General features: G+C 32.8%; 1 protein-coding gene across 1 annotated transcript; it reads right to left on the bottom strand.

Moving 5' to 3' along the window:
- Nucleotides 1-117,068: 117,068 nt before the first annotated feature.
- Nucleotides 117,069-224,017, bottom strand: LOC129218323 (homeobox protein HMX3-like). Its single transcript, XM_054852558.1, has 2 exons — nt 223,672-224,017; nt 117,069-117,917 (listed from the first exon to the last, which is right to left on the bottom strand). The coding sequence occupies exons 1-2, from the start codon at nt 224,015-224,017 to the stop codon at nt 117,301-117,303; spliced, it is 963 nt and encodes a 320-aa protein (XP_054708533.1). The 3' UTR covers nt 117,069-117,300.
- Between the last annotated feature and the right edge of the window lie 64,341 nt (nt 224,018-288,358).

The following is a 288,358-nucleotide window of genomic DNA, read 5'->3' as shown; positions in this document are numbered from 1 at the left end:
CTTTATAAGGGGGGGGGGGGGGGGCCCTTGTAAAAATCCAATTTTTGTCGGATTTTTCCAAAATTTGGCAAATAGGTTCTTTGATGCACGGGGATTCACGCAGGGCAGTTTTCGGCCCTCTATTGGGGGGGAGGGGTAACCCCTATGGTAGTTTTCCTACAAAAAATCCAGTTTTTGTTGGATCTTTCCGAATTTGGTACAGAGTTTCATTATTTGATATTCAGGAACACTCATAGGGTGGTTTTCTTTCCGCTTTGGGGGAGTAACCCTCATACGGGGGGGGGGTTCTTATAAAAAAAGTTTTTATCATATCTTTCCAAATTTGGAACAGAGGTCCTCTGATGCTCGGGAATTCAAACATGGTAGTTTTCAACCCTCCATGATGGGGAGGGGGGAGCAACCCCGCATTGGGGGTTCTCCTTATATGAAAAAAAGTTTTTGTCCGATCTTTTCTAAATTTGCCATAGAGGTTCTTTGAGGCTCAGGAATTCACGGAGGTTAGCTTTCGTTACTGTATGGGTGGGGGGGGGGGGAACCCCGATGGGGGTTTTCTTTGAAAAAATTCATTTTTTGTCGGATCTTTCCAAAATTTGGCATAGAGGTTCGTTCACTGATGCTCAGGAACTCACATAGGGTAGTTTTCGCCCCGCTATGGGGAACAACCACCAAATGAGGGGTTTTCTTATAAAAAACCAGTTTTATCATGTCTTTTCCAAAATTGTCACAGATGTCCTTTGACGTTACGGAATTTCCGTTTTCGTCCCGCTATGGAGTGGGAAACCACGTGTGTGTGTGTGGGGGGGGGGGGGCTTATAAAAACCCAGTTTTTGTCTCATCTGTTCCAAATTTGGTACATTTGTCTTTTGATGCTTGGGAATTCTCATAGTGTAGTTTTCGTCCCGCTATGTGTGGCAAACCCCATAGGAGTTTTTCTTATAAAAATCCAGTTTTCGCCGGATCTTTTCCAGATTCGGCCCAGATGTCCTTTGATGCTGGAAATCCACATAGTATAGTTTCCCCATGTACTACCACATGTGATTAAAGAACCTATGTGCCAAATAAGAAAAAGATCCGACAAAAGCCTGGATTTTTGTATGGAAAACTCCCCTAATGGGGGAGGGGGGTGCCCCTAAAGCGGAATGAATATTTCAAACTGTTTGAACTACATCGCTACATCGCGATGTAAGGATGGCGATGCATCACGATGTAGAAATTCCTACATCGCCCTGCCCTACTGGGAATACAAAAGTGCTACTTCCTCAGCAGACATTGGGTTCTGCAAAATAAATCATGTGCCACTTTTATGCACAGTTAGGTCGATATATGCTCGGGAGAAAATTGCTGAGAAGTTTTTTCTTCATTGCATCGCATGAAAAAATTCCAGAAAAAAAAAAATTTTTATCCAACTTATACCACAAATTTCAAAGAAAAAGTACAATAAAATGAATAACTTTAAGTTAGTATATATTTGTTCTAAAATTAGATACAGAAAATAAAATTAGATAATCTTAAGAAAAAGCTTACCTTTTTCTTTTTCCAATCAATTATTTGTTTTATTAATTTTGCTTGTATGTAGAATGTTTATTTGGCCAAATTTATGTTTAATACAGGAATTTTATTATTGCATGCATTTCATACTTCATACTTTGAAAACAATTCTCTGCCAAAATTGCAAAAGGTATTTGAAAATATAAATCTTAAAAAATTGCAGATGTGAAACAAATCTTTTGGTAAAATTAATTTAGTGTAATGTTTGTTAAATAATTATAAAATATACCTTTGCTTTTTACCCCTAAGTTTTTATGTTTATTTCCAAACATGTGCAACATGAAATCAATGTATAATATACGAAAACTTAGAATATTGTTATAATTATGAAAAAGTCTTCGTCTGTCATTGTTCTGATTATCTCCGTGATGTTGGATCCATCCTAAAAAAGTTTTAAAAAGAGAATATATACATAATAAGTAAAGGTTAAGTCCATGGGTGTATGCCCTCATGCACATGGATCTTTTTTCTATTTCGAGGAAAGTTTTACGATTAAATTCAGAAGTTTATTTCTAAAATAAAACATGTTTTCACGATTTTTTTCAAAATCTGAGTTTTTTTTTTCTTAAGTTAAAAAGCTACGATTCGCTTGTGACTTTGAAAAGCATCCGATTTAATTTTCATATTTTTCAAAATATATGATTATTTCGATGCTGACAGCATTTTTTCAAGCAGATTGCAAGAATGAGTTATTTTTACAGCGGATGAACAAAATTTTTATTTAGGCAGCTAGACTCTCAGTTAGTTTCTGAAATTAATTTCTGAATAATATTCTAGAATTAGAGTTTCTTCAATTTATCGAGAATCAGCATTATTTAGCCATTAAACGAGTTAATTCTTTTGCGCATCAAGTCGTGAATTTTCATTTTTTTGAGCTATAAAAAAATTAAGGGTGCGAAAATTGTTGATCTGTGATTTTTTTTAAATTTATTTTTTATTTTAACCAATAGCCAAAATACACTGTTTTTTTTTTTTTTTTCGATTTTCGTGTTCCGTTTTCTTCACGAATGTTTTCTGAAGTACTCCCACCCCCTACCCAAATTAGTTCTAATAAAGTACTTATGCATTAAGTAGTACTGAAACTGGTGATTATGATTTTATTTGCACTTTTAAAATATGCAATTTTCACGCAGCAAATAAAAAAACGCCAAGAGAGAAGAGTTGCCAAAGATAGGGGAAACCCAATAACAAAGTGCATTTTCTTGTTTGTTTGTGTCTTGAGAACTAATTGACTGATATCAATGGATTTTTTTTCAAAGGTATATAATGAAAATAGGGACTAGTGTGGTGAGCAAAGCTTGTTGCATATATAAAGCTTATCATATATTTTCATTATCCTTTTAATTTTTCATATATTTTCATTATCCTTTCAATTTTTCAATTGAAGTTCGGTTAAATTTTCAGACATTTTACTTTATATCCAGCAAAATCACAACTCCAACTAAACGATTTGGATTTATTGGAAGTTCATCTATAAAATGCTTCTTAGTCTGATTTAATGTAGACCGGGATTTCTCACTTTTTGTTGGCAATATCTTGAGGCGGCAAATATGACAATAAAAGTAATGCTGCATTTATTTTAGCTGCAGAAACTATGTGTAATGGAAATATTCATAATTATGACAAATCATGTAACACAAATTGACATAGAAAAACTTATAAATTTAGTGCATGAAGTGGGAAAATAAACAACAAAAAATACTTATTATTGTTATTACAATTTTCAAACATGCTATACTATCTTTTCTTTTTTTCTTTTTAAATCGAGGTTAAACATTAAAATTTCACTTCAATAATTTATTTTAATTTGCGGAAAAATTGAAAAAATATCGAAAATATTCTGCTGAAATATCAAGCACAAAGATAGAGTTCTTTATGGAAATTAATACTTTCTCTATCTTAAAATGATTTTATCAAATTGATATTTACTTTACTTCATGTTTTATGCAAGTAAAAAAAAAGGCTGCACAAATAATGAACATAAGCACTTAATGCTAGAAACATCTGCCGCAGGGGAAAGAGATTATATAAACAACATGGGGTAAGCTGGTAAGCATATTGTGGGATTGGTATATAGTATTTGTTTAAGAAAATAAAAATGCAGAATGAAACAAATTTGAACTATTAAACTAAAAAATACACTTCGTTTAACAGAATTATTTTTGTAAAATTCATGGAGAAGAATGAAAACACATAACCATGTAATATATTCCATGTTGAAATTAAAAGCTTGAAAGTTCTATGCCTTTTATAAAAGTTCTGTATTTATCATCTGTGTGTTTTTTTTAACGAAATAAAGGAAGTACGCTTTTGGAAACAAATGTCAACGAACCAACATTTTCTTTTACAAATAAAAAAAAACAACGCTAGCTAAGCCTAACGTGGAGGTGACTTAAAGTTAACACACACAGAATTCTAAACCTAATTGAACCGTTCGTTTTCAATTTTAATGTGTTTTAAATACAACTATAAACGCAACACTAAACAAAAATGTAACAATACAGAAGGCACATTGCACATACAAATTTCAGTAAATACTAACCTTTTTTATGAATCATTTAGAATAATTGAAGTAAGATAATTTAACGAGCAAGTAAGAACAAGATTGAAACGAAAACTCCCAGAATGCAAGGCAATGTGACGAAATCGGGACGAAATCATTTTGTGAAAAATTTGAGATTTCTGGTTTCGTCAAATATCACGTGATTCGGTGACGAAAGGATCGTCGAAAATAACGAAATAGTGTTCGAGGATTGCCGAATCGTCAAAATTGAGCGTTTCATTTTTGACAGTGTATTTATTAGTATCAGTAGATATAAAATAATTAGTGTGACTAACGTAACATTTGAGCTGTGACTAACGTAACAGTTTGTATGTGACTAACGTAACATTTTAAAATCGACTGCTAATATTTAAAACTTATTTAATTTAATGTACATTTTCATGAACAATTTTGAATATGTAGGCATTCTATATTGATTAAAAATATAAAGGGTGAAAAATACCAATAATATATTACATTATAGACCTTCTGTTTACTTAGAAAAATACTTTTTTAAAGGTCTTTAAAAAGATATTCCAATTTAAAGAATTATTAAAAAAGAAAAAAGGTGAGTAAAGCAAAATGAGTACTCTGCTGAATGTGCATTCAACACAAGAATCCAAGCTTAAGAATTAAGATAATAAAAATACAGTCTTAACAAAGAAGAACGTCTCTATTTTTTAGAAAATACATCTCCACCTATTATTAAAATGAAGTAATGGCTGCTCGTTGGAAAACATTTGAAGATGCTACATGATACAGTGACAATAAGCGCTGCTGCATATATTTCAGAAAATGCAAGAATGATCATTTAGAAATTCAAACATTTGCGGTGATATATGGAATTAAAATGCACTCTGCAAGAGCGTTCGATTTTTTTTTCAATATTACATTTTAATTCAAAAGGTGCACAACACTATTCGTTCGATGAATCAGTAAACCTTAAAAAATAATATGCCACTGAACAGTACTACGGAGTTTCTTATGACGATAACTAGTATATCAGCAGAATACTAGAATTCGGTGAAACTATCAACCTGCATAAAGTTAATTTTTTAAAAGAGAGATATTTAGATTTAATTTGCCCAAAATGATTTTATTCAGTTTGTAAAAGCAGTTTTTTTTTATTTGTTTATTTTTTTTTCGCACATTCAAATTGAGTTAATTGAACTGAATCCTTCCATTCAATTTCTTACACTAATATAGAAAAAAAGTAAAGAAAGAACCGTAAATGAAACACAAAGTTCCTGAAAAGTGTAAAAGTAATATAAGAGCAAGTGATTAATTACAAAAAGCTTTTTATATGCATTCATTGCTTGTTATTCGATGGTTACGTTAGTCACGCTACTTTAGTCGCATACAGTTTTTCGTAAAAGTACCATTAAGGTTCAAAAAAGATTCATCTGTAATGAATCTGCAGTACATATTTAAAAATAAATTGTATACCTCTTACAAATATATCGGTCAATTTTAAACGCCTGCGTAAGTTTCAGAAAAATTTGCCTCGTAACATAAGCATTGTTTCTCAGGGTTCCAAAAATGTTACGTTAGTCACGATGGCTTTTATGGTGAAAAAACACCTGCCAGCGCTTATTTTGCTTCAAATTCTCGGTAAAAATGAAAAATAGTCCCCTTGTACATTTTAAATTTGCATATTAAACCAAAGCACATTCATTTTTACTCCCGCTGTAAGTAAAAAGAGTTTGAAAATCAGTTGCGAATGTTACGTTAGTCACTGTGGAATAACCCTTTAATTGACTATTCTTTGCTCCAGACGAAAAACCTGCACTAATATCTTTCTACAACTTTAAAATTCTATGTTACCGGGGGTAGGTAAAGGAGAGTATCTGCAAACTTCTCATTTTTCATTATCTTGCAGTTTTTCATCTGTTGTACTTTAGTTTTACTGTACGAGCTCGCTTATTTAGTTTCACTGAAAATAAAGTAAGAAAAAAAAAGTCCAAGTTCAAAATTTTCCAATTTGTTGGTTTAAGTCGGGGTATCATGCCCCACTTGAGCAGAAACTTGAAAGAAAAAAAAAGTATGTGAATGAAAAATAAAAGATAAAGCCTCCTGCCCCTCACAGTGTAGATTCAGATCCTATGTAAAAACTATGAAGCCCAAAAACTACGAATAACTTTTTTTATTACAAGAACCTTTGGAAAACTTGCTGTAATAAGCAAAAAATTGTATTAACTGACTAAATTAAAGCAGATAAATACAAATTATAATGTGAGCAACGAAATGAAAAATAAAAATCAATTTTATTCAGGAAAATTGAAAATGTAACCTATATTTTTTTGCGTAATATAAACATTACTTGTAGTCATGCAATCGTGCCGCAGCTATTGCATCTTTCATTTATATTGTATACGTTTCATGCAACCATTCTAAGCGTTTTATCCAGTCTACAGCCGACTTGGTAGAATAGTAATGTTCTAAACACTAAACAGTTGCTTTCACCGTCAAATGAACGTATACAGGCTCCTCAATATAGCTTTTACTTAGGAATTCCTTCTTGATTAGATTTCGCTGTGTTGTAGTTTTTTTAATACTTTCTGTTTTCTTTGTTCTGTTTGCTTTGCTATCATACGGTTTTCAGGCAAAAGATAGTAAATAAAGCTAATTCTCGGATTTATTTCAATACAAATAAATAACATGAAATGTTGGGCACATTACCTAATCGAGTCGTCAGATTGGCAAATAACCTGTAATCAAATGCAGACAATTTAACAGAATATTGGAATGCTAATTATTTAAACAGAAGATCTTGAAAGTATTAGCTTAGATGGAGCGTTAAAAATGGCGTTCTTACCTTTCCCTTTCTATAAAGTTGTAATGAGTTATAAAAGTTTGCTGAAAATGGCTGTAGTGTATGCGTAAAACTTCTCATACAAATACTTCTGAAAATGTCGTCACAGGCATACTCTGTTGTTGAAATTGTGAAATACAGTTACTGGGGCGTTTTACCTGGCGGGACATGATACCCAGACTTACTTTAATAAATAACTCCTAACCCATGTCGGGGACATGATACCCCGACTTACCCTAAAGGGGAATGTCGGGACAAAGTGAAATAGTTAAGGTGGCCCAGCTTTTTCAAAATGAACAAATTGTAAATTTGTTAAGAAAATTACAGAACATAAAGAAAGAACATTGTATTTTATAATAAAACTTATATCGAAACATTATTTTTTTATTTTGTCAGTAAAATTGTACCTTCAAAAAAAAAGTGGATTTTTTTTTCATGGGGCAAAGTGAAAAACGAAATATTTTCCGAATGAAATATTTTCTATTTAATTGGGAAAAATATTTTTTACGAAATAGTAAGTAAATAAAAGGATAATCAATAAATGAAAAGATAACGAAACAATAAACTAATTAAATGATTTATTTATTAATTAATACATGATGAAAACAAATGAGAGAATAAAATAGTGAATGAATGAGAAAATAAGTGAAAGAGTGAATTGATAAATTAATTATTAAATGAAGGAATGTGAAGAAATTAGTTAATAAATGAATACGTAAGATATTTAGTAAATGATTGAATGAGTAAACGAAATAAATTATTTCACTTTGCCCCATTCGCTTTGCCCCGCATGCACTTCACTAGTTGTGAAAAATATCAAAAATACAAATAAACTAAATATTAAATAAATAAATACTGCACCGAATAGTAAAAGCTCCCAATAAATAGTTAAAATGTTAATAACAAGAATTTCTCTTTTGATAATGTCAAAATAGTTTTTGACTTATCACAAGATACTGCAATTTGAGTATCAAATTTTGGAAATTACTTGTATTATCATACGTTTTGATTTTTAGAGGTGATTTTTCTTGACTGGAATAGTCTATATTTGTTACTACATAGTTAAGATATTACTAGGTAAGTGGCACTAAAAGCGGAGTAATTATTGCCCGATTTCACTTTGCCTCGCTATTTCGCTTTGCCCCACATTCCCGAAACGTGTTTTGTCAAATAACTCAAAAACTCATTTTTGCAGATAATGCTCTTTACCTTCCCAAGTAAGTACACTTTTAATATTCCTTACCAATGAACCCTTCAAATTGTTTTCAGTAGGTTATAGTTCTTGTGTAGAAAAGTGAATACCAAATATACGAGTTCCGCGAAGCAATAATGACTCATGTTTTCTGGTGATACAAAATATAATAATATTACCTATAATATCAGAAATGCAGTTAAATCTATAAATTTTACCCCCCTTTTCTTGTGTAGACTTAATGATGGACATTTTTGATTATATAATAGAAAGTAAAAATCATCGCACAGTACAAAAAATAGAGTTTAAAAAAATTAGTCCAAAGGAAAAACTCATTAGCTCGCACATTTCCTTACAAAATCTTTGAGAAGAACCCCAGATAAAATTTTCCAACTAAAATGAATGGGGAGATTATTTTGGCTGATATCATGCCTTGAAGGGGAACTGCGCCTGTCGACCTGCTTGCTGAAATAATTCTTCGTTTTAGGTTTGACAGAAGGAAGTAATTTTAATCAAGGGCTTTTTGGATGCTTCCAAAGTGGCCCCGAACTGCTAATTGTTTCATTTGCTAAAGATTGTATATTCGTTTAATTAATTAATGACTTTCACGATCTGTAATTTATCTCATTCAAAGGCAATTTTTTAACGAGTACTTATTTCATTCTTCCTCAGCAGCTTCCAAAGTCTGAGTGCAAAACTAATGGGTGCCTACGTTCTTCGCTTTAGAATCAATCTTTTTATTAAAACTTATGAGTATATTTAGCTTAAATTATGATTTCATTGAAGTAAAACGAAGGAACTGAATAAAAACTATTTAGCATAAGAGAAAAAAGAGGTTAAAATTTCTGTAGTACAATCGAAAAATAAAACAATTTCATTTGACGGTCGCATTTTACGTCATTTTACAAAAGTCAAAAAGTAAAAGGCTAGTTTTGATGGCAAAAAAAAAAAAAAAAAAAAAAAGCATTCAATATATCTCGGTCATTTTTTTGTGGAAATTAAAAATTTGCTTTTGTAATCAATTAGGATTTTTGCTGTATTTTAGTGGCAGTTTTTAACAAAGGACGTTTACAGATTTAGTACTCCACAAAAATGACAAGAAAGCTAGTGTGTCAAATTAGCCATAAATGTTTTTTTTTTTTTCAAGCAACATTACACCATTACGAGCAATATCTCTTAAGAAAAAAAAAGACCTCTGGTAAAAACATTCTTCCTGACTTCATTTTTAGTTTCCACAAAAAATAAATAAATAAATAAATAAATAAAAAATAAAAATAAAAATAAATAAATAAATAAAATTTAAAAAAAATCATTCATTCATTTAGTTTTTAAGAAACCAACTATGAAAACTATGCTGATATACAGCGATAATGAAGTGCTTTAAGCGTAAGAATTAGAAAATGAGCAGTTATAGCGCAAAATTAACGTATCTTTTAAAAATTGATTATATCTATTTATTTTTTAAAATTTTAGTTGTACTTATACTTATGAAAATACATGTTCCTCTGTCATTCACTTTAAACACTGTAAAAAGAAAAAAAAAATGCGTGAATTTACTAAAAATTCCATAGTAACATTACGAATTTCCCATAAGTTACCAAATCATCTGTATCCAGAGGCAATTAGTATGATACTAAGAATATTCCTGTAAGATTACATTTTTTGCTTATAGGACCATCTGATGTTTTTCTCCTGTCATCTACAAATTTCAAGAATTTAAATGTCATCGGACGGTACTTGTTAGTATTATTTTTCAGATTTGAATGATCCTGAAGATTTTTGGGTAAGCTATTAATTAATTTAATGAATTAAATACATTTATGAATGTATATTTTAAGACTGTTTTTTTTCCTCCACCGTTGCTCTAAATGAAATTTTACACACTTGGCAAATGTCATTCTGACCTGAGTTCGAAAAGAAATACTTCCTTGATTTTGATTCTTTTACGGTGTTCCAGCTCAACTATATTTGCATTGCTTGTTTTTAGCAAAGCATTAAACTGAAATTCAACTCTGAAAAGATTTTATTCTTTGTTTTTGTGAGTATGATAAACAAATTCTGTAAATTAAGAAAAATTGTGTCTGTCTCCGGCTAAAAAGTTTGGTATGACTGAAAGTGTCCCATCATCTACCTTAAAATTGAATTTCAAAAAGAAAGAATTCTTAATTTAAATAAAAAATTTAAAAATAGTCATACATTTACTTGAATGTTCATATAATGGTTTGCAATAATTTGGTTTAGCTTATCAGTTAGTTTAATATATGTTTTCACGAGAAAAAGACAGCAATTAAATTGCATACAACAACTGCTAAAACATAGAAATTGTCACCACAGATACATACTGGCTCATTGTTCTTAAAGTTTGGCCGGAAGTAGGACTGGTACTGCAATTACTTGAGAATCTTTCAAGAGTTTTTGCCTGACGTTATCATAGTAAAACATACCATGTTCACATGTGCCCCGTGCTCACATGTGCCCCTCTTCCCCTACGTAGAGACAGACAGAATTAACAAACGTGCAACCATATTTTAAATTTTAACAATGGCAACTGCGGTAAAATATAATTTTTATATTGTGACAGTGGCACATTTATTTAGAGCAATCAAACTTATGAAGTTTGTACTTAATTTCTGCTATTCTAAAATTGCACTTCATGCAAAAAAAAAAAAAAAAAAAATAGATGAGGTCACAGGCATATTATGTATATTTAAAGTACATTATGTACATTTAAACTCAAGTCACATAATGAAAGTAAAACTTATCATGATTCAAGTCGCTGAAAGATAGGAGAAAAAAAAAATAGAAAAAAAAATCAAAAACGAAAATTACAATTTACCACTCTAATATCAAAATCTTATTTGAAAGTAAAATGCTACACTACTTTAATTATTCTGGAAAAGAAATTACTTAACATTTTGATTTTTTTAAATCAAAGGAGATTTAAATATTAATAGAGAGGAAGTAGATAATTAAGTACTGAATGTTCATTTAATGTTCTGCTTTTTTTTTCTTAAAGCTGGATGGAAACCTTTTTCCAAGTAAGTTAAAAATAAATGGGGAAAAAAATTGTATTTTTGGAATATTTTTCTGATAAAATCAATTTTTTCTTATTAAGTGAAGTTGAGTGAATCAAATTTATTTTGCGATAAATATCAAAAAATATTGTTCTCCTATTAATCAAACGCAATCATGAAAAATGTATTTTTCTTCAAGTTCATTAAACTTATATCCCCAAACATAATTTGATGGAAAAGTTCTTCAGCTGAATACTTGAAGATGTCTTAGTTATATTAAAAGTTTTTGAACAGAAGTAGTTTTCTGATTACTTTTCTACATTAGCGACAAATGGTAAATGTAAAAATTAAATGCAAGAATTTATGTACAAAGGGACGGTAATATCTAAACATTTTCAAAGTAAAATTAAACAGGCTAAACTGAAACAAGGTTTGAGAGGTATTTTTAATAGGAGCCGAGATTTTCGAGGTTTGTTTTGGAAAGTTTCTAGTAGTAGGAAATAAATTTGATTTCGTTTTCTAATTCTAAATCTAATTTATTTAATTTGCTTCAAGATTTAAGTGCATATATGTAACATTCCACAGATTTTTTTATTACATTTTGCAGTAAAATTTGGTTCGGATCACAGAATTTTTCTTCTTTTTTTTATCCATCAAGATTCCAAAAATAAATTTGCCAAGCTCGACTTCAACTTCTAATAAACATGGCAGCCATTTATCCAGTTTTCAAAATTGTGGATTGCGACACAGCGGTGAGCGACCATTCAATTTTTGATAAGATTACAATAACCTGGGGATATGCTTTTATTCTCTTTTGTTTGTGGACTTGTTTTGAAAAGTTGCAAGTAGTATTAGGAAATAAATTTCTTGTTGTTTTCTTATCCTAAAATTGAATTTATTTTATTTGCTTTGAGATTAAAGTGCTTCGAATGTAAAGTTCAAAAAATGTTTTTTTTTTTTTTTTAATTGTATTATGCAATAAAACTCATTAAGAAGCGGAGCACTCAGTTTTTTAGATTTTTACATAAAGGGGAGACTGGGGATACTTGATCCCCTCTTTAGTTTTCAATTTTTTTTCTCTGCTGCAAATTTATAAGTTTTTTTAAAACAAATTGCGTGAGCAATCGTAATTTCTTCTTGTATCTGACCATATTTTTTTAGTTAAAATTAAACCGATAGTATTGGTAAAATATTTTTTTTTCAATATTGTTATAAAGGAATCATGTATCCACACATCAAGGGATACTTGATCCCACTGAGAAAATACGTAGACTTTTCATTAAATCAGTAATTTACCTATGGATTTTAGTTTTCTATATAATGTTTCTGAACAATAACAATATTTCTGATTTTCTTTCTTAGATGATAATAATGTGAACACAAAAATAACATTGTTTTCAATTCAACTAGGAAATTTGTAGAAACATGTACACAACTTTCATGAACTTAGATGTTTTTGATCAGTTACTTATTCTCCAATACAGTTCTGAGCAATATATTCTATAAATAAAACTAATAATTCTTTTCAAAGTAACGTAATGAAGCTAAAATTACAGCAACTAATAAAAAAATTTCGATGATAACTACAAGAATAAACTTGTTTGCTTCTTGTCTTGTAATAATAAAATTAAGAGTTTTTCAAATGAATTAATTTTTTTAAAAGTATTTGTATAGTTATGAAAAATAAAAGAAAGCCTAGCATATGTGTTAAAAACCTGAAAACTCAAATGCAAAACACATCACAGTTGTTGTAGTTCTAAAAGTTCCGCTCAACCTAACTGGATGTGGAATCTTAACACATTCATTCTCATCTTCTACACCTTTGTCAGTTTTTCAGGAAAAATAGATTGATTAAGCACATTACTTATTCGTTTTAAAAAATGAATTTCGCGTTCTAGAAATCCAACATTACATTCTATTTAATTTACATAATGGACAACCGTCTTTTTTTGTAGTAAATCTAAATATAGCAAAATCATTTTTTTTTTTAAGTCATACAAGGATAATCAATTTCAATTTGTTTAAGCTCATTTGCCTGATTAGAACATAATTCATCAGTAGAGAATTTATGTTTATATGTTTGAGGTTTTATGTGTAAATAAAAACCTTGAGTTTGGTTACAAGTGCGAACCGATATTTTAATTATTTAGTAGATTTACTGAAGTGGTTGTGTATAGTATCTATCACGTATACTATGATAATTTTTTTTAATGTTAACATGGTTTTGAATGTTTAAAATTAAAGGCAAGTAATACTACAGTTATATTGTTTTCATTGTGTTTATATTGTTAGGGATGATCATGTATCTCTGAAACCAAAGGGATTAGGTATCCCCAATAAGAGATTTTTACAAACATACTTATTCTATTATTAACAATCAGTGGCAGTTTGCTAAAGATGTGTCTTAATTATTAACGACTGTATTACTTTAAAATTACACTTCGCTATTCTTTTTAAGTTGCATGTAACAGATAAGTTGTATATACTTCAGAATGCTTTCCTTAAAAAAAGATTCCTTGACACATTCAAACAATCCTTTCTTGAGCTAAAATAATATGGCTGAAAAAAGACGTTGCCAGCTTTTATGTACAAGTATAACTTTAACAATTTTGTCAGCTTTCAAAGCTCTACTTCATGATTTTGGTACATTTTGTCTGAGGGAACATGTATCCTCAGGGATCAAGTATCCCCTGTCTCCCCAAATAATTTCAAAATAAATTTTGCAAACTATACTTCAACTTCTAAAATTCTAGCAGCCATTAAGTTAGCAGAGTTTTTCTAAATTGTGAACCGCGACAAACTTGAGAGTTCTCCAGTTAATTTTTGTTATTTTGATAACTTAGAGATATATTTAGTCTCTTCTGTTGTAAATTAATTCTCTAAATTTACAGCAAAAGGTTGTTAATTTTTTAGGATAATACATTTTTTAGATTAATATTCTAAAGCTTACTAAAACTACTAAAATTGTTTCTGAAGCTTAAACTATCAAAGAAGGTGTAGTTTAAAATTAGTGCAGAAGTTTTTGATTTGCATATATACAATAAATACAATTTGTAAAATAGTATAAGGTTTTTGGCTAGGAATCTGCTGTTTAAATATTCCTATGTGTTTTAAAATTAACTTACATTACATACTGTGAAACATTTATTCAATGAATGCCAGTAGTATGTATTATTAATTGAAGTTTAAAACGAGTTCAAGGGCATTCATATTTCCAGTTTTAAGAAAGTCCAATTAAATTTAAATGAAGAAAGCTTTTTGAATGACACAATTGTAAAATAGCGTAAGGTTTTCGGTTAGTTTCTGCTCTTTTAATATTTCGATGTGTTTTAAAATTAACTTAAGCTACATAGAGTGAAACATTAATTAAATGAATGTTAATACAATGCCTTTTCCAAATTAGTGATTTTTAAATGAGTTCAAGAGAATTCACATATTTTCAGTTTAAAAACAGTCCATTAAAACTGAAATGAAGAAACATTCTAAATCACACATTTTTGACATTACTTTTTAAGTAATTTTGGCTGTTTTAAAACAGCATAACCAAAAGAATTAAGTGTATTTGAATAATCTCTGCCCGTCAAAAATGAATTGACTCGTTATGTAGGAATCTGAAAGGTTGAAATAAGTTGGAGAAACTTTGATCTGGAGTTTAAATTCAAAATATATTGTACTTGCTTCACAAATAATGAAATATTTTCTTCCAAAATCTCGCGAACTGATGTTGAAAAGCAATTTTTTTTTTTTTTTTTTTTTGCATGTATGCGTTGTTTTCTAATATTCGTGCAGAAACGTTGAACTGATTCACAAATCTCCAACTCGCACAATTTGCGTTATTTTACTAAAGTAGTTAAACTGTGAATATTTGATTATGATATATCTCCTGCCTATACTGTGCTATTGCTGCATCTCAATAAAAATAAGTTTGACAATCCGAAAGCGGAAAAAAATAATTAACAGCAGCAGAGAGTTTTGCTTGGATTTTCAATGCATCAGACCTAAAATCCCCTCACCACAAGTTAACAAAATAAAAAACAAAAAATAGAAGGAACCAATGCAGGAAACTCCTCTTTTGAGTTCCGAATAAAGTTTTGGACTCAGTCAAGTAAGCACCTGCTCGAAAATCAATGGAAATCATGTTTTTTGGCTCTTATTGCTTTAAACAGGGATGTAAAAGGTTGAAAGTGCTGTTTAAAATATTAATTTCATCCCTAATTTCATAAGTAAGACCGATAGTTTAGTCTGGACATCGCATGCCCATACACACATACACACTACGTTTTATAAGAAGCATAAATCACACGGAATACACTCTTTCATTTATTTTTTTACCTTTATAAAGGTTTCTAGCTAAGGCGCACTTCTGGTTCAATCTGAAAACTTGAAACTATAGTTAACTAGAAAGTCGCCCGACAAGGTATGACAGGTGAAAATTGCTTATATTCTTCAACATTTTATCGAGGCAATTGCCTGTTTTGTGATACTTTGATGTTGAAATTTTAACTCCAGTGGATTAACCTTGAACTCCAGTAGATAGCGTTAATAGTTCACTTTTTCGTTTCTTCACTTTCCTAAAAAGAGTTTTACTAGTAAAGCAGTTAAGTGGCCGGATCCAGTTCAGCTTCGTCAAAATAAAGTATTTCCATGCATGTCAAACGCTGCCAAAAAATATTATCAAATTATCATTCCGTAGCGCGAGTTTCATTGTTGATGACGTCAGGAGCATTACTCGATCATTCGCTATTATATATATATATATATATATATATATATATATATATATATATATATATATTAACATTTATAGTAACAAGTAACATTTATAGTATATATAGTAACATTTTGTGTTTATGGCTTCCAATCGTTCAAGATATTTTGAATTTTGTAATAGCTATTAAAATTTTGCGTATTTCATCATTTCTGCTGACCTGACAACTTACCAGAAGCCTCATTCTTGGATGTCAAGGCAAATAGATGGGAAGAGGAGGAGGAGGGAGGAGGGGATACTTCCGTGTTTTCGCAGCAGTGGTCGAGCACTTTCTCCAGAAGCAACTAGTTGGAATATCCGTCGGCTTTTCGAAGCGAGATCGATACAACACTCACTTAGTAGCGGCATTCCTCCATTAGTGTTCCTCCAAATTAATTAACGCAAGAATACATCTTATCTTACAAAGGATAATTCTTCTTCGCTTTCTTTTCTGCATTTTTTTTCACGGTACCATCGTTATTGATACAAAAAGCGTTAACACATTAAATTTTATCTATCTTGTGTAATAGGGATTAGGAGAAATCAAAAGAGAGAGATTAGGTGGACGGTATTTTTTTTAAATATGTGTAGAACAATTTAGCGTAAATCGTTTTTAAGGATAATAATATTTCAATTTATATAAAGTGTAATAAATTTCGATAACAATTCTATTGCTCTGCTAAGGCGTTTTAGCATAATCTATAACTGGAAAATTTGTTTCAATCACCCTGTAATTTATATTGAAATATAAAAATGATTTGTTTCAAAGTGCAATAGAGAATTCAGATAACTTTCTTTAATTTCATTTCGCAACTGTATTACTTCATTCATTCATAACTCATCGTGTGCTTGAAGGTCTGATTTCCATTTGAGCTGTTTTTTTTTTTTTTAATTTCATGACTTTATCAACAATAATATACTTAGAAATTGAAATGCTTTAGTTTTTTACAATGACAAAAGCACTCAAAAAAATTGATCTCATTGCCTCGAAATCTAGTGAAATAATTTCTTTACAGCAAATAGCTAAATTACTTTTCTAGTAAACCTTTGTTGAAAACTTGCAAAACAGCTATCAATTGAAAACGTTCAATCTTGTCATCGCCAAGGTGACGCCAGAGTCTCTTGTTGATATAGTGATAAATAATGAAAACGGTGTATCACCAGAAATATAAATATACATTAATGCTATATTATATGCATACTTTTTTCTCTTAAGTGTGTATGTTATTTCTAGGTCTGTAAATAAGTTATTTTTTTGTTCAATTTTATTTTCACCTTAAGTATGTCTGTGAATGTAACTTGGATAAATTTAAATAATACGATAACTTTCTTTACTGAAGATCTGCGAAGCGACTCATATGAAATCTGCGATGTTTCCAAAAATTTTTAAACACTTTTTACAAAGTAAAATGTTTTTCGGACGTAAAATTGTAAAACAAAACATTTGAAAACAAAAATAGGTTTGATGATTTTTTGAATATTTTAAGGGGAAGTGCTCCCTCTCACGAGTCTCCCAACTTGTTACAAATGTTCATGCTTTTGAACTTTTCTCCTCTCTAGCCCTTCAGAAGGAAGTTGGTGGTTAATATAATGCTCTGTTCCCTTCGAAGTAAAAATAACGACTCTGAAACTGCCGAAAGCTGAAAAAAGTTGGTGATAGAGGTAAGTGGTAGCCATATTTGGTTTCAGTGGGTCAGTTTACATAAGAATTAACAAGAATGGTGTGAAAAGCAGATTAAAGGTTTTATTTTGCTGCACAGTGTTATTATTACTTAAGTTTAAGTGACATTGCATTTCGCTGCTAGATACAATGTATGAGAGTAGAGATAAATACTTCTATTACACAAAATGAATTCGTTAAAAATGTAAAGTTTAAAAATGAAGTTATCTCAAATTCCTTTTTTTCCCTTTTGGCGAAAGATAGATTAATAAATGAAAAAAAAAAAAAAAAAGATGCAATTTTGATATTCTGTTGATTATTATGTTCTGTATTGCGACCATACTTTCCTAAGCTTGGGATTTTTGTTGTCTGAGATAATGAGTGTCGCTTTAGTTAAGATACATAGCAGATTTGATGGTTGTCATTCGTCAATTAAAAACATTGTAAACTCTCTTAAATTTTTATTGTTTGACTTCTGATTGATTTTAGTGAAACTATAGGAGCGGTTCTAAGCATGATGTTCTCTATACCCCATTAAAGGTCTACTGTAAATGACCGTAATGATCATGAAAAAAGGAATAAAACAGAAAAAATTACAAATTTCTTGAAAAATAAGTTCCAACTATCGGATCTCGGAAAAATCTTTCAAAATACAGCTCATTTCCAACATAAGTCGTTGGAATGTTAGGACTGTAAGCATTTTTTTTTAGTATCAAAACAAGTTCAATCCATGAATCCTCAAAAGCTATTTTTTTTTTTTCATAATGATACTTCTTTGCTTCTTTGTACATAGGGAAGACCGGGGATGGTTGGCGAACTTTTTAAACTTTATTTTTTTAAAGGTTGTAAATAAAATAAAACATTTTTCTTTTATTGCTTAGATAATCTGTATGGTATCAGCCATAAAGTCGTATTTTTGTTTTGACAGTACTATGCTTTGTCTATTTTTTACATAATTTTTTGTGAACCTTCGCAGAGTTCGCACACTTGCTCCATCACGGGGTAAGCTGGCGAGCCGTATGGGGTAAGTTAGCGAATTGAGAAAAACTCATAATAGACACAGAAAATTTCACATAAAGCCTAGATGATGTTTTAAATAAGCAAGTAAAACTTACCAATCAATGAAAAAAAGCGAAATTAGTATTGTAATTGCTTTAAAATTAGGTATGTTACACCATATAAAAGATTAAACTGATTTTAGAAATAAATGCTGAAAAATGCAAACATTATTTGAAATGAATTAATTTATTTGTCTCCGTTCTTCTTTTTTATGTTTCTTTTGGGTTTACATTCCTTTTTTCTTGGATTTTGTGAACTCCTTGTCACTTTTTCCTTTTTCTGCTCTGTATTATTGTGCAGTTCGTTTGCAATTATTACATTCTGGAGTTCATTTTGTTTATTTAAACTTTTATTAATGAATGCCTTGGTTATTTATATCATTTATAATACAATATGTACAACGTTTTTACAATTACCAATCATCACCAAGCCCAGAGCCTGGCTATCAGACCACCGGTCTCTTTCCACTTCCAGCGTAGAATGTCTTATCTTTTTCCCACGGATAGCCGGTTCTTTGGCATTTCCGGCCTGACCATGTGTGGGACACCTGTCCCATCTGCAGTTAATTAAAGCACGTGCTGCCCTGGTCAGCCACGGGCTGACATCCTCCCTCCGGTTTGAAATGCCATGAAGCATTGCATTGCAAACCCATAAAGTTCACATTTCCAGGTATTTTCAAACACCACATGGTAGCCTTTCCATTCCCAGCAAATGTACATATATCAACCAAGAGCTCTGAGAATAGAAATTAATTTTTGATGTGTATTTTGGTTTGTGTACCCACATACGAAAATATACCTCATACCAACATCTTTTGACACATAAATATACATTTACTTTATCAACCAAATTAAACAATTAATTCATTCCACATTTAAAATTTCAAACCATGATTCAAATAACTTTAAATTTCTGAGTATTAGCAACAAATACAAATTTCCAATCAAATCATAACACATTTTTTTTTTCATATACATAATATCTTACATATAAACATAATTAATCATACACATAAAGTTCAGAAATTCCTTATGCCTTTCCCTCATCTTCATACAACCGAGATAATGCATTAGCAGCCCATTCTTCTTGCCTTCTTTGTGTTTTATTCGAACATCAAAGCGGGTTAAAGCCCATCTCTGCAATCTCGCGTTTTTCGGGATTCCCTCCATCAAGAATTTTAAAGGGTTATGATCGCTGTAGAGGGTTATTTCCTTCCCGAATGTCCACTCTTCGAACTTCCCCAGAGCCCAAATGACCGCATAGGCCTCCCTTTCGATATTACTCCATTTTGCCTGAGATGGTGTTAATTTCTGGCTAATGAAGGTGATTGGCCTTTCCTTTCCCTCTTTATCTCTTTGCACCAGACACGCACCAATCCCTACCAATGAGGCATCTGTATGGATTTCAAATGGTTGAGACATGTATGGTGTGCTCAGTATGACTTTCCTGCAAAGGAATTCTTTTAATGTATCGAACGCTTTTTCGGCATTCCTGTCTAATGTTATCTCATTTGTGATGCCTTTTCTTGTGAAATCAGTGAGGGGTTTCGCAATCTCTGCGTATTTAGGAACATATTCTCTGTAGTAGTTGAACAGACCTAAGACCGAACGAAGAGCTCTCTTCGTCTTAGGTATCTTAATTTTCCTTATTACCATCAATTTTTCTGGGTCAGGACAATGTTCTCCTGATCCCACTATGTGCCCTAAATACTTTACTTTCGGTTTTGCGAAGGTACATTTCTTTAAATTCGCCGATAGCCTTAACTCCTTTAAGGTTTTAAGTACCGCCTTTATGTGCTCCAGATGACTCCCCCAATCATTCGAAAAAATGACAATGTCATCAATAAAACTTTCTGCATATTCACTATGCGGTCTCAACGCTATGTTCATGGCTTTCTGGAACGTAGCTGCTGATCCCGATAATCCGAACGGCATCACTTTCCATTGGTATTGCCCCTTAGGTGACACAAAACTTGTCAACTCCCTACAATCCTCTTGTAGTGGGATCTCCCAATATCCTTTTAACAGATCCAACGTAGTTAAAAATTTTGCTGCCCCTGCTCTAAAGCTTAAATTTTCTGAATTTTGCATTGGAAATGGTACTACCTGTGTATCAGCATTCAACGCTCGATAATCACAACATAAACGAATCGTGCCATCCTTTTTCGCAACACACACAATTGGATATGCAATTTCCCCTGATGACGGTTCAATTAAATCTTTTTCTAATAACTCCGCTATTTGTTTTTCCACTTTAGCTTTCAAAGACTATGGTACTTTATATATATAAGGCTGCTTTTTTTTGTGCCCCCGGCTTCAACTTAATGGAGTGGGCTCCCACGTTTGCCCTTTTGATTTGCCCATCAAAAACCTCCTTATATTCCCATATAATTTTTTTCACTTCTTCCTCCCGTTCGGCGGACAGATTTTGATCCCTTAAGATGTCTTTTATTTCATCATATTGAACCTTTTCTTCCCCTTCTATCGGGAGATGCAGCACTTCCCCGAATTCTTCATCTACCTCATAAATTACCCCTATTGTATTTATTGGTTGAACATATTTTCGCAACTTGTTTTGGTGTAAATGTCGCACTGACCCCCCTGGTAACTTTACCAAGTATGAATGTTGTGATTTCTTTTCTACTATCTCCCCTGGTCCTTGCCATTTTGAACAGATTTTATTTGTAGAGTCCGGGATTAATACAATCACCTCATCCCCCACCTGAAATTGTCTCTATCGTGACCTCAGATTATGATGGTGTGTATACTTCTTTTGTTGTACTTCCGCTTGTTCGCTAGCGAATTCTTTTGCTTTCTCTAATTTCTCCCTTAGTGTAAATAGATACTCCCCGACTGATCGGCCTACTCCTTCAGGCAAGATTATATCTCCCTCCCAACTAGCTTTTAAAATTGCCAGTGGTCCTATGGGAAGATGCTCATATACTAACATAAACGGAGGAACTCCAGTCGTAGAATTGGGAACCTCCCGATACGCCCATAACAAAAATGGCAACTGTTTGTCCCAGGACCTCCCATGACTTTTGATTGCATGGTGCAGCATATTTTTCATTGTCGCCACAAATCTCTCTACCAAACCATTGGACTGGGGGTACCCTGGGCAAGAAAACTTTGGGGTTACTCCTAGTTTCTTCGATAATTCCTGAGTTAATTTAGCCTTGAAATTCGATGCATTATCCATTGCAATCATTCGTGGTATCCCGGTTCTCATAAATATGTCTATTATAAATGCCTCACATGTCGGCTTCGCATGTAAGGATTTTAGAGGTATTGCCTCTGGCCATCTACTGTGTTGATCCATGACACAATACATATCGATGCCCCCTAGAGGATTTTGGTTCTATTGGTCCAAATATATCAGCGTTTAGGACTTGAAACGGTAACCCAGGGCGTACCACTGCTTCAATTGGAGCCCGGTCATTTACTCGTACTTTACGCCGTAACTGACAATTGTCACAACTTTCACAAAACGCATTAACTTCTTTCGTTAATCCTTCCCACCAAAAAGACAGTTGTATCCTATCGCGGGTTTTCTTTGTCCCTAGATGACCTCAAAGTTTCATGTGCCAATTTTAAAATCTCTCTCCTTTTATTGAAAGGAACTACTAATTGTCTAATTTCTTGTCCGGCTACCATCCCCTTGTGATATAAAAGTCCCGATTCTACCAAATATCCATTCTTTGCCTGTTCCGCATCTTTGAAAGCATTGATAAGAGTCTGACATTCCGCTTGCTCCTTTCGAAAATTCTCCGATTGGGAAAACTGTCTTGAATCTAACACCCCTGCTGTTTCTCCTTTTTCCCATTCCAAGTTTCCCAGAGGTGTAACGCTCGGGCTTTCTTCCCCGTTATCTCCAAACCCTTTGGTTTCTTCTTTCCTCCCCCCTTCTGACTCGCTGCCGCTTTCTTCGCTTTCCCCCGCTGTTACCTCACGTAGCTCACGGACCATGGCTACTTGCTCTGCTTCTCCACAATATTTTTCCCATTGTTCATTCACTAGTCCCATGCTATGCCCGAACCTCGGGCGTAATTAACGCAATAAACACTAATTTCTGCACCAGTATCTACAAGGGCTCTACATTTATGTCCATCAATAGCAATATCAACTATTGGTCTATCCTTCTCCAATTTACCCTCCTCGATATCTCTGAGCACCAACTCTGAATTATTTATAGGAATACATATCTTATTAATTCCCCTCTCTTCTGGCATTTTGTGTTGGGTTTTACTTGACGCTTTCAACTTCGGGCAAGCCCGTTTAAAATGTCCTACTTCTTGACACTCATAGCATTGCATTGTATTTTGATCTTTTCTTGTATTTTGTCGTTCAAATCGGTTATTACTTCTACTTTCCCTTCCGCCCTCCTTATATTGATCATAGCGAGCGTTCATACGGGTCTGCTGATGGTTTTCTTTATTTCTTTCCATCAGCTCTTTCTCTACCCATTTATTTACCTTTTGATCCCCATATTCGGGCATAGCAGAAATAAAATTATCGATTTCATTAGACAACTTCTCCAACGGTAACCAGCTTTCTGTTTCCTTTAAGTATATATGTGATTTTATTTGCGGTCCTAAATTATCTTTAATTTTATCCGCTATCAACAGTTGTTTTAGTTCTTCCAAAGTGGTAATTTCCCTAGCCTTTAAATATAAATTTAATGCTGTACTTAGACGTTATGAAAATTGAGTATATGATTCTTTCTTTACTTTCACACAATTTTCCCAGTTCTTTTTGTGTTGTAAGGGGGTGATTTGATATCTCTTCAAAATTATCTCTTTGATTTTATGATTCTCAGATTCTCCTCACTTATCCATGTACTCATTCTTATATCGTCATTTAACTTATATACTAATAACTTTCCCCATTGCCCTTCTGGAATCTCATATATTCTAAACGTTCTTTCTACATTTTGAAAATAGAAAGGCCAATCTTCTACTCTCTTCGGTGGTTCTAACGCGTTCCTCATCTTATTCAAATAACTCGTGAACTCATCTGCAACTTGTTCCCTACCTCCCGAAATTTCCTGAGCAGGATTTTTAATTTTTAGTTCTAACATTCTATACTCATGTTCTCTTTGTTTTTCCTCTTTTTCTCTTTGTTTTTCCTCTCTTTCCCTTTCCAACCTCTCTTCCACTATCGTCTCTAGCATATTTTTAATTAATTCTTCCTCGTAGTCTGTGGAATCTATAATTAATTTCCTCAACTGTAGTAAGGTGAGATTTGGAGTTACAACTTCCCCTAACTCTTCTGCTAATGCAATCAAATCTGCTTTCTTCTGTTTTGCTAAAAAGGCCATTGCGAGATTTTACTACAATATCAAAATCCCTTACCCTGGCAATTTTTAGCTTATCCCTTGAAGCTTTGAAATTTAAATCTCATTCGAAATTTTAACTCCTCACTAACATAACTCATTCACATACAAATGCAATGATAAAAATAACAATTTCCTGTTATAAACCATAGAGAGATATCACTACTCCATATATATCCTTTCCAACCGATAGTGATTCGATTACCGTATTTATACAACAATACAAATACAACTCATACTTCACTCATACTACAGTATTCCTAGAGCAATAGTCATATTTTATCTAAATTACATTATTCACCACTTTGCAATTCAATTCTGTATTTTTCCAACCATGAAATTAATAACCAGTAATTTACTTAGATTTCCGTATTCCAACAACTTCATCTAAATAATATTACTCAAAACTTGCGATTCCATTACTATATTTTTATACCAATAAAAATATATTTTCATGGCAATTACTACTTTTATAGTATTTCTACATCAATCCTTATTTGCATTTAAATACCTCTTAAATTATTCATTTCCTGCTACTCATACAACATTATCATTATATAAATAACTTAATTCACTCATTAAATATGCACTTAATTATTTTCACGAGTATTTCTCCCTGTACCCTCTTACCAATAACAACAACTCAGAGCTCTTAGAACAGTATGCTTGGGAATAGAAAGCTTACCGTTTCTGATGTTTTTCTTCCGGCAAAGCACATCAGCATCCACGATATCGTTCACTTCCTTTCCAATCACAGGGCTTGATAACTTTTCTTGCACGTCTAGCTCCAATGTTGCTATCACTTGGCTATACACCTCCTGGCTCCATTAAAAGTTCGCTGAAGATTCCGTTGAATCATAATTCTGGTTCACAGGACTCCGCTTATTCAGCTAATCCCCACAGGATCATATAGAAACGTCCTTTTCGGTTGATCCGCAGCGGCTTCCTTTTTAAACATATCCTACCGACTGCGCCATTGTGAACTCCTTGTCACTTTTTCCTTTTTCTGCGCTGTATTATTGTGCAGTTCGTTTGCAATTATTACATTCTGGAGTTCATTTTGTTTATTTAAACTTTTATTAATGAATGCCTTGGTTATTTATATCATTTATAATACAATATGTACAACGTTTTTACAATTACCAATCATCACCAAGCCCAGAGCCTGGCTATCAGACCACCGGTCTCTTTCCACTTCCAGCGTAGAATGTCTTATCTTTTTCCCACGGATAGCCGGTTCTTTGGCATTTCCGGCCTGACCATGTGTGGGACACCTGTCCCATCTGCAGTTAATTAAAGCCCTGGTCAGCCACGGGCTGACAGATTCATATATTTGTTGTATGTTTTGGGGACTTTTTGTGATAATTTGCGTTTTACTGCTAAGATTTTTTCTTCTTGAAGAACATTTTTCACTGGAGTATTAAAGAGTATTGCTGTAGACCTCTTCCGTTTCCATTCTTTTTTTATCTGACCCTCTCCAGCTTTACGATAAGGTCGTATATAGTCTGGAGTAATGCTCAGAGACGTATGTGGGTTTGGCTGATACATAGCTCTATCTTCAGTAAAAAAAATTTTGAAGAAAAAATAAAAATAGAACCGACTTCAAATTTGCTCTAAAAAGTGAAAAATAATTTTATTCTTTAAACACCATCCATAATGCTTTTAAACATAATTTTTGAAGTTGGCGCAAAAACAAAACGTAAAATCCAGTGTAACCATGCTTCGTTCATATTTTTTATCAGAAAAATATCCAAAGTTACGAACGAAACATTTATATCGTTATTCAAGTATGTTGTCATCAATGCATACTTTTTTGATAGTGAAGAAACTGGGCCTGGTTAAATTTATAGTTGTAGTTGAGTTATAGCTGTGTATGATTTTATCTATCGTTTTTGCGCCAACTTCAAAAATTATGTTTAAAAGCATTATCGATGGTGTTTAAAGAATAAAATTATTTTTCACTTTTTAGAGCAAATTTGAAGTCGGTTCTATTTTTTTTTTTTTTTTCAAAATTTTTTTATTTCATTCTTTTTAGTGTAAATGTGGGTATTTCAGAAATAGTAAGAAGTTACCATCGCGAAACTTCACCTTATTTTTTTCATAAAAATGCTCCATACTAAAAAAAAAACTATAAACACGCGTTAAACTTTCAGCGATTGGCACTAAAATCTTATCTTTGTTCCTCTTTGGAATTAATGTGTAGTTAATTTAATTATAACCATTTAAGTATTACGTTTTTCCTAACTAATTTACATTTCACAGCATTTAAGTTGCTCATGATGCAATTCTGTATTTTCTTACTTAGCTCCCATCGTTTGTTATTGGCATAGATGATAACGAAAAAAATACTACTGTAGTTGAGGCAAACCGAATGGCAGCATTGTGAAGGCTAAGCAGATCCTAATCGCTGCATCACCTCGCTTCCAGGTTAGGTTTACCCCCACTATGGATCAATAGCACTGAAGAAGGGAAGATTTCGATATTTCACGTATTGTTACTATAAATCAGCAAGGTTACCAACATAAAATTATTTACGCCAAAAATGAGACGACAGCGCCAGATTCCCGATTATTATCGAAATATCCCCCTGAAGAAACTTGATGTTTGCTTCAGAGAAGCCTTCATTCAAAATTATCATTACAATTACTATTAATGTTACTGTCGTATGGCATCAAACTTTCATAACAATGGGTTTTAAATTTAATCATTTAATAGGGAAATTGCATGAAATTTATGGTTTTTTGCCCATAACTTTTTTTTCTAAAGGACAAATGTGGTCAAACAAAGTAATGGGACCTAAATTGAGCCATCCCCTATCCATTAAAAAAAGAATCATCAAAATCGGTTCACTAGGTGAGACGCTGTGAGTGGACAAAAAAAAAAAAAAAAAAAAAAACATACATATGGTATGAACTGATAACCTCCTCCTTTTTGAAGTCGGTTAAAAAAAACTCTAAATCTGAATTATTCAATGAAGTAGTAACTGAATCTGCTCTGAAAAAGGTACATCCAGTTTTATTTATTTTTTTTCAACATAGTTGATGCTGAGACAAACAGATTCACTCATAAATCAAGGAGATGTGGAGTCTGACCGATCAGTGATAACTTGGCATGAAGTCAGTCCTGAAAAATGTTTAAATTGCAGGGAAGCACACCAGTTCTTTTGAAACGATTCATAATATTTATGGGGCTTTCTTCTTGTGGAAAAGCAGCTGTTACCACCGCTACCGTTGGTGCGTCGTAAATCGTCATTGGCTTTCCTGGATTATTCACCATCCAAGAATCACAGGCTGAATTAACACAATTTTTCAATGAGCCATGTAGACTCTTATCAAGCAGAAACTTATGGCTATAATGCGACGGGAAAGAGACTAGTGTTATTATTGTTTTTAGTAGTGTAGTAGTTTCCTTACAAAAATCAAGCCCTTCTATTGACGTGGGAGTCGTAAATGTCCCGTAAGAGAATCAGGGGTTTTTCTTTGAACATCTAGTGCTTTTAGCAAAATACTTTAAGAAATCTGGAAACATTTCAGCTGTCATCTATCCACTAGAGAATGCACCATACATGCAAAATTACATCTGTTGGGGTTTTCCCGTCGTTGGTTTTTCTTTTGTAATTTCTCATTTCCTGAAAACACGTATGTTGGCTATTGTATAGGCGTGTATATAAGAAATAATAAGCTCAAGAATAGTGTAACTCATGCAATTATTTCATTAAATTGAGATTTTTCAGAATTTAAATTTCAATTGTTTAAGGTTTTGACTCTAAAAGCTTTTCTTGGGGCAAGTATGCGAATTTGCACACTTACCCCGAAAAAAGTTCGCCTACTAGCCCCAAGTCGCCGTACTAAAATCAGCTACACTGATTTTAAAATCGGTTCATTAAGTAATCCGAATAAGACGTCATTTGTTGTGTAGAAGCATGGGCTATTCAATATTAATCAGTTTTGGTAAATTACTCTACTATTATATGTTTTATAAGAAAATAACTAAGGATGAGAAAAATTACTTAACGCTGCGAAAAAACAACTTTCGCTCGTGCAACGCGTTTGGTTTGGCAGATTTCACTGAAAATGCACTGAAAGTAGCGAGGCATCTACGTGGTTACGTGACAGCTCATTCAGAGCTGTCAAGCCGAAAACAAGAAAATTATTTAACATTCGCACACTTACCCTTTCGCATACTAGCCCCGGTCTCTCCTACTTTCATGCCACGAAACGGCATGAAAGTAACGGCATGAAAATTTGAATTTAATAAATTCAAATTTTTCAATGGACAGGCTAGCCTACTACATAAAATAGAAATATCATACGACTTAAAGTGGAATTTAAATGGAATTTTTCGTAAGCAAATTTCCTTCAACTCTAGTTCAATCAGCATCATTTTTATAAGTAAATAATTCTACAATACTGCTAAATTAAAAAAGAAAACAAAAAGGAAGTCCCACACCGAAAGTCACACACAAAAAAAAAAGAAACCTCGAAATACTTTTTCTCTCCTGTAATTTTTTTTGAAAAATTGAATTGAGCTGATTTTAATACTTAAAGCCGAATTTGAAATTACATACTGAAAAAGAAGTTGTTCTTTCTTTTATTTATTATTATTATTATTATTATCATTATTATTATTACTATTATTATTATTATTATTATTGTTATTGTTATTATTATTATTGATATTATTATTATTATTATTATTATTGTCAAATTCAAAAGGAAGTCGTAGATTATAGATACAAGTTTAACTTAATTTTCTCATCATTATATTGCAAGGCTTTGCTTTTTGAAACTCCTGGAGTGAATTTTGTTTCTGCTCGAGGCTCAAGGAACTGTTGCAAATAAAAACTATTCCACTTGCACATGTGTTTTTGTAATGACTACATAGATATTTTATAGCTTTGAGTTACACACTCAACTGTCTACTTTTCAGATAAATCCCCATTGTGAGCAAGTGCACGGTTGATGAGAATTTAAAATTTCCAAACTTATTTCCAACCCCTAGATAATCCTCCGCGAATGCAATTTTTGCTTCAAACTTCATGCGCGTCTCAGTGCATACAGCATTTTTATATAAATCCCAGCTTTACTTCCGTACTTTCCATAATGCTTGATCAATAATCTGCTTAAATAATAAAACTACGGCGTCAATAGGTTTACAAATCATAGCCGATGACAAAGAAGTGTATCCTCTTTCGCTCTTTTTCCTCTTTATCACTCAATTATTTAGGCCTTAAATAAAATAATTGAGTCGCAAATATTTAATTAGAAGCTTAAGCAAGCAAACTCTGGGGAACCCGTGGGCCGCTTCGCCCTCCCTCCCAATTACGACAACATTAAAATCGCCCCTCGCCTAATAACTCCCCGTTCGCTGCGGATGGAGCGATAGCGCCCATCCGCAGCGAACAGAGAGAGGGTGTGTAGCCCTCTCTCTGTCTCTCTCTCTCTTGTAGCTAAAAGCTTTGGGCGTTGGCCTTCCTTCTTAACTGCAGGCAAGGACTCAAATGAATGCTTTCGATGATAACGCTTGTTTCACGGGTAACCATTAAAGGTTAGTACCGCTGCTAAACGTCCGATTACTGCAGCCCCCGCTGTCATCCGTCGATGAATTTACTGGACCTTCAATTATTCAAATCTCGTGTAACGCCTAAAAGAGTCGTGAATCTTTGATGAGCTAGGCAAGGAATGGCGCAAAGCTTCCTATTTAAGAGTCAAGCGGTAACATGGAAGTCAAGGGCGAGCCGCTTTTTAGAGTCTGGGAGCCTCCTCAATTACGTTAATTTCTATGAGGATTTTTATCAACAGCTGGCGCATCAATCCCCCCTCTGTATCCCGGATAATCAACTAATATGAGGAAAAACTAATCATTTCCGATGACTCTCGCACTTCATTCAAAGACTGCTAATGGTTCTTTGAAGGAGAAATTGACATGAGGCTGAAAAATTATGGGCTCGGAAGACAACGGGCCATTTGCTTCAACATTTATGTTGATAAAGAACCGTAATAAAACATTCACAACAACAAATTGCATCCTAAATTCATTCACTTTATACACTGGGTGTTGTGAGTTAAGTGCTGTGAAAAAGCTACACATCATCTCAAAAGCAAAACTTTGAATTAGTTCGGAATCTTTTCTGCTTCAGTGTATGCAACTCGAACTGTCACCTAATAATGCGGAAGGTATTTTTCCTAAGGCGGGTGGAGAAATTATGTCACTAGACAGTTTATTTTAACCTCTATGCATCCTGGATAATCAAAAGATATGTAGAAAAACAAGTCATTTCCGATCCCTCTCGCACCTTCATTCAATGGATGCTAATGGTTCTTTGAAGGGAAAATTGACATGAGGCTGAAAAATTATGGATTGGAAGACAGCAGGCGTAATGCTTTTATGCTGGTAAATATCTAATAAAATATTCACAACAAACTGAGTCCTAAATTTGTTCACTTTACGCTGAGTGCTGTGAGTTAAATGCTGTCAAAAATTTACTTAGGTTACATATTATCTCAGAAACAGAGCTTTGAACTCAGGTTCTTTTTTCCCTCAGTGTTGGCTACTCCAACTGTCATCCAATAATGCTGTTGTGTGTGTGTGTGTGTTTTTTTTAAAGAGGGCTGAGAAATTATGACACTAGGCCTGGGGTTCCCAACCTGTGGGTCGAGATCCCCAAGCGGGTCGCGAATTATCTCTCAGGGAGTCGTGATATTATCCCTGTCATATCATTACATAGTTGAAAAATTGAAATACATAGGGGAGAATAGCATCATTTTAGAGTAACATCAAAATTTCAGTGCGATTGAGAATCCAAGAGAAGGACAATGGAGCTACAGTGACACCCCCTTCCTCGCATGCCAGAGTACCTGATCCCCTAACGTCGTCTAACGTTATCTTAAGCTTTGGTTTAAGGACTTCAATCTCTACAAATTTTAGCGAAAAGACTCATGAATTCACTCTCTAACATTATCCAAAATCGTCTACCAGTTCGCTTTTTGGAACTTCAATTTCAAATATTTTCTTTGAGAAAATCTCTAAACCCCTGTAGTTGCGTTTTTAAGACTTAATTTTTGGAATATTCCCGGGGAAGAGTCTTAAACCACATCCCGTCCCTTAACTTTATCAAAAATAGCCAAGTAATGGACTTTTTGGATTTTAATTTCGAAAAAAAGCCATTGGAGTGATTGATGTCCCCTTTCACTTTTAAAAGGTCATCTAAAATTTCTTTTTTACGGCTTAAATTTGAAAAAAAAAAAATACTCCAGATGAGAGTCGCCGAACGTATCTACTTCTCATAAAGGATAACATACTGAAATGTTTTTTTTTTTTTTTTTTTTTTTTGGACTTAAATTTCGAAATATTTCCTTGCAGGGCCGTGTCTAAGGAAGGAAAGGGTTGTTGGGCTTAAATCCCTTCCTTTGAAAAAAAATGAATTAAATGATTTTATCAAATGTATTTTAAGCTTTAACTAATTTTAGAGTTTAATACTAATACAGTGTTACACTCTTTAATACGTTCCCCATCTTAAACATTTTCCTAAATTGTTGGATTCCCAAGCACCTTCTCTGTAAAATGTTTTGAAAATTTAAAGATGAAGGGATGGCTGAAAAATACGGTGATGTTAAGCATGCAGAAGGACATTAATTAAAGGAAGTGTTAGACAGCAGTGTACTCAAAAGAAGAAAAAAAAATCAGAAGGACAGGGGATATGGTTACTTTGGTTACTATTAGTTTTTTTTTTCTAGTGTCAAAAAAGGAAAATTTTCCTTCTTTTGGGAAAGAATATATTCTTAAATCCCTTCCCTTGGATACACCTTTGGTGTTGGCTGAATTTGCTGTTTCACATATCAGAAGAATGTTTCTTTGCACAAAAAAGCAATTTGTTAGGTATAAAATTTCTATTTTCAGTTAAGTTCCTGTCTAATATTGTTTGATTTGAAACAAAAACCTAGCATTAGGTGCCATGAAAGGAATATGTGTGTATGTGTCCCCCCCCCCACTTTTTACAAAATGCTGAACTGTACAAAGAGAAAAAAAAACTTTAAAAATACACAAAATTAAAAAAAAAAAAGAGCTGATGTGTGCATCACATGACTTCTTTTTACGCCAATTTAATGATAGTAGCACTTGGAGTAAGCAAGGAGACACTAAATATTTTCACTCCTAGTTTCTTGCGAACCGAAGCAAAAAAAAAACGTTTTACATAGATTTATTTTCCCATTATTGGCAATTTAAATATGATTCAGCGGTTAACTATTTAAATATCACCTACATAAGCCAAATTAAAACCAAATTTAAAAATTAAAAAAAAAAAAAAAAAAAACAAATCGCCAAATTTTTCGCCAAGTTGGCGACAAAACTTGGCGGCAAAAAGCTTTGTTATAAAGGGTGTCCCAAAATTAACGCAAGATTTGAATTTGCCACCATTTTTTCCATAAATTGTTGGCAGCCATGAAAAAAGAACAATTTGACAGTTGAGAGTTTAGGGTTAGTAAAAATGGGGTGTTATTGTACCATACAGCTAGAGAGAGTGAAACATTTCAATTACTGCATAAGGCATTTCCTCATCGCGTACTCTCTCATTTCGGTGATCAGAATTGGCATCCTAGATCGTGTGATTTAACATTTTTAAATTTCTTCTTATGGGGTTATTTGAATTCAAAGGTCTATATCAACAAGCCCACAACCACCCGTGCATTACCGTGTTGCGATACCGAGCGCCAACAACAGTAACTGCTTGACCAGCCTCAACTTTCATTATTTTTGAAACAATTGTTCAATAATGAAAGCGCGTTATTGTATCGTATAACGCTCCATTTTTGATTACCCTAAACTCTCAGCTGTCAAATTGTTCTTTTTTCAGGGTTGCGAACCATTTATTGCAAAAATGGCGGCAAATTCAAATCTTGCGTTAATTTTGGGACACCCTTTATATAGCCAAGAGTTTGCCAAATTATGACACCACTTGAGTTAGCATTGAAATTAACAATAATTTCCCCCAAAAAAGGTGTAAAGGACCGCCTTAGGAACATCCGAATGCAACTAAAAGGGAAGATGCATAACTAGACCCCACTAGGAATCTACGTACCTAATTTCAACTGTCTAGGACATACCGTTTTAGAGTTATGCGAGATGCATACGCCCATACACTGTAAAAAAAAATCTGTAAAATTTACGGAAAAAAACTGTCAGCCAGGACGCCAGTTTTCTTCCGTTTATTTTACAGAAATCTTCCGTATTTTTATTATTTATTCAAGCTGATTTATTATTTTATGAAGATTAAAAAATGAAACTATACTTTTATAAATACATTTCAATATTTACTATACTACTACGAAATACATGTATACAAAGGTAAATTTCCGAATATGCCTCTGTAACAGATGACAAAAAAACATAATAATAAAATATTGATTAGGATGCAATGAAATGGAAGTTGCAAACGATTTAAGACTTACTCGCTTTAAATAAATATAAGATCAAAAAACTCGAGCACGAGAACCAAAATCCAAACAGGCGCGGGCGAAATTTCGAAGAAAAACAAAGTACTCGGTGAGGCGATGGTAACAGTTAATGCTTATAACCGGTTACAGATTCAAAAAAACAGAGAAATCCTGTATTTTATTACGAACAGTTTACGAACAGTACGCATATACACACATACATACGTACATACGGACGTCATGAGAAAATTCGTTGTAATTAACTTGGAGGTCGTCAAAATGTATATTTTTCGGGTGTCTGTACGTTCCTAGGCATATATCCACGTGTGGTCGGGTCGAAAAAAAAAGTCAACATTCATTCGGGGGTGAGCAAAATGGATGTTAAGACCGATTTTTGAGTGAATTTTTTTTTCGCGAATACAATACCTCCTTTTTTGTAAAAGGATGTAAAAAGTCTAGTTTATAGAATTAAAACTATTAAACACGCTTAGTTATTGTTATTTTATTTGTTTATTTTTTTGACAATGCCATTTATAAAGGAAAAAAAATGTTTCTTCTTCCTTCCTTTTTGAAATCCTGCACATGGGCCTGCTTGGGAGTGCTCGAAATCTTCTCAATCTTTTACATCATTAAAACTCGCCTAAAAATTTGTTTTTTGAACTTCAATTCCGAAAACATTCCGGGGGAGGGGAGGCATCGAGTATAAACCTTTTCCCTAATCTTCACAAATGTGGCTTATAATTGCATTTTTAGAATCTCAAATTCAAGAATTTTCCTGGGAAAGGTCGCTCGAACCCCTTCTTTTCCCTTAACTTCAACAAAGATAGTCTACAACGGAGCTTATTTAGAACATATCATTTTCTTTTTAAAAAAATTAGAGAGCATCTCCGATCTATCTCGCCCTTCCCCATCGTTATAAGTGGTCTAAATCTTCATTTCTAGCACTTCAGGAAATTTCGAAGACCGCCTTCGAGATTCAACCGTTCATAAAAGTTCCTGAACCTCTCTTCCTTCGAATATCACCAGATATCGTGTAAACTGCAATTTTAGAACTACGATTTCCGGGGGAGGACCGCCGCAAATGTTACACATACGACTGTAGATTCTTATTGTTTCACGCATAAATCTGGACTCTCGCTATATATAACTTAGAAAAAAAAATTAAGGGTCGTCCAAGAGCCCTCCTTGTATTTTTTTTTTTTTTTTTTTTTAACTCGTGACGGCTTTGTTAAACGAAAATGCCTTCATTCACGTCAATGAAAGTTGGAGAAAACCAAATCGTCACTGCTAGGACGCACGAAATTTGAAAGTACAGAAATAGATGTTTAACATTATCGAGATCATCTTTTTTTTTTTTTTTTTGCAGTTATTGTAGAAATTTAAAAAAAAACATTAAGCTTAAGTAAAATATATGAACCACCTTGAGGTATTATGTAAAATATGCGCAATGTCTGCGCAACACACAATCATAAACGCACACACACACACACATATATATATATATATATATATATATATATATATATATATATATATATATATATATATATATATATATATATATATATATATATATATATATATATATATATATATATATATATATATATATATATACTAGCTTACCCAGCCACGCGTTGTTGTGGCTGAAAATGGAAAAAATTTTTTACTCTTTATCTTAAGACGATCAAAATAATATTTTTGACAAATTTGGAAAAAGTTCAGTCGATTTTCAAATCACAGGGAATTGAGAATGGTCGAGTTTTGCCTAAGAAGGAACTTATTAAATTCAGTAAGTACACTGACTAAATTGTCTGTAGTAAAAGCATTACTCACCATACTTACGTTTAGTAAATTTAGTAAGTACTTACTTCCGAAAAACATGCAATATAACTTGAAAGTGGTAGGTAAAGTACCGGAATGTTGAAATTTAGCATTAACCAACATACACATTTTTGTATGTACATTTTATTCATGTAAGCTTTAACTATAGTTTTTGATCAATGACTACTCACAAAATATACCAAATAAATTGATAAGCTATAAAAATAGAATTTTATAAATAAGGTAGATAACACTGATCTCGAATTATTTTTTCGATTATTTTAAATTACTAAAATTGAATATTATCTTTGTACTAATTTGTTCACAATATATTTGTTAATCTGTCTTTTGCTAACACGAATAGAATTGACGGTTTGTCCTTTAAACTTTCCCGTCAAAGTTGTTGCTTCAATAATATTTCCGGTGATTCTTTTGATAACTATGCGTGTGCATTTGCAAAATTCGGATGGGTTGAAATTATGGAGAAGATTTATTGGTGAACCAATTTTCAACTGCAGATTGTGTGGTGTTTTATTCCTAGTATGTCCAGAGAATTTAAAATTCAGTTGGAACCTTTACGGATTCGTTCTCGTCAACAATTGCATCGATTGATTGAAATGACTTGAACTTACTGCGCAATAAATGTTGCATCTAAAAGTTAATTGTGTCTGCATCAGCGTTTCTTGCTGTCAAAATTGCGCAATTACAGAGGTAATTATGATTAAAAAAAAAAAAAACAAAAAATCCGGGAATACACTCTCAATTAGTTCACTTTTCGCCTCAATGGCAATGCAAAAGTTGTCTGGCTTTTTGTTGCAGTTTATTTTGATAAAGTACAATTTTACTGTTTCCAATACCCAGCAATTGCTTAGAAAATACTTTTACGAATAGGTCATTTTGCATTTGTACTTGCATGTTCATGGTCAATCGCATTATCTCGACATTACGCTATAAAAACGATTGTTTTAAACACGCGTTGATTTGATCGGAATAATTTTTAATGTTGCCGTGAGTCCCCAGACAGTATTTAGACAATGCCACCTAAAAGTTTATCGCTGCCTTTCAAATCTTGCACACTCCTATGATGTACTTCGAATGAATGCTTTTACTCATGCACCATCGTACACTTATTGCAAATTATAATTACTCTTTTGCAACGCTACAGCCATTCCGCGTTTTTTCTTTAATTTTACACATTGCGTTTGGTTTGTTATGAATATCTAGTAGGGAACCTTAAAGCTGAATGTACTGCTCGTCTACCATCTAAAAAATCTCAAGCAGCAATGTCTGACAATGCAATTGTCACTGCAATTTTCTGTCGCAACCGTATCTTTGCAAGAACTAATTATGTCTTAGAAAAAAAAGAAAGAAAAGTAATGTTTTCCGCTCAAATTTAGTAACCTTCCAGAAATTATCCTGAATCTTTTTGAAGAATTCAGTAGTATTCTTGGTTAAAGCCGGTTATGTGTCTAGCACCTTCAGGGAAGATTAACGTAGGTTTAATACAAAAGCTTGGTACCTTCCTGCTTTTCAAAGAATGCGTTCAAAGCATTAATGCAATCATTGCCAAAGCCAAGACAGACTCTCAAGTAAGTAGATCGAATGCAACTCGGCCGCAATTCTTCCAAGTCTTTGTGATCCATATATTTTTTCGCTCTCAATAGCCGCGTTCACAACGCACTTTTCGACCCGGTAAATCCCCGCTCTGACTCCACAAAAAACCGATTAAAATATTCCCTGTTTCCATGTAAAAAGCGGTTCTCCCAATTTACCGGAGAAAACGGTTTTTACCCAGCATCCTTAGCGGCTAATAGACGAACTTGTTTCGCTTAATGCAATCTGGGTAAATACACCGCTTTCACTCCAGAAGCTAGCAGGAGTAGAAAGATTCCTCATAAGCCATAAATAATCCGGATGCGCTGAAAAGCACGTTTTTCCCGGAGTTGAATGTGTCCATGAAAACGGCGCTAATAGAAGCATAGTTTGTCAAGTCGGGCCGTTATCGCAATGAAACCCATACACTTATTAAATACGTTCAGTTAATCTTGATACTGGTGGGAAAAATATTTTTCACATCGATGAGAAATTTGCATTTCTGCAATTTGTAGCAATTCAGGAAACGTTTCGACGAAGATAGTTGATTTTCTCAGGAAGTAAATAAAGACCTGTAAAATCGGGAAAGGTTCTGCGGAAATAATAAGTAACGTTTCGGGTTTTTTTTTTTAACATAGTGTTTTTAGCAGTAAGTCAAACGATGTTAGAATTGTATCGAATAATTCACTTACACCGCCATCTATTAGGAATTTTTAGAACTAAACAATTAATACACACTATTATTGTGTAAACAATATTTAATTTGGAATAAAAAATTATAAAAACTATCCTATCTCTTAAGTTGGACCCAGTTACACATAGGTATGAAATTTTATATAAATCGATTGAGTAGTTTAGGAGTTTACCCCGAACAAACATCGTGACACGAGATTTATATATATATATATATATATATATATATATATATATATATATATATATATATATATATATATATATATATATATATAAAGAAACACTATCTTATATTGTATTTATAATCTGGACAAGTCAACCAAAATGAACTTCACTACTCAGTTCAATAGGCGCCACAGGCTGCTCTATGATACTGGTAGACAACACATTTGATAGCAATAAGGATTGAACAAGAACGAAAAATTCTTTTAAAAGAAGGAAAAAATTAAAAAATCCCAAAATACCCTGGGGCCTCATCAGTGGGTACTCCCCAAAGGTAGGGGAAAACCATGAGATGTTTCGTGAGTGCTGCTGGCGAAATTTGCCTAAAAAAGCAGCACTAGTCCCCGACATCTCACAAAACAAGCAATTGGGTTACTGAAAGTCCAGAATATCAGCATGACATGAAATACAAACATTGAACCTTTTAAAAACGAAAAATACAAGTTTTATCTAAAGAAAATAGAACAATATTTAAGCTACAAGATTTATATAAAGAAAATAGAACAACATTTAAACCACAAGATTTAAATTTTGTTTCTCTTGTGGTTATATATATATATATATATATATATATATATATATATATATATATATATATATATATATATATATATATATATATATATATATATATATATATATATATATATATATATTCAGCCATTTGGATTACTAGTTCGTTTTTACTTATATTTTTCTCACTCGTTTTCACTTATACACTTCACTTATATTTTGAGATAGTTTTTCACCTAGTTTTGATATTTTTTTATGATAGATGCTAAGATATCTCTATGATAATTTTTAAATGAGTTTTGTGATTAATTTTTATAAACTTCAACGATTTCCTCAAATATTTATTTATTTCTGTGTAATCGTTACAATAATTACTTATCCTTGTATTTAAATATTTTGTGGTTTTGAGATTGTTCTTTAGTACTTAAATGAGTGCTATTTATGTTTTTTTGAGTGAAAAAAACCACATTGGTACGAATTTTTTTTAAAAATAAGTTTTTAACGTTCCACGAGTCAAAAGTTAAAAAAAATAAAAATATAAAACAATCACCTGTCTGCAGGGGCGGCAAATAGGGGGGTCAAGAGGGGGCGGTTGCACCCCCAAATTTTTCACTAAGAATAATAAAAAAAAGGGTAAATTCAATTTAGATAACTTAGAAAATCATTTGCCTGCAATTTCAGAACAGAAAAAACTGATTGAGAATAATGGTTTGCCTTAACTAAAGAAGTAATCTTTTCATATGGATTAAATATTTAAAAATTGTGTAATCTATGTTATGATGGTGCATCTTGTATGAGATGTCCGGACAGTGTTGAGACTGCTCAATTTTGACACGTAAACTCCATATCATTTTACGTAAATTTAATGCTCATATTATAACTTAATGTTTAGCTAGTAAGTGTTCATTGTTTCCCTGTACTTGAAACACATTTTAGCAACTCGATATATTATATTCTTTCATAGAAACTTTTTGAAAAGATATGCTCTTTTTAAAAAACTTCCCACATCAAAAGATACTTTCACATCAACAAATATATCTTCAGGCTCTTTACTTGACAATCTCTGAGTGACACAAATGGTATTCAAGAGTTAAACCTATAAAAGCTCCCTGGAAGAATTACTGGAAAGTGATCTTCTCAATTATAGAAAATCTAATGTTATTTTAATATGTATGACTTTGTTTGAATTTTTGTTTACTTTATATCCTGCAGAGCGTTTTGTGTACAATGCTACACTCTATCATAAAAATTTCAATATCAATTATTGGATTGATAATTGAAACTCTGTAATTTTCGCACTAATGCATACTTGAACCAAGTGTAGAACTTTGTGACAGAACCTTTTATAAGTTTTTATTGTATGCCAATGTAGAAGAGGTGACAAAACCCATATGAAGTTGCAGTCAAATTATTAAATTAATATTTTGAATAAAATAATCAATTTCTCAAGAAATTGAGGCAGGATTTGATGAGATACATTTCTCTTTGGTCTTAAATTCAATATTTTGTAAGTTGGTTATTGAAAACGAAAATGAAAATATTACACTTATACACTAGCGCAGCCAGAAATTCCTTCTGGAGGTTTTTTTTAAATCAAAAATACCTTCTGGAGGTTTTTTTTTTGGTGAAAAATACTTTTTGGAGTGGTTCTTTTGATCAAAAATACCTTCTGGAGGGTATTTTGGTAGGTATATTTTTTGGTTTTTTGTAGGTATATTTTCTAGAGGGTTTTTTTTTTTTTTTTTGGATGAAAAATATGTTCTGAAGGGGATTTTTTTAAAAATCAAACAGCCCTTTCCTATGCACAAACTGCTGCATTAGAATTTGCGTTTATGTTAAAACCAATGTCTCTGGGGGTGTTTTCACCCCCCCTCGCTGCGTCACAACACTTACAAGAAAAATTCATAGCAAGAGGGAAGAGTAATTGTTTTGTGAATAACGACTATACTTTTTAATGACGCAAAATAAATACTAGCCCATTTTAAAAAGCTTTCTTGGTTATTTCAAAGAAAAATATGAAGGAAGTGTGTTTTTTAACATAACTTTCTTGCTTCCATTGTTTTTGGTCTATTTCAATCTGGTCAGTCATTTTAAAGATGACTTTTGTGTCTCAGGAGGTTAGAGAATTACTTTTGAAGAGAAATGTGGCAAGCAAGACCTTCATCTTTAGCTACACTGGAAATAAAGCAAAACACTATTGAATAAATATAGTTCCAAAATTTTCTGTTCTTCCTGACCCCAAGAATATCAGACTAAAACTTTACTAAAAAATAAAAACTAGTACCGAAATATTTTGCGAGATAACTTGTCACAAAATAAATTTGAAGCTTTGTTCGCAAATATTTTAATTGTTCTCAACAAGCCTAATTATTCTTAACATTAAAACCATTTTATTATTCCTTCGTTAACCAATATTTATTTTATACTGTACTGAGGAAATTCATGCTCAAGAAACTCGACCCCCCAAACGAAATGCTGAAATGCCGCCCCTGCCTGTCTGTGATTTTTTGAAAGGCTTAGCCCCTACGCAGTACAAAAAAGGTTGAGAAACATTGCTGTGGGAAACAGAAAGGTGCCAAGCTATACTATGACCATATTTAAATTTTCTTTTATTTTTCCTGATTTATTCCAAAAACATGACTGACTTTTATTGGGAAGGTCTGAATTCTTTAGAAAGATTCCAGATAAATTTCAGGAAGATTACTGACTTTTACCGGGAAACTTTCCTGTTTTTTGCCGATATGTTACCGTCAGAGATTAGGCACACTAGCTGCCCGTTATTTTTGCAGGATTGTTTTGGAAGCTTTTTCACATTGCAGAACATTAGCAAATAAAAACATAGAATCATTTTTGCACCCGGATTTTTGAAATTTCCTGAGTTGTAAAAGGTAGCCATTGTACTCATTTTAACATTACGCAGTTCGTTTTTATCTAAAAAGCTCTTAAAAATTTTGCATCTCAAAATAAACTTTCTAAAATATGTACGTTAAATACCAAAAGGTAAATTAAAACACAAATGCTGTTTGTAAAAAGGTCAAATATAAATGCTTACCGGTATTAATTGAAATACTAGAAAAAAAACGTGTAGTGACTTTTCTGTAAATAAACCCCAATTACTTCAATTTTACACCTTGCATGTTTAACAGCTTTTTTGATTGCTTTTATTTTAATTAGATTTTATTTTCTAAGTACATAAAATATACTTATCACCTAGTTTACATATGGGGAAAAAATGCTATCTGGAGCTTCTTACACTTTTATATATGAACGCAATTTAATTGATTGAAAAATTCTAAAATTGAATATTAATATAATACATGCAAATATATTCATAAGTATCTGCTCAAGAATCTCTTATGATAATTAAACTATCATCAAAAGATTTTAAGGGTTCTCGGAACAGTTCTATTTTTTTCGAAACGAAAATAAAAACCTTTTTAACATTAGGCTGAGCAAAAATGCGATCCACATTTCCGAAAAAGGAAGCACTAATGCGGAGAAATTCGTTATTTGATTTTTCACCATTGAAAATAAAAACACTCATTACCGAATTTTTTTCTCTGTAAGCGTAAAATATTTTTTTCTTTGAGGCAGCTGCTGTGATCGATCACAAGACGGTATCGCGTGGTGTCAGTTGCTCATTAATGGATGCGGACACTCATTAGTAGAGATGAAATTTCCGACCGGAGCTTCATTTATTAATGAGCGATTGGTATAAGCGATCGGCCATCACTAATGATAGCGATCAACTTCCTATTTGCGGTCGCCATGGTAACGGGACCTCCCGTTCTTTTTCCCTATTTTTTTTCTCTGCTGAGTGGCTCTCCCCTTTTCTTATAAAAGCCATTATTATGTTTCACAACCGCGTGCAGATGCTAGTTGATCCAACTTTTGTGGTTAATTTTGCAATTATAATAGCCTAATTTGTCTCTTTATTGAGAATGTATCATAGAAGAAAAATGAGATGAAACTTGTTAAAAATGTATGAATTATAACAAGTTGATCGCGATCAATTCTAAGCAATTTTCTGCAGTGGGCAGGCAAAGGGCAGTAACTGCAAATTTCTCCGCTTTTTGCATTTTTGTCATTTATTGCACGTTAGATTTATTGCACTAGCTTGCTTATCTGGTTTCCGCTGAAAAAACGCGAAAAAAAAAAATTGATTCCAACATTTCCCTACTCAAAACGCGTTTCTTCAAATATTTCGAAAAGTTATTTTTGCAGATACTGCCGTTTACCTGCCCATGGCAGTTATCATCACTGATACAGATTGCTTTTGATGTTGAAGATGTTTAAAATTTTTAGGTTAAGGGATATTTTAAATGTATGGAGAATCAAGCTTTAAAAATTACTCAGTTTTCAATAATAGTAAAACACTAGAATTTTCACTTTATTTTGCATGTGTGTCGCTCTACTTGAACACCTCATCTGCCATCACCAGACGCGTTGCTATCTGGTTGATCTTGAATATGAGCCTTTTATTCTGATAGAAATGCATACAAAGAAACAATTGCGTTCAGAGGAAATTGACGTTTCTTGGTTAAAAACGTTGCTTTTGTTACAAGATATAACGCTTAGACCGACTCAATGCGACCGGCTATTTATTTATCGCATAATTTCAGATGTTGCGAAAGAAACTCTTGAAAAAAAGGAATATAAGTGCCTCGGAGTTCATCTCAATAAAGGTCAAGCAATTATTATTACTGCTAAAGATTTTATTTTATGTGACTCTAATGAAAAAAAATGCATTTTGTACCTTGGCTTCAATGATTAAAAACATTAAGATGTTGATTTTTCCTACTTTTATATAAAAGCAAGTTGTTGAAATCGTCCCTCCATTAATTTTATTAACGAGTTTGTTACCAAAATTATTTTCAAGAGATTTACTATTAGACTCTGATAAGTTCAGGCCTGACCCTGAGAATGCTTAACTCTTCGGGGTTAGTTGTTTGTTAAAGGAAAATGTTATTGACTCTAAGTTGGTTTGAACTTTTTTCACAATAACTCTCGAAGGTAACCCAACTCAAATAAGAGTTAATAGCACTTCCCCTTTTCAGTGAACTCTCGGAAAGCAAATAAACACTCTCAAGGTCCCCCCTTACTGTGCATCACCAAGACAATTCAGAATAAACTCCCACATGAATCATGGGAATAAATCCACCATCTCAATAGTGCTGTATTACAATCCTAAGGCTTCATACTAAAAGGTATAGGAAGTTCCGTTACTTCTTCCAACGATGGAAGGCTTCAACGTACCCGAGTAGACATATTTCCTCACGAAGTTGAAAGCCTGAGAGAATAACGGCGCCAAAGGAAAAGAAACTCAACGAGTCAAAAGAAATTACAAACTGAACAAAGGCAAAGAGAGGGAGACAGTGTTTATGACGTGAGAATGAATTATTAAATCAACACAGCGTCAATGAAAGAGCAAGTAAAATAGCTAAGAATTTTATGTGTATTCTATGAAGACTACTAGCAGAAGCTATAGAGCTTTCAACGTATTACTCATGCAGGTCACAAAATTTTTTTTTTACAGTTAATGGAAATGACCTATAAAGTTTACGGAGATTCTTATAGAAATTATAGAAATTGTGTAAGGCATAGATGAATATTTTTTATAGAATTTTCGTAAATCTAAAATTCATACTGAATGCTCAATGATTGTTTATATTTAAAGAGAATTACCAGAGTTTGAAAAAAATATTACTTTAAAATAAACATATGTACAGTAGGGTAAAGGCACAAGTCACAGATGTGCTTAAGACATCGCTTTCAGGTTTTTGTCCAGGATCTGACAGCACTTCTGTAGAAAAGTTTGAGTAGGGAGACTTTTTTGTCAAAAATGTTTAGTAGGTGTCCTAGAAAGTATTTTGGACTCGGATGGACATCGGCCACCTGGTCCATTCTCCTGCTATGACGTCATCAAAGATGGCGGCCGCGCGCTCTCATAAATTCTCATATCTATGTTAATACTTTAAAAGTTTGACAGAAAATTCGCTCAGTATGTTGAAATTTGGGTTTTTAAGGTGAATAGCAACGTGTTTTAACTATTGCTATGAATTAATAAATTAATGTATTTTTATTAAGATTTATTTCTTTATAAATAGTAGGAGAAGACTAAAAAATGTGTACTGAATACGGTGAAACGTATTCAAATTTGAAATAAAAAACTTTTTAACAAAAAAATTGAACCGCCGAAAAAACTGAAAAGCAAAAAATAATAAACCATTTTAATTAAAACTTAATAACTAAGTTCTTAAACTGATGTAAGTATACCTAAGTATATATTTTTGTAATAATTTAGAGTTTTTAATTAACCTTAATAACTCAGTTCTTAAATTAATGTAAGTATACCTAAGTAGTTTTGAGTCGGTGCCAAACAAGCAAATTAATTATTTTTGTAAAGCGTGAGGCGCAGCGGTGGCGTATGGCGACACGCCCCTTCGCCGGAAAATGCCGAGCGTTCACGAAGTTAACCCGAACGTCGTCGAGTGGTCTCGAAGAAGCACGTGTCGAGTATTTGGCTGCTACTGAGCTTTTGCCTCATATACAACACTCAAAATGTTTATATCATTGTTCATCATACTGAAGAAGGATTTCTCATCTTGTTAAAAGCTCAAATAAATGGTTTTGTGGGTCATAGTATTATTCAGCGTAAGTATGGCATAACAACTGTAGCCGTTAATTGCATACATGATCCTGAAGATTTTTCTCACTGGTTGTTTGCCTCTCTCGTCCCAAAGGTTTCAAAGCTCCAACGAGAGTACAACTTTTCGTTGTATACGATCTACTAGTATTCATGATTTAATGACGGCGTGTGGAGGGAGCATTTTTTGAAACATTTATGTTTATCGCCGGACATTTCACATTACATTGTTAATTTTATTTGGTTATTTCTTTAAATTTAGGTAATTTAGGGATCTTTGTTTATTTATTGTTTGGCACCGACTCAAAACTACTTAGGTATACTTACATTAATTTAAGAACTGAGTTATTAAGGTTAATTAAAAACTCTAAATTATTACAAAAATATATACTTAGGTATACTTACATCAGTTTAAGAACTTAGTTATTAAGGTTTAATTAAAATGGTTTATTATTTTTTGCTTTTCAGTTTTTTCGGCGGTTCAATTTTTTTGTTAAAAGGTTTTTATTTTATAATTTTTTGTGGCTATAAGCTACTAATATGGCTATAATCTGTATGCTTATATTTTTGATTACTTTTAAAATAGCTACCTACCTTACTTTAGCTATTAACATATATATATATATATATATATATATATATATATATATATAATCGTATTTTAACAATTATCTGTTGTGTTACATAAATAATTTTAAAAAAGCAGGCTTTACATACTAACATGGGTAGGCCTACAAAAAATGCTGCTCGGATGAGGAAAAGATGTTTAGAAGAATCTATTAATGAGAAAGAAAAAAGGTTGGAAGCAAACAGAAAGAGAATTACATTAACACGTTCACAGGAGAGTTTAGGTCAGCGCGAGGAAAGACTGTCGAGAATGAGAAGCTACAATAACGATAGTTTATTGCAAGAAGGTGATAAGCAGCGCGCTCGTCGTTTAGATATAAGAGAGCGACTTTCAAATGAGAGTGAAGAGCAACACGCTCATCGTTTAGATCTGATAAGAGAGCGACTTTCAAATGAGAGTGAAGAGCAACGCGCTCATAGTTTAGATCTGATAAGAGAGCGAGTTTCAAATGAAATTGAGGACGTCGTGTCTATACAATCCGTTCCATAGATGAGTCTCGTGAAATTGCTACCTATTGAAAGAAACCTCCAGATAATGTTGTCCCGAAAGATGTGAACAATTGTGGTGGACTTTTATCAGAGGTAAAACTTGCTGCCGAATCTCGTGTGATGTTGAAACGTAACATATCAGTATCTGACGGCCTCGTCAATGGTGCAATGGGTATTTAAAAAAAAAATAAAATGGCCATCAATACGTAGGGATCAACTAGAGGAAGGAGAATTACCGGATTGCATATTAGTTAAGTTTGACGATGAAAGCATAGGAAGCAGACTAAAAGATAGCGATGGTTGTGTCGCCATACCTCCAGTGGTTGCAACTTTTCAAGGAACGAAAGGTTATGGTGACATTGAGCGCAGGATGTTGCCAATAATTCTATGCTGGGCCGTCACGGTACACAAATTGCAAGGTACGACCCTTAATAAAGCTGTAATAGACCTCGGAAAGAAAGTGTTTGCTAAAGGACAGGCATATGTGGCACTGAGTAGAGTAAAAACACTTGAGGGTATTGCTTTATCTGATCTAGAGCCAAATAAGTTACTACACAAACCTCACGATGAACGAGCTTTAGCAGAAATGCAGAGACTGAGAGCTCTAAATCAAGAGACTGACAAATCTAAAGCTCATTCATCGTGAGTTGTTTTTTTTTTTTTTTTTGTAATACACAACTCAGTAATAAAAAATCTGTGAGCGAACAATAAATCACTCCTAATATCTCACCTTTAGATAAGGAATTTTTCCAAATTTACATGGGACCAAATTCTAGGTATACTCTTTCCAATAAAAAAACAACTATCGAAATCAGACTATTCTGTAAAAGTTATGCGTCGTCTTACACGAAAGAAAGTAAAAAACCTTTGAGTGAACAATAACTCACCCCTGTTTTCCATCCTTTAGGATAGGAAATTTTTTTCCAAATTTATATGGGAACAACTTCTGGGAAAATTCTTTCCAATGAAAAAAGAACTATCAAAATCGGACGAACCTGTGAAAAGTAATGCCTGGTCATACATGAAAAAAAAGAACTTATATATACGGGTCGATTTGAGAACCTCCTCCGTTTTTTCGTCGGTTAAAAAAACTAAACCTAATTACAAATACCAGAGATTGAGAGGTCTACACTGCCGTGGGCAGGTCAAAGGCAGTAACTGCATTTTTTTTTCTTTTTTTCTTTTTCTTTTTTTTTTTTTTTTTTTTTTTTTTTTTGCATTTTGTCATCTATTGTACGTTAGCTTTGTTGTACAAACTAACTTATTTGGTTTCCGCTGAAAAAAAAATATATAACTCCAACATTTTCTTATTGTTAATACTACTGAATCCAACACACATTTCTTCAAATATCTGGAAAACTCATTTCTGCAGATACTGCCGCTTACCTGCCCACGGCAGTACACACGAGAGACATACAGGTCTGAAGCTCATTCATTGTGAGCTTTTTGTTTTTTGTAATACCCAACTCAGAATCAAAAAATCTTGGAGTGAACAACTAATCACCCCCTCTCCCCCCCCTTAGGGTAGGAATTTTTCCCTCAAACTTATAGGGAAATTACTTCAGGCTATACCCTTTCTAATAAAAAAAGAATATCCAAAATCGGACTATTCTGTAAAAAGTTATGTGTGGTCATACATTAAAAAAATATATATATACGTGTCGACTTGAGAACCTCCTCCGTTTTTTCGTCGGTTAAAAATAGTATGTCACCATCACTAAACTTCGCCCTATTTTTTCATACAAATCCTGAATATAAAAAATGTTTGACGACTGGCACTGAAAACTAACCCTAATCACAAGTACCAGAGATTGAGAGGTCTGCACTGCCGTGTGCAGGTAAAGGGCTATAACTGCAATTTCATCTTTTTTTTTTTTTGCATTTTGTCATCATTGTTTGTACGTTAGCTTTGTTGTACAAACTAACTTACTTGGTTTCCGCTAAAAGAAATATAATTCCAACATTTCCCAGTTGATAGTACTGAATCCAGCGCACAATTCTTCAAATATCTCGAAAACTCATTTCTGCAGATACTGTCGTTTACCTGCTGAAGACAGTACACACGAGAGACATACAAGTCTGCATCTCATTCATCGTGAGTTTTTTTTTTTTTTTTTGTTATACCCAATTCAGCATCAAAAAATCTTAGAGTGAACTACTAATCGCCCCCCTTTCCCCACCCTTAGGGTAGGATTTTTTCCCTCAAATTTATATAGGAACAACTTCAGGCTATACCCTTTCCAATAAAAAAAAGAATATTCTAAATCGGACTATTCTGTAAAAAGTTATGTGTGGTCATATATAAAAAAATTTGTGAGTGAACAACAAATCTCCCCCTTTTCACACCCTTAGGGTAGGAATTTTTTCTTCAAATTTATATGAGACCAACTTCAGGGTATAACCTTTCCAATAAAAAAAGAATTATCAAAATCGGACTATTTTGTAAAAAGTTATGTGTGGTCATACATTAAAAATCTGTGAGTGAACAACAAATCAACCCCCTTTTCCCACCCTTAGGGTAGGATTTTTTTTTTTTCAAAATTTTTATGGGACCACCTTCGGAGTATACCCTTTCCAATAAAAAAAGAATTATCAAAATCAGACTGTTCTGTAAAAAGTTATGCGTGGTCATACATTAAAAAAAAAAAATATACGTGTCGAATTGAGAACCTCCTCCGTTTTTTCGTCGGTTAAAAAGAATGGTTAGTAAAAATATATTATGTAATAAGGTCTATAAAGTATATTTTAAAAATATTGTTACAATTTGATTGAAACCCTTTACTATTGCGCTTGCAGAAAGAGCAACAAGTTACTCAATTTTCTATCCAAGTTCAGGATTGTCTGCACATTTTAAGCAATTACATGTCCCAATTAAATCAGTTGGAAATGTCTGTAAAGTCTCTTCTGGCACCAAATCATTTTTTTTACTACTGAAAAACCAAATTTATATGAGTTTAACAGGAGTCATAACAGGAAAACGCACCAGGACGTGGATGTCCGCTCAAGTCCAAAATACTTTCTAGGACACATACTAAACATTTTTGATTAAAAATTCTGCCTACACAAACTTTCTACAGAAGTGCTGAATATTTATAAGAGCGAGCGGCAGCCGTCTTTGATGACGTCATAGCAACATAATGGACCAGGTGACCGATGTCCACCAGAGTCCAAAATACTTTCTAGGTCACTTAGTAAACAATTTTGATAAAAATTTCTTCCTACACGAACTTTCTACAGAGGTGCTGAATATTTAGGAGAGCGAGCGGCCGCCATCTTTGATGACGTCACAGCAGGAGAATGTTCCAGGTGACCGATGTCCACCCGAGTCCAAAATACTTTCTAGCACACCTACTAAACATTTTTGAAAAAAAATTCTCCCTACTCAAACTTTCCTACAGTAGTGCTTTCAGATCCAGGACTATTAACTCAGTTTTTTGAGTCTTTTAATGTATTTAGACTTTGTAAACTATTTTTCCCTCATGCAACTACATCTCATCTTACGTTTGGCTGTTTCTAGATCCTCTGAATTAGTTAATTCTATTATTATTTGCCCAATGTCGAAAAAAGGTCCAACCCCCCCCCCCCCCCCAGTAACAGATACCGAAAAACCTGATCATACTCTATAACAGACAGGAAGAGGAAAAGATGAGTAATAGACAAAATTCCTTTCGTGTCTTCAAAATGTGCAAAAGTTCTTTATTTTTAGAACTCAAACCTTCTTAAATTCAAATGAACTTGAAACACCAGCTGACCTCGTGGTAGCTGTTCATAACCTTCCACCACTGTCTTGTAAATACCATTTGGAGCACTATTACTCAGCATTGCCCATATCAGAGCCCGAATTTCATCTGCATCAGTTATGGGGCACGCTCTGCGAACACACACTGAGAAACGGACCATTGAGAAGGGACAAAAGGTGGAGAAAGTGAAGCCTTCAATTCTTTAAGCAAGATTCCCAAGCCACGTGACATGTTTTAAAGTAAAGTATTGGAAGAAATCGGGTTTCTTTCACTAGTCTCAAGTAAAAACGTGTCTCTCATTCGTCGTACCCCACTAGAAAGGATCTCAAAAAAAAAAAAACTTAAAAAAAAAAAGTTGAGAAAATCTGAAGGTATTTGGCCCACTTCATAAGCCTACATCTTAAGAAAATCTGCAGACTGAAGATCTCTAGATTTTCTGCAGAATGTTCTGAAGTTGAGAAAATCTGAAGGTATTTGGCTCACTTTTAAGCCTAAATCCTAAGAAAATCTAGAGACTTAAGATCTGTAGATTTTCTGTAAAAAGCTCTGAAGAAAATCTTCAAATTTTTATTCTCAAGGTTTTCTTAGAATATATAGGCTTAAAGTGGGCCAAATAACTTGAGATTTTCTGAAGGTGGATTTTCTTTAAAAATTAATTTTTCAGAAAATTTTATTTATTTATTTATTTTGAAAAATACAGTAATTAAGAAAATCTTAGAACTCTTTCGGCTAAAACATAGTTCCAAATGATTTGAAACTCCCTAAAAATTGCATAATGATAATGTATTTAATCTAGATTTGATTATGTGCGTAGATCATCCAAATAAAAGCTTAAGAAGCATTTGAAATTTCAATCTACACACATGAGATGCTGTCATAACAAAATTTTCCTACCAGAAATAACTTTGAATGTAGTACTTAAAATTAGTTCAGAAGAATAAACCTAGAGTTTTTTTTTTTTTTCCATTGTGCTTGGCAAAAACAGATACCTTGAAATAAGATTTTTTAATTTAGACTAAAATGTGTTCACCGTACTGATGTAGGACAACGTATACAATGTGTTTTTAATTCATTGGTGTTATGAATAGGATACACTTTTTTTATTTCTTGTAGATGGTACTAATTTTTTTAGGACAATGGTCATAAGTCAAGTATTTCAAATATAAATTGACAACAGAAATCCCTTCTACTTCAAGAACAGTTAGTTATATTGTTGAAAATTTTGTTGTGAAAAGTATTTCATTGGCTATTTGAGAAGTAGTATGCACCTGAATATTTTTCCAATCAGAGTAGGAAGAATATAATTTAATGGGAAGATAGTAATAACCTTGAAATATTTTTTTTTACATTATAATATATATTTGCTCTACTCTGATTTTGAAAATATATATACTGTCGGCCCTGCTTAATTGAATACTGTCAGTTCCAAGAAATATTATTTGATTAAGCGGGGAAATACTCTTTATCATTCCAAATTGACAACATTTGTCTTAAAACGTAATAATAATGAATCAATAACTATATAATGGAAGTAATGTTTTTGGTAAAAATATATTGAAACAAGCTAAGTGAACGACAAAATAATAGGTATAACAATTTTAAATATATATTAGAAGGGCGCAAGGAAAAAAATGCAACTTACAACCTCATCTGTTGTGTGCAAAAAATATAATTTAATATTTTTACATAAATAATTGTTCATACGTTATTAATTTTTAAATTATTTAAAAAACTTCTTAGCAAAATATTGTGAGAGCTGATCAATATTGTTCGATTAAGCGAGGATCTTTGACATTTGACATTTCCTCAGTGGGGAAGTATTCGGCTCCAAAAGGTTTTATTTATATTTGGGGTATTTGTTTATCCATTACCCGTTTAAGCGGGGCTGGCAGTATATATAAGAATACACACACAATATAAATTTTTTGTTCTGATATGAGGTATTTAGCATCAACTCTACACTTCTGAGACTTAATTGTGCTACAATTTCTTTATTTTCCCAAACACATTTAAATATATATTACTGTGAAAGCTTTAAATAAGAGAATGTTGACTTTCACCGTCTCATGTGGACAGTTGCCAGAGATTTCAAACTTTTAGTTTCATGTAGAGTGAAACTTTGGAAACTCGACATACGGATAACTCGACTAACCTGGTAGCTCAACATTTATTTTCCTTATGGTTGGCTCAATGCTAATTTCAATGGCCTAAAATCTCTCTAACTTGATGCACGTTTGCAGAGACCCCTATAAGTCAACATCCAATTGCTATTCTAGTCCACAATTTTTTCTTTCAACATTCTTTCATACTAACCTTTTCTCAGAACCTTACGCTGTGATTTCTTGGTCAGTCAATCCTTTATTGGGAAGCTCTTTTAGAGAATTCCATTTTTATTCATGGGAGTCAGCCACCACTCTGTGCTGTTAGTGCAATTCTAAAAGGCTAAGGTAAGATAAATGTCCTCTAGAGAAAGGTGGCACCATGACATGTTTTTCAAACAAGGGTGAGCAGGACTTTATCTTAAGACGTGGCTGACAAGAATCTGTATTATCTCTTTAAAAAAAATAATGGCGAATTTATTATGTAATTTTAAAATTAGAAAATTCAATTACTGGAATAAACTTCCATAATATGAATGTTAAGCATTTGTAAGTGACAAGGCCTCAGAGTAGAGGGAAAAAATGACCGGCCCTGACTCTGGGAATTTTAGATCCTTAGACTCTGACGCCACTAGCAGTGACAGAGTTGCAGGTTTTGGGAGAAAATGACCGACTCAGACTCTTGAAGTTTTAAAACCTTGACTCCTTTGCCCCAAAATATGTCAGTCATCGACTCCGCAGCCCTGGTAAGTGATACAGAAACTGATTATGAATTACAATTTATGGAACCTCAGTTAGTTGACTTCGCTTCAGTCGACATGTTTTCATGTTCCCTGGGGGGTGTGAATTCAGACCTGACTGACAAGAACCTTTATTATCTCTTTTCAAAAATTATGGATTTATTATGTACTTTTCAAAATAAGAAAATTCATATACTGGAATTAGTTTCCATGATGTAAATGTTAAGCATTAGAAAGTGACAGGGCTGTAGTGTAGAGAGGGAAAATGACCGGCTCCGACCCTGGAAATTTCATACCCTTAGACTACGACTCTGCGAGCAGTGGCAGAGTTGCGGGCTTAGGGAGAAAATAACTGACGCTTGAAATTTTAAACCTTCGACTCCTGAATCTGACTCTTTTGTCCTAAAATCTGTCAGTCTCTGACTCTCCAACCTTGGTAAGTAAAAGTGATACAGAAACTCTTCAGGAATTAAAATTATGAAACCTCAGTAAGTTGACATCCACTTGAATCAACATGTTTTTAATTTCCCTTGGGGTGACGAGTTATGAAGCTCCACTGTATATATATTCAGTGATGTTTCCATCAATTTTTCTGAGGTTATACTTCCAGTAATCCATTACCCACAATTGGTGTACGTGATCATATACATAGTATATTATAATATGAAAATTTATGCAATTTGAGGGTATATACTATATGTCTAAAAAATGTTTGAGAGTATACGGCATATATGAAGTATACCCTATGGGAACACCACTGTATATATTTCACTGGCGTCACTACAAAGAGCGATGTTTAATCATTCAAATTTTAGCGAAAATAGAGCACTATATTGCAGGGAGGGAGAGGTTATTTTGCATGTGTATATACTTCCTTTAATCATAAACCTAAATTTTATCAAATTTTTAGATCAGATAAGATAAACAATAATAATGTAGGGCAATCACATGTGTTTATGTATGCAGAGGCACTGAAAATCATGCAAGTGCAGGCTGCTACATTTAGAGTTTTGAAATCCATGACTTTAGTTGCAACTTTCCATGACTCATGAGTTACAATTTCGTAGAAAAAACATGCATTTTTCACAAGAATACCGAAATTTAGTGTTTTGTGAAAAATAAAATTTCAACCACATGAACTACAGTTAGCACATTAAATTAAAGCAAAATGTAATGAGCTGAGCTACTATTGTAACTAAAAAACAGAAATAATAAATTTCAAGAACATTTTCTGGTTTTCAACAAATCATACAAAAATTAGGTAGGAATTTTCATGAAAGCAAATTTATTATTTTTTCCTTGAAATATCTGATATAATACACAATAATCTCTCAATTACTAAAAATACTGATTTTATAAAACAAAGGAACCTGCTAAACTGGTTTTATTTACTGCATTTTTTTTTTAATTTACTTTTAAAAATATGTTATTTTAAGAACAGAGAAAGACACGCTAAGATTTAATTAGTTTGAAAGCTAGCAGTTTTCTTTTTTAAATGCGTGACTATCAATAATTTACTAATTACTAAAGTCAAGTTCAGAATCAACCAAATGAAATAAATAAATAATCAGAATAAAATAAACAATTAAATTAACTTACCAACTTGATCAACAAAATTTTAGGAAAACCTACAAATATTTGAAACATTCCCAATGTTGTGTAAACTACATTTCCACACTTATGAATAATTTTAGATAAGAATTACCCGAGCTTCCCATTTTCTATCAATATTTTTAAATGTTCCAAACGGGCAAGTGGTAATGGTGTATTTTCATTCTTGACCCTGTAATGAATATGCATAGATATTACAGAGGCACATGTTGTGCGCACATACATTTGCTGTAGATATGTGCATTGCCTGATAATTGTTAATTAATATCCATACTAAGCATTATCTTCAAAATAGGTAAATTAATGCAAAAAATTCCCCTTTTGCTGTCATGGATACATGATCGAAAAAAAAGCTAATGGGATTGTCATTTATTTTCATCTTTCAACTGCATATTGTTTTTCATTCCTGCAGATATTTTTGAGTTTTCAGCGTGATGCTTGATGTGAATAAGTTCTTTTCTTACTGTAAGAATAAGTTCTTGGCTAATGTGAAATTTTTGAAAATCAACCCTTTTCGTGCTTTGAAAAAGAGTGCATAAATAAGATAATATGAAAGTAGAATCAGAATTAAAATTTTAACTTTTTTTAGCAATATATTTTTACCTTTTTAAGAATAAAGTAGAAGCATTCGTATGTAAAAGAGATACAGTAGAGTCTCAGAACTGGATAACTTGGCAGACTCTCAGAAACACATTGAGTAGGATGAAAATACTGTTGTTAAACCCCATTCCCAAATTCCTGGCATTTCCAAATTCGGCCACTGTTTAGTCAACATTAGGGTAAGTTTTTTGACTTTGCTGCACACGCTACTTGCCGCAATTGTGCAAAATCTAGGAATGTAGTGACTTCATAAGCACTGTGTGCATTTTAGGAGCACTAATATGAAATAATTATCCCCTCACACAAGATGATTAGAAAATCTTGTTTTTTTTTTCTTATTTTAAATGCATTTTAACGCATTAGACAAAACAAAGCTTTCGTAGAACTTTCCAACTTAAAAGGAGTTTATTCGAGATATAGAGAACTTTGTATTGAAAAAACTAAATTATTTTAGGACTGAGTGAAATCCTCGAGATAAAGAAATATTCGAGTTGTAAGGCTTCGTGTTATCGAGAGTCGACTGAATAGGACACCTTTGATCATGCCTGGATCTGTAACTTTTGGGCCCCCTAACTGTCCACCAGAATATGCTATGGCACTAATAGCCACTGCCGTTTTAGAGGCGTGCCCCCCCCCCTCCTTCCCCACATGGCAGGTACGTTAATTCGGGCCTGCCTTTGAAGACATTACGGTAAGGAACAGGGGGGGGGGGAGTACACTATTACGGTAAGTTTTGAGGAATGGAAGTTAAAAATTTATCTGAGACGATCTTCCATGATGTTACAAGGCGGAGGTTTGCGAATTTATAAAAGGGTAAATATCTGAAATTAATCTATTCCTCCTTCTTAATTCACACCTGCGGAGAATACAAATTACAAAATTTGGGGCAGTCTCGAAAAGTTTCACAACTGTCACAGAGGAAGAAAATAGATGCTACCTCGGCAATGGGATCCAAGACAGAAAAAAAAATTGATTTTAAGTAGAGACATATCGAGTAGCACTTTGGCCGAGTAGCCGAGTACCGGGCCTTTCACTACTCGGCCGAGTACCCAGTTCCAATTGTGTTTTAAGAAATACCACTGACACACACATGACGAATTATGAACTGATTGGAATAGTAGTATAGACCTACATGTCCAAATAAGTTTTTAAAACAAAATTCCAGCTGAATTTAATTACAAATTTAACTATGCATTTTTTAAAGTAAAAAAAAAATTAATTTGAATTTTTGGCATCTTGAATTCAAATTATGTTTTTCGCAATCACGAGCGTGTGTGTTTGTGTAGGCGCATGTGTGTGGGCGCGTGGGTGCGTAAGTGTATGTATGCATGTGTGTGAGTGAGTGTTGTGTACGTGCGTGTGCGTGTAGGTGTTCGTGTGTGTGTGTGTGTGTGTAGGCGTTCGTGTGTGTGTGTGTGTAGGCGTTCGTGTGTGTGTGTGTGTAGGCGTTCGTGTGTGTGTGTGTAGGCGTTCGTGTGTGTGTGTGTAGGCGTTCGTGTGTGTGTGTAGGCGTTCGTGTGTGTGTGTGTAGGCGTTCGTGTGTGTGTGTGTGTGTAGGCGTTCGTGTGTGTGTGTGCGTGTGTGTGTGTAGGCGTTCGTGTGTGTGGGACATGGACGCCACCGCCCAGCAAAAGTGGATTTCGGGGGACAGTGCTCAGGACCAGCCGCGCCGCCGCCTGTGGACGGTGGTGCTGCAGGCCTGGTCCAAGCTGAAAAAGGCACGAACGCCAAAAACGGTCAAGTGAGAACAATAAGCAATCGTGATTGCTCAAAAATACATTAAAGGTAGGATTAATCAAGTTGGAATTAAAACAAAGCATATCAATCTATACTTCTAGCCAGGCAAACTTAAATAATTTTTTAAAGCAAATGAAACAACGTTAAAAGCACAAATGTGCAAGAGCACTGCAGACACGTCAGTGGCGGCTCGTCACTATGGGCCGAGCCCACCCGGAAAAATTGTGCATAGTTAGATTACATAAAAATGTCTTTTTGTGTTTCAGTTTTAAATAAAATCAGGCATGAAACTGATTTTAAATTTCTAGCACACTGCTAATCGCTAATATAAGAAAAAAGTGTTCCTTTTCTGTTGACTAGCAACAGCGCTTTCAGAATGATCCTTCAGGCCATTTCAACAACGGCCACAACTTAACCAACTGCAAGCATTACGAAAATGGCAAGCGACATCTCCCCGAACGATGTGTATGGGCCGGCTCTCTTCCAGCCCCTTCGAAAAATATCTTCATCCAATAGCAATAGTAGAAGCAGTGGGAGGAATGTGTCTCGTCTCGCGTCGCTTATACAATGTTTCAGTGAGGCAAAGAGCAGAAATTTCGGAGCCCACCCCACGGGGAAAGGAAAAGTTCTCTCATCGCTTTCTCTCTCTCACTCTCTCTCTTTTGATTTAATCCATTTTTTCCTTTTCTTTAATCTTAAACGGCTGTTACTATCAGGTATTGGGGCTTACAATATTTTGGGTTCCCACTCATTTCATTGCATGGGATGCCTATTTTAATTTGTTTATTTATCTTTATGGAACTAAGAGCGCATTCTTGAAATTTCTGAATGGAGATTTTATTTTCGAAAAGGCGTTTGCCGTTTTTTAAGTTTCAGTTTGAATTTAGGTTCAGTTGGTTTTCAGTGTCGGGATAGTATAATAAGAGTTAAGACTATTTTTTTGAATTAAAAGCTGTTCCTAAAATAGTCTTCATTGAGTGTGATTTTTTCAATTTTCTTTCAAGCTTATTTGGTTAAAGTAGTAAGTCTTAATCGTGTTGAGCTTATTGTCATGCCTCTACTACGCTAGAGTATTCTAGCACTGAGCAAACCTAAATTATTACTCAATTAAAATTAAAAGTAATTTAATTTTCTTATAAAAATAACATATTGGTAATTAAGTAAACTGCGTGTTTCTAGAAAAATTAGTTACCAGTTTCGTAATTTGATATAAACGAAGCATGTTAAAGTGAAAGTTAATGCTGCTGCATGATCCCAGTCACAATCTAATTTTTGCTATCCAGCATGGGAAAAAGAGGGGGGGGGGGTATCATTGGTCTTCATTGCCGTATTATTTGGCATACTCACCTTAGTTCTCTTCATTTTATCTGTTTTCCTTTTTTTATGAAAACTTTATACAATTGTCAGAGGCAACCCGAACTAAAAAACTTTTAGGACGAGAGTGATTAAGTTGTCAATTCACAAAATGAAACTCTGAACTTTATCAAATGATAAAAAATGAGCATGCACACGTACTTAAATATAATTAGAAGATACTCTAGGCCTAAATAGCAATTTGGACTCCAAATTTGCCAAATAAAGAATATTTTGGGAAGCCACAATGACTTCCATCGGGGTGCCCCTGATAACAGCGGGCCCATCCACCAAATTAAGCCACGAGCCACCGAGACACGTGTTTCTGTATTACAAGGAACATCTTTTTCAGTGCATAAAATGCGAGATAATGAATGTAAAAAAAAATCTGATATTTGTCGGATGTCTTTAAATCCGTAAGCTCACATTTTCTGCATTGAAAAAAGCATTCCTTGTAATGCCAAAACACGTGTATGCAGTGTTCCTGCACATTCGTGCTTTTGACGTTGTTTTATTTTTTAAGAAAAGGTATTTTTATACTTCTTATAAATAATTTTGGAAGTGACAAAAATCCATTTAATAATATAAACATTTCATATTTTCTGTACTTACCTTTTTTGCTGCATTTTTAATAAATAAGTTTTATCAACTTTGGGGCTTTAAAATATAAGATTTACTCCATTGAAGCATAATCAACTTCATTATTCTCAAAATTTGAATTTTACTTGTGAATTTGAATTGTAAATGATCGCGGTATATTATATGCTTGCACTTTTTTATTAATTGTAAAATCCGCTTTGAACAATATTCAATTTTTTACAACTACTCGGTATTGGCCTAGTACCTGATCAAAATTTGGCCGAGTACCGAGTACTCAGCAAATTGTCCGAGTAAGTCGAATACCGAGTAGTTACCGAGTACTCAGTACGTCTCTAATTTAAGCTATTTTTTTATACTTATTGACAAAAAATGAAAGATGTATGCGGTAGGTTTCTGGCAAGGGGGACCGACCTGATAATAAATGTGTCAAGTAACATGCGTCTATCTTTCCATACTTGTCTACTTGCACATTGCTTAATTTATTTTTAACTATACATTTGATATTCGAGTCTTATTATGTGAAATTCGTTTTTCTTTAGTTACTTCTATGCATTAAGTTACTCACAGTCAACTGTAGTTTCAATTTCGTGCAAATAACGCAATAAATAAAAATAATCATAATAAAAGTAAAAAGAAAAAACCCGAACATATCAAATAAAACGAACAATGTTTCAACTACCAAAACACGCAATAAAAGCTGCACATGAACAAAAGTTTGATTTTTTTTTCTCACATTAATATGAAAATTAAAGCACAGTAGGGACATCAAAGACTCGATTTGCATTAAACAAAAACAAAGAAATAACGAAGCTGAAAATTAAAATATGTAAAGAATTAACTAGTAATTATAAGCACGTGTTTCACGTTGACAAGCCCAGCGATTTGGCGATATACGATAGTAAAGAAACCACATGACGACAAAAACCCTGTAGAAAAAAAAAACCCGTAGCTCAATTAATATGAGCAAAAGCAGTTTAAAGACAAAATAAAGCTTAAAATTATAATAATAGCGAAAAAAAAATGAATGAGCGAAAGCATGGAAGATGCATACAAACACGTAAACAAATCGCCGGTCGCCGGTAAAGCTGGAAGCAAGTTCTCTTCACTTCAAGCCCGAAACTGATTAGTTTGGAGCAAAAAAAAATATATGAACAAAAGTGATTCATAAATCATTAAATTTAAAAAATCTACAACGAATTAAAAAAGAAAAAAAAATGCAGCATTTTTGGACAAACTATCAGAATATGAACTAGTGTTGTATTAATTTTCATTGTCGTGAATTGCTTAGATTTTGCTGAACTCCAGCAGATTTTGCAGTAGGACAGGAAAGTTATTGCGTAATCAAAAGTTAATTTCATTTTTAGATTGGTTCTTTTATGTCAATCGTATCTTGTTTTTATGGATAAAAATGTAGAAATATGTGTTCAATTAGTATAATTTTAATTCAAAAAGTAAAAATCAAAATTATGATATCAGTTATAAAAAAAAATAATTTAAATAAATACTTGACAAAGTAAATAAGTATTTGCAAATTTCTAGTTTCAATCTTCAAAAACATCACAATTGCATTGTACTATCACAGATTATATTCTTAAAATCTAAAGGACACCTATGTTCACAATAATTTCTTTAACATCGAAAAACTCCATTCGACATCAACATTTAATAAAAGAAAAAAAAGTGTAAAATTTCCCAAAGAGCTATTTTATGACTCAAAATTTAAATTTATATAACTTTGGATTTCTTACTTTTTTTTTAGAATCTCAAAATTTCAGTTACTGTTAAAAAAAAAAAAGGTTTAAACATTCCGTTTCACAGATTTTCTGGTGAAACACCCTGGAGGGTCTATCCCCCCCCCCCGCGCAAAGGGTTGAAAACCCCTCATGTAAACTCCTGAGCATTAAGAGCCTGTTTCATATTTAGCAATGATCCGATGAAAACTTTGGATTAGTATTAAAAAAAAACTCCATGGGGGGCGAACCCCCCCCCCCCCGCCCCCCACATATGGGCGAAAACCCACCTATGCGAGTTCCTACTAATCAAAGGATTTCAGTGTCAAATTTGTGAAAGATCCGACGAAAACAGATATTGTACAAAGAAGACATCCCAATGAGGAGGGTCGCCCCCCCCCCTCATTAAGGGTCCCCCCGCCCACACAAGTCGAGATTCCCCTTTCGTAAATTTCTGAGCATTGAACGACCTCTGTTCAAATTTAGCAAAGATCCGTTGTAAACTGAATTTTTATAAGCCCCCCCCCCCCCATGGGGGTCGATCCCCTACAGGGAGCAAAAACACCAATATGAGCTCCTCCTGATCAAAGGACCTTGGTGCCAAAATCATTTTAGATCCGATGAAAACTGAATTTGAATAAGAAAAACCTTTTTCAATGGGGGGGGGGATAATCGACACTCCCTCCCTCACTATAGGAATGAGAGGAATCCCCCTCTGAATTCTTGAGCATCAAAAGACTTTCGCACAACATTTATAAAATGAATTTTCAGAAAAAAAAAACTTTAACATTTCGAAAAAGAAAATCGCAAAAATCGTTGTTCGTTCGATGTTAATGGTATCTGCAGATTTTTTTCAGATTTTACTTTAGCGCCAAATTGTTTTTAAATTTGTGTAGAAATTCTTGAGACAAATTTAGCAAGCTGTGAATGACTCCAAAATGTTCCAAAAAATTCTTGAGATATTTTTGAGGAAAAACAAAATCTTAAAAATATCTTCAGATTTCTGCAGAATTTCTCAAGAAAGCGGCACTTTCTAGAGAAAATTTTGAGATCCTTTTTAGTGGGGTAGTTGAACCACCTGACTTGGGATCCTTGCCTCAGCTTTTCCTAAGTCAATGATTGGCCTTGTACCCTCCCGTTACTAATTCCTTCTCAAAGAGACTGGCGAAATGCGAGACACATTCAATAGGGGACACTTCCGATGAGTTAGTAAGCCCAGACAAAGTCTCTTGTGTTAAAAAGAAATCTCGAAAATTTCAAAATCTTCCTGAAGCGGTATTGTCCTGCTAAAATAAAACTCCAAGAATGAATTTTAGAGAATACTTTGGGCTGTGGATATTATGTGATGTACTGGGTCCTGATGAGATCCGTTATTATTAATCGCGTCTGAAATTGTTCTTGGACCTTCAGTCACTCTTGGCAGTACGCCAGTGTTTTTGTTTTTAATTTTTAATTAATTATCAGTTTTTGTGTTCTTCGTATGCGGTAACATTTTTAAAGGAAGTTCGACACATTGTCTTATAAATTTATTTCATTTTTTTCTTATTTTTTGATTTTTTGAAATTATTTGAATTTCTGTCTATTAAAGAAAAGGCTAGCTATTGTTGTATTAGTATTGATGCTGTCTTTATTTTTCCCTAGCCATAAAGTCTCTTTACTTAGATGCATAAAAAAATAAAAACGTTAAACATTACGGGTTCATTTGCAAAACTCAAACTTGAAGCACTTTTTCATTCTATGTGTATATTTTCCAACATGTTAACTGATGCTGAGAAACAGTGTTGAAATTACTAATTCAGAGACTTATAAACGCTCCAAATATTACTTAGTAAGAACTTTTATTTTCCTTCCGAGGTTGAAAGACAAGAACAAAATAGCTCAACCTTGGCAACATACTATCTCCGGCAAAGGACAACGTCGGAAGTCCCATAATTTCTCTATTTTTGCAAGCTTCTGCATAGGAAGTATATCAAGAGAAGCGTTGTTTATTTCACATTTCACTTCCCATAAATCAGCCCAAAATCAACAACAATCAGCGTTTCAAAGAAGCGCTTTGAAACGGCTTTTGTGATTCTGGTAATAACGATCTCGGTTGCTGCTTTGTTTTGAAGAGGAGAAACGGCCGGCCTTTAAAAGAGGTTCAACGATGCGGAAATGAAAGCTCCTCTAGAGAAAATAAGTGTGTCTCGAAATCAAGGGAAAATGAGAGCAAAACCTCTCATTTTCCTCGAGCACGGGAAACTTCTCCTCGTTATTACACACAGCGACACTTCAAGTTTCACTTTTAGCATGTGGAATAGTTTGGGAGAAAATTGAAAGCTCCATTCTCCGTGTAATTCATCTGTGACAAAGGTACCAGGAGTATTTTTATAGATTTTTTTTTCAAGGCTAATGGGTTGCAACGGATGCATAGGGCCGGATCTAACGGATGGTAAAAGGAAACGCCTACCCTAGCGCTACTACGGAAAATTAAGGCTGAATTATAACTATTAAAACGTTCTTAGTATTTGCTCTGTGGTGAATATAAAAAGAACGAATTGCTATTGTCTATGTAATCATTACTGTGACAAAATTGCTTTTTTCTTTTTATGAACTGCACAAATTATGTACCTTTTCCTGTTACTACCTAATTTTTGCATTTCCCAAATTCCATAATGTTATGTTGATTGGGATTTTATGTACACTGATGAACAAGATTAGGAGATGAAACATTATTCTGAAATATTAGATTTTCAGAAATAAAATTGAGAAATACTGGACAGAAATAAGTGCAATCATGTGTAGATGTTGTATAGTGGATGAAAATCATGAGTGCAAAACGACGAAAAAAATATTCAATAGCATGACCAAGCCACGAGTCCAATTAGGTCGAAAATTCATGTTGAAAGGTGGTGGTGAAAAAATGGTTAATATGCCACGTGGTCGCCTCTGACGCAGGCTCAACATGCACAATGAGTCGCCATTTTGACCAACAAATGAGTTTAGGAGTGCTTGTAGAAATGACATCCACTCCTCCCCGTGAATATTTTTTTCACTCTTAAATAATTCTAAATGGACTTGGTGTGTTGAAATTGCCCTTCCGAACACATCACCAGCATGTTCAATAGGATTAAAGTCGGAAAACTTGGTTGGTCATTCCATTCAGTGAATATCTTCGCGTTCCAGATAATCATTAACCAGCCCAGCCCTATGTAGTTGGGGCATTGTCATTCATAAAAGTTAACGAAGGGTCAATAACACCCCTGATAAGTCAACACAATCTCTAGAAACTCCTCCTTATACTTCTGGACTTTCACGGAACCAGAATCAAACACATGGAGCCGTGTGCGAGTGTCTTCTATGATCACTGAACAGACCATCACTCTTCTGTCACCATATGTGTCCTTCCCCACGATGTTGCTATGATGGTATTGGATCATGCGCTCTTACCATACGAATTCTAGTCGAGAATCAGATTGTGGTCATAATCTGGACCTGTCCGTGAAGAGAACATTATCCCGTTGAATCTGTACCCAATGTATGCACCATTGTAAATTCCATTTTTTTGTGAAAGATAGTGAGTGAAATGAAACCAGCCGGCTTTCTGGCATATAGTCCCTTCTTATAAAGTACTGGAAACTATCTTCCTTGAAATTGATATTCCTGTGGGAGCAGCGAAGTCAGGAGAGAGTTGCGGATCTGTAGACGCCCTCTGTCACTTGGCTGAAAATTCCAAATACCTGCCGTCATTGGTAGTAGTGAATTGCGGTTGTCCATGTCTTGGCCTTCTGTGTTAGATTTAAGACTGTGAACTGTTTTAAAACAATCAGCGTCATTTACATAATTTTACTTAACAATGTTTTTTATCAGAATTTCAGTTTGGAAAGACTCTTTAAATTTTGTACGTGCTGCATTCTTCTAGAATTAGTGTAACAGTTTATTCCATGTTTTTGATGTGTCGTGTTTTGTAGTTACGTTACATGTTTAGTATGTTGTTTATTTGTCATTTTTAGTTTTAATCAAAATAAATTTGTTTTATATGATAATATTGCTGAACTCTGCTGAATAATTTAACATTTTGGACATTGAGGCTGTTTTTAAACTACTTCCCTAAATTTGAAAGATATTGTTGTTACATCCAGTTTTTGGAAACCTGAAGTTGGCACTGTCCCTCCTCACGCCTACCGACGATTCGTCACCTTATATCTTCATTTAAGCGATGATATGTACTCATTCCACCTAAAAATCAACAAAAGAACACGGTTATTCTTGAAAAGCAATAAAAATCCCTACTGTAATACAAAGCTGAAACAGCTGATCAGCTGGACGAAAATTTGTATACCTCCTATTGCAGTAGGTTCTCCAGAAGTACATGAGTACGTAAATTTATCTCAGCGACAACAGTACTATACTAATACTGTGTGGATCCCATCTTCTTCGGATCAGGGCAGTTTTTTAGGGGAAATAGGGGAATATGTTTCTTATCTCTTATTTTATCCCCCAGTGCCTATTTATCAAAAATATAGTTCATTTAAAGCTGGTGCCGAAAAAAAAAGAAAGAAAGAAAAATAAATAAAAATAAACGTAAAAGAAAAAAAGAAAGTAAAGAATAAAACTACGAACAAATTTCATACTCATACTTTGTTGCAATGTGCAATTTACTAGAAAGAATTTTTCCAAAGCATTACTAGAATTTTTTCTCTTATACGACTTGATAGCGAGACAAAATCTCTGTAGCTTAACATTATTTTTTAAAAAATGTTTTTAAGGAAAATATGTAAAAATCATAACGAGGAATCTCAGATGGCTTTACTTAAAAAATCAGTTTGTTGCTTTTATTTCTTCTCTCTGGAATAATTGTACTTATTATCAACGGTAAAATCTTAGAGCAATAGTTTAAGTTGAGCCAAGAGAAACGTGAGCCTATTGGAAAATAGTTGTTTGAAAGTTTAGATTGAGATATGAAATTAATTAAACAAATGTGTTTGGAAACGATATCCAAATAGATGGCAGAAAGCGTTCCAAGTATAGCACTAAACTAGTAAAGAAAGTACACTATATTATATATTCTTAAACATTATCAATAGTTTGTCAATCGCTATGATGAATCTGTAATTGAAAATGATTTAGTAAGCTGTTTTGATATCCACATCACGATTGCGTAATCGGTTTTGAAGCCCTACTTCAGATTCAAGTTTTAAAATTCATTGTTAAATATTGAGATATAAAAAGGAAATGTAACGAAGTCAGCTATAAAATTTCAACATTATTTTAATTTTTCATCTCATCATGTGCCTGAATATGAAAAATAATGATATTTAACAAAAGTAATAACTTTAATCATAAACAATTTTAGCAAAAATTTTCATTATACGCCTGAAGCTCTAAATAGTAATTTAAAAGCAAGAACCGAATTCACTCACATGGAATTTCGTCATTTACTCATTACTTATTTTCTTTTAAGTCTTCGAAAATTTTCAAGAGAAACACCCAAGCCGTTCAAAATTACAACAGCTAAGGTCGGGGAGGATTTGGAACAGGAATTCAAAAGGAATTTTGCGCAAATTACCTTTCCTTTGATGTAAGGATAATTTATTCAGTGACAAATAACCCGCACGAGGTATTTCGGTCGGCATGCCTTCATTTGGAGGTAGCTGAAGAATCGAGGCTGGTATACAAATGAAATGCTCTGTGTTTTCTAATTTATTTTACTTCACAGACGAAAGAAGCCTTTATGAGCAAATTGAGACGTTGATAACGTTTCGGAGAAATGGGGGAAACTGAGATTTCATTTCGTTTTTCAAGGATATTTCTTTCGCAAATTTGTTTCATTTGGGAGCTCTTTATTTTTTTCCAACGTAATTGTAAAAAATTGAGACAAGATTAACTTGTTTTGCCAGAGACTTAATGTGAGTCTCTGATGTAAAGCTTTATTCTACGTAATTAAGCCAGATATTTTCATTTCAAGATTATACTGAGAAGATAGTTATTAAACTTTAATCTTAGTCTGAATTCCCGTAATATGGATACCATGAAAGTTAAACATTAAAATGACGTAGACTTCGCTATTTTTAAATGAAAAATACAAGTCAAATAGGTACTATTAGTTTTGTGGAAGGAGGGACAAAATGAAATGCGTAGAAATATCGATTTTTTCCCTTTTTTTCTTAATTATGGAACAAACCTTGAATTGCTAATTACTTTTTTTCTTTTCGATATAAGAGTGCAAATGTGATTTTCACTTTTCCTTTAGATATGCATGTTTTTTTTCTTTCTTTTTTTTATCCATTATGAGTTTTAACTAATTTTGAATGCTATCTTCCAAAGTTCTTAAACACAGAAATATCATGCAAAAGAAAATTGCATGCTTGTGATGATGTTACATATTTGTACAAAAAATGCAATGAACTTGCATACCAATTAATGTGAAAAATGCATATTAAATAACAATATACGCAGCTAACTATCGAGGCTTTTTTTTTTCGTTTAAAGTTTATTGTTTGAGGAAACAAATTATTTGTAAAATATTGATACATTAGTGAGAGCAAATGAGTTTCGTACTCATTATTATTTCAATGTACTAATTTCAACATTTTAATCGTGATTCCAATTATTTTAATTATATTAATATAAAAAAGAAATTTAAAAAAGGAAGCCGTCATGAACCGATAATATATTTATTGATAAACATACCAATTAATGTGAAAAATGCATATTAAATAACAATATACGCAGCTAACTATCGAGGCTTTTTTTTCGTTTAAAGTTTATTGTTTGAAGAAACAAATTATTTGTAAAATACATTCGTGAGAGCAAATGAATTTCGTACTCATTATTATTTCAATGTACTAATTTCAACATTTTAATCGTGATTCCAATTATTTTAATTAGATTAATATAAAAAAGAAATTTAAAAAAGGAAGCCGTCATGAATCGATAGTATATTTATTGATAAACATAACTTTTAACGCCTGGCATGCAAAGAGGTTACCTTTACAAGCTCAGACATGGAAAAGTTCTTGAACATATGTAGCAGTGAGAAGCAAAGAAATGTAAGTCACAAAATTAAAAATTTGGCGATAACCAGTACAAATGGTAGGTGGATCTCGCCTCTGTCTTGGGGGGCAAGAGGTACCGGTAGCCCTAGTACACTGTTAAAAATTTTCCGGAAAACTTACGGTAATTGTTACTGGCATCCATGTTGTCAGTAACTATTACCGTAAAAATCAAATGTTACTGTAAAATTTTACGGTTTCCTCGGTAGGCCACAGCAACCAATTGGCTCTGGGATCGCTTATTTCTCCGGTATAAATTTTCGTGAAAATCAGTGATGCGTTAGCGATGCCATTTTACAGTAACAATTACCAGAAAATCTTCCTGAATTTTTAACAGTGTAGGTGCTGCTGTATACAGCATGATTTAAAATTTTTAGTTTAAATGGAAGCCTACCTAGGATCGTAACTTTGAACGCGATTTACTCGAATTTTTAAGTGGTCGAGTTACACCAGTTTGCTTCTCACTGCCTTATATGAAATATCAATAAATTAGGATAAATATGTAACAAGATAACTCACATGTTTGCAACAGCGTCGGATTACATTGCACTGAATACTTTGATGCATTTAAAGAAAACTATACAAAAGATCTTTACAGTTGTCGCTTTATGTGCTAACGAAATAAATATAGTTAACTTTGCAAATCATCTGTTATTAAAGGTCCTGTTCTTCTTCAAAATGCTCAATAGCGTTTACAAACTTTTGGTTAAGTGCTACAGGGCCGTAACCAGAAAATATTTTCGGGGAGGGTTTAAAAACTTTTATGCGGAGCTTTGCGCTATTTGTACTAATATTCAAGCCGTCGGATTATCTATTATGAAAGCATTTTATGCAATCAATATATTTATGAAAGACATTTGAGTTTTGGAACAATATTTTTTGGAAATTTTTAAATATAAACGAACATTTAAATGTCAAACCGAACTTTTCGGGAGGGGGAGGGTTGTACCCTAAGACCCCAACCCCCTGTATACAGCCCTGAAGGGCTAATATTGAGAATGAGAGCAATTATGAACGACATATTTGTAGGAGCTTATTATTGGATGGTGCTTTTGAACACCTTTGTTTAGTTCATAATTTCTCGCAATTACTTTTCCATTAGGTTCTTTTCTGTTGAAATGTGAACTATATTTTGCATTAATTGGTATTACCCTTATAACATTTTTTTTTTTTTGTAATTACTGCACTTTCATAACAAATATAACTAGAAATACCATAATACTTCCTTATAACAGAACTTCAATCAAGCTGAAAATTATTATCACGAAGACGACAAAGAAGGTAAGCCGAATTACTTCTTTTAACCACCGGGCATGATGCCATTTCCCTTTACATATCATTAATAAAACATGTGGCGTTAGAAATGTTAAAAATAATAATAAAATTATAATAATAAAATATTTATACATAAAAAAGCGCGTTTGTTTGATGATTCATAGAATTTTTCATCTACTATATTTTTATCCGTAAAAAACCAATGCACTGGTGTATTATCTCGCGAAACATTTGATATACGACGGTTAGAAGGTATACAATTCTTCCGTTTTGTGGAGAAGGGATTTCTCTCATATAATTTATTATTGGTTATAACTAATTAGTTCCGTAATTGTACTACTAAGAATAAACATTTTTATGAGAGGCATTCATATGTTTTTTTTAAATATACTTTTACTGAAATATTTCTGCTCTAACAATCATTCATGTGAATTTACTTTCTATGAAAAAGGTTTCTGAAAAAATACTTCATTTGATTGAATTTCTATGCAAGTTTACTTTTCACGTGGAACACTTCACTCATAGAGCTCACTCAGGGTTGATTTGTTCGAAACCTCTAAGTTCAGCTTATCATGCTCAGTTTCATTTTGAATTGAGTTTTGTTGCAAATACAAATATGTCCAAGAAATAACACTAAGTAACCTTGCCACATAATGTATTTATACCAACTCCGAAATAATGATTATGTACAAAATATATACTTTCAATGCATTTTTACAGAAGAAACAACGAAATAGTTTGTGCCGAACTGATGAAACTTACTTCTCCGTATGGTTCGAATTTTTAGCATAAGCTATCTCCAAGTACTGATTTTTACGGATTAAATCATTTGATTTAATCCGTTTCTTTTAAATTTATTCAAAAACTAAATACATATTTTTTTTCACTTAAAAAGAAAATGATTAGTTATTCGAAACTTTATATGAAAATCATCTCGTCACCGTTTTAGACGTTTCGTCAGTTATGTTTCAGTTAAATTTGCTACTAGGGTTTTTACGTAGAAAATTTGAAAATTTCAAGAGCAGTGTTCCTATAAATAAATGAAAAAAATAGGATGCATTAAACGCGTCGTTGCGTTAAAACAAGATCAATCCAAATTTTAATTTCGTTAATGCTTTCGCGGAGTATATAATTTTAAAAAGAATGATTTTTGAAAATGAGCCCGTTTGTTAAATAAGAAACAAATTCATTTTATTTATAATTGTAGCAGATAAAACAAGAAAAAAATAATAATAACATTATAATAGATCAGAGTAAAAATAAATACTACTTACAGAAAAATTAAGTACGGTCTTTTTTCTGTATCAAATTGAAAACAATTCAAGTAATTAGGAAATACTTCATTAGTTGAATCAGCAAATTATGTTAAGTGTACAAAAATTCTACTTTGCTCGAAATTTTTATTCTATTTCCGAGAGTAAAAAAAAAATCTAATGTAGCCAAACTTTCTGCCATTTTTTCATTTTTAATTCAAATTTCTAATACAAGAATTTGTTTCTCATACTCATAATGCTTAATATTTTGTTTACTTTCCTTGTTAATTGCTATCAACATTACTTTGAAAAAAAAAAGTATGATTCAGATCACCGTGTGCAGTGTTACTGTAAATTGGGTTTCACTACAGCGGTATACTATATGCAAAGAAGACGGATTTCCGTTCGTTTTGCGGATTGGGCTTTGGATGATGGTTTTGAAATAATACCAAGATTGCGTTTAGGAACATTTCTTATTTCCTTGATTTCAAGCGTATTTTTATGGAAGAAATGGAAAACTCGGAGGAAAACGAGCTTCTAATTGAAATTTGCTGCAGGTTTTCTATCATTAACATAATTATCGCGGCAGCAGCGTGTTCCTGTGTCTCATGGATGTTTTATGAGAACATAATAATATGAACTGGAATATTGCTTTAAAAAGTTATCGAATAAGTCACTGAAACGCTGCAACAGTTTGTAAAAACACTCTGCAGTTTAATATCTTGTTTACTTTCCTTGTTAATTGCTATCAACATTGCTTTGAAAAAAAAGTATAATTCAGATCATCGTGTAGTTTTACTGTAAATTGGGTTTCACTACAGCGGTATACTATGTGCAAAGAAGACGAATTTCCGTTAGTTTTGCGGATTGAGAGTAGGATGATGAGATTGAAACAATATTAAGAATGCATTTAGGAAATTTTTTTATTTCGTTGATTTCTAACGTATTTTTATGAAAGAAATGGAAAACGCTGACGAAAATTAGCTTCGAATTGAAAATTGCTGCAGGTTCTCTCTCATTAACATAATTATCGCGGCAGCAGCGTGTTCCTGTGTCTCATGGATATTTTATGAGAAAATAATAATATGAACTGGAATATTGCTTTAAAAACGTTATCGAATAAGTCACTAAATCGCTGCAACAGTTTGTAAAAACACTCGGCAGTTTAATATCTTGTTTATTTTCCTTGTAAATTGCCTTGTTACAATCAAAGTTGCTTCTTAAAAAATGCCTGATTTTCATTTCTGTGAACAGTTTTACTCTAAATTGGGTTTCACTACAAGAGTAAAAAAAAAACTCCGAACAGTTTTTTTTTTTTAATAACGTTTATTTCTAACGGGTTTAATAACAGCAATGAAAAATGTGTAGCGAAAACAAGATTCTAATCGGAAATTGCTGCAGGTTTTTCGTCCTTTTCACAATTATCGAGACAATGTCACGATTTTGTACTTAGTAGAAAGTTTGTGAAAACATATTAATATGGGCAGGAAGACTCTGAAAAGTCATAAACAAAATGCTGAAAATAGTGCAAAAGTTTAAAAACACGTGTAGTTCAAAATATTCTTCATTTTCTTTGCCAATTAACCTGTTACAATATAGCTTTGTAAAAAAGTTTTATTCAAATTAGAGTAGCCCTAGTCAAAGCCCACGGGCCGTATATGGCTCACACGTTAATTTTTGTTAGTCTTGCCCTCCTTAATGGAGAATTATTTAAATTTAGCTTTTTTAAGAACATGTTTATCCTTTTCACTACTTTAAGATTTAAAATGACACTGATTACGATTATTTTAATGTTTATGTCAGCAGCACCTGGCATTCCACATTTCCCTTAATGTAGAATGCCAGGTTGTTAATGAATGAACATAAGAGCATTGATAAACTTGCATCAGGAAAGCAGTTACGGTCATTAAATGGTTTTGATTTCTTGACAGTAAAATCAAATAGTATTAAATTAACACAATATTAAATTTTCTTCAATGTAGGTTTTGTTAAAAATTTTGAATAAAATGCGATTTCTTTGTGGAATCTTTCTAGCCCTCACTGGGGAGGGAGGGGCACAGTGACGCGCGGGATTCAGTGAGACAAAGCTATTTTTTGGTCTTTTTTAATTATACTCTGTAAAAGATATTGGATACTCATCAATCTGCAGCTATTGGCCTTGTGGATTCTGGGGAAGTTGTTGCTTGAGTTTTCAATTCAATGATAGTTCCTTTTCTAATTTCAGGCATGCAAAGTTTTTTTTGTTGACTCTCGCATACATCTATTTGTAACATTTTCTTTTAGGAATAAAAATTAGCCATTTGATTACTTTCATTGTTCTACCTATGCAGCTAATTATCATTCAAAGCATTTTAGATATGCTTAAATGAACTCCTTAAAATGTTGAATTAGAAGAAAAAGGTGGAGTACGGTACACTGAGACAGTCGTATCGGGCAGAGTGAACCTGTGTCCTTATGCCGCATCCTGAATTCTGATTCGAAAGGGATATTTTTTAAAATTTATTTTATGATTTAAAAGTTTTCATCTTACTGCTTACTTTCTTTGCAGGGATTTTTACCTCATAAAAAATGCGAATTAAGCCACGTAAAGCAAAAACAGGGACATTTTCTGACGATTCCATGAGAAATTCACTTGTAACTAACCTTCCGATTCCAAGTGGTCAACGTAGATGATAATAATCTGTAAATAGCAAATAAAACTGATTCAAAAGAGCCCTCTTGCTCTAGTGTAGTGGTGAGTGTTTTCGTTGGTTCTTAGAGTTTCAGAGGGTATTCAAAAACCGAAGAGAAAAAAGGTTGCGTTTTGAAGAAAGAGCATCAAAAGGGTAAAAGTATCATTGCGAGTGATACTCATGGAAACAAATTTTCGAAGAAAAAAATATAAAACTAGAGAAATGAAAAAAAATATCAAAAATATAGAAAAATTTAAGTTCATTTGACAGAACTGATGAGGTAGAAAAAACTAAATAGTCTCAGTGGTTGAAAGCAGCGAATGGAAAATTAAGATTGTAAACTTCAACTGTAAAACCACCTACCGTGTTGCAAATCTTGATCAAGTTTACTTTTAAATGTATATTCTTCATTCTGGTTTAGAGTAAAAATCAACGATTCTGTTAGAGACGGAGCAAACGTGAGAATTCATTCATGCATCAAGATACTTGCAAAGAATTGTATCAGTGAAATTGATCCCGTCAATTGCTCGGAATGGTATATTTTAGTTTTATAACGCATTATTAACAAGTTTTATAAGTCATTTTATATTTTTTCCTCAATAAATACAAAAAATCTATGTCCTAAATGCAGTTTTAATTTTTCGCATATTTCTCAGAGAGTTTTTGTAACCATATAGGGGAAGGTGGCCCAAAGTGGGTGGGTTTTTGAAGAATGTTCGAAAGCTGTAGTTTTTTTATTTTTATCGCAGCAATTTTGGTTTTATTTCCTAGCAAGGTTCTTGAACTTCAAAATAAAAAGTGATTTTTGTATTATTTCAAACCCAATATTTATTAATTATTAAAGTTTACAAACATTTGAAAAACCCGCTTTGCCCTACCAGTGAGCCCAAAGCAGGTAAGCTTAACTAATTGTTATTTGGCACATTTGCCAATCAAATATGAAGTTATAAATGATTAAATTAATCGACTAGCTACCTGATATTAAAAAAAATACATAAAAGAGTTGTACTTATTCAATTTAAAGTCAACACATTTGTTTATAAAACATAAAGAAATAACTGATTAAATAAATCGACTAATTATTGCCGTTCTAAAAAAAAACTTTTTAAACTTATACTGCCATGTGCAAGTAAACGGCAGTATCTACAGAAATGAGCTTCCGAGATATTTGAAGAAATGTGTGTTGGATTCAATATTAACAATAGGAAAATGTTGCAATTAGATGTTTTTTTCGCGCCCGTTTTTCAGCGGAAACCAAATGAGCGAGCTTGTACAGTAAAGATAGCGTACAATAGATGACAAAAATGCAAAAAAACGAAAAATGAAAAATTTGCAGTTACTGCCCTTTACCTGCACACGGTAGTATACTTATCCTACTGCAATAGAAAATCTAAATCAGCAAACGAGTCAAGAAATTATGAATTAATACATAATTAAATCCTATACCCGATTTGCTCTACCCACTTTGCCAGAAGGCGCGGTTTTTTGTTTCAATAATTATAACCTTAAATTTAAAAAAGAAACAAACGAAATGATTGTCGTAGTTTGTAGGTGGATGGTGTCAGAATAACGTAATGTTATTGAAAAGCAGAAAAAAAAAAAAAAAAAAAAGCTGATCTTCGACTAATCACAAATTATAAAGCTTCATTTTTTTAAATGTATCATTTTTTTTTATTTTAAGCCTGGTTGCGCAATGCTGCTTCACTACTGCTTCTCTGGGACTGATTTTAAAACTTGGCGTGTTAAGGTTAACTACGTTCTCAGCGCCGCTTACACACCATGGGGGGGAGGGCATACGAAGGCCTACCAGCTTTGGGCCACCCTCCCCTAAGTACTTTGATTTCTAATATAACTTTCTCTTACATGCAATTAGATTACAAATAAAATCCTTGTAAATTTTGAATCTCTACCCACTATCACAATCACACAATTTTTAAAAAATAATAATGGTTTTTGCATTGAAATTTAGTTTTCTCGCAAGAGCAGAGGGAATTAACCAAGAGACAGGAAACTTTTCATAATTATTTGTATTAAGAGTTTACAAAATCCCGTTATAGGCTCGTTACTTCGAATTTTTCCGGGGGAAGAGGGGGAGTTATGAGCTTAAATTCTATCGGGAAACCAAAAAAACACGCCAATTAAATGTAAAAATATTAGTTTTCGAAACAAGGGGGATTATTGACCCCCTTCCCCCTTAAACCCTCTAAACGACGGCATTGGTTCGAGGGGTGGTTGGGTGTTGTCGTTAAAGTGATTAAAAATTCGAAATATTGTAACGTATAAGGTATGTGGCTACTTTGTTATGTGTCACTCATATTTAGGGATTTTATATATATATATATATATATATATATATATATATATATATATATATATATATATATATATATATATATATATATATATAAATTTCAAAATTCAAGCATCTTGCCAGAGATGAAATAATTAACTCACTGCCTTGAAATTTTACGCATTAGTTTATGTTAAAAGATACGAAATACCCGCAATAAAGATTAAAGTTTTGTAGACGTTAAAATATTTCAAGAATATATACTTTTTAAAAAGTTTTTTGTAAAAATATCAAAATTCAAATATTTTGCCAGAATAGAAGACATCAATTCAGAGTCACGAAATTTCGCACAGCTATTAATGTTAGGGAGTCACAAATTTTTCACACTAAGGGTAAGTGCTCGGCAAAATTTCGATTCTTTCGGAACACCCTAGTTACATATCTATTGCTCAATCATTAACACTTTCATCACGACGGCCGATGTATCTTCAATTGTCAAGATTATATCGTTTTGCTCAAGGGATGGTAGTTAGTTCTTTACGCAGTGTTTTTTCCAAGTTGTTGCAGCATTTCCAGTCATTTATGCATTAATTTTCAGAGCATTCTGGTTCTTAATATTATGTTTTTACAAAATTTCTCCTAGGCACAAAGGTGCGTCATTGCCACGATAATTTTGTAGATGGAAAACCTGCAGCAATTGTTAGTTAGAGTACCTTCTTTCCAACGCAATTTCTAAGGTTTTCATAAAAACACGCTTGAAATCAACGTGCATTTTATAAATGCATTTTTGGCATTATTTTAAATTTGGCATCAAACTTGAATACGCTAAGCTGACTGCATATCATCTTCTTTGAACACTTCATACTGTTGTAATAAAACCCAATTTACAGTAAAACTGCTCCCGATGATAAGGACTTTTTTACTAAGCAATATTGATTGTAATAAGTCAATTTATAAAAAAAGGTACACAAGATCTTGAATTGCACAAGGGTTTCTTAATTATTTCAGCACTTTCAGTGGTTTATTAACTTTTCAGATTATTTCAGTCAGGAGCGTATAAAGGGATTTATTTCGAGAGGCACCGAAGTTTCTTTATAAGAACTTTTCAAATTTATAATTGAAAATTTTAAAATCTGTACGCACAATGAGCAGTATAGCGTTGATTCCGAGATGGGCCTGATGCTTTGCCCTTAAATACTCCTTAGATTTAATTACATTGTGCGTTCGCAAAATTTCTTCTAAAATCTCAAACTATAATCAAAATTCAAATGTTCAACATTGCCGCGATAATTACGTTAACAATAGAAAAATCTACAGCAATTTTCAATGAAAATCTCGTTATCGCAGGACTTTTTCTATCGTTTGCATAAAATCACGCTGGAAATCAACACAATAAATATTTTTAATGAAAGAATGATTGATTCTTTTTTATAATATCATCCATTTCTCAATCCGCTTTGCTAACTTTTGCTTGTCTTCTTTGCACACATTGTACTGTTACAACAATGCCCAATTTACAGTAAAATTGTTACCAAGGACCGAAATTGTGCCTTTTTTTTGGTTACATAACAATATTTATTGTTACTAGTCAATTTACAAAAGAAGTAAACAAAATACAGAAGAATCTCTTTATTTTGAACACTTATGGAACCGAACAAAAGTGTTCAAATTACGGGGATGTTTATTATAGAGGGAGACTGGATAATACATATGAGTGTATTCGCCGGGATCACAAAGAAAGGGGTCCGAATATCGGGATGTTTACATTAGAGAGTGTTCATACAGACAGAGTGAAGGAAAACATGTTTGAAACAGTTGAAAGAGTGTCAGAAAGTTTGAATATATGTTTCGTTTTTTGTTTCTGGAAATAGGAAAAAAAGAATTTCCATAGTTTTTCATCTTACGATTTTATATTATTAGATAAATCGTTTTCATTTTCATGCTTCAGAAAAAGACACCCAAAAGATTTCCTTTTGATGTGAATGATTTCTGTTATGTTTTTCTTTATTCTTAAGCATTTATAATATTGTTATTGTTTGGTTTGCTATCAACATAAAATTTATGTCTCTTATAAAATAATTGCATGTAGTTTCAATGCTCACCTTAAATCAAGTGCTCGCGAAAAGTACTGAAATAAATAAAGTTGTTTTTACTTAGTTTTTTCACTTTACTTAACTAATTATGAAATTTAAATTGAGAACATTTTTTAGATAGCCTTCTGTTTGTGTTTAATATATCATATGTTCATTGATTTGCAAAGTAAAACGCTGTGCTTAAATATTTTAAGTTTTCATGATAAAAACCTTGATAGGTGAAGTTTGCTGAAATACGCTGACCGAGACATTGATAGGGGTTTTCATATAAATTTCACAATAGCCAAATTTTTTTTGCATTAATGATATGTATTTTTTTTAAAAAAGAATTTAAAGAAAATTATTTAGGTCTGGTAGGAAGAAAAAGGAAACGTGGGGTAAACGGAAACAAACTCTATTACCACAGTTGTAATATTTTTTAAAACTGAACTGTTTTTCATTGAAGAATAGATGTGGCAGCATGTGGCTAGTAAGAAATGAGATTATTTAGTTCCTTACCCTTAACCGATAGTTAAATTTAAAATAATAAAAATCAGCGCACGAGAGACGATCTATAAGTTGTAGGTGAGTTATCTTGCTCATCTTTAACCGATAGATAAATTCAAATTTGAGAATCAGTGCACAAAAATATCTATTAATTTATAGAAGCGTCAGCTTACTCATCCTTTCTCAGTTTTTAAAGAAAAATTTGAAAATCAGTGTATGCGAAAGTATCTATTTCGCAGAAGCTCATTCAGCTATTTTCAAAAGATAGGTGAATACAAATACGAAAAACAGTGCATGAGAACATATATATTAATTAGTAGAAACATAATCTTGCTCATCCTGATCGATAGATAAATAAAAAATCGAAAATCAAGCCCTGAGAAACAATATACCAAGTTTGAAGGCTCCTGATCTTGCAAATCCTTAATAGATAGGTAAATAACAGAAACCTGAACCCCTTATCGAAATGCGAACTTGTCAGGCAATGATAATAAGCACTCCAAGCGCAGAAAGCAGAGCGATGCAGCGTGATCCTATGTTTGTGAATGAAGCAAAGCGTCGACACATTGCAATTTTGATCCGTCAGAAGCGACGGAAGCGATCCTTTTCCGCGCGCTCGCTCTCCATTCATTGCGTAAAAAGCACGCAAGCCGCCGCTTTAAACGTTTGACAAATGAGAGCGTTGTTTGACACGACAGTTAATAAACATCTCAGGTCAGCCGTTAAGTCCCTCCCCTCCCCCGATCCTCCACCCCGCGAAGCTCGTTAACCAGCCGTCCTCCCAGGGGGACCCTTTTCCCGCCTCCCCCCAGTGCTAACATCACTCAGCGTCCACCGCAATTACTTGGCCGCGGGCTGGCTTAATTAAATATCAATTATTAAAGAGCGTTATTCTATTAACACATTACATCCTACCGACTGATGAGGGCGGGGATGCGACAGTTGGCGAACGTCTTTCCACACCCGAACGAAGAGGGGGGGGGGGGCGGAACGAACGCTTTTACGAAAGTGATCGTCGCTTCAATCGAAGATCATCCCACTGGGCGAAACTAGCTTTGGCCGAGAGGATTTCCCCCTTTGCTGTTGACATTGCAGCGACAATATTAGCTTTTGGTAAAAGTATCACGAATTAGCCTGGAGCACTTTTCGGTTCTCCCTCACCGATTTTTCTCCCACTTTCATTAGTTAGACTTGAAAATCTAATTAGCGAACACACATCCGGGAGATACTTGCAGTTGAATTCATTTGATCTCGCACGTAACTCGATGAAGATCAGTCTGTAGAGAATTGTTAAAGAGAGCTTTTATTCTTCGTTCATAAATCTCCTGTAATTTTTCGTCATCAGTATTTATCTTCTCTCTCAACACTTTCATCACAAGCGCGTAATTCAGAAATTTAACTCCTTCATTTAAATGCATCAAAACTTTGTATAGCCAACTGATGCTTTATTGCTAAAGTAGGTACTGTTCTGCTCTATTTTTTTTCCGATTATAAGGGTTACTCATTTCGAGTATAGATAAAAAAAATAGGCATTAAATCATTAAAAAAATTAATTTTGCTCTAGTTCGGTTATCAAAGTAATTGGGGTTTTATAGGTGATTTGAAGTTTGTCTTATGTATATTGAGTACTGCGTTGCAAAAACCATACACACATTCAATTTCAAATGTTTCATTCACCCAAATACGTTTTTTTGATTTCAATTTAGTATAATTTAAGTGTATTAAGATTGAATTTTTCATTATGTTGTAGACTCCACTGTTCCTGCTTTGCTAAGTGAAAATGAGTGTTTTGAAACATATTTTCCTTCTTTCTTTTACTTGTGTTTTATATTATTCTATTCTATTTTATTTTATTTTCTATTTTGCTTTCATTCTTTCTTTTCATTTTTTTACTAATTTATTTTTTTCGATTCTCTTGCCAGCTCCCCCCCCCCCCTTTTTTTTAACAAATGTATCTCCGGTTTCCATTACGGATCATATCACATAGCTTCAACAAAAATAATATTTCAAAGTGATTTATTTTGTGGTCAAAATAACCATTCATAGTGAAAATGGTTGGAAACATCCAAATACGTTTTATTCAACACAGAAATATTGTAGTACAGAACAGGAAAATATTTGCTTTGCAATGCTTGATTGATAGTGAAAATGAACTTAAATGCGCACCAGCAGTAATTAACTATCGTTTGCTGAAGAAACTGGTAGTATCAATAATTTTGCATAGTTACTATCAAAAATTTGATTTCAGCGCTTTGAAACTTTGGATTCCTTTTGCACTACTTCTTTAAAAACTGTTATTACTAAAGTTTTTCATATATGTGCTAGAACAAAAAAAAAAAAGAAGAAGAAGAAGAAAGCAAGCACCATCATTTTATTTTCGGAAATCAGAAAACTGCTTCAAGTGAGAAAACTCGAACTATTTGCACTTCTAATCTTTGGACATGAAAAATTCCGCGCAAAGTTTGATGTGAAAGTCATATAATTTTATAGTATTTGTTCTTTAAAACACTAAAAATAATGTTATGTTTAGCTTTTATTTTTACATCTTTGAATTTCATTTTTCAGAAAATCAATGCCCTAAATTAATAGACATGTATTGAGTTCTTGCAGCAATACCTCAGAAATTTTGAGAAGAGATACTGATTTCATTTCAAAATCTGCGAGATTTTTTTGTGCAAAGTAAATGTACATAATGCAAAATTTAAATAATTTTAAATTAACTGCCCTTTCCGCTATGTAATAAAAGCGTTAAATTGTATCCTATTTTCAAAGCGATCAAACGTTCCCTTTTTTTCTGACTAGTTGTGATTATACCAAAGTGAATTAATTCAAAAACATTTTTCTTGCCTTATGTAGTTTCATTTATTTATTTAAAAAAAAATTCTTATGTTTCCATTCATTAGGTTTGTAAAGTATGAATTTCTTTAACATTGGTAGTTTGCTAATTGGCTTTTGTACTGATTTTGCTTATTAAAAAAGTGGGCTATAGCTTCAGAAATATTGCAGTTTTTCGGGTGACACAATAACTATGTTTATCACATATCCTTCGGGTAGTAAGTACTATATGTTTAGCATTTTGTTCTTTATTTAGCAGGCACTCAGAGTACTAGAGTTCTGATGAGATTACATGCAAGAACTTGTCTACTTCAAGCAGTTGTAACTCCTTCGGAAAGTGTTAAATTAGGTAAGGATTGCTTCTATTTCTGGCTGGAACGATGTCAGAGATGTCGTCAGCACCTCGGGACCCCTTGTGACGAGCACAAGAAGTGTCAGCGAATTGTCTGAAGGGACCTTTCCCTGTGTTAAACTAAAGCTATTACACAAACGCGTGTTCAAGTAAAACGCGTTTCGGAAATTCGGGTCCGCTTAGATTTTTGACGGCTGCCTTGATATGATTACGTTGACGTGGAAACCAAGTAGACAAGACGTCTTTTGATCCTATCAGTCAGCACACTGCGGATTACCGGAAGAAATCCTTTTATTTTACCATTTCCGGCACTTAAGCTGAATCATTTCAACAGCATTAAAACGTTGGCTCTTGCTTGGGGAAAAAGAGAAACGCTTTTCCCATTTCTTGCTTGATCGTCCCTCCATGAAAAATTGTCTTTTGACAGTCTGCCGACAAATATTTATTTATTTATTTATTTCCCCTTGGTGAACATTTATTTTGCTCTGAATATTTACTTCAGTTTCAGCCTGCATGAAAATTGCTGTTTTGGTAAACATCATTTCGGAAGGAAAACGTTACGAATAGAGAAAAAAAAATGTTCAGCTCAAATTTATGTCCCATCAGAAACTTCGGCACGCGGTAATTTTTCACGTAAAATTTCAAGTTTTCAGGATTTTGAATATTCATGAGTCATGGTCACTGACTAATAAAGTTAAGGTCGATAATAGTTTTAATATAAAGACAATTAAGATTGGCCATGAAAATTTAGCTCATTTTTATGCACATACAGTTTTGTACAAATTGCGGGACAAAAAAATAATATTTATTTTATCTCCACTCGGACAAATCTTTTACCTCTGCATTTTGAAAAAATTTCGTTTAGAGTTTTTTCTTCGTGCTTTTGACATTATACGTACATTGATGTACCTTTTGTATTAACGTTGATCACTTTTCATAATCGTGTGATAATATAACATCAAAATTACTTCTGCAAAAGGTTGCAGTAATTGCTCTATAGCACAAGCGAAAAGATATTCATTTAAGGATGGAGGGATTAATGTAAATGATTGGATAGAGTAAATACTTCACATAATACATTTTACCTTAAAAATATAGTGTCTTCGCATCTAAATCGTTTCTGCAGTACATTGCAGCAACTGCTTTATTACATAAGTTAAAAAAAGAAAAACATTCAGTTAAGTATGGAAAGATTACATAGAGTTTATCGTCGCTTCAAAGCAATAGTAAGATATATCTTACTATTATTCCTGGGATTAGATGTCCTACTGTTGCTCTGAGGTGACGTTATGTAAAATAGATCAATTGTAGCATTATTTTCTGTAATGCATTGTGTTACAGAATTATTGTGATTCTGTAATAAAAAGTCTCAGCATTGCCAATACACTACTATTGAAACTTTTGTATTGAGCAATTAAGACTTTTCATTTTTTAAATTTTTATTCTTTCCTTCTATCGAGATTCAAATTACAACGTGATATAATTGCTTCATATAAGATTAATAGAAATAAATCATCTAAATATACTTGGGGTGTCCCAATAGTTCGTAAACACTCGCAAAAAATTTAAATTTTACTTACCAAGTAAAAGCAAATAAAATTTCCAAAATGCTAAAAAATTCCATTTTTAGCAAGTTTTTACGAATTTTTGGGACAAAGTAGAACTATTTTCAAAGGAAAAGATGTGGTTGATATTCCAAATAATGGGATGTATGTAGAAGCACATGTATGTAACAATACTATTTGATTTTTTTTAAATCATCAAAATCATTTCAATTGCACACACCATATTACACACTGAAAAATCCCATCTTTCCCTTGAAACTATTTTAATGTCAAATAAATGACAAGCAGTCTGTCGATGGAAATTGTAAAAGAAAAACTCACTAACAAGTCTCAACATTGCCAATACACTACCATTGAAACTTTGTATTGAGCACTTAAGACTTTCCATTTTTTAAGTTTTTATTCTTTCCTTCTTGCGAGATTCAAATTACAGCGTGATTGAAAGAAGCGGAGAGGTTCTGATTGGAACTTGAAGTTAAGTAAAACTTCTTTCTTCACTTTTGAAGAAAAGTTTCAGCAGCATGCAATGCATAAAATCATTTATGCGATTATTCAGAAAATATCGATGAGATTTGCGACTTTGAAGCAAGAAAATTCAGTAGTTTAATTTGATTTCAAGTAGTTTTTTTAATTTATTCAAATAGATTGGAAATCCTTTAAGTATTTCTCATTTATAATAAGAAATCATGCATTTAGTTTTGCTAACATGATTAAATTTTCTCGAAATCAATAATAAAAAAAGGCATTTCATTTTAATTTGATGATTGAATGAATGTAAAAATTTATGCAAAAGAGTTAGAAACTCGAAAGCAATTTTATTCGAATGAAAAGCACTTGTCATAATAATTCATTTATAATTTAACAACTTATACTAATTTCGACTTTACGGTTTCTCTTCCTATGTAATTTTCATTTAAATTACTTTTGATTTAATATTGGTTTGCCAAAGACAAAATTTTAAGTGTTCAAATTTACGTGGTTTGAATTTTTAAAAATGTTTTCGTTAATCAATTATCTTCAAAATTCCAATTATCAGCTTAACTGGAATTCTCAACAATTCAAGGCTTTAGCATTTCAGACGCAATTACTGCAGTTTAAAAGTTTCCCAATGCGAAAATGAATTTGATATTTTGAAATTAAATAGTAATATAATATTAGCTATATTGTAAAAGTTATTTTAATTTAGAATTAGAAGCTTTTTCAGCGTCAAATATTTGCAGGCTATCAACTTTTAAATTTTCTGAATCAGCTTACAATACTTGCCTATATTTTCGTGCATTGAAGGAAATAAAAATGGATTAATTTAATCTATTTAAATATATTAATTATTTATTTAAATGCAATCTAAAATTTAATGCAAAGCGAATGTTTTAATCTCTACTTTCAACAGTACTTATTGTAATACTATCGAACGACATCTGTAAGTGATTAATTTTAAAATTTGAGTTTATTTTATACGAAATTAGATGTGCGCATTATTGATTAACTTGTAATATATTATAATTAATATACACTGATACATACCTTAATTAATAATTACTTAATTTTAAAATACAAAATTCAAGTATAGGGAAAATGAAAAAGAAGTACAGAAGTTGGAAAAACTGGAAGCAAGTGCGTGTAAGTGCCAAAATGAAACATTTAGATATCACTGGAGCAAATGAAGATCATCGGAACAAAAAGGTGAAAGGTCAATAAATTGTTCCCGTGTTTCAGAAAATCATACTTGAAAGTCAAAAACCCCAGCCTTTCTTCATTGTGCAACAAACTTTTGGGTGATTTTTTGCATTGATTCCTATCCTTTCTTACATGTTTAGAGCAACAAATTCTGCTCTAAAAACACTCCATGTTGCCCATATTGAACCTCTAACAATAAAAAAAAGGACCTTTCGCCTTTTATCCCTGTACTTTTCAAGTGGCATGAGAAATTTGCATTCGGTTTGGCCGCATAGATTTTCTGATGTATACGTTACAGAATTATGACAGTATTTTGAGAAGCAATACTTCAAAAAAAAAAAAGAAGAAGAAGAAGAAAGAAAGAAAAACAGAGCATAGAAATAGTATTTTAAGAAATAACATTTAACTGGAAATAGTTATATCTAAAAGTTTACAAAAAGAAAATACGCAATCATATTTATGAATAAAAAATGTTTTGCTATATCCTCATTACAAGATCTAATCCAGTGCAATCTCGAAAATAACTCGTATTTTTTGTGTTCATTGCTAGTTAATAATTAAATTGTTTATGGAAAAGTATTTTGAGAAAAGTCATTCGGAAAAATAATGTAAAATGTTCTCTGCATGGTTCCATAGTTTCCTGAAGCATATTATTGTTTTAAAAAGCTTATGAATGCTGCACTTGTGTTAGAACAATGGCAGTTTGAGAGCTCTCCTTCTCCCGCTTTAATCTTAAATGGTTATTTTTATCCAAGAACACTTCAAGATAATTTCATATATGGCATAAGGAAAAATAGCAAAAATACAACTACAAATTTAAAACCATAATGTGAAGCGTTCGGTAAAAATAATGCAATAGAAGGATCTTTTTACTTTTGAAATTTGAAGATAATGAATGGTATTTTGAGAACCAACGTTTCATTAAAAAAAAACCTGCTTACCGCTTCCTATGAAATTTGAAGTTAATGTTGTCTGAAACGATTTCAATGCTGCTAGGTTCTAAAGTTCTAGGGCGATTATGGAGCTGCTGTATTGCGAGACATGTTTCGTAATTATCTAGCTACAAATCTTGAACTGGTACCTTAAGCCACATACCTGTTTTTAATGATGCATAAAACTGCTTTAAAATAACTATCAAGATTAAGAATTGTTGGTTTTATATATCATGTGACCGCATATTACTCTATGCAAATAGAAATATAACACGAAACAGAAATAAATTACTGGACTAAAAATAAAATTCGTCAAATTTTCGTGGTTAAAGTTGAGATAGAGTACAAGAATGTTTTTTATTTTTAATAAATTAAACGACATTATAATGCTACGGTTTAATACAATTGATTTGGAAGAAAAAAAGATCAGTATATTGATGCATAGAGGGGGGGGGGTGCCCTAAAAAGTGGATATTACTACTGTAAACGACGTAGCCAAGTTGAGGTCAGCAAACATTTGCCTTTTTGCACTCCTATTCAACTTTCAGTACATTGCTATATACATTTCTCTTTTTTTCCTCCCCTTTTTATCAAATGAATGAAAAATTGCAAGAAGGGAAGAACAAAGGCTCGAATTTGATTTTCCCTGTTCACAAACTCAATGCTTGTAACCTTTCCAAAACGCCAACAAAATTACCAACCTTCTGTGCTCCAGATGACAGTGGTTTATCAGAAGAGAAACTTGGAGATAACTCAGGATTTTTCAGCAGCATTGCTGTTCATTCATCATGGGTAGATAGATAAAAGCGAATGTAAGCGCGGAAAGTGCGTGGAACAACAGGCTATCTAGCACAAACCCCGGTTGAATTGAATCCAGTCCCCGTTTCATGCATTTCCGCATAAAAGCTGGAAACTCAGTTTACCTTTTCAGCGGTTATCTGATTTCGGAAGAGTACTTCAAGGCCACCCAAGGGGCTGCGGCCCTTCTTTTGTTCGATGGGATCAGAAAGCCTACCTGCCGGTCACTTTCCCCTACAGGCAGGATGGATTTCCCTTTTTCTTCCCCGTTGCTCCTCGGGTCTACTTGCTGTTGCAGAGGGTCAGTCGGTACGCTCTTCAGTTTCTGGAAAATGCATTTTTTCCCCCTCGCCTCGTCTTTTTCCGCTTCTTTTTATTTACTTTGAGCGGAACAACGAAACTGTGGCTTTGCTTCAGCTAATAGCATTTCATGATTCAACTCTTCATATGTATATATACATGTACACAAATAAATGTATGTATGTATAAAAAAATAGCGGCAGAAGACTCGGGAATAAAATGCAACTCGAAACGGACGCATCTCAGAAGAAGAACTGCTCTTAAAAAGGAGAAGATAAAAACGAAATAGCAAACTGGAATAAAAACCAAAGATACTAAGAGCACAACTGCATTTATGGAAACGACATTTATTCTATGTAGGCTTTTCTGCCTTTTTCTGTTGGATGGGCATATTTAAAGTAAGGCATATCATTTTGAGCAAGATTAAAAGAAATGCACATTTAGCCCGATTTTGAACTTTTGCACAGCTTCTTTTAGAATTCGACGGTAAAGCACTCAGCTTATGCGAAACCATTTTATTGTTAAAGCTGATTATATATCGATGGTTTTATGCTTTCAGACGCTCGGTATTATCAAATTGAGTGAAACACCTACTGTTAATGGTATACATTTGCTTTTAATCACTCAGGGTGAAATCGGTACAAGAAAGTATACATGGGGTTTTAAAGAGCGGAAGAACATTAAGGGAGTTCATTTTCCTCTTATGATTGTGTTCAATGTAAAACACTAAACATAGTTCAACACAAAGAAAGTCCTTTTTTTTTCTCACGTTTCGTATTCTAACCTGCAGCTTTAATGAACAATAATGACAACCCCTCCCCCCTCTCCTCCAAAAAGAAAAGAGGTCCTTTAATATTGTGACCATTGACATAATTTTTACATTAAACAAAGCCATGATGCAATTATTTAACAAGAAAGTATACCTAGCTCTAGACTTTTCTTTAAACATTCTCTCACATTTATATACACGGTCTTCACTTTCTATTTCTTACCTTAAAATATTTAATTCTACACTCAATTTCAAGTTGATAACAGTAAAAGTTATTAATATATATAAAAAAATTTAAGTACTCTACAAAGGTTGAACAATTAGTAAAGTGGGCTTGAAGAAGTTTGAAGGGAATTGAACAACAATCATAAAGCAATTAAAAATGAAGCTCTTTCACAACCACAATAAAAATGTTAAGGGATGATGTATGATCGGAAACATAATCCTCTTGATATTGCAAAAGGGTCAAAATAGGCTGTTTTCCAAGTATTCTCTGATTATCATAGAAAAAAAAATGTAACTGCCCTTTAACCGCAATAAAAAGTAAATGGGCCGCGAAAAAAATGCAGAGCATAAAGAGAAGAGTCTTCAAAAATACTCAGTAGAATCTCGACATTAGCCCCTAAAAAATCCTTTCTTAAATCAGCACAACAGTCAAAAAAATTCCGATCAGAGTAAAGGCAAAAGTCCCTAAAATTCCCATTAGAATGAGGAAAATAGTCCCGCAAACTCTAAATAAGAAAATGAAATACACTCCCTAAAATTCCCTATTAGCATAAGGTCATAAGCATAAGGACATCTAAACATCCCTGTCAGAATAAGGGTTACAGTTTTCAAATAACGTGAACAGCCCCTTCCAAAATGTCTACCAGGATAAGGGAAATAGTTCCAACCCCCATACCCTCCTTGGAATGAGAAAGAATTTTAAAATGACATCTATATTCTCTTCTTTTTTAAAAAACTCCAGCAGAATTGGAACAATAGCTCCAAAAAATTGAATACGTTCTCCAAAAGTCCTCATTTGAATATCGACGTCAATCTCCATCATCCAAATCTCCATCAGCTTCAACTTTTCTGTAATAAGGTAAACGATGCATCCAAAACTCCTGATTTGATTAAACGCAACAGTAGAAGTCTCCATTAATGCAGCTAAAATCCATGATGATCTTTTGCAGGTAGTAAAATGATATTAATAAATCGCAGGCAAATAACCAAAAGGGAAAAAATTGTTAATTCCCCGATTACAAGAAAAGTCTCCATCAGATTTTTCTTCTCAATCATTTTATTCACGCTACGTAAAACTGAGCTCTTGCAGACGATAAGTATCTAATTTAAAATTGAATTTTACTTACTTAAAATTGCTTATAACTTTTCTCATGGTCAATTTAGATTCTTTGTTGTTTCAAATCCAGAGGAAAAAGATCTTCTAAGGGGGTATATTTCACGGCTATCGAGACGATACAATAATTATTTCGGGTAGAAAAAGTCATTTTAAGCTAGTTTCGGGTTAGGAATTAAAACACGAACGTAACTTTTTAAGTATAAAAAGCACCATGTGTTCTATTCTGAATTCTTGATTACTTGTGTACAATATTTCATGGTGATCAGATCAGTAGTTAAAGCGTGAAAAGTTACAAACAAACATGTGAACATTTTTTTCCTTTCTTTGTTTTTCAAAAAATATTATCAATTTCTCAGCGTAGAAAGGTCCTCATGATTCAAAAGTCTTTTTTTTTTGTGTCATGAAACATTTTGGGATTAAAAAAAGAAAAAAAATTCTTTACTTTCCTGTATTTAAGGGGGGTACATATGAACGCGATTTAAAAATGCAGGACAAGCATCATATTTCAAGAAAATAATGTTAAATATAAAATATACACGTTTGTACCAATTATACATTTTAAAGTTTGTAGCTGTTGTAGTTGTTGTGTGTGTTTAAATTGAACAGTAAATGTGTCATTAAGAAAATATTTTTTAACAAATATATAACTATGCTCACTACAAAATTTAGTCTTGAAGCCTGTTTTGATCACTGGATATTTACGAAAAAACTTACTTAAAAAAGACTACATGGTACAAAGAACATTTTATTATGTAAAGATTATTCTCATAATATATTGCTTTAAAGCTTCATATAGAGAATGATAATGTATTTTAAAATGATTAACTGCAATTTTTATCTCAACAAAAATATTTTGTCTCTCGTAAGTATTATATAACACTTATTAACTGACCAACTATTTAATGACAAAAAATTTAAAAAATAAAATATTCTTTAAAAAAATAAGTAAATATTTATTAGTATTACCAACAATTAACAATAAATTTACAAATTGATTATAGAAAAATAATAATTTTAAATATTTACGCATTTTTGAACATTTACAATAACTTACAATAATAATAATACACTTGCGAAGTGGATATAGGAATTGTTCACATATGCTCCTGATGTTGTGTTCACAAGTGTCCCATCATCTACCTTAGAGCTAACTCACAAAAATGGAGAATTTTCTATTTAAAAATTTTTTTTAAACATTGTCATCAATTCACTTGAATTTTCATCCAATATCTGCAATGATTATGTTTAGATAACAATTTAGTTTAAAATGTGTTTTCACGAGTAAAAAACAGTGCTAAAACAGCAATATTACATACAATACCTGCTCCGACATAGAAGTTATCACCCCAGCAACATTAAAAGTCTCATTGCCCTAAAAGTGTTCCCCAATAGGTAGGACTGTTACTGCCACTAATTGAGAAATTTTCAAGATTTTTTTGCTTTTGATTAAATCTGAGTAAAACATAGCATGCTCACATGTGCCCCCTTTTCCCCTATATGCACAAGTTATATGCATTAAAATCAGCTTGAAGGTTTAAGCTCTCTTTGAAGGAATAGTTAAGGGAAGGAATGCTTAAACTACGTAGTAATTTAAATAATGATATATAATTCGGTTTCTCTTCCTCTTTCCTCGTGTTTTACTACGTTTGTTTTCTAGACGCTTCCATAAAGCTACATTATTTCTAAAACCATTTTCCGCTGCAAAAATCGGAAAACACATTTGATAACCAAACGCGATTTCATAAAACTAGGAAGAATTTGAAAGCAGGAAGAAAATTTTCCTAGTAGATTATACAATTAATAGTCGAATGGCAGCTTTTCTATGTCGTAAATTATTTCGGAAAATGTTTGGTCTACAAGCTAATTTTCATCCAACAAAAGGTACTTTAAAGTTATCTATCAAATAACAATAATAACAATAATAAAAGGTTGCACACGCAATGTTTAAACGTTTTATAAGCATTGTAACATGGTTATCGGAACGTTGACCACCATTTTAAAACGTTTATGAAACCCAGTGAGCGTACTTGAGTTAGTTTGTTTTTCGTTCCTTGAAAAAATTAGAACTAAAGTAGGCAGAAGAGAAACATTATACCGCTTAAGAATATACCTGCTCTTCATTTATAGTAACGTATATACATAATACAAAAGTCGTATTCACGAGATTATACTGTGGGTAAATATGTGTACGCATCTGTATGTAATCTTGTCGAAAGATTGCATACAGATGGATATACATATGTACCTTTATCTACGTGAAAAAATATAAAGCCCCCTTCCCCATATATATATATATATATATATATATATATATATATATATATATATATATATATATATATATATATATATATATATATATATATATATATATATATATTTATTTATTTATTTATTTATTTATTTATTTATTTATTTAGGGCATTCAAAAAGTAAGTTACACTTGTTTCCCTGTAGATGGCAGCATACCGTAACAAGAAGGAAACGTGCGCAGACGATACTTAGGCTTCCAACTGCAGCAATTTCCTTCGGACAGTTTGAATCGTTGCTGCGTAGTACGAGAAAATATGGCGCGGCAACTGGAAACGTACTCCAACATTGAAATCTGCGGAACAGTACGTTTCTTTTGGACAAAACGTTTAACAAGTACAGAGATTCATCGTATTGTCCTCTTGCACGACAATGCAAGACCTCACAAGGCGCGCACAACACAGGATTTGCTTTGCAGTTTTGGATGGGAGGTCTGGCAGCATCCACCCTACAGTCCCGATCTGTCGCCCTGCGACTTCCACGTGTTCGGCAAACTCAAAGAACATTTGGGTGGAAGAGAATTTACCAGCGGTCACCAGGCTCAGACAGCTGTTCTAAGATGGCTCAAGGACCAGGGAGCGGATTTCTAGCGTCAGGGCATCGAACGATTAGTGCTACGGTCCGATGAATGTGTGCAGCGACTGGGAGATTTTGTAGTAAAATAGAGTGATGTATCTGCGTCATATTGTATTGTATGTATATATATATATATATATATATATATATATATATATATATATATATATATATGTGTGTGTGTGTGTGTGCGTGTGTATATATATATATATATATATATATATATATATATATATATATATATATATATATATATATATATATATATATATATATATATAGTGAGAGAGAGAGATAGAAAGGTAAGTGTGAAATAATAAATTTAAAAAGATTAAATAGAAATATATGCAATAAACTCCCTCCGTTAGAATAACATATTTTATTTGTTCATTCATATTCCACTATTCTTTTCCTCCTGCGGTCGATCTGTCTGAAAGCGGAATATTTCTTTTCTTCAGCAACCCTCATCACTTCAGAAACGATATACACTTTGGACGCGTGCATTATCGTTTGCCTCGCTGGCGCTCACCCCCGAAAATCTCTCTCGGAACACAAAAGGCTAGGGCTAAAAGGGCCGGGAGATACTCCTGTGGGAGGTTGAAAAATGAGAGGGATAATGAAAGCGGGAAAAATCATCTCGTGCAACCCTCCAGCAAACCACCCTGTCAAACATCTATTAGCGTGCCATGTTCATTTCGAGGCCTTGATCCGAAGCTAGCCGAAAAGTAGTCCGGATTTCTCCCGGGGGTGAAAGATTTACCCATCTCTGTATTGTGGAGGAGGAACACTGTACGGGTCATTTATCTCTCGAGTCCGATCCGATTCGACGGATTCTGCCGACTCATTCCGAGTTGATTCCACCTGATTATTTTCATTCTGGGGTATCGCCTTTCACATTCGACATGCCTCAGCAGCGGATCATAAAAAAAATGAACACGTTAAATCCAATTATGTCAGGTAACGTTCTTTATCAATAAGTTGTTCACAAAACGATTTTTAACCAATAATTCTGAATTCATCAATACGTAGCATTTGAGTCTTTTTTATAAGAATACCACGTTTTATTTTATTTTTTTATATTTATTTATTTGTTTATTTATTTATTTATTTATTTGAGGAGGAAGGGGTATCGCCTTTTGCATTAGACATAACTCGTAAGCATCACAAAAATATGAATAGGTCAAAATTAATTCGACGAAGCAGAATTGAAATTCTTTGACTAAGTGTTCACCAGTTTTCAAACAATAAAGTAGCGCTCATCCGATATAAAGCTTTTGCAATTGTTCATTCTTTCAATAATCGTTTTTTTTTTCTTCTTCTTATTCTGGAGACAGGCACGTACCTAGAACTTTGTTAAGGGAGGGGGGTCCAAGGTTGCACGAACTTCAAAAGAGGAGGCATGCTAAAGCAGAATTAGTAGCTTATATTTACGTTAAAAAATAAATAAATAAATCCAATTAAAACTAATTATGAAAATATAATAATTAACCAAAATTAATTAAATAATTAAAATTGATAGAGCAATTAGTTTTAGTTAACAAAAATTTTATATTAAGTGGCAAAGAAATTATTGTCAGTTTATAAAATTAACATTAAACTAAAAGTTATCCCATACTAAGTTTTCAAACATGGATAGAAAAATTCCATCAAATAAGCTTCCTCTGTTCTGATGCTTTGAAAATGAGTGATAAAATTCCTATTAATAAAAAGTTCACAATAAAAGAAAATCGGAAAACGAAAACTGTTCTAGGGATTACTTGGAAAATGCAGGTGATATTTTAATGAAATATTTAAGCTTTGTAATATATTTCAACAAAATATGTACAATTCATTTTATTTGAAAAAATGAAGAAATCTATATCTATCGAGTCGAATGCAAAACTGTATGAATGTTATATAACGTAATTCCGCCACTCTGTTCGATTTGAACAACATTTCTGACAAAATTCAACCACCCTCTCGACGAAAATATTCGCAAGGTTTCATTTTAAATTGTTTTTAATTAACACTTGAACTAGTTCTTTATTTATTTACGTTTATAACTTTCTCTTGGTAATACGAAATAGAATGAAATTTCAAATTTTATCCGTTTTCTAATTATCATTTCTAACCATCATTTAAAAGCTTGAACAAACTATTAACTCTTTGAGGGACTGAGACTTCCTTTGCTGAAATCATTTTTTTTTTTTTTTAAGGCGTATTGCCGTTTTTTTTATCGTTATTATTTTTTTGCAACGAATTGGTAAAATAAGCTATCTTAGGATCCGTTATGGTATTTTTTTTCTTTCTAATGGAGCTTCGTTAGAGGCTTTCGGACCTAGTGCGAACCACCTATATGGCATCTAGTCTTTTATATGTTACCATTAAGGCGCGGATGTGACTGGCACGGGAAATTTTGACGCCGAGTTTCCACCAGATGGAGACACTTGAGCTCTCTGCGATGCGAAACTGCACTAGGCGTTTAATTTTATCAAGCCAAACAAATACCTGAGAGATCTTTTACCTGGCGGATTATGGAACGTATAATGATTAAAATTAAGTATCTATGTATTTTTATTTTAACAACATTTTGGGGAAAATGTAAATGATTGCTTTTTATAAATGTTTTTTCATAAGGTCATGAATGATTTGAACATTAATGGCAATTTTCCTATGATGTTTTCAATTTGATGCTTCATTTAAAAGATCAAGAGGAGACATTGCACCTACCTATCTCACCACCAAACACGAGTTCCGTTTATTCCCTGTTCTACAGGGGAAACGGCAATATGCTCTTTTACGAATTATCGAGACAATATTTGATTATAACCTGGTTACTTTACTGTCTTTATTAGCAGTAAACAAGTGTCAGACTCGAAACTGTCATAATTTGGAGTCAAACGTCAAATTTTGATCATTAAGGTAGTCTTCGTCCCCTTTGCGATAATACAGCAGCATCAAATTAGATACATTTTCAACAATATGTATGCATAAAGCTAGCCAATTTTTGGAAACAAAACTTATAGGTTTCTTATAGCCTCAGTTTGAAAATTTTTTCTCCTCAGGCATCTTATGTTCCAAAGTCTAAAAACAATTTTTTGTAAAAGCTCTTATAGTTATTGTGGTTTAAAATACGGTGATGATTTAAATCAATCTTCCAAAATTAATATAACAATAATAACACTTCTGGTTCTTTCATTTTCAAATTGGTACAACTTCCATTCTCGGAGCAATTTTGTAATCATCCTGTATTCTCGAAAGGATATTATATTTTATAACGTAGGTATTGACTCTTTTTTTTTTTTTTTGTGTGTGTGATGTTAGTAAAATATATTCTATTGCAAGAAATAGCTAATAATTTTCACTTGAAGAAATTAAGAGTTAAAAAAAGAAAATTTACTTCGTATTCACCTTTTTAAAATTATTTGCTTGTAACGCAGTAATTTATAGTTAAATGCACATGTGCGTTTTTCCGAGTCAATTTTTCCGTATTCCAATATCGACTTTCAAGTAATTGATCAATATTCTCTAAATTAGTTAAGACTGCAAATTATATCAAGCATACCTTTTTAACACTTTAAGGGAGATTTCTAGAAACAAAATATGCCTCGCTAATCTAAAGAAATAGATATGCAAAAAAATAAAAATAAAATAAAAAATTAAATAAAGGAACGAATCAAGTAGTAGCACCTTTAATACAAAGAAGCTAATTTATTTTTTTTTCATCAAAAAAAAATCTTTAATCGCTTTCATAAATAACAAAAAAAGAAAAAGAATTAAAAATAATAAGCTTATTAGAATACATACATTGCATTAAAAAAATCGTTTGTTTTTTTCCCGTTGGCCAAAAATAATTTTCAAGAAATTAATAAACATACTTAAAAAATAAAATAAAATGTCCTCTTAAAGAAATAATAAAGAAAAAAAAAAGTCTGCGCTGCTCCTTATATTAAATCCTAAAGGGCTCCGTATTTCGCTGTATTGGTCTCGTTGCCAAAAATAGAATTAATATTAAAACTTTAGAGTCAAAATAAAAACAAGTTATATCAATAAAAAAATATATATATTTTTTAGAATAAAAACCAGGGAAGCGGAGTCGGAGTCGATCTGATTTTTGGGTAAAAGAGTCAGAGTCAGGAGTCGAAGGTTTTAAATTCAAAGACTCGGAGTTGTAGTCCGTCATTTTCCCTCAAAGTCCGCAATCCCTGCAAATGTTTGCGCAGTCGGAGTCGGACTTGTCTTGGGGATAAAGGAGTAAAAATTTCAGTCAAAGCAAATACTTAAAAATTATGGCTTTGGACAAATAAAAGTAATGGCTATGAAACTTTCAAAAACTGAAAAAAAAATGGGGGGCAGCATTTCCAAAAAAAAGGCGACGCGTAGGGGGAAAACGGTGTTCATATCGTCACCTCAGGAAAACAGTAGGATATCTTACTGCTGTTTCTGGGATTAGATGTCTTACTGTTGCTCTGAGGCGACGATATTTGGATTCTGGGAGACATTTTACATAAGAATCAGCCAGAAACTATTTGCGTGTTTCGAAGCGTTTTTCTTTTGTTCAAAAACCCATGATGTAATGCCAAGATATATTGATTTGAATTACTTTTGCAGGTACACATCCACTCACTTAAAAAAAAAAATAGCAAAATTCAAGTACAATGCATATTGCCGGAAATAAAGCAATTCGAAATTTTGCCCATCATTTTGAATTACCACTTATATATGCAGGTTCAATGTCATTTTTACTTTTACACGTTGTGATGAGAGTCGTTTTTTAAAATTATTATTATATATCAAATTTAATCAAAAGTTATTTAACTTGCTTTAATGTAATTTTAAATGACTTACACTACTGCCATGATGGGTTTACTGAAAGAAAGTCAAATACATGTAAAAACTTATGAGAAAGTGATGTTCCTCCTAATAGGAAATTTTGACTGCTGATCCAAACAACGGCAGGGAAACTGCCACTTCACAGTTATTCTCAACTTAAGAGCAGTTTCGGTAAGAGGGCAATTTTCGTGCCCCACTGGTGGGCAATATATTTTGGTACTGTCTTACACAATTGGTACACTTAATACTATGTAAAAAAAACCCGGAAACGTTCCTCAAAAATAATGGGCAGCTAATCTGCGCCTAAATTCTGCCGATAACAGATCTGTTAAAAACAGGAAAAATTCCCGATAATAGTCAACAACCTTGCTGATATTAACCTGGAACCTTTCTGAAGAATTCAGAAATTTTCTTAATAAAAGCCAGTAACGTTCCTGGAGTAAATCAGGAACCTTCAGTTTAATAGCTTGGTTTCTCCAGGATCTCCTAGAGAGATTGGTCTCTCTTAGATTTGCCAGGAAAGCTCCTAAACATCAAAGCAAATATGGTCAAATATAATGAGAAATTGCAAGCCACTATCTATTACTTTATTTGCCTGCGGTTCTTGCAAAGCTATATAGCCTACAGAAACTGCGTTTCGTCCTCGTTTGGCAATCTGTCAATTGAAACGGACCGTAATTGAGACGAAAGCGGTGCACCAAATAAAAACGCTTAGTATATATTGACATTGTAGCTTAAAATATTTTCCACCTCAGTGAGAGTCTACTGAGAAAGAAGTCTAAATTCATGCAGCTTGCAGCAATTCATGAAACTTTTTGCAAAGATACTTGACTTTAACAGGAAACTGGTGGAAACACGTGAAATCCTGGAGCGTTGCCTAGAGATGATCTGTTGCGTTTCGAAATTTCCTCGCAGGGTCGAAGAATTTGAGAGGAACAGAAACCCATGATTAACTCAACCGGTAAAAGTTTTGGCTACTAATTTATGCCACTACCATTCTAATCCGTTCATATAAACGAATCAGTAGTATTAAAACCTGTGCGCGTCTCTCTGTGTGTGTGTGTGTATGACTGTCTATGGACTGTGAATGTCTACCAGGTCAGTGCTGGAACCGTTAAATACAGGACATCCAGGGATATTCATTCCAACCTGTCTCTTCTTAACCTGAAGGAGCCGGAGATAAAGGACAAGATTTTCTAAGGACATCCGCGGGAAAAAGCATCAAAATCATGAGTTGCCAGTATTCTTCAATAAAATATTTCATTAAAATCATGGCTTGTCACCCGCTGCAGGCGGCATTGAGCCACCACACGTAGCAAACAGGGGTTGACGGGAAAAACGAGCAGGGGGCGGGGGCACTCAGTTTTCACATTAAAATTTGCTCGATACTAACTTCCAATTCACATACATACTGTTGCTCAGTTGCTACTTGCTGACAGAAGCTCCCTTATTAATTAAAATGAAATCCCAATTTCCCACAAATAGTCACAATTTTCTCAAATTCTGAACAAATGTTAATTAATGAAAGACTTTGTGTAACATCAATAAATCAATTTGCTTAAAATCTTAATCTTTGTCTTCAGCTGTGAAATAGAGAACTTTATGCTAAATATTTTAATGCACTAGAAAATCTGGAAGCTTCTTTATTAAGTTGCTAATTTAATACCATTTTCCAAATGAATCATTTTGATTTACCTAACAGGAAAATCACGTTTCAAAATTATCAATTATATTAACTTAATATGAAAATTAAAAATTTATTTTGCTGTATGCTTGGGGCAATCACGTGGGAAAGAAATTCTGCAGCGTTTTAAGAAGGATATATTCATTCAGATATTCATTGCTGTAAAAAATTAATAAGATTTTTCTGTAGTTAAGCTTTTCAAAACTGTGAAAGAGCAACATTTAAAATTACTCAATTTGCATCTGTTGAATTAAAAGAGCTTTGATTTATCAGAGCATAAATTTATCAAGCAAAAATTTTGCATTGATTGTGCAACTTCGTTTTGAAAGTCGTGATATTCTACCCGGTAAAAATTAAGATAATAAATTCTAAATAAACTCTCTGGTCAGTGAATGTAGCAGTATATTGTGGTTGAAAATAGCGAGCGAGGAAAAAAAACGCTCAAGCGGTTAGAAAAGTATCCGACCCTTTTTTATGTGAAAACCGAGCCGACTCTGAACCTTTCTGCGCATGCGTGAATTTTTTCCCGTCGGTCAATATCGTCAGTCATAGAAAATAGAGTTTGACTGACGTAAAATATAGTGACGACTAAAGCAGAAATACCTTTCGATCGTTTTTTTTTGGGGGGGGGGGGGGGTGGGGAGTAGACAGAAGTCGCAAAAGGCCATGTCAGGAGAGTAAAGGAACCTAATGAACTACAGGGATCAGGTTTTTCGCCAAAAACGTCGAAATCAAATGCGCGAAATGTGCTGAGAAATCGTAACCAAAAGCCGTTTGTGTCTGTTGAATGGTATTCCCCTTGACTCTCACCCAGTTTCTGAAAAACTTTGATGCAGTATCGCTGTTTCAATCGTTCCACCATTTTTTCCGAAAAAAAAATCGACGAGAGTTCAACACACTAACTCAGTCAAATTCTTCTTGCCAGTTACTGACTCTATTGGCAGATATGAAAACGCACTACGGTTCAAGGTCATCTGATGAAATCGCGCTTGATTCATATCCATCTAGTTTTTGCAAAAAAAAAAAGGATAAGGTCGGATACTTTAAAAACAGCCCTGGTTTATAACATCTTTTAAATGAATTAAATTCGCAGATCTTGATAATAAGATCGAAGTGTACATTAATCATCTACAGTGGCTCCCAAAAGGGTTCGTACACCTTGAAATTTTGTAGTAAAACCAAAATAACGCAAAACTGAATTCGAATATGAAGTCCATTTTTTTCCACACCATTCCTATGTCATTCTGAATAAAACCCAGTAGTTTTTTTTTTTCTTCAAAATATTGCCAGATTTTATTTTTGAAATTCGTCCAAAAACGAAGAGAAAGAGAAAAAATACGCCACAAAAGTCATCGTACACTGAAATATTTCGAATAAATTCATGATTAAAATTATCATGTGTGGGTTTTTTATTATTTTTGCATTGTAATGACACTATAAAGTCATTTGCCGTTAATTTTTTGTCTATTTATTGAATAATATTCTGCTTATTTTGAAATGGCAGGTATGCGTAGAAAACAACAAACACGATTCGAAATTTGATTTTTTTTTCCTCACAGTAGCAATAAATTGGGTTGAAATGTCTCTAAATTAGGTAATTTATACCATTCTATAGTGAAGTGCTTGATAAAATGCTTTAAAGACAAGAATCGGATCGAAAACAAAGTAAGAAAAGGTCAACTGGCAAAGTTAACAATGCGTGATCAGAGGTTTACAGTTAAACAAATTATGAAAAATACACATCTGAGTGCTGAAAAAGTTTTTGCAGAATTGAATGAAACATTTTACGTTTAATTTTCACCTAAAATTGTTCGCCAAGTTCTCTGATTAGCTGGATTAAATGGGACCTCTTCCTGCAGAAATTTTCTTGTTCGTGCATAAATTTTCTTCCGTCGTAATATCAATGATAAATAAGCTCAAAACGTTTTGGAACAACGTTTTACTTATAGCTGAAAATAAATTCAGCATTTTGGGTTAAATTGTTGTATAATTGTAAATAGAAGAAAAAATGAGAACTTCAATCTGAAGAACTTAGTTGGATCAGTTAATCAGGACGGGGAAGACGTTCTAATGTGAGGGTGCATTACAGCATCAGGACTAGGAAATTTGAAATTTTTTGATGAAATAATGAATCATGCTGTTCATTTAAATATTTTAAAAAGCAATTTTAAACTATTAGCCCAAAATTTGGTAATCGGAAACAACTTTGTTTTTTATAGAGATAACGATAAAAAGCACACGTTTGTGTGCCTCAAAAATTGTCCTTAAGTTTAGAAATATCTTCTCAATCGCCAGATTTAAACTTAATGGAACATATTTGGAGATATCTGGTAGCTAGATTACGAAAATACACCATTGAAACGAAGAGCGAACGAGAAACAGTAAGACTCGAAGTGCGGCTGAACACTTACTCAGAAATTGCACAAAAAAAAGAAAGAAAAAAAACAATGAAATCTATTCCCAGACGTTTAACAGCTGTTTTTGATACTGCATGATATTCTACTAAATAATAACTTTGTAAAAAGTTAGATTATTTACTATTTTTTTGACATTTTTTCAAAGTGTACGAAGACTTTTGTGAAATAAAAGTTCCGGCAATTTTTGGGTTTTGATTTTTTAAAAATTATGTTTTAATGTTTTATTAAAAATTTTCATGTAGTTTTGTTAAAAATAGATCGTAGATTTTATAATAAAGTACCTATTCCGAAATATGAATTCCAACCAATGGATAATGGCCTATTTCATTGAAAGTCGTAGGTATATGAACACTTTTGGGAACCACTGTATGTGTTTTCAAATAAATTGTGTTTAAATCAGTTGCATAAATTCAAATCTGCTGCCAAAAGTATTGTATTTATTTATGTTAATTTTAGTTACAGTGATTTTACTCGATTCAATCTAATTTAATTAAACTTGGTTTGCAGTAGATTTTCTACCAATAATTTACTGGAAAAATATAGCCAACGACTCAAAACCAGTGGTCGGAAATAGCGAGCTACTAGTAGCGACGATACTGTAGTAGCTACATTCTTTAGCAGTTCGTAGTGTAGCGCATTGCTTTTCAAAAAAAAGCAGAGTAGCGAGTAGTTCGATACAAAAAATAGTAGTTTGTAGCGATTTCTGGAAACTACTTTTAAATAATGTTTTAAAAAGAAAGAAACACGGTTTCGAGTGAAACTGAGTGGTGCAAATCTTACGCAAGTACATCAGCGAATGCAATGAGACATAAGACTCATAAAAATACAAACTGACCTCACAGACGTCATTGATTTTGATGCCATTCATTCTATCTGTTTGATGCCATAAGTTTGTTTAGCATCGAAATTTTCATTCACCAATATCCACCTTGACTAGAGCGTTGCTTAGAAAGAAAACAATAAGCGATAACTGCCAATTTAGTACCACCTTTGTGTTTTCCGGCAGCCGAAAATATTTCGTGGATGAACGTTTTAGAATTCAGTGAGATTATTTTTCCAATATTCACCTGACATGGAAGTTACTACTGTAAATGTTATAGAAGAGAATGATATTGAACTGCCCTGGTCGACTAACGACAGTGTCATCGTAAAGTATAATAACGGATTTTTTTTCTTTTTATTTATTTTTGTTTCATGAAAGTTTTTCTCTTTTGTTTGAAATATGTATTTAATCACCTAATCAATTTTATGCATATATCTGTCTGTGTAAAATTTAAATCAAATTATGACTGTATAATATTTTTCTTTTCAAGTAGTCGAGTTGCTCTGGTTGAATTAAATATTCGCGAGCACCAAAGGATTAAAATTTTGAAAGCTGAATTCTTCAACTTTTAAATCCTTTCTTGAAGCGAATATTCGTGAAAACATTTTTGGAATGACAAATTGGCTCAGAAAAGGAAAGAAAGAAGAAATAATTCTTAGTAATATTCCGTGTTCAAATCATCTAATTCATCAATGTAAACCACTTTTTGAGTTTTTTTGTTCAATCCTCAAATGGTGTGTATGCATTTTATTTATTTATTTATTTAAAAAGTAGCGAGGTAGCGGATACATTTCGAAAGTAGTTTGCAGTCGCTACATTTTTGAAAAAAAAGCAGTTTTTCCGACCACTGCTCAAAAAATTGTAAACTAAAAACATCTCTCTCTCTCTCTCTCTATATATATATATATATATATATATATATATATAATCATAATTTGTTTAATACATTCTGTTAAATTTTGCGAATAACTCTAATACTTTTCTTTGTTTTTATGAAACTAGGTTTCGATACAGAACGGTACACATCCCTTGATTTGCATTCTTTCTAAGTCTCGTATAACACGGTTTCGATGTAACACGATACATCCTAACCAGATTTTTCTCGTGCGCATGCATAGTTAGTATTAAAAATAAGTAGAAATGTTAATTTTAAAAACGTCTCGTACAACACTTATTTCGATACTTCACGGAACGAACTAACGTGTTATACGAGAGACACCTGTATTGTATTACTTTTTGGTTTATCAAAAAAATTTTTTGATATTATAAAATGATAAAGTTTTTCTATACACTGTTTTAAATATTAATTGAGATCTCCTGATGTCGATTGCAGTATTTCTTTAGTTAACATCTGGCATGTTTTGATTTTCACTGTTTAACACAGTATTTTGAAATGCACTCAGGGCAAAGTGAAATAGTTTATTTCGTTTATTCATTCATTCATTTATTAAATCACCTGCGACATCATGTGTTACTTAATTCATTATCATTCCCTCATTTATTATTTCACTTCTTTATTCATTCATTCACTATTTTGTGTACTCGTTAATTTTTCTGATACATTAATTACTTAATTTATTTGTATGTTCGTTTATTATTTCATTACTTATTCATGTGTGTGTGTCTTATTCATATATTCTTTTATTTATTCTTTCATTTGATGAAAAATTAAAAAATATCTTCAATAATCAGATAGAAAATATCTCATTATAAAATAACTTTATTTTTCACTTTTCCACTTAAGGCAAAGTGTTTTGAGACGTATTTCCAATTTTCAGTAAGTGAAAAACGCATGCAAGAGCGTTAAAAATATCACAGACTAGGGTCTGGTGGGGTAAAGTGGCCAAAATCGTAGGTTTTCAACTTTGGTAGATAATAAATACAACAAATTATTTAAACACTTCGTTTTTTTTTTTTTTTTTTTGTTATTTCACATTGCATTATTAAAGAACACAGTACATTGAAGTTTAGAAAAAAAAAATATTGATTTAATTAGTTTTATAACACTTTCTTTTCTCTTTGTATTTATGACCACTTTATCCCATGGGATGGGGGAAAGTGGTTATAGCATGGAGTAAAGTGGTCATAGTTAAAAATAAATGCAAAACCGTATTAAATAACCCTAATATTTGTATATTTCAGTTATTTTTATGATTACAAGTATATGCACTAATATATGAGTGTATTCACGAGTATATACGTGTCGTGTGAACATGAGTAATCACGTTCATATATGAGTAGATACCGTGCATACCTGAGTATATGCATGTAAAGTAGACGTATATAGGCATATATGCACAAGTGTGCATGTGGGTATATACATAACTGTACATAAATGTATATACGGGTATACACGAGTTAATTCGTGGATGCATCCAGTGCATGTTTGTACGTGTCTACTCACGTATATACATGTATATATGGAAGCACGAGTACATACGTATGTATACGTGTAAACACAATTATATACCTGAAAAGACGTATATACGTACATTTACGTGTATACACTAGTACATATATATATTCACGAGTATATACGCTTACATGCATGTATGCCTACAGAGTGAATCCAAGCTGTTGAGCAAAAATCTAAGGGGTGTGAGAGGTGAGGATAAAAAGCAAAGAATAATAAGGAGCTTATGGTCGTTGACGCGCTACATGCATACAAAGCCAGAAACTGATGGATGCAAAACAGGTCACAAATTTTTTATACAAAGATGATTTTACTCAAAATTTTAGTTTTAAAAAATATTTAGAGCACTTGTTGAAAGTTACGGCCCGTAGTAGTTCTAATACACGCATCGCAACAAAGGCGCAGCGACGGATGAAAGTTTTTCAAAAGTCTCGTTATTAAAACAGAGAGTGCTTTGTGATTGCGACGCATGTATTACAGCTGCAGGCCGCAAATTTCTTCAATCGCTTTAAAACTTTCTTACGACCTAAAATGTTGTACAAAATTGACTTAGTGTAACAAATTCATGACCTGTTTCGCATCCATCAGTCTTTGGCTTTGCGCGCATGTTGCGCGTCAGCATTGTGTTTGTGACCATATGTTCCTTGTGATTCTTGCTTCTTATCCTCCCCTCTAACACCTGTTAAAAATTTTCCCAAGAGTTTAAACTAACCCTGTATACTTGTATGTCATATGCTTGTATGTAAGTGTCTACTCGAGTACGTACGTGTATATACGTGTCTACCTGAGTATATAAGTGTTCGTGTACATACGAGTAAAAGTAAGTATATACTTGTATAGTCAAATGTATATCTGCATAGATAAAAAATACCCATATCGCAGATACCCATATACGTATTTATTGGTGCATTTATGTGAATACGTTTACATACGCGTCTACACGAGTATATGCGTATGCATACGTATATACTCGTATATTTAACCCCATTTACGGTAAAAACAATACATATTAAGTGAAATTAATATTTAATTTATATCTGCCTTACACATAACTATTAAGTGACATTAGAAGATCAATATTCGTTAAGCCTAATATTATGACCACTTTACCCCATCTCACTGAAATTGTTCTAAAAATGATCTAAAATATATTCAGCTAACTGCTAATGAGTAAGCGATCTTAAGACATGTATGGAGCTTCCTGTGCTGTCAATCTGTTCATAATTCTAACAAACAAAATTTCCCAAAGAAGTTAAAAGAGGTGTTTAGATTTTTAAAATTTTCATATTTACAAAAAATATTTTTTTTCACCAAATAAAATTTTGCCAGTTTTGGAAATTTTGTATTCAAAATGTAGTTTCTAACTCAACGAAACTAGAATAAAATCTTTACATTCATTCGAATATTTATTTCCAAGCTATAGTCATTTATTTGACGTATGACCACTTTACCCCATTGACCACTTTCCCCCACCAGACCCTAACAGTTATATACAATGGTGTGCAAAAATTAAGGACGAGACGGTTTTTTCAATATAACTTTGTACAAAAGCTTTCCAAATCAACACATTTAATACCGTAAGATCCCCAATACGTAAGGACATGTGTAATGTAAGCAACACTTACTAAAAGAGAAATCAGAGGGATAAAAAGAAGCTTTATTGAAAAAGTAGCATGGAGCGCAATGCGACTGAAGGCCGAAACATCCCTGTGATGGGTGTCCAGCAAGAAACATCCGGTCTTTAGTAGGGGATATGATCTCCCCCGACTGCTAGGCAGGTTTCACAGCGTCTGCCCATGCTGAGAATGAGGGTGTCAATGAGTTGTTGAGGCATTGCTGCCCATTCGTCTTGCAGTGCCAATCGAAGCTCCCGAATCGTTACTGGTGGTAAGGTACGAGCTGCCAAGCGTCTGCCTAGAAAATCCCATACATGCTCGATGGGATTGAGATCCGGAGATCGTGCCGGTCAATCCATACGTTCAATATCCTCACTCTCTAAGAGCTGTTCGGCAGCTACTGTGCGATGACATGGTGCATTGTCGTCCATGAAAAGGAACTGCGGACCCATAGCGCCTCTAAAAAGACGCACATATGGAAGAAGAATCTCGTTACAATAACGGGTCCCGTTGACTGAACCTGCGTCGAAGATGTGAAGGTCTGTACTCCCCAAACGATGATGCCTCCTCAAACGAGAACACCGCGATCTCCATACCTATCCCTTTCAATGATGTTCGAGATATGATTGCGGCTTCCCCGCTCTCTCCAGATGAGTATGCGATGAGAATCGCTACTCAGACTGAATCTGCTCTCATCTGTAAAGAGTACTCGTCCCCATTCATTGTCTCTCCAATTCCGGTGTTCCCGGCACCACAGAGAATGCCTTCTCCGATGGGCATGCATTAGAGGTACACACCATATAGGGCGTCGTGCAAACAGACCACCACCGTGCAGTCTTCTGGCCACGGTAAAACGCGATATCGGTCGTCCAGTCGCCTGTGTCGTGTGTCTAGCGATTTCTCTTGCTGTCTGCGCCTGTTTCTTCTGGCCTGTAAGACATTATACCGGACATCTGCGGGTGTGGTTCCTCGTGGACGACCACTACTGAACCCCCGGATAGCTGTTCCTGTAGTTTGAAATTGTCTCCAAAGTCGTGAAACGATGCTGTGAGCAATTCCGAACTCTGCAGCCACACTTGTCACACTGCGACCTTCCTCCAACTTCCCAATGATTCGACCTCGGATAAAAGCATCCAGATGTCGTCTAACAGATTGATTATTCGCCATTTCTCGCTGAGGCAGCAACTCGGTGTGATTTTAACTGCTATACGGCGTGCAATCTCTTTGCCAGAAATACTGATCTTACACCGACGACATGCTTTATACTACTCAGACACTCCCCCATTACGTCTGCCTGCATATCTGCGCATCTGCTACCGTACATCACCTTACTTATTCTCCTGATTGGTCTTTCTGTCCGCTCTGCCTCTTCGTTCAGCTGATATGCTAATTTTTCGACTTCCTCCTTAATTTTTGCACACCAGTGTTAAAACATTTGTTGATACGAACAGTAGAAGTATATAACGCTTAAAAGCATTTTGTATACCAGTTAATTAAATGTAAGTTTTCTACGTCGATTCGGTTTTTTTAACGTTGTTCATTTTTATATCAAACACTTAGGTGTTTTTTTGCTTAATATTTTTTTTTTCTACAGGGTGTTCCATTTTAACATGCAAGACCTTTATTTTTGCAACCGTTAGTCCTAGATGTACACATCCAATTTCAAAAATGTTCAAAATTAGATGCAGAGCTAAGATATTGAAATTTTGTAGGAAAAATAAAAATAAGTCAAAAAATACAAAATTTAACTTTTTATACGGGCCCCAGGTCCTCTAACTTATGCTTAGGGAAAAAATCTGCATTGGAAAAATTCTTCCAACACAAAAAGTTTGAAATTAGTACGACCAATATTCACCGAGAAATGAAACGCAGCATTTTGTGACTTACACTACCTTTCACTTGCTGTCAATAACACCTTTTGGGGAAAGATATAGCGATCAACAAATGTTTAAAATTAAATGTGTGCATAGAGTGGTTTTTCAAATTGTTCAAGGTTTTTTGGTGGGTTTTGTTTTTCGTATCACGGCATAACATTTGCTGTAATAATGAAAAATATAAACCTTGTATTTCTTACTTTGACGACCTGTCATTCTCCTGAAAGGGCGATAAGTTCCAATCTCATCTTCTTTACGGTCCCTTAATGCTTTGAACTAGAATATCTCCTTGAGTTTTGGTCGCACAAATGTCAAGTTTTTGTGTCAGTAATAGTTTTTAATGGAGATTATTTCTCTAAACATTAGTTAAGGGACCTAGGACCAATATGAAAAGTTAAATTTTGTATTTTTTGACATTTTTATTTTTGCTTCAAACTTTCACTATCTTAACTCTTCATCTGATTTTGAACATTTTTGCAATTGGAAGTATACATCTAAGGCTAACGGTTGCAAAAACAAAGGTCTTGCAGATTAAAACGGAATACTCTGCATATCATTTTATTTATTTAAAAAAAAAAAAAAATTCATTTCTAAGCATCAAACCACGCTTTAAGTATATTATATATTATTATAATTCTCCTTAAGTATATTACATTGTTATTATATACATAAATTAGAAAATATTGTTTAAAAGGGGTCGTTCACAAATTATGTCATGCTTTCAGGAGGGGGTCATGAAATTGTGAAGTTGTGTCATTTGGGAGAAAGAAAAGACGGAGGAAAACAAGAAGTGCGACATACTTATGAAAAACAGCCTGACATGTGAGAAGGGGAAAGGAGGGGATAAGGTGAAAGTTAAACTTTGGACATAGGGAAAAATTTTGACAAAGTATACACTTGACAGATTTCAAGGCAATGATTAAAAAAATTTTAAATACAGAAGCCACTTCACAAGCACGAATTCTTTAACTTTAAAAACGCTAAGAAATTCTGCATTAAAAGTATTTATCTCAAAGTTGCAAAGTTTTTTTATCGATTGAAAAGGGAAAATCTCCTCAAAGTAGCAATCTAGTTATTGCTTTTGCAAACCTCACTTGCATTGTTCAAACTGCAACTGAGAGTTGGTATACAGTAAAATATTTGGAAGCACTAAATTGTAAGAAACTTAGCATCATCTTTTGTAGCTAAAAAACTTGCTCACTTTTATGAAAAAAAAAATACCATCAAATTTTCATAGTTCAGTGCAACTGAAACGATGAACGTGAGAAACCGAATAATACTGGATCGTTAGATCAAGGATCTACTACATTTATTAAGGGAGACTGGAGCTCAGTGAGACGTATGGTACAGTGAGATGAAGCTATTTTTTGGATTTTTTAATTATAATCGGGAAATGATGCTAGGTACCCATGAATCTTCAGCAACTGACCGGATAAATTATGTGATCTGAAGTTGAAACCTTTGAAACAAAATGATTGGATCTTCTGTTTTTTAAAAGTCGATACATACAGATTTAATCAATCATTCACACACAAAATGGTAAGCAATGGTTCTTCAAGTTCGTCTTCTATGAGACATAGCGAAACAAAAATTACTTTTTGAAATTTTTTTCAAAGATAAAAAAGATCTAAAATCAAGTAAAAAAACCCAATAATAAACATTTATGCATTCAAGTGCACTAACATGAAAAAAAAGAGAAAGAAAAAAGAAGCAAGAATATGCATTTGAATGTACTACTGTGGGAACATATACCTGCAGAAATGAGTTTTTGAACTATGTGAAGACATAAGTCTTGGATTCCATACCAACATTAGGGAAATGCTGAAATTTTACATTATACTCGAGCTTTATTTTTAGAGCTCCAACCAAATAAGCAAGCTTGTACAACAAAACTTAAGTACAATAGAATACAAAAATGCAAAATTTGCAGCTATTGCACTTTACCTACAATAGACAATTGAACCAAAGCTCTCTACTATTAAAAATATTTTAAACACAGAAAAAATAAGAAACCTTTTATGTGGAGATCTTGTTTATTTTAGAATTTGAGCAATACAATGTAATTTACAAATACATAGATACAACATAACAAATGTATTACAAGTATCACAACATTCACAAATAATAAAACAGTCATCTTTTATGTCTTGGACCCAGGCATAGGATTTATTCCCAGAAAGCACCTGAAACATAAATTAAAATTAGCCATGGAAAACACAAGCCGTAAAATTAGGGATACACCGAATATTCAGTTTGGCCGAATACTTTAACATTCAGCAGCGGAGTATTGAAAAAATTTAATATTTGACAAATGCAGAACAAAAGCATATTTTTTAAAACAACTAATGAAAAATATAGTATGCAAATTCTTATTAATAGTAGTTAAAATTGCAACACCACGAAGGACTTACGCGAGTGAGCTGAAAATTGCATGAAATGTAAAGTAGGGCAAGATATGCAAATGATTAGAATTGCAGACCGGTAGCTCATGCGTATGCTGAGCAGCGCTCTCTGAACGCCGGATCGAACCGAATATAAATAGACGACTAGAGCGAGGCATGTATGATTATCGGTGGTTATATGCTAGAGTAAACCGTTAACTGAATCTTTACTATTCTCTTCGACAAAAGAAAGCGAAATTTGAGCAAATTTCGGAGTTTGAACGGGGCAGAATCGTCGGCCTTCGTTAAGCTGGATTGTCTAATCGTGCAGTAGCCGCTCATGTGAAGCATAACAGCGACACAATCATGCGAAATGTGACGTCAGCTCGCGATGACAGACACCTGGTGCGTATGGCGCTGACAGACCGCTCAGCTTCTTCCAGACAATTGGCAGCACAGTGGCCAACAGCTACAGGTGTTTCATTGTGTGCTTCATCAATTTGGAGACGTCTGTTGGTCTGTTGCAGCGTGGGTTGCGAGCAAGGATTCCTCTCACGCAAAACCATCGCCGCCTGCGGCTACGATGGGCCAACGTGCATAGGAGCTGGCGTGCTGATTGGCAGCAGGTCGTCTTTTCTGACGAATCCCGTTTCAATCGCATTATCGAACGCCACAGTGGACGAACACCGGGAGTTATGGTCTGAGTTGCCATAGCATATCATGAACGATCACAATTGCTACGAATTGTGGGCAATTTGAACAGTACCCGATACATAAACGAAGTTTTACAGCCCCAAGCTATTTCTTTCCTGCAAGGATTGCCAGGGGCTGTACTCCAGCAGGATAATGCCCGTCCACATGTCGCCAGAACTGTGAAATCCTACCTTGATTCGCAGCAGGTACAGCTTCTATCTTGGCCTGCATGTTCCCCGGATAAGTTACCGATTGAACACGTGTGGGATTTCGTTGGGCGGCGTCTCGATCGTGATCCTCGTCCTATTGCTTCGACAGACGAACTTTAGTTGCGCATACAAACAATATGAAATACTCTTCCGCAGACAGATATTCAAACTTTGTTTCACTCCATGCCGAGTCGTGTAGCAGCTCTTATTGCGGCACGTGGGGCCCTTGCAAAATACTAATTTCTATCTCTTTTTATTGTTTGTTTGGTTTGAAAATGTAATCATTTATTTGTACCATTACCACTCAACTGTGTGTTAATTCTCATTCAACTATCATGCTTCCTTCATGTTGTTGCAATTTTCACAAACAGGAGTATATTATCACATTGAAAGTTTTTTTAATGCAAGAGAAAATACTTCGATGCAGTTGTGTTTTTTTCTTAAATCTTATCACACACCTCATTAACCTTACCAAGGACGTTCCCAGAAATTGTGGGACCCGTCACAAATGACTTTTACTGGCCCTTCTCCATAATGTTTACCGCTACATACCTACATGTGTTTCATCCTTTATTTTAAAAATCTCGGGCACCCTTCAGGCTCAGATTACCCCCCTCCCTTGCACAATATGAACCTCACTATTTCTAAATCATTTAAATACAAAACAATAACCAGAAAAAATAACTCATAATATTAAGTGTTCATAAACATGTTAAAGTCAATTAAGTGCTATTAGACCCGGATCTTTAAGTTTTGCCCCCCCCCCCCCGTGACAAAATTTGTAGGGTCCTTCACCAGATGCCAGCAGTGTATATTTCTAACGTTATAAGTCAGAGTGCTAGCTTTTATAATCAATTTTTTTGGGCCATTGGGACCATTAAGCACGTGGGCCATCTGTACTGCGGGGTCTGCAGATCCGCGTCTGCATGATATACTGTTATAACAAAACATTTTGCTATATTCGGTTGATACTCAGTATACTGCCTATTCGGCAGATAAATCAGATATTTGGTTCGGCTGATTATTTTAGTATTCGGCAATCGAATATTAAACAAATGCAAATATCTGACAATTGGTAAACAAACACATCTTTCTCTATGCAATGAATGAAAATTACAGTAGTAGAGAGTCATAGCCTAACTACTATTATCAAATTCAAAGTAAATTTTCTGTAATAAAAAGGCCTCAGATGTAAAATTAAAATTTTACTGTTTTTCAATTTTGCTTAAATTCTACGCCACATTACGTCAACCCGACTATCAAACTCATTTAAATATATAACAGTAAACAGAAAGAAAAAGCTTTATAATATTAAGTGTTTCAAAATATATAATTTCAAAAATTAAAGAGGTGATTAATAATATATTCAAATAATTCTTGGATATCTACTTTTCAATATTTAAATTCCTGAAGTTTTACACCATAGAAATACTAAATTACACCATAGAAATACCAAATATTGTTTAAAAGCAATCTAATTTAATTAATCATTGTAACCAAAGATTAATAATAGTAAATTTTTAGGCATTCTACATGATTGTCAAACATATATCCAGAAAGAGACTAATTGGAAACAAAAAATATATCGAAAATGAAAATAATTAGTACTTCTTAAAATTTGTAGATGCATATAAGTAGCTGCTACTGTCGAAGTTGATGTGCCCCTTGAATATATTATCTCCTGACCACAATGTCAACAACTGTCAACAAATTCTCCAGATCTTACTATGGATGTCCCTTAGGTGAAAAGAAAAAACACTATTGAGTCAAATAAGAATTACAAACATAGGCATATTTTTCATAATTTTAAAATTCTTCATCTGTTCGTTATACAAATACACAAGAAAAACTAGATATAAAAATACAATCAAACAGGAGAAACACCCGACAAAGAATTTTCAAAACCTATTTTTATTAAACCCCTTTTTTTAATTACCTTTTAAACTCTTCATACACAGCTCTTATGGCATTGCTAGGAGAATGAGGTTTTGAAAATTGTAGGACATTAATTCTAAGTTTTAATTTTTTACACTCACTTTCTCAATAATTATGGGGGAATAGGGCCCCCTTTTCTTTTGGCAGCTCTGCCTGCAGACAAGCCGAATATTCTGTTCGGCAAATTACTTAAAAACTTCACAACCTTGTACTTTGAACATGGTTAAAAGCAATTACTGCTAGAATGAAATACATTTGATATAGTTGCTCTACTGTTTGCTGTTGATCGTTATTTGGATAAGGTGAACTATGAATAAAATAAATTGATTTTAAAAGTTCCTTTTTTATTTATTTTAAGTTTGAATGCATTTGGCAAGCAAATAATAATTAAACTTGAATACATGACAGCTGGTAAACAAAAGCGCATTTTTTATACAACGAGTTAAAGTTGTGATATAGTTGAATCTGTCTATCTCAAATTTCTCAAGACAGAAGAAAATTTTGAAATACGGAGGTTTTGATAAAAGTTATACAAATAAGTGATTCCTTTAATGGTAACTGTTCAAAATATTAAGATTTACTTTTTTCTTGAACAATTGAAACATTAGACGGGCATAAACCTAAAAAACACAACAAAATAGCTGTTTGCAATGACTCAAAAGTTACTCGTGAAATTCTCTCCTATTCAACAGTTCTTCTTCTTAGTTTCCAAATGGATGCAATTCCTAGAAAATCTGGACCTTTGTACACATATTTTCCTTCGACTACATGTCTTGCAAGACTTTAAGGGCTGTATGACGGCTAGTATTAAAAAAATATAAAAAGGCTTGTTTTCAAGTTTATACTATTGCTAGAGATAGCTGGGATCGAGAGAGAGAGAAAGAGAATTCAAAAAAGACAGTGCAGTCCGAATACAAGATATAGAGACTGTATGGAAAATTTTTTCAAGGTAAATAGGGGGGGGGACACATTTAATTTGCACTACAAAGGCAGCGAAATTGCTGGCAGCTTGTGTAGGACCTTCCCTGGTGCAACGCAAATATGTCCACAGGCCACTGTTAGCCTTCAAACACAGCCATAAGGGGTACCGGACCCCCTTGTGGTACAACTGCTAAGAGGTAAGGTAAGGAGGTAAGGTGGAAAAGAGGACAGAATAAATTCAAATTCTTCACTTAATAATATTATCACATCCAAGTAAATTTAATGTAAGAATGTCAATTTAAAATTTCGTTGTTTTTCAATACTGTCGGCTTTGCTTAATTGAACATTGTTGGTTCCAAGAAATATTTCTCAGTTAAGTGAAGAAATTTTCTTTACCTTTCAAAATGGGCAACATTTGTCTTAAAACTCAATGATACTAAACCAATAAATATCTAAAAGGAAAAAAATATTATTGGTAAAAAGTTTTTGAAATAAGCTAAGTAAACAATAAAATATTTAAATAATTAGTATATATATATATAAGTATGCACAGTAGGGGCCGCTTAATGTGATCACGGTTAATGTTATCATTCGCTTAATGTTATATCAAAATCACAAAGTCCCGGAACACTTGTATGTTAACACACTTTTAAAAAATCGGATATTGTACTCAGCGTCTTCGTTTGAAATTGTGTTATCACTTTTCCATAAACTTTCAATTTTTTCCCCGTTTTTATTCCTCAATTAACAGAAATACACAGGCAAACCCTGACAAGACTAACTTTCTGTGTAGCATTTTGTGGTTTTCAATACAGTTTAAATTTTTTCTAGAAATGAAGCTACAGAAAGTTCGCCCCCCAGTGACCACAGACTTCCCCTAAGAAAACTTGCTTTTGCACCTAAAAAAATTTAGTCGCTGGACATGTTGCAAGCATTAGTGTAGGACCTCCATTGTTGCCATTACTTTATAAACTATTAAAGAATTGGGTCGATATTGAAAACAAAGCGAAGTTAAATTAAAATTTAAACAAGCAAAACCATGCTGGAAAAGATAGAAAAGCTGAATGTGCTTTGAAACTGCTTTACGAATGTTAGGGAAAACGATCATATTTTACTTCACCTATTACTATGTCATTGAAAATTGCGTAATTTAGCTTTAACTTTTTATAATTCAGATATTTTCATTCGGTTAATTTAATAATTTATAATTTAAAACTGCGTTCAGTTGAGTCATTGTGATTTTAATTTGAGGTTGCCAAAATAAATGCACCTTAATTGGAAAAAAATCATTATTTTGTGTCTCCTGGATTCTTTTCGGTTATTGTTATCAAATTATATTTGTCCCAAAGTGATCACATTAAGCGGCGCCTACTGTATATATATAATAAGTATGTGTAAGTATTTGAAAATTATAAAAATGTAAATTACAATTTGAGCAATGAAATAATTGAATGTTGAAAAATTTCAAGTGGATTGTTTGCTGAAGGTCTTTTAGAAATTTTTATCACTTCTTATTTTTTCTTCCTTCTCGTCTGTCTTCTTTACATTTAATATTGATCAATTTATAATCTTCTTAAATGTGTAAATATTTTTCAGCGTTATTTAACTTGTAACTGCGTTGTTTTTTGTAATGGCAACGACAAAAGGAAATAGAGTAGTGGAAATGTTTTGACAGAATATAAATGTTTTTCTCCCCCATTGTTGGCCAAAAATATGAATTCATATTTTACGTCAATAACTGTATTTACCAATGTTTCTGTTGCAGTCGAATAATTCCAATTTTTTTTTAATTTCAAACTTAATATAAGAATTTTGGAATTTAGTTTTCAATTACAGGTGAAACGCATTGAGGCATTTAGATAGAGATATCTTCCCATAATTAGGTAGTATTTATTAACTTTGGACATTTTGGCATTTCGCTAAGCTATTTTGCAAAAAAAATGTCGAATTCATTTTAAACCCTGGTTCTGAAGTAATTTATTCGAAAATTTTCTCTGCAAAAATATTTGGGAAAACTAAACAATATTATTCGATTAAGCTGGGACCTTTAACAATTGCATATAAGGGGAAGTATTTGGTTCCGGGAGGATTTTTTAAATCGATATAAGCGGGGGTATTAGTTTATCCGTTACCTAGGGCTGACAGCAGTGCTAGAAAAATCTTTAAAATTTTATATGCCCTGCCGGACAAGTTTGTCTAAAAGATACATGCCCGAATTTTTACATGCCCAGTTTTCTTTATTGTATATCAATAAAAACAATTGAATTTGTGGTACAGCATTAATCAGACGAACTCTTCTTACATAAATCATAAAAAAATAGTTTGAATAAACAGTACATAATAAGCCGCCGTTAAATTTAACAAAATTTAAATTATATAACGTTAAGGATCGATTCCACACAAACAGGAAACAGCAAACCATCTTAGCAGTAGGGCTTGAAACAAATTTTTAGCTCCAAGTAAGGATACGGTAATTTTTCAATAAAATATGAAATAATGAAGTTTTTAGGAGCCGGGCATGTAAGGGCAAAGATTCATTCCCGATCTGAATTTTTACATGCCCCAGGCATGTCTGGCAGTATAATTTTCGTACCTTAGTACTTCTTAAATCTTACGACACATTACATTAACCTTACACTTACTTACTCATTTAAATATGAAACAGAAAAAGTTAAAAAAAAAGAAGACATCATAATATTAAGTGGTCATAAATATGAAAAGTCAACTTACTACTAATTTTCATTTAAAAAAATGTGCACTTCAAATATCTAAAAGATAACTAACAATTTAATAAATGATGTTGAAAAGCAATCTAATTTTATTAATCATAGTGATCAAAGTTTAATGCCAGTTAGTTATGGTGCAGAAACATTAGGTTTTCTACAAGATTTATATAACATTATCATATAATTGTAATCTGTCAAATCATATATCTGAAGAAGTAATAGATTTCTAAATCAATGTTTCTAAGGAATTAACATTTGTGCAGAATTGCAGATAAACTAACCAAATTCAACACATAATATACTACATGCAATATGGAAGACAAATTTCAACCGTATACGATTGGAATTTTCTGCCGAATATTCAGTATTTGGTAAAATGTGGTACATCCTTTTTTTTTTTTTTTTTGCAACTTTAACAGTATTTTTCCTTTTAGCTTCTAGCCATCATGAACTCAGGGGAATAGAAAGAGAGGAAGGGGTTAAAGTTTCAAATTTACAACTGTAAATGCATTCAACATTATGAACGTATGTATAATCTAAAATTAAAAAAACGTATGGGTGCAGGGGCATTCATTTATGTGTTATAAGTACGTTTTAGCTCTTAAAATAAGTATTAGTAGGGATAACATTAAGTACACAACAAATAAGTAACAAAAAATCTAAAGAATGAAAAAAGTATTTACCTTTTATCTGTAGACCGCCAAGTAATCGCTATCATCACCCACGTTTCTTCATTCCATTTCCGGACCGGATATGGCGTTGGGTGCCCTAAATTCCCATTGGCTGTCAGACAGAAATGACGTAGTACAATCGAGGAAGTTTTACCTGGTTTTACGGTGAAATAACCAGTTTCCCAAAATACGGTGAAAATACTGTTTTTTTAACGATTAATGGTTTGGAAACCATTTTTTTTAATGGTTATTTGACTGTAAAGGGTAAATACGGTAAAACGACCATAAAATGAACAGTTATTTAACCGTTTTTTCAGTGAAATTTTCAGCAGTGCATGTCTGCAAATAATGGGAGTCTACAAATCCTCATTCAAATGATCATTTTATTTATTTATTTTTTTAATCATTAGAGCCATGGCAAATAATGATACAAATGATTTATCACAATGCTTTAGAACATTTTCAAATAAACAGATCAAAATTTCATTTTTATTGCATTATGAAAGACAAACCTAGATAAAAGTCTTTCAGTTAAGTATGAACTGAATTAGAAAAGTAAATGCCGAGTTATGTTGCGCGCAACCCATACTCTCCCACATTGATTATAATTTGGAACAGCAGTATTATGTAAAATGCTGATTAAGGTATCCTAAATGAGCTTGAAACTTCAGTTTACATGAAAACAATCTCAATTTGTAACAAACAATCAATCTGCACAAATTCACATTGACTCGTTCCTAACAAAACGCTAAAACACTTTAAGAAAACAATTACGCTTACAAAACGTATAGCGAAATATTTGGATTTTTCAGGTTTGAAGCTAGAAAAAAGTACTTTCCAGTAACACAAATTCACTTTTAGTTCTCAAAAAACACTGAGTATCCGGAAGCATCAAGTATCCAGAATAAATTTTGCAATCGATTTGTATGGAAGCAAATGACGTATCTACTCTAACCGAACAACGATGCATATGGTAACATAATATAAGATATCGCGCGGTTTTTAATACTTTTAGTGGATTCGTTCGCATTTAGTTAACAGTTGACATAACAGTACATTTATTTAGTTTTTGTAGTGTTTCTTTGGCAGAGTTATCATTCAGTGATAACTAATTGCAGGAAACGTTACCTGGAGTGCTGTCATTGAAAATATCCATCTTAGAGGAATCTGTTTTGTTCTTTTAAGCATGATGAATGGCTTAGAAACATAAGAAAACTGCTAGTGTTCTATCTTCATTTCTCACTTAAAACATTGGAGTTTCTTTGGCGAAGATTCAGGAAACTTGAAGTAGATTGACGGTGCATCCATTGAAGCAACCGCATTCTCTTTGTGTTCTTTTGGCAAAGTTATCTGGTGGCAGATAACCGGGCGGGAAGAATGGTGTATGTTGCAGAGTTTAATCCGTCATCAGACGAGAGACGGGAGGGGTGCACGGCCTGCTCCCTGGTTGTTGGCGAAAGAGGCGTGGTGGTAGTAGAGAGACGGATAAGTGGCCACACTGAGGGAAGAGTTCTCGGTGGCCGCTACTGAAGAGGAACCGGTGTCGTGGTAGAGGATAGGTACTCGCACCATGCGCTGAGCATGAGCCATGTTGGCTGCTTCCAGCTCGGCGGCGAGTTGCCGTTTCCACTTGTTGCGCCTGTTCTGGAACCAGATCTTGACCTGCGTCTCCGTCAGGTGAAGAGAAGCTGCGAGCCCAGCCCGCTCCGAGCTGGACAAGTACCGCTTCATGTCGAAGGTGGACTCGAGCTGGAACACTTGGCTGCGGGTGAACACGGTCCGCGTCTTTTTCTTGCGCCGGTTGCTCTTGCCATTGCCGCCGCCGCCGCCGCCGCCTTTCTTCCCGTCGCCGGCATCGGGGCTGCTGCTTCCGCCGCCGCCGCAACCGCCGGAAGCCCCCGTGCCGCCGACCGTCGTCCCGCGCTCATCCGTCGCGACGCCCGGCGAAAGAGGGCTGGAGGCGCGACTATCCGAGTTCAGGAAGTCGTCGGCGAGGGGAGGACTGCTGCCCGGCTGACACAAGCCTGTAGGAAGACAAAGAAGGATGGGTTGTCAGCCTCACACTTGAAAAATAGCTCATCATCATTTCTACAGCTTACAACAAAATGAACGATTCAAATTGCAATTTACATCTAAGAAATGAACGAGTTTTAGCGTCTATTTTTCCCCAGCAAAGCTCGTAGAAAGTTTGAAGCATGTTCAATACAAAGTAATTGAAGAGTGAAGTCTATAATTTACTTAGCCTTAACATCTTCGTTTTGTCTCATGACAATGTAGGGTAGACCGACTAGTGGATAGCAGTTTGCAATTTACTTTTTTTAAAAAAAAAGGTTTTATTAATATTTTTTAATGAATTGACAGCCGTAACTTTTATACCAATACCAATTCAAGACGGAAACGACCAAAAAATGGATGTTCAACTACTGGGTGCTGCACTATATATATATATATATATATATATATATATATATATATATATATATATATATATATATATATATATATATATATATATATATATATATATATATATTGCTAAAGCGTGAATAAATATTAATTTAGATTTTATTCAACAAATCATCTCGAAATGCGGACTATTTTAAATTGAAGGTAGCTTTAAGTTCTGCTTAATTGTTTTTTCATTTCCTTGAGAGCAAATTATTAGTCATGTTAAGAGGGAAATTATTAGTTTCATATGTACAAAAAGCAAGAAAACATGCTCAAAACTAATATGTGCTTCGACTGCTTGGCACTTGGCTACAGACTTGGCGAAACATTCGTTATAGAGTGGATTTGCCTCATACTCACTGCGCATTATTCACTACTATATTAATTAGATAACAGTCATCAAGTATTTTTTTATATTACTTAAAATGCGCAAAAAAGCTACAAGCAAATATTTACTTTGCATTCCGTTGTACACATATTTGTTTTCTTACACTAATATGAATATGTGTACTCTCAAAGAGGGTAAAAGCACCGACTATGGGATACCTTCTGTTTATGTTACAAGTAACATGGATAAGGGGAAAAAATAGTATCGAGGGTAAAAAATTAAAGTTAGGATTCTGAGATTGGGATTTTTTGAGTTTAAACCAGACATTTTAGCTATCAGTTTCAATTTCTTCAATCGTCAGGGGAAAAAAAATTACGCGGGAATGCGCCTAATATGGGGCACCACAAAGGTAAATGAAAACATCTGTTTACATTTCATTCATCAATTACATGTCCTTAAAGCATGTATTCTTTTTCGATTACGGGCAAAATCTATATTAGGCTCTATCAACACTGAAACTATTCCGCCCTCCCCCCTCCCGATCTGTTTAAAAGATTAGTTTCAGATGTGTAAGAAACAAGAAATCATACTCAAAACTAATATGTGCTTCGACTGCTTGACACTTGGCTACAGACTTGGCGAAACATTCGTGATAGAGTGGATTTTCCCCATACTCGCTACACACTTTGGGCTAATATAATAAATAGATACACACTCAGCATCACATAGCACAATAACGCACTCAGCGTCATTTTCATCATCACTGTCATCTGCACTATTCCTCCTTTTTCTGAGAAAATAAATGAACAAACATTTCTCCGCACAATGCGTATTTTGCTCAGTATTGCGCCCTACCCCATGTTATGCGCTACATCGACCTGATTTTGATTCCCAATTACATGCATTAATTATTCCTGAAATTGATCAGAGTTTATGCACATTTAAAAGATATATTTCATATTATGTTGAAACTATGCGAACTATGTAAGTTTATACGTAAAGCAAAATATTTAAAACACATTCTGGATAATATTTTAGGCTAGGAAGGAATCAATATATTATTTTGCATCTCAATATTTTGTCAACGGACTTCCTGATTGATAGAAATACTACATGCTAAAATGATCTACTTTAAATGCAAAAGACTATTGAGATCTCGATTTTGTTTTGTTTATTCCTGATTTTTAATGTTATTTTGATGAACAACGATTAAAAACTTAATCATTTGTTTTTCCCTCTTTTTTTCTGATGAAACAAACAAATTTCATTGTGCTTAGGGGGTCTTGGAAATCAAACACATTTATTTCAATTAAAATGTTTTCCAGTTTTTCTTTTGGTATCACAGTGAAATATTTCACCATACATTTGTTGCTATATCGTAAATATGGTTAAAAAATAAATAAAAACAAAAATATCGCATATAAATAATAAAAGTGCCTATATTCCCTCTTAAAACCGAGAGTTTATTTGCATTATTTATCATACCTCTTTCGCTAAATATTACAGCTTCTTCAAAAAAATTATTTGTGAAAAATTAATAATTTCCATATACAAAGAGAAAATTATTAGTTGTTGAGAATACTATACCAAGTTCAGCCTATTCATATATAAGATGTCATTATTCAGTTGATCGAAAACACTAAGATTTAACTGGAAATAATTGATAGTGATTCACTGTAAACATACAAAAGTACCGGAAAATTTAAATGCAAGTGATTTTTTATGGGAATTTAAAAGCAGCAAAAAGGTTTCAAAACCATTAAATTGATTAGATTATTAAGAGATTATTTTTTTTTAATTTCATCTGAAAAAAAAGGATTTTAAATCGTCGTCGATCAGAAACAGTACGAATAATAACAATGAAAATCATAAATAAATCAAAAAATCTAGATATCAGTAATCATTCGCATTAATAGTAGATTTGTTCGTGGTTTCTTTCCTTAGCTTAAAAGTCAATGACCAATTCAGAAAATTGAATTTGGCAGTTGCCCATATAATATGTTAAATATGCGGGGAAAGTTTATCTCACTCTCTATTTCTTGTTTTTATATAATGATAACAGTTTTCTATATCTTATATTAAATACTATTTACTCTTTCCAAGCTTTTTTGGAAACAAAAAAAAATAGTTTAGTGAATAAACTATTAAGGACGTTTCTGTCTATCATCGGGAAATCTTAATACTAAATATCATAGATTTTCAGAAATAACCTTAAATGATCATATCAAAAAATCGTTTTGTTTACTTATTTTTTCATTACTATATTTGATAATTTTTTTCCGAAGCAGTACTGTTTCCTCATCCAAAGTTATAAAAGCTTTAATTGTAACATAAACAATTAAAGCTTTTATAACTTTGGATGTGTGAACTATTCAAAATAAACAAAATATTACTAAAATCAAAAAACGAAACATAGAAATAAAGTGTGTTGGAGAAAATATTTTGCGCAAAAAATAAGTTCCCCTCCCCCTTTTCTTTTAGAGGAGAGAAGAACAGATAATTTGACTAATATTTCTACAGATAAGCATACTCTTTTTCTTAAGTAAACTTATTTTTAAACAATTGTTAAAATAATTATTTTCTTTTTGGCACCTATATAGCGATATTTTTGCGAGAGATTAGTAGTACTACTTGAATATATTTTTTTATTTCATGCTCTCTAAGTTCTCTGTAAAACGACTTTTGTTACAATCTAAGTTACTTTGTAAGAAAGCCCTAAGCGAGATTTTTACGAAATTCATTAATACGTACTTCAATATATTTTTTATTTCATGCTCTCCAGTTTCTCTGTAAAACGACTTTTCTTACACTCTAAGTCACTTTGTAAGAAAGCTCTAAATCACGTCATCAGCTAAGTTTCACAGTTTTTTTTTTTTTTTTTTTTGCAAAAACAAAAAGTGTGCTTAAAAGAGCAATTGCCGATAGCATTGTCCATTGTGAGTTGATAACAAACCTTCTTTACGTAAGTAGTTTATTATTACATAGTATTAAAAGAATCAGTTTATTTTCGCCATCCTTTTAGTGATATTTTTACAAGAGATTTATTAATACGTATTTCAATATTTTTTTCATTTCATGCTCTCCAGTTTCTCTGTAAAACGACTTTTCTTACAATCTAAGTCACTTGGTAAGAAAGCTCTAAATCACATCAACAGCTAAGTATGCATGTATTTGTTTTTGCAAAAATAAGAAGTTTACTAGAAAGAGTAATTACCGCTAACCCATCATGAGTTGATAACAAACCTGAGATAATCCAAGAATACGTTTTTAAAGGACTAAGAAAGTAATTTTTGGCATTAATAATCAAGCAATATTATGTTCCGCGTTTCCCCATCATTTATTTTTATCTAATGTTTTTGACAAAATGTATCGAAATGTATCAAGTTTCAAGTTTTTTTTCTGTTTAATTATTTATTGAATTAATTAATTCAATTATGATTTCTTTTCGATGACGGTAGTACTTTTTTTATTTTTAATTTAACTTCCTTATTATTTTCGTTGTTGTTGTTATTGTTGTTATTATTATTATCATTATTATTCTTAAAAAAATTATTATTATTGTAATTATTATTTTTTAGGAGATCAAACTTACTTTCATACTTTTGCTGTTTCTATTGTCATGATGCATTTATTTTGTTTACGGAAAAATATTCTTTAAAGAGCAATCAACGTTAAATATAGAAAGAAATCGGTATTATGGAAAGAATGAAATACTCCTGCTGATTTAAAGTGTTATTATTGAGTGAACACGCAAATTAAGTCTTTCTAGAAGATTTGATACAATTTAAAAATATTTTAAAATTGTACATTTCATAAGAGGGAGATCCGATAAAGAATTTAAAGGGAAATCAATTGAAGAGAAAAATAAATCTTAATGCGAGAGTAAATAAGTAGAACAAATAAGTATCTAAAGTGAAAGTCCTTGTGCTGAGATGTTAACCCCTGGAGCTTATTTTTATGCATTAAAACATTCAAAACTAATTTACGATAAACTGAACGAACTATTTATCTTATACAATATATCTAGTTTTTATTAGTAACATCAGCAGTAATGCGTGATTAAGCAAATAAAATTCGTCGCTGCTTTTGTATTTTGCGACAAATGATTGTTGAATTTTGAAAAAATATCGTACTGAATGATTTTATTGTTGTCCTTTTGGCAAATTCTTAAAATTAATTATATAGGTCTTCGAATATTCAAGCTGGTTTATTAAGCGAACGATTTGTATTCCGTTGAGTTTTAAGTTTGATATCTGAGATTAAATTAAACTATTAAAAATTATGGAGACCGTTGAAAAACTTTCTTTGCAAGCGTTAAGTGCTTTGTAAGCGCTTAGCGCTTTTATTTAAAAAAAAAACATGGCAGTTGTACGACTGATGGCAGACAGAAGCTATGCATTTATTGGTTAACATAAGCTTATATTGTTGAAGGCATTTTGAATCAACAAAGAAGATAAGTTCCAATTAATTCAGTTAAATTCATCTATTCAACATTATCAACTTGATCATTACAAGCTTACGTTATTCAATAATAGCATACCTTCTGTCGGTTATTCCCACTACTGCCATTTGTTTAAGTATTAAAAACATGCCATTCTTCCAAGTGGGTTTGAACCACCAACCTATCGATTAATATCCGAACGTGCTTGTGATTGCTCCACGGAAGCTTCGCTGCAGATCAATTGTTAAAACATTTAATACAAGGAAAGTAGGGGGAAGTGGATCTACCCCCCTAAAACTGAAATATGGATATAGTTTTAATACTTTTTTACACTGATCATGTCATATTTCATCACAGTGATTGGTTTTGAATATATTTGGGTTTCGTTAATTTTTTTCTATGTCATAAAACTTAGTCAAAAAAAAAAAAAAAAAACATCTGAAAAGTATTTTTTGTGATTTCAAGCAACTTTTTTCAAAGAAGTGTTTCCAGGTTAGCTTTTATTATTTTTTTATGATCATTAAACTTTCGTGTATAATTTAACTTAAAGTGCATATTATAACAATAATTTTTGTATAAAATACTATTATTTTGTGTTTAAGAGGAGGGGTTCCACTTACCTCGTACATTTTTGCTATAAGGGGTAGGTGGGGATACCCTCACTATGGGGTAAGTAGGTCCCCCAATAATAGTGAGGATTTTACAATCAAAAGCAACTCAGATGAAATAATTTGTGTGAAACACAAATTATTTTACACAAATGAAACACAAATTGTTTATTGTTTTAAAATTTTCCGTCATACAGATTTAAAAGACAGTATATGTCTCAGAAATGGATGTGTTTACAAAAAAGTAATTCTCACTAAAAATGTACATACTTTATCAAGTAAAGCCCCTTACCCCTCTTTTAGATATGCCTAATTTAAATTGAAATGAAGGGGGGGTGATCCACTTACCCCCTATTATGGGGTAAAGAGACACCCATCTGATCTCTTAAGAACATATATTATATTTAAAGCATTATTTCAAAAATTATAGATAAACTTTTGTTTTTTAATAATGTCCACATTGTAAAAAAAGTAAAAAAAGTGTAAGGTTGCCAATATTAATGGGTGTAACGTTACACGAATTCTGAAGTGTGTAGTATTATTGTTTTAAAAACTCAAATTGTTGGAGGAGCCTTGCACTATGGTTTGAGTAGAATTCGAAGCGCATGCATAAATATTAGAATCGGCGCAGAGCATTTAAACTCTTAATAGCGAAACAGAAACCGGCCTTTGTGGTTGAGCGGTGAAAGCTCTTGCTTTGCGACCTGTCTGTGAGATTAACGTGAGTTTCGGCACCACTCTGGTTATTTGCTCTCTTAGTGTAATAAAAATGTCTTGTTTGTATATTAAAATGAATAAATAATTGGTGTATATTGGTTGGCGAAAAAGCACGAACTTGATAAATATTAAAGAAACGAATAATTAAAAGCAAGAGCTGTAAAGAAGGGATTTCTAGGATGATTTTTTTATACTGTTATAATGAAATTACAAGCATAGTGACCTACAAATTAATTTTTGTATTTTCAATTTAAAAAGTATCGAAAGAAATCATTACTTGATCATTCAATATATATATATGTATAATTTAAACCATCGAGCGGTTAACAATTAAAAATGAGTATCCGTTCTAGAAAGTCAGGTGAAAGCTAAATTTTTGCTAATGTGTAACTCTTCAAGCAATTTCTCTGTAAGCGCATAGAAAATTCTCGTGCAACCTTGCGCAGAAATTAGTGAGACGTTACGCTGTAGTTACATTATGAGGCAGTGAGAAGCAAAGAGATGCAAGTGAACTATTTTAAATGAACTATTTTAAATTTCGAGTAAAACGCGTTTAAAGATCAGATGCTAGGTATGCTTTCATTGAAATTTTTTTCTAAATCATGCTATTCAGCAGCACCTACCAGCGCTACTAGAACAATCTCTTGCCCCAAAACAGAGGAGAGGTTCACCTACCATTTGTAGTGGTTATCACCAAATTTTTAATTTTACCACTTGCATCCCTTTGCTTCTCACTACCTCATATAACCTTCCAAGCAAAGCTGCCACCAATTTTACGGAGTAAAATTACACTTTTTTTTTTCAGTGCGAGATAAAGTAGTTCAGTAGAGTAAAAATAAAGAAGTTCAGTAGAGATAAACTAAGACTATTAGTTTTTTTTTTTTTTTTTTTTGTGTGTGTGTGTCAAAACCTTTATATAAGCTTTCAAAAACGAACTGTTCTCAAAAAGGGTCCTGCTCATCCCAACCAACCTTACATAAAGCTCTGCGCGGTGCGCATGCGCTTTAAAGGAAGCAGGTTTAACGCGCTTTTTTTTTTTTCAGATGGCTCTGCCGCCAACGTTCCGTATGAAGCATGGCTTCAATGAAACAAAAATCTTCGCTATTGCTTCATTTTAGGTTTTTATTTTCGTGAAGGGAGGAGTAGGGGGTGAAGTAAGAGCTAGACTATCTCATTGGTTACAAGTTCTTTTTTTTTTTTTCTTTTTTTTTTTTTTTTAATGAATTTACTGAAATTTCAGCATCGCAACCAGATTGAATCAGCAACTCAACAGTAGGCTACAAATAAATAAAAATGAGTTTACATTGTGTTTGTTAAATATGGTTTTACTCAACATTCTTAGATGAAATATTTTCATGTTAGGATAAATTAGGTTATCAAATTATACATATGCCGGTTTTATATGCATGCTTACATTTGTCACATGAAAATAAGCATTAGTGAAGTTTCTATTTAAAGCAAAGAAGAGTTTATTGCCCACAGCACTCTCAACGTCTTTCATTTTCAATAAGTTGTTCTTTGGTTGAACAGTGTTCATGTTTATTTAAATCAATTTTTCTTCAAAAGCATATTCGTCAACAACGAATAAATACCTTTGTGCTTGAAAATTAAATGAATGAATTACCAACGTTAAGATGCTCAAAATTGCAATGTAGAAGCAGAACAAGCCTTTGTTGGCACGAAAAACGTGATTGCTAAAGCCTCACTCTTTTAAGACATCCCTTTCCAAAACGTTAGTAGTTCAGTCATTCAATATTCGTCAATGTTTACGAATCTCTTAGAGCAATTTAGTACTATTTTTAAACTTTGCTTAAGATGACATAGATTTTTTTTAAAGCAGCTTATTTTTCAAAAGCTATTTTAACGGAAACAAAGTTACCATATTTATTCAGATAATGTGTTGAATCGAAATAAGTGATTAAATTACAGCAATTATTCTAACACAAACTTAAACAGAGCCCTGGAAAACTTTCTTAATGATTTGGTAACACTTTCTCAGCATTATTGTGATTTTCAAACGTATTATAAGGCTAAATACTTTTTCTAAATAGCAGCTATTCTATCTGTATCTTTTTCAGGTTTTGCGTTATGTGTTTCAACCGCTGGTTATAAATATGTCTTTGTACATAACAGCTCGGTTTGATGACCTTATAATGCTTGAATTTGTTGCTAAAGTTCATTTTGTCCTATAGTTATCGAAATGCGTTTTATTTTATCAATATTTTGGATCATGCTTAGTTATTAATAGAAACCATGATCACTTGAACAAAATAAATTTTCTTACAGTTCTTCCTGATCGAAACAAAAGACATATTCGTCATCAAATGATAGAAATTCCCTTAAGTTGAAACGTTTTTTTTTCCATACTATTTAAGCGCCACCGTGATTAATTAAATATTTCAGATATCAAGCGGAGTATGTAAACTAACCATAAAGATATTTACGTGTAATCATTTTCATTTTTCTCATCACTCTGAGATTAGGTCCAAATTAGCAGTTTATTCTGCGTGAAGTTACTGGATATTATCGAAGTTGTAGATATAAGTGGCGTTGTATTTTCTAAAATATACTATAGCTCACTACTGCTAATTCACTAGTCGGTCTATATATTTGTCATGTGATCACCTGATTATAAAGTTTAGTAAACTCATAAATTTTCAAATATTATTGTGCATCCTTACCTATAATGATTTTTGAGGTTTTTCGTCTCTCGTACTCATCCTTTGATACTCGTAATCTTATTGATGTTTAATTGTTAGAAAACGCATCACAATACTTCGGTAAAATACTCTGGACATAACTTAAATGATAGCTTTATCAAATCAATCTATTTTTCTCTGCATTTTGGAAGGGAATTTTTAGGCCAAATTCTTAGCTATACTAGTACATTGCTAGTGGTACAGCGTTTTTTTTTTTTTTTTTTGTCTTAATTATCTGGCTGTATTACCGGAGTAACTGCACTTAATTTAAAAAGAGTGTGAATTCTGCATTTTATAACCAACAAGTTTTATTTTGAGCCAATTATCCATAGCATCTATTGGTATTTATTGGTCGAAAAAACAATGTCTCTGATAATATTTTTACATTTTTACAATCACTTTGACGTAATTTTGTCAAATTATATTAATCAGAAATGTGCATTCTTTTAAATACAGTTCTATCAAAAACATAAAGTTAAACGCGTGTTGGGTTGCTGAAATATCTTTCCAGGCAGATTCAATGACACGAGGGACGCAGCAGAGGGGAGTTGAGGGTCAACTCCCAGACGAAAAAATAAATTGCCACAAAGACAATCCTAGAATGATAATTTCTTTACATGGTAGTTGTGTTATAAACAAACCCCGTCAGGTGAAAATTTTTTACTTAAGACAAATGAAATATTAAGTGCTATTTGAAACTTATTCCTTGAAATTCGCGATTGAAGAAATCTTTTTCTTTTAATACTTTAAATATTGCTCTTACAACCATTTTGCAGCATGAATTTCAAACAGATGCTGACTTTTTACAAAATAAATAGTTAAAAACTAATCCATTCAATGTTTGAGTAGGTTATAGGCTAAGTAGCCAATTAAAATAATTTTCTACTAAGTTGTTTTCTTCCAAACATTTTCCGTTCAAAATTTTTTGCCGATACTGTGTAAGGTAATAAAATATAGTTATTGGATTTATCGACTCTATTCGTCAGTTCTTTTAATATGATTAGTTAATATTGTACTTAAAGTAAAAGTAATCTTAATATAAAGAACGGTATCAAGCATTCAAAAATTGCTTTTGTTTTTGGTGATTTTTCTTGTATACTTCCTAGTACGAACAAGTAGGGCACAGTCTCTAATTGATATTTAATTCAAAAGGTAGTTTGAACTAGATATCTAATCAAATATTTAAGTTTTTACCCCAATAGCTCTTACAGTATCACTGCTCGAGAATCAAATATTTCATTAAATTCCTCAGCAGAGTCTTAAAAGAACCACCAAATGACCACATACGTACAAATCTCTATTGTTAAACCAGAAAGAGCTTTTCCGATTCTTTGTTTTATCTCAGAGCAATTCTTACTGTGGTACAATCTTTGGACTAAATCAGACTGGGAGCTCTTTTGAACTTTTTTGGTGGAAGGCCTATTATATGCGTTTCCTCTGCTTCCTGAAGAGGTTTCCCATGGTAATAGCACTTCAAAAATCGCATTAAAGATCAATCTGATGGTCTCTGTGGTAATTCGTTTCGACTTTTGCTGGTTTGGAATATTTGTTTTTCCTCTCGTGGAAGAAGGAATGTGCCTCAATTTTTTATTTGCCAATTTCTTTGAACAAAATGAAACCTATGGTGCTGAGAGTCAATAAGACAGTGCCAACTCAATTTGGTATTCCGGATCCTATGCTTTCAAAGTTAATCTGACTTCTGAGAAGCCGGGATTTTATTTTACAGGGTTTTGATCCTCTTTGTTCCAAACTGGGATCTGTTTGCGTCAGAAGCCGAGCCCAGAACGGAGCGACAGCAAGGTCAGTTTGACACAGTGATCAGGGAGATCTTGGAGAATGTTTGCCGTTTTGAGTGCTTTTCGATCTTAACTTTTCTCTGCTATCTTTTACAAGGAAGTAATCTCCTTCCAAATGAATCCGAATTTTTTATGATCTTTGAAAATAAATTTGATGTTTTACAAATTTATCAGTGAAATTTATGTGTCTCTGCGATGCAAATATTCATGTCGTTTTCATTCAGATAACCGGCGTACAGTCGCATAAAAGAATCAAGATTCTGTGAAAAATAAATGGATATCAGATTGTTCTCAAGTCGTTGATTCTTCGAGATACTTGGCAGATTATCTTTTGAAAACTCTGCCATTATTGATTTATTTTTTTCTTTAGTAAATCACAATTTTTACAAAGTAAATTGTGCATTGCAGGAAAAGTTTCTTTTTTTTTTACTGTGCGTCAAATTTGATTCTTTCCTTTTAATGGTGGGGAGGGGCATAAATTTAATAATGAATGTAAGTATAACTTTTAATAAAGAGTCACAAATTTCTTAACTTTTTTCAAAATTAATTCTTTGATTACTGGTTTTGTATAGAACAGAAAGTAATTCATTTGTTTTTAAAACTAATTTTCTTGAATCATGTATGAATAAGCTCTTAACCATGTTCAAACCTTGTAGATGAATTTAAAAAGTTTCCCTACTGAATAGTTGATTTTAAAATTTATATGTATGATTAGAAATTACTAATTTATTTTTTCATCACATTTATTATTTTCAAAAATCTTGGTTTTAACAGACTTTGAATGTATATATATATATATATATATATATATATATATATATGTGTGTGTGTGTGTGTGTGTGCATGTGTGTGTGTGTGTGTGTGTGTGCTCGTGCTCGTGCTCGAATGTATATCATATTTTCCTATTGGGGACCATGATTACACTAAATAACTGCTAAGAATTAAGTTTAATAAAAACGATTTGAATCAAAAGAAATTCAAATTTGAAACGGAAATGGAAGTAATCACGTAAGAAGAAAAACAATTTTCCTGACTTAGGTAAAAATACTTTTAGGAAGTAAAAGGGTTGAGTCACCCATTAGCATAAGCCACTTAGCTTACTGTAAAATCATTTAGGTTTCCTTTTTTTTCCCCCTCCTTTTTAAAAGATCCCTCCTTTTCGATCCCGCTCCACAAGGATGATAACGAATTTACATCCACACAGGAGCACATGTTTTTGTTTTTTCCTTCTTTCTACTGTTAATACTTACCCCCTTATAAAAGTGAGAGAGTCTCCCAAACAAAAGTAATTTAAAGCTTATAGGTTCGATAATCCAGACATCTCGGACTTAATGGTTTTTGAAAGAGATTTACAATCGAAAAGATGTCTTGGATTAATGGAGAGAGAAACAAGATTAGGAATAATACTCTTGATTTCAGCCAACATTATCATATATGTAATCTTTTAATGCGATAACGCCTCCCTCTTTTTTTTTCAGGAGAAAGAGCAAAAATGTGGCTGAGGTAAACGCTGTAGTAAAGTAATCCTTGCGAAACATTGATTGAGTAAACGCTTTCGTTGGAAAATGCGCTTGAATTCCTGAAGCCTCACTTGTGAATTAGTGGACTGACGCGGATTCGGAGTTTACAGTTTCTGGTGCAGGGGTGCCACAAATCTCTTTAAGGAAGACCTCATGTTTCCTTCCTCATACCTGTCGGGTTAATGAAACCATTTCTCATTTCTTTCCAACATAAAAAGCAGTGGAAGATTTGTATTCTCGTAGAAGGCAATTTTCTTCGGTTTTTCTGAAAAGGCAATATAGTTTTGGCGAGTATCTGGTCGTACTTTTTTATTTAAATGAGTATGTTTTATCTGTAGTCAATAGAGCTCATTCATGTGTTTTTTCTTTTGCTTTCAAGGTATTTTTATTGTCTTTTTTTTTAATAAGAATAATCATTCTGCCGGGAAATATAAATACAGAACGTTCAATATTTCAATTTATTTTTTTTTAACCTACTGAAGTAAGTGTTCTGAGTGAGGCCATTAAGGTTAAGGACCTATTATTTCGCTCATTTTTGGTTCAAGAGGTTAGAATCTTTGAACATTTAAAAATGCCAAAAAGAACTATCAAACTAAAAATAATTTAAAAATTATCTATTGTCAATTTAAAATTGTATTAAACAACATTTATAAAAACTCAGAAATATTATCAAAAAGTCCATATTTACTTCAATGGAAAGGAGGAAATCAATCATCTTACTCGGGACACTAGTAAGTCTTTATTATCTATTTTTCTAGTCACTCCTACCGTCCTGCGAACAGTTCGTGCACATAGGTGCAGCACTATATCATATCTTCCACCCAAACCTTCAACGTCATCATATGGAGACCCGGAGTCCTAATAATGTCAATCATGGCTTTATTGGAGCAACAGTCTACTTTCCTACAGTTATTAAATTAACAGGAAAAAATGGCGGTGCACAGCGACATTTTTCTTTTTGTATTCATCTACTACATAAATAAGACTTTCTAGAACAATTAACAACTTTTTTTATACTAGTAAACTAACAGTGAACCATGAAGAAACAAAATTTACTGTAAAAAAAAGATCAAGCAATTTTGACAAGATTTTTTGGAATAACGGTTGCGACACTTTTGTCTGTTGATAATAAATGGCTTGTTGAAAACACTTTAGCATCAGTTATACTTTGTGATGACGACAAAATGCACGATTTAGCGAATTTTTAATATCCGACATAAAAGATTGAGAAATGGACAGGGGGAGGGGGTGGCCTTATTGGTCGACGTGGTCTTACTTTGCGCACCCACCTTGCTATTATTATCGGATATGTTTTCATCATTATTGTCGTTTATTAATACACTGGCCTCAAAAAGTTAAGGTACAACCGGTTTTTTGCGTCTAATTTGCAAGTGAATGAATGTAGAAACAAAAAATTTGGACGATGTGTGCATTAAATAGTTTTCTTTTGAATGCGTCATAGAAATTTATACAAGTGTATTGCAAAAACGATTTATAGCAAAAAAAAAAAGGAAACTTTGCAGAATTAATTTGCAAATTAAGAAAGACGCGAGTGCAAGGGAATTGAAATCCATTGGTAACGCTATTAAGTCCTCCCCGTTAATTTCTGATACCTATAAGAAACGTTTTATTCCTTCTGTCGCACGTTGTGCTAGATTTTACGCTTTGCCGAAAGTACATAAACCACTTATTCCTCTCCGTCCCATTGTTTCTAATATTGGTACTGCTTCCTACAAACTGGCAAAATTTTTGGCTTCTGTTTTTTCACCGCTACTATCCAGCAACTCTTTCACTGTTCGAAATTCTTTGAATTTTGTTAACAAACTTCGTAATTTTCAGTTAAAAGATCATGTCATGGCCTCTTTCGACGTTAAATCTCTTTTCTCTAACGTGCCGGTTGAAGGGGCGTTGGATTGTTTTAAAATGAAATTGGTTGAACATAATTTTTCTTGTTTTGAGATCGATGAATTGTGTAAGCTAACCAGGTCCTGCTTAGAACAAAATATTTTATTTTCAACAACAATTTTTTCCAAATGACCGAGGGTCTCCCGATGGGTAACCCGTTGGGTCCTATCTTAAGCGACTTTTATATGCACTATTTTGAGGTTAAATTATTTAAAATTTTAGTTTCCATTTTACGTCAGGTATGTTGATGATGTTTTTGTTCTTTTGGACTCGTCTTTCCGTGACTATGATAGTCTTTTGTCTGTTTTAAACTGTATTGATCCACATATTCAATTCACCGTTGAAATGGAATCTAAAAATCTTCTCTCTTTCTTGGATGTTTCCATCACTCGTTCTGATAATAATTTTATCACTACTGTTTTCCGTAAACCCTTTGCAGTCACTCTTCCCCCACATAAATTATCTGTTCATCCCCCTCAACAAATATTAGCGGCATTCAGAACTTTTGTTTTCCGGGCTTTAACGATTTGTTCTAGCTCCAATTTACTCGCTGCAGAACTGAATTATTTAAAAAGTGTTGCATTAGATCGGGGGTTTACAATTGACATCATTGACACCATACACAAGAAGCTTATCAATTCAACTAATAAAAATCAAGCACTGTCTAAGATGAATTATTTTAGTTTGGTTGTTTTACCCTTTTTACAAGAATCAGTCTTCAAATTGCAAGAATTTTAAAAAAGTTTAATTTTTCAGTTGCATTTTCCCCTGTCAACAAACTTAAATTTTCGCAACTAAAACACCCGGTTCTGGAACTTGATCGATGGGGCATTTATACCATTTCTTGTCAGTGTCAAATGATATACATAGGACAGACCCAACGTTCTCTTAAATTCCGTATTAAAGAACGTGAAAATTATGTCAAGAAGTAAGATTTAAAACGCTCCTCGATTGCACAACACTGTTGGTCATTCAATCATTTTTTCGAATTTTCTTCTGCCAAGGTTATTCATGGGTGTTCCTCGATTTATGATTTAGATTTTTGGGAATCCTATTACATTTGGAAAAATTCTGCTTCAATAGTTAATGATTTGTCGAGTACTCCCCCTTACCCCAGTGTTTGGAAATCTTATCTTTAAAAAACTTTTTTCTGCTTTTGACGTTTTTCCGCACTGTAGGTGTCGTTGTTGTTCTGTGACGCATGTGTTTCAGGTTTCCATGCCTATTTACTTTGCTGCCTTCCATTTTCTGTTCATTTATCGTCCGGTTTATATTGCAAGGACTTTTAGTACTTTTTAGCACTGATGAAGGGGCTTGCATGTGACAGCCCCGAAACAGCTGTTTGCTGAGTTTTTAACTCTTTTATACTACTTTATTTGTACTTTATACACGTTGTTGCCATTTTTACTCAATCAAGATCCTCCTCAACAATTCCAGCTCGGTGAGATCGTGCATTACCATCTATTGGAATGAAGTCATTACCAATAGCAAAAGCATATGGGCGGACGTATGAATCAAGGATCTCATCCCGATATCTCAGACCAGTCAGTGTTCCTCCGTGGAGCACATGTAGGTCAGTGTGACCACCGAGCGAGATCCCTACTCAAACTATGGTTCCACCATCTCAATAACTGCCTTTCAACAGTGTTGGATTAATGGTATCTTGTGTGATGTTCCCTCCAGATCAATAGACGCCCTGAATCCCTCTCCAATGTAAATCTAGACTCGTCTGTGAACAGCAAAGAAGCCCATTGCTGCTGGGTACAGGAAACATGTTCTCTTGCAAGCATAAGCGGATCCCACGCTGTGGTACGCCGAGCGGAATACGCGCAACTGGTCGTCTTGCATAGAGACCTGCATTGTGAAGACGATTTCGCACCGTAGTAGCACAGATTCTTCTTCCTGATTATTGGTCTGCAACAAGCTGCGGCACAGTAGTGGTTTTTCTCCTTCGGGCCAAAAAAAACTAGAAAACGGCCTCTTACAGGTGTTGTAGCACATGGTTGACCTGGAACAGGTCTTCTGGACACAGAATCTTCTGATTGATATTGATTTCAAAGTCTCTGAACAACACTACGAGACACATAGAGACGTCTAGCAGCGTCAGACTGGGACAATCTCATTACCATCCATCCAACTGCCCGTCACCTTAACGAATCGGGCAAACGACGTCTCTGAGACATTTTCTTAATTCTATTGACTATTGTCACCGAAACTGCCAACAACAGTTGAAAATCAACACAACATACACTCAAAAGTACGAAAGCTTGATATTTGCATTTTCTTTCTCAATCATAAAGATGTGTTCTTTTCCATACAATAAAAGTGGCAGCTATCTATTTTTTATAAATGATTTTAAAGTTCGTTATTATCATTCATGCAAACTATGCATTTTATTGTTACTTCCATTTTTTAATGGTGAGCTACGAAAAACCTTAACTTTTTGAGGCCAATGTATTACGCTTTTTAAGACTTTATTTTCTTTCCTGTTGATTATTATTAGTACTGTTTGCAGTTCATTTTTCCACTCATTACTGTGGTTAATTATATCGTAATTAGCGTTGCTGTTGTTTTGTTGTTATAAAAAAAATCCATATAATCGTTGTATATTGAAAGTTCTTCCGGGAAGCAAATTTAGATTTGCGTAGGTGTTTTTCCTATCATAGTGTATAATTTTCATCTGATTTCTATTTTAACGTATCTAAAATGCTAATAATTTAATTAAAGCACATTACATATTTCAGTTACTCCTAAAAACCATTGTCCCTTCAATACATTATTATGATATAAAGCTTGGTTTTATTAATCTTTTAAATTGTATTTTACGTCATTTTATTCATTTTTTTGTTCATTTCATTTATCTTTTCAAAATTTAAAGCTATCTAATTTCAGAATAAAAATAATAATTAATAGTAAGTAAAGTCCTCCTGAGCGTATGAATTAATTAAAAAATTAAAACGCATAGTTTTATTTTTGGTGCTTAGTTTTATTGCCATTTGTTGCGAGTATTTAATGTTTTAAGACATCGTACATGAAAAGTTATTGATGTGTGAAGGTCTTATTTATTGTTTGAGGTTTCATTGAAAAATAAAACTCTTCCTATTGTTTATTGGTAAATGTTTTAGCAATCTATGATTCTTCAAGTACTTATAATCCGTAAAATTATTGATATACTATTTCTTTTGAAATAATTTACATTTTGTTAATTTATTGCTCTAGTTTGCTTACTCAAAGGTAATATTTCACAAACATGGGCCTAATGATACTCGTCTATCAAGTCTCCAGAAAGCGTCTTTACATGTAACTACAGCATTTTTCTATTTAACTGGAGTAATTTTCCTCATTAAATTATTTTTATCAGTTATATGTCATATATTATGTTTGTTATGGGCAATAACCTGTTTTTGAAGAATAGCGTCACTCATTTATCCATTATTTTTATCCATGTTAAAGCTTTTTTTTTTCTTCTTGTGATTTTTCTTTAGCTTATTTTCCATTGGTGATATTCGTTCAGAATTTTCTACATTTTGTTCATTTGATTGTGTTTTGCCATTCTATTATGTATCTTCATTGTGTTTTTACTAATAAATATAACCACATCACAATTTGAAATGTGCAAAGTTGCAAAAAAAACTATTTTTCCTTTGAAAATGAATGAACAAATGTATTCTATTTCAATATATTTAAAGCGTGACATTAAACAAGTCTTTTGAGATAGTTTTGACTCTTATTTTATGATTATGATTATTTTTGAATAAAGTTTCAGCTTGCAAAATGTAATACTATTTGTCAACTTTATGAAAAATCAAATTTTGCAACACATTCCATGTCCTGAATAATGCATCAAATGCTATATACACCAGATGCTATATTTACCAGACACCATTTCAATATATTGATCATTCTTTCATCTTATAGTTGACAAATATTTGCGAACTTTAAACAGTGTGATACTTTGTATCAAGTTGTTTCAATGGCGCAATGCGTCTCTATGCTGACTTATTTGCTGTCTTATTTGCTAATGAGAAAAGCCTGAAGCATTCAATTCCTTTAAAAGTCAAAAAAATAGTCCTGGCTACAACTTTAACAGTGATAATTAACTTCCTTTTGAAATGACTCTTTAAAGTAGAGAGATCATGATTAATATAAGATCAAGTTAAATCTATTTTGAATACGTAATAAATACTTCACATGTGAAAACACTTTTATGCAGAATATATATGAACTTGTTTGACTTTAAAATAAATGTCATTAGTAGTACCTATTTAATCTTTGAACTAAATTTATTACACAAAAGTAGCAACTAGTAATAGGGAAGTTATACAACTATTCCGAGATGGTACCCGATAATTTTTTTATGCCTGAGTGCATAGTGAATCAGCTAAATTATCGCATTTCATGATGAAGTTATAGTTTTTCATAATAACTGACTACGAATGATTGCAAATTATACTGAAAACTATTTTTCCTTTTTCAAATTGCTGCTAAATTAAATTAAATATTTTGAATCAAATTTCTTAATTTTAAAACTTATAATTCTTTTTTCATAATGTTAGAAAAATAATATGGAACCTTTAGCTTTATAACCATGTAAAGGAATTTGGCACTGTAGCTATATTCTATCAAAAATTACTTTGGAGTCATTTCACGAAAAAGTCGTCATTTTGTCCCGCACGACACAGGTTATATACAATGTTATATATACTAACTTAAAGAGATTTCAAACCAATTTACCGCTACTGAGAGGAAGAAATTCAAATTTCGAATGGTGTTCGTACTTTTTTAGGAATACCAGACATTTTAATGTTATAAGCATAATATTAAGGAATAAATAAACAAAAAAATAAAGCCAAATGACTTTTAAGGGTCAATACAATGTATAAATAATAAAAAAAAAACGACATATGATAATTTTAATCATGAATTTATTCAAAAATATTTAAGTGTACGATGACTTTTGTGGCGTATTTTTTCTCTGTCTCTTCGTTTTTTGACCCATTTCAAAAAGAAGATACGTCACTATTTTGACAAAACAACAGGGTTTTATTTAGAATGACATAGGAATAATGTGAAAAAATATTGAACTTCATATTTGAATTCAGTTTCGAGTTATTTTGATTTTACTAAAAAATTTCAAAGTGTACGAACACTTTTGGGAGCCACTATTTCATTAAAAAAGTAATAATTTCGAAATGTAATGAACAATTTTTTTGCTTTAGAAATCCCACATAACGTATGTGATTTCTTAAACAACAAAATTTTGTTCTTATTCCCTTAAATTATAATTTGTTAATGAAATGTATGTGCTGTCGCATGCGGAACAAAATGTCCGTTTTTCAGTGAAATGATTTTTAGTGACCAAGCAATAGAGTGACCAACATCAAGAGTCATGAATATGTGACTATTGAAGAGAATTCAAAGACAAACAAAATTTCAGTGGTTAGAGATAAAACTTTTGAAAGACAGTTGAAGTAGTTTAATTTTTAAAAGTTAACATTACCAATGCTTGAAAATTAAGATGTTAAATTTGTTTAATTAACTTTTTAACCGATTTTGTTTGCATATTAAACAAGTCTCAGACAATCATGAAGTCGAGATGCATTTTCGTCATTTTTAGAACGGGGGACAAAATATTGAAATTTTGCTTGTCCTGATTGGACAGTTGGTCACCCTGTATTAAACAGACATTAGAGCCAGTAAAGAAACATTTCATTCCACAAAAATATTTATTTATACCAAATATGTACAATGAAATTCATATTCATAATTGCACAATTTTTCTTACATTTTTTTTTAAATATAAATGTAAGGTGACCAGATTCAATACTAAATGTAAATTTTGTCCCACGTCCTTGTTGAAAATTTAATGAAAACTAAAATAATTCAAAAATATATTTTACAATACACAATTCTACTTTTAAAAGCAAAAAACACAATACTCATATTCAGTAAATACCACAAAGCAGTTTCAATTTGCTGCTGTACATTTTTCTTGAATCATTTCCTTTTGCAAGTAACTTGTTTTGCTAGCAAGAAAGTAAGGGGAGCAAACCAAGGAACAAAAAAGTAATGTAAATCTAAGGTTGAAGTAAATCAAAATAATAATAATATTATTAATAAATGGAGGAAATATCAAACGATAAAATGAGTTTTTTCAGTGAAGTAGTACTTAGATGTCATCAGACTAAAGTACTATGAATGCAGTTAAAAGTTAATTAAGTCTGAGCTGTTTTGCAAGAAAATACCACTCTTTACTCGATTCGTTTGAAGTTAAAATTTGATTATGTACAGTCACTTTTAAAAAATTTGAAGTAAATAAATTCAAAATGTATTTAAGTTTTTCAATAACAGCATACTGTGGGGAGAGCGCTGTTTATTTACCTAAATTACATGATATACGTTTTTCAAATTACAACTGCCATCATTCTTATTTTAGTGAAAAGTTCAAAGAAACATTTTAAAAACAATTTGGCAAAATATATGTTTGTTGCTATCGACGTGAATCTTTGTTTAATTACAATTATCAATTGACAAAAACCAAAAACTCCTACTTTTAAGTTTAAATTCTAAAATCAAAAACTACATTTAATGGACGCCGCAATTTTAATTTGAAATCTTTTTATTTTAATAGAATAAATAATTGAAAACTAGTTTTTACTAAATGGTATGTTTCAAAGGTTACATATTAATAATACAATAACACCCGAACGTAGTATGCAAGTCCTTATGTAAAATTTCCTCAGGCATGATTCTCTCAGAAACACCTCTTTTATGAAGTTTTCTAGGCCTATAGTGACTGCAGAAACCTACTTATTGTATTGCGTCGGTTCAGACTAAACGCGCAAAAGCACAAAACGCTTTTTAACAGGTTGTCTAGAAGTACGTAGCTGCAAGTTGCTGACCTACCAGTTTGACAAAGAGGTTGGAAAAACTCCTATCAGGCAAAATTATGTAGCGATAAAAATTTTGTCACAATGGATAATGAATTTCCTTTTTCTTACGGTCTAGGATTTTACTTATAAAGCAGCTAATTGAATATTATCATTTTTCACCTCAAAATACTAGAATTTAGACAAATCGTTAATAAGTTTCTCTGATCGTAGCAGGAGGAAAGAATTTTTAAAAATCTAATCGATTTATGTCTCAAAAAATGGTTTTATTGGAGTTTCAACAGACTTGAATTTGCGTGGGATCTCAGATCCTGTATTTCTTTATATTTTATGTGAATTTTTGCTTGTTGTGCGGAATTCAGACTATTTGCGTATGATAATCACTCATGAAGAGTATAGGACTCCCACTATTCTTTTGTTAGAAATCCAGCCCTGAGTTTTAAAATAATTTTCAATCATTAAAAAAAAAAAAAAAACTTTTACTGCACTAAAAAATTTTTATCCCGTTTATTCCTCTTACATTCTATTTCGCGATTATTTATTTTCATTCATTCCTGCTTTCTTACTTCCTTATTAGTATTTGGTTTTATTTACATACTAGTGGTACCCGCACGGCTTTGCCCGTAGTAGAAAATTAAAAGGTCATTTGGTTCGCCTGTATATTTACAAATAATCCATGGTGAATTTTCTCGCCAATTGGCGTGTGCCCATGTTACAGTTCCACGTTATGATAATTTCGTAATTTTCTCGTCCTTCTTATAATTATTTTGTTCTTAAAATTGGAATAAAAAAGAATCACATCGAATTTTTGAAAAATCGCTTCGAGGAGCACACCCCCATGCTATAAACTAATTCTGTGCCAAATTCATGAAAATCGGCCGAATGGTCTAGGCGCTATGCGCGTCACAGAAATCTTAAGAGACAGAGATCCAGACGGAGATATTTTCAGCTTTATTATTAGTGAAGATTTACTTTTTTTCAAATGTAAAACGAAAGAAAAAAGCTCAGGAAGAATTTAGACACAACCTTATCATTTTTATATTGTATATTACACGCAAACATGTTTTTTCTTCTCTTTTAATGCAACCATTTACTAACTCTAATTCGTTCTATTTATTAATATCACATTCATTTTGACCATTTGTGATTGCACAAGAAATAAGCATCGTGAAAGTCTTGTTAAAACATCAACTTTAATTTCAAAACAAAAACCGTTATAATAACAGTAATTTATATACACTGTTTATATGCTTTGTGTTTAATGGCACAAGAGTTTTAGCAAGCTGGAACAAACAAAATTCATTATGCATTTTTAAAATTTTTTTCTTTATTATTTTTCAGTAAAAATTATTGTTTGGGAGAGTTGTCACACTGAAGACTGCTGTGCGAGGAATAAAACCTAAGGACCATCTGTCGCATAGTCAAATACGTTAACCACTTTGCCCTGAATTGAGCAAACTACATCAAGCTGTCACTCAAAAGTAAAGCAATGCGTTGTATAATTTCTTCTAATAATGATTATTTTTAGCACATTAGATTACGCGATAAATATTAAATTTATTTATCTTTTGCACTCACAACATCTTTTGCACGTATTATTTTTTCACGAACTATAGTTTCCAGTATTGAGTATGAAGCTTTGATTTCTCAGCACAATATGTCAATGAATTTGTTGCACATTTTAAGAGAGAGAGAAGTGTGACATTTACTCAAGGCGCAGGGGTTTTTTTTTTTTTTTTTTTTTTCTCCTTTCTTTCTACTCCAGAATAGTTTTGCATGTTGCCAAGTCGAGCCATTGGATGAAGATGTATTTCTGAAGAAAATCTTGTAATATGTGTTCGTTGTTTAGTTTGATTAAAAGATAACTCGTGAAATAATAGCTTTCACGAACATTTTTCACAACACAAAAACCTTTTTTGTGTTGTGAAAGACAACAGTTTTTTACATTTTGGTCAGAGCAACTATTTGAAAAACTAACGACTATTTTTTTCTTTCTGAAGAATATTCTAATCTTCATGAAATAAAACAATGTAAGTTTTATAAAGCAAAATTTCTTCTTTAAATGCGGCTTTGGACTTGATTGATTAAATATTAAATTTAATTTATGGTAGATAAAATACAAGCATACAGGTGATGTGAAAAAATATTTAATGAAATATTTAGGTACCGAAGGACTTTTCAGTATTTTTGACTTAAGATTTTGTTGATTGTTTACCAGTTAATAGAGCCCCTGTATCACTTCAGTTTGTACACAACTAACTAATAAAGTTAAAGTAACAATTTTATATGAAAACTATCTTTCTTTTTTTCCCCTCTTTGCATAGAGTTTTACGAGGAAAAAGAAAAAAAAAATTCGTTTGTGAAATTTTACAACTGAAAGCATTTAGTTTCAACATTTATGAACTGTTATTTTACATTTAAGTTAGAATTTTCAAAGCATTAACTTATGCAACACCTCCGAGATTAAGAAGTTTGTTTTATTCAAGACAATCTATTTTGAAGAAATTGACAAAAAACACAAGCAGTATTTTCATCTGGTCACCCATAATGAATGTAATGGTGACTAACACTTACCTTTCGCCAAGCCACATATTTCTAAACTAAAAGGCAAAATCGTCATGCCAAAGAGAAAAAAAAAAAAAGCTTCCCTTCTTTTTATCGAAAGCTATTATTTTCTGAGGGAAAAGAGAAAGCATTTAAAATATTTAAATATTCAACTTCTTACCTGCAAGAAAAATCCAACCTTAGCTGAATACATATTGAAATCCAAAATCGAGAGAGGCAGGAAAGGGAATGGAGGGAAAAACTTTGAGACCTTTGAATTTAGAGAAAGGGATTTTAGGGATTTGTTGGAATTCTTTATTTACGAGTGAAGTGTATAGGAACTATTGTGTAGTTACACATCAAATGAACCGCAAGTGGTTGCACAAGACAAAGATAAAAAGACTGGAATCACGGATTAATAAAAGATGCGCATGTTTCCTTGGCGAATCATTATACACTTGCGTCTCCGCTCATTTAGCTGTGGTTAGAAGCTATTGATGAGTGGAGAATTCATTGATTTTTCGGAAACGCAAAAATTAGCTACCTTTTTTTAAACTTCTTTTAAGGAGAAAAGTGAGGATGATTTTATTTTTTTTCATTTTAATTTTATATATTAGTTGTTATTTGTTGTCTTTAAATCAGGGATAAAACATGCGGAAAGGATGTCGTGTTGAAATTAAGGAATTTTTTCTTTTAAGGAAAAAAATAAATTTTCAATGCTGTTCACATAATTAGGGTAGTTTTTGAGGGAAAGTATGTTCGTACATCTAATTAAGAAACCAAGAAAAATTTTCACGTGGAGATGTTAAACCCAAGCACTTTTTTCCGCTGCTTTTTTTTCTGTAAAGTGGGGAGTATGAAAAATTGAAATAAACAAAACTTTATTTAGATTTTAGTGTTAAAGTAAAAGCAAATAGTGTTTTGGAAGAATGTAGTCAAATAAAAATATATACAGTGTGATCTAAAAATAACCAAACGTTTCAGGGCTAGAAAAAAAAAACGTGGTAATGTGTTTAAAGGTTAATATTTATTCAAATCGGGATATATTTCAGTCAATGCAACGTTTTGAAGGGTCAACCAATTTATCCATATACTTTTTGGGAATGTTCTTTAGCACCTGTGTTCCTGCTGCTTGAATAGCTGGAACATCATCGTAAAACGCTCATTTCATTGCAGTTTTCAGTTTGTGGAACAGAAAATAGTCACACAAGGATTGATCAAGCGAATGTGGAAGGGGGTCGAGGACACTTATCAATTTTCATTTCCCGAAACTGAAAACTGCAATAAAAGGAACTTTTTACGATGATGTTCCAGCTATTGATGCAGCGTGGCACAGGTGCTAAAGAACATTTCCGAAATCGAGTTTAAAAGGTGCCTGAATAAATTAGTTGACCGTTCAAAACGATGCATTGAGTTCAATGCAGCCGTTTGGGTAATATGCTTTAAAGTTAACATTTTAAATAAATATTACCTTTAAAACATATTACCGCGCTTTTTTAACTCTTTTATTTATGCAATATAAAGCATAGTTTGAGCCCTTTTTTTTTCTTTATTTATTTCTTTAATTCATCAAAAACTATTCCACCAAAAGCTTACACTCTCCAAAACTGAGCGAAGCTGCATCACTTGCTCGCTCTGCAGACATCTTCATTCGACTTAAACTACACGAAACTGTTAATAATAGGATTATTCTTATGGAAATATTTTACCTGTACTATCAAACATATGCCAGCTTAAAATAAACTGTTCATTAATGCTAATCGAAGGTGAAAATGTCTGTATATGAAGAACTGCACTGATATGAGATACTGAAGGAAAAATAAATCGAGCATTTACTTTATAAGATATCAACATTTCAAATTTAAACGCTTTTTATTCGTTGCCAAAAAATGAAAATGAATGATAGTAATTTAAAAATTGATTATGTTTTACCTGTACTATCACACATATACCAACTTAACATAAACTTCGATGTTATGTTAAATAATGCTAATCGAAGGCGAAAATGTCTGTGAATAAAAAAAGGTTGCACTGATTTGAGATGCTGTGGAAAAATGAATAGAGCATTTACGTTATAAGATATCAACATTTCAAATTGAAATACTTTTTATTCGTTGCCAAAAATGAAAATGAATAATGGTAATTTAAAAATTTATTGTGACAACCAAGGTTTGACTCAACAATAACATTATCAAAATTAAAATCGTTTGTAGTTTACTTGTGTTTTACTTCACTTTGCTTCAATTCATCAATCTCTAACTTAAAACAAGCTATTAATACAAATCGAAGGCAAACACGTCTGTAAATAAAAGTATGCAGTTATCTGAGTTTTGAAGAAAAAGAAATCGAGCATTTATGTCCAAAGAAATCAGCATTTTAAATTTTAATCTCATTTACACAATTTAATTGCAGTACAAATATTTTAACTTTTGCAGAAATTCACAGGAAAAATATTCTGCTCCCGAACTTCTAAATAATGGGAATAATAGCCATCACTATTTCACTAGTTTTTGTTTTTCGAGAAATTTCATTTTAAATTTCTGAAAAATGTTTGCAGCTCTTCTGGGTGCCTGCCTCTCGTTTTAGTTATTCCTATACCTCAAAGACAACATACGTTGGTTACACTATCACTACTTTTCAGGACAGCGTAAAAACGTTTGTTTAGTGCATACAAATACTCAAAGGTTGGAACTGACGCTCTTATACCACAATCTAAATAAATATAAAGAGCTTTTTTATTATAGAATTACGTTGTTATGGCTCACCGTGGAATAGGATTCTTTGTATAAAATGCAGTAATTACTTAAAAATCGCCGTTTTTGGATTTGCGTTAATCAGGTACAGATTTTATCAAGGCATTTTTTATCTTCAATGAAGTCAACACATCGCAGTAGTTATCTGGAATGATTTAGAACGCTTGAGACAACGATGATTATCCAGAAAGTATTTTAAGAGTGAGATTGATTTCAGATTTTTCTTTTTCCAAACTTCCGTCCCTATCACCATAGAAGATCGTCTCAAATTAAGGGGTTTTTTTTTTTTTTTTTTTTTTTTTTTTTAATTTTCATTTCTAAAAAATTTTTGAGGAATGTACTGAACCCCATCCCTTACCTTAACGTTGTCAAAGCTTTTTTGGACTTAAATTTAAACATTTTTCCGGGGAAGAGCCATTTCATATAAGATGGCCTAAAATTGAGTTTTCGGAACTTCAAAAAATTTCCTATACAAAGTTCCAATATTTATCACTAAAGTGTTAGTACGTAAGCAACAATTGCGTTTTCAATACAATTTTGGAAAAATTCCGAGGGAGAATCCTCTATTTCGTAACATTATTGAAGATCGTCTTAAATTACATGTTTGGAACTTCAGTGTCGAAAATATGCCAAAGGAGAGCTCCTGCGTCTCGGCTTAGGGAGGGCGCGACCCCTAATTTGTAGGCCACCTCCCTCCTTGGCTTGAAATAATTAATCTCAATAATTTTTATAATACTACTCATATATAGGTGTTTTTCAAGTTTGCAACATCTTGTATTCTTGTGCAAGTCAAATTTTATTTTTTCTAATCATAATGATTGTTTTGTTGTTCGGATTAGAATGATAAGATTTTATATTTTACACTTGTTACTTCGATAAAGAATGTTTTTTCTTCGAATTAAACGTTAAAGCAATCTATACGTTTATACACGTAGATTTAGAAGCATGGACACAAGAAGTGAGTACTTATTATATAATATTAGGACGCGTGTGCTTACTTCTATTTTACTGTGATTGACATTTAATCTATACTGCTGTGCTAAGCACAGATGTGGTATCTGCCATGGACGCCCATACAGGGGGGGTAAGAGGGGGCTCAACCCCCCCCCCCCGTTAGAAATTAGAACTTTCTTTGCTTTTAATAATTTTTTCTTTGCAAAAATGTAAAAATATTTCTTCTCCAGCCATAAAGAATACGCTATTAAAAATATCCAATTTTAATAACTCTAATCTATACTGAAATCGGTTTCCATGAGGAAAATATCCTTCTAAACCGCAGGGAAAATGTCTGAGTTCCCCCTTTAAATTTTGCATATAGGCGCCCATGGTATCTGCGCATTTTGTCAAAATTGAGTTATTGTCTCCGAGTGGTCATTAATAATTTAATTTAACTAAATCTCAATTTTTTTGGCGATTTGTGAAAGCAAAATATTAGAAAAAGCTATAACAAAAAGGTGGTACAGTAGCTCCCAAAAGTGTTTGTACACCTACGACTTTCAATGAAATAGGATCCTATCCATTGGTTGGAATTAATATTTCGGAAAAGGAATTTAATTATTAGATCTATGATCAATTTTCAACAAAACTACATGAAAATTTGGTAAAAAATATATAAGCTTAATTTTTTGAAAATCAAAAACCAAAAAGTGCTGTGAAATTTTACCTCACAAAAGTCTTCGTACACTTTCAAAAATATCTATATATTATTGAATAATCTAACTTTTTATTAAGTTATTATTTAGTAGAATATCATGCAGAATCAACAACACCATTTAAACATCTGGGAATATATTTCATTCTTTTCTCTTTTTTTTTTTTTTTTTTTTTTTGCGTAATTTCTGAGTAAGTGTACAACCACACTTCGAGATTCTTACTGTTTCTAGCTCTATTTTCATTTCAAAGCCGTATTTTCGTCATCTAGCTTCCAGATATCTCTAAATATGTTACATTAAATTCAAATCTGGAGATTGAAAGAGCGTTTCCTAAACTCTTCAGGACAGTTTTTGAGGCACTAGACGCAAACGTTGAAAACTGTGCGCTTGATAAAACACAAAAATGTTTCCGATAACCAAATTTCTGGCTAAGAGTTTAAAATTGGTTTTTAAAATATATAAATGAACAGCATGATTCATTATTTCATCAAAAAATTCCAAACTACTAAGTTCTGATGCTGATATGCAACCTCACACAAGAACACCTTCACCGTCCTGATTAATTGGTCCAATTAAGTTCTTAAGATTAAGTTCCTAATTTTTCTTCTATTTACAATTATACAACAATTTAACCAAAAATGTTGAATTCATTTTTATCTGTAAGTAAGACGTAATTCCAAAACGATCTGAGTTTCTTTATCATTGATTTTGCAACGAAAAGCGTAAACTTTCTATTTTTCGCACGGCCAAGAAAATTTCTGCGGGAAGAGGTCCCATTCAATTCAGCTAATCATAAAACTTGGCGCACAATTTTAGGTGAAAATTTAATGTAAAAATTTTTATTGACCTCTGCAGAAACTTTTACAGCACTCAAATGTGTATTTTTCATAATTTTTTTAACTGCAAATCTCCGATCACCCTTTGTCAACTTTGCCGGTTGACCTTTTCTTACCTAATAGTTTTCGGTCCAATTCTTTTCTTTAAGGAATTTTATCAAGCCCTTTACTATAGAATGGAATAAATTATCTAATTTAGAGACATTTCAAACCAATTTACCACTATTGTGAGGAAAAAATTCAAATTTCGAATGGTGTTTGTGGTTTTTTACGAATACCAGCCATTTTAAAGTAATAAGCACAATATATTCAGGAATAAATAAACAAAAAAATAAAGCAAACTTACTTTTAAGGGTCAACACAATGCAAAAATAATAAAAAAATGACATATGATAATTTTAATCATGAATTTTTTCAAAAATTTTTGAGTATACGATGGCTTTTGTGGCGTCTTATTTCTCTGTCTCTTCTTTTGACATATTTCAAAAAGAAAATCCGTCAATATTTTGAAAAAAACTACAGGGTTTTATTTAGAATGACATAGGAATGATGTAAAAAAATATTGGACTTCATATTTGAATTCAGTTTTTTGTTATTTTGGTTTTACTAAAAAATTTCAAAGTGTACGAACACTTTTGGGAGCCACTGTATCTGCATATTTTGCGTAGTTTGCTAAAGCAATTTGAAAAAAGTGACAACCTTTGAAGTGGTTTCTGAGCAGTTACCATTTTTTTCCCTTAGTAATTACGTGGACACAACTTTTATACCTTAGTAAAGCGGCATATTTAATAATGTAGCAGTTTATTGTAACAGAGTACTAAAACTAGTTTACCTTTGAATAGTTGGCATAGGTTGATAATAAAAACTAATACAACTTCGCATAAATATTCAAGTAAATATATTTAGTTTTTTCTATACAAATTTTTATTTAAAATTCAAATTCTTAAAAAGGAAATGCATGTAAAATATTCATATGTAATTCTTTTATGGAAAAAAAAACATTCCATTCTATACGGTCAATTATATTTTTGTTTAAGTATCGTCTGCCGTCAAAATTAGCTTCATGCTCGGTAAAAATGAATCTAGAAAATAAAACATTATAAATGATAGCATCAACACATTCTTTGAATATAAAGAGCAGAAAATTATTATATTTTACAGTTTTAAATGTTCGAAATTTTGAAAATGGTATTTTTCAGAAGGCAGGTTCTGTTAGATTTGTATTAACAAAATAAAGCGACAGCAAAATCCAAGTAAAGCAGATGTTTTCACATTATTTAGTGATACATTAAACACGTTTTACTAAGCTATTTTTGTCGTATCTGTGCAGATAGCCCTAAAAATGGCTTATAATAGTCACTTGCGGTGAAATTATCCTAGTATATGAAAAGGTTTTGGAGAGAAAATTTGTTGTAACTGCATTCATTAATTAGACTTTTACAAAAATTCACTCTTACGTAGGTTAGATAAGTTATTTACAAAACGACTACCGTAAATTGAACAATTATTTAGTTACAAATCAAAGAAACGAGTTGCAAGTCTTTTATCATCAATTTCTCATTTTGAGCTCTATACTGTAGATACCACATCTGTGCTTAGCACGTCAGTATAAATGCTGCTCTCATGCATTTCTTTTATGTACGACCAGCATTTATAGAGAATAGCATGCTCTTCTAATATCCAGTTAATGGATGGAAGTCTTCTAATATCCAGTTAACATAAAATTTCATGGTATAAGTAAGCTTTTGTTCCATTAAAACCATTCGTGCAACGATTCAATGTAATCAATGAAATGTGTTTTCTTTGAAATGAAATGCGATAAAGGTTGAAACTATCATCGCAAGTGATACTTTAAATAAATATTAATGTAAAGAAAGGAGCTGCACCAAAGGTTGAATGTAATTTAAAATAAAATAAAGAGAGAATTTTTCCCAGAATTAGACGAACCTGATTTCTTGTATGTCAGTGGTTTTTTTTCCAAAAGCAAATACACTCTCTCATTTGTTTTAGGTTCTAAATTTTTAAAAATATGCCTGTTTAAGTGCTGGGGAAACTTCTTAAGCAAAATATGGCTTACGTAAAAAAAAAGTTAATATCAAAACGACATTGAATTCATTCCCTCATAAAGTTAGGCATCATGTTTCAGTTTATTCCTGCTGTTCTTCTTCTTCTTTTTTTAATTAAATTCAAGCTCCCCCTTCCGGTTTGTAAGTGCATAAAAATCCAAAGTACAAATTTCCCCAAAAAATTTTTAAATTGTGGAAACGAAGATTTGTCCGCATTAATGAAAGTATCTTAACTAGAGTCGTTTGTTGTTTTCTGACGCATTGTATTTTCTTTGATTTACTTCGTTTTGCTCATCTTTTGTTATCCAGATTTTGATTAATGGCTTTTTTTTTAAAAAAATTACTTAGTACAATAATAATAATAATAATAATAAAGTTAATAATAATGATAATAATAATAAAATTAAAATTTATTCAAAATCTCTAATTTTCTCTTTTTTTTTTTTTTCAATGTCAACAATGTTCAGTTTCGCTTGCTTTTTAGATGAAAACGTTTGAATTTATCTCGTAGGCATTAATGCTTATTATTATTGTTATAATTATTTTTAATGTTTCAAAGATAATACATTTCAAATAGACAAATCAAAAAAAAAAAAAAACCTTTTCATACATGATCTTCGTCAAGAGCTCGTTTAAAAAAAATAGTTGGTAGCAAATCCATCATAGGGATGCATGTAGAATTTGAACTTCTTACGTAGAAGCTTACTTTTTTTAAATTGCTAAACTTTAAAAAAATGATTTTAAAAAAATGCATTTATAAAATAAAAACTCATTCAAAATCTCTAATTTCCTCCTTTTTTCCAGTGTCAATAAATAATGCTCAGTTTCGTTTGATTTTAGATAAAAACGTTTGAATTTATCTCGTAGACGATTTTTTTTAATGATCCAAAAAATTGTTATGCGAACTGGAAACTGATACACTTAGAGTCAGACCAACAGAGACACCTCCCCCCTTTCGGTTTTTTTGTATTTTCTAATATTTTGACTAAGTACCACTATAGTCAGTCAGTATCCGGCAAATAACCATAACGACAGAACATTCTTTAGAACTGAAAACTATCTAGAAATTAAATCTTAGATCCGACAGACTATCTCATCTTCACGCTAACTCTCTCCCCCATTCCAAGTAATCCTATTGACTTCGAACACTTCTGATCAACAACTGAAAACTACGCGATTTACATGAGGGTAGGTAAAACGTTATTGCTACTATTCAATCATTTAAATTACCCGTAACAGGGGAGGTGAGGTCTCACAGACCGCTCAAAAGTTTATCCCACCACCCCTACTTCATTTTCAGTCCGATTAAATGGTTTTTCCAAAAGCTTTCTGTTTTGTGACTTTGAACAACCCCCTTGCTTATCAGTATCTTTTCGCAAGTGCATCTGGTTTAAATTTCATTGCATTCTTTAGGAACGGTCTGTGAGACCTCACCTCCCCTTCAGTGTTACAACTTTCGACAGTAGTAGACACGGCTTTTAACGTTTGCACCGCGAATATGGATTTATTTATTTGATCCGCGTTATGCGGAAGAGATGTAAACTCAGGGGTGGATCCAGTCAGAATTCTCGGAGGGGGGCATTTGGAAAAATACGATGTTTTGGTAAATTTTTGAGTTTTACAAATATCAATACGGTCCACCTTTAGCTAGAGCATTTTTTAAGGAATTGTCACTCGGCGACACAAGTTCAACATAAGGCTGTAACCTTACCAATAATTTTCCTCTTTTCTTAACAAACTTGTGCATGCATCGTCGCCTCAAAGTGGTGTTCCTGTAATCAGTACTGTGTGTCTGAGACGACTGTATAGGACTTCATATTGAAGAGGAAGCCAATATGAACCAACCGTAAGTATAATAATAACTCCGAAGTAACGGGGGTCTGGGGGTTTCTCTCCCGGAAAATTTTCGAGTTTGTAGTCTTAAAAACGCATTTTAGACGATCTTTGGTAATGTTAGGGGAGAAGAGGTTTAGTAGCGCTCCCCTGCCTAGTTTTCGAAATAATCGCTCTAAAAATAGTTTTAAACGATCTTTGATGATCTTAGAGGAAGGAGAAATTTGAGGGCCCATCTAAGGAAATGTTTCTGATTTGTAATCTTAGAAATGAATTTTAACTGTCTTAAGGGCTCGGGGGCGACCTTTCCCCCCGCCCATTTTTCGAAATTGAAATTTTAAAAACACAAACATTATCTCCAATAATGTTAAGAAGAGGGAAGTTCGAGGTTTCTCTGGCGGATTTTTTAAACCATTGTAGAGCCATTAACGCAGTTTAATACAATCGTTTCGTGATGATACGTGTAGGAGAAATTCGAGGGCCCACACCAAGAAATTTTTCTAATTTGCAGTCTTAAAGATGCATTCTAATTATCTTTGGTAGTGGTAGGGGAGAAGAGGTTTGGAGACCTCCCCCCGAATTTGTAGCTCTAAAAAGGCTGTTTTAGACGATTTTTGATGTTAATGGGAGGAGAGATTAAAAGGCCCATCCCAGGAAATTTTACAAATTTATTGACGTAAAAACGCATTTTAGACTATCTTTGGTAAGGTTAGGGGTTGAAGAGATTCTGAGGTACCCTTCCAAATTTTTTTCGAAATTGAACTCTTTAAATTGCAAATGTAGACAATGCATGATTCATAAGTAACTTTTAGAGGACTAGCAATTTTTCGAAATTGAAGTTCCAAAAACGTACCTAATTCTTGAAGACTTTCAATGATGTTAGACAGGGAGGAGTTCTCCCCCGGAAACATTTTGAAACTCAAGCGCTTAAAACAAAATTAGACTGATCTTGACGATGTTGGCGAAAATGAGATGCGGGGGACCTTCCCCTGGAATCTTTTACAAGTTATTTTTTAAAACGTGGCATGTAGACTTTTGGTAATATTAAAAAGAGGAAGAGAGATGGTTTGGAGGGTCCCACATTAAAAAGAGAATGAAGAAGACTTACGTAGCACTGCATAAAGCCATGTTAAAACTTAAATCTAACTTTAACTTAATGCGTAATCACAACAACAAATGTACAACATTTTATCGGACACTTACTAATACATATCTCTTTTCTTTCCCACATGAGGGCAGTAAACATTTAACAAAACGAGCCCCATTATGCTACATAAACCTTAATATTTGGTATACAATTGATATTTTTGAAATTTTCGTAGAGTGGCGATGCCCTCCCTCTGGCATTGTTTCCATTCTTGTTAGGCTTCACATGAATTACAATGTTTTTTTTTTTTTTTTTTTTTTTCCAATTTAAGCAAGGAAAGAGGGTTTAAAAAACTGTACTTGAAACTTCCTCAGTGTGGTTTTATGGCTCCCCGGCGTTGTTTTTATATTCTTGTTAGACTTCGAGGAATAATAAGGATTTTTTTTTTGTATTTTGCTCTAAAAAATGTTTTAAACTATTTTTGAAACTTTCTCAGGGTGGTCATGACCTCCCTCTCATTGTTTTCCTTATTGTTAGACTTTGTATGCGCTATAATGGAAATTTTTTGCATTTTTGCTCAAAAAAGGGGCTTTAGCTGTTCTTGATATTTTCTCGAAGGGGGCCATGCCCCCCTCCCTGGATCCGCCCATGTGTAAACTGTTCGAAATAAGGTTGCTATTTGTTTAAAATGTTCTTAAAAGGTACGCAGTGAATGTTAAAGGGACAATGAGAGCTTAATTATTTCTGGAAATACGACGCGGTATACTAATAGTTTAGACGATGTCAAAATTTTCGAGTAAGGTGATATAGTCAATTTTCCGGTGTTAAAATGTTCTTCATGTATTTAATAACTAAAATAAAATCATTAATAAATAACAGATTCATTTTTATTGCGAGTAATACGTTATTTACTGCAGCATGTGATTTTTCTAGAAAAAAAGGAAGACTCTAACAAAATGTCGTCGGAAAAGGTGTATTTCGATTCAAAATTCAAAAATATTTTTTTCCCGTGATAATAAAAGTTCAAAGAACATCTAAGGCAAATTACAGGAATGTATCATATATACACGGTTTTTAAGAAATTTTTAAATAGAGCGGTCTCTGAGACCTCACGTCCTCTGTTACGTCCTACTTTTTCACCTCCCCTGTTACGGATTAAGCTTAAATATTTTAAAAAGAAAGTATTCAATTTATATGCTAAAAATTTTTGAAAATAAGTTAGATTCCATATATGACACTTTAAAACTTTTGTGGAAAAATCGCCTCAAAACTGATGCAGTGAAACCAGTGCAAGCTGACCACTTGCAGTGCTCTACTTTATTGGTAAACTTATAGAGAATGATTTATATGAAATATAAATTTTTTTGTACCTGAAAAAAGCGGTCAACTTACAAGGGTGGCCAACTTTGCAAGTTTTACTGTACCCGTTATTTCGGATGCAGTTAAAAGAAACAAAATTTTTAAACGAATTCATCAGAAGCAGCGAGAATTTAAAAAATAAAAAAATGAGAGTCTACTTCTTATTGTGTATAACCTTAATGTGTATTATAGTTTACCCCCTCCAATTGAGATCAAAAGAAGCGTAGCATCAAGCAACGCCTCATTTCGTTGAATGACAAATTTATTTAGTGTTTATTGTATCCGGTAGCTAATAAGTCAATGAATATTGTTAAACGTAACCATACTTTATGAACTTTCTCCTAAACCATTCACTTTAGCAGAAACTGCAGTGGAATAAAAAGATCTAACAAGCCCCTTGAGAGCAAACATAAGGAGCCAGAAAGAGTGACTGTTTCTTATCGCCGGTCACTTCTTACACCTTCAGCCAATGGGGTGCTCCCTCTTTTCCTTCCTCCAGATGGAATTCCATTTCAGAAAATGGAATCTTAGATATGATTCTTGTCAAAAGCCTTTCCCCGGAAAACGGACCTAACCTGTTTTGTCCATCAGGGGTGGGGGGGGGTAGAGGGGATTTGCCCCTCTTCTTCAAGAGATTGTCCCTCCTTTTACTCGAAAAGTGAAGCAAGTGGGCGTGCCAAAAGGAGCACGCCCATTCTCTTTTTTCTCCCCACCCCTCAGGACGACTTTCCCGTGACCATAGACCGCGAGCAGGGAAATAACATTATCTCACAGTGGTCGTCTGCTAATGAATGAAGTTACGTCGCTACGGCCATCCTGAAAAAGCAAATAAAAGAGAGTAGGGAGTTAAAATTGAAATCAAAACTCGATAAACGTAGTTTTCCTTTTTCTCTAAAGAGCTGCTCTTTATGAGTAAAAAGCAAGCTACTAGTCAATTAACGAAATTACTGAACGACTTTACAATGTTCAGTTTTAACAATTAATATTTTTCGGAAGTGCTGAAAATCGCATTTTTATCTCGCAAACTAAAGAGTGCTTTTGATTTTTTTACTCATTTATTGTTGAAAAGAAAATTAACAAATAAGGGAAAAGTAGCATTACGTTTTTTAAAGCATACGTTTTTTTAAACATACGATTTCATTTAAGGAGATGCTTCTGTTTTACGGGAAAATCAATGGCTTCCTTTCACATGTAGGTACATCAGTTAATCATTAATTTAAACGTTTTCTTTTTCTGTTTATTCTTCCCGTGTTACCAAAGGTCCACTGAAAACGGAATTATGAAATAAATCGGTTAGATGTGATGAACATTTAATACATTTGTAGTAACTGCTTCTTTTCTAAAACGTCTTCACTAAATGTTAAGACTCTTAAGAGTTTGAAGAAACTTTTCTTGGTGCAACTCTCAAGAAAGTAGTGATGAAAACTCTGGTAACTGCTAATGGGTTTAGCAGACGTAAAATTTTTGTGGTTTCGGTATATTCTAAAAGAAACCTCTACACATTGCCAAAATTTGGTATGATATTACAATTATTAGGAATTTTTTCTTGACTGTTTTAATTCATTTAAAATTGTTGCATTTGTTTTTAGCATTCTACTTAATAACTAAAAAGAAACAAGTGGAACTGTCAGTAAAACGTATAAAGCTCTTGGTGTCGAACTGAGTATCTAATTTTATATATTTTTTTTCTGGATGAATATATTTAATATTGCTCATAAATAAAGTTATCAACATGTCTTTACTTATTACATGGCTAAAATATTTTGTTTCACCTAGTCTATAGTTATCCTCCATACATCATTTTTAACACAAAAGATGGTGATTAAGACTATTTTGAAGGAGACTGCAGTTTTCCATCAATTGTACAGTTTTTTCTTTCTTTTTTTTTTTTTTAAACCTTTTTTTTATGGAAACGTTGTTTTTTTTAAACAGCTTATTAAATCTACGAAATCAGATCAACAAGGAATTTGTAGGCAGTTGAAATAGTTTTTCACTCTGCACATATTTTCCTTCGATATCTGATAACAAAGAGAGGGGGAAGAGAGAAGAGAGAGACAAAAATTTTCCTTATTATTAAAAAGGCAGAAATCAGTTGTTCGTTTAAATTTATTCTTTAAAAACCCTTTTAGAATGCAAAGTGAAAACCTTAAACACCACATTTCGAAATACTTGCTGCCTTTTAATCTTACAAAAAGTTTGAACAAGGTTTTGATGAAAAGAATGTTGTGTAGCAACCTGAAAAAAGGCTTAGTTTTGAAAATACATTCTTTCAAGGAACATTGGTATGATACAAAAAATTCCTTGAAAGTTTGGTTCAACGCTCTTGGAAAAAGTTAGCAACGTATGTAAAGTTGCTCAAATTTTCATCTCCAATAGGTTGAATAAGTTTTTCTAATTAATTCTCCAACTTAAATTTGATTAATTTTTTAAAACTTTTTTTCTGAATTTTTGGATTAATATATAATTAAATTATTATGCTTCGCATGAAAATTGAAGGTTGAAAAACATTATTGACATGAAACATCAGAAATATTACTGCAACAAAGACTTTTATGGATGCTTGAAATCACTAGCGCAGCTGGAATTACCTTCTGGAGGGGTTTATTGATTACACTCCATACATGAGAAAAAACTACTGTACTAGGATTGGCAAATATGTCAAAATCATGACCTCTAGGGGGGTGTTTTTGCTCCCACACCCCCATCACCTTATCACCTTTGCTATGATGCCACTGGTTGAAATCAACACTCTTCTTTAGTCTTGGGGTTTTCCTGTGATGGAAATTAATGAAATGGTAAAACATCTTTTGGAACTTGTGTTTAGAAGTAGTTGTGGAAGTGGAATGCTTATTTTCCACAAAACAGCGATTTTATACTGGCGAAATACTGATGCTAATTCCATAACTGCGTTATTTAAAGATGTCTTATATATATATAATAAATCTTTAAAGAAAAAGATTTTTCGCTTCTTAGAGAAACAATTTTTTTAAAAACTAATTTTAACATTGGTCCGTTACACTTATTCAAATGTTTATCCATTTAAATCGACTTCTTCTGCAAATCAACAAAATATCATCTAGTAGAACTATGCATTTTGTCTCGCCTTTATACAGGTGTACTTTATACAAGGCCTTTACACAGTAGCGTACTTTAGACGGCGTGAGATACGACATTTTCTGTCCATTATCAATTAATTGGAGGGCTCGGGGCTGAAATGTGACAAGTCACAAGAGTGACTTTTCGATCAAAATTTTTTGTTTCTCATAACTAAAATTGAAATAAACATGACGATGGATTATGTCATTTGGAGAAAAACATATCTGGTTTGAGTATTGCAAAATATAGAATGTGTAATACCTTTGAAAAATTCTACAAATATTTTTTATTAGTTGGAAATTGATCTACTGAAAAATTCACATCATGTGGCATATCACATTCTTGCCCCGAGCCTTCAATTGGATGACTTTCTTCCAGCAGACCAGAGCCAGACTGACTCTAAGATATCACCACTCTAGTCGAACGTGAATTTCAGCCCTGTACGAAATCCGATCCTTTAGCTTTCGCCTCAAAAATGTAAAAAAAAAGAAAGAGGGAGAGAGAGAGAGGGAGGGAAGGAGAAAGAAGAGAAAAGAAAAACATATCCTTTTAACACTTTAAAAACATCTTGAATGGAAAAAGCCTTGACTATCCATTTCCATGAACATAAATAGTCTGGAAAACTCTAACAGGCATGATAACTATATTTCTTCCATTCCAAAAGCACCTGTAACTGGAACCACGCATGAGCAAGACTATACATTATACCCACATCAAACATCGTTAGTAGAACGTTTTATAATTTTGGGATAGAAAAAAGACTTTTGTTGGATGGCAAAATAAAAACCACTGAGTGGCAAAATGAAACAATAAAAAAGAAGATGCGTAGAATCTCATTATGAGTTATTTTTAACTTTACTCCCAATTGCATATTTTAGTAATCATTATTTATGTATTTATTTATTTGAATTTGAATTTTTCTTCAAAGGGCAATGGGTAAAATCAAGGAATGATTAATTCTGTCGAACTTCGTTCATTACTGAGTATCTTAGAAATCATTTTTTTTTTTTTTAATTTTCCTTTTAGGTCTCACTTTCATTTTTCTCTTGACCTTTGAATAAGCTAGAATCTGACAATCAACAACTGGTTCTAACTTTGGCTAGCCCTAGTGATTTGAATTGACGAAATAATTATATGTAATTTGGTCATATATTACTTCACTCCAAATCTCCAATAATACAGATTAATCAATGTATTACATTTTTAAACTTCGTAAAAACAGCTTTTTGTGCACGCAGACAGGCACGGAAAAAAATACTTTATTAAGATTTTCTTTTATTTCTTCCCGACTTTTGAGGTGGTTTCGTATTTCAATATTTTGGAAGGCAAAGCTTTTGGTTCCGAGCCAAGCATGAAGACTCGCAAATACCGCAACTAAGTTAGAAAGCCATTTAAAATTTATCTCCAAGATCAAAAGTGATCAAAACTGAATTTCTTAAAGTAACCAATAAGAAATCTTGGAAGCATGCTCCTTTTTCTTCTGGTGTACGAGAGAGTCTTTATACGAATAGCCAATATATTTTGGAAAAATATCAAGGGAGCGGCATTCATAAATGCTCTCACAGAAAAGAGAAATCTTTGGAATTGATATTGAGTTGACTCCAACTACTTTTGCTGCGTTTTTCAAGAATGCTTCAAAAGAAAAGGAAAATGCCATTTCAAAGCATAGATACGCTTTCTATAGAATAGTGGGGAGAAACTTGAAAGCTTTCAAATCGATAAGGCATACATCTCCAGCGCTAACGAGGCTGAATTCTCAATCCTCATTCAGAAAGAAAGGTGTGAACCCGAAGGTTGTCCTGTTGAAATCAATTTAGTTGGCGTTAAATAAAGGACATATTGCTCCTTCGTGCGTAACTTCATGCAATTATATAACACTTTGTATGAGATACGAAAACTTCTACATTACTTACTATTAAAAATAATTATTTCAGGCACTGTTACCATCAAAGAGCTATACAAGTAACACGTTGCTAAGAAACAGTTGAAGGCTTTGTATTTATGACCATACGGTTACCGCCCGCCCTGTCTTGGTCAGAGGAGTATAAATGTACTTTCTCTATCTGTATCTACTTTCTCTCTCTGTATGTATTTTCTCTCCTGTCCTTGTCCTTTCTTTGTGTGAATGCGCTGTTATGCTGTGAATGGTTGCTACTCTATATAAACGGATCCTTATGGCATGTATGTACTGTGGAAGTCGGAATTTACACCAAATTACGGTTCAGTTAGAAAAGTGAAGCTGCGCACTCCAAATTGACAGCCTATCTCGCACAAGACAACAACAACAACAACAACCATGCGGTTTTACAGCATGTATCCGTTTAACCTGCAAGACCTCTATTTTGCAACAGTCCTAGATACATAATACCAATTGCAAAAATGGTCAAAATAAGATGCAGAGTTATGATATTAAAAGTTTGAAGCGAAAAAAAAAAAAAATAGTGAAAAGTTCGAAGTCTTACTTTTTATATTCCCCCTAGGTACCAAAAATTATATTTGGGGAAGTCACAAGCATTTAAAAAAAATAGAATTCTTACACAATAAATTCGAAAGATTTACGACCACAGTTCAGATATTCAATTTCAAATTCTAGGACCGTGCTGAAAATGAGATGGGAACATATCGTCCTATCAGAGTACCATTGATGACCATTACTGAAGGAAAAAAACAGTATATATTTATCCTTTTCATAGCTACTGAAAAAAAAAGTTATGTTATATATTCGTAAAAAAAAAATGAAAAAGCTTCCACAGTTTGAAAAAAAAAGAAAGAAAACAAGTTTATTAAGCCGCTATAAGGCCCTTAAAAACCACTTGTAAAGTGGTGTAGTGAATCAGAAAGCGTTACGTTTCATTCGGCGAATATTGGTCGTAGTAATATCTTTTTTTTTTTTTTTTTTTTTTTTTTTTGTGAATTGTTTGTAAATGCTTGTGATTTTTCTAAATGTAACGTTATGGGCGGGGGGTTGCATTACAGCTACTGAAAATCAAAACAATGCAGAAAAAAGCGTTGATAATTTTTTTCTTCCGCCAAAACAATTGATACTTTTGTGCCTTGGTGGAAGGCACAAAAGAACATTTCAATTACATAAAAAAATAAAATAAATTTTTTAAAAATGCTTAAAAATTAAAAAAATAACTTAAATACTGTACATTGTGTTCTTGAAAATAACAATGGTACTGAGCACGTTTTGCAGCTAATAATTTATTCTACTTTAATGCAACACAATGTACAAGTATCACATTATGATATTATTATTAGTTGTTAGTTGTTTAAAAAAAAACCTTATGTCTAAAAATTTTATAAAAATATTTTTCTCCAGCAAACCCCTATGTTTTTGAAAGAATAAAAACATTATACTTCTAAAAATTATGATGAATGGGGCACTAAAATTTAAAGTGTGAAATGTAGATCAAAAATTGAACACTTTATTTAAACTTAAAATTCTCTTGAGCACGAGAAATCATTGAGATTCCGAGATCTAAAATTTGTTACAGTGAATAAATATTAAAGCAGAAATTACGTTCATAATTATGCAATTCAAGAAACTTGATCTTCGCTAAGCTGCCGATTCAACACTTATAAACAGCTCCTGTACGAAAATTTAAGCATGTTTACTAGCATAGATTAAAGCTTGTTTGTTTGTATCGTAACATTTACATTAAATGAATTAAGTTAAGTATTTGCGTTATGTAATCTTTATTTTGGTGATGAGCTGCGGCGACTAGCTGCCACAAAATAAGCCTTTTGAAAAAGAGCACCTGTTTTATCAACCCAGATTGAGTGCTTTAAGTTTCCGAATACAACTCTTAAGTAACCTTTTAAATTATCTCAAAGCGTAAGTAGCGATGCGAAATTTGCCTTCTCATTAAAAACACCAAGCTGAAATGTAATTATATTTAAATATTGTGATCTTATTGACTTTCCGTCAGTCAGCTCAAGATGAAATTCTTTGACCTGTGATGTAATTCCAAGCTAGAGTTTGAAATAAGCTTTTGTAACATTCAATGTCTGACGTTGGATTATTTCCTAAAAGCTTCATTATTTGATGATCGGATGGATACGTGTTACATTGTATAATTGCCCAAGAATTTGTTTTAATTAATCTAGCCAGAATAGAAAGTAGTCGAGTTTCTTCGAGGCATGCGTTTGGGTTTTGGACAAAGTATTATCAGTCAAACAAATAAGGAAAGTTTTTGTTAATTAAGTGGTGCGAAGACAGATGAAATTGGATCAATTATTTCTATGCGTAGAGTTGTTAATTATCAGGATTAATTATGGATATTGGTTTATTAATCTTTTTGACACTTCTTCACAGACTCTTGTTGCATGAAATTTTTTATGGAAATTATAAATGAGTTCATCAATTACCTGATAATTTAGGAAAAATTGGTCATAAATAAAAGCATAACACTGAGCCAAACAACACTAATCTATGATATCAACATCGATGTCATTCCATGTGTTCTCACTATCTTTCTAAATTCAAATGTCCTTTGCAATTTATTTTTCAATAAAATAATTTTATCAAACACATCTTTTTTTTTTTTTTTTTTTTTTTTTTTTTTTGCATTTTTAAAAACTAGGCAGCAAAATTAAGTTTGCTGCAGTTAGTTAATTTAATATACATCCAAACCCGTTTTTGTGCTGTGTTTACAGGAACGGCATAAAAAGTCTCACGTAGAAAATAACCCAAACACTTACGAAATAACTAGGAATTGCTTCGTCATACGAAATCAAAATATATTAAGTGATGTTTATTTTGCCGAATAGTCAGACAAAATTTCCCGAATAAGGAAATTTTCGGGAGATTTCCTATAGGGGTGCCTTTGTCATCACTTAGAAAATATTACCTCGCACTCGGTTTATAAATAATTTCGTCAATTGAGTCTCAATCAGGTTGAAATTTTCATGTACCGAGCAAAAAGAAAAAAAATTGCACAAAAAAGACCGCACAAACAAGTTTTGAGTGGGAAATGAGGTAACAAATTAAATATAAAAGTAATTATAATTAGTAGTAAAAAGCAATATTTAAAATAAAACGTTTTTACAAAACATTTTTTATCAAAATTTGTACCAATTGTTTTGGCGGAAGAAAAAGTGATCATTCAAAAGTTCTCTTTGACGTGTTGCCCATTCCACTGTGTAAGATATTTTCTTCCTCTGTTTCTCATTAGGAATATTTTTCAGAATCCTTGCAATTTGTTCGTGTTTTAGTATTTTTCATTCCTAACGAAACTAGGTTTATTTATTTAATGTTGAGTTTTTTTGTAGATGTTTTTTTTTCTTTTCTTTTTTTTAACCTTTAAAAAATGCCCTGCACATGAACAAATCAATAAATGCTTTAAGAAAATAATTTTCGCCCTTTTTTTTCTGAGAAAAAAAAATTAGAATCGATTTTCCTTCTTGCCAAAGAGCTGTAAATAACTTTACTTTGTACTGCTCAATTTTTAATGTTTCTTAAGTTGTTCAAAAATTAAAAATAACATTCATGAAGATAAATTGGATTCAAGTGTCTCACCGATTTCTTAAACTAGAAAATCACCCATCGAGGTATGACGGGAGAAAATTGCTTTTGCATTTGAACGAAGCAATTGCCTGTTTGATATTTCGAGAGTTGAAATTTTAAATCTAACGCCAATGGATTAAACCTAAACCTCAGAAGATAGCGTTCATTATTGACCACTTTTTCGTTTCTGCATTCTCCTAAAATGACAGTTTTACCAGTAAAACAGTTAAGTTTCCGGATACAGTTCAACCCTGTCAAAACAAAGCATTTCTCTGCTTGTCAAACATTGGCAAAGAATATTATCAAATTACACTCTTAATTCAAAAGAACGAAAAAATAACTCTTAAAAAGAGTGAAATCTATTGCGGGTGCATTCATTCTTTCTGAGTGCTAGCTTTATCGAAAAAAGAAGCTTTACGAAAAAACCAAGACTAAAATTCGTCCTTATTGGCGTGAAATTCGGAAACACTCCTTTTGATGAGCGAAAAATAAAAACATTCTTTAAAAGAAGGACTCAAAAACATTTTCATTGGTTCGATTCTGTCACATGATTTCGTTTAGGGAGAATCTTCTATACCTACACGTTCGGCTTAACTAACGTTGGTCGCGAATACCAAGTGGATGTCGCTATCTAAATGTCTAACATTTAATGAATTTAAACAATATTTGTTGCCGAATGAGGTTTCCGAAGGAAATGCACAAAAACTGCAAGGTAAGTGCGAAGAATTTTCTTTTTTTATTAAAACTTGTAACTGTTGATATTTCTTGAACTGCTCGTATATCGTTACAAATCACCCACGTGCAATGTTACAACGAACTTTTTGTAACTTCTTCTTCCAAATTAATGAAACTTTCATCAACAATTTTGTTTCGGTCATCGAATCAAAAATATGACATTTGAAACAGTCGTTACCATCTTTGGTGTGTGTGTGTACTGTATATATTTTTTAGGCAGATGTTACAGACCCGACCATGAGCAAATCTATAGGTCAGATACCGAATCCGCTCCCGATGGTCGGAGCTCCAACCACTGTATAATTTTAAATTAATCAGATATTGTTTTTGTGTTAAATAAACTTTAAAGAGTATCATAAACTTTGTATAATACACTCATTCATATGTGTAACGGGCCATTCATAATTAAGGTTCCTGAGGGGGAGGGGGTGGAAAATTCTCTACATACCCTTACTTGGAGAGAGTGGGGGTTAGATCCATTCTTACGTAATATTATCCAAGCCGATATTTTATATAGAAATCCGCGGTCGAGTGGTTTGGCAAATATTATATTTCATTTGCTTCAGGAAGGTAAAAGTATGTATTATAGAATGAGCTGTTTTTAACTTGTGTTTCAAAGAATGAAACGTGCAAAATATAGTAAAAGTATCGCACTGTGTTTTGCATGTCTTATTTTTAGTTATTATCGCATCATATACAAAAATTATTTGTCGAAAAAACATTCGGTCTAGATTTCATACAGTAAACATTTCTTTACTCAAAAATGGTTTTAAAAAATAATAATAGTTATTTTAAGAACGATCCCAGTGATGTAATATTTGTTATTTTATTATTGTGAAGAAAACAAAAGAATCTTACGTAAGATGGGGGGGGTGAGTCTTACATACCCTTACATAGAGGGAAGGGAAGGTCAAAAATTGTCCTTACGTAATTAATGAATGGCCCCGAAGAAACAAAATTGAATTCAAACGTATCTTGTCACAATTTATGATGACTTTTTAAATTAATTTGAACTGATGAAACTTTTAAAACATTATTAATGTTAAAAGGCACACCGAGAATATAAATATAGAGTTTCAAAATTTTAAATCTATTTATTTGGAACTGTGTGGGTTTTTTAATTTTATTTCAATCTTTAGATTGGGAATTGTACGTAATATTGCACATGGGTGATTTGTAACGATATACGAGTAGTTCAAGGAATATTACCAGTTAAAATTTAAAAAAAAAAAGAAAATTCTTCGTACTTACCATACAGTTTTTGTGCATCCTCTTCGGAAACACTAAAAACAGTTTTTTTTTCTTTTTTTTAACTTAAAAACTAACTTTTTTTTCAAATGAAATAACAGTTTTGAAAATTTTGAAAACAGTTTTAAATTCAAATACACAGTATAAGCACATGAAAACACGTTTAAAAAACAATTTCACCAAATGAGAGGGAAATGATTTTACCTATTTTATTCTAAAAAAGAGTGAAATAGCGGTTTTCCAAAACGGAATGCAGCCACTCATTGAGGATATTAATTTAGTCTTAAAAAAGAGTGAAAAACACTAATCAAAAGGGAGTGAAATTAGCTTATCCAAAAGGAGTGAAAATAACTGCTCCGCAAAAGGAATGAAATTCACTCCTATAAGGAAAGTGCGTTTTCGATACTGGAAAGGAGTGAAAATTTACTCAGTTTGAGTTAAAATCGCTGGAATTTTTTAAGAGAGTATCATGCCGTGGCGTGAGCTTCATTGTTGATGACGTTAAGAGCGTTACTAGATCATTCGCTATTATATATATCAGGATAGATTATCCAAGTCGCATTATTTGCTCAAAAAATAATTTTGGGTGCACATTAAAAGATGACAGATACACTGACACATTTTCTACGTATCGATAGCTAACTGTCCACTTCTTAATTTCTTTAAAAAAATAAATTATAAAAACCTGGAATTATCGATTTTTTGAGAGAAATTAATTTTAAAAATAATGGATTTTTTCATGCACATGATACAAATTGAATCCTTAGTATCTAGTTTTTAAAACATAAATGTGTGAAAGGAATAAGGAAACATGGGTTTCGGTGCAACAAAGGTTCCTTAAACCAGTATCAACTGGGATAAATAAAACCATTTTACAATCCCAAATATATATTTTTTTTCTCTGATAAAGAGGTCTATTAGAACACGTGCCTGCAAATGACGGAAAGATACGGGAAAGGAGAAAACACAAGAAAATTCTGAGGCTGTATGATACAATAAACACAGAAGGACCCCGTGATAACGTTCAGTACAGGGGACACCAACTTCATGCGGAGGGTCCGCCTCGCGGGCATCTCAGATGGTGAGGCGCATTTCTAAGATGTGGAGTGAAATGGAAAAAAATGCGGGGGACATGTTTTGCACAGCGGTAGAATAAGCGAGCTAAATTGAAATCTAAACTTAAACTGCAGTAACACGACACTAGACACTGCAAATAGACTTAAAATTAAATGTGGTTGAGAATTTCATTAAAGTTACAACTCGCAATACTAAACGTCGACAAATTTAATAAACAGCATTTATTTTTTTTTTAAATGCGCAAATGAATGGTAATTATAACCTGAACAACGGAGCAGCTTTCTACAGAAACTCGACTGGAGGACAAAGTTCGAAACTAAACAAACATGAAAGAAAGTAAAAACTTTGAATACTATCTGTTCTGAACAATATGAGACTGCGGTATAACCGATTTCGCGGCATATCGAGGAGAAGTAAAACGGGGATTGTACTAAAAATGCGAAAAGATCTGCAGTCATTAACAAAAACGATTGAAATTGTGAAGCCGATCAATATTTGCAGCAACAAATCCATTAATATTGAATATTATCATCAGCGGCATTAAATAATGTTTAGAATGAATAATTTATTGACACTTCTTTTTAACTTTTTATTTATTTATTTTTATTTAAACCGATTTCAAGCAGAAATTTAACATTTTTTTTATATTTTTTTATGATATCACTCTTCTCTCGAAAGGAAGAAAAGCATTATCAATTCAATACACCTTATCTTCAACGAAGATTTACTAATTTCTTCGAAAATACTCCGATTCAATAGAAATTGCCTCACCTTTTCTTGATTAGAAAATTCCGCAAACCGTTCAGGAAAAGTTTCCCAATCCATTGCAATCCTCACCCGAGGTTTAGCAGCAACGAGAAAACGAAATGAGTTCCAATTTTGACTTGTTAACTTACTTCGCCGCAATTGTTAAATTACTTAAGCTGCGGCTTCTTGAACCCAAAGCTCTCCTGGGATTGGTGGTCGATCGCCAACAATGGCATAGTCTTTTATCCTTTAGTCTTTTAGTCTTAGTCGGCAATCCTCAGAGGTAAGGTGTAGAAAAAGCAGCGCTTTTCGGGCATTAACAAGTGGACAAGAAAAGATAGCTTTTATTTTCGTTCTCATTAACCGATCCAATTTTATATCGTCATTTGAGACGTGATCTTTTGATTGTATTCCTGTAATTGTTTTGGAAATGCTAATTTACTGGATCATTTCAGTCGATTTTAGATGTTCTGTTTTCTTGAATAAAATAAACCTTTTACGTTTGAATAAGCACAATATATACATATATATATATATATATATATATATATATATATATATATATATATATATATATATATATATATATATATATATATATATATATATATATATATATATATATATATATATATATATATATATATATATCCCCTCAGAGAAACACTAAGATATCTTACTGTTGCTCTGAAGCGACGATATGTGAAAGTAATAACTTTCGAAAATACTCTCCATGAGCTTCATTTTCTTCATTTTTAACATTAAAATAGAAATGACCTTTAATGTTAAAAATACAATACATGAGTATACGAATACACATTATTTTTAAAAAAACAATACATTACGTATTATTACAGTAAAATAATGCATGAATGTGTATTATTTTGCAATAATTATTGTAAAATAATACATATTTATGTTATTGTAAAATAACATGAAAAATTACATTATTGTTATTGATATTATATTAAATGTTATTGATATGTTGATATTTAATATAATATCAATAACAATAATGTAAATTATTGATATTGATATTAAAATTACAATATTGTTACACATTGTAAACTAACATTATTGTTATTGTAAAATAACAATACATACGTATTATTATTGTGAAATAATGCATGAATGTAAAAAATTACAATTAAATTTTGTCGTTATTTGAGTTGGGACCATTTTATTGTATTCCTGTAATTGTTTTGGGAAGTGCTAACTTAAGGGTGTGTTTGATATAGATGTTGCGCTTTCTTAAATGAAATAAAAGGTTTTTTTTTACCGAGCTTTAAATAATCAAATGAATCAAATTTTTTCTTACAAAAGTAACTTTTTGTAGATAATCATTTCTGAAGAAAATGTTCCCAACCTCACGACCAAGTTGCACTTCAATCAATATTAAGGGGGCTTGGTATATCTTTAGACCATTTTTATTTTTATTTTAAGGTTTTTATGCTTTTGTTATGTTTGAAATCAGTAGAAAACTTGATTTTTGCATGGTAAACAAAAATTAATTTAATAGAAAGTTTTAAAATGTATCTATCTATTTTTTAGGATTTTAAAACTTCTTTTCCTTTTTTTGCTTATCTGTATTTTGTCACCAAAAAGGTATGTTACTTGTAATATAGTGTGCTTAACAGCATTAGGAATGAATTTTGCTATTAATGCATTAGTTTGGGTGGGGGGGGGGAAACAAATTAAAGAAAAAATTAGCTTAAGCGGAAAGAATTGAAAGAAAAAAAAACAGGGAAAAAAACTTCTGCTACGTCTTCATGTTTAATATTTATAAGATATGGCCATAATTCTAATTACATTTTCCCTCCCAAGTTCTTTGATGAATACTTCTTGAACTTTTAGCACTTAAAAATAAAAATAAAAATAAAACAAATGAGAAAATGGTGTTTAAAGAACATACAGCTATTAGAAAACATTGCAGTTCAAGTATTTAAAAGTATTTTAATTTCACTAATATTGATCAGATAGTTTTAAAACTTTTTTGAGTGTTATTAAAGTTGTTGAACTACATTTTCATTAAAAAGTTGAAAATTAGATATATTCATTGATTTTTGCCATTTCAGAGGTACCAAGTCTTCTTAAAGAAAATATTGGTTTTTAACGAAGCGTAATTGATATCAAAGATCACAGGAATAACAACCACACAAAGATCACAGGAATTTAAACCTTAAATTCATAACAACTGCAACGGCTGCTCTGATGTCCTTTAAATGTTATTAATTTTCAATATTTCAACCTTTATGGTATTTTTATTGGTACATTAGTAGGTCAATCCAAACTTTATGTGTGGATTATATGTGCTGATATTTATCTCAAGAGCAATGGAAACTGAAGAAAAATATCCTTAAAGTGAGCATACCACTTACTGTCTACTCATTCAAATCTTAATAAATATCAATGAAACCAAGAGACTTACGTAAAAAATGTGAAAGCATGTAATTTTGCGTGCTTTCCCATAATTTTTACATGAGCCTCTTGGTTTCGTTAGTGTTTCATACCATTATGTTTAAAAATAATAAAAAAAAAACCCACCTTCTACTTAGTGACAACGCGAAAGTGTCGCGAGGGTGGCGGTTGGCACGGGAGAGTATTACAGTGCAAGATGTAGAGTGGGGCCTTCCTCAATGTTTCATTAACTTGAAGTCAAAGTCGAGCCTTGGACACCATGATACCGCAATGCTAAAAGCAATTCCCAACAAATATTGCGTTGTTACATGAAGAGTAATAGATGCTTTTATTGTGAGTGCAAAAAAATAGGCGTTATGTTTTCACGTTTCAGTAAAATACTAAATAAATGATTTTTTTCTGTAGTAAAACGATATAAAGAGTAATATCTAAAAATTAGTAAGGGAGGGATTTCTAATAAAAACAAATTGAGGTTGTTTTTATTAGAAATAAAAGTAGACCTTCACATGGTGCATCACACTAAGTGCATAACAGACTGATTCAACCTAAGAGGAGAGTTTACGAAGATACATTGTAGCAATAACAAAAGACTAACGGAAGCAATAACTGTGATAAGAAACCTTCATTTCAGTAACTAGCACTTTGGGGAAAATTGTACTAAAGCTATCGTATACTTTCAACTGCCGTAATAAGAAATCCAGAGAAACGTCGTTGATCAAAATAATTATTTCTTGTTTAGTTTTCGGATCTTGGAAAAATATTGCATAGCCTGCAATGCCTTAGTAGTATTTCTTGAAAATAAATGTTACGAGTTAGTTTCAGCGTTTAAATCTATAGAGGCTCCAGTCGCAAGCGCAGAAGTTATGGTAATATTTAATCCAATGTAATACTTCATTCTATAAATTGTTATTAAACAGACCTTTTTACCATTTGATAGAATTTAATTTCTTAGGATATTAGGATAGAAGAACTACTAGGAGAGCAGAAGAGACCTGTTCAAATTAAGAAAACCAACAATTAATTAGTCTTCTCTTAAACATCGATTTTTAAAACAAAACACAATAACAAGGTTAATATTTAAGGTACTAGGCACCCCTGTGTTCTAAATGATTTGCTGCTCTCCCTCTTCTCCCCCTCCAAAACCCCACTACCAGCAAAAGCAAGGAAACAAGTTCTGATTTTATGGTCAAAGTATTCGTAACTTGAGTTAGTAGGGGAGATCGGGGCGAAGGGGTAAGTGTGCGAATGAGTGAGCTGTCACGTAACCACGTAGATGCCTCGCTACTGTCAGTGTATTTGCAGTGAAATCAGCCAAACGAAACGTGTTGCACGAGAGAAAGTTGTTTTCTCGCAGTGTTAAGTCCATTCTTGAAGAAAACAGAACATAATGTCCTAAAAACAGTACAAAAATAGGTTCTAATAAGGAATGTGTCCCCCCTAACTTGAATGCATTGGTGGCATCGAATTTCCATGCTGATTATTAAGTTGTAGGACACCGGAATAGGAAGCGAAGACCAGACACAGAGTAAACCTTGTTCCAGCTCATGTATCGACCTTGGTGGAGGATTTAAAGCATCAACCTGTCTGCAAAGATAGTCACAAAGATGTTTTATCGGATTCAGGTCTGGAGATCGAGCTGGCCATTCCATTCGTCCCAAACCGTGATCCTCGAGATACTCCTCAACAATCCGATCTCGGTGAGGTCGTGCATTATAATCCATCAGAATTAAGTCATTATCAGTAGCACCAGCTTATGGGCGGACATATGGATCAAGGATCTCATCCCGATATCTCAAACCAGTCAGCGTTCCTCCATGGAACACATGCAGGTCGGTGTGACCACAGAGTGAGATCCCTGCCCAAACCATGATTCCACCACCTCTATAACTGTGGTCTTCTAACAGTGTTGAACTGATGGTATCTATTGCGCTGTTCCCTCGAGATCAGTAGACGCCCTGAATCACTCTCTAATATAAATCTAGACTCGTCTGTGAACAGCACAGAAGCCCATTGCTGCTGGTTTGACGCAACATGTTCTCTTGCCTAGCGTAAGTCTTCGCTGTTCTCCGTTGAGGGGAAAACACACAACTGGTCGTCTTGCATAGAGACCTGCATTGTGAAGACGATTTCGCACCGTAGTAGCAGAGATTCTTCTTCCTGATGCAACAAAGTGGTCTGAAACGAGCTGCAGCACAATAATGGTTCTTCTCCTTTGGGCCAAAAGAACTAGAAAACGGTCTTCTGCAGGTGTTGTAGCTCGTGGTCGGCCTGGAACAGGTCTTCTGAACACAGAATCTTCAGATTGGTATCGATCCTAAAGTCGCCGAACAACACTACAATACACATTGAGACGTCTAGCAGCATCAGCCTGCGATAATCCCATTTACATTCTTCTAACAGCCCTCCACCTTAACGAATCGGGTAAACGACGTCTCTGAGACATTTTCTAAACTCTATTGACTATTGTCTCCGATACTGGCAACAACAGTTGAAAATCAACTCAACTTATACACAAAAGTACGAAAGCTCGATATTTGCGTATTTTTTTCGTACTCGTAAAAATATTTTCATTTGTATAAAATAAAAGTGGCAGCCGCCTTTTCTTTATAAATGGTTTTAAAGTTCGTTACTATCTTTCATGCAAACTATGCATTTTATTGTTACTGCCATTTTTTTTTAAGGTGAGCTTCTTCAAACCTGTTGTACCTTAACTTTTTGAGGTCAGTGTAATTGGAGAGTGGTTAAAAAAAAAATAGCAGCATTAATATAAATACTTTCTGAAAAAAGCTTTATTTATAAAAGACCGTTTTAGATAGCTTAAACATATGTTGCAAATCATTTTGTATACAAGATAAGCAATGAAAAAAAGTCTCCTAAAAACATTAAATAAGTAAGAGAATACACCCAAACCTGTTTTTTTTTTTTTTTTTTTTTGTGCTATCTATGAAAATTTTACACTAATTGGGACTCAATTGATTAACCTGTCTTAAAAACGATTGCTTAATAGTGTAATTTCGAGAGATTTTTTATGCCATCCCTATCTACTGCACAAAAACAGGTTTGAGTGTATCGTGTAAAAGATCTCCATTCAGTACTCTGATGACCCGCAAAAAGAATTATTGCCCTTATTAATTAATTAGGAAAATTAATACGAATACCACTTAGCTTATACATTTAACGTCATCAATTCAGGTGACTGAAAATAATATACTTCTTTAAACTTGTTTTTCGCTATGTTCTGTACATAATTAACGTTTCGATATTATTAAAATCTAGCAATTTTACACCTTCACTGACGCGAATGTATGTCTTTATGTAAGATGCATAAAAAAAGTGGAATTTAGGACTTTCCTTCCATTGCCCAACTTACATAATCAGCACTTTTTATTTCCTTTTCAAAATAAGTCTACATTTTCATTGCTCGTGAAAAAATTATCCGAAGCAGCTAATTGGCTTCAGCCACAAATGAAACAAAAGTTTCCGAATTTTGAATTTAATAATATTTTCGCTGTTGTGTAAAAGAACTCGAATCATTAAAAAATATTAATTAATTTAATTTTCTAGAATCTTGCTAACCTCCGTTTCCAAAATTGGAGATGTAAGATTTCAAAATGAGAATAATCAGACATCTAATGAGGGCATTAAATTCCGTTTTTTTTCTTTTCATTATTTGACGTTCTATTCCTGCTTAAAATATACTTCTATGGATATAATTTGCTTTTTCTCTCTACATTATTTAAGCAGAAGTTTCTTCCGACAAAACACAGGATTTTTTTTTATTTTAATAGAAAATAACCCTTGCTTAATTATACTAAATAAAAAAAGCGTATTTTTGCCACGCAGTACTATTATTTAATCAGGTGTATACATAATATATATGCACAGGGGCGGACAAAAAAAAAAAAAAAAACAGCGTCACTTACGAAAAAGTGAGCGAATAACGTTTTTCATTACTATGGTTTATATAATGAGAGCATCGTTTCAATAAAATACAGCTACCAGTATGTTAGGGTCAGAAAATCATTCTCTTATTTTTTTTTTTTTTTTAAGTGAAGCAAGAGCATAGATTAAAGCAACATAACACAAATTGTTGTTGTTGTCATATGCCAGCAAAGCCTCAATTTAGGATGCGCCACTTTTCCAACTGTACCGTATAATTTGGTGGGAAGTCCGACTTCCACAGTACACTAATGTCATGAGGACCCTTTTGTAGGGTAGGAAATCATTTATAGCACAACAAAACATTCACACGAAGGAAGGACAAGGACAAGAGAGAGAAAGTACATCCATGTCCGAGCCGGGATTTGAACCTTTGACCTCCCCATCGCATTACACAAATTCTTTATTCAATAGGAATTCTACATAGCTGCAATCACATTACTTTGAAGTGTACACCTCCATAAGGAGCACTTCTATATTTAGTAGATACTCCAGGAGCTACAAGAACTTACTAAATGTCCTACAAAGACATTAACCTCTGAATGAACTCCTGCAAATTCCACTTAACTAGACCCTAATTGCCTAACCTGCCAGCATGGGTAATGCTGTGATTAGTATCTGCTTAACCTTCATGATGCTTCCAGGTTAGGTTTGTCCCAACTATAGAAGTTGCAAAACGTAGCTTCTGATAAACAAATTGCAGTTGAACTCTTTTAATACGACCATGTTTAATACGAAATCACTGTTAAAACAAACGTTTTGTTAGTAAAGTTTGGTTTGCAATTTGGTTACGTTAAAAATTTTACGCCTAATACGTGCGCTAAAACTCCAATTTCGGCTACAACTATCATTTCTGAGTTCGTCACTAAAAATTTTCATAATTGAATACCTTCAGCATTTTACGTAGTTGTAAAAAGTCCAATAAATATCGAAAGTATATCTTGTATTAAATTGCTAACAGATATCGTGTTAAATTATTAATTGATATCGTGTTTTTTTTTTTTTTTTCGCATAGAGAATAAACGCACACACCTGTGAGAATTTCAGTCTTTTCAGACATGAAACTATGTGTGGATTATATATTAATTATAGATTTAATTACCACTTTATGAGTAATTTTATAAAATGCTGCCAAAAAATGACGATATACAATTCGCACTTTGCGTTTTACACCAAGATATGGGAATGGCAAAATATAATAGGACGATAAGCAGCTAAATATAAAAGTTTTTTTTTTTTTTTTTTTCACATAAATGTTAAATTTAAGAAGTTACTTATCTCAATGTACTTTGACTACAAGGTGTGAGTTAGTAATAATAAAATAATAGAAAATAATATTTAAATACAAATATTCATATTTTTTTATTTTTTTATTTCCCCAATTTTATTTATTCACACAGTCACGGTTGTTACAAATAATGTCTACTACGAAAAAGTTCGTGTTTTGTTATTTCGCATTAACTGAGTTTGACTGTAATTCTATATCATGACCTTCATGCACTTTAAGTTGCTTCTTTTTTTGCAGAAATTTTATCGAGAATTTTTTTTTTAATGATTGTTTTGTTTTTTCTTGATGAGATGAATTCTCTTCCGTTTAGGGGGAGAGTTATACGAATCAATTAATTACTTTGTTATTTATGTACTATACTATAGCTAACGTTTGTGTCATATAATCTATTACTCAGTACGACATCAGAAAATTTTCAATAACATTTTTTTTTAATGTAAAACGAAAAAGAAAATTGTCTACAAAGGGAATTTAATAGTTAAATAGATTTTGCTTCACCGACTAAGAGCAATACAACAAGCTAAATTTTTACAATAGGCTGGAAAAGTTATCAAAATGAATACCTAATGATTGTGGAAAACTAAGATTTCACTGCACTTTAAATTTTTGTTACGTTTTGAATCAAAAAATGACAAATTGAATCTGAAAAATTGGTCAAGCTCTGAAGAACAGTCGTTAATCATATTTTTTCTTTCAAAAAATATGATCTTGATTTGACATTTTTTATCCGCGGCCGGATATAGACCCACCTCACCCCTAAACAGACTTGAAATTTGTCGCCCTCTCCACTCTGCCCAAATTAAAAGCAAACTTACGCTAACTTTAAAAAAAATCAAATTCATGAAGAAATGACTGCGTTTTGATGTATACATTTCTGTTTGTCTTTTTTTTCTTAATTTCTTTTTGTGCTCAAAGGCTCGCAATTTCTGGTCCCAGGGAAGGGTGTTAAAAAAATTCGCCCACAATTTTAACCATTTCCGCTCGATTTTCTTCTTGTATACTTGCACTTGAATATTCAACAACGAGCTACACTCAGTGTCGAGCTGTACCCGACGAGCGAGAAGGTAACGATATTTACGTTGTCGGGGAGCACAAATGGGTTAAATAATATTTTAATTATGTGTACTTACATACATCAATTAATATGTAGATCAATGTGGGTCAAAGTGTAATAGCGGAGTAGAGTGAAATGGCAAAATATTTACTCTGTTTTTAGCGCCCCCTATCTAATAATATTTTAACTATTTATTAACACGTATAGTCTATTCCAGTCAAGAAATAAATACCTCTGGAAATCATAGATAGCATAATACAAGCAATTTTCAAAAATTGATACTCATATTGTTATATTTTGTTGTAGTTCGAAAATTATTTTTAGTATTATTAAGTGATAAAGTTCTGGCAGTTAACATTTGAAATATTAATTGAGGCCTTTTAATATTTGGTGAAGTATTTATTTATCTAATTTTAAGCTTATTTGTATTTTACATATTCCGGACAATTAATCAATTTCATGCGGGGCAAAGTGGATGGGGCAAGGTAAATAGTTTACTTTGTTCACTCACTCAATCATTTACTAAATCACTTCCGTATTCATTTAAATTCATTTACATACCTTCATTAAGTAATTCACTTATTTATTCATTAATTCACTAATTTTCGCATTAATTCACTCTTTTTCTCACTCATTTATTTGTCCTCATACATTAGTTAATTAATTAATTTAATAATTCGTTTATTTTTTTCATTATTTTGTCATTTATTCATTCAACCTTCCTTTTGCTGATTCTTTTGATCAAAAGTATTTTTTATAATCAAATGGAAAATATTTCATTATAAAAATTCTTTATTTTTCACTTTGCCCCATTAAAAAAAAATGCAAGTAGTATTATAAAATACAATGTTTTTTCTTTTTGTACTGTAACTTTCAAAACAAATTTCCAATTTGTTCATTTTGAAAAAGCTCAGTCATCTTAACTATTTCACTTTGCCCCACATTACTATACTTGATATCAGATTTGGGCAAATTTTAATTGCATGAACAATTAAAGATTAACAATTGATTAATTGGTAAACGTAACCACAACAACTAACAATTCATCAATTGTAATTGCGGAAAATTACAATTAATGATTAATTAATTGTTAATTGTAGTTTACTACAGTTAACAATTAATTAATTGTTAATTTTAGTTTGCTACAATTAACAATTGTCAATTGTTTCGTGAATTTTAATCAAAACTAACTCTTTAAAAAATTCTGATTTCGTGCAATATACTGTACAGGCGACAGATCTACCTGGGACGTGGACGCTGGACTGATACCATATTATTATCTAATTAAATACACATGTTAGCAACTAATAAAAGATCAATGTTCAACAGTAACTTTTTTACGAGCAATAAATTATTTACTGCAGCATATGACTTTTCTCAAAAGATCTTATGGCTCCAGCGAAATTTCCTCAGAAAAGATATATTTCAATTGAAAGTTCAAAAACATTTTATTTCTTATTTTTTTATTAATAAAAGTCTAACTAATATCTGAGAGAAATTTTAAAAACACATCTTAATTCAGTACATGATTTAAATTTTTTTTAAAAAACAGAGCGGTCTCTGGGACCTCACGTCCCCTGTTATGTCCTTCTTTCTCACCTTCCCTGTTGTGGATTAAACTAAAACAACGATCTACACAAACTTAAAACACTTAATTAAAACACAAACATTTATGTGTGGAAAAAGCTTGCCTGGACGAGACTAGTTCACGCGGCGAGCAAGCAATCAGCACTGAACGAAAATGAGAAATTGAATAATACTTTTGACTCTGTACCTTGCACTGTACCTATTGATACATAAAGTTAATTGTTAGTTTTAATTGTTTCATAAAGCAATTTAAAAAATTAATTGCAATTATTTTAATTGTGCGAAACGATTAACGTACATTAAACCAATTAAATTAATTGCAAAGTGCAATTAATAGTTTAATTGCAATTAATTTAATTGCAATTGATTTAATTGCAATTACTTTTTTAATCAATTAACAAGGCAATTGGAAAAATAATTGTTTAATGCCCAACACTGCTTGATATTATTATTATTTTCTCACACTGTTAAAACTACAGGATGCATTCGGCACCTTTCAGGGGAGAAACGCTTGTTCACCAGTGGCACCAAATACGAAGCCGAATTGGCACCTCTTAATAGGATGAAAAACAGGCACCTTTTAAAAAATAGGCAGCCGGGGTGAAAAAAAAAAGGAACCTTCGGAGAGAGAAATGCCACCCTTACTGTAGGTCCTCCTGCTCCTTCCCCCGTATTGTGTGCGTTTTTGAATACAGTTGTGTATTTTTTCTTTTTTTTAAATAGTTTTCTTTTACTTCATGATATTGTACGTTTTGGACATTTTTCACATTGAACTCAATACTGGAAATGATTTAAAACTTGTAATTACAGCATTTGATCATGTTTCAGAGTTTTCAACATAGTTAAGAAGTGCTCATTGCTTTACTTCATCTGATCGTGCTCTAACTCAGTGTTTCTCAACCTCTTTTGACCCACGGGCCGGTAAAAGCAAAGGAAAAACTTAGCGAACCAGTGAAATCTTAATCGTTTTCTTAAAAAATCATAAAATAAATAATAATAATAACTCGGGGGCAGTTAAAAACTTGTGAAAAAATTCGGTGTTCTGATGAGTTTTTTTTTTTTTTTTTTTTTACAAAGTAACGTTAAAAATTGATAAAACAAGAAATATTTACCCCTTCACTTGGTATCAAAGAGCTATTACAAATATGTTATAATTAAAAGACGAATAATTATTTAAATAATGTGAGAAATTATACATTTACTAAAACATGACCCGTGCCGAAAATGAAGTATAGAGGTACTTATGGATTATTTACATGAAGAGTCAAAAATATTCTGGGATATTAGTTACGGAAAAACAAAATCGTTTCATAAACGTTAATCAAGAGTAACAAAATAAAATGCACATGAAGTTTTTCCATAGTTTAAAAACCAAAAGAAACTTCTAACGTTATCGAGACATTAACCGCTAACAGGAAATGATTCAATGAAAGGAAAAAAAAGCCAGACGGAGAATGATTTGTTTTTGCTGTTTATGTTTTCGCATGCTATTCTGTTATATCCTACCGAAGCACAAGAATCCTTTTTATTCTAACCCTCACTTGTTGATTATTGATAATCTTAGCTGGTTATTTTGGTGATTAAATGCTGCTTATCGAGTACTCAAGAAAATAATGATAGATATTTTTGGTAGCGTTTTGAATGATGGAAATTTCACGACAGTAACAGTAAACTGAAACTAAACGACAGTAACAGTAACTGAACAGCAGTAAATGCACTTTTAAATACTTTTAACTATGTTTGAAAGCCCTAAAAGCTACAAAGTGATCAAAAGCTGTACTTACTTGTTATTTCGGATAATTAATCCTAGAAAAGTTGTGTTTTAATCCAATAGTGTACTTCATTCAATGTGAAAGACACATAGTTGCAACCATCATTTGTCCGTCATATTGAAGTGGTTGAATGCACGTCTAAGGCAAAAGCGCATGCGCAGCGAGTCTTTCTGTGATTGCATGTTGCTTTGGTTCCTATGTTCTATTTCCTGGCCAGCATTGCACCTTAGGGCACCATGTTTTCACCTTAGAGATAATATTTTCACTCGTCTGGAACCCCTGGTTATAACAGTGCATAGCCTAGCAGTTTTGTGAAATTTCTTTCCTTTCATTCTTTGAAGTCCTATAACATTTCCTTTTTTTATGATAATGTAGATGAATTATTGTAAAATGATGTATGAAGAAAACATGAATTAGACATAACATTATTAATTCAGACATTTTAGACAGAAAATTTTCATGATTTTAAATCAAAAAGTGAACAGTAAATGTAGTAATAAGCTTTCTTAAATATTTCTTTTTCATAAGATATACAAAAATAAATATTTTTTAAATGCTTCACCTGTCAAATCTGTTAACTTCATAGTAAAAAAGGTAGAGAAAAGTGATGGAGAAGTTGGTGTTATCCATAGGAGTAAATGGGCCATCGTGTAACATTTTCTGCCGTCACATAGTCAGAAATGCACTAAGCCATAACTTCGATATGAATTCACAAACTACACTTCAATAAAACATTATTAAAACTGAAACAGGGACTTTTTTTAAAAGTGGAGTTAGTCGATTTGGCAATTGAGGTATCATTTGATAAAAGGAAAAGGATACCGCTCTAGAAAAGAAAAAGTCACTTATATTTTATTTTTAGAAGAGTAAAAAGTTGTGATTAAAGTAAAATTTACCATCCTTGGCAGCTGCCTACTCTGAATATATTGAAATTCGGCTTTGATTTTGGCAAAGGCTTCAATAAAGTTCGTTAACGAAATTATTAAAGTATTCATGTGATGACACCGCTTTACATGAAAATATTGTCATTACTAATGAACATTCTTCAAGGCAAATACAAGGTGCGAAGTTTAACTTCTAAAGTTAGACAGTGTTGGAAAATTGTTTTTCAATGAGCCTATTATTTATGATTCAGACAATATAAACATCGCAAGAAAATACAATTCTATAAGTGGACATCACTAACGCAGTCAGAACATTTTTCCAGTGTGTGTTTGGGAGGGGGGGATTAATACGATACTTAATGTTAACATGCAAGGATTGGCATTATGATCTAAAACTAAGAATTCTAGGGACTAGGGAGATGGAATCAATACTCGTTGCGCTTCTGGTAATGTAGACTAGAAACCAAAACATGATACTTAATTATTTGTTTATGTCTAAGTTCCTTCTGTCACGTGAGTAATAAGGTTCATAGGTACGTATCCTTTTGTAATAGAATAAATCAGTTGAGTTCCAGACATCATTTAATCACACAAAATTAAAGTGTTCCTAATTTCATATGATTTTATTGTTCAAGATGGATATTATTTATACTAGTAAGTGTTTCTTTCTCCTATATTAAATTATAATTTAATTAATCTATTTGATAGTTAAACAATGTTAAAAAAAATTAAAAGATGAACGAAGGATTTTTTGTCCGTTTCAAAACTTTCAAGTGACGGAAATGACATGTACCCATTTGTATTCGGGCTAAATTTTCTTTATATAGTAACTGCAGCTTTTCCATTATTGATAAGACGTGTTACAGTCAGCACACTCGAGTACAACATATTTTTTTTTTTTACCCGAAGCTTTGGGTGCTTCAATCATTCTTCAAATAAATTCCTACTCGAACCAAAGTACTCTAGAGAAAAGAAATATGTTGTAGTCGAGCGTGCTTACTATAATACACCTTATTAATAATGGGAAAAGTGTAGGTATTATATACAGAAAATTTAGCCCGGGTACAAACGGGTAAAATGATTAGCATTACTTGAAAGGTTTTAAATGAGCAAAAACTCCTTTTATCTTAAAAAGGTTTTTAATATTTTTTAATTATCAAATAGAGTAATTAAATTAGAAAAAAAAAAGCACTTACCAGTATAAATAATATCCATCTTGAACATCTGAATTATGTGAGTTTAGGAGCACTTTCATTTAGTGTTTTGAAATGATGAATTCCGAACTTGACTTTTGTCCAGCTAGCTTGTATTAATCGAAACACTGTATGCGTTTCTTTTAAAGTTATACACGGGCAAACTTTAAGAAATTTTGTTTGGACCTCGGTGCAATTTATGCCTAATTATGTGACGGGCAAAAAAAAAAAAAAAATTAATACATGTTTTCTTATAATATTTTCCTTTTTGATCCAAATATGTACACGGACAAATTTTCAACTTTTGATTTTATTTGAGTGTATTTTATGCGGTACAATTTTAAGTAATTTTTTGAATAAATATTTGAAAATATATATTTGCTTTGAATAGTTTAGCTTAGTAAAAAAAAAAATCAGATTTGCATTTGTATCTTGATTACATCCTAATTATTTAATTAATCAGATACATGAAGTCTCAGCATTTTAATCGTGATGTGCAAGAAAAAAAATCAATCATGAAAATAAAGTATTTATTAAGTGAAAACTTATAAAATACATAAAAACTGATTTCTAATACTGCTATTTTATTCGCTAAATTAAAAACTTAACCGATTTCTGAAAAACTTCTATTGATGAGTATTGCTTCCATCGCAGCTGCTAATGAATCTAATAAAACGTCACGTACTCCGTTTGAATTCATTACTTCATAAACGCAATCCAAATTTCTACATTCATTCAACCATTACGGATTCCATCGCTGAAAATGAAAATTAGATTAAGCGCACTTTTCGTACCATCTGCGCAAATTGGAGAATAGCATTTATTACCGCTCATAGAAACATTTTTCCGAGTGCAACTCTCCGGCAGTTTTCGTCACATGCTAATATCAATCGCCATGCTTTCTATTAGTAATGTAGTTAAAACAGCCTTTGATGTTTCCAACGTTTCTGTTGCGTTTTTGAAAGCTATTAGGCACACGATTGCTTCCTTGGCCGCGCGATTTCCTCTTCGCCATTCCAACGAACTTTAATCCTTTTTCAAGGGAGCTTTTCTAATGGGTAGCCATTTCTTTTGATTTGCCGCTAGCACTCTGTTGCTCTCCCCTCTCCCCCTTTTATACTGTAATAGAAAAAAGAATCATTTTACTTAGGGCAAGAGAATGCTGCATGAAAATGATTACCAGAATGTATAAGAAAAAAAAATTTTTTTCTTTCTTTTTTCATTAAATTTCAGTGAAGTGCACAAAATAGAGAAAATTCGAATTGCTGGATGAAGCTAAAAGCAGCGACAACTTCATACATGACGATTTCACATTTCAAACTAATTGAAAGCTAGAAATTTTAATCAGACAGTGTTCAATGTCAAAAAATCATATTCTGTCCAAATAGAAAAAATAAAAAACGGAAATGGGCTGAAGGAGTAACACCAAGAGTTCAGTATGGGAGCGGGCTGGGGTGTAAACATCTCAGAACCTATGAGTTTACCCTGTTGCCAAACTTAATGTGATAATGTGTGTAAAATATAAATAAACGTGAACGGGACATTTTTACGCATGGGGCACGTTTAGGCAGTGCTCTTTCTTCAAAACGAATTATAACTGGAGAGTCAACAGTCATAACAGATGATGTTGCTCCCTAGCAAATATCCTCACAAGTCTTTGAGCATCAGTCGAGCTTCGGTCTAACATGCAGAAAGAATAATATATTTTTTACCAAGTGGAATAAATTTTGAATTGAACGTTTTGAAGCTTATGTGAATAAATAATACTTAGTTAAAAAAGAACAAATATATAAAAATTAACAGAATTTTATCCTTTTTTGAGAATTTTATTTGTATGATCTGAAATGTTACTGAATTTTTTTGCTCGGTAAAAATAAATCCAAACGTGGCGGGGGGGGGGGGGGCAAGTTTACACGTTGACGTCTGAACACCTTTACGCACGTTCTTACTGTGTCTTACTTCTAAACATTCCCTGAATTTTTTTTCGCTCCGAACTGTCTCAACACTTTTTAGTATTTTCAGGCTATTTAGTTTTGAAGATCACCATTTAAGTTTTAATTGAGTTACAGATTTGTATCTTATAGCTTACAATCATGAAGTGCTGTCTTCATGCCCGTTCAGCTTTTATTTTATTCACTGGGGTCTGGTGGGGTAAAGTGGTCATAAAACGTAGGTTTTCAACTTTTGTGAATAATAGATACAATAAATTCTTTAAACATTTAAACTTTTTTTGCTTTTATTTTACATTACATTATTAAAGAACACAGTGCATTGAGTTTTAGGAAAATAAATATTGATTTAAAAAGTTTTATAACACTTTCTTTTCCCTCTGTATTTATGACCACTTTACCCCATGGGGTGGGGGAAAGTGGTCATAGCATGGGGTAAAGTGGTCATAGTTAAAAATAGATGCAAAACCATTATAAACAACCCTAATATTTGTATATTTCAGTTATTTTTATAGTTACAAGTACATGCACAAGCATATGTGTGTATACATGAGTATATACGTGTTGTGTAAACATTAGTAAACACTTTCATATATGAGTAGATACATGTATGCATCAGCTACATGCATGCAAGTGCCTACTCAAGTATATACGTGTATACACGAGTATATAAGCATGTATACGTGATTACATAGAGGAGTGTATACGTGTTACGTGTACGTACGGGTATATACGCGTGTAAACGAATATATGCGTGTATGCACTTGTATCTCGAGTACATACGTGCATACCTGAGTATACACGCATATATAAGTGTGCATACACACATATACTGGTATCACGAGTTAATTCGTGGATACATCCAGTCAGGGCCGATCCTAGGGTGTCGGCCGCCCGTGTGCAAAGACCTAATGTGCCGCCCCTGAAGAGTAATTTGCATATTTTGACTAATCTTTAACGTCTATATAAATCTTTCTTTAAATTTCTATGCCAAGTTCGAATTTAAAAAAAAGGGCGGGGGGGGGGGAGAAGAAATATCTTATAAAAGGAAGAAATTTTTTTTTATAGTAAGAAACTCCTTAGGTACAATTTATATCTTTGAAGAAAGTAATAGATACCAAAATTTACTAGTCGTAAAAACGCATTTTATAGTCTTTCTTCGGTGACATCAGAGAAGGGACGGAGAAAAGGGAAGCATGGGGGGAAGTGTCAGGGGTTCAGGGGAGGAGGATTGCTCCAAGAAGATTATCAAAATTGGCGTATGAAAAATATTTTTAGTTAATCTTTAGTTGCGTTTGGTTGCAAGGACAAAAGAGTCAAGTATATTCAAGGTGCATGGAGAAGTTTTCGAAATCGACGTCAAATATCGCAATTTTAGGAACTTTTTCGAGACTTTAGGTGAAAGTAATGTTGCAGCTCTTTTCTAAAATTATTTCAAAATTGAAATCAATTTGAAGCTATTTTTTAAGACCGTAGCTTAGGAAGGATCGGCGTTCTTCCCGAAAAATCTCCGAAACTGAAATTTTAAACCCGCAATTTTGGGTTACCTTTGTTGACGTTGCAAGAGGGAGGGAGATTCAATCGTCTCCCATCGAAAGATTTCGAAATATAAGTTTAAAACGCAAATTTAGGCCGTCTTTGGTGACGGTAGGGGATCTGCTATCCTCCGGTAATTTCTCGGCACTATTTTTTCAAAAACCCGTTTTTGGCTAGATTTGAAAACAATAGGGGAAACGTGAAAATATTCTGAACCAAAATATTTTTCGGAACTGAAATCCATTATAGTCTATTTTTGGGAAGGAAGGATTTTGGGGCTCTTAAGCGGATATTTCTAAAATCGCAATTTTATATTATCTTTGGTGACGTTAACAAAACTGGGAAGCTTCTACGGATCTTTCGGATATTTTTCAACATTAATATCTGAAAAATATAACTATAGACTTTAGTCCATCTCACCGAGACGATTGATACGGCCCTAGCGCCGTAAAAAGTTACATAAGCCTGGCTGTTCTCCTCCGGAATTCTTTAGAAATATAAGTCCCAAAATCGTATTTTAAGCATTGTTTGATAACGATGGGACTAAGAGCGGGCGGGGGTTCAGTGTGCCCTCACGAATTGTGTTTTTGAAACTGAAGTCAATTTCAGGCTAGTTTAGGCAGGAAGTTATGGCTCCACGGAACCGTCTAAAAATGAAATTTTCAGGTATAGTGATTGGGTTGGAGAAAAGGGGGATCCGGGATCTTTCCCCAAAAGTTCTTGAAACTGATGTTTGAAAAACGCAATTTTAGTTTGTTTTTCAATACGTTAAGTGAGAGGGGGTTGTATTAGAAGCTTCTCTAAAGACACTAATTGAGACTGTCTTTGGTAGTAATGTTTGCGAATGGATTTCAGAGTCCTCCACTGCAAAAATTTCGAAAAATGTCAAAGCAATTTTATATGACGTTAGTTGATAGGAAGGGCTGTCGTCTGAAAACATATTTTGGATTTTGGAGCTAACATTTTTAGGCTATGTTTGATTAAGTTAAGGTGGAAGAGGTGAATCAGAGACTTAATTGGGTCCTTAATATCGATGATTCAACCAGCGAAATTTTCCGAAAGTAAAGTCCTAGAAACGCAATTTTAAGCCTTCTTTAGTTTTGTGAAAGAGGTCATGGCATCCTTTTGAAGCCACATTTAAATTTGCTTCCCGGGGCAAGGGCCCTGTCCTCCTACCTGATCTGAAACCGGGCAGTTCATTCAAGATTTTAATCAGAAAAATTGTTGTAAAGGGGGAAAAGTACAACATTTTAGTTCGTCATTCATATTTGTTACTCTCAAGGGAGTCGTAATTTTCCACTTTCTCTCCACGTATCCACGATTGTTAAACACAGAGTTTGTTACATAGTTTGTTGTTTGAAATGCTTGAGAGAGTATCTAATCAGTATAGTTTTTTTTAATAAATAAAATATATCTTCATTGTAGTGGCCACCCTCGGTGCTTCTTTTAGACGACATCATTTCATGCATCAGAAGGGGGCCTTTCCCCTCCTCTGTATCCATGCCTGATCACACAAACAATCTTTGGTTGCCGGCTCTGTCACAAACTTTGTGACCAAATGAAGCATGTGTGTTAAGAGTAGATATTAATGGACAATGAACCAACACAATGTTCCCTAACATTCTATTTTTCTTAAACTGTGTATGCTATGCTGTCAGGAAATCGACATATTTTGACACTTGAACATTTAAAAATCAGCATATTTATTCTACTTATTATAAGTTATCTTGTGAGAAATTCTTGAGGAATTTTGTTTGATTATAAGAACTATATGATGCGGCCTGCGGCCGGCCCTTGCTTTGGCCGCCCTTGTGCGGCGCACACTCTGCACACCTGCTAGGATCGGCCCTGCATCCAGTTCGTGTTTGTATATATATATATATATATATATATATATATATATATATATATATATATATATATATATATATATATATATATATATATATATATATATATATATATATATATATATATATATATATATATATATATATATATATATATATATATATATATATATATATATATATATATATATATATATATATATATATATATATATATATATATTGTGAAGCACGAGTATATACGTATGTGTACGTGCAAACACGATTATATACCATTATAGACGTATATACGTACATTTACGTGTATACACCAGTACATGTATGTATACACGAGTATATAAGCTTATATACATGTGTGCCTGCAGAATAAGCAAAAGCTCTTGAGCAAAAATCTAAGGAGTGTGAAAGAAGAGGATAAGAAGCAAAGAATTATTAGGAACTTACGTTCGCTGACGCGCTACATGCACACAAAGCCAGAAACTGATGGATGCAAACAAATTGCAATTTTGTTACACAAAGATGATTTTACCCAACATTTTAGTTTTTAAGAAATATTTAGAACAGTTTCCAAAAGTTAGGGGCTGTAGTAGCTCTAATGCAAGCATCGCAACAAAGGCGCAGCGACGGATGAAACTTTTCAAAAGTTTCATTATTGCAACAGAGAGTGCTTTGTGATTGCGTCGCACATGTATTACAGCTGCAGGCCGCAAATTTCATCGATCGCTTTAAATCTTTCTTGAGACCTGAAATGTTGTGTACAATTTTCTTTGTGTAACATATAAATTAGTGACCTGTTTTACATCCATCAGTTTCTGGCTTTGCGTGCATGTAGCACGTCAACATTGTGTTTAACCATATGTTCCTTATGATTCTTGCTTCTTATCCTCCTCTCTTACACATTTTAAGAATTTGCCCAAAAGTTTAAACTCACCCTGTTATCTTGTATATCGTATGTTTGTATGTAAGTGTCGACTCGAGTACGTACGCGTATATTCGTGTCTACCTGAGCATATAAGTGTTTATACATATACGCGTATAAGTGAGTATATACGTGTATAGTCGAATGTATATCTGTATAGATTAAAAAATACTTGCAGATACTCATATCAGTATTTATTGGTTCATTTTATGTGAATACGTTTATATACGTGCCTACACGAGTATATGCGTATGCATAAGCATATAATCGTAAATTTAACCCCGTTGACTGAAAAACACTACATATTAAGTGAAATTACTATTTAATTTATATCTGCCTTATACTTAAAGATTAAGTGGCATTAGAGGAACAATATCTGTTAAGCCTAATATTATGACCACTTTACCCCATCTTACTTAAATTGTTCTAAAAAATTATCTAAAAGAGATTCAGCTAACTGCTAATGAGTAAGAGTTCTTGAGACATGTAGGAAGCTTCCTATGCAGTCAATCTGTTCATAATTCTAACAAACAAAATTTCCCAAGGAAGTTAAAAGAGTTGTTTAGATTTAATGACTTTTCATATTCACACAAAATATTTTTTTTCACCAAATAAAATTTTGCCATTTGTAAAATTTTGTATTCAAAATGTAGTTTCTAACTGCCCTACTCTATAATAAAATTTTCACATTCATTCGAACATTTATTTCCAAGCTATAGCCATTTATTTGACAAATGACCACTTTACCCCATTGACCACTTTCCCCCACCAGACCCTATTCAGTCTGTAATAAATTTGCTTTATTTTAACTATGGTACGACATTATGTTCAAAACACTAACAGAACTACGTTAGGTGTCAAAATAAATATGCGTAAATATAACGTGCCCCGTGTCCGGGACACGCAACTGACTTGGACTCAAAAATAATTTTTTTAACGGTTAAAAACACAACCTGAGCAGTAATCGAATATACAAATTTTGACTTCATTAACTGCTTTATAAAACCGCATTGTCTAAAATTTCCCAAGTCGAAACATAAAATTTAGAAAATTCATTGAAAAAAATCCTCGTAAATGTGCCCCGGTCTACCGTTTACAGTAGCGTCGCTGCGGGGGGGGGGGGAGGGGATTGGAGGTGGCGGTCCTCCCCGTGTGTCACCCGTCTGTGGGGTGACAACCAAAGAGAAATTGCGAGTTTTTGAAAAATATAAACACTTCAATTAAAATATTTCCCCAATATTTTGAAGTTGGGGGGGGGGGGGCGGGTGGAAGGTGTTTGTGCTGGGAGACATCCTTTGCAGGGGAGCTGGAACCGACTTGGATTTAAGAGTTTACGAGAAATATTGATACTTCAGTTCTGAAAATTTTCCCCAGCTTTTTAAATTATATTTAATCTATCGAACAGAGTAGAATCGTAGAATCACTGCGGGGGGGGGGGGGAGGGGATATTTGTGCCTGCTGACAACCTTGTGGAGAAAGGAAGGTGACACCAAAAGTGCATTTAAAAGTTTCGGTAAAATATATTCAATCCATCAAACGCAGCAACATCACTACGGAGGGGAGATGGCACTTGTGCCGAGGGAAAACCCTTTAGAGTGATATCAACAATTTTTTCACATTTCTTCCTCAGTGAATTGTTTTTTTTTTTTTTTTTTTTTTTTTTTTTTGTAAAATTAATGGTTTTAAATTGGTAGCTGGGTTATGCAAAACCGTAAAAACTACGAAGTAAATTCGCAATCTCAGCGGTTTTTTACTATACAAAATCAAGTTTTCTACAGAAACCGTTCACAACCGCAGCCATTTTGAAACCGCAAATTCTACGGATTTATTTTATCGTGTTGGACATGCATTTAAGTCATATTTTTAAATAGTTTATGGAATTTTGCAGGCCATATTATTCAGTTAATTAATTTCTGAAAGATTGTTATTTTTTTTTATTTAAATCTTTAATTTTCCCTTAAGTTAAGCTGTTGGCTTAGTAAAAAATTTGTAATTACTAATCGAAAAATATCGGTAAATTTTTTTAACTGTTTGTGTACTTCACTCTAAGCTAATTTCCTTAACAATTTCTTTAATGACTAGGCAAATATAATTATCTTTAAGCAAATAATAAAGATTTGAATGTGAAGAACTATCAAGAGCGGTATAATTTTCATTTCGAGATACGTTATTTGTTTGCAATTTTGTGATAATTTTCTCTCGATTGATGCTAAATAATTCATGTGATGAGAAATAATCCGCTTGAATGATTTTGAATGTAATTTCGATCTCGCTTAAATAATGTTTTAATTGAATAAATTTCGCAAGACCTTTTTCTTATTCAGGTACGTTTCAATATCTCGCATTTTGTATTCATGTGACTATATTAAAGCAATAATATTTCAATTACAACTATACATCAAAATCTATGCAATCAATTATCAAGGAAATTAATTGCTAAGTAAAGGTGAAAGCTCAAGTAAAAGTAATAATTTTTGATAAATCGATCGAATTTAATGTGTCAAAAGTTGGATTGTTTTGCGAACTTTTAAAATAAGGATGGCAGCAAAGAGAAAGAAAGAAGTATCTGGTGCGCAAGCGCAAGAAACTCGTTTCATTTTTATGAATCTATCAAAATGTTATAAAAGTGTGTGATAGAAAATTAGTACACAATATTGCAGATCTCCACTCCTTCAGCTTGTGTCACATTTTTGGTGTTTCATTCTCTATCTGCTGTCGTTTCTTATCATAAATCACGGTACGCTGCAATGAAAGCATAAGCTTTAGCTTCAATTCAAAAGGGAAAAGATAAACGGTTTGCACTTTGCCGTGACTTGGTGAATCAGTGTACAGTGTCCAAAAGTTAATTGCAGGTAAAGGATCGGCAATATCTTCAAGATACATATGCTGCAAATAAAAAGTTGAGATAGAAAAAAAAGGATATCTGAAATCGTTCTTTCCTCTTTGTCTCCTTGCACGCAGAATAAAAAGATCAAGTTGTTTAAAGTTAAACGTGAGTGATAAAACAACAATATTAAAGCATAAATTTTGTTAAATACTTTAGTCACTTGTTTCGAGGGGAGAGCGAATGTGAAAAATGTGTTTTATGGGTATAAAAAAGAGTAAAGCCTGGCATTTATTAGTAAATAATTACAATTATACTTCAGTTTCCTATTTTTTTTACAGGCATATGAGGAGCGCAGAATTACCCAATCAGGTAGGGTAATTCTGCACACTGCAAGTTTTCAGTTTTAATATTCTAAATTTATTTTGAAGAGTAAGCTTACTCACATGTTCTGTGTAGCAAATTTTGGACGTCGAATGCTTCACAAGTCAAAAAAATCAGTCAGGTCATGGCTACGTCTAAGGTATTACAACTCAGTTAAGTGCACATAATACGACCACTTTACCTTTTATGTAAGTGACTCATGGAACTATTTCAGTTGTGTTTATAGAAATACATAATACAAAAATCATTGGAAATTTTCCTTCTTTAGTTGCTACACTTTGTGGAGTGCACATGAAGTATAAATACCCTACTTCACCACTTACGTTACAAAAAAAAAATCTCCTCACCTTTTAAAAGTTAAAACAGTGCTGAAAGAAAAAGAAACAGCAAAGACATGAAAAAAAAAATACTTTCAAAACTTTCAATTACTGAAGTATGTAGACAAAAAAGATTAAATCACCTCTAAGTTTCATTTCGAAAACGTTTCTCTCACATTTTTACAAATATTTCGATTTAATGAAAGTCTTGCTCAGTTTTAACCGACATGAAAGATGCGAAGAAATCTTTGTCCAGAAGCAATGACGATTATTATTAAAAATGCATCTCTTCAATGAAAGCATAATTTAAAATTGTTTAGGCTATCGACTGGTGGAAACGTCGCCGCGATAAACTTTTGCCACGAATGCATCCATTACTCAGCTCACAGATTGGAATCGCTCATCGATTACTTTATTTCGGCACTCATAACTGCTCTCATTCGAAGGCCCAATCTCAACGTCTATAAAGATCATATAAGTCATCCTTTTGAGAAAGATTTAATCTCAGTCCGATTTTCCAGTTTAAATGAAATGTAGCCCAACAAGATAAGTTCTGGAATTGGTTTGGAAGTCTTCAGCTAAGTAATAGAAATATTTTTCAGAAAATTGCCGATGTCTGAACTGATCAAAAAAGAAATTGAAGACGCAATAGAAAGTTAACTATTGTATGATTTTAAATATTTATTTAGATTGATAAAAGTTATGTTTTTTCCATTTGATATACATGGGGACAAATTGAAAGGCGATTATCTGTTTAGTTTGCAACAGATTTATTTTTTGTCACAAAAGCAGTGACTTTTTGTAATAGGTATTGTTATTGATTCGTTACGTAAGCATGTTTTCTGAAGTAGAAGCTCAGTTAAATTATTAATATTTTAGCATGTACACAAATAGAAGTAAAGAATAAATTAGTAGTCTTTAATCTTGAAATGCAACAGTGGAAATAAAGTTCCTGATCTGAATCAGATTCCTTTTGTGTTGGTAAAATTAGGTGTTTTGACCATTGTACGGTTTTTTACATTCTTTTAGCATACTTTTTAATTTAAAAACTTAGCAGAATTATTTTATCATGCTTGCAAATGGAAACGAAGAATAAATTAGAGGCTTGTATGTAATGCATCAGTTTTTTTTTTTTGTAATTTTTTAAAGCCCCCCATGAGCTGCATCAGATTTATTTTTTACTGTGAATGTTTTGCTCTAGGTCAAAAACCCTTGATCACCTTACTTTTTTGTGCTTTTTTTAGAAAGCGCCATTTGCTGGTCATATATTTTGGACGAAATATTAAGGCCCTCTCATCTGTTTTAAATTAGCGATGTCTTGAAATTTCAAGAGGAATTTGGAAAGCATTTTGTACTTTATTTTTTTGACATACAAGGATTTAAAAAGCATCATATAATAGAAATTCTAAATCCCGACGTAATCTGAAAACTTTGAATTTTTCTAAAGTTAATGTATGAGTTTGAAAAATGTAAAAGCTGGAAAAAAAAGCGTCGCATTAATTGCCTTTCAATTTCGTTGTATATCCATGTAAGCCAAAGCAGCTAAATATTAAAAAAAGAAACTTGAAATCAACAAACTTCTTTGATTTTGTACAAAATTTAAAAATAACTAAGTAAGTATGAGCGAAATTTTCTGATATTTTAGTGAACCTGTTCTTACATGCACTCGGTTATAATGAACAAGTGCGTATATCATGGTTCTTTACCTTTCACGCACCTTATAAATGAGTTCCACTCTACGAATATACAAGTAAATATTTGACTATACAAGCATAATCGATGGAGAAAATATATTAAACTCTAAATCATTAACAAATACTTATTCACAATTTTCCATCTAGGTGTCAATATGCCTATAAATTACCCTGCATCAAACATTAATATTTCTAGAGTTACTTAACTCGAAAAATGGTGGCAACTAATTTGCGTCAAAAGCAAGATAAAAAAAATATTCCGGGTGCTTGATCATCAAAAATGATTCTTGGGTTTTGATTGCACAAAAATAATTGTTGCGTTTTACTGCATCACTTTTGATCTGAAGTAATCGCCATTATTTTTCGTACAGTGTTACACTAATATTTTTTACTGGTGTACTAACTCGATCGTGTCAGAAGTCATCACATATACACCCCTCTCCTGTTAAGTACTCATAAGAATCATTATTCGTCCATCCGAAAACTCATCAGTTACAATCGAGAGATGATGAATCGTGGGAGGGCACTGCATCGGTTTCACTTATCGTTTCAAAGGCCACCGGTCAAGATATCCAGCAACTTTGACCACACCTTCCTCATATCATTTTATCTAATATCGATTTAAAAATTTCATCGTTCGGGAGAAAATTAAAAGCATTGTAATATCAGGATTATTTGCGAACAATATGCGATTTTTATTTTCTCTTCAAATTAGTCATTTTAAAGTTTTAGGAAAGGACATATTTACGAAGCAAAAGTCGATGCATTATCAAAAAGCAAGTTACCAGTGCTGCAATGCTAATTTTTTTCTTATCGGAAGGCAAGACTGTAAAGGAACCAAGAATGGTACATTAAACGTGATTGTTGTCGAGATTGATTATTCGATTGATAGGTGGGGGAGTGCAGGGGCGGATACGGGGGGGGGGGGGTCATGATGGTCATTACCCTCCCCCTTAAAACGTCGACACTATTATACGTACATCTACGTCATTTTCAAACAATTTATAAATAAAATGTTTAACGATTGCAGTAATCTATTTAATTCGTTAAAAAACGTTAAAAGTAAAGACTTGAAACACTACTTCTTTCAATTGCTTATGAAATCAGTTAGTAACCTTTTTTTGGCCTATTAGGTGCATTATTTCTGGCAAATTCGGTGCTTTTTATTGACCCTGAAGTAGTTTCAGAAATTTTTCACACCCTAAACTGAAGGTTCGAGGAGAAGAGGGGGGGGGGGGAGGTTCATTCCTCAGCATGACCCCCTATCCTTAAATGATAGTCCGTATCCGCCACCTGAGGGAGTGGTCGTTGATTATTCAGGAGAAAGATTGTATCCTGTACAATATAATTGGGTAAAATTACTATACATTAACAACGCTTTTTACAATGATACATTAAAAAATGTTACGTTATTTATCGGCCTTCTAAAAACGGCATTGAAATAAAAATAATGTCAAATACCTAACAAACTTGATAAATAGTTAAATGTGCCATGCACTTTCTTTTTCAGGGCACTAATTCTGGTATATGCATTTTACATAAAGTTTTTTTAAAAATATCCCTTTTAAGAAGGATTCTGATTTGAAGTGAATTAAATTAGTTTGTTTTGGCGTTCAATTCGGATCATCAAATAAAGTAAGAAATATTACTTGAAGTAAAATTTCGGAACAGCGTTCTGCTTAGTAGATAAGAACCGGATTGTCATATAGCGGCACGCTCCTACAGCCCTGGTTTTTGCACATTGTCTGCACAAAAGTGGCAAATTAAATATTTTAAAGTTAATTTTTTTTTTTAGCCAAAAAGTTGGAAAAGAGAAAGTTACAGATGCATTACTTACTAATAAAATACTTCAGTGGCGCAACGAAGGGAAGGGGGGTGAAAACACCCTCCAGAGGCATTGGTTTTAACATAAATGCAAATTCTAATACAGTAGTTTATGCATATGAAAGGGCTGTTTTGATCAAAAAACTCTTTTCAGAACGCATTTTTGATCAAAAAGAAATCCCTTTAGAAGGCATTTCCGATCAAAAAACCCCAGAAGGTATTTTTGATCAAAAAAACTCTCCAGAATGTATATTTAGTAAAAAAAAAAAACCCTCCAAAAGGCATTTCTGGCTGCGCAAATGATACATTCGATGAAGATTAGTATTTTTTAAGGTAAGAGAATGCCACTCTAAATATGGAGAAATCAACACCTAAAATTTCAAATCGGGAGCATTTGTAAGTGTGTTTTTCTAATCCCTCCATGCCTAAAAATAAGTTACGAGTCAACAAAAAAATGGAAAAATAAATGTTGTTAAAAAAGCTTCAATCAAAGCATTTGTAACACAAATATGTACAAATTATAACTTTCAGAAATATCAGCAATACATTATCCATTTGCCATAAGATGGTAGGTAAATAATATCAAACATACTTTCATTGTTCATATAGATTAAAGAGTGTTAAACAAGTATAAAAAGATGTAACTATTTCTGAAAAAATGAATTCAGAAAGCAAGAGCTAGGCAGGTTGAAGTTTTTTTTTAATTATTAGACAAATAAATAATAAAATATCCGGAAAAATGGATATAAGTATAAATAATAGATTTAAAAATTTAATTTACTACATACACTGTAAAAAATTTCAGACACGTTACTAAGTATTTCCGTGTAACGTTTCAGGATTTTAATAGTTTTCAACAACTTCCTGGAAATATCAAGTATCATTGTCAAAAAGTTTCCTGAATGGCTACGAGTTGCAGAAATGTAGACTTCTCTCTGTTGTAAAAAATATTTATAGCTCCCAGTTTAAAGATTAACTGAGAGTATTTATAAGGTGTATCGACTTTAATTCAATTACGGATCGTTCTGACTGATTAAGCTCCCAAAGGGAGCGAATAAGTCCTTGGGATATTGAGCTTTGCAAGAATTGCAATCATGACTTGGAATTGTGACTTCGCTTTAGCCATGATTGTAATACTGCTTCTGGAGCTGTTATGTTATTCCTATCTCAGATTCCTTTGAAGTTCTAGAGACACGTCTGGCTTCAAACGTGAAGGTTTCCGGATTTTTCAGGATAATTTCAAGAAGGTTACTGAGTTTAAGGGGAAACTTTCCTGGTTTTTGCGAGATATGTTACTGACTGAAAATGGGCACATCAGTTGCCAATTATTTTCCAGGAACGTTTCTGAGCCGTTTTTACAGTGTAGATTAACAGAAAGAATAAAAGAAACGAAAACAATACAGATAGAAATATAAGTATGTAAATACATGTTGAAAGATATGAATCGAAAGGTAGGTAAACCGTATGAAAAATATTTTAAAGGCTAAAACGAAAGAAGGACGGAAAAGATTGTATTTGCATCAGTAGATAAAAAAAATTAGTAAATGCATACATACATTAGAGTGGTCCTTATTTATATGGGAAATTTTTTTTTCGGAATTCAACAAGTGACGCCCCCTAGTTTTGTGACACTATAATAAAAAGTATCGTGTGCAAAATTTGAACTCGATCGGTCAATAATAACACGTGCCCCTATAGACCGTTGAACTTTTAACAGTTTTGATAATTTTCCCACAAATCTTCGAGCTTTTACTTCAGACCCACTACATCGTTTCTCTTAGGTTTGCAAAATCTTTTTACAGTGAGGTAGCACTAAAATTAATCTTTTTAATTACTTTATATCATCTAAAGATTTTACGTTGAAAAAGAATGAAATAATGCTTTAGAAACTTTCCTTAATCGTACGCTTTTCTCAATGTATCTTGATAGTGTGTATTTTTTCCGATAGTCTTGGATGGTCTGTAAAATAAATTGCTTTGCGACTCGTATTTCGTAAATTAGTTGTGAAATTCTTCGATTAATATTGTGCTAATCTTTCAGTTGTATCATTCACAATTTTCAGCATTTTAACGATCTCTCTTCCCTTTAAATAGCTTCCTTCATTTTGCCGTGAATCAGGATCAAATAGGAAAAAATCTTTTAGTATTTGTAACTTATCAAACAGTTTTATTGACTCGTAATTGATTCTACAAAGAGGAAGATCTTTACTAAGAAAGTATTCCAAATCATCTACTGTTATCTGAAATTTGTTAAACAGTCATCATACACGTCTTCCTTATCCCAAGATTTTTTTGGACTAGACTTTTCCTATCTTCAAAGTTAATTCTTTCATCAAATACGGACAAAGCTACTAGTTTATCCACTAAATACCATAAGTGATTTATGAATTTTCCAATCACTGCTTCTGCTGCATGTTTGTCGTCATTTTGTACGCTGCTACTTTTTCAGAAACATTATATTATTCAAAGGAGCCTCGATTGGGTTGCTGCGAAAAACCATATCTTCACACAACATTTAATTGTAAAACAGCTTTGTAAAACAGCATTGAAGGGCAATGTAAGGTCAATTTAAATTGTTTCCTAAATATAAAAATTTTCAAACAAAAATTCCTTTTGCCACCCATGTGGCTCAGAGACAAGCTCCAGCTTGCCGAAAACATATCCCTGTAAGGAAGAAATTCACCAGGAAATATTATTACAAGTTATGAGAATTCTCTGTAAAATTTCTCGATTCCGCTTTTACGAACAATAATATGTCATCAACTTCGTCTTTTAGAATTTAAGTGGTATGTGTAAGTGATTGAAATGTTATAAGTATACTGAATGATGAGATCTTTCCACAAAATTTTGAAGCGCTTAATAAGCGCTTAAATAATTGAATGTCTGATCTAGAACTAAGAAAGGCAAGAAGTTCTTTAAGGACACACTCTGCAGTACGATTTGCTGATGTGCTACAAGTGCATGATGATGGGAATCCAAATGTAATATATCACCGTTCAGTTTTTGCTCTAAAAAATTGCATGCATAATTTATACGGTTGGTATTGCAAGTCGTTGTATCAAACACTACAGCTAGAGCAGTTAGCAATAAAGAGCTATCATCTAAGGTATCATATACAACTGAAGAAATATCTAAGGAATTCTGAGCTGTTCAATATTAGGACCTGAAGCTATCACGGTAATCCGGCTTTCTTTTTCCAGTTACATCTGGATGTAGCTTTGTATCCCAGTGAATAACTACAAAATCTAAATTTAAATTCATGAAATTTAATTTTACCACTCAAAGATTTTCTTTTTCTCTGTTAAGGAATGTGCGATTGATCACTAGGTCATTTGGATTTAAATTTACTGCATCTACATTGGCTGTAAATAAATGAACAACATCTTTACCCCTAATGTGTCATTTGTCTAACAGTGATGAAAGGCGAGCAGATATCAATAGTTGTCAAGCTTTTTTTCATTGTGATAGACCAGCCGTAGAAAACAAAAGTTCAACAGGTTAGGATAGATACCCATTTCGGTTTCTAAATCTTGTGAATCGCAAGAATTTGATGATAATGAAGGACAATGTACTGAAATAGAAGAAAATTAATTTAAAGTATAGATTTTTACATTGTTCCGTTCTGGATATTTTTTTTAAATTCATATTTTAGCTATGGAAAATGCAGTATATTTTTATGTTAGGAGTAATCGAGGATTTTTTGAAATTTATATTTAAAAATTAAAAATTGCATAAGCATTTAGGTATGTTTATAACTAAAGAACAGCGAATTAAAATATAATTGCAATTACTGATATTTATAGCATTGAAACCTTGCGACTCTACTTGCCACACCTATTACATACACGGGGAATTTTGTAAGTCAACACCCCCAAAGCCTGGAGGAGGCAATTTGTTGTTGTCAAAGATCGTTCATTAATGGCCTAGGCCATTCATCAATGGCCTATAGATTCCCTTGTGTCCATCTTGGTGGGAAGAAACGTTCCCCTGCCACTTGGTTCGAACAAGGGCAGAAGAGCGGTACGCTCGACCTAAGGCATTGTTGTACATTTTATTCTCTGTAACATGTTAAATTTTACAGAATGAAAGTGAGGCAATGGTCGGTCTGGAAGTAGCAGTTCCTACTGAGGCTCAAAATTACTTTAAATATAAAACGTTAGAACATTTTTACATAAAAATGAGAAAATCCGCAATTTTTTCTTTTAAATTCAAAGAAGGGGGCCCTAGGGGCACGTGTTAATATTTATGGATTGACTTAAATTTTACAAGGATCATTTATTCGTAGAATGGAAAAAATTGAGGGGGCGTCTTATAAAATATCTGCAACTTAAAAAATAAGGACCACCCTAACATACACTACTGGCCATTAAAATTGCTACACCAAGAAGGCGACATAGTACAGACATGAAATTTAAACGACAGGAAGAAGATGATATGATATGCAAATGATTAGCTTTTCAGCGCATTTAGACAGCGCACGCGCCCGCAGCGACACCTACAATGTGTTTAAATAAGGAAATTGTACAGACATTTTCCCACGTGCTAATTCAGTTTGAACGTTGCTGCGTGTTGGAAAATTGTTGTGATGCCTCGTGTAAGAAGGAGAAATGCGTACCAGCACGTTTCTGACTTTGATAAAGGTCGAATTGTAGCCTACCGGGATTGCGGTTTATCTTATCGCAGTATTGCTGCTCGCGTCGGTCGAGATCCAATGACTGTTAGCAGAATATGGAATCGATGGGTTCAGGACGGTAATACGGAACGCCGTGCGGGATCTCAAAGGCCACCTATCACTAGCAGCCGAGAAGACAGGCATATTATCCGCATGGCTTTAATGGATCGTGCAACCACGTCACGAGCCGTGAGTCAAGAAACGGGCTCGTTTGGAAGACAACAAGTGTCTGCACGAACAGTTCGAAGACGTTTGCAGCAGCATGGACTCTCAGCTCGGAGACCATGGCTGCGGCTTCCCTTGACGCTGCGTCATAGACAGGAGCGCCTTCAATGGTGTGATCAACGACGAGCCTGGGCGCACGAATGGCGAGACGTCATCTTTTCAGATGAATCCAGGTTCTGTGTACATCATCATGATGGTCGCATCCGTGTTTGGCGGCATCGTGGTGGACGCACACTGGCAGCGTGCATTCGTCATCGTCATACTGGCCCATCACCTGGCGTGATGGTATGGGGCGCCATTGGATACACGTCTCGGTCACCTCTTGTTCGCATTGACGGCACTTTGAACAGTGCACGTTACATTTTTGATGTTTTACGACCCGTGGCTCTACCCTTTATTCGAGCCCTGCGAAACCCTACGTTTCAGCAGGATAATGCCCGACCGCATGTTGCCCGTATTGTACGGACCTTCCTTGATACGGAACATGTTCGGCTGTTGCCCTGGCCAGCACGTTCTCCAGATCTTTCACCAATCGAAAACGTCTGGTCAATGGTTGCCGAGCGACTGGCTCGTCACCAAACGCCAGTCACTACGGTTGATGAACTGTGGCATCGTGTTGAAGCTGCATGGGCATCTGTACCTGTACATGCAATCCAATCTCTGTTTGACTCAATGCCCAGGCGTATAACTGCTGTTATTACTGCCAGAGGTGGTTGTTCTGGGTACTGATTTCTCAGGATCTATCCACCCAAATTTCTTGAAAATTTAATCATTTTTTATTTCTAACATAATATATGTGTCCAATAAATATCATTTTGTTATCTGCATTTCCTCCTGGTGTAGCAATTTTAATGGCCAGTAGTGTACATCCAAATCTAAAACGATAAAACTCTAACAATAAAGTAGAGAGAGTTATAAATGGAAAGACAACTTAGTTGATATGTTGTTAAGGAGTTATTTATAAATGTTGTTATACTTCTTACAACAAATTTGACCCTTCCTCCCCCCCTCCCCTACCCGCTTTGCTACAAAGTCACACGTCACCATTATATAACCCTATTGGAAAAAAAAATGATACCGGAAAAAAATATACCGGCTTATGAAACACCGGAACCGGTATCATACTTCCGGTATGTCAGTATTTATACCGGAACCGGTGTTCCATAAGCCGGTATAATTCAGATCCCGGTATCCCATACCGGAACCGGTGTTCCATAAGCCGGTATAATTCAGATCCCGGTATCCCATACCGGAACCGGTATCCCATACCGGAACCGGTATTCCATACCGGAACCGGTGTTCCATAAGCCGGTATAATTCAGATCCCGGTATCCCATACCGGAACCGGTGTTCCATAAGCCGGTATAATTCAGATCCCGGTATCCCATACCGGAACCGGTGTTCCATAAGCCGGTATAATTCAGATCCCGGTATCCCATACCGGAACCGGTATTCCATACCAGAACCGGTATTCCAATAATACCGGTATTCCATGCCGGAACCAGTACTCCATACCAGAACCGGTATTCCATACTGGAACCGGTGTTCCATAAACCGGTATACTTCATATCCGGGTATTCCATACCGGGACCGGGGCTCAATACCGGAACCGGTGTTCCATTAGCCAGTATACTTCAGATCCCAGTAGTCCATACCGGAACCTGTGTTCCGGTATACTTCAGATGTCGGTAGTTCCTACTGGAATTGGTGTTCCATAAGCTGGTACTTCAGATCCCGGTAGTTTTAGCCAGAGTTGTTGTTCCAACTTCAGTTGTATACCGATATTTCTTTCTGGTACTGGTACAGCACATTTCGTTACTTCCTATCGCGGTAGTATATTCTGGTGATTCTCCAGAATGGTCTGTACTGACTTATGATGCGGGAATAGACACTGGTGCAGTCCATTTTGATGTTAAAGTGTACTGGCATTGCATAAGCTGGTACGGTGCATGGTGCCAGTAGCATACTGAAGTCACTAGAATACCAGCATTGCATTAGGTATATTTACGAAGCACAATACTTTAATGTAACATAATTAAATCGACTAAAAATGCGACTTATCAATATCCAAAACTTAAAAGAAGGGATGCAAAATTACAAAATTAATCAAAGCTATATGTAGTGCATTATCGAGTAAGCGATTAAAAAGTAAATATATTTAGTCAGAACAAAAATGTTTAATTGCAATATATTATTATGAGTCCAGCCACTTCAAGAAATTCTTTAAATGACAATAGTTCTTGAGAAAATAGAGAAGATTTATTTACGACAAGAAATATCGTTAGCAACTGCTAAATTAACCATAGCAATTAGGCAAATTCCATTAACACCGTAAACTCAATGGTCACACACGTATTTACATCACAATACGCAAAAACAAATCATAAATCTGAGCATGATACGCAAAATCTGAGCATGTTTGGCACCTCTGTTTTGTGCACAAAAAGTGCACTGTACAAACAGCACACTCTGTACAGCTAAATTGTACAATACTTTTCATATGCAATCACAATGCTCAGACTTAGTGCAATTTTTTACATAATGTTTTCATTGTGTAGAGACTACTTTTTGTCCACAATATTTAAAATGAAAAAAAAAAAGAAATTGAAAATTAAAGTTTCTTAATTTTAGCATGTTTATTAACAATAAATTTATTTAGGAGAACATATCAAAAGTATTGTTCAGTTTTTGATGAAATATAAGAAATTCTAAAATAAAGCCTGTCGTGGAGTGGAAATCATCTTTGTTACCAAAAATCTGTTTATTACTCCTGAAATTCAGCAGCAGTTGTTACAACTGTTACTGCAGTTATAACTTTTTATTGAATACATTAATAAGTTAAAGTTGAACAAAATATAGATTTTAACTTACTAACATATATGGCAAGAATGTCCTTCCTACCAGGAATGATGATGAACCCCCTCCCCCAAGCAAACCAGACCCCAAAGTTGAGATCAATAAACCCTTTAAAATGTCTATGGCATAATCTGGATTAATAAATCTGGATCACTGTGTCATAACCCAAATTTAATGCTCTTTCTTGCCACAAAAGGTTTTCTTGTGCATGCTTACGATATAAAACTATATAATCAACGGTGATGCATTAAAATTTCATAATTTAGAAGCAAAAATTTCACACATTCAGTATGCATTATTAATTTAGACAACAAAAAGTAAATAATAAGCGCCACATTATAATTTTTTCCAAATATTGTAACATTCGAGTTTAAACCACTTAAAACTACTATTGTGTAGATGTTTATTCTCCAATATTTTTCAGCTGTTCGTGTCAGTTTTGTTGCTGTATAGCATAGAAAAACATAGTGTGTTATCTATATAACTCACAGCGTGTTACTGGTTTCCATGGTTTGAAAATATATTTTGATACCTATCAGATATTTTCAAATTTAAATAATTAAATGTATTGTCAAATTGTTGCTGTTTATTTTCGTACATTATTCTTATAGTATATAGATTTAAAATTAATGTTTCTTTCATTACTTATACACCCAAACCTGTTTTTATGCGATGGATGGTGACCGCATAAAGAAAAATCCCATTAAAAAATATTGTTCGAAACTTCACAAGTAGTTATAAAAGGTTGTTTTTGCAACACAGTTAAAAAAAAAAAAATGTGGTGGATAGGGAACGCATAAAAAAAGTCTCACAAAGAAAATAACCCCAAAATTAAACAAAATCAAAATAAACCAAGTGAAGATAATTTTGCAGACTCCTGAAAAATTTCCTGAACAAGGAAATTTTTGGGAGGTCAGTGACTTCCCATCAGGATGCCCATGTCCTCACTTGAAGATATTACTTCACACTCGTTTTATAAATAATTTTCATACACTGCACAAAAACAGGTTTGCATATAAATAAACATGTATTTAATGTAAAAATTTATTCACTTTAAATGGTATTAAATCTAGCTGATATCTACAATTTTGAAATATAATTTAATATAAGAATAAAATATAGCATAACTACAGTTGATATTGACTATATTTTGGTTATTGACTATAATATTTATATACTCTATGAAACTGATTACAAATATACACACAAGCCTTGTAAAGAATCACAGTATCATATACACAAATATAATGTTCTATGTAATATTAATACATGAAAAGCTGATTTAAAATCATAGGTTATATTAGCTTAGTTTTATTGATTATTGCTTACATGTGTTTTAATGCTTATATGTAATTTAAAATTAATGTTTTACAATAAATTTTATTAAATTTAATTGAGTTGCTTTTGCAACAATAGTAAACAAATTTTACAAAATTATAAATTTTAGAAACTGAAAAAAAAAAAAAAAAAAACAATACCAGTCAGGGTTGGCTGATTGGACCCAATGGTTTTTTTTTTAAATAACCCATTTAAAAAACCCATTATTTAGCCCACTTTTCGGTTTTTTAAAATTTTCTGAGAAGTTTTTTTAAAAACATTAAATATTTTCACAATTTAAACTTCTTTTTTATTTGTTCTTCATCACTGACAGTGGACATAAAAAACAAATTTTGAACTTCAGTGGTTTTTCTTAACTCTTTATGGCATTAAAAAATACTTCAAAGATTTTAAATAAATATATTTAACTTTTTTCTTTAACTGGTCAATAAATAACTCAAATTGTCTTGACTAAGCCCTGTCACGTCTGATTTTCTCAATATTTGTAGTTTGTACAGAAACTACTCTAGCTAAAAGGCTCTTTCATTTGAATTATTTTCTGCAAACCAACACATCACAAATCTCGAATAAACAAGGTATATTTTTTAGAAGACAACAGGCATTACAAACGGTCAGACAGAAAACAGAATAGGATGTACAGTATTTTCATTATCTTATGAAAAAGTTTAATATTTCTTACTCTGTGCACAGAAATAGAAAATAATTTGTGGGTCCGAAAGTCATGCAATAAGTCCCTTGCTAGCATTTACCTTGGGTGGAGGGTATTGGAGACCCTCTCTCTCCTTCAGCAGCATATTGTAATTGTAGGGATATCAGCAACTCACTTGACGTGGTCTGACAAAGTTATTAAATTGGTAGATGCTGGCATCATTTGGGGCTAAGTGCAAAGACCCATAACAAAATGAAGTTAAAAAATGCTACAGGCCTATGTGAACTTAATGTAAATACAGTAACACCTTTAGTGAAAATACGGGGTTTTGTATATTTAATTTGAATTCTTGATCCTGTAATATATAAGTCATATCTTCTTATAGGAAATCTTTGAATAACTTCGTTTATTAACGTAGAGTGGATAAATGAGATGAAAGTTAATTAGGTTGAAAATTAAAAATTTTATTTCAATTTTTTAATTATTATGACAATTCTTCTGATTACGTGATAAAGCAATTAAATTGATAGTTGCGGGGATCGTAAAAAATGAAGTCACAAAAGCACTACAGGCTTGAGAGCTCTTAATAAAAACATAATATACCTGTAAGGAAAATATTGTATTTTCATTAAGAAATTTGAAACCTTGACCCTGTAATGTAAAAGTTCTCTGCTAATGGGAAATTTTTTAAGAACTTGTCGTACACGGAACAAGAGTGGATAAATAAGATGAAAGGAAATTGGAATGAAAATTTATATTTTTAAGTGACATAGTCGAACCTCCATAACTCCAATATTTCTTTATCTCAAAGTTTTCATCAGGTCTCGAGCTTTTGAGACTGTTGTGGAAACTTCACGTAACTTGAACGTTTTAGCTGGTGCCTTGGGACTTAAGTTATCAAATTTGAGTTGACTGTATCTAAATTTTTAAATTGTCATGATAATTCTTTTGAGGACGCATGCCTCAGTTTCCGATTATTATCTTTAGATATAACAATAAGATAAACATATATTGACATATATATTTAGATAAACATATATTGACAAAAACAAATTTTTAAAATCAATATGCGTGCATTTGGAGGCATTCATTTTGTCTAACGCAGACAGTAGAGTTCCGGCACTTGAATGATAATCTGGCTGAATCTAAGAAACACCCTCAGCAGCAAGGACGGATTCAGGAATCCTTCGAGGGACAAAATTGCGCTTTAGAACTTCAATTTTGGAAAAATGGCAAGCCTATGAACCCTCTCCCTCACCATAATCCAGTATCGTTTAAAATAGTCCTTTTGGGACTGCAGTTTTGAAAAATTAACAGAGGAAAGAGCTTGAACTTCATTCCCTCACCAAAGCCTTCTCCTAAACATTACCAAAGATGATTTAAAATCGCATTTTTAAGACTTCAAGTTTGAAATTATTCCAAAAATCTTCTGATTAAAAGTTCCATAAAATTTTTGGCAGATTAACTAAAAAATAGTTTTGAAACTTTAATGTCGAAAAATTGCTTATAGAGTGCCTCCCTTGTATCCGTTCATGCATGCTCAGTAGGGCAAAAAAACCTCTACTAGCAGACTTATTGATAAATACCCATTAACAATACATTTATACTGCATCGACAAAAAATTTATCTTTGGATGCCAGAACAATCATTTAACAGAATTCCAAGATTCTGGAATGGAAAAACTGTATGAATTCAGCAGAATCCAGAGTATTCTTGAGAGAATTTTCTGCTTATATGGGGAGAAGAACCCAAGACAAAAAATAAGTAAAATGAACCTTTTTTTAAAAAATGAAGTGACGAAAATCAGAGTCCACACAACAATCTAACAGTGGCCTGAAAACTGCGCAACCTATGGTGTAATTGTCTATTTACTTTGCACGTTTTAGCTAGTTCTCTGATTTGTTAACATGTCCTATTTCCAGTTACTTATAAATTAAGTCATGGATATTTTCTATTTGTTTTTGTAACACACATCTCATTTTCCTTACTGATGTGTACCAGTAAGTAGAACTACTATTATCCAAATTTTTTCCAGAAAAAGAAAATTAAGACAGAAACTAATGCAAAATATTTGTAGAAGTGATTCGCAAAATAAATAATCTGTCTAAGCGCTTTTCCGTCTGTGAGTTAGTTAAACACTAGCTCACACTAGTCACTTTGACAGAGATATTTAGCAAGTAATGATTTTCATTCAGAGTACAGTACATCCTTCCCGACATAATGTTCAGTAGCATGTAAAAACACTCTACTTTCATTTGATAAAGAATTTAAAAATAGTTTTTCCCCATTTCAAATACAAAAATTTATTAAAATAGCATTTCTTTTCAAAAGAAATTCATTTGTCCGAGTCTACTGTAGTTGAACATTGACCAATTTGTAATTTTTCTTATTTCTATACATTTGAATTTTTAGCCTTATTCTGCTTAACTTGTTTCTTTTAGGTACAGTTACTTCTGTACAAAAGTTACTGCTACTCAACTGTGGTTTTATTTTTGTGTAAATCATGCAAAAATGTTTGGCGATAAATTTTACTTGACTGTATACAAAAAACACCGTAGAAATATCCCCCAAAAATAAATAAATGTGAAAAAAAAAAAACCGAATGAAACAAATAAAAGAAAAAGGGCTTTACCTAAAAAATATAAAAGGAACGTAACAAAAATTGCTTGTGAGCGAAATGTAAGATTTTTTTTCCCCGTTTTCTAGCGACGAAAATTAATATGGTTAAGTTCTCGGGGACTTATTTAATATGCTAGAATCAACTCAGACAAAAATTAAAAAGAACAAAGCTTAAAATTAACAAATATTAAAAAAAAAAATTAACTTTATATTAGCACCTTAAAGAATAAAACAAGGACAGCGCAACACTAGTAAAGAAATTACACGACAAAAAATTGCTAGAAATAATAGTAAGAAAAAAAATAATAAAAATTTTTCGAAAGAGACATACTGAATTGAATGAACTAAAAAAAAAAAACGTGCAAAGCATGAAGCAACAATGTAAACAAATCGACCGCATGGTTCTGTGTTAGGTTGAGTTGACTTCATTTAAGTCGGAAACTGATTCGTTAGGAGTGAAAAATGATTCATAAATTATTAAATATTAGAAAATCTAGGACGAATACAAATTAAAAAAAAACTTCGTTATGCAAACCGCTGGGATGTAAATCAATTTTGTGCCAATTTTCATCATCATACGTTGCGTTGATTTTTCAGTAGATTACTTGACCCGAAAAGCTATTGCGCAATCAAAAGTTATTCGCAGCTCCAATGCTCGAATACGCTACCTTGCGGTGATTAGCAATACTAAAGAAAAAGGTAAAACATTCCATTCCACGGTTTGATTCATACAAAATTAATTTCAAATGGAAACGCGTGGCGCAAAACGAGCCTTTATTTTTCTCTCTCCGTTGGCAACAACCCGCTTTGTTTACGTACGATCTTTGTTTACGTTCTGCAGACTCGCTTCTAGCGTTAGATGTCTAGCGTTAGAATTTGATTTTAGAATGAGTGTTTTTAATCACTTGAATATAATTTTAAAAGAAGAGAGCAGTGGACTTGGAAGTCTTTAGATGAAAGATTTAAACGCAGATCGGTCAGAAATGCTGCCAATAGGATTAGGCGCGCAAACGCACGCCGTAAATCGTGAATTGCAAACCGAGTGAGTTCTGTAAGTGTTTCCAAACATATTTCCGGTGTAATCATGCACTTTACTGGAGAAAAGAGTTGAACTAACACTGACAGTAATAAAACTGGAGAAAAATATTAATGTATAAAAAAATGCTAATAATAACATTGATACTTATCCTCGAAATACCACTTATTTTATCCGATAGTAACGTGCCTTTTAATTCAAACGTGAACAATTTCCTGTTAGATTAGCCTTCCCAATAACTATAAATAATGCACAGAGTCAAACTTTTGATAAAATTTGTTTAGATTTTAAAAAACCACTTTTCAGTCATATACATGTCATTGTAAGTCATTCAAAGTCTTGTATCTGAAAACCCAGAAATTTTCAACTGTGTATGTAGTGAGGTATTATGATTTTCTTCTTTTAAAAAAATTCCTTTGCAAAGCCAATGTTTCTGTCGAAAGGTTTTCCCTTAACCATAATACTTACAAAAAATTAAGCTCCCTACTTACTTGGGCTGTAGAGTCGGAGGAAAAATGTCTTACTCCCACTCCAGGATTTTTAGAGACTCCGATTCCTTTACCCAAAATTAGTCTGACTCCAGCTGTGATTCCTCAAATACTGGCAGAGCTGCGAATTTTCAGAGAAAATTACCAACTGTCTCTTGAAATTTTAAACCTTTGACTCAACCTCTTTTACCAAAAAACCACTCCAACTCCACAGCCCAGCTAGAGCTTGATCACAAAAAGAAGACGGATGACTTTGATGCAAAAACATCCGTCATTTGTATCATTTGTAATAGGTTTTTTGTTAATATTTTGGAAGATAGGATTAGCGAAACCATGCCTCTTATTATTTGGTGCTTTCTGGCAGATTCTACCAATTACAAATGATGCAAATTATGTTTCACTTCAAGGTCATCCGCCTTCTGTTCGTGGTCAAGCTTTACTAACTGCAATCTGTAAAAACTGAAGTTTTTTTCCAACCACATTTTTGTATATACAGTGAAGCACCGTTTATGCATTTTTGATGGGACTATGAAAAAAGCGTACAAATGAAAAAACATATACTTGGTAAAGGTTAATGTATATTAGACTCTCCAGGGACCAATTTAAAAAATGTATTAGTAATTAAAACGTATAAAAGGGAAACGTATAAACTGTGCTTCACTGTATTATGTTATTCCACGTAGACTAAATGAATTTATTGAACAATTCTCATTGCAAAACATGTCACTTAGTTTTGCAAAGCATTGAAGTTAAGAACTGAACAACAATGACAAAGTAAAGCAACAAATTGAATCACGAAGACCTGAAAAGCGAAACATTTCACATACTTTTGCAATGGCATTGATGTTAAGAAGTGAACCACAGTGACAGAGTAAAGCGACAAATTGAATCGTGAAACCTGATTTTACTGCTAATACGTTTTCATAAAATCATTTTGACCCTGCTTTATTTATAGTCATTAAGAAGACGAATCTAACATGAAATTGTTTACGTTTAAATTTAAAAGGCATATTACTATGGAATGAAATAAGTGGTATCTGAGGTATGACATAAACATTAGTGTTATATAATAATCATTAATTTTTTTGCTACAATAATATTTTTCTTCAGTTTTATAATTATCAGTCTAAGGTCAACCCTTTTTCTCCAGTAAAGTGCATGATCAATCCATAAATGTGTTCGGAAACACTTGCGGAATTCTCTCGATTTGAAGTACACATTGTGCATTTGTGCACCTTAGCCTATCAGCAGCATTTCTGACTGATCTGAGTTTAGTTTTTTCATCCAGGGCCAGATTTGGAAATGTGGAGGCCCTGGGGGAATGAAAGAGTGGAGGGCCCTAATCAGGGTTCAAAAAAAAAAAAAATCATCATATTTTGGAAAATATCCGATACATTGATATATATCCGAATTGATATATAGCCATTCATCCCTTCAGTGTGTCAATAAAATGAGTACGAAGCATTCTTGGGAACTAAACCCTGGGAGTTTTGCATTAGGCTGACCTCTTAACAGGAACATCTGCCTAGCTCCCAAGAGACCTTGGTCAGGAGGAGTGAGATGGGTACAGTAGGCCTTGGCCCTCATAAGATGTCATGCCACTAGGTTTGGTTTTTTGACTCTTAAAACACTCATCCTAACATTTTTTACTAAATCACTGCTTTTAGAGAATGTCAGAAGTTGCTTGCTCTTTGCAACTGTTAGGCATTTTAGAAAATATATACACACATTTTGACACTGAACATAGTATAATTAATGACCATGAAATGTTTTTAAGCTGCCTTAGTCTTTACAGTATGTAAACATTGTATGGTTTTTTTCACTAATTTCTTTTGCATTCAGTAAATGTAGGAAACAAAGATTATATTATGATTGTAATTTTAGTGCAAAAATGTTCCCTTACATACTTTTCTCAAAAGATAATGAAATTGCAAACTTATGCTTATAATAATCTAATGCAGGATTTGCATGTCAAATTAATTGTCCCCTTTAAATGTATGAAAATCATAAGTGTTATGAGATTCATATAAAAAACACTAACCTTTTTTTAATACAAATAAAACTAGACTAATGTATTAGTGACCTGTGAGCGAGTGTAACAATGGTATGCTTTTTGATAGGAACTGTATGGGGAAATTAACTTTAGTTTTGTTGCAAAATAAACCTTAAATTATCTGGCATGCCGAAAGATTCAAATTTCCGGCATGCTGGTCAACCTCGCTTTTCGGGGTAATATGGTATTAAAAAATCTAGATTAAATTGATACTCGTTTCAAAATTCCCCCGTAAGATTTCATACTGGCATTTAAATTTCCAGTGTGGTTAGTTACAGGTTTCAAAATTTCTAGTACGTTTAAAAACCACTATTAAAAATCCAGATTAAATTGATTCTGGTTTCAAAATTTCCAGTATGTTTAAAAACCGGCATTAAAAAATCCAGACTAAATTGATACTGGTTTCAAAATTTCCAGTATGTTAAAAACCGGTATTAAAAAATCCAGATTAAATTAATACTGGTTTCAAAATTTCCAGTATGTTAAAAACCGGTATTAAAAAATCCAGATTAAATTGATACTGGTTTCAAAATTTCCAGTGTAAATTGATACCGGTTTCAAAATTTCCAGTATGCTTAAAAACCGGTATAAAAATCCAGATTAAATTGATACTGGTTTCAAAATTTCCAGTATAAATTGATACCGGTTTCAAAATTTCCAGTATGTTTGAAAACCGGTATAAAAAAATCCAGATTAAATTCATACTGGTTTTGAAATTTCCAGTATAAATTGATACCGGTTTCAAAATTTCCAGTAAGATTTCATACCGGAATTTAAATTTCCGGTATGATTTTCTTTTTTCCGGTACAAATCATACTGGGTCCGGTATCATTTGGATACTGGTTTTAGGATTTTTTTCCAATAGGGAAGCATACTTTTATTGAAATAATGTATGATTTCACACTTCTTGTTACCCCCTCCCTTAGTTTTGTTACAAACTCACAATTTCATGAACCTCTCTCCCTCCCATAAGCATGATTTCATTTGTGAACGCCCCCTAGTAAGGAAAGTAAAAATGTTTTTTTTTTTCTTGGACACTAGGGGACAAATGGAAACACCACATTCATTTCCCCAAGAGTCTGATGTAGGTAGATAATCCCATTTTACACAATCAGTTCAGAAGCTTAATAAATTCTACACCGACAATACTCAATTTGAGGTCCGCAGTTTGTAGGCGACCTGCTGAATCCTCCAAATGTAATTTGAAAACATTACAGATAAACGTCATATAAAATATTAACTGTGCACCTACTTTATATAACATAAACACACAAAAGTATAATTTACACAAAATTTTAATCATCCAAAAAAAAAATTAAGAATAAAAAATTTAGTTGTGACAGAGAACAGAATTTTTGGGATAAATGGAAGCATTAAAATTGTTCAACAACAATAGCTGTGAAGATGCAATTCATAAAGAAATGTTTTTTAAGACCCTCCACATGACTAGTGAAACTATTTGAAACCAGTTACTTTGCATTCGTAGATCTGCTGGAGGGTAAATGTAAGATTAATCAACTTTAAAAAACATTTTTTTCTCCTCAGGATCGTCTTCAAACAATAATGACGTGTAGTCACGCGGAACTCTGAAAGGTCTTCTATGTGTTATAAGTCTTCAATATTATATTTTTAGGTTCAAAAATTACCACAAGTATGGTAATAGTTTGTTTCCATTTATCACATGTTTCCTTTTACACCAATAGGCCCTAAACGACTTGATACAATGAGGCATGTAAATATATATGCATAAACCGATTTAGCTTTATAGATATAAATATAAAGATGATTGGTTAAATAAACGTTTCGGAACAAAACCAATAGTGTAAAGTGAAAATCAAGATGCTTAAAATAGTTGTTTAGAAACAGATAAACGGGAAAATATATGCGTAGACAAATGTATTACTAAATACACCATGCAGATAAATTGAAAAAACCATGTCTAAGTCTTCGGAATTTCTTTCATCGATTTTTAACAACATATTTTCAGAAGGGAAAGAGAGTTAAGAAGTACATAAATAAATATCCTCTAATAACTAAAATTCTACAAATTAGGAAATCCTTCGCAAAACATAAGCATCTTCATGATTTGTGCATTTATATAGTAGTTATGAATTTTATTCTTGTAATTTCTACATTTATTCAAATTGCACTTTTGTAATCATACATAAATAAAATTAAGAAAATAAAATACCGTTTATTTTCTAAATGTTAAGAGCTTTTTTTTAAAATTAATTTCGCACATGCAACTATCGAGGTAAACTGTTTAGCATCAAGAAGCAATTTATCATATAACAAATGAAATTAGTAGTTTTCTGTGAACGCTACCATAAAATGTTTGGGAATACTCTTATTATTAAAATAAAATAGCTGCAACTTAAGCTGAAATCTGCGTGTAAAGTAGAAAAAATAATCTTTAATACACATCAGTGGTATTTTTCCGTAAAATTTACTTTTGATGACTCTCATAAAAACAGTATTTAACTAGACTCGATCCTCAAGAACATCTTAGTAGTTATTAGCTTAACAAATCAATGCAAAGTGAAAGTTTTAATTGATCCAGAGCAGTTATTTCGAGATGATTTTTTTAAATTTTCACGATGTTAGCCTCAAATAATTATTCCTCTTACAGTGTAAGGAAAATTAGCATAAGGTTTTTTAAAGCATTTTCTAATTTACTTGCTTCTTAGAGTCTTTAATGAGTATAAGAGTTAAAAATATTTTTCTTTTCTACGTTGTTATTCTAAGCTTGAGTTTCTGAGATAAAAATTTTGGAAAAATGTAAACAATTAAGAATTGGCCGCTCTAACATTGTGTTAATTCTCAAATGCGCCACATGCATCACTTACTCTAAACGCGTACGTACAACGAATTTCAAAAATAATTTGCACTTAATTTTAGTGATGCGAAAACTAATATATTTTCTTAAATCAGCTTTTGTCAAAAGAATTTCTCATTAAATATATATATTTATATATATATATATATATATATATATATATATATATATATATATATATATAATGGAAATGAGTTAGAGGCAAAATTTTTAATGAAAATAGTTTGATTTTAAGGATATTTTGCATCTTCTGGGGGAAGGTAGGAGTTTTTTTTTTAATTAATAAATGGTCCATGAGCATTTTTTGGTGCACAAAAAATTAGATAAGTATATTCAGGCGTCCCTCGTATAACACGATACTTCTACAACACGGTTTCGATGGTAGAAAACTTGAACTCAATAGTACACGGTTTTGATAAAACATGAATTTTAAAAGATGGAAATTCTTTTTTTGTTTAATACTCTTAAAAAATGTATGACAATAACTCTGATAAGAGTTTTTACTTTGTTTCTATGAAACTTTGGCGTAAAAGTTTCTGTCTTAGCTCGAAAGTTTGTTTCACCGTAAAATGTTGACATTTAACTTTCAATTACTAATGTTTCTCATCATGTGTTCTAAACACAAAATGATGAAAACTATTTTGTTTCCAATTCATTTTAAGAAAATAACATTAGGATTAAACATAAGCTAAATTTTACAAACGATAAATAAAAAAATGTAGTCGAAACAAAATATAAAATAAGATGAATAGAACAATTATTCTTATTTTATTTTATATTTTGTTCCTTTGTGTTGCTCAGACGAACTTTATTGCTATATCTAAGATTTTTTTTAATGATAGAATGCGTTTTGTTCTAAGTAAAGATAGCTGATAAAGATTTTTCTTGTTGTGCATAATAGTTTTAATTTGAGGTGTATGAAATAACTAAGCTGTATCGTTTATAACAACTCTTAACTTTATATCAGTGGGCAGTTATACATGTTCTGGTTACCAGTTTCCGTTTGTATGTCCTATTGAGTCGAAATTTCAGCCATTATAAAATGTGCACCTTTTGGCTTCGATATATAATACGATACACATTCCTTGGTTTACATTATTCCGACGTCTCGTATAACACGGTTTCGATATAACACGAAACATGGTTTCGATACAACACGAAATATATTGACAAGATTTATGATATGTACGTGATTAATTTGTTTAAAAAGTAAGTAAAAAAAGTATACTTTTATTGATTTTGATAAATGAATAGTTTTATTGAAAATAATCACTCATGTACTCAAGTTTAGTTCAATACATTTTTTAATCATCATAAACCGGATTTTTTATTCCACATGACATCTAAAAGTAACACCACTTTTACTAAATTAGCATAGTAAAATTTTTTGTATGATCCAAAAGGCGTATTATTGGGAAAAAAATTGCTGAACTAATGGATACGAAGTTTCACATTCACGTGCGTAGACTTTATTGAAATATTTTGCTTTCTGTACATTCAACTATTTTTTCCATCACTTAATTTTTTCAAATATTATGTGCTTCGAAAAATTACTGCAATGAAAAGTCATGAATGGGTGAAGAAAGAGAAAATTAATGTCGACGTCATTTTTATTTTTAAATTTACAAGGCATTTAAAATTCAGTAATTTCATTTTTAATGAAAAATCTGAAAAGTAAGACGAGCCATTTAGAATTAAATATATTTTGTTCACTTTCAAAATGCTTCAAATAAGCGGCTTATGCCAATATGGAAACGCTGTTCGTTCATCAAAAAAAAAAAAAAAAAATGAAAAATTTAAAAGTTTAATCCAGCCACTAACGCTATTAAAGTTTTGTGTCGCCGAAATATTTCCCCAGCCGTCGAACCACGACAAAAAATGAGCTGAAATTCCCTTTTGCTGAAATTCGAGCTCTCACCAACGTTAAGAAACGAGTGAATATAAATTCCCCACCGATCTTTAGATTGGGTTTTAAATATGGACAAAAGAACCTGGGACGGAAGTAAATAAAGAAATGACGCTCATGGAAAGTTTTAAATCTGCCTGTAAACTGTGGAATGAATTTAAGAACTTTTAAGGAATATAAAGAAATATTCGCTTTTTGAATTGTTTTATTTGCTGTCTTTAAATAAAATGAAAGAATTTAGGTGAAGCATTTTTTTTGCACGTTTAATGTCACAGAGGTATATGCAGAATGCAGAGAAAGAATTTAGGTTTTTTTTCTTTAAATTGATTATAATATTTCCTTAGTAATAATTTCGCCGTACTGTACTTGAAATATTTATTTACCAATTGAAAGTGCTTTAAACAACACAAGATGCTGTGAAGGCGTTTAAAATTTAGAAATGAATCTTTTGTTTTTTAGGCAGTTATAATCGGATTTTTGTCCTAATTTGACCATTAAAATGCCCCATTATATATTTTTTCACCAATTGAAAAATGATTTAGTGCCTTAAGAGTTTAAATGATGATATGAGATGCTGCAAAACAGTTTAAAATTTAGAATTAACTTCTTGTTTTTTATTTGGTTAAAGTTTGACTTTGGTCCTAATTTGACCGTTAACTTCTTCACTAATTGAAAAGGCTTCATCAGCGTCAAGATCTATATGATACATTATTCTGTGCAGGAGTTATTTCTTCACTAATTAAAAAATGCCTCATTCATGTGAAAATCTGTATGATAATATGTAAGATGATGCGAATGAGTTTAAAATTCAGTAATTAAAATTTTTCTTTTTCATTTGCTGCAGTCTGACCTTGGCTATAATTTGGCAACCAGCAAGTCCCTTTAGATATTCCTTCGCTAATTAAAAAAATGCCTCATTTATGTCAAAATTTGTATGATAATATGTAATATGATGCGGATGAGTTTAAAATTTAGCAATTATCGTTTACTTTTTATTACCCGACTGCACGTGCGCAACGCAAAGGAGGGTAATGTGTTTATCAGTCTATGTTTGTTCCTATGTGACATTGTAGAAGCTAAACGCCTTGGCCAATTTTGATAATTCTAACGTCGACGATTTGTCTTGACCTTTGGAGTTTCACTAAACACATGACAGTAATCAAAATTCACCATATCAATAATCAGTCGCCAGTTTGTCATTTTGGGATCGTGTCGCATGCTACCTGCGTGCGACACAGCGAGCGACAAATGCAGGTAGCGGTTTCACTGCCTGAATGTTTTGTTTACTAAGTCTACGAATTCGATTTTAATTTTAACATGTTGCATTTGCTTTTGCCTTGATTCAAGGGGCTGAGTTTCGCGACGTGTACTTTCGTGATGGGCTTTTTTAGTTTTGTGAGAAAGATTTGATTGACGATGTTTCCCATTTCGCGTCATCATATACAGGTTGTTTATATAGCTGTGATGTGATTGATTTAAGTTTGCGAATTTTTGCTAAAGGTCAAGCACTTGTAGCTTGAAGTGGAGTTAAAATGATCAGTAGTTTAGACCACTGCAAGTTACTTAATAAACCTCACGATATAAACTCAATGAAATGACAAAATTTCAAAATTCGAAAATTTACCGTCTTATAATCATAATAACTAAGTCAATGAAAATTGACTATAAAGTGTAAAATCAAAAAATTATTTAAAAAAACCGACTGAGTAAAAACCAAAAGAAAAAACTAAAAAAAAATATATAAACCAAGTAGTTTAGAATGTTATCAAGTACTACTGAATAAATACACCATTCAAATAGTTTTACAATCGATACACACCATAAGACAAATCATAAATTCAAAAGCAAAATAGAAGAATCAACAGTCGGGGGCCATTCAAATCTTACGGGGTTCCTTGATTGGTCAAAAAGGAATGGGCCCCGGCAGTTAATCCTTCTATTTTGCTTTTGACTTGATGATTTCTCTTATGTGTGTGTCGATTGCAAAACTATTCCAATGGTGTAGTTATTCAGTAGTACTTGATAACATTCTAAACTACTAGGCTTATATATTTTTCATTTTAGTTTTTTTTTTTTTTTGGTTTTTATGCTGTCGGTTTTTTTTTTTTTATATATAATTTTTTATTTGATTATAATTTGATCTTGGTTATAATTTGACCGTTAACGTGTCGTATTAGTTCTTCACAAATCTGGAAATCCTTTAATATCGTCAAGGTTTGTATGACAATACAAGTGCTGAGAAAGATTTTTGAATTTAGTGATTTTTATGTAGTTCCCTTTTAATCGTAAAAAAACATGATTATCATTCGATCGCTAACATACCTTGCTTACTTTGATAATAATTTGACTTTGGCTATAACTTAACCGTATCATGCCACTTTTCATTGATAATAACAACCTTGTCTTATATAGCTTGACTGTACCATGCCTGTTTTTTAATAATTAGACCTTGGCCATAACTTTATCGCATCATGCCTGAGTGGAATTTTCTTTACTTTCAATGCATTTTTTATTACAACTCGCAACGTCTGATTTAACTTTAATGCTTAATTTGTTTTGTTCGATTAATGGTGATATATGACACACTTGTGGATACAGCCACTCACAGCGTAGTTATTTCGAGAATCTTTCATACAACTTCGTTTTCCTTAATGAAGCATTTGTTAATGTTGGTTATTTACGATCCATTACGGGAATCCAAAATACAACAATGAAAAGTTTTTAGTCTTCCTTTTTTTTAACATTGATCATTCTTGATGTCAACTTATCAAGAAAAAAACCTTAGTGTAGCCTTTTTTAACATTGATTATTCATAATCTCTATAAGTATTTGATACACAGCGGAAATTAATCATTACTATTGAAGATTTAAAATGATTACTCATAATTTCTTTTCAATTTTGATTTATTTTCTTAATTTAGCTATTCACGATGAATATTATTCTAGAAAGCACCACGCTTTCACGTAACATTTGTAAGAGCATGACAAGCTCTGAGAAAGATTTTTAAATTTAAGGATTTTTATGCTGTTCCTTTTAATCGTAATAAAGCATGATTATTATTTGATCGCTAACATACTTTGCCTATTTTGATAATAATAACTAAGAATAATGTATTTCAAAACATAATTCGGTATAAAATAAAATTAGAAAATTCTGAATCTAGTTCAATCTGTAAAGAGAAAGTGGAATCTGATATAGTTAAAAATCCCCAGCTATTCAAGCCTGTTAACGGTTATTAAACTTAAAATTTAGACACATATTGAATCAGATAACTGGGAAACTGAACAACCCTTGGGAAAAACTTCACATGAAACGTTAAATAAATATTGTGCAATTGAAAACCCCGCTGGTATAAGGGAACAGCTCTACTTTTATGCCGACGGGAGAGTTCCAACACAAAACAATTGTTTGATACATGAATAGCAATAAATTTCATTAAATTGTTATTGAAATTGATTGCATAGAGACAAATTCTAATATAATATTGAATATAATGAAAAAAAATTTAAAAACTTGTTTTTTTAAACTCTTCTTTCAGAACGTTTTCAAAATGGAGCTATCCCTTTCTTGTGCACAGTGTACTTCAACTAGACGAAATGCTTCTAAGGTGCAAAACATTCAACGGGCGAATGGGTTAGCATACGGCAAAGTTTTCCACGGTGCGTATATAAATCTTTATGAAAAAGCAGAAATAGGTTAACTATTGTAAAGTCAGTAAATCACCCCTGCATTATTTATTTATTTATTTTTTCACAATGATTAGGAACTTCCGGTTACTTTTCCATAAGTTTGAAGTGCAGTTCAGTATGTGCGTTACAATAATAAGTCAAACAGTGCTGTCCGTGTACTTAAAATTCCGTCGAAGATTAAGAAACATTGATCGGGACAAGTGGGGGTAGGAGAGGAAGGGGGTCCTCTCCCACCCCCTTCTCTCCCAGATTCAAACACTTAGAAGAAAACCGTATCAATTTCCATGAAAAGCTTTGTTTTTGACTATTTTTTTGGTAAATGATTCATGTCTGGTGCTACCAATCTTCGTTATATATTTTAGTGTTATGTTTCCTAAAAGCTAGCGGTTACAGACGCAATTCTTAGTTTAAAGCAAATAAATGTATCTAAACATCTTTCTGTTAAAATTAAAACTTTTATCCAACTAGTGCTTTTAGACTTTCTGTAATTTATTTCATAAATCATAATAGTTTATATTTTACTGGAGCTTTCTTTAATTAGAATAGTTGAATTAGTAATGAATGTAGTTCAATCAACTAATTGAAAGTTCAAAATTTCGAAAGCCATCGTGATAAAATGCTAAATAAATAAATACATATAAACAAAATGGTGTTTCTGCATAATTTTCCTTTCTTATTGAGAACGTACTACATTAAAATGTATCATATCTTTCTAATAAGCAAAACGGAAGTAGTTTCCGGGTTCACGAACGACGATGATATTTATAACGGAAAATAATGAGTAAACATTTGAAATAACTCATATTTAAAATGACAAATATATAATAAGCAAATAAAAGTGAAATAATTAACGAAATTCAAATCCAGAGTAAATTCATAAAAGTTTTACTTTTAGTAAACCAATATTACGATACATTAGATTGATGACATTTATAGGAACTTAAATAAATTTCTGATCATCAGTATTTTTTTTAATGCACGAATAACAAAATGACCATTTCCTTAACATAGTTTAAATATTATTTATAGTAAAATTATTTTTCTATCCATTTTTTTTCTTATCCAATCTCAATTTTAATATTTTTAAGACCATAACTACCGAAAATTAACGATTCTTTGTTTAAATTCTTTCAAACGTTTGGTTATAAATTCTAGAATAGCAAAACACATTATTTAATTATATTTTAAAATAATCTTACGGGTACGGTGTTGTTAATAAAAGCAGTTAATTCTCTTTGCTGGGAACATGCAAACTATAACTGGAAAAATAAAACGTTGCTGCTCTAAACTATGATTTTTATTTCTCATTCTTTGATCAATATTGTTTCTTATTTTCTAACATTGAAAGTCAGAATTACTATATGGTTAGCTAAATCGTGCAAAAAAATAAATAAATAAATAAATAAAATAAATAAATAAAAAAGAAAATTTAAAAAAAAAAAGAAAAAAAATCAATAGAGAAAAAAAAAAGATTGTCTAATTATTTAGTCATTAAAGAGTACCACAGAAACAAATATATTCAACATCGTCATGAGATAATTTCTTTTTCACTTTTCAATTAAGATTTGCTAAGTCTTAGAGAGCCTGCAGTAGCATAAACTTTTGTGCTCCAAGATGTAGTATTCGTAAATAAAACGTGATCTCATTTAAGTTGGTCCATTGAGGGAATATCCAGATTCCCCCCCTTACACAACCGCCAACACATTACTTCCCCGACCCCACAAATTTCCATTGTTGGGGAACAAAAACATGGGAAAATGTCTCCCCACCATGATATAATATTCCCCTGAGTGTAGAAATGTCCTTTTTACAGGTAGAGGATTTTCATGCTTGCGAAGTGATTTGTTGCATTTTCCAGGCATGATTGGATTTCATTGACAGATAATTTTACAAAAATGGTTTTAGTGTACTTGAAGTAATATGCTCTACTCTTGGTATAATTTTCCGCAAAAGGATTTTAAAAAAGAAAAAATCCCAAACGTATGCGAAATAACATCTTAAACGTTTAACTTTTAGTTTTGTTATTATCAGCAATTACATTACAATAATGTTTTTTTTTTTTTTTTTAATTGTAAACGAAAATATCATTTCCGAAATATTTCGAAATTAAAAAAAAGGCATAAAAGAAAGTCAAAAGACTTTAAAACCGATTTTTCCGTACAATGCATGTATGCATTTTTTTTTTTTTTTGTTAGTGACTGTTTTGTGAAGAATATAATAATTTGTTCACCTTCACAATTCTGTTACAACTATCCTGAGATTACAAGAACGTCAGAGTTTCGTTAACTCAAATGTTAACAACTTCATAGATGTTTTCGACTTAAAACAGCCGCAATTGAAGCTTACCTTTGCATTTTATGCTCTCAAAAAAAAAAAAAAAAAAAACATATACTTAGTGGATAATAGTAGAGCGATTTGATTGATATTGATTGAAATAAAACAGTCAAGGGGTCAACTAGTATAGTCCCGACGCCTGTTACAAAAACCACTTTAGATACTTCCGGAAAGAGGAATGGATACTATAAATGGTTTACTTGACATAGATAATTTCATTTGATTTTTATTCCAAATTCCCAGCATTTTGTGTAAGTTAAATGCAAATTTAATTTTGAACTGTTCATGTACGGCAGCTTAAAAGAAGCTTAAATAGCAATTATGTGTAAATTATTTCTGTGATTTAATTCAGTATGTATTTTGGCTTAATTTTAGTTAATCTGAGAACCAAAACTAGCTGGATATAACACTTATATTAAATGTGTTGAATATTCCATAATAATAATCATGCAAGCGGAGGTAACTTTGAACCTGCGATGATGATATTATAGCAAATAAACTTTTTTTTTTTACTTGTTGAAATAGTGCGCCACATTTCTGCTTTGCTACAGGCTGGGGTAGGAACGACTAAGTCAACACAAAATCCTTCCTAACCTCGAAGGTGCAATTTTTGAACAAGGGAAAAAAACTAACGTGTGACAATGTCATCCATTTAAAAGTTACCTCGACAAACAGTACCTTTTTTACGGGTTGTTTTATAAGTTACTGAATTGCGTTTAAATGCTTTTATATTATGTTTAACGGTACACTTTGAGTACCGTCCGAACTCTCCTCGAAAGCAGAACCGGAATGATATACGACAGAACCTCATATTATACCGGTCCTGAGTTAAAGCTCTTACGAATTTTTAGTGAAATGTGTATCATTCATGTTAAGGATTAATTGTGTTTATAATTTATCAGTAGCATTTGCATGAAAAGAAATCCAGTTCCTTTTTTCTATTCGAATATGAATTATTAGATTTTTTTCAGTTGATACGAACTGACTTTTTAACACCATTATTATGCACGCTGAATAATTCTCTTCAGAAAGAGCAAAGATTAGTTATTATCTTTTCCCAATGCATTTGGAATGTATATTGTTTAAACTTAAATGAAATTACAATGCAGAAAGTTCTGTGCTTGCCTCTATGAAATAACCATTTCAAATAAGTTAACTTTATTAAATTAATCCGACAGTCGCATTGACTTGGTTTTGGTTAATCCATACTTTATGATTTACCTTAAACAATCATGTATTGTTTAGCCCTTAGAGCAGGAATTAAAATGGAGAGAGCAAGTCCAATCATTGGCTTAGTAAAAGCTGACCCAAAGATCCCAAGTCACGTGACTCAGCAACGACGAATGGTTGGCACGTTTTGCGTGAAACAAGCGAAAGAAACCTGATTTCTTCCAATGCTTTGCTTTAAAATCTGTCACGTGACTTGAGGTCTTGGCTTCACGTATGAAAGTCTTCACTCCCTCCATTTTACCTCTTTTAAATGGTTTAGTCACAATTTTCCGGCATCAAATCGCTCATGCTTAGCTGTCAGGTCTGATTTTTTTTTCTAATATGTAACACGTTTATATGGTAATTTTTTTAAAAAAACTAAAATAAAATAAATAATTTATTTTAAATTTTAAAACAATTTTTTTGCAGTAGCAAGTAGAATGGCATTTTTTGCACTCAAATATTTCTTATTAACCTTATGAATTTTACAGGCTGAAAGCTTTCTTTCTTCATAAATGTTCTTAAAGGTAAAATGTTAAAACTAAAAGACGTGGTCAATGTTAGTTAGATAACCTTTTTTTGCTTCAGAAATGTTCTTAACGGTAAAACGTTCGAGCACATTTTGAACCTCCTTCTGCATTGAATCTCTCTAAGCCTCAGATATTTAAACGCGGGGAGCACGCTGACTGCTGAAAAAACAGTAGACATTGCTCAGCAGCATTGAAATCCTGCGATGATTCAGGATGGTTAGGTCTGCAAGCTCAGTTCCACCTGCAAGCGTGATGAGATGGAAAATCAAGATTGCTATTATGACGTGAAATTTATTGCTAGTAATCACATCACCTTAAGAGTATTTTGCTGCCTATCTTTCTAATTACTTAGATAATAGCTAAATTCCGAAAGAAAAAGGAGGTAATAATGTCTGCTTTATAGGCATGCGATCGACATCCTCGGGTGCCGGCAAAATTCAAAACCTTTTTATTTATTTATATATTTTTTAAGATGCTTCAAGACAAATATTGCTTATGAATTGAGTATCAAATAATATAAACTTTTGTAAGCATTGCTAACAATATTTCTAACTAGTTACTATCTCTCTTAAATACGGCAATATATCTTAATTATTACAAGTTATCCCAATGAATGCATGAATAGCATGATATATCAATAGCCATCGTCATGCTACATTTTTTTTTTTAACGTTTAAGGCCAATTATTTGACAACTACTCTTTTGATAACAAAGTTCCGGCATAGTTTCCAAAGCCCACTCCTTTTCTATAACAAAGGAATTTAATTTATTTAAGGATGGAGCATAAGAAAGGAACTAAATTCTTACATTACTCAACAAAAATGAAGATAAACTATTATGGGGATTTATTTAACTGGGCAAGAAAATAAACTTCCCAAAACCAGTCTTCAAGTTGACAGTCGATTGCGTAACAGCTAATAATTTCAATATGTTGCTGAATAGGCTTACTTAATTAAAACAGACTCAAATCTGAACATAACATAAAAAGAACCAAATGATGGCATAGCTTATTTGAAACTTAGCGTAATGTAAAGAGTGAATGAAAATACTCCTCAAATAAAACCGCTTTTATTCATCTCATTATTAAACAAACAGGGGTATGACTTTTTTGATGATGATCCAAACTTTCTTTGTTTATTTCGCTTTCAGTTTTATCTAAACAATGAATAACCTAGTGAAAAAATGAATATTTTCAAGCATTTTATAGTAACGTTAAATGATATTTGTTATCTTTAGGGCTATATTTTCAAGAGCTTATTTGCTGCTGTTAACCTGTCCTGTGGTTTAAATTGGACCGAATGTGGTAAGGTGGTCCAGACAGCCTCGCAATTTCAATGCAGTTGTCGTCATAGAGGTCTGTGTGTGTTGCTTGTAAGAAATGTAAGAAAACTTATATTTGGGGGGGGGGGAGCTAAAGTTAAGAACAGGGCGGAACTCTGCTTCATGTATGTATCATATGAAGGTATTAGAGCACATGTTGGACTGTTTTTTTTTTTTCCTGGAACAGCACGTTATTCAGAATTTGATGAATTTATTGTTTGCACACAAAATTACCTGAATTTAGTGAGAAGGTTACCGATACATTTTGAGTTAAACCATGATCGAGTTCATGTAAAAACGTTTGATTCCAATGCCGAGCTTTAAAATGGTTCGTATTTGCTTTTTTTATTTGGTTAACTTTAGAATAAGATATTATTGTACGACAGCGTAGTTTATGTTTAAAAGTACATTTAATTGAATGAAAGACGGGCAGATGTCATGCATTTAAACAATGAAAGCAGCAGCATAATACGAAGTAATATTGAAGAGTGAGACTGAATAAAAGTTAGAAAGTAAAGGGAAAGTTTGTTAGCTTAACGGATTGAGAAACAATCTTGGTGTCTTCAAGTGATGCAAAAAATAGAAATTGCGCAATAAGTTTTGAAACTAGCCCTCTCGAGCTATTTACACTATCAATCTTTCGTTCTGTTTGGGTACTTTGATGTGGAAACCTTCAAAAGCAATTTACTTACCTAAAGATGCTTCTTGCGCGGAGGAATTGGCATGAGCCCAAGGAAACCATGGAGTGGGTTTCCGGCTTAAATGTCCGGCTACAGGACCTACCGGTAGGAAGGCGGGAGGTCGCAAGACCGGCAACTGAGTGTCCAGGTAAAGCCGTGTGACCGGAGTTTGCGTTTGTAGTGGTGCATCTTCATAGAGAGGGGATCGCCTTTTGGGATCACTCCGACTTAAGATGCTAACTATTGAGAAAGGGTTCCTGGCGACGCATGGCGTCGACTGTGGAGATGAAGAAGTCTGTAGGGAACTATCTGTAGAAGGCGTTGGAGAAATTTTACCCCTCGATAAGTCCTTCGACATTGCAAATGTTCCTAATGCGCGCACAAACTTTCCGACAGCATGGTACAGGAATGCGGCGAAGAAGTCTGTTTTTCAGTGTCAACAAACGGATAATTGCTACAATTCACTCAGTTTTCTACTGACTAATCGGTGCACGTTCGGGTTAGGTCGGAACAGAATATCGAACATCATCGCAAAGCCATCTTTGTGCAGGTGTATTCTATCTGAGTGAGGGCTTACTTGTCAACGTTCCGAGGCGATTGGTCGGATCTCGGAAGTAGCCACGAGTTGCATTGGTCGAAAGCGGCTACAACCCGCCCACTAGAGAAGGTGATTGGAAAACAGTGCCTCTGACGTCATCGCTCCTGCAGGTAGCGGAAAGAGAGCGCCGATTCTCTCAAACGCCACTTCTCAACACGCGGAATCCCAAAGCAGCGATTCGTAGCTACGGCCGCTTATTCAATCATGCATTATGTCTACAGCATAGAATTATTCCCCCAAAAGATCGTTTTTTTTTCTCCTACCCCCGACACTGCTGCTGTGTTTCGTCACTTGTTTGGACGCGGGAAATTTTTTTTCGCCACTTTCAGACGAAGCAATAAAATCAAAATACAGTATCGGATATTAGAAATATGCAGCGATGTGCACCGAGTTTTCGAGTTTGCACCGTTATAATATTAATTGACTTAAGTATTTTGCATATCGAAAAGCATTAAAACGCTTTCCTCTTTCGTCTAGTGCATCAACTGGCACAGTCATAAGAAGTTTTTGTTAGAAATGCTGACCCTATTAACAAGCTGAAATAATTTTCTCTTTGCTTTTGTAGTAGCAATTATTTTTCTAAAAACTATTTATATTTCGAATTTTTTTCTGCAGAACTTCAAGATTCAAAGCTGTTAATTTATCACTATTCGTACCTCTGTTTTTTCGCCTTTCTTCACTAAAATAAAAATCAATTAATTATCCTTGCAAAGCTTTTTGTTTAGTTTTACAGAAAACCCCATGTACTAATACGCGCGTCAGAGTCAACCCTTTATAACTTCTTTAACTCTTTTTATCTGTGTAATATGTTGAAATTTATAAGATACCTTTTATTTTACCAGATACCTACTGTAACTTGAATTGCGTCGTGTAGAAATTCGTTTCAAATTGATGTCATTTATGTAGAAGCAAAACTCTCACTATGGCAATTTTAACAGATTGGTAAAAATAACAATTTTCAAAGTTAGGCTTTATGCCTACTAAATCCGGAATAAGGCTCAAAAATGTTTCATTCTCTAAGAAAATATTATTTTTTTTTTGCGTGCAACTGGGAAAAAGTACTAAATCCTGTTAAACAAATCTGCATAAGGATCGTTGAAAAAAATAATTCAATGTTGTTGTTGTTACTTCAGCGGAATATATTATATTTTAGTGTATAATTTCGGACGTTTTAAATTATTTTTCCTTTCCGAATTATCATTTATTTTCTTTTTTCCCAATTATTACACTATAAATAAATGACGCTTCAAAACTGTATCTAAATCTCACTTTCCAAACACTGTAAAAAAATTCCGAAACGTTACTGAGTATTTCCGTGTAACTTGTCAGGATTTCAATGGTTTTTTATCCACTTTCTGAAGAAATCAAGCATCATTGTCAACCAGTTTCCTGAATTGCTACAAGTTGCACGAATGCACACTTCTCACTGTTTTGAAAAATATTTTCAACTCCCAGTTTAGAGATTAACTTAGCTTATTTATAAAGTGAATCGGCTTTATTTCAATTACGGCTCGTCCATGCTGATTAAGCTCCCAGAGGGAGCGAATAAGTATGAACTACGCTGCTTTGCAAGAATTGCCGGCAAGTAAAATTATCCATACTTGCTGGCAGTTCTGGCTTAGTTTTGGCCATGTTTGCAATACTGCTTATGGAACTTTCTTAATAAATCAGGAAGGAACCAAGCTAATATGTTATACCTTCCAACGTTTACTCTTTAGTTCCAGAGACACGACTGACTTTAAACGGGAAGATTTCTGATTTTTCAGGAGGCTTCCGAGATAATTTCCGGAAGGTTACTGAATATTAGCGGAAAACGTTCCTGGTTTTTGCAAGGTATGTTACTGGCAGAAATTTGCCACATCAGCTGCCCATTAGTCTCAAGGAAAGATTCTGAATTGTTTTTACAGTGTATAGTTATAATCAATATAGTTACATCTTGAAACATTTTGCAATAATAATAGAATGTTGAAACAAAAAATAGCTTTTCAACGTATAATTTTTAAATCTGTTTGAAAATTAAGAGTCTAAGACCACTTGTACCCACGCTAATTTATTGGAATCCTCCCCCCCCCCCTAAACTAGTTCTCCAACTTAGTGTTGGGATACTCACCTGATTTTATGCATTTTTGCTGATTAAAAGTGAAAAAAAAATCCTTCACATTTACATATTTGAAAGCATCTTTGAAGTAGATAATATAATTAATGTTTATAAATATATACAGGGTGTTCTAAAAGTCCTTGCCACATTTTAAAAATTCATAGCAAAGCAACAAGCTGTGGGTAAGAATATATCGTCGTTCAGAGCAACACTAAAACATCTTCAAAAAAACAAAAATGAGTTTATGATCTTGTTCATATTACCAAATGTGCCTTTATTTAGTGGAGTGTTCGAACATATTTTATATATACAAATCTTTTGTGTGCAAAGCATAACTTTGTATTGAAGAAGTTCCAAAACTCATCTTAGCTTAGGGCAACACCAGGTTAAATCAGATATCTTTCTGTTTTACTAAAATACGAGCACCAAAATGTCAAATTTGCTAATGTTGCTCTAACATATTATAGAACGATAACTTTAGTTTCTCTTTTTCATGATTTTATAGTTTTTCTGCAGCAAACAGGTAATAATTTTATTTTCAACTGCAAAATGCTCTTAAAAGCTGTTCGAAGTTTTTCAGTGTTGTTCCTCTGTTAGGCATGGTAGTATGTTAATGCCGATCTGCAGTAGAAAAATTCTATTTGATTGAAATGTGGTAAGACCGCCTATATTGAATCCCTAAGAACAAGAGGCCCGTGTCGCTAAATGTGAAACAAAACAGAAATGAAAAATAGGGCATCTGAAGCCAAATTTAATTAGGAACCGCCGTAGGTACATTTTCTGTAAATATGACCATAATTTTTTAAAAATATATTTTTGTCAAATTTGCAAAAGTCCAATTCAGGAATATATGCGCCTATATTGAACCATGCACGTCCTAAATTGGACCGTAACAGTAAATGATATAATAACTTGCATTTGAACTATACAGTCTTTTTACAGGATTTACAATAGAATTTCCTTTGCTTTGGACTAACTTGGCGCAGTGTTGATGAACTCACTGATGACATTTCATACACTAAATCATGCTTTGCACTTCTTCTCTATGGCAAATATTGCAATACCAGTTGTTTTATGCGGTTTTTTGCTTCTTCTTTTGTGACTTTTTCTGTTTTGTGTCTTTTTTTCTGTGGCTATGACGTTAGAACCTTTGCCGAAGTAGGTTTCCTTCTGCCTTCCATTTTTTATGCAAAGGTGATATGTGTGCCACACTAACAAAATCATCAATCAAACCGACGATCATAACTTGATGAGAACTAATCACTGATTCCTCGGAACTTGTATTAATTTTATCCGTACGCTGTTCTTGTGCATCTTTAAGAGCTGACACCGAACATGTAGCATGTTTACTTTGATAGTCTCATCTGGACTACACACTTAGTCTGGATAGTCTCATCTGGACTCGGTTGCAGCAAAGTCGCTGTCACTAAACACAACAGTACTATAACAGGTCAAACTCCTGTTCTAGAGGATCCATTCACAGAATATTGGCCACGCTTGCAGTTTGTCCATAAGAGTCACCTTCCAGTTCTCTTATTTTATATTGGGTAATGAACATCATTGGATGTTCTCGCATCCACGTATCACAGGTTCAATTGAAATATGTGGACAGAGGTTCGAAAAAGGTCACGTCTAAGGGCTATAAACGATGCTGAGAGTGTGCTGGAAGTTATTACACCGTTATCGTTAGCCAAGTTACTGCATAACCCCATATCATCATTCCTACAAACTGCTAAGGCTCTTTCCATAACTTTTCCAGCCTAATACCACATTTCACGTTTTATACATCTTCTAAAACTAAGAGTGAATGATAGAAATTAACGCAGCTTGTAATTAATTAAGAAATCAGCTAATAATAAGTTTAACGAGCACAAATTTAAGTCAAATTAAAAAAAAAAGGAATTTTAGCAAACAAAACTGAAGTTGAAGTTTCAGGCTAAAAATAAAAGAAGGAAATAAATCTATTTTATGAGGATGAAGCTTCTAAGCAACTTACTTAATAAAAAATCGTGTGAATGCTTTAATAAGCCTTAACTTATATTTTAAGTAATCTTAAATGCGTATTTAAATGTCACCACTAAATTATTTTCTATAAAAAATTAAAAAGTTTGTTTGAATTTCGTGTTTTTAAACTGGATTTATCGGTCCTTGTAAATAATAAAATGACTAGTCAACAAGTAATGTGAACAAGCACAAATTTCAGTCAAATTGAAAAACTAAATTTAACAAAACTTATTGTACAAGCAACCAGTTTTATGGCAGCTTCAAGAAAGTGTGCTTGAAAAAAAACAAAGAGTCAAAATGAATTTCCTGAATTAGTGTTAAAATGTGCTCAAAATAATCCTAACTACGTTATTAAGTTAAACTAATCACTTATTTCATAACGTGATGAGAAAAAGGCGTGCTTAGTTACATATTCTTAAATTGGACCACCGGTCATATATAGGAAAATATTTTCGGTCCAATAAAGGAAAATACGCCATTTTTTACTCTTTTATTTATGCCTTGTCAATAAGTTTCCCAATCGTGCATGTAAATACATTCCTGTAATCCCCATTAAATACTGTTTATAATACTATAAAAGTAATTTTCTCGGTTCATAAATTTTAATATTATCCTACTAGGTACAAGTTCTCAAAATAAGATCGAACACGTTTTTAACACAAATCACATCGTAACTCAAGCTATATAGATCGAAATATGACGAAACTTCATCCTCAAAGGTTTCAGACACAAATCTTTGTATTTCCACTGGCAGAGTGTAGCACAAAACTTTACGCTAGACTTGAAGCCCCCGGTCCAATTTAAGCAGTGGTCCAATATAGACGATTTTCCCCTACTGTCACAATTTTAAGCAAAGTATAGTTGAAGCTTAATTGCTATCTACAAATTATTGTTACGTTCTGAAAATTGGAGTGAAAAAAATTTGCAGTTGGGGTGACACCATTATCAAAAGGTAAATATGTAGTTCACTTATAGCATTATTACAGAGTTCTATACTGCCGTGGGAAGGTAAAAAGCAGTGTATGCAAATTTTTAATTGTTTTTTTTTTCATATTTGTCATCTATTGTACTTTAGCTTTGTTGTACAAGCTCGCTGACTTGGTTTCCACTGAAATAAAGCACGAAAAAAAACATCAAATTCTAACATGTCCCTATTGTTAGTATGGAATTCAAAACACGTTTTTTCAAATATCCCAAAAACTTATTTCTGCAGATGCTCCGTTTTACCTTGCCACGGTAAATCGTACAATTATTTTGTCGTTAAGATTTTTTTTTCCAAATAAATATCGCTATTCGTTGTCAAATTTTAAAGTTTCGTAGCATGTTCTGATCATTGGGCAGACAAGATAAAAAAATTAAAAAAAAGTATAAGACTACATAGTATAAAGAATATTGTATTTTGTAAATATTATTCTTATTATATATCGACTTAAAGCTTCACACAGAGTATTATAATGTATTTTAAAATGATTTTAAACTTCAGTTTTTTATTAAATGAAAATAATTTGTCTTTTTATTTCTTGTAAGTATTTAGGTATTATCACTAATTTATTGACCAATTATTTAGTAGAAAAAGAATTAAAAACAACATTAAACAGAATAAATATTGAATAATATTAATAATAATTAACAATAACTTTACTTGCTGATTATAAAAAAACTAATAATGATGCATATGAATACATTTTTAACACTCATAATATGTTACACTAATATTAATATCTTAGGGAGAGGATATCGGAATTGTACCCATGTGCCTTCAGATGGTGTTAACAAGTGCCCCATCATCTACCTTAAGACTTGCAAAAATAAAGAATTATTCATTTAATAAAAGGAGTTAAACACACACACCGTCATAAATTCAGTTGACTGTTCATACAATAGTTTCCAATAATTAAGTTTAGCTTATCAATTAGTTTAAAATATGTTTTCCATGCAACAGTGATAAAACTATATACAATACCTGCTAAAACAAAGAAGTTGTCATCATAGAAACGTAAACCGGCTACCTTTATTTGAGAATTTTTCAAGATTTCTTGCTTGTTATCTTAGTAAAACATTCCATGTTCCAATGTGCCCCCTTTTCCCTATAATATATTTTTCTCTAATCATGAAATACATAACTTTTTAATTTAATGAATTATACTTTTTTCGATTAATAAATTATACATTTTTCTATTTCATAAATTGCATAATTTTACGAATCAGATGTTCGCTGATCATTGGCCACATCCATGTGGGTCATTTCAAAAAGAATGGTAAAATTCATGTATCAAAATGTTTTTCAAAATTATACAACTTTACAAAAGCTTAAGTTAAATAATAGAAGAAAGTATGAATTAATCTGTATTTTAAAATTCATCTGGTAAACTTAGATTTAATATGTTTTTTTTTCCCTTCCACTATTTTACGTAACTAAGTATTGAAATAAATTATATGTAAAAAAAAATAATTGTTTGAAATTCTTGTGTGCAAGACAAACAAATAAACGTTATCTTTTGTATAAATTCTGTAAAATATCACAGAAATGTTAAGTTCCATAGTTTTACCGTTTTTTACTTCTTTTTACAAAAAAGGAAGTATTGTATTCGCGAAAAAATTTTCACTCAAAAATCGGCCTTAAATTCCATCTTTCTCACCCCCGAATGAATGTTGAGTTTTTTTTTTCGACCCGATCACGCGTGGATATATGCCTAGGAACGTACAGACACCCGAAATAACCATTTTAACGATCCCCGAGTAAATTACAGCAAATTTTCTCGTGACGTCCATATGTACGTATGTATGTGCGTATGTGTGTATGTATCTCGCATAACTCAAAAACGGTATGTCCTAGAAAGTTGAAATTTGTACATAGACTCTTAGTGGGATTTAGTTGTGCACCTTCCCTTTTGGTTCAGTTTTTGGTCGCCAAGTTTTGTCGCCAACTTGGCGACAAATTTAGCGGGTTTTTTTTGTTTTTTTTTAAATATTTTGTTCCAATTTGGCCACTATTGGTAATATTTAGAGAGAGTAAACTATTGAATCACATTAAAATTACCAATAATGGGGAAATGAAATTAAATTGGAGTAAAAGTAAGTCATGTGATGCACACATCAGCTCGTTATACTTCAGAAAGAAAAATTAGTTTTTGAAAAAATGCAAATATTCACTAACAGTTAAATAAAATCAGAATTGTTGTAACGTCAACATTAACTGGTTAGTTTGAAACATGTTAAAATGGATTGTTGCATTTTAAGTTGGAACTTCAACAAAAACACTTTTGTAAAAGAATGTACTAAGCATACAGAGTGTAAAGTGTGCAACAGAGTGGACATATACGTAGTTTAAGCACAAGATATTTAATAAATTGAAGCATATACACAAGAGTGCTCTGAAATGTTCACTGTATCAAAACAACTGTATTACTATACATAAAATGCAGCTTTGCCTTCAATATTTGAGTTGAACCGCACCATTGCGGTCTCTTGTCTGGTGTGCTAATTCTACATTATCTACCAGTTTGTTGAGCTCTCTTGGCTCCAACTCAGTTACTTCCTATTCCAGGTTGATGAGTGCTAAAAAGCACGAAACTGCTGTCCTCGGACTGAATAACTGAGCTGGCGGTGTATTTTATGTATTTCTGCCTTAGCCCCGGCTTAGGGCGGTCACTTGTTGCAAAAAAACTGTGTTACTAGTTGATATGTCTAAGTTCAGACACAATTCATTAAAGAGAAATTCATAAATTATTAAAAAATTAAATTTTGCGTTGTCACAAACGATTATGTATGAAAACATAAGACTTACATTGCACAAGGCATAAAAGGGATTTTAGTAGTCTGTTGTAGCCCTGAATAGATAAAATATGTTATTTTCAGTTGATAACGAGAGATTATGAAAGGTTTTGAGGGCGAATCTGCCCCCAATCTTTCTTAGTTGCTGATTTTAGCTCTCGTCCTGAATAATATGCTTTCCGTTTTTTAGAAGTCTTGAGAGAGGATTCCTCCTAGATATTCTCTATATCGTATTGAGATCTGACCTGAGTGCTAACGAGTTCAGCACAGTGATATTTTGAGATGTGGGCCATTCTTTGGAAGTGTGTATCTATTCGTTGTATTGCTCAAAGATCCACTTGGAATGCTCCTTGGGATGCACCACCTTGGGATGTTCACCAAACTACAACTAAGTTCACGCAGTTTTTTGACCATTATTTATTTATTAATTTTTTTTAAATGTAGAAGGCAGTGAGAGGTTTTCTTATTAAATCTGAAGGGTCAACACATCATAAGCAAGCTAATATGTTTCTGCCTGCATAGCATGTGCCCATTACAATCTTGTTTATTTGTGGCGCTGTTTCAGAAAAAGCTCATTAATAAATTTTTGTTTTTTGATGAAAATTGCTTTCCAATTTTAAGATGAGTCCAACTTAGTGTGCATCCATTAAGTACGGCTTCCTGTTGCTTAATGTTCAAAAAACGTACATTACAGAAAGAATAAATGAAGCTTAATCAAGTAAAACGGTTAGATAGCAGCAGCTTCAAAAATTCTGGAAAAAAATTACGTTGATCCAAAAGTAACGAAACTTCGAATCAAAGTTTTTAAAACTTTATTAATTTTCCATCCATTTGCTTGTAATTTGCTTTGCAATATTCCCAAACATGTTGAATCGTCCCGTAAATTCGTCTCAGAAACTTGATTTTTTTTATATCTAAATATCAATTTCAATGCAGTTTAACTAGGTTAAGGCTTACCTAGTTAACAGAAGGTTAAACGCTTACCTGCATTGGGTCATGTTTGCATATTCTAATGCGTTTATGTCAGTGAGCTACACTTTAGTAATCAAGAGAAAATTTAGATCAGTGACATTATCATAACAAACTTGATTTCTGTCTAAGTCATACAAATACTGCAAACCAATCTCATGAAACAATGTTTTTTTTTTCTTTTAGTGTTAATTTTAACTTAATTTGCAATTCTGTATTCGATCCTACTCGCATGTTATGATGTGTTAATGTGTGTGAATAACCTCTTAGTATTCATTAACAGAAACGTAGGATCGGTAATATCTACATGATAAAAGGACTCGATTTGTCTGAAGAGATATTCAGAAAATGTCCTCATTCTAAAAGGAACTCTACAAAATTTAGCTCTCCTTCGAAACATGGAATAAACATGAATTCAAAAGAGGTTTCCAAACTCCTAAGATATTCCCGTTTACGGATTTTGTAGCCTCTTTACATGAGTATCGAACTTCCGCTTGAATCTTCCTATCACTGATTTGAATGAAGACATCCTGCCAAGATTTCAGTTTACTGAAAATTTATTTTACGCGCAGAATCCTCTATCTGCAATAGTAGTAGATATTCTGGGGAGATTGTAGCCGGCCGGAACTGCATTTTGAGTTGATGAAATGAATGCTGTTGAAACTCACTGGACTGAATCACAGTTGTCCGGTACCGTTGGATAATGTTTCACTTCAGCTCTTGTGCAAAATTTTTCAAATTTGTTCTACCGACACGAAGTTTAGACTTGTTAGTGTCGCTTTCTGCTGAAACAGAAATATGTTTCAGTCTTACGTAAACTGGATTTTTTGCTCTTTATAATTATTTAATTGAAAAGATTGTGAATATTTTTAAAGTTTTCATTTCGAAGGAAAAAGTTTCACAAGCATACATAAAACAAGTAACTTCCAGAGAGATCTCGTTGTAATTTTAGCCAATTTTCAAAACGAAATTTTCGAAATGGGATTTGGAACTGAATAAGTTCTAATTTTTCATCTTATTTGGATTTTCCCTTCAAAGTCAGTGCAATGCACATTTCAAAAGACATTCTTATCGGGGTGCAGCGAGAGGGGAAGTTAACCCTCTCCCCCCCCCCCAGTTTCAACTCTATTACCAACCGTAATATGGCAGTTTATGTGTTTATGTGCAGGTAAGGACTGCTATGAGCAACCTCCCGCATCCAGAAGTTAAAATCTGGCTGGGAAAAATTTTTTATGTCCAATTAGAAATTCGAAAATTAATTTTTGATCTGCTTGGAGAGAAAGATTTGGTCTAACTCTAACTCAATGGCCAATACTGTCCACATTTCGCAAGCCGGCAAGGACACAGCTCAAAATGTAGAAAAAACGTACGAGCTACTGATTCAAAATCTAAATTTAATGCTCTCTTTCTTTTGCCACAAAACTCGCTCACAGTTAGTGTGCATAACTGGTGCGTTGTGCTGTAAAAACGATGTAATCAATAGTGATACGTCATCTAAATTTCATAACTTCGAAGAAAAATTTTCAAACTTTAAGTATGCATTATGAATTTAGACAATAAAAACTAACCCGTAAGCATCACATCATAAATCTTTTGCTCGTATTGTAATATTTGAGACTGAATCACTTAAAACTGCAGTTGCATAAAACCTTAATTTTCTCCATTGCTGTTTTTTTTTTTTTTTTTTTTTTTTTTTTGAGTTGTGTTACTATCTTTGCCGAGGTGGGATAAACTCTCCGGCGGCAGTCTATCGTGGAAGCTAATAGCAGGACATTTGCACCAAAATTTACTGCTCGATTCATTATCCTTTTTTTACTGAAAAACTTATTATTGCTGCTTTAATTTTTCTTAGTTTATTTTTATTTTTAATTTCGTTTAAAAGTGAAATTATTATTATTGACAAATTATATAAACTCGGTGCTTTATCTGCAATGTTCATTTTATTGTAGTTATGGTGAATATAATTTTTAAAAATACAATACAGCTTTTTTTCTTTGGATTTTGAATACCGCTACAAACACACCAAAATTCTTTAAATTTGAAAGTGCGAAACTCTTCATTTTACACATTTTTTAAGTGTCAAAAAACATGAATTTAAGAAATATTACCTCAAATGCGAGTACATGAGTACAAGCATCTTTTTTTTTTTAATGTATTAAAAACTCATCAAATATTTTACAGAGGAGAAGTAACGTAATGGACACATCATTTTATTTTCATTTAATAGATACGTCACATTTATATTTGCTCATATCAAGGTCCTTAAAGTAGCATCATATAAACAACTTACTGTAACAAAAATCAATATAATATACAAATAAAATCGTACTTTATTGATTATATAGATTTTCCGAGCATTGTCTTGGTAAAAACCTGCCCGAAGCAAAAATCTGGTTATGACCCTGTGCTCGGTATGCTACATTCATTTTCAGAATGTGAATGCTCTTTTTCAGAACATGAGATACTTTCAACATCAAATAGCACATTTTACAAAATAATTATTCATCTCATAGATAGCTCTTAAGATTACACTGAAGCAGCATTAGAATAGGAGTTTAAAAATTGTATCTTCATCAGAACCAAAATTTATGAGAACTTACATGTCCACAAGCATCATAAATAGGTTTCTTGACGGCTATGTCGTTGTTGTTGTATCCGTAATAAACTACTACGGAAAGATTGAAACTTTTGCCTCGAGAGATTGGACTTCTTTAGTGACAGATAAGAAAACACAAGACAGATTTATAGCACATAGAGGGGAAATAACACCCAGAGCACCGGTTGGAATCGAACCGACAACCTCCGGCATATGAAGCGAAGTTTCTACCGAAGCTACCTACCAACACTGTTAAAAATTCAGGAAACTTGCATGGTAAATATTTCAGTAAAATGGAGTGTCTACAGTACAGAAAAATTAACAGTAAGTTGTCCCGGAAAAAAAATAACGATTGTAGCACCAATCGATAACCACGTGACTTACAGTGCAAAGCAGATAACACTATCTCTCTTTACTCGCTGTGTCCCAACTCGTATGGTGGGCAGCAAAGCCGCCTGCCAATCCGAAGGTCCCGAGATCGAACTGCGGCTGGCATTTTTCGTTTTTAACTCTCGCTTATTCTACCGTAAAATTTTACAGTAAAATAGAATTTTACGGTAAAAGTTACTGGCAACATGGATGCCAGTAACTTTTACCTTATAATTTCAGTATTTTTTTTAGAGACACTGAGATCTCTTGATGGCTATGACGCTACGGAATAAAATACGATTTTCGTTAAGCTTCAAATAGTTTATTTATTTATTTATTCCTCTTCTCGGGAAAAAAAATTTATCACTTTTCTTTGTGGGCACAATAAGAATTTTAAACTATACTGAGATTAACATGATAACAAATAAAATATTTGATTTTTCATCTAAATTGTTATTTGTTTTGAAAAACAACTGATGATTCTACACTGCATTTTATAAATGTTTTTTGCGTTAGTGAATGCTCGAAAATTTTCCTTTAATCAATATTATTAGCATTCCTTATCAATCCAGTTTACATTGGTAAAGAGTTTTTGTTAAAACGGAGCTTTCTTCCTTATTTTTCATACATCATGCATCTGTAAACATGAATAAAGTGACGCAAATGTAGGCTCAAACGAAATTGAAAAATTTACTCAAAACAGATGGAATATTTATGTGCAGAGAGAAAGAGAGACGGGTATTTGTAATTCATATATTCAAGAAGAATAAAAAAGATCATATAAATTTCTGATTTGAATTTTTGTATTGATTCTCCTCAAATATGACTCGTTGCTATTTGCAAAATTTCCGTATTTCAAAGTATTCTATTTTTTTTTTAAACTTTTGAATCGAAATAATTTATTTCAACGCAAAAGCTCAAAGCAAATTTTCGAAATTTCTTCAATGCAAAATAGTTCAAACCAAATATCTGAAACGGAGAAAATTGGAACTTTTTATTCAGTCAAAACATCAGAAGATTTTGATGCAAGTATAAAATTAATTAAATTTCATATCAAGGAAGTCGTTTCAGAAATGTGATAATTCCAAAAATATCTATCGTTTTTGAAGCAGACGTCATGCCCGTGAGCGGAAGGTGGCATAGGGAAGAGAAAAAAAGAAAAAAACTTGACAGGAAAAGAAAAAGCTTTGACAAAATGCTCATTTATGAGGAATGTTTTAAAGAGAAGATACCTCTGCTACACTTCTTGTATTATAACTAGAGAACTGTCTACAGAGGTCTCCAAGCTTTTTAACCAAAGGGACATCCCACCCCCCGTCCCCCAGATAGAGACAGCGCTCATCATACAAATTATAATTCGGAAACACTGGCATGTTTTTGTATTAGAACTGGTTGAAATGAGCAAAAAGTACATTTTTAATTCAGTGTTGTTATAACATTCATAGAATTTAAAAACACGTTTCAAACTTTGCTTGAAATCATCGGTTCTCATCCGCCAAATGTCAGAAAAAGTAACACTGAAAGTGAAACAAGTTACTCGTCTAGAATCAGAACTAACGTTCGTTAATTACTTGGTTAAAATATTAAATAATCAAAATTATTTTAAAAATGATTCCAAATAGGTTTATTTCAGTAGATACCAAATCCATGCCATTAAAATGTTTTATATTAATCATCATTATAGTTATTATTTGTGAAAAATACCATTCAAAACCTGTTAAAAACATTTTGCACATCCTAATTAATCCCTTATGGACTTAGGAACACTCACGAACATCTTTTTTCTGTAGGAGAGAGTCAGATGACAAGGGACAGCGCTGCATTCACCCGAAATAAAATGTGAAAAATTATTTCTAGCTTGTCCAGTAGATGTATCAACTTTAGACTCTGGTAGCTATATTTACTGGATGAACTGAAAAGGCTCTTTCACATTTTTTTACAAATAAATGCAGCACTGTCCCATTTCTCCCCCTACTCTTTTTACCTTTCCCCAATAAAACTTTTTTGATTGGGAGTTTTATCAACCTTATTTTCTAATGAAACACAGAGCAAAAACAAATTTAATGATTTTATTTAATGTAAGAATAAGCGGCATATTAAACTCTAACAGAATTCGATAGAATTGAATACGATCAACTGTATCTACCAATATCGTACTCAGAAACCTTCTTTACCCTTCTTCACTCGAAAATATATTTTAAATTGACTAATAAGCTAAAATTAGTTATCGCAAGCAATTTTATAAACATTCAGATAAATATTTCTCAATGTTTAAATTTTTAAATCAATTAAAAAAATATATATTTGCAATTTTGTTTTAAATCAGATGATAGAGCATTTGTAAAGGGCACATGTGAACACAGTGAACAGTTTCTATTTCCCCTCCCTAATATGAATATAAATGCAGGATATTATAAGTTTTAGAAAAATCTGTAAGCATTTATAATTCTTATTCTTCTACTATCGATTCATAAATGTATTGTTACACTTTTTTTTGGTTTTCTTTTTTTCTTTTTGTTTTACATTACTAAATAACTGGTTAAGATTTTAGTGATATAGAACACCTACAGGAAACAAAAAGACATAACATATTTTAATTTAATTAAAAACTTAAACTTAAAATCAACATACCCAGTATGAACCTTAACACATTATATAATAAGAATAATCTTTATTCCTTACATAATAAAACATTATTTGTGCTACGATGTCTTAAAAGTTTTTTCTTGTCTATCCAGTGATCAGAACTTGCTACGCAAATTTAACAATGAGCAGGGTCTGATTTTTTATTTACAACATTTTTGTCATTACACATCATTATACTCTTGTATTTCCGCAAGAAAATGTAGATGAATTAATAAAAAATTAATAAATATTTCTTTGATCTGATGAAATGAAAATTAATCCAATTGCTCTTAAATGAATTAACTTTTACTTTTTCGTATTTCTGAAGGCCTGTTTATATTTTTTTTTCTAGAGGTTAAAATTGCTAGACCTGAAAGGAGCACATTAAACTAGTTTACATATAGTTTCGAAATCAGTTCTCTGTATTCTTGATGCAGTAATTAATTTTGTTTTTGCAGTTTTAATTTTCTTGCACTTACGTTCTTTTCTGGTACTCTAAAGTTTCGTTATTTACGCCAATTTTTATTGCGTGAGCAATAATATTCAAAACCCAACTTAATGTGCCCTCTCCCTCATTCCCCTTTACAAAATTGTATTTTGTGTACAATTCCCATTCATTCTTGAAAACTTCTCCGAAACCAGATACTCTCACTAACAAAGGACAATTACTCTTTCCCTAATAGTAATAATAATAATAATAATAATAATAATAATAATAATAATAATAATAATAATAACAATAATAATAATAATAATAATAATAATAATAATAATAATAATAATAATAATAACAGTGCACTCATTTTTTTCTGAAATTTTTTTTTTGCAATACACTGAGACCATAATAATATTGTTCAAAACTTGCCAAAAAAGAGTGGCTGCCACTAATGCGTGGATTTAGTGCATTTCAAATTTCAAAAGTATTTTCTCAGCAAAGATTCACTAATTTTTAAAAGTATTCCTAAATTGGGATGATGGTACTAATTTATTCCGTTTGAAACTTCTGTATTTTGAATGTTTACTAAATCACTTTTGTATCACTCTCTAAAACGAGTATGATTAATCATGGGTTAAGTTAAAAAAAAAAGAAGTCGAGGGAAGAAGAAGAAAAAATCTTCACTTTAATATAGTCCATTTGTAAAAAAAAAAAAAAAAAAAATCTCTCAGTTGATAGAATTAAATATAATGACCTTGACAAATTGTCAAAGTGACACTCGTTTATAAAAATTCTCTTAAAATGCATATGGGTCCAAAAGAATTCCTCTAAAAAATTATATTTAAATTCTTTGTTTAAAATAATTCCTGGTTAAACTTTATCGCATTGAAGCTTCTATAATCAATTTACTGATTCACATGAAACTAATATTTCATTAATTACCCTTTCTCCAAACTGAGCTTCACAGAAACAACTTTTCGAAGTGTAATAATAATGAATGCATTTTACCAAATCTCTTCCAATGGCTTCGTCTGCTTAAATTAATTCCAAGCATGCCATTAAATTAGAAACGCATAAAATGATTCATTCAAGTTAAGCATGAATGTCCGATACATAATTCATTTCCCTGCTCGGGTCAAAGTATTAACTTCCACGAGCGCTTATAATTTCTAACGCAGGTCAGCCATTCCCTTTCGGCGAGAGGACGGGATGTAAAATTGATTTTTAAATTTTTCCTCTGGGATCTCTTAGGATTAAAATACTGATGCTTATTGCGTGTGAAATTTCATTTAAACGTTAAATTTTTGTGAATGAAATATTCCGCAATATGAAAAATTAGGCTATTAAAGGCATTCCAGTGTTGAATTTCTGTGAGATTTGTCTTTAATTTAATACATACGACATTAATGTAATGCTATTTATGGCAGAAAACCAACGGTCTGTAATTCGAATTTAAAAATATTTTGCAATTATTATTCAACATAATGTAAAAACCGACCAGTGATTGAAAACCAACAATGAATGAACACTTTAAAAAACAAACAATGGTTTAAAATATTTTTCTTCGATGAAATGGCAACAGTAATTTTCGCTTATATATATAAAAGAAATGACCAGATAATGGTGTGTTTGCTTACTACTTTAGTATTCAATTACGGAGATGAAAAAAATCAGGAAACTTTTCAGGTAAATAGTGAGTGTTTACAGTACAAAGACAATTTTACAGTTAATTGTACCAGAAAAAAATAAGCGATTGTAGCGCCAGCTTTTATACCACGTGATTTTTGATGCGAAACATTTGTTTCGCTATTCCCGTTCTCCCCTTGAGTTCCATTCAGTATTGGGTTTAGGACCGCTTTTCTCCAAAGAGAAAATGATCAGACCCTCATCACCCCTCAGCATGTTGTTTTTATTCCGTGCAACTCAAGCGCGGATTCAGGGGAGGGTCAAATGGTCAGCTGATCCCCCATGGAGAAGAATTTTTTAAAGACTATTATTAAACTTCAATTTTTAAATCCAAAAAAATAGTACATAAAATCAAAGTTAACCTTTTTTTTTTTTGCTTGATTCTGTTAGGTACTTCTTCTCAGCGCGTCATAATTCAAAGGATTGACTGGGTTCGTTTACTGAATTATTGCTATTTTGAGGTGTTTGTTCATTTTCAGTAGAACAATCATCTCTGTGTCTGTGAGCTTAACATTTTTCAGAGCGCTCTTCCATCTCAAATAACGTGTCGTGTGTGTGTGTGCATGCAGTGTGTGCGTTTTCAACTATTTTATAGTTGTTATCTCATTTATTCAAAGCTTACGTTAACGTGACCAGCCTGTCTGCCTAAAGAAATAGGACTTTTGATAAAAATTTGAGGGAACAAGATCCATTGCGCAGGTTGCACCAATGAAAAATTTAGGGGATAGAGGATTTGAAGAGGTTTTAGCCTCATTTAGGGGGAGGGGGAGCTGTGTAGCATATCAGGGATGCGCCACCCTCCTTGGAGAGAAGAGCACCCCTGCTTAACGGATACTTTTTTAATGTTGCAGGTATAACGCTGGCCATTGAAACTTAAAACCCCAATCAAAAATTTTCGGATCCACCCTTGGTGCAACTAGCTGTAGGGTTCGTAGTTTTTTTCACCATAAAATATCAGGGAATTCTCTCTTCTTCTTCTTTTTTTATTTTATATAGTGATACATTTTTTTTTTTCATTTAAACCCTCCAAAAATTCTGAAGTAGAACCATAAAGTTCTCCTACTTTTTTATTCGTAGTTACACATATCAATAAAAATGATTTTAATATCATTTACTAAGCACTAGTTTTTCATGATATTATAAATTTCTTAAAATAAAATTGTGCTTTAGCGTTTATTCACTGGTCAGACTACTCGTCTTTACATATTTTTAACCTTAATTCTATTATTTCAAAATGTATTTGAAATCAGTAGTAAAAGTAACAAAATATGTTTTAATGTGCGACAATAACAGTGAGCATAATAAGCATGGTAGGCACTAGCGCTGCCAGAAATACGGGTTTTTTACTTCTTTTTACAAAAAAAAGGAAGTATTGTATTCGCGAAAAAAATTTCACTCAAAAATCAGCCTTAATTTCCATTTTTTTCATCCTCGAATGAATGTTGAATTTTTTTTTTCGACTCGACCACACGTGGATATACTAGGAACCTACAGACACCCGAAATATCCATTTTGACGATCCCCGAGTAAATCACAACGAATTTTCTCGTGACGTCCGTTTGTACGTATGTATGTGCGTATGTGTGTATGTATCTCGCATAACTCAAAAACGGTATGTCCTAGAAAGTTGAAATTTGGTACATAGACTCTTAGTGGGATCTAGTTGTGCACCTTCCCTTTTGGTTGCATTCGGATGTTCCTAAGGGGGTCTTTTGCCCCTTTTGGGGGGGTGGGAATCATTGTTAATTTCGATGTAAACTCAAAAGGTGTTATAATTTGTCGGACGCTTGGCAATATATCGCCAGTTTTTGGTCGCCAAGTTTTGTTGCCAACTTGGCGACAAATTTGGCGATTTTTTTTTTTTTTTTGTTAGCAATCACGATTGCTTATTGCTTTCATTTGACCGTCCTTGGCGTTTGGTTCCTTTTTCAGCTTGGACCAGGCACACCAGCACCACCGCCCACCGGCCTCTGCAGGCGAGCACCGCCTCCTGGAATCCGTTTCTCCTGGTCGATGGCGTCCATGTTCTACACACACGCGCGCTCACACCCACACACACACACACGCTCACACACACACGCTCACACACACACGTTCACACACACACACACACACACACACACACGCTCAAACACACATGCCTTTACACACATACACACACGTCTACGTGCATACACACAGGTCTAAGCACACACACAAGCCTGCACATGCACGCAAGCGTGCCTACACATACACACACGCCTGCACACACACACACACACACACAACTATACACACGTAACCGCCCAGGAGGAGAGGTAGGCTAGGGGGGACAGGATGAAAAATACCTTCTGAAGGGGATATTTTGATTAAAAATACCCTCTGAAGGTTTTTTTTTTTTAAATCAAAACAGCCCTTTCTATGCATAAACTACTGTATTAGAATTTGCATTTGTGTTAAAGGTAATGGCTCTGGGGGTGCTCTCCCCCTCCCCTCGCTGCGCCACTGTGGTAGGGTAATGTCTCCTAATATGACGGTACCTGATAAAATGGGTTGCTTGTGCTTTTTCTATGCTTGCATCCGTCTACCACATAATCTCGTAACTAACAATATGATACTTTATGCTCTGAACGGGATCAGTGGTCTTTGCTGTATTTGTCTTAGTAATATGTGTTTGTTTGGTTCATTGCTTCGGAAAAGCTTTGGTGCTAGCGAAAAACACGCGCATTTTCAGCATTTATTTGATTTCAAGTATAACTGTTGTTTGTGAAAAGAATTGAAATCAGTGTGATAGGACTAAATGACACTTTCACATCTTGCTACTTGAAAACCTATTTCAATATTAACAGTTGGTTTCCCAGACATATATTTTTGACATTCTCAGTTGCTGTTGGTTTTACTTTGAATACCTACAATTTTAGAAAAAATTTCGCTTATGTATAAGATTTTTTGTATTGTTTTATTTATTCATTTTACGTTGTGGGATGAACCTAGTGTAATTCGCCCTCACCGCACCACAATGAGAAGTTGGCGAGGGGGCTGGGTTGCAATATGGAGCGAAGCGCATCATAAGGTGCCCCCCCCCCCCCCCCATGACCATTACGCATTTCCAAACCTATTTTCGATTTTCGAAGAAAATAAAATTTGCTGCAAAAACTATTGATTACTTTTCAACTAATGGTTCTAATCCAATGAATCTTGAATTTCTTTCAATGTTTAGTATCATTATTTCATTTTTAATCATGTTAGTAGTAAAAGGTCAAAACGAAAGTAACCCTATATTGGGAATTTTCACCCTTATAGAAATACACGAAATACACTAGTCAAATACCAAAAACAAAGTTTTGTAGAGAAACAAGGAAAATACGTGGGCATTAACATGCGAGGCAAACAATTTAAGAGTCACAATAAAGAAAGTTTTGATGCTTAGAAATGCAAAATAATGAATCACAAAGCCATATTGTATAATTAAAATCGTTCATTTATTTCCATTAAATCCTGCAAACTCAGACTGACTTTCTAAAATCAAATCAATTAGAGAAAAAAATAACCTGAAGCATGTTGCCAAGTCCAACCATTTGCTCCGAAATGCAACTAATTGCCGAGTGTAGTCAACACTTAAAAGTGAACTTTAATCCTCGGAACTAGTTTTGAATTTAACATTCAGTGAAAAGGCGCAAGAATACGCATTATCAAAACGGAAAAAGAATCGATAATTGCTGGCACAACTTCTTTAACAGTTTACTGGCGCGAAATAAATTTGAGAACTACTGCGGAGTGCTAATTTTTCTAAAGCCTGGGGCAACTCTCCTCGCTTTAATGGAAGAATGAAATGCTGTATGTTGTATTGAAAATAATCGCTAGAAGGCTACCATAGATTTTTTTAAAGCTGTTGAAATCATCCGCTCTCTAGTAATTAAGATTTACTCAAGCGTTATATTGTAAGAAGGTTTTGTTTCACGGTATTCTCACAGAAGACAATTTTCCGTGATTTGAATTTGGAAAGGAACTTTCATTTCTTAATTTTCGAAAATTTATATTGCCTCTTGGTATAGAATGTAGATTTGCTGAAAATCTTTTTCGAGTTTATTCACCCGTTAACTAAATCAGTGCTCAAATGCGAATTTAATGCGAATTAGTTTTGATGATCGCATTGAGGCAAATTATTTAGCATTTGTTTAAAGGATGTGGGGTATTGCAAATATAAAAATGCTTCAAAGCGGCTGAATATTTATCTAGAACCACGATATATTTAATATATTAAGTAGTATCTATTTAATTCCTAAATAATTACTACACATTTTCTGCTTCATTTTGCATCAAGATACACATACACTTTGATAAGAGCAAAATATATATATATATATTCGGGTGGGGGGGGGGAGGGTTAACAGCAATTACAGTCAGACTAGCTTTGTCAAAAATTAAGCAAAAAAAAATTATTTTTTTTGCTGTCTTTAGGCTCGGGACAACATAATTGTACATATTTAGTCTGAAAAAACTTTAGAAAATTTTTCTAAACTTATAAAAAATTGAAATAACACTCGTGGAAAGTAAGCTTTTTTTTCCATTCAATAATGCCTTCTGCGAGATGTGAACGATTAAAAAAAAATAGTGATGTAATTTATATTAAACAAAATCTTAAAATTGGACATTGAATTAATAAAAGGAATCTAGATTAACGAAGTAAAATAGCTTTTTAACAGTTAGTTCCAAATTTTTCTTGGAAACTTCGTTAAAAAAAACGGGAAACCTAAGATGTCACTAAGTAATGATATTTTATTGCGTGTAACGATGCTAAAATAACAATACTTTGTTTTTCTTGCCTTTTTCTTTTTAACTTTCTTAAGGGACTTTTGCTTAAGAGACCTCTCGGTATTTGAGAGACCTTGACATGTTTTAGAAAACCATTTAGAAGTTTGGGCTCTGGATATACGCATTGATGATACTATCGGGCAGGAAGGGTTGTTGTTGAAGACTGATAGATGGTTCCATGAGGTGTGTAGAGAAAATTGCTATCAAACCTAGTTTAGATACAAAAAATGTTCGTAGTTAAAAGAAAATAAATGTGTTACTCTAATGTTAGTGTGTGTAAGTTAACTCTTAGTTTCTTCTTGTGCATTGTTCATATTTTTACAAAATCCATTGCCCAGATTTTCAGCTGCAAACCTCGTAGGTACCTGTCAAGATCGCCCGGAATCTAGTGGGCGAATCAAGAGAAATTTGAGCTCTTATGTTTTCTCTTACATCAAAAATGTAACAAAATACGGGAAACGGTACAGTTATAGGCCATCATACTGTGAAAATTTTTAGAGAACTAAAGCTTGGCGACATATCGCCAAGTTTGCGAAAAACAATTTTGGGTACCAAAAAATTGGTGGTATATCACCAAGTGCTCACCACTTTATGACATTACTTCTGTCAGCATTGACGAGGTGGTGCGTAGCCCAGTCAGTGGATAGGAAATTTGGAATCGAAGGTTTCCAGGTTTGGAGCCTGACCCAGTCAAATACCTGATATGTACGCGGTCGTGAAATCCAATAGCTAATAATGCGGCCATTTAGTGTCCACTTGACATTTGTATTTTTGTGTTGACTTTATTCAGATAGTATGTACAGAAAGCGTTTAAAAATAACGGAATTCATAAATACGTTAATATAGTATCATAAAACTTTTTTTTTTTGTTTTGTTTATGTGAAACTGTTTTATTTATTTTAAGTTCAAACACACAGTCATGGGTTCGTATAACCAATTCCCCTACAAAGCTTGAGTCATGGTTATGCCTTAATAAATTTTGATTATCTCATTCTTTTCACTCCGACTCAATTGGTTTAAAAGCACTAACTCTTGGACCATTGCTTAAGAACCCAAAGGGTACAAAAATTTCAGGTATTTAAAGAAATCAAATAATAATGTAAGAAATTGCTGTTTACTTCTAATTAGGATATATATATATTATGGTTAGTGTGATGGTAAAAAAAAGTGCGTGCATATTTTATTGGTTAATATATGGCTTTTGATTAATGTAATGTTTGATTTTTATGCAAAAATATATCTTTCTTTTTTTTCTTTTGAGCGTTTTTCTTTCTTTTTATTAGCTTGAACTTGTCCTGTGATTTTACACTTTACTCCTGTCTATTCAATAAAGATTTTATTGCTTTAGAAAAAGAAAAATGTCGAATTAGAATTAAGATTTCCTTCTGTATTTCAATGGTATGCAAGATGCTTTGCTTCCTGTATTGGTTAACTGTACTAAATTCAACTGAATTGAATTCACTATCTTACGTTAATAATTAACTGCATCAGTGCATTAAGGAAACAAGTTATGTTTGGAAGTAAATAAATGAGAATTCATATTTTGTCAGCACAAAACTCAAACTCTTTTATCCGTCTAAAGTAATAAAGTGCCCAATTGATTATAGAAATATCTCCACCTTTCTTCTTTGACCGCATCCAATTTGCTGCGTCGATTAATATTGTAACTATCAAAATGTCGCATTTCCCGTATATGTAGATTTGGTTTCGCCATTTCATTTGTCCTTAATATCCGTATAATCGTAACAATCTCCTCCAGTCTTTCCTCTTTCACGACTCCCCGAAGATGAGCTTTTTAATTTAAATCCGAGACCGCGTTCCCCACCTAGCATAACGCTCCCTCCACCGAAAGAAATGATAAAAACCAACTCTGAAAAGAAGTCGCTTTGAATGGGGGGAGGAAGACCCTTTTGTAGGCCCTTCTAAGTGCCGTCGACCGAACAAACCCTGATGCCAGCGAATGACTGGCTTTTGATTCCAGCCTTTGAATGGAATCTTATTGTGAACCATGGCCCCATTAGCCTTGCGGAGGTGAATTCATCCCTGCTTTCTACGTAAACGGTACTCTCGCTCCTCTTTGGCTAGATGATGGACTAAAGGAGCCAGAGGCTCCTTTATCATTTATACGATTAGGCGGCGATACTAATTATTGACGTTAGTCCATGAATGGCGGTGGCTTCTATAGACTGCAACATCATAGCCAGGCTTTTTACCCGCGCTTGTGAACGCTTTATGCTGTAACCGCCGCGAGTTGGCGGGACGTTTACTTAGGCTTTGTAGAAGCAAAAGCGAAAGGCTTCTAAATGGAGATCTGGAAAAGCTTACTAGTTGGGCGAGAGATCGAGAGGAAAGTTCAAATCTGGCTTTAGAAAGCGGAGAATATCCATTTCATTTCCGATACTACTTAAAATCATGCTCTGAATTTAGTTTAATGCTCAATACGATTAGTGATAACTTTTCTGGGTCTGTCATAAATTCCATTCAAGCCTCTTTTTAGTGACCATTTGAAAAATCATTCTAAGTTTTAAATTTTTTTTCGATTTGATTCTCGATATTATACAGATCATGGTGTTCAATATAGTTAGTTTTAACATCTCTGAATCTAGTTTAAATTTGAACCTTTAGTGATTATATCACTTTGTTTTATCGCATCAAATACTGAATCTCAATTAACTGCAAAAGAAACCTGAAAACACGAAATTCAAACATAGGGAAAAACTTTTTACTCATATATTAATTCAGTCATACTTTTATGTGTGTATAAAGGTCTTATTTATTATTAACTCAATCTTAAAACACTACAGCTCATTAAATACCTTTCTGTGTCTTTGACAAATTTTAACCATTTGGGTCTTTTTTTTCTTTTTTTTAAAATTTATATATATAATAAGGAGTCTCAGATTATTGCTTTCAGTCACTGCCAAAGTAATTTATCTAGCAGTGTTTTTTGCTAACTTCTTTACAAACAGTAGCAAAAAAACTTAACTAAAGATATGATTTTCTTCAAGTAGACTGAGATTCTTTAGATGTCTATTCTGAAAACGCTTTACAGACAATCTCTGTTCAGGAAGATACTCTTGAAAATCTCGCAAAAAAATTTCTGTCGGCCCACGGAGATAAATTACCTCGCAAACATCTCCTTCACAATTGTAAATATTTTACTAAAAAAAATATATTGTTCATGTGAAAAATCATTTATCTTAGAAGACAGATAAAGAAGATGCATTTGATATCTTTGCCCATATACTGTTATTCCCCAATCAATCTTTTGCATGCTAAGGTAAACCTAATAGTGCATGAACTACCCCTCTCCATTGAATGAATAGCTCGTAATGTTTAAAAAAAATTAAAGGTTCCGAAATTTTTTTCATGAATGACTTGGCAGTGGTAACTTCCCTCCATAAATTTCGGAAAAGAAAGGGGCTATAAAATCTACTGTGTTTGTCCACTGGATGCGGATTAAGCGCCATCAGCTATTAAGGCTCAAAAGAATCCAAGATCTTCACGGTTTGGTCTGCCCTGAATGACGTACATGTTTATTGATTAAAAACTGGGTTTGCGCACTTTTTCCTTCAATTAAACCCCTGTCCCTCCCTCCTCTTCCCAAACCCTACACAGAACCTCACTAGGCCCGACCCCCTCTTTTTGTAAAAAATAAAATACATCTTGATATATATAATAGCCAATAATTGAGTAACGCTCTTGACGTCATCAACAATGAAAACCACGACATGGTAACTTGATAATACACTGGTGTGCAAAAATTAAGGACACGACGGTTTTTTCAATATAACTTTGTACAAAAGCTTTCCAAATCAACACATTTAATACCGTAAGATCCCCAATTCGTAAGGACATGTGTAATGTAAGCAACACTTACTAAAAGATAAATCAGAGGGATAAAAAGAAGCTTTATTGAAAAAGTAGCATGGAGCGCAATGCGACTGAAGGCCGAAACATCCCTGTGATGGGTGTCCAGCAAGAAACATCCGGTCTTTAGTAGGGGATATGATCTCCCCCGACTGCTAGGCAGGTTTCACAGCGTCTGCCCATGCTGAGAATGAGGGTGTTAATGAGTTGTTGAGGCATTGCTGCCCATTCGTCTTGCAGCGCCAATCGAAGCTCCCGAATCGTTGCTGGTGGTAAGGTACAAGCTGCCAAGCGTCTGCCTAGAAAATCCCATACATGCTCGTTGGGATTGAGATCCGGAGATCGTGCCGGCCAATCCATACGTTCAATATCCTCACTCTCTAAGAGCTGTTTGGCAGCTACTGTGAGATGACATGGTGCATTGTCGTCCATGAAAAGGAACTGCGGACCCATAGCGCCTCTAAAAAGACGCACATATGGAAGAAGAATCTCGTTACAATAACGGGTCCCGTTGACAGAACCTGCGTCGAAGATGTGAAGGTCTGTACGACTACCAAGCATGATGCCTCCCCAAACGAGAACACCGCGACCTCCATACCTGTCCCTTTCAATGATGTTCGAGGGAAAATTGCGGCTTCCCCGCTCTCTCCAGATCAGTATGCGATGAGAATCGCTACTTAGACTAAATCTGCTCTCATCTGTAAAGAGTGCTCGTCCCCATTCATTGTCTCTCCAATTCCGGTGTTCCCAGCACCAGAGAGAACGCCTTCTCCGATGGGCAGGCGTTAGAGGTTCACACCGTATAGGACGTCGTGCAAACAGACCACCACCGTGCAGTCTTCTGGCCACGGTAAAACGCGATATCGGTCGTCCAGTCGCCTGTGTCGTGTGTCTAGCGATTTCTCCCACTGTCTGCCGCCTGTTTCTTCTGACCTGTAAGACAATATACCGGTCATCTGCGGGTGTGGTTCCTCGTGGACGACCACTACTGAACCCCCGGATAGCTGTTCCTGTAGTTTGAAATTGTCTCCAAAGTCGTGAAACGATGCTGTGAGCAATTACGAACTCTGCAGCCGCACTTGTCACACTGCGGCCTTCCTCCAACTTCCCAATGATTCGACCTCGGGTAAAAGCATCCAGATGTCGTCTAACAGATTGATTATTCGCCATTTCTCGCTGAGGCAGCAACTCGGTGTGATTTTAACTGCTATACGGCGTGCAATCTCTTTGTCAGAAATACTGATCTTACACCGACAACATGTTTTATAGTACTCAGACACTCCCCCCATTACGTCTGCCTGCATATCTGCGCATGTGCTACCGTACATCACCTTACGTAATCTCCTGTTTGGTCTTTCTGTCCGCTCTGCCTCTTCGTTCAGCTGATATGCTAATTTTTCGACTTCGTCCTTAATTTTTGCACACTAGTGTATTTTTTGGCAATATTCAACATGCGGGGAGATGCTTTTTTTTTTTTTTTTGACAAGACTGAACTGTATTCGGTAACTTAACTGTTTTACTGGTAAAAATGTCACTTTAGGAGAATGAAGAAACGAAAAAGTGGTCAACATTTAACGCTATCTACTGGAGTATCACCAAGCAGGCAATTTCTTTGTTCAAATGTAGAAACAATTTTCACCCGTCATTTCTTGACGGGCGTTTTTCTAGTGTATCAATAAAATGGTTCCACTGTCATATGCCTAATGCTCGTTTTTACCAAAGATATGAATTAAAAATTAAATAACGCGTAAATTTTTATTCATTGGTCGGTGTGTGCCCTACTGGCGAAATTTTGGAGCTCAAGGGATATATTTGCTCCTCTACCCAGTATAAATTTCTCTACCCAGTTTTTAATATTCTAGTATAACCAGAGACTTTCTAATGCCACTACAAATGTATTCACATACTGAAAACCGAAAATATACGCCTCAATAGTTTAGTGAAGTATTTTTATATGCTTTGTATTGTAAATTAAAATTTATCATCGTGGAAAGTACGGAGAAAAAGCAATTTTAATTCTAGAAGTATTACATTCGAATGTTTTTTTATGTTTTAGAAACTCAAAATATCAAACATGGTCAAAGAATAAAAACATCGTTTTTTTCTCTCACATCTTCCATCATACAATTAAATGTTTTTTGTTTTTTTTAATGGAATTGATCACCATTAGGGTTTTTACCATTATATTTTTAGTGCTTCATCTTTTTTTTTTTGTATATTTCACTCCTCCAAAATGAATCTCACCCCCTCTAAAAATGTCATGAAGTATTTTCACTACTTGAAAAAACTCCAGCAATGCCTCTGATCGTGACTCCATCGTTCTATGATTACTTAAGCGCCAACAAAGTTCAGCTTTTCAAGTAGATTAATGGCTTAGCTATCACTAATAAACTATTGGATTTATAAGACTTTTCTAACAATTTATTTAAGGATGTATAAAGAAAATTTATCACAGATTAAAATTTTCAGGTTAATTTAATCGTCTGAAAAAAATTAAACAAATATATTTAAACTTTCAATCATCAACACATTTTAAACAAAACATCGAGTGCAAATACGTCAAAACAAAAAGTGAAAACACTTATCTATCGAAAAGAATACAAATGAAATTCTAGATTTTCTTCATAAAATGCCGTTTTATAAAAATGGATTACTTACGAAGAGATTCTCTCAAGATTCAAGTGGATTATTTTCAGAAGTGAATTTCTTAAAACTAAAGTGGATTGTTTTCAGAAGTGACTATCTTAAAGGTTTGAGAAAATTTCCCGTTTACTCTTAAAATGAGCTTATTTACCAAAAACGACATTTATTTGAAACTGCAGAGAAATACATACAGATGCGTTTAAGCTGCAAAAATATTTGCTCGCGTTTTTTAGAGATTTGTATAATTATTTACTATAATGAAGCTGTATTACCTATCGTCATAAAATATAGTTAATTATTTAAAATATATTAGGCTTCTTAGAAAAGCACGAATGAATGCATTTTGCGTAAAAAAATTGAGAATTCAAATCGACGTAGAAATTAAATGCAATAAAATATTATTGAGCATTTTAAGAGGAAAAATATGTGAAAATAAAGTGCAAACCAGCCATCTGCGTATATTAATTAGCAGGAAAATTAGGTAAAAGTTTTTAAACAAGCCTAGTTATTTTAGCTGAGGGATTTTTTTTTTAATGCAGTACAGTGGAATCCGCTTAATTGGGTCACCGGTTATTGGAACCAGCCCCTTATTCGGTCCAAATCTTAAAGAACCAAAACAAATTCCACTACACAAGCCTAATATTATTCGCTTATTGGGACCAAAAATCCGTTTAATCGGACAAAGAAACATAAGAGAAAAAACTGGAAAAAAAATTTAAAATCTCCCACTTGAAGCGAGTTTTAATTGGGTCAATTAACTTAATTCTTAGTGCAATACAAATTATTAATGGTTCCTTGAAACTTTCAATTAAACCCAGCAATATTTACAGGAAAAAGTGTTTAACGAAACTCCCATTGCATGGCCTCACTGTTCTAGAAAAGATCAAAATTGAAGGGAAATTTCTAATTTCTTTAGTTCAGTTAAACCGTTTAATAATATATAATTTTTTTCAAAAAAAAAGAAAAAATGTTTAACTGTAAAACACGTAATTTATATATACACATTTCATTGGAAATTCAAAGGACTGATTAGTTCTTTTTTTTTTCACCCACACATTTTTAGTTACTTCTAGTTATTGAATTGATTCGATACTGACAGAAAGTAATAACTTCAACCATATCGGTCTGATAACGTTTTTGAACGAGTGTAAAAAGAGTATTCACTTCATTTCAATTCATTTTTTAATGGAAAAATTTCGTAAACAGTAATTTTTCTTCTTTGTACGCTCACCATACATAAGGGGCTCACAATAATCATAAGGGATTTTAAATGTTTGCGTATAGCATGTTCAGTCAAGCTACACAGGTCCTGTTCGCTTAATTGGAACAGCCGGTTATTAGGACCAAAATGGTCATGTCCCAATGTGGCCTTTCAATTTCAATTTCAATTCATTTTATTTCAATCAGGGATATATATATATATATATATATATATATATATATATATATATATATATATATATATATATAATTTTATTTTATATTTCACATATAAAATAAAAAGAAATTACAAACAAAAATATGTTTCTCTCTGTCTATTTGAGAATCCCTGATTGAGTAGATGGGAGTAAAGGCTATACAATAGCCTGACTAGCTCCCACCACTCAGAGAAGAACTTAATTTAGAGCCAGTTTATAACATAAGATAAAATTAACACAAAATAAATGCATAATCATACAAAGAACACATAAACACAACACAAGTAATGCAATTAAGTACGTCTAATTTTACAATAGAACCGAGGTATACTATTACGAATATGCTACTTTGTCCTAAATTGACTGCAGTAGAATTGAGTATAAAATTTTTTAGCCTATTCTTAAACAAATTTCGATTATTAATGGTTTTTAAACAATTGGGTAAGATGTTCCACAATCTTGGTCCATTGGAGTTAATGCCATTAAACAATAGATATGTTTTTGCGTTAATAGGTATAATGTTTATACCTATTAACAATCTTACTATCCTATTAAAAAGTCTTATTAACTGGAATTGACATTAACTAATCCTATTAACAAGTCTTATTAACTAGAATCGACTGTACATTTTTGAAAGGGTTACCACGATACGCAATGGTAGTTAAATTACTGCACAATTTCGCAGACATTTGATTTAATATTTAACTCCAATAAAACTCCAATTTAAAACTCTTTTAAAGGAGGAGCTAAAAATAAAATTAGAAGAAGAAAATTCGTATTTTTAATAGTAATAGAGTAGTTAAGCATTCCATTAACCAAACTGCAAACAAGATAGCTTTATGTCACTCACACGATCTTGATCGTTATGAAATTTATATTGATAAATTTAATCCTGAAACGGAAAACGTTATCTGTAAGCTACCAGTTTATGAGTCACCCTCTGCTTTAATAAATAGTTATGTCATCTCTTAGAAAAAAACTGGCTCTTTAATAAACTACAAACTACTGTCACTATCACATTACTGCACACTAAGCAGTTTTGGAGAAAAATAATTTATTTATTCGTAAAGTGCTTTGCCACTCACCAAAATTACTACGTATAATCAAGATCATATGCAATTAAAAATGACCTTGGAACAGAATAAAATATATAATTTAAATTTAAAACAATCTTTCTAAATCTAAACATATTTTGAGAGTGAAATGCATCTTCCACAGTCTGAAAAGGAGCATTCTATGTCCTTAAAAACATCCTCGATGCCCGAAAAAGTTGTTGAAAATTATTGTTTAAATGAATGAAATAACAAAATGAAAGATACTCCATATTCAGAAACGTTTGATACACCAAGAACAAATTCAAAGCTTTTTACATTCTCTTAAATGAATTGCTTTTAGTTACAAAGATTTTTATGCTTAAAAAAATAGACAAGTTCACAAGAGAAATGAAGTAAATATCAGCAGGATTATTGAAATAGAAATAAAATTATAACTAGTGGACTTAATGTATTATGAAAATAAAAGCTAGAGGATATTGAATGTAAAATATATTTTTTATGTGTTTAAAATTCCTAAAAATAAAAAAAAAAACTTTGCTTACTAAATTAGATTTTTAGAAAATTATATAATTGCATGGTTGATTATTTTAGATCTGCTACGCACGTTTTATCCATTTATTGAAGCATATTGATGAAGATTCGTAATTGTTATTTCTGTGATGAATTTCTACAATCGCGCAACTTTTGATTACCGATGAGAACGATACCCACGGAATTTAGAGCAAAAACGATTTTATAAAACGATACCCACGGAGCTTTTAGAATTTAAAACAAAAATTATCTTATAAATTCGTTACTCTTTGATCTATTTTGGGCTATTCCCTTTGAGCTCATAGTTTAACTCAAGTCCGTTTTACTCTTGAAGATAAAGAAGAAATGGATATCAAAGCTTTATCCTATTCAAAAATTACAAAACTATTATTGTATCTCTTTTTTACCATAATAGAAACTCCTTAAAAAGATAATAAATAGTAAAATAGCTAATTTGTTTGGTTCGCTTTTCTAAAAAAAATAGTCTATGAACAATAAACAAAAGCAAGAAAAAAATTAAATTAGTACAAATTTATAAAAAATAAATGAGCCAAAGAACGGAGACTTACACTGCCGCGGGAAGGTAAAGCGCAGTATCTGCAGAAATGAATTTCTGAGATATTTAAAGCCTTTTACTTAATTTAATAACAATAGAGAAATGTTGGAATTTGACGGATTTTTCTTCGTGCTTTATTTTTAGGGGAAACCAAGTAAACAAGCGTGTACAATAAAGCTAAAGTTAGATGACAATAATGAATAAAAAAAAGAAAAGAAAAGAAATAATCCAGATGCTGCGTTTTAGCTTCGCACGGCAGAATATGACTAATGCGTCCCGATTAATATACTTGAAGCATGTGACTATTATTAAATTTTATTTTATCCCGAATAAGCATTTATATTTATTTTTACAAGCAAATCTTACATAAGAATTCGATCTTTCATAAAAATTTAAATTTAAATTTTGACAAAAGTTTCGCTCTCGAGGAACGCTTATCAAAGTTCCGGGGGTTCCTTGGGTTCTGCGGAACTCAGGTTGAAGATATCTACCGAACTCCAAGTTTCTAAAAGTAGTTTTCCGCAATGAACAAATGAACTCTGTACAACTTGTTTCACCTCCAGCGTACTAACAGTGCAGAGAAAATAACCAAACTCACTCTCCCTCTACTGCAACGTATCATCTTCAATTACACTCACCTGCGATGGTTGCGTTTCTAAAAGAATTCCGATAGCTGATTCTTGTGTATTTTTTAGTGTCGAAACCAGAAATTACTGTGTTTTTTGTAGAATACAAATTTCAAAATTTGCAAAAATTAAATAAATAAATTAATCATAAATTAAAAAAAAAATAAGTTGATTTTGTTAAGTATTGCTAGGTTTCAAAACAATGGTTTATTTATTTATTATTTATTTATTAATTTATTTATTTTATTTTTTATTTATTTATTTATTTATTCATTGTTTTTTTAAGAGAACTTCTTTTTTTTTTCTTTTACAAATTTCCCTGCTCTACAGCTGGTCACTTCGTAAAACAAAAAGATTGCATAAATTTCAGTCTATCCTGTCATGGTTTTTATTTGTATTGAATATCATATTAAAAAAGAAAACTATTTAAGAGTAAAATTTTTAAAGTTATACATTGTAATATGAAATAAATGATACTGGTAAAAAATTCTAATAACGAAAAAATATAGAAATTTATTTTAAAGCAGGCAAAAGAAAAGTGAAAAATGTATTCTAAATGAATTGATTTGATTATCTTTTGTAAAAGAAATTCTAAAGTTCGATTTGATTTAAAAAATAAAATCATTCACAATTACTATGACCAAGCATTTAATGTCAGATAATATAAGAAAATATGGAGAACAGGTAAAAATTACAAGCATCTATATTTATTTTTACAACCAAATGTTACATAAGTATTCAATCTCTCCTAAAAATAAAAATTTGATTAAAATTTAAATTTTGACAAAAATTTTGCTCTTGCGGAACCCTTATCAAAGTTCCGGGAAGTCCTTGGGCTCTGCGGAACTCAGGTTGAAGATCTCTGCCGTACTCCAAGTTTCTAAAAGTAGTTTTCCGCAATGAACAAATGAACTCTGTACAACTTGTTTCACCTCCAGCGTACTAACAGTGCAGAGAAAATAACGAAACTCCCTCTTCCTCTACTGCAACGCATCATCTTCAATTACATTCACCTGCGATAGTTGCGTTTCTAAAAGAATTCCAGTAGCTGATTCTTGTGTACTTTTTAGTGTCGAAACCGGAAATGACTTTCATTTTCTCTCATCGTTCTGTGTTTTTTGTTGAATTCAAATTTCAAAATTTGCAAAAATTAAATAAATAAATCAATTATAAAATTAAAAAATTAAGTTGATTTTGTTAAACAATGTCAGGTTTCAAAGCATTGTTTTTTTTTCTAAATTTATGTAAAAGAGATTCCTTTTTCTTCTGTTAAATTTTCCTGCTCTACAGCTGGTCACTCCGTGAAACAAAAAGATTGCATAAATTTCAGTCTATCCTGTATGGGTTTTATTTATATTGAACATCATATTAAAGAAGAAAACTCTTAAAGAGTAATATTTTTAAAGTAATACATTGTAATATGAAATAAATGACACTGATAACAAATTCAAATTACCAAATTATATACAGGGTGTTCCGTTTTAACTTGCAAGACCTTCATTTTCGCAACCGTTAGTCCTAGGTGTATCCTTTCACTTGCAAAATTGTTTAAAACCAGATACAGAATTCAGATTTTGAAAGTTTGAAGGAAAAATAAAAACAAGTCAAAAAATACAAAATTTAACTTTTTATACGGACCCCAGGTCCCCTAACTTATGTTTAGACAAATAATCTCCATTGAAAAATAATTACCACACAAGCAGTTTGAAATTAGTACGGCTAATATTCATTGAGATATGAAGCGCAGCATTTTTTGACACCACTTTTCAATCGCCGTCAATAACACCTTTTGGAGGGAAATATAGCCTTTAACAAGTGTTTAAAATTATATGTGTGCATAAAGAGTGCAGTGAATGGTTTTTCAACTTGTTATAGGTTTTTTGGTGTGTTTTTGCGTATCACGGCATAGTTTTTGCATTTATTTTTGAATAGGAATGAAAAATATAAATACCTTGTTTTTCTTACTTTCACGACCCTCTCTTTCTTTTGAAAGGGCGATAACTTTCCATCAATTCTTCCTTATGATCCCTTAAAACTTTGAACTGGAATATCTCCTTGAGTTTTGGTCGCACAAATGTTAAGTTTTTTCTTTCAGTAATAATTTTCAAAGGAGATTATTTCTCTAAATATTAGTTAAGGAACCTAGGGCCCGTATAAAAAATTAAATTTTGTGTTTTTTGACTTATTTTTATTTTTGCTTCAAAATTTTTAATATCTTAACCCTGCATCTGATTTTGAACATTTTTGCAATTGGAAGTATACATCTGGGATTAACGGTTGCGAAAATAAAGGTCCTGCAGGTTAAAACGGAACACCCTGTCTATATTTATTTTAAAGCAGGCAAAATAAAAGTGAAAAATGTATTCTAAATGAAATTCTAATTCATTTGAATATCTTTTGTAAAAGAAATTCTTAAAATCGATTTGATTTAAAGAATAAAATCATTCATAATTACTATGACCAAGCATTTAATGTCAGATAATATTACAAAAATATGGAGAATAAGTAAAAATTACAAGCATATATATTTATTTTTACAAGCAAATGTTACATCAGAATTCGGTCTCTCCTAAAAATAAAAATTTGATTAAAATTTAAATTTTGACAAAAATTTTGCTCTTGCGAAACCCTTATCAAAGTTCCGGGAAGTACTTGGGTTCTGTGGAACTCAGGTTGAAGATCTCTGCCGTACTCCAAGTTTCTAAAAGTAGTTTTCCGCAATGAAGAAATGAACTCTGTACAACTTGTTTCACCTCCAGCGTACTAACAGTGCAAAGAAAAGAACCAAACTCACTCTTCCTCTACTGCAACGCATCATCTTCAATTACATTCACCTGCGATGGTTGCGTTTCTAAAAAAATTCCGATAGCTGATTCTTGTGTAACTTTTAGCGCCGAATTCAAAAACGAATTTCATTTTTTCTTATCTTTCTGGGGGTTTTCGTGGAATGCAAATTTCAAAATTTGCAAGTTATTAACAAATAAATAAATCATAATTTTCAAGACAAGGAATTGAAGTTGTTTTGCTAAATAAATTAGAAGTTTCAAAACATTACTTTCTATTTTTATTTATTTTATTTTATTTATTTATTTCTTCAGAGAGAATTTCTTTTTTTTCTTTCACAAATTTTCATGATCTATGCTCTATAGCTGATCACTCCGTGATCCAAACATGTTAAAATTTTGCATGAATGTGGGTCTATCTTTTCATCTTTTTTATTCGCACTAATTATCATGTTTAAAAAAACTATTAAATATTAATATATTAAACCTTATACCATTGTTATAATAAATAAAAGATGCAGCTAAAAATTTGAAATAACAAAAAAATATCTATGTTTATTTTAAATCAAACAAAATAAAATTCATAAGCGCCGATCAGAACTTCAAAGCCCTCGCATAAAACGTTCAACATCAAAAAAAAAAAGTGAAGCACTGTTCAGTTTAAATAAAATGCTTAGTTCGTGTCATCACGTTGTTTTTCCGGATATTTGGCCTAACCCCTAACCAATTTCCCAATTCAGAAAATAGAGAAGGGTGGCCCAAAGCGGGTAGGCTTTCGTACGCCCCCTCCCCATCCTGTGATAGCGGCAACGAATACGTATGTCTTGTTTACCCGAACACCCCCGAGTTATTATCAGTCCCAGCGAAGCAGTAGTGAAGCGGCATGGCGCAACCGGGCTTAAAATTAAAAAAATATATATAGATTTTTTTTAGAAAATGAAGTTTTGTAAATTGTGATTAGTTGAAGACCAGCTTATTTTTTTATTGTGAATAATATTAACTTATTCTGACACTATCCGCCTATGAACTACGATGGTCATTCCGTTTTTTTAATTATTAATTTAAGGTTATAATTATTGAAATAAAAAACGTGCCTTTGGGCAAAGCGGGTCGGGAAAAACGGGTATAGGATTTAATCATATATTTATTTAAAATTTCTTGACTCGTGTGCTGAAACAGATTTTCTCTTTCAGTAGGATAAGTATAACTTTAAAAAGTTATATTTAGGATGTCATAATTAATTAGTCTATTAATTAACTCAATTATTTCTTTATGTTTAATAAACAAATGTACTGACTTTAAATTGGATAAGTACAACTGTTTTATATATTTTTTTTTACAATGACAAGTAACTAGTCAACAATTTTAATCATTTATAACTTCAAATTTGATTGGAAAATGTACCAAACCACAATTAGTTAAGCTTACCCGCTTTGGGCTCAATGGTAGGGCAAAGCGGGTTTTTCACATGTTTGTTATGTTTGATAATAAATAAATATTGGGTTTGAAATAATACAAAAATCACTTTTAATTTTGAAGTTCAGGAACCCTGCTAGGAAATAAAACCGAAATTGTTGTGATTAAAATCCTAAAACTACAATTTTCAAGCGTTCTTCGAAACCTACCCGCTTTGGGCCAGCCTCCTCTATACCCTTGATCAGGGTTAACACCTTCACATTAGCAACCGAGTAACTTTAGTTATTGTATTGTTTTTCAAAATATCCAGAGTTTGGAAACGATACCAAAATCGAAATATTCAAAAGAAGGACGAAAGGAGGCTGCAGAAAGACGAAAAATTCTCAATTTTGCTCTTGATTTTTCATACATTATTCACTTTATTGCTGGACTGTACTCAACAGATCTATGTGTGAAGGATTCATTTTTAAATATTTTTTTTGTTCTTTACTACATTAAAACATAAAACAGTCGCTAATTATTAAAAGTTTTAAAATTTATAAAATTAAGATTATTATTTATGTCTTTAAGAAGATCTTTTTTTTGGGAGAGAAATTTCTAAATTTTCTCCAAAAAAAAGTGATAAATTTCTTACTAGTACTGCATAATGAATAATAGAGATTTAGAAAGGAGAAAGAACGATAAAACACAGGCAATCCGATGCTAGTGAAATGTTCAAAACTTTTTCCTTGGACGGAGCGTAAAAAGAAGGGGATTTTGACGCCAGTAAAAAAACATTTGATGGAGCGCTCATTTCGAGTTTTATTCGCCAATGAAAATGCTCTAAGCTCAAAAAAAGGGAGCATAATATCGTAAAGCAGCGCATAAAAACAAAAAGCATATCCGTTTTTGCGGGCAAAAGAAAAGCTCCAGAAGTAAGATCCCCTAGCTTCTTCGCTTTGTTATTTATCGTTGTAAATGGCACGCCTATCGGTAAAAGTTTTCGGTAACAAATAACAATTTAGGACGCGGAAAAAAACGTGGTGTGTGCCCCTGACCACATTCCTTGGCCAACCCAATCAAAGGCCTTCCATCATTCGGCAAATTCTATTACTCGAGTGTGAGGTGGATGCCATTCAGTCCGACACACGAGTTAGCTCGGGTTTATCCCTCTACGACTCCCTCCGATTTACGGCGCTATTTGTCGCTACTGGTGTCCACTTACGGACATAGGAGGCTTGTTTCACAAGGCGCGAGAGCACCTCCCCATTAGCCGCTATTAAGGAAGCAGGGGGAGTAATGGCGGGCACGCGCCGACAGATTAGCCATTAGCCCGGCCCGACGCCCCTTGATGGAGGGGTGGCTTTAAATGGACTGGGATGGAGAGGGGACCGCTCTAATGGAATTATTAGAAAACATCGGCAGACAATCCGCTATTCTATCAGGGGCCTTTTACAAAGAAATCGCGCGCATTCGTTTCTCGATCCTTGGATAAAAACTCTCTCTCTTGCATTCAAACCGCGATTGGTATGCGTTGATTTGCTCTCAATCAATAGCTCCCTACTGTGCATGGAAGAGAAGGAGGGGGTGCTTCTCTGTCTTTAATGCATCCGAGGAGCCTCATTAGGGACGGATTATATCTGACGGTGATTAATAAAAGCATCTTCGAGACTGTGATTTCGGAAACTCTGCTTCAATTTCGGAGAGTTTTAATGAAATGCATTTTCATCCAGCCTAAATCAAAACAATTACAACGCTCGGCTAATAGAAGTGGCCCGATAGCGAGCGATAAAGAAACGGCTGCAAAATGGAGCGATATAAAGCTGTGATGATATAGGCATAGAGAGAGCGGTGGAACTAAGATACACATAAAATGTAATGCATTGCTGCTATTTAGAGAGAAATAATAATTATTGACGGGGAAACTCCATGAGTTAAGACATTTTTACTTATGGGTAAAGCGACAACTTACGTAAATATGTATGATGTTTTCTGATATTTTTTTTTTACGCATTTTTATTTCAAAACAGCTGTTGAACTAGAGCGACATCAATGACTTGCTTCTCGGACATCTCACGCTAATAGCTACAAGGGTTAAACCAGGACAGGCCCGATCAGATGGTTCACGATGCCTAATGTCAATTTAGCGATTTTATAGCCCTCTCTTCTTACACAAGCCAAAAGATTACTGCACAAGTTTGGAACAATTATACTGTATTATCAATTGCTATATTGATAAAAATAATTATTGCATAGAAAAATTTAAACAATTACATCATGAGGAGGCCTCATACTCATTCTCTGTTCCGGCACCTATTTGCGCGTAGGAATTAGGTGGCAGATTCGATTCTCGCTCGTGTCCTGGATGAAATTTCCTTCTTTGTGATGTTTACTCACTGTCTTGTGTTATGTTTGCCGCATAATACCTTGTGGAACATGGCAAAGCACATGTGTTAGTTTTCTTTTAAATTAAACAAAAGTACCTTCTCTAGGGGTTGTTTTGATCAAAAATCTCTTCTGGAGGGGTTTTTTTGATCAAAAGTACCTTCTGAAGGGTTTTTTTTGAGCAAAAATACTTTCTGAAAGAGGATTTTTTGATCAAAAATACCTTCTGAAGGGTTTTTTTTTTAAATCAAAAATACCTTCTGAAGGGTATTTTTTGATCAAAACAGTCCTTTCATGTGCTTAAACTACTGTATTGGAATATGCACTTAGAGTGCTGGTAAAAAAATTGCATCACCCTCGCATTTTCACGACAATGGGATTATGTGAGAGGTTTTGGTCGACCGATTAACAATGAATGTATGTGAAATTCTGCAAAACTTATGAAATAAATATTTAACAGCAGGAATCCGATAATTGTTTACGTAGATCGGGGCTGTTTTCGGGCCAAGGCAAACTGCTGACCCTATGCTCATTTTTCCATTTCTGAACCTGCGTCTGAGTTTAGAGAAAAAAATTACTTAACTCCATGTCAATTTAAGTTTAATGGCAAAATAAAGGTTTTTAAATTGCAACTTACCAGTTTTGCCCTATGGCACGGAGCAAAATCATCCTGGAAAATGACGTTTGGAACTGAAGTAAAGTTATTCCGGATAGTAGGAAGCAATTTCTCCTCCAAAATGCCAACATACACCTGAGCGTTTACTGTTCCTTGCACAAAGTGAAGCCCACCATTTCTTTGACCAGAAATACATCCCCAAATCATCTGGGATACGGGATGCTTGACTCTGGGTTGAATGCAGTCGGGATGATATTCCTCTCCTTTGCGGCGCGGGTGATGCAATTTTTTTACCACTACTGTATGTTGAACACAATGCCTCTGGGGGTGTTTTTACCCCCAAAACTCCCTCTTTGTTGCGCCACTGATAACACAAAATTTACACAAATGAGATAAGCATGTTTTACACATATATTTGCATTTCATTCTTGGAATTTTAAGCTTTGGATTTTAATTGCGATATATTTGAATATAAGGAACCATTATGTATCATAGTATGGAGCATCAAATTAATAAAACAATTTTTTGAACTTGAAAAATAAAATGCTTCGTGCGTGTTGAGGATTGCATTAGCAACACCTACAAATCATTATTTGTTAAATACAAGAAAACTTTTTATAATATTGATACTTCATATTACGGTGCATAATGGATTTTTATGTTCGAATATACCAAAATTAAAAGCAAAAGCTTAAAATTCTGAGAATAAAGTGCAAATATAAGCGCAACCCGTGCAAATAGATAGAGCATGTGTATTAAAAGGTTATTTAAAAGTGATAAAAATATTAAGAATAAAATAAGCTATCATTAATAAGGAAATCAATGAATAAGTAAGATTCCATATTTCACTGAGAATAGCTTTTAGTCCCATATAAAAACATTGAATGAAGATTACAAGCACCATATTATTTTATTTAGGAGGAAATAAAAGTATCTTAAACAGATACAAAATTTTTTAACTGTTGTCAAAAACACGCATATGTTTTTCAATTTTTTCTAAACAGTAGTTTTTGCTCTACTAAAATTACAATAAATAAATGAGTTCGAAATGTATATTAACAATAACATGTAAATTCACCAATCTGAGTTTAACTAAATAAATGTCTAATTAAACTGCAATTCAGGCACTTGTGGCCCGTCTAGTTTCTCTTTTTTCTTTGGAATATTCCTCCTTGGTCCTCGTGGTGTAGTAACGGAAATAAAGGAAATCAGATTTATTAAGTGAAAGAAAGTCTTGAAAATGAAAATTCTTACTTATTCTTTAAATGAATTAAACCTAATTGCATACCGTATAAATCAAAGTCTCTATAAAAGAAAATAATGCAACGTTAATATGCACAGATTTACAGGAAATGGCAAAGTCATGTTTCGGGGCTACTATGAGCTCATTTTTCAATGCAAAAAAAAGTGATCTTATGGATGAAAAGACATCGGGCCAAAGCAAAAACCCTTAATACCCGAAACACGGGTATGGAGTGTCCTACAAAGCTGTGCGCAATAAAGCTACATTGTTTTGTTTGTTTTTTTACTTTTCAGCACAAAGGTATTTATTAAATTCAAAGTTTATGTTTATAACTATCAAAGGTAAGAACTAAATAGATCATCTTTAAAGAACCAACAAGTTTCATTTGAATCCCAAACTTTGTCATCTGGCAAAAAAAAAAAAAAAAAAAAAAAAAAGCTGTAAAATCACCGGGAAAAAATTAAAAAACAATTTTAAGTCTAATGGAACTCGATTTTCATATCGGAAAATTATCTTTTGTGCGATCTTATTTTAAATTAGCCTTCAAAATGTTGCCACTTTTTTTTTCTCGGCTGTGATTATTATTTTTTTTTTTTTTGTTGAGGTAAACATTTCCCTTTTTGATTATAATTTGGTGATTTCTTTCTTTTTGTTTTAAAGGATTTTAGTTGTATTTATGGAGGGTTGCGTTCAATTTATTCGAAAATTTTTGATTTGCCGTTCTTTTTCTTGAAGAATGATTACTCTGACGGGGAATTTTACAGTATTTTTCTCCTATAATTGAAGGCCGATTGCTGATCATGCGTCACTTGACAGAACTTTTATTTTCTCGGTAGACCCTGCAAAGCCGGGCAATGCAGCTAGTCTATACATATAATAAAATAAGATGTTTGTGTGTGTGTGTGTGGCGCGCATCTCGAGAAAACGGTAAGGCCTAGAAAGATGAAATTTGGTATACAGGTGCAGTTTTTGCTGAAGATGTGCACCTCGGGCTTCGATTTTTGATATTTTAATTAGAAAAAAAGTTATTTAATGTTTTATGTGTTTTTTTGCACTTTTTACCTCACAGACCCCGAAACAATCGCACCACACAAATATTTTTTGCACTATAAAGTAGGAGATTTAATTTTAAATATGATCAATGAAAAAATTTTGAAGAGAGAGCAATTTTTGTATTTTTTATGAATTTTTCAAAAATCCTTTAATTTGCATTTTTCCTGGGTTTTGTTTTTTTTTTTTAAATATTATCCTGCGAGAAGTATCAAAGCCCCATTTCTAAAATTTAAGTTGGTAATAGTAAAACCATTTTGCCCTCTTAAGAAGAAAAAAGTTCTTAAAAATACGCAATAGTTTTTTTTTTAAACAATTTTTCAATGCTGAACACATTATGTCTTTCCACGCATCGGTCGAAAAAAGCGTTCTTCAATCTTTTATGCCTCTGACGTCACTACTTGGATTTCGATTCGGTATTTACGATGGAATCCTAATCGCAAACAATGTTTATCTTTTGTTTTTACTATACAGCTTACTTCTACATTTTATGACGTGATGACCACGTGTTTTCCTGCTGAGCTTGCTTTTTTTCTTTCCTTTTTTTGTTTTATTTAGGGATTGCATTTATTTCTTTTTCCATCCCCCCCCCCCCAAAGCTGGAACGTTTTGCTGCATCTATATTACGTTACATTTCATAGTTATGCACATTTAATTCAATAAAAACAGATATTTAATTTCTTTGTCAAACGCTACTTTTTGCACACTATGGGGAATTTTGAAGATAACTTTTTTTTTGCTCTACTTAAATTTAAAAAAAGGTGGTTTTTTGAGTGATCTTTGTTTCTATTAGGAAATGGACGAGGAGGTTAAAATAAATAGAGATGGATAAGAAAATTTAGAGATAGATCGTAAAGGCAGATAGCCGCCGAAGGCGGCAATCTTGGCGTAAAAATGTGAATGGCACAACAAAAAATAGAGATATATTGATTAATACTGCTACCAAATTTATTTAAACAGCCGCCGAAGGCGGCAAACTTGAAGTAAAAATTTAAATGACAAGTTAGCCAAACAGCCACCGTAATTGGCTGCTTGCATAGAAAGGCGAATGGCGTAAGAAAGCGGACCGGCTGGTCGCCGCAGGTGGCTAGTGTGAAATAAAAATAATAAACAAGTTTCGCAGGTCACATAAATTAAAAAACCTGAGCTTTATGTATTTTAACATGTAACATTTATTTTAATAAAACGAAGTTCAAATTGACCCATATTGAACCAATCAACCATAAATGCAGAAAGCTATAAAAATGTAAATTGTTATGCTTCATTAAATTTATTGAACAAAATTATCATCATAAATCAAGTATTCTGTATCACTATCAAACTAATAAACACTTATGGAAGCTAAAAATTATGCAAAGCATCGTCTTTGTTAAAGCAATAAAAATTCACTTGAATTCCAAAGTTTATCTTCTGTACGTCTTAAGCAAAATATTGTAATAACTTTCAATGAAACAGATGATTTGAATTAAACTGTTTGAATTTCACAAATTTTATTTCTTTAAGTAATTTCAAAATGAATTTAATAACAACTTTTCGCACATTTATGTATCGAATGAAACTAATAAATTTTAAGCACATTCAATTGTCCTGCTAATTAAAAAAAATGTATAATAACATAACTTGACTGAAACTCTAAATAGATTCACCGTTTAAGAATAAGCATACTTTTAAAAATCTCACCACTGAAACTTCTAATACTGGAAAAGAAAATCGCTTCCAGTCTTCAATAAATTAAATTCAAAGCAAATTAAATTCTAATAGAAGTTTTTAACTTGATTGCCTTAGGCTTCAAGGTAATATACATCAAAATCTAATTTTCATGGCTCACTCTAAACATATAAAGTTTGAGGTATGTTTTGTCTGGGGATTGGTTTTCGGTTGAGTGCAATCTGTTCATCATGTATAAGAAATACATCGGCAGCCATAAGCACGCTGTATTCAATAACCTTAAACACACTCATTAATTATTCATTTCAAATTTCCATCTTCCACGGTAGCAAATCGTTTCACGCGTGTACCTCAGAATCTCTGTTGTCGAATAGGGGAGACCCAAAGTAAATAGTCTTCTCGTCACGGTGACACTAAAAGTTCAAAAGCTTTTGACGCGGATTTATTATTCAGGACTGATTCATATTTTTTGTGGGGTGTCTGAATGAGAGGCCCGTTTTCTCTTGTGGAACATTAAAGTTCGACATTCCAAGCGACTATTTTCGTCGATGTGTCACGAGTTCAAACGTTTTATGAATTTCACTTCAATCAATATAAAATGTGGAAACAGATATTAAGAATCAATGGCGGAAGTGGCATTCTGAAACAGTATGACTGAAAAACAATCCGAAAGAAATTTGTGAGTCAGTTATTAAATCCAATAATGCAGGAATCGGAAAATGATTGTATGTTATTCCTCAAATTTTTCACAAACGACATGAATTCGACATCCTAAGTGACTATTTTCGTCGATGTGTCACGAGTTCAAACGTTTTATGAATTTCACTTCGATCAATATAAAATGCAATGTTTTTAATGGAAACAGATATTAACAATCAATGGTGGAAGTGGCATTCTGAAACAGTAAGATTGAAAAACAATCCAAACGAAATTTGTGAGTCAGTTATCAAATCCAATAATGCAGGAATCGGAAAATGATTGCGTGTCATTCCTCAAATTTTTCACAAACGACATGAATTCGACATCCTAAGCGACTATTTTCGTCGATGTGTCACGAGTTCAAACGTTTTATGAATTTCATTTCGATCAATGTAAAATGCAATGTTTTTAAACAATCAATGGCGGAACTGGCATTCTGAAACAGTATGACTGAAAAACAATCCAAAAGAAATTTGTGAGTCAGTTATTAAATCCAATAATGTAGGAATCGGAAAATGATTTTATGTTATTCCTCAATTTTTTCACAAAATGTCAGCAAATTGGTTGACGGTCGTATTCACCAGACGATTCTACACTCGGTAAAACACCCAAAAAACAGAATAAAATCTTCTTATTGGTTGGAAAAGGCTTCAACAGTGAATTTGACAGTATAACCGGGAGTCGAATGGTCTGGGTGTGTGGATTTGATTCGAGAGCCGAATACGACAGCTAATTCATGAAATACACCGCCAGCTCAGTCATTCCAGCCGAGGAGTACAGTTTCGTGCTTATTAGCACTCATCAGCCCGGCATAGGAAGTGACTGAGCTGGAGGTGGAAAAACCTCTTAAAGGGCGGTAACTTACTGAAAACGACAATTAGTATTACATTTTTGTGACTTAAGCGAAGGTATTTATTATCAAGATCAATTATAAACAAGGATGTTACAGTTCCAGTATTAGTGAAAATTCATATCTATTATTCATGTATATGTATACAAAAAAAGGCATAATTTTTCAATTCATATTTGCAAATTGCTATTTTCATTGCTCTGTTACTGTTTTAGCTACAATTTATATTTTTAGCATAAAATTTCGTATGCGAATTATAATGTTTGGCAACCATTTTGTGATACCTCGCGAAATTTCACATAAAAGGGATAGTTTTAAACCTATGTCAGCTTGGAGGCATTTGGCGAAGTCTCCATAAACAACATGTTAAATTCTATAATAATACGCTTTCCTGTCAATGGTCTAGGTAATGGAGGAATTGCACTTCAGAGGTATTTCACTCTTTGCAGTTGTTGTTTGTACACAGTTTAACGGATAATTAATTGGTTAAGGTTAGGTAATTCCCGAAATATCCGTGTTTAACACTGTAAAAACGATTCAGAAACGTTCCTGGAAAATAATAGGCAGCTGATGTGCCCAATTTCTTCCAGTAACATATCTTGGAAAAACCAGGAACGTTTTCCGCTAAATGTCAGTAACCTTTCTGAAATTAACCTTGAAACTTTCTGAAGAAGTGCGAAATTTTTCCTGTTAAAGCCATTCATGTCTCTGGAACCTTCTAGAAAAAATAAGTAGGTGTAGAGTTATTGATTAGAACCTTCCTGTTCTTCCAAGACTCCATAAAAATCAGAGCGACCACGGCCAAAACTATACAAGAAGGAACCAAGCATATCTCTTTGCCTGCAATTCCTGCCTTGCAAAAGCTGTAGCTATCCATTGACATTTTCGCTTTCCTTGGGAGCTTAGTCAAGCTGGTCGCCTTAAGAATACTTAGGCCGATACACTTAATAAACACGTTCATTCAATCTTTAAACTGGTTGCTAAAAATATTTTCCACAACAGTGAAAAATCTGCACGCGTGCAACTTGTAGCGATTCAGAAAACTTTTTCGTGAAGATACTTGTTTTTACGGGGAAATTGGTGAAAACGTGTGAAATCCCGAGACGTTCCACGGAAATAACCAGTAACGTTTCGGAATTTTTTTACAGTGAAGTTATAATTCACAATCATGTATCAATAAAGTTACAAGTAATTACCCCTCAACCGAAGCTGCGGTATAACTGCAAGGAAATATCAATTAGCTCTTTACGGCATCGAGAAACAGTAGTTACAGTTGTTTTCACTTTTTTGGGACCATCAATCTAGCCCCAAACCGCTGGAGACAGTAAACCCCTCACGTATGCAGAGACTAAATAGTAGATATAATTATTTAGTACCCCAGCGGGATCTTTTTTTTTTTTTTTTTTGAGCAATCACATTGCTTATTGTTTTCACTTGACGGTTTTGAGGGCCTTTTTTTATTCCCCCCCCCCCGCCTTCCTTTGCAGCACCACCGTCGACCGGCACCTCCCGATGCTGCTCCTCAAACGAAAGCCGTCTCCAGGTTGCGTCCATATCCTACACACACACACATACATACGCACACCTACACTCATACCCACACACTCATTTCTGTACACAGACACAAACACACACACACTCATGCCTGCACACAGACAAACACACACGCCTACATACACACACACTTGTGATTGCGAAAAACATAATTAAAATTCAAGGTGTCAAAATTCAAATTATTAGTATTTTTTTAATTATTATTATTATTATCATTATTTTATTTATATATTCATTATTTTTTTTTTTTTTTTTTTTTTTTTTTTTTGCAGCTTTCAATTTTGAACGGAAAGCTCTTAAAATCCAAAAAATAACACAACTGAATGAAGTGGTGATGAATCTCAAGTTGTCGTAGTGAAAAACATCAGCCGTGACCACTAGACAACTCAAGACTCGGAATGCGGTGTTCTGGACAAGAATTTTCGAAGCAAAAATAGAAACCTCTAATCAAACTATTAATAATAACTCTAAGAGTTATTAGGTGGCGAGATAAAGAGGTAGATATTAGAGTGTCACAAAAAAAAAGAAGAAAGAAAAACGGAAGTCGATTTTTCAAGTCGCACACCCTCTTATGTTTTTCCTTTTAGGTCAAAACAAATGTAAAAAAAGTTTCATATAATTTAATTACGGCAACCCGTCTCGACTTGCGCTTGAAAGTGTGAAACAGCAGTGAACTAGGCCGAATCAGTTTTTTTTTTCCTTCGGAAGTTCGGAATTCATGTTGATAATACGTTGCCCTTATAGCCCTTTTATGTACCAGGACAATATTTATCCAAATTAAAAATATTTAGGTGTCCAGCAAGAGGTCTAAAATTTAGAAACTATCTTTAAAAATTTGATTTTTTTTCTGTACAGGGTGTCCCAAAACGACCGCATAAACTGTGCGCAGCTAGATTCCTCGTGGGAGTACATAAAAACTGCCCAAAGATGCGTTCCTGTACGATCCATGGTTTACCAGAAAAATACGAAAAGCAAAGTATGACATCACTGCCGGTGCAAAAAAAAAAAAAAAAAAAAAAAAAACACTTTATTAGACATATCAAAATCATATATAAAGTGTTTTTTCTTGCATCGGCAGTGACGTCATACTTTGTTTTTCGTATTTTTCGTTAATTTTCCTGTGTATTCAGATTTAACTTCAGAAAAGTAAGTTTATTTTAAAAGTAATTATTCAGGTAATTTTATTTTTGAAAACGCTGACTTAAACTGGACTGAAACGCAAGAGGGTCACATGTCTGCCACTTCTTTCCACTCACTGAATTTCATCAGAATTTTGTTCATTTTTACGCTCATTATTGGCCGTGACGAAAAAATAGTTGTACCATAATTCATGCTTGCAGAAAAATCTAAAATGACAAGCTACTGACCTAAAAAAGATAATAACAAAAATAATTCTCTTAATACATCAAAAACCAGATGCTAAGATGAGGGATAAAATACGAAAAGTTTTTCAACACCATCATCACATTATTCGGCTTATAGCCCACAACTTTAAATACACCAGCCAAAAACAAAACTTATAACCTTCATATAAGTTCTTTCCCTCTTTTTAGTTCATTGAGGCGTTTGCTACGCTGCTTTGGCTCTGCCCTACTTCAGTTGCTATCTTATTTCGATAACACAAGTTAAGGTCTTTTGTTAATCTTAACGGAGCAGTTATCGCCTCCAAAAAATTACAACGATATTCCAATATTTTATTCACAGGACAATACACATGAAAGGTTTACAGAGCAGATAAAGGAAACAACACTCATCAATGCAAGGTGGGATTGGGAATTGAACCCACGGCGTTTGAAGCGAAGCTTCTACAACATAGGCCCAACAGTTGCTATCGCTGATTGAAAACATTCTATACAAATAAACTTTGCAGCCGTTGCCAAGCTAAAATAGCTAAATATAAATCATAGTTACTTTTAGAAATTGTTGTTGGGAAGTGAAATCGTATAAAGAAAAATATCTTTTGAATATCGTAAAACTTCCCTTAAAATGACTTAACAATGACACAAAACGAATTATAGACGATAGAAAGATTTGAAGATTTTAATTTCCTATATACGCATTAATTTCATCCATTTTCTGTTTGACCTTTAAAAAATATATATCTTAAGTTAAATGGATATCGTCGACTCCTCAGAGTTACAGTAAAATCAGTATAATATCTGAAAAAATCAAGTCTTTTAAAGTGTTAACAAACAACTTCGTGATACTGAGGTCACAGAAAAAAAAAGAAAAGAAAAGAAAAAGAAAAAAGAAAAGAAAAAAAAGCAAGCAAAAAAATGGTTGGCAATATCTAACTGCTGAGCTGAATTCAAATCGCATGGCACGTGAAAAAAATAGACGAAGAAACTACAAGAATAACTCTGTGGCAGCGCGTATAAAATCTTTGGACTTTCCAGAGAAATAAAGAATTAAATATATAGGTACTATAGAAAAGTTACATTCACCGTTCTTATTTTTAAAGAAGGTAAATTGTTTACATTATTACCTCAAACAATTTAAGAACTATTTCTAAATTAGAAAATCTCCCGTCAAGGTATGACGGGTGAAAATTGCTTCTACATTTGAACGAAGCATCAATTGCCTGTTTGGGGTTATTTTGATACTAGTTGAAATTGTAACTCTAACTCCAGGGGATTAACCCTAAACTCCAGTAGATAGCGTTCATTGTTGACCACTTTTTCGTTTCTACATTCTCCTGATATGACAGTTTGACCAGTAAAACAGTTAAGATACCGGATCCAGTTTAGCCTCGTCAGAATAAAGCATTTCCCTGCATTTCAAACATTACTAAAAATATTATCCAATTATTGTGCCGTGGAGTATCATTGTTGGTGACGTCAGGAGCGTTACTCGATCATTCGCTATTATATACATATGAGGAATACATCTACAAAAACTGAAGAAAAACTCCTGTTTCGAAGTGTAAGACATTTTTACATGTATAGCAAAACAAATGAAATGAAATTAATAAGCATAATGAATAATTCTATTAAAACTTTTGTGAATTTATTTAAGCAAGTCTTTAAGCAATAGGGACACAAAAAAATACTGAAGAGAAACTCCTGTTCCGAAATGTAAGACATTTTTACATGTATATCAGAACAAATAAAATGAAATTGATAAGCATAATAAATAATTATGTTAAAATTTTTGTGAATTCATTTAAGCAAGTCTTTAAGCAACAGGGACACAAAAAACAAAATAACTTAAAGTTACAGTTCCCTTCTCGTCGCTCAGAATAGTAAAATGCATTGAATATCCAAGAGCAGTTATCCGTAACTGACTTAACTGCAACACCTTAACGTCAAATTACGTTGTCAGTTTTTGAAATGAATTTGTACAGTTTCAATACAACGATATGAAAAGCTTCTTTAAAAAATATATAAAAAAAAGATTTTATTTATTTTTTTAAAGAACATTTAAGATTACTAATCGTTTTTACTATGCCGTAGGTGGCACTTGCTCCATTTTTAAAACTGTCTTTTAAGTAAGAAAACGTGTGTATGTTTATCTATCACTTCAAAAACGGGAGGGAGTATCAGGTCGAATCATTTATTTTCCACGCAAGTCAATTAAACCGGTCTTATATTTATCGAACTGAATCTAAGAACCAGTTAACATTCTCTTGCAAATTTGGTGGAGGAAACATACGGGAAACCCGGGCAACGTGAATATTTTAAGATTTTCTTGATTATTGTTTTTTAGTTATAACTGGGGGAAATGAAACACATGTTTATATTCAGTCTTCATTTAATGCACTTACATAATGCAATAACAGTTGTCCTTAATAGTAATTAAACTATTAGACATAAGGCCAGTTTTCAACAATGGCATGAATATCCACTTTGCCCAGCACCCCGGGTAAAGTGGCTTCAGTACTAAGATAAAGCGAACAACAATATTATTTGTCCTGAAACTAAAGATTGAAAATAAAATAACCGTCGAAAATTATAGAAATATATTTAAAAAACATTCTTTGTTGCAATATTGATATTACAAACAAAATTATTACGATTAAATCTTCTTACCCTCGCCACAGACGTCGATTCTGGAGTTCTTAAAGTGAAGTTAGCATGACGTGATGAAATTCATTGCAGCCAGTCTTCTTCTGCTTTGTTGGGTTTATTCCAGCTCTAAGGATAGTGTAAATGGGTTGCGTTTTGCATACTCAAATGCTAGACTCATAAATTCATCCCGAGTAAGATCAAAAAACACAGTGTCCATATCTTGTAGATAAGTCACCATTTCATTTCCTTGATCTTCCGTGAAGGTATAGGACGGAATCGACCTAAATGTGGAGAAGTAATTCCACTTTTGACATGTCGATATACAGCGGTGGTAAAAAAAAATTGTATCACCCGCGCCGCAAAGGAGAGGAATATCATTCTGACTGCATTCAACACAGAGTCAAGCATCCTGTATCCCAGATGATTTGGGAATGTATTTCTGATCAAGGAAATGGTGAGCTTCACTTTGGGCAAGGAACAGTAAACGCTCAGGTGTATATTGACATTTTGGAGGAGAAATTGCTTCCTACTATCACTTTACTTCAGTTCCAAACGTCATTTTACAGGATGATTCTGCTCCGTGCCATAGGGTTAAACTGGTAAGTAACAATTTAAAAACCTTTATACTGCCATTAGACTTAAATTGACATGGGGTTATGTCTCTTTTTTTTCTCTAAACTCAATGAGCAGTATGAACTATCTCATACTGCTCAGTTATTATTTTCATTTTCTGCATACACACCCACCCACACCCACCCACACTTACACACATATATATATAATATATATATATATATATATATATATATATATATATATATATATATATATATATATATATATATATATATAAATATATATATATATATATATATATATATATATAAATATATATATATATATATATATATATATATATATATATATATATATATATATATATATATATATATATATATATATATATATATATATATATATATATATATATATATATATATATATTGAGAAAGAGATTTTTTTAATTGTATTTTTCATTCAATATCAGTTACTCACATTTCTTCCTCTGTATCTCCGTATGTACCTGAAGTTTATTCTTTTACGATTGCTTATTAGAATGTTGCTTTTAAAGTGTTCCGATTTATTAGTGATCTTTTCAAATGATATTTAGAGTGAATATAAAATCTGAAATGATAGTCTAAACTTCATGAAAAACTAACGTTAGGAAACATGGAGCAATTAACTAACAAGTAACTGTAGACTACAGAAATTTGAAACGAGAAAAAAAACTTTGAAAAGAAATAATGGTTTTAATCTGTAATATATAACTTAAATTTTTCATGAATACATTTTTGTTTTTCGTTGTTTTTCTTTTGTTTTTACACTTAATTGGTGCGTACCGCTTGACATCACAAAACAATTCAGCAATGTCATGCTTATAAACGATTGAGAAAACATTACTGTATAGGAATTAGTCATATGCAATGATCTTTTGTCATTTCTGCAGCAGAAAATACTCCGCGTCGGTAATACTAAATTATTGGTGGAAATTCAAATGGACTTTTCAAATATTCTTCAATTCTTTCGTAAAGTTCGTAACATTGCATCTTTTTAAAAAATGGACTTTTCAAGTGTTCCTTCATTCTTTCGTTAAGTCCGTAACATTGCACCTTGATAGAAAATGAATTTTATCCAGCAGTTTCCATATTTTTTCTTCTACAGTAGAACAAACTTTTGTACGGTATATGTTAGTTTTATCATGGCACTATATCATGGCAATTTTCTACCATCCAACTAAAGTTTTTCCGTCTAATAAGGAAAGAAATATAAAATATGCAGTTACCATGGCGAACATTTGATATTTGTACAGAAGTAAGTATATCACTTAAGATTTTTCTATGCCTACAGTCAGTGCAGTTGGGAAAAAGAAAAAAATATGGGGGTCCTCATATGGCAAATGCTATGGTTGACGAATTTTTGCTAGGCCAAAAAAAAATTGGTTTTGATTACTTAATTAGCTTCAGTTTAGTAAAGTAAACATTTATTTTTTTCAAAAAAAAAAAGTGTTTTTAAATCTATTTACAGTATATATGAAATATTTAAAAAAATGATAAACCATGTGTGTCAGGGAGGTCGCTCCCCTCGTTCCCTCCAAATACAGCACCTTCAACTTATACAGAAATACTAGATGTACGTCACTGTTACGTTCGAGTAAAATTAACTAACTTAACTAAAGTTAATCAAGTCCAAGTGAAAGACAGAGTAAGAGCTATGCAAGTATACTTTCAACATCGATGCGTTTTACATTATCGTTTCAAATTCAGTTCACTCACCTAAGCAACGCCACCCCCCCCCCCTTTCTTTTTTTAGACGAGATGAGTTATTCAGACTAGACGGGTTTTGAATTGACTTTTTTTTTTTAGCCTCTCAGAGTAGAAGGCGGCGCTATGTTCCATGGTACTTTTTGCTGTTTTGTATGGGTGCCCCCGTCGCGCCTCTTATTTTGTAAAAACATTTTTGATTCACCTTGTATATTACTAAATAATTATCATTTCTAAAATGACTTTGTATTGATCAAACGTTTTAAGTTTAAGAATATGGGGAATTTTTTTTATGTATAAGCTGAAGAAACATCAATAATGACTGGGCATATTTAGAAACATTGTGCAAAGAAATACATATCTTCAATCGTTTGATTTCCACTTAACTGGCAAGCATTTAGTCATAAATTAGAGGTTTTATCGATGCCAATTAATTAAAAGATGGCAATTCTGTTTCTAAGGATGATAAACTTGGAGCATGGATGTAAAAATAAAAATCTATAGTAATTAAGAGCAGATAATAAAATAACGATATACTCCTAATTATGTGTGTGGGAAAATGTAATGCGCAATCGCCATATAATTAAAGATGATTTCTGAAAGGAAACAGTATATTTGGCTGAAAATTCTAAATTGGACATGCATTATCAAAAAGGCTTGATTAGCGGTCGGTGGATGTAGGCTTCAAGTGTTTGGGAAGCGGCCGTCAAGTGCAGTAGAAGTCTAAAAACCCTTCGGGCCCGAAGTGATTGAAGCGAAAAGATGGGCATTTTCAATGAGGCGGCGTCGACGTAATGCGTCTCCAAACATGTCAGCCGGCATTCGGCGCGTGTTAGCGTCATCCACGAGTAATCCTGCACAGACTGAATAGGGGCGGCAAACCCCGGGAGATCCGCCCGCCGAACTGATGCGGCGTGAAATTTCCTAATCTTCGCACGGATCTCTCCGGGCCTGATGGGATGCCGGATAGGCTGGCTGCTATAATGGAGAGAAGCTTTTTACGTCGTTCGGCCGGACATTGGCAGCGGAAACCCAGGCTTCTTAAAGTAGCGTTTCGCATTTCAGGGCATTTAGGCGGAAAAAGCAATCTCCGAGCGGAGAAGATGGAGCGCGTCACGCAGAAAAGCCACAGCCTCCTTAACAAGAGAGAGAGAAGGAGGGAGCGAACGAAGGAGAAGAAGGTTTCTCTAGTTCTCGAGGGGATCCTGGAGCGGACTGCCTGGCTTTTCGAGTTCAGAATACCTGAAAATTCCTGGAATTTCGTGCCGGGCCTGTCCAAAATGCGGATGCTGAGATGAATAGGCTGGTTCTTTGGCTGCTCGACAATGGAAGCAGCGCCGAGCCAAAAATGGGGTTCATTTACATGAGCCCGCTTGCTCTTAAACGCTCTGCCTGATTACCCACGCCTCCAGAAATTTATTATTCGAGCACAACCCGCGCTGCCACGCTGCCACTGATCGGAAGGGAGATTTGCCTTTCACATGGCTTGGTAAACAATGCTTAATGAGAAAGAGCAAAGAAGGTGCCGGAATTAAATGGAAGAATCGGGAAGGCATCCGTGAAAGAAGCAGGAAACAAACATTTCAAGATGATATCCTCCGACGATATTTAACATTAAATCCCATTAATAAGAGACAGCTCCATTTTACTGTCATGATCGAATCTGACCTTGAGTTAAGTAATGTGGATTGAGAGCGTAATGTTTGCAATTTAGAATTTGAGGTTCCTTATTGATGGGGGGGGGGAGACTTCAACTTCAGTAATTACGAGAATATGTTTTGGTCTATTACGCATTTCATGTCCTGCAACAGAGGCGAGATACCTATACTTTCTACAACGACTTTAGTAAGTTGTAAATAATCATGTACAACTTACATTGAAAAGCCAGTAGTGGTAAATCATATAACCAGGACCTGATTTAATAATAAGTCAATAAGGATCAGTCGAAGGATCCCCGAAAATAATCTACCAATATTTTCAAGGGCAAGAAAAGGTTTGTTTGTTTCATGAATTCATCAACATTATCACTTAACAACTATTAACTTAGCAAATTTACTTAAACAACTTTTAACTTAAAAATTTTAATTAACTACTTTTTCCCCCAAGTTGATTTACATTAACGTTTAGGTTGAGGTTCGTCTGAAATAGTTGTTATGTGTTTGTGCCTTCAGGGAATTAAAAGTTATCACTTGTTTACTTCCTCGGTGTACTGCAACGCACAGCCATGTATATGGAATGATATAGGTGGGAGTTTGTGAACCCTAATGCACTTTTTGTAACTGTAGAATTCAAGGGATGATATAGATATGTGACTTATTGTCCCAAAATTTCAAAATCGTGTCTTGCGTTTCTAAACTGTTACAATTTATTTCATTCGGCGACATAAATATGTATGGCTAGTTGACCCGTTCGAAACATAAGCGATCGATAACAGGAATTCAAAAAATTGTTTTTTTAGTGGTATTTTTTGAATAAAATCCGAAAGGTGATTTGTTTATTTAACTTTTCGCTGATAGTGGTGAAAAATCTTAGAAATGATCTTATTTATGATGTTTGAAGAAGTACAATAAAAGTTAAGGCGCACCCTCAAAAAAAAAAAAAGAAAGAATCTATAATCAAAATATGTGCTCGTCTGTCTGTGTGTACGTAATCCTATATCTCCTCCAAAGTTTCAACGTCTACCAGTTCAAAACTGGTACGGTTGGATACAGGACATTCAAGAGAAGCTATTCCTCGGATCGCACTCCTCTAAACCTTACCGAGCTAGAGATATGAATTGATGAGAACATCGTTAAAATTATCAATTATCATCCGGCTCAGGTGGTGAACTTAGATTGGCGAGCGAAATGAGCTGGAGTATGCCTCTAGTATATATAATGATGTGATTTACCATGTCAAAATAAATGTTTTCTTTTCTCCTTTTAATGTAACAAGACAATTGTGGTTCCTGCCCCGAATGAGTTGAGATAATATATTTATTTAAACTTGAACCAGAATTCAGCTGAGGAAAATTAATAATTCAAAAAATACATTTTCTGGCCCACGTAGGATTGATCCAATAACCTTTGCGTTATTGGCACGACGCTTTCCCCAACTGAGCTCTAACGTTCCTCCCTCTCGGAATGATATATACACTGAAGTAATGCGTAATAAAGTAGCAAAATAAACTGAAATCGATACAAACTGAAATAAATGGAATCTTTAAAATGCGGCCTTGCTTTAACGAAGTTATGGCATTCTTACAAAAAACACCTGTGAGAAATAATATATACTAACACCTTTGAGACATTCTATATATGATTCTATGATTTACCGAGTTGAAATAAAATTTTTCTTTTTTTTTCCGGATCCCATTACAATACAACTGAGATTTTTATCCTGCCCCCACATTGAGTTACTACAGTTATATATTCAGGGAAATTTGGATCAGACTTAGCTGAGGAAAATTAGTCATTCCAAAACTACATTTTCTGATCTATGGGATTTTTGACCACATGACCTTTACAATAATAGCAGGACGTTCTTACCGAGCTAATAGGCCTTCACATCGGGATACTAGACACTAAAGTAATGCGTAATAAACCAACAAAATAAATTGAAATGGATGCTTCTATTTTCTTAAAGTATTTTTAAAAAGGTATACTGTGATTTATCATGTTAAAGTTAATGTCTTGTTTCATGATTTTAACAACAACAGAACTAAAGATCAGAACTCTGCAATGTGTTTAAATTATACATTTATGGCACTTTGGAACAGAAAATCTGCTGAAAAAAAATGAATCATTAAATCGATATCTTTCGGCATATGGGGATTCGAGTTCACGACCTTCGCATTCTTAGCATGATGCTCTACCCAAGCGAGTCAACCTGTCTTCATTTTGGGATGTTATGCATTGAAGCAATGTGTAATAGAGAACACAATAAATCTTTTTTTTTTCCTACCAAACAACCATAATGCGAAACATATCTTTATTTTTCGCCAAAAAGGTTGAAATTAAATCTTTAAAATGATGCCTTACTTATGAAGTTTGATTAAGTATTGAGGGAGTAATGATGCTTTCAAAAAAGAAAAAAAGAAAATGAAAAAAAAAATTACAGCTTTGAGAAATAGTGTACATGATTATTGTTGTTGTTGATCACTATAATGGTATTGATGATACATTAGAGTTAATATAAAGTTTGCATCATATAAAGTGATATTTACAGTTTTACTGCTTTAACTGATCTACAATTACTGCTGATTAGTGTCTGCTTTAAAATAGCATCATAAACATTTCCAGACTAATCATTCATAATTCTGCTAGAGCGTACTTTTTTTGCCCAACGGTCAAATTCAATCTGGCATATAAAAAATGTCCCCCCCCCCCTGATTTTTTTTAAATCTAAAGTATGTCACTGATCTTCAAACAGTTTTTTTACGTAAAAATAACGCATAGGAAGTAGGATATATTTTTATGAACCTCTGAATAATTATCTATTTCTAAAAAAGCTATACGGGTCATTATCAAATAAACATGCAATTTTGTTTAAAAAAATAAATGACAGTGTATAGTTTTAATTCCATAAAAACAATACCAGCAGAAATCTTTCGCTTCAATTGCGTCTGTAATTAATTTAGTAAACTTTCATTGATGGGGCATGGAAACGAAAAACAAAAAACGATGTAAAGGGGAGGGAGTTCATGAAATTGTGATAGTTTGTGACATGGAGGAGGGAGGGGTAACAAAAAGTGCGACCTCGCGGTTTTTTTTTTTTTTTTTTTAATCATAAAACTTTTATGTTACATTGCGTGCTGACCCTTGACTATAGAGTATGTAAAAAAAAAATGTATGTAACTCTACTCCATAAAATCGGTGGCACCTTAGCTGCCTCCACTGCTCTGGAGAAACTTTACTGATATAACTGGTGTAAAGTTGCACATCGCTTGTAGAAGGTTACACCATGGTAATGGAACTATAGCGTAACACCACACGAATTTCTGTGTAAGGTTGCACCAGAATTTTCTGTATGCTTGCAGAAAAATTGTTTGATAGGTTAGCAAAAATTTAACTTCCTTGGACGAGCACTAATTTTCGTTATACTAATTAGTCTTATACTTCAAGTTACCTATTCGACTGTTTAAATTATCCAAACATATTAAATAATAAAGTAATAATTACTTTCTATACGTTTTAAATTGGAAGTAAAAAATTACTAGGTTACAATCTTAAAATTTTGCTGTGACGAAAAAAAAAATATCCTTCCTCTTCCCTTCTTTACTGCTGTTGCTTTTAATTCTTCTTTTCTTTTTTTTCAATGTTTATCAAGTTCATGCTGTTTCACCAAACAATATACACCAATCATTTATTTATTTTAATATACAAACAAGATTTTTTTATTGCATAAACAGAGGAAATAACCTGAGTGGTGTCCGAACCCACAACGTGAGTCTCACAAACATTTCGCAAAGCAAGAGATTTTGCCGCTCGGTTACAAAAGCCTGTTTTCGATTCGCTAATAAGAGTTTTCATGCTCTGTGCTGATTCTGATCTTCACGCTTGCGCTTTGAATTCTTTTGAAACCATAGTACAAGGTTCCTCGAGCAGTTTGAGTTTTTATAGCAATGATACTACACACTTCAGAATTCGTGTCACGTTACTTCAGAATTCGTGTCACGTTACACCCATTAATACTAGTAACCTTACACATGTTTTTTACAGTGAGGAGGAGACGGGGTAAAGTAAAATGTAACCCTTTGGGACAAAAGTTGTGACAAAAATGTAGCAATGAAACATACCTAGTCAATTTTTGTCTCCGCCTTTAAAACTTTCGGAGGAGATAGTTTACCGGGATGGTGCATTGTTCTTTTTTTCCATTTATATCTCTCCACTTTCCAAAAAAAAAAAAAAAAAGCATGAGGGAAAAAACTCAAACATAATCATAAAAAAGTCCCCTCTCTTTCTCTCTCTCTCTCTTTTTTTAATAGATGCTCATATCAATGAAAAAAATTAATGTCACATATAACAAACACTAAAGTTTTCAATGATATTATAAATTTCTTGAAAGGAAATTGTCTCGAAATGTTTATTCATTGGTCAGATTGACTACCTTACCCATTGAAAACAAATATTTGCTTGCTGGGTTTGATAAAAATTTTCTTTCTAGTTTCAAAGCGAAATTGCCATCATCAGATCGACAGATTAAATCTTTTCAGAATTATTAACAAACGCTTTATTGATTCAATTCCCACGAAGACGAAAGCAAAGTACTACTTGAAAAGTCATCATTTTAAAGTTAATCTGAGAAAACCGACAACGCCGAGGAAAAAAGAAGTTTTCTATAGGAAGGCTAAATATGAAAAGAAAAGAGAAGCAAGCGTTGAAAGGCAAGTTATTGGAAGAAATGTTTGAATGGGGGCAAATCTGGAAGCCAGATAAAACACAATTATATGAGTTGCCCGCGCAAGGGTAAATCCTTCCATTCAGTTGTCGAGAGGAGCTAGTGGGTCTGTCAGGAATGAAGCATCGGGTTACTAACGGTGACTGTGGTCTAGGGGGGGGGGTAGAAGTGATTTAGAATGTGGAAGCTGCTTGAAGTCAGGACCCACTGACAACGGTGGAGTTGTTGATCTTTTGTACGGGAATTAAGACCCCCTTAAATGAAGTACATGACTATAGTATAAGAAGCTTTGGACTATCCTGCTTCGTCCAATGATTTCCCTTGTGTCCCCCGTCCCACATTCACAATAGACTACAATTAAGTAGTTAAAAGGCTCTGGAGAAGTGTCTGTTTTCATTGGCCAGAATTACTCATCCCCGATGTGCGATGACAGAAGCGATGGGACGTATAACTCCGTCCAGATTAACTGAGACATCATCCAAATTAATAGACGCAATCAGGAAACTCAGTGGCGTTCAACTGGGAAAAAGATCTCCTTATGGGGGGTTATATCCTGATTACAAGATGAAGGTTATTTTGAGATTCATTTATTGTTGTTAATTTCTAATTGACTAAATGGGATTCTTGCAGTTAACATTTCAATTGAAACTCATTTAGTTGAAATAGGATATAGTAAGTAATCATTTATAATGGATTTTTCAACGTTCCCCAACCGAACTCTTATTCTACTTATTCATTTTAGTCCTCAATATTGGATTAAGCGATTCAAAAATGTTGAATACATATTGCTTATTTACTTTAAATCTTGTTTTTTTTTTCAAATAACTTTATTTTAAGTCCTCATCACCTAGTTCTGTTTATGGGCAAAAAAAAAAAAAAGAAAAGAAAAAAAATACTAATGCAACTTTTATCAGGGTTCTTTTCATCTACTCAGTCAACTATATTAGTTCGATTTAACTGTTATGCAATCATTTTCGATAAAAAAAAATTTTGGAGATTAGTAAAACTACCTTCATTAAAATCAATCAATAAAATGTTTAAATCTCTCTCTCTCTCTCTTTCTTTGTCTTTATCACACAGTTCTCTCAAAGTAGTATTTGTGGATTATTTCGCGGAATGCAGACATTTTTCTGCGTGTGACAGCTCTGTATTTCATTTTAAAACGTTTACTAAAGATACCCCTCCCCCCCAGGCAAGAAATTACACATGTTATGTGTGATTTCTTAATATAACTTCAACGTGTAAATAACTTCAGCAAAAACAACATTTTCAATCAATTACTTAAGAATTTACGTTATTTAATAAGTAGCTTTAGTTATTTCATTATGCTTGATGTTTCGTTAGATTATTTTTCGTTACTTGATGAGCTTTGACCTCAAAAGTAGCATATTATATATGGTGCCGTCCCTGTGTTTTTCGAATTCGTTTCTCGTTAATATTTTCTGTGATCGGAATGCTATCAAATTTGATTCTACGGCTGCTTTAAACAAAGTGAGTGGCTTATGTGCATTATTATTCATTTTAAAGCCTTTTTCAGAATTAAAAATTATGTTTTGCTAATGTCACGTGTGCTTCGCAAAAGAGTCCACATTTGAAATTCAGTCAGACAAAACTAGGGGAGACCGGGGTCAGTTGTTACACGGGGTAAGTTGTTACATTCGAATTTAAAATTAACCGCCAGGAGAAACTGACTTTCCTTGCAGTCAATGATAGCACTCACCCATCTGCATTCCCTGACAATCACTGGAGGGCTTGCAGTCAGTAGCATGGAGAGTGCTCAAGGAAAACGGTTTTTCGAGTATAGAAGTAATTTTTCTTTCCGCTGCTATTTTTCTATTTGTGACGAAGCCGTTGCAGATAACAAATTTATTTCTATACCACGTGAAAGCCTACATTTTTAGGTAAGTGCTAACATATTTAAAAGTTTTGTACAAAGATATATTACCAGTAATATGTGCCAAGAACTAAAGTGGCGTCATATGGGGCAAGTTGTTACAATTTTGTTGGGGTTAGTTGTTACGAGTAACAACTTGCCCCATGCAAGTTTTAATTTAATATTATGTTTTCTTTTTAAATGTGATGTGGCGGAGGACTATAAAAACAAGACGGACAGGGTAAAACACCTAAAGAAACATTCCTGGACGTGGCTAAAGAAGTAATTGCAGGTAGTTCATTACGAAAGGCAGTCGATGAATTTCATGCTGACACTAGAGAGATTCTGCAGTAAGATGAAAAATTGTGGTGGTAAGTAGTATTTCTGATCCGTTTTATTGCATGATTTAATTCATATAAAATACTGTAGTTGGATGAGAATAGTAATAATAATAATAATAATAATAATAATAATAATAATAATAATAATAATAATAATAATAATAATAATTCTAATATCTTTCATTCTATGATTTATTTTATTGTTAATATGTATGGTTGAAAAAATAATGTATTATTTCAATGTATAGGTCTTTCTCCAACGCTGCAGGCAGTGTAGAAGAGAAGACGGTTCGCAAGCGGAGACCATAGATCAGCGCCATTTCAACAGATACACCAGTAAATATGTCTTCAAGCCGAAGCTGGGAAACAAAAATCTGTAAAAAGGAAATTGTCTAACAGAGAAGAAATCAATAGACACAAAGGCAAAAAAAAAAAAAAAAAAAAAAAGATAAAGACTGATTCTGCATAGAGTGCTCTAAACCGTACTCAGAATCCAAAAAACAAACTAAACGGCTTCAATGTCGTAATTGTGACAAATGGGCCCATGACCGATGTGCTAAGTTTGATAAATTATATACTTGTAAAAATTGTAATTTGCGCGCGTGCAGGCAATGATAATGATGATGATAGTTTATTATAATAAGCCATTAATGAAGTAAATCTGTAAAGCCAAAAAGTTTATGATTTTTAACGTGGTTAAGAATTTTTTAAATTTAACAGAATAAACCAGAAAATGTGTAAAATTCATTTCATTACTAAACTATATCTCATGTAACAACTATATATAGTGTAACAGCATGCCCCGTGGTGGAGTAAGTTGTTACAATCTACATCTATTCAAAAAACTTGAAATATTTTTTAGTAGTGACTTCTAATCATTTTTTAAAAAATATGTTATGAATGTTAAATAATCTAGATGCATTTTAAAGTTTCACGCGTGTAAATAATCGAAATGGTTTAGAGTAAAAAAAATGTTGAAAAAAATTGTAACAACTAACCCTGGTCTCCCCTACTAATGTATGGCGGCTCTACAAAAAAAACGTATCGTTCTGATTGCATTCTAGAAAGGGTAAAGCATCTTATTAAAGTATTAGTGTGATCTCTATTCAGTTCTAAAATAGCTGGATGCCTTCACATTGTGTTAAAATTTAGACTAATAAAGCGAAATATTGCAAACTTGCCTGATTCCAGAGCTTCTAAAATGGACTCCGAATGGCAATTTCTTTCTATGCAAGATTCTGCGCCTTATCATGAAGCGAGAAGAATTTTAAAAACTGTATATCCGACTTTTGCTTTTGCTTGGTAATGTTCTTTATATGCAATCAATTACAACTTTATAGCAGGCGTAAAGCCCCAAATATCCGTAGAAATCAACAAAACAAAACGACATTTAATCAAAAAATGAATAAACGCATAGTATCCCCATCCCCTGATAGAAGAATGTACAAAACTATAGAAAGCATGTAAAGGCAAATGTAAGCCTTATCAGAGTCCAAAGGATACGTGACCAAATATTGACAGAGTACTCTGTATTAATTCCTTGTTAATTTTTTCGCACCTTTTTTTTTGTAATGATTTTTTCGATGTATTTCCTAAACTTAATATATCTGGGACTTAACAAAAACTTCTGGGAAGTAAGAAAATGCGAAAATGGTAAGATTTTTGAAAGGAATTTCATCCCTATTTTATCAAATCATGACATTTTTTGAGTGTCCTCATTGATTTGGCAACACGCTGTAAATTCACACTAATTTTTACCATGGTAAAAAACGACGGAAAGATGATAAATATTCTGAGCAATCTCCATTTTAATAATATTAGAAACCTATACAAATGGATACAATTATTCCACTTAGTAAGTTTATTTAGGTTCCTTTTCCTGCCTCTTGAACTGTTTTAATTGTACACGTAATGAAAATTGAATTATTTAACTAAAGCTATTGTGACATGATATGTAAGCTTAAAAAGTTTCGTCTCATAGAAAAATTAATATAAATGAACTAACACCTCATTGAATAATGTACGTGCAATGCTGAAAGTTTTTTAATCCCTCTTTTGTGTGATGTTTTATTCTGCTTATATAATGAATACTGAATTGTTGTGCCTCAAATTTTACTTTAATAATGAAATGCAAATTAAAACAAAAGAATCTCAAGTGAAATTTCTTTGTTAACATTCATAGTTGAATGACTAAGCAAACAATCTCTTAATTAGTCATTTATAGTGATTTTTTTCAAACACAAATTATTTTATAAGTTGTCAATGCTTATTTTTCATTACTCAAAAATGATTAAATTTCTATTCAAACACAACCTTTCCTTTAATGTCTGAGACAATTAATTAGTTAAATTGACTCATTCTATCATCATAATTCATTAAAGAAATAAGAGAAAATAATCATTTCACATTTTACAGAAGAAAGAAAATAGATTTCTTTGTTCTTTGAAAATCTTTTGTTTCAGTTTCATTTTTTTATTCATATCATCACGCTTAGTACAAACACTTTTAAGTAAATTGAAGCGCGTTTTCCATGGTGAAATTAAATGCCAATCTGCTCTCTTTCTCTCTCCGACTCTGTGTGTCTATTTCTCTCTTTACTTTTTTTTTTTTAATACTTAGTAAAACAAATCTTTGCTTCTCTCATTCAAATTTTTGAATATATAACGTTAAATGTCGAGCACAAGTTTAATCACTCATTCCTGGTTCTCTCATCTGCCAAAATCTAAGGAAGTTGTATCATTTTTACGTCAGCTGCAATTCATTATTGATAATGAGCTGACTGACTTAAGTTTTCCCAAGTATGCATCAATGACGCTATGGTCAAGATTCTTTTCGCACGGACGGAGTACACAGTACGTCTGTTTTGAAACTTTTTTTATTTTTATTCA

Source organism: Uloborus diversus, chromosome 3 (assembly GCF_026930045.1).
Source record: "Uloborus diversus isolate 005 chromosome 3, Udiv.v.3.1, whole genome shotgun sequence".
Classification (NCBI taxonomy): Eukaryota; Metazoa; Arthropoda; class Arachnida; order Araneae; family Uloboridae; genus Uloborus; species Uloborus diversus.
The sequence above is the reverse complement of the archived record's forward strand: the minus strand, read 5'-3'. Positions and strand labels throughout refer to the sequence as shown.

Excerpts from the sequence above, each read along its gene's own strand:
- LOC129218323 (XM_054852558.1), bottom strand. The coding sequence starts at position 224,017 with ATGTCGAAGGACTTATCGAGGGGTAAAATTTCTCCAACGCCTTCTACA. Across the intron at positions 117,918-223,671 it reads CGCGCAAGAAGCATCTTTAG|GCTTGTGTCAGCCGGGCAGC; the intron begins GTAAGTAAATTG and ends GTCTTCCTACAG.